At 28.6% G+C, this 288,358-nt stretch overlaps 1 protein-coding gene and 1 long non-coding RNA gene across 11 annotated transcripts; one reads left to right on the top strand and one right to left on the bottom strand.

Moving 5' to 3' along the window:
- Nucleotides 1-56,297: 56,297 nt before the first annotated feature.
- LOC123261367 (homeobox protein abdominal-A homolog) lies at nucleotides 56,298-282,805 on the bottom strand. Of its 10 annotated transcripts, XR_006508672.1 has the most exons (7): nucleotides 263,208-263,549; nucleotides 263,094-263,143; nucleotides 215,911-215,953; nucleotides 169,166-169,209; nucleotides 109,749-110,013; nucleotides 105,370-105,392; nucleotides 96,379-96,389 (listed from the first exon to the last, which is right to left on the bottom strand). XR_006508672.1 is itself a non-coding variant. In XM_044722968.1 (3 exons), exons 1-3 carry the CDS (start codon nucleotides 100,241-100,243, stop codon nucleotides 57,615-57,617), a joined length of 1,167 nt encoding a protein of 388 aa, XP_044578903.1. In that variant the 5' UTR covers nucleotides 100,244-101,833; the 3' UTR covers nucleotides 56,298-57,614. The 10 variants fall into 10 exon arrangements, 2 of the variants coding, with proteins under 2 accessions (XP_044578903.1, XP_044578897.1); XR_006508673.1 differs by lacking the exons at nucleotides 96,379-96,389; nucleotides 109,749-110,013 and adding an exon at nucleotides 105,178-105,211 and having other exon boundaries at nucleotides 263,208-263,547; XR_006508670.1 differs by lacking the exons at nucleotides 96,379-96,389; nucleotides 105,370-105,392 and adding an exon at nucleotides 108,712-108,748 and having other exon boundaries at nucleotides 263,208-263,548.
- LOC123261399 lies at nucleotides 158,547-179,388 on the top strand. Its single transcript, XR_006508675.1, has 3 exons — nucleotides 158,547-158,870; nucleotides 176,553-176,887; nucleotides 178,786-179,388. It is a non-coding gene; the product is annotated as an uncharacterized LOC123261399 (long non-coding RNA).
- Nucleotides 282,806-288,358: the final 5,553 nt, after the last annotated feature.

Genomic DNA, 288,358 nt, shown 5'->3' with positions numbered 1-288,358 from the left:
AAAACTCAAAGCTTAGGTGATATGCATTATTTTTTTCAGTTTCAATGTAATATAATTGCTAACAAAGTATTCTTAACAAATAAAAAAGTGTTTACTCAATTCACGATCATTAACAATTATGGTTTTGAAAAAAAAAAAAACAAAAATACTCAATTGAATCCACTTTCATATTAAACAATATTCGAATGTAAATTACTAGAAAAATGTCCCGAGCGATCAGTATTATAAAAAAGATGATTAATGGTACCAAGAATAATCCGATAATGTTGAAATGAACATTTAATTAGTATTTGATTGTTTAGCGTAATTATTCTACGAAGAAAATTTTGGACCACCCTTTGCCTCCTGTCGATCGTCGTAGAACTATTTAGCTAATGTTTTCATAAAACTAAAAAGGCTACATATTTTTTTTAAATTTATTAACATGTAGATAAGTAGGTAGATAAGTAAATTTATTTGATTTTAGAGCCGTAACCCTTTTAGAACCATCAACAAAATACATAATGTTATACAGTGTCATGCAATGCATAATAATAACATTAATAAATACTTACATAATATAAAATGATACAAAATAATACAAAGTGATACTAATAAGAAATGAAGTAATAAATGATAAACGATTATAAATGATTAAAAAGGCCATTCGGCAGCCGAAATGGAAGTAGATTTTTCAAATAAAGAAAATTGATTTTTAATAAAATAATATAATAACACCAATAATTTATAACTTATTTATGAATTAAAAACAAAATTCAATAATAAATTTAAAACTATTTAGAACAAATTTTTGAAAAAAAATTAACTTTTGAAGAAAAAGTTTCTCAAAGAATTGCAAAGATTATAAAATTTGAATTATAAATGACTAAATTTTAAATAACTGCTTAGGAACAACAATTTGCAAATCAATCAGATGTTTGAAACCGGATAAAATTTTAATTGAAGAAAACAATATGTAGAACTAATTTGTGGCATATTTACTGACGAATTACCTGAAAACATTACACGAAAGACTAATCATTATCGTAATTATTGAATTTACATCATGATTAAGCTATGATGCAGACAATAATTCTAAAACGGCTGCAACAGTAAAACTGTTTCATTAAACGAATTCTAAAAGGAGTAATATTGAGGCTATTACCACTTCTGAGTAGTGGAAATTGAAGCTTATTAAAAGAGCTTTACGATGCATTTTACCGAATTTTGATATCTTGTCACGATCAGTAATTATATCAAGTTGAAGTAGTAAAAACATCAATTTTTATGATTTTCAAAATTTCAAAATCCTGTCATTTCCAAATTACTCGCCCGATTAAGCTCATCTTCGAACTTAACCTTGGTCTTGATCGATAGATAAAGCATGTTGAGTTTGAGAAGAATCGGTTATAAATTGAAAACGCTATCGTGCTGACAAGCCGCGTTATATCGTATAAATATATATATATATAAATACATACATTTATAAACTTTTGAACTATATACATTTTCTGACTCAGCTCGACAAACTGAGTCAGAAAACGACTAAATTTTTTCAAAGTTGCGCCATGAGGACGGCTGCAATAGTTAGATTTTTATAAAATCTACTAATAATCGAAAATAATGGTTACGGGAATCGCATTACTCTTCATTCTCTAAGAATAAATTAAAATTTCAATAAATTGTACGTAGCTGGAATGGCCCGGTAAGTAATTTTTTAATTGATACTTATATTTAGGAAAGGGGGGGGGGCAAAATGGGGTACCCCCAAAATTTCGTAAAAAAAAATTTTTTTTTTAAAAGCTCTTTTAGCTTTCTAAAATATATTTTAACGTCATTTCCTACAATTTCAGAGGAAAAAAATTTTTTTAATCAAAAAACATGAAAAAATTTTTTTTTCTAATTTTTTTTGCATACAGTAAAAAAATTTTCGTCAAATTTAACACAAATATTTGTGTTACTGACTGTTTTTACACAAACTAATGTTAATTCTACATTCTAGTGTATTAACTCAATACATGAGAATGTAAAATTCTACACACTAGAGTGTAATTTGCTACACAAAAATTTTTACACTTTACACATTGATGAAAAATTTTTTACTGTGCAGTAATTTTTATCGTCATTGTGCATCGTAATAATTTTTTTTTCACATCTAAGATTTTTTTTTTTTTCAATTTTTAAGTTCACACTTAACAAATAAATAATTTAAAAACAAAAAAATCGGGAAGTCATTGGTTCCATGCCAGTTTTCGAAAATCAAGTTCTAATCTGATCTTCACATTTTTAAGGTCTTAGGAAGTAGCTCAATATTCCTACGAGGATTTCTATCAGGGTGTGTGTGTGTGTGTGTGTGTGTGTGTGTGTGTGTGTGTGTGTGTGTGTGTGTGTGTGTGTGTGTGTGTGTGTGTGTGTGTGTGTGTGTGTGTGTGTAAACCTCTCATAACCTTTGAGCAACTCCACTGATTTGAACGACAATCGCGTCATTCGATAAGGTTCAGCGAAACTTAGACTTCCTCATAAATTTAAAATAGCTTTTTTCTTTTAACAGCTTTTAAACAGATGTAACGATCAATTCCAAAATCTAAACAGTTCTTTAATTTAAAAAACGACGTTGACTGCTGCAAACCGCATCAAAATCGGGTGATGTGTTGAAGAGAAATCGTACATTAATTATTTTAAAAAAGTATTTTTTTCAAATAACATCGAATTTATTCTCGAATTATTTTTGATGACATAATTTAACTATGAATGCTCAGAAAACTGAGTCAGAGGCCGCCAATTTCTTCAAAATCATTTGGTGCGCTTGTGAGATATTTAATTTAAAAAGTAAGATCTTCAGACCTATAAGATTATTCAACTTGAAAAAATTTTCCTGAATCCCTAAACCAAGAAAGAGAGTGTAAAAAAATTACGAATCTTTTTTTTTCATGCTATTATTTTGAATTGCGTGAGAACTATGAGTCTAAAAATTTTTTCACCAGGATTTCCAAAAACTAGAATTTTCTCAAGAGAACTCTTTTTTTTATCTTGATATTATTTTTACTCAAGCGAAATCCGTCAAAAATTATTACAAAGTTTTAAAAATTTTTTTACTACCTCAATTCCTGTTAGGAGTATATTGCTTCAACTAACAATGTCTCTTTTTTAGGTGATTTGGTCCTCTCTTTGGGTTCTTTCGTAGACTTATCGATAAGAAAATGTTATTTTTTTAACGATATTTCATTTTCAGATGAAGAAATTTTTTTTTTCACTTTTTCAGGGAGTACCCCATTTTGCCCGCGAAGAAAAAAATTTTTTTTTCTACGGCAACTTGAAATTTGATTATTTTTCTTTAATTACGACTGAAAACGAGAAAAATCAGCGTATTTAAGTCCTTAAAATCATAACGATTTCTTAAGTACCCCATTTTGCCCCCCCCCCTCCCCTAACTACTAAACTTATCTAGAACTTATAATTGTGAAGTAAATGCAGAGTGGATGATTTTTAATTGATCTAATCTTTCCAGGGTAAAATTCAATCCGAATGGGATTTTATTTATTTTATTAATAAAAAATCTCCGGAAGGTGAATTCTTAATTTTTTTTTTATTGAAAAAAATTATCTTTATTTATTTAAAAACTACATAAAGCGTTTTTGAAAATTTAAAAAATAATATAATTTCCTTAGTTCGATATAACAAATAAATTGATAAAAAAAATTGCTTTGATATTTTGTGTTATATTTCTTTCTTTTGGTACTCTGATGGGAATGACAATTTATTCTGAATTTACTACCGATTTTTGATTGTGTAATTATGAATACAATAGAAGTTTAGCAAGTATTATTTTCCGTATAAAAAATGTATAGGTTCTATGAAGAATTATTTTATAAAATTTATTCTAAAAATTGTTGCACGTACTTAACAAAATTGTTCAAAGATAGAAGTACCGCTTGTATCTAGTATTCATTGCTAGCTTCGTTACATCTTAATTAGTATACAAAACGCTCCACAGAGTCTGTACCATAATGAATAATGAATAATGAATTTATGACTATCGAGATTCCTTGATTTCATAAAAAATAACTAAATTATTCTTCATTTAATATATTAATGAAAAAAACCTAAAGGTCATAATTAAGACGATAAAAATATGTCTTAATGATATTTCAAAGATTAATGGATACCATTAAAATCTAAATGTATTAACAATTTCAGATCTTTCTTAACAGGTTTTCGAGTAAAAAAATAAGATACAGAAAAAGAATTTTTTTTTCTGAGAATATGTCTAGCGGATTTTTAATTTAATTAATAGGTTGTTAATGGTGTAGGATACGAAATTCAAAAAAATATTTAGGAGTAATAAATAAGAGTAAAGTTCTTAATAAACCAAAAACCAATAATTAATGCTGTTCGTGGGATATCTTTTTTACGCAATGAAAAGGAATTTGAGTTATTTCCTAGTCTGCTGCGATATCATAAAGTCAACCCCTGTAAAGACAAATAGCCGCAACCCTCCTTCGATTTCAGAAAAAAAGAGGATAAAAAAGTTGCGAGACACAGTTTATTACAGTCACATCAATCACCTTTGTTAATTTTAGAAATAAACATATTGAAAATTAATTAACTAATTCTCTGTTCTAATCTCTCCATACCCTCTTAAACTGTTGAATAAAAACCTATTACAAAGATAATAAATTACACTGTGCCATGAGTTTCCCCAACACACATAAAATTCCCTCCACAATTGCTAATATATTGATGATGGCAAACGACAACACCGAGTAACCACACATATATCCAATGGCGAATGAAATGGGTAAAATATCTAGAAAATAGTAGATCATTACAAGCAGTTATAGTTACTTATACCAACAGTATATAATAATAATAATTATAATGATAAATAATAATATCTACTGAAGAGTATACAAGAATCCTTTCAGACTGAAGAGAGACTCTGAAGAGGAATAAAGATAATTAAGATGTCACTGTTTCGCCACCCTTCTCATAAATACACTGAAATTCCCACGTAGGGTTCTTCTTTATTCTTTATACTTTTAAAATGTTACATTGTGTATTCATACATCCATACATCCATACAAGTATTACTAACTATTTAATCTCGCCACAGTAATTCCAAAGCAAGTTTGGTCTCTGCGTCAAGAATATAAATTTGACATGGTGCAATCATTCGTTAGCTAAAGTTTAAAGAAAAAAATTCTGGTTGTCCTCTACTCGTGCAGGAGACACTCCGGGGACGGGATGGGGCGGGGATAAAAAAGTAAAGAAGTAAAGAAAAAAAAAGATAAGCGGGAACACAGATTCGCGGCAGGTAGGCGAGGCGATAAATATGATTTTTGTGTGAAACCGGCTGGAGCGTTTGCCTCGATCTCCAGGGGTGGTCTTCGTGCTCGTACATCACTTCAAGATCGTCGTCGTCGTTATAGTCGTTTCTATGTCTTGAAATGGCTCCTCCTTCTCCCTTCTGAGCTCAAGTTGTGGTAAACAGATAACCGGGTTTTCATATAACATATAACATCGTTCATCACCGCTTTCGAGAGTATAACCAGGGCCAGTACCAGTTTAGTTATTTATTTCCATCGCTTTTTATTCGTTAAAGTATCTCAATTTCAAATGTCACTGCTTCTTTACCATTAATGCTAATATTTACGTTCTGTTGAATACATTTTCCTTTCGATGAAACCATTACATTTATAAATTTATAAATTGTATCTCCGAGGATTTATTTTTTTTTTACTTGATGTCAATTTATTGGGTCCACCAGGTATAAATGTTTAATCATGCAAAAATAGTCGACAAAGCTGATTTTTATTTACGTCTTAATCTTTTAATCTTTGAATTCAGGCTCTCATTTTGTGAAAAATTTTTCTCTGTAACAACTGCTCGGATAACACCTTGAGAAATTTATCTTTTTATTCCTTTTGGGGTTTTAAACATCCTCCAACAAACAATCCAGCTTTATCTCGTGTGCTCTTTTCAAATAAACTGTATGTCAGTTTATTCTTTTTGAAAATATCCCAGCTGGACAAAAGAGAACTCTTTTCTTCTACATGACTTTGAAGACAACGATCTTAACGACCTCTTCCAACCAACATAAATGATATGAATTCTCTTTTGGTAAAAAACTTATACTTTGATTTAATTTAAAAACTTATCTCTTCATACGATATATATATATATATATATATATATATATATATATATATATATATATATATATATATATACAAGTAATTAGCAATCAATTGTACTAAAGGAACTGTAACGATTTTCTTATTTTAACAAAAACTTAATCTCTTAGAGATAATAAAAGACATAAAAATAATTACATACGACAGAATTGCTCCCTGTAATTTCGTGGATTTATTTATCCTTTACTCTTTGTCTTTACCCACAGCGAGCTTCACCTGAAGCCCATCCCCCGAAGACAAAGATTTACGAAACCAGCATAAACATCAGGGAGATTATAGCGGGAATTCGCTCTAAAGTTTTAACGAGATCCCCTTAGCACGGTGTCGGTGACATTATCAAATAATTGAGTGGTATAATTCTCTGTCCGCTCTATCCTTTAAAGCAATAAATTCAATCTTTACTTTACTGCTATTCAAAATTATGTTTTTATTAAAATAAGTAGATTTAATTCAGGCAGATTATTTTCTTTCAAAATTCACTCTTGCTTTAAGATGTTTAATTATTTTAATTAAATAAATTCACTCATTAATCAAAAATGAAATTTATGGATAATTATAATAAAAATTCTTTATCCTAGAATTATTTGTATTTCCTGAATGTGTTATCCTGAATATGGATGACACGCAAAATCGTGAAGCGTTCCACATTTTTACAAATATAAATAATGCTGTGAAGCGGGAAAGAATAGGAGTTACGGTAATTATATTACGTGAAGCGTTCCACATTCACGTAACAGGATATTGGTAAGAAAGGATTGAGAAAGGAATGTGGAGAGGATCATCTTAATGTGAGTTTATAGAATATGCGAGAAAAAATTATTAGATAGCTCGGACTGGGATTCGAACCCAGAATCTTCCGAAGACATGTCGGCTACTCTACCATTTGAGCTATCCGGTCTATACTAAATTTCCTTTCGCTTATTCTATATACATTAAGCCACACCGTCCATCTTACGGTAAGCATTTTTACTAATATAAATAATGCTGTGAAGCGGGAAAGAATAGGAGTTACGGTAATTATTACGTGAAGAAATACTAAAGAGGGAAATTTTACGAATTCTATCAAACAGTTTACTGTTTTCAAATAATATACACATACATTTTATTTAATAATTTCTTTTCTATGTGTTATGATACGCCGTAACATTATGGTACAAAAAATCACCACCTTATTACAAAAATACCAAAATCTTTCTCGGATTTCTATTATTTTCTTATATCATCAAGAATAAAGTCTTAAAAGGTTCCTATAATTAGTTGAAGAGATAGTTTTATTTTTTTTTTACTATCCTTAATTAAAAAACTTTTTTTTGATCCAAGAATATAAAGCTTCTCAGAGAAAACGAAATTATTTTTAATTTTCGAAAATTATTTTTAACTGTAGAATTTGATGTATCGATAAAAGATAATAAAAATATAATTGTTAAGTCAAGAAATCGAGATTCAAGACAAGAAATTCTTGAATCAAGACAGTTTGTTATCAGTGTAAAAAATTATCTGTTCTAATAATAAAATTCAAGTTGTAAGTATAACTAACGACAAGGTAATATTACCATGTAAATGAATACTCTCCATTATTTCTTGTTTCTTGCATTAACAAGAAAAAACAACCCAACAAACGCTGAACGAGATTTGATTTCGAGAGTAATCTGCAGAGCTCATCGGTGTCGCTTCAGTCCCAGATAACAAAGGCACCGTACGAGGATTTGAGAGCTTGAAGAAAAAGTAAAACGTGAAAAAAGGAAAAAAGGAGCAAAAAGGTAAAAAGCAGTAGAAAAGGTTGAAAATAAACAAGTCGTGGTAATGCGCTCGTACATCTCAACGAAAGATTAAACAGTTAATAAGAATGAGTCCTAGGGATTCCCTCGTCTCGTACCCCTCGTAGGATCTCGTGGACTCCTTTCACCCACACACTTCCACCCCCGTGTACACGGACATGAAGAGTACACGCACGGGGTGCGGCGGGGGGTTTCCCCCGGGTGGTTGGAGGGAAATGGCGGCCATCTTACCCGCGAGCTCTCCTCGAGAACCAATCGGGTCTCTTCTTCGGGCGTTAAGGCGGTAACTCCGGCTGAAGAATTGCTTTTGCCACGTTAGACACATTTTTCTCGCTTTTCCTTTATTCTTGCCGGCAATGCCTCGCGGCCTCACCCTCCAGATCCCTCTGATGCTCCTTTTTCTTTTCTTTTGCCCTTTTTCCTTTCTACTTGAGCTCAACCACTTTTAACTTTCTTCCTAGTCTTTTCTTCCCGGGACTTTCCCACCGATCTTCTGTATACTTTTATACCAGTCTCATCCTTTTCTTTGGCTATATCAAGTCCTCGTTTCACATCTTTTATTTCTCTTTGTTCATCACCGCCACCCCTCATGTACTGGCCGCTTTTCCTTGAGTTCATGTACGTACCAGTACCTGAGAATATAATAGTGTTCATCCCTGTAGTGAGCTCCATCGAGCGGCAGGTGGCTGACCTTAATAACGTCAAGCATTATATAATCTATTGAAAAAAATAATAATAACAATAAATAAAAAAATAGACTGTATATGATGCGCACGTGTATATATGCGTGATACAGGCTACCGAAAGGATAGGTAGGGACATAGGGATAGGTCTGTTACCTGCGATCACGAGGAAAGGTTTTTAAGCCAACCAATGATGGTCACCAATAATATTTATGAGAGCAGAGACCGACTTTTCCCTTAATAATAACTTTTTCGAAAGCATACTGTCCTATGTGACAATATTATATGACCAGAAAAAAAAGCTTCGCCATTATGTTGGAGTATCTAAAACTCTTAAAAGACGTTTTGTATGGATATGGTATAAATAGAGTCATTCGTCACGACAACTTGTATTATTCAGAGAGTTAAATGTGAGACACATTCGTTGGTATTCGTTTATACTGCTACCATTGTATCACGACCAAAAGTTCATGAAATAATTCGGTGCGATTGGTTGCATCTCAAGTAGGGGATCCAGGTGCCTAAATTTATAAATCTGATGCTAGAGCAGGGATTTTTATTTTATAATGTATGAGCTTTATACCCACGTGTTTCGGTTTTCTGAATTGATGATATATACTCTCTAGAACTAAATTAATTAAATTTTCAGTTATTACCCGCAAGGACAAATATATATGTCAAAAATATATGTCGCATATATAATATATATGCCGCATATATTTACGCAAAAAAAAATATGTCAACATATATTTTTCACATATATGCAGAGATACATGCTTTCATATATGTAGACATATATGTAAGCATACACTGAAAAAAAAATTTCTAAGTTTGAAAATTTTTTTACTCAAATCAAGAAAGTTAAATTTTTCAAAATTATTTCCTTAATTCAAGTTAAATTTTTTTCTGTGTATCTCTAGACATTTATATGCGCACATATATGTGAACATATATGCACGCAAATATGTGAACATATATCTACGCATATATGTGAACATATATGCGGACATATATTTAGCGCAAAAAAAATATATGTGAAAATATATATTTGCATATATTTTTCGCATATATATTTTTTCCATGCGGGTAAAATAGTCATAAGTATGAAAACTGCGCTGGAATTAATATTTTTAAAATAAACTGAAAATCTTTTATTTAAAATTAAAATTTTGTCTGTATATTTAAATTTTAAATACACTGACATAAAACTATCTTAATTTGAGAGAAATATTCTTGATCCAAGAACAATATAATTTTGAAAAGACTACATTGAAAAAAAAGTTTTCTGCTCTGCACGATACGATATTGTTACTGTCACGATCCACACGTTGCTATCTAAAGGAGAGTGAGGTTAGGAAAACTGTATACTCACGGTAGCAATAGTATGGTGAATGGCACCCGAATGGATCATGACGGTTGCTATCGCTATCCCGACTGCTACTCGTAGCTGTACGGATTATACCCGTAACAATACACTCGTTACTATACAGTAGATGGTGCTGAGCAGAAAACTTTTTTTTTAGTGTAGGTTGTTTTGATTCAAGAATATTTTTTATTGAAACTCCATTTCTCAACTTCAGAATTCTATACATCTTCGATCAAAAGTATATCATTATCGATCGATGCAATCAAACTCTTAATTCAAGAATAGAACTTAAAAATGAACAATAATTTCGTTTTATTTTAAAAACTTTTTACTTTAACTTCAAGAACTAATTTATTCATTCAAAATAATATAAATATAAAAATTTGTTGGTATTTTTGAAACAAGTCAGTAATATTTTTGACAAATATTATTGCGTGTCTTAATTGAAAAGAAAAAAATTATTAGACAAAATTTATATCTTGTTTTAAAATAAAATGAAATGCTGGTTTAAATTCTTAAAATTTTTTAATGAAGAACTTTTTGCTATTCACCCAAGAGTTTATTAAAACTGAATGTCTCAAAGCATGAGTAAAATCTTGATTTTTTTTTTTTTTTTTTTCTTAGTTTACCGATATTATACATTTTACAATTTATTTTAGAGTCGATGTGGAATATTGATGATGATTACTAGATAATAAAATGATCACATAAAAAACTTTATTCCCACTTTATTTACATTGTTACGATGTCATAATTACATAAAGAGAATAGACATAGAGAGAACAGATTCGTGTATGACAAGTTTATCATGTGCCGTTTATTCTTTATTTCTCAGTCGTAGGTTTAAAGCATTTCACCCTATTGCTGTACTAAAAATGATTGTAACAGTGGCAGTAAAAATAAAACCAATTGTGTTATATAATATAATTTGATAATTGTTATATTCTATCTTTTTCACATTCCCAGTCTATTAAAGATTATGAGAACGATCATTGGTAAGTGGGTACGTAAATGTCATGCCCGTTTACCGACTAGTAGGGGCTGGTATACACAGGAAACTCCCTGTTTTTATGGGAGTCACCGCTCTCCGCTCTCCACTCTCGCCGTCGTAGGTATCGTCGAGACACCACCAACGGTCATCAAAGTCTTTTACGATCGAGTAACGGGATTTAAAGTGACGATGAAGTAACCTCAAGATACTCACTCTATATCCTTCACGACCTCGTAAATGTAATAAATGACATTGTTAAATAAGCATGCTTTAGAGTAAACATCAACCTACTCTAATATATTTAATGTTGATCGTCTTAGTCCATTTCCTCATGGAAATCTTAGCCATACAACAGCTATTCATTCGTAATTTATGCTAGTTGCATATTTTACGGCTAATTGTTTATTTTTAACTCAAAGATAATTGCGTTGTTGTTGAAAACTATTATTAATGATTATTTTAACGTACTACAGTACAACCTGGTTATAAGTTACATAGGATGATCTACTCGCTTTCACAGCAGTTATTTATTAGGTATTACATCTATATATGAAATATTTCATGTGAGTAGAAGAAAGAAAGAAACATAACTTATAACCAAGTTGTACTATAATATTTATTTACTGGTTATTTATTTCACTTATTTTGTTTTTGAGCTCTTCGAGCTCAAAAGTACAATTTCTGTGTTATTTTGAGTTCTTCGAGCTCAAAGAGATAGTTTCTTTATGCTTTTGAGCTCTTCGAGCTCAAAAGTCTGATAGAAGTTTGATAAAACACTATTTTTTGAATTTTCAAACCGCAATAACTTTTGAATGAATAAACCGATTTTTACGCGGTTGGTGGCATTCGACGCAGTTTTTGAAACCTCATATCGGATTTTTAAGTTTAACCCTAGAATGGTCACCATTTTTTTAGTTTCTCGCTCGCACTATAGCGAGTCTCTATAGGTTGAGTACACGGAAAGAAAATTGTACGAAAAATTACAATGCAAACATCGTAATTTTTAGTATAGGACATTGCAGTGCCGGGCCAGAACTCAAACATCGTAATTTATACGATGCAACCGTAAATTTCTATCACTCAAATTAAAAAGAAGTTTAGGTCACCGAAAAAATAATTCTGTATCATTCAGGAATCGAACCCGGTGTCCTCTCCGCCTCAAGTCCAAGGTTTATCCCCTCACGCTATCGGAGGGAATATTTATAGTTTCTGTTCAGTCACATAATAAGACCCTCGATACAGTAGTTGGTCATCTTTCGGTGGTGGCGTCGCAAACTACTAGACTCTGTCTCTCTTTTATTAAAACATATAGTATACGTCCTTATTCACTTGCTCTTACGGAAAAAAAATTTACTAAATAACATCGTAATTTTCAATAATTCAAATTGTATTCTGTAGACGGCAGCATCGTAAAAATGGAGATACTGAAAGTCTAGTCCTGGATTACGATGTTACTATAGTAATTTTTCATAGGATTTTTTTTCCGTGTAGTTGTTACGCGGCGTCACGCTATACGGGTGACCAGTCTAGGGTTAAATCGATCGAACGAGGAATTTCGAATTAATTCCAAAAAAACACTTTTTTTTTTTTAATTTTTCATTTTCTTTTTTTTTGAACCGAATTGATTCAGATTTTCACGAAAATTTAATGGCAATGACACTCTTTGGATCGCCACCTATTTCGATCCGATCGGTCAAGCTGTTCAAAAGTTATAAGAAGTTTACATACATACACACACACACACACACACACACACACACACACAGACGTACAGTCGCACGGACAACATCGCGGGAATAGTCAGGGAAGCTTCCTGTGACCTTAAAACGTCGAGATCTGATGAAAACTCGATTTTCGCAAAACGGGGTGAAACCAACAACTTCCCGAATTTTGAAAATCTTCGATTTTCTCAGCGGGAAGTTAAAAATTTACTAGATTTTTGTTTTTTGTTTGGAGTAATAGTTGAGTAGTTAGTACAATTTTCCATTTATTTATCAACAGAATATTATTAAAACGTACAGTAAGGTTATTTTTATATATTTTTAACTGCTGAAAATACGAAAAAAAAAAAAAAAAAAAACTGTTAGATAAAATCATAAATGTCACATCGTAATCCACCAGGACCACACAGATAAAATAATTTACTTGAATCAAGTAAATAATTTTGAAGAATTTCATCTTCTTGATTTGAGTAGAAAAATTTTTAAACTAAGAAATTCTTCTTGGTTTGAGTAAATTTTACTTGATTCAAGAATTTTTCGTCTTGATCCAAGACACTGAAACTCTTCAAAATTATTTTTTTGGTTTAAGAATTTGATTTTCTTGATTCAAGTTAATTTTTTTTTCTGTGCAGACTTTCAATAGGGTCTTTGATAATCTTACATTTTAAAATTTACGATGTTACATCGTAAGAATGCCTATGACAGTAAGAAATATCCGAATTTGTTCGATGTAAATTGTGATTTTTTCTACAATTTGTTTCCCGTGCACGAATATTTTAGTCAAAATTTGAAGATTGGACCATTTTCGTTTATAATAATTAGAAGAAAAAAAGAATTTCAGAAATTAATGATTGTGATTAACCAAGTCGTTTTTGATCAAATAAATTATTTTAAGATAAAAGTTTTCAATAATTTTTTTTTTTATCATTATTAGTTTTTGACTTATGTTTTGAGTTATTTTTTTTTGTGACTATAGATACTGCAACTAGGGCGTCAGAGTGGGATTCAGCGACTACCAGTGATGTCCGAACTTGAGTTAATCATAAAAACAATGATAATTAAAAAAAGAATTATACCACAAGATCTAATAGAGGTAAAAAGAAAAAATTGTATACTATTTTCGTCTTGACTATATATTATTTTATCAAAAACAAATTATACCATCGTTAATTTCTAAAATTAAAAAAAAATTTTTTTTCAATTATTATGAGCCAAAATGGACTAGTTTTTTTCAAAGTGACTAACATATTCATGGTCAACAGCTGAAAATAATAAATTCAATTGTTATGATAAGTTTTTTGTAAATCATTTTGATTTTATGCGACTAATTGAGAAATTAAGTTGAATTTATTGTTCTATAAAAAGCTAAAAAATTGCATCTCATGTCTATAAAATGATTTCATAGCATTTTTACTGTAAATAATGATGTGAAAAAAATTTTAATGAATAAAGAAGAAATCATATTTATTGAATATAGAGAAATTGATCCTGTTTATTATTATTAAAAAAAAAAAAAAAAGAAAAACACTTTTGTGGTGCCACCTATTAGAGATTCCGTGCACTTAAATAAATTATTCCTCCAATGATACCTGAATCTGCCGCAACAGTAACTGTGCGGAAGTCGATTAGTGAAACGTTTTCTTTAATAAATTATCCCAAAAGTTTGTAGAAATAAAATATTAGACTAATTTTTTTCCAATGAAACTATTCTCCTATAGAAAATGAGAAGAATTTTTTTTTTAAATCCTAGTCGTTAATTTGAGAAGATGTTTTATTATAAGTTTAAATTTAAATTCAATTGACAAAAAAACTCTATTTTTTAGAATGTAAATTTTTAAATCTTTATCTCTGCCAACCTAGGGGTATATGTTGACTAAAATTCGGTAGAAAAAATTAAAAAGCACAACAGTATTAATTTGCATTCAAGTAAACATCAATTTGACGTCCTGTCGTATTCATGCTTCAAAGATAAAACAGGACTTAGACGGTTGTCTTAATTAAGGACTATTGGTCTGAAAATAATATAATTGTTATTTTAAAACATCTTTGATTCATATTTCACTGCCAATTATTAACCTTGATGATCTGCAAGTACAGATTCACAACAATCTATCTTGCTTATTGACATCAATTTGCTACAGACGGTTACTGGAGCAGAATCAATTACAGAAAGGACTTCATTTACCATCACATAGAATAATATCGACGGAGTTTAAGTACTCACTTAATACAGCTCCATCTGTGAGCAGTTGTCTTAATTATACAAAATTATCCTCGCAACATAAAACATTATTTTATTATAAACGATATTATGCAAAAAGAAGTGATCTGACATAAATAGATGAAATCTTTAGCAGCAATTGCGAATGAAAAGCAACAGCCGATGAAAATTCCTCCGGTATAGATTTATGAGCGAATTCAAACTGACAATAATTGTTATCACCTCATCATATAAGAAGGTAACAGATAATAAATCCGACTATAAAAATGTTAAACTAGTGAGTGCGTTTGGTAGGGCTGGCTTAACGTTGAGTTGCGTGCAGCCGTGCTCGTTAAAATAGTCATAAACCAACGTAACCATCAAAACCATGTTTTCATTCTATACCGCTATAAGCACTATAAAGGATTTAAATCACAACAAACCTAAACTGACGACGCTACGTGATTTAAATTAGTTTTTATTGCCCGTAAACTTTATCGCCCAAACGATTTAAAACTCGAATATAGTAAAAATTAACAATGTTGATACTTAAAGATAAGATAAAGTCGAGTGATGCCTCCAGCAAACCCACTACCGTCTCTTAAAAAAATCCCCGGTAGTAATAACCCAGATAGCCTGTTATTGATCTCAACTTTTCAAGTAAAATAGCAGTTATGATTAACATTTTAACTTTAGATTGATGACGAAGCGTGTTATTTGACACAGTAAGGCACGAAATAAATTTAATTCATCCAGCTTCTTAAATTTTAATGTTATTTTTGATTAATCGTAAGATAAAATCTCGTATTTTTTTATGACCATAAAAAATAATTATGAGTAATAAAATCACACTAATTCGCAATATTTTTTTTTTATCCAAGCACTGTTTTACTAATAATAAATGTCATATTGTTATTTATACGGTAATAAAAGTATGGCATTTATATACAAAACGACAATAATTAAATATGTGTGAATGAGCTTTTGATGTAAATTATATAGTTTTTTTTTAGTATTTTACATGTATATTATGCCTTTTTATGTTTGAGAAAAAACATCCCGACAAAATAGTAAAGCGTCGATAATTGAGAAACCTTCAAGCGCTACCATATCTAATGATGCTGACCGGTAAATTTTATTAAGAAAATGTCTATAATATCGGTAATCGATTATTTTGAATAGGGTAATAAATCTACAGTTCATGATAAATTGATCGTTACGATGCTTTGAGGACTCTACTACAGAGTGACCATGGTAATAATTCCTAGAGTAATGATCGGAAATACTAAGCTAGTGTCTATAGTCTAATTGTAATTAAGTAATTTTAATTTTAATACTGGTTTATAAAATTTAAATTACATTTGAATTTAAGTCAGAAATAAAAGAATGAGAATATTTTAGTAAATGGGAGTGTATATTATGTAAGTTATTTTAATTGATAAATTTTTTCTTATAAAAAAATGTGTGGTCAGCATTAGTGAATCTAAAATTTGTTTGTTTAGTTTTTCATTGAATATTTTTGTGAAACTATTTGACTGTAAATCAATGTCTACTTAATTTAGTGGTAAGACTTCAAAGGAAAAAGCCGAGTGAGCGACATCATGTATTAATCAGCATATTAAACTATATGTAACACTCAATTACGATGTACATTAACAGAGGGCAATTATAAAAGGCACTTGAAAACATGGTCTGATTTACGTGGTGTCACAATATCAGCCAATCATTGTAACGTAATGGCCACGGAAACTGCAAGAGAGATAAATATTAGTATTTTTCGTAACCGATAGATGTCGGCGCAGGATTCAGTAATAAATTGTGGCGGGATTCCCGCCCATTGGATACTCAGGGCGGTGCTTGGGGCTCAATGTACTTTGGGATTCCCCCACTTGTATAGTCTTTATCCCCACTGTTGTAAATCCTATGACGGGGTGTATTCCCCTACATTGACAACTTACCGGGTACCATCCTGATCATCTTCATAAATGAGAGTGTGCGTTTGAAATGGTATTGAGACTAATTTAAGCTTTACCCGACTGTTACACCGTTTGTTTATCGCTTGTTAAAACAATCTGAATTAAATATAAACCATCGGTAGCAACGCTTAAGCTGACTAGACAGAGTGGCGCTCTGAGAAAAGATCCTCAAGATGACTCATTTAACTCATTTAACTTTACTGAATTACTCAAACTGTTTAATCATCGACTAATTGTTTGATTTGTAATTTGCTTTAAGGCTCGTTAATAATTCTGGATTTAGAATTTGGTTATTAATTAGTCATTTAGTTTTGATGAATCATCTTTATTAAATCACACGGTAAAATTGTCAAGAATTATTTACATACTACACTGAGAAAACGGTTTGTTTGACTCAAATGCACAGATTTATTTGAAATGAATCAAAAATGTTTATTTAATGTTAACAAATTTCTTTTATTTAAATATATATTACTTTGAATCAAATACTACTTCGTTTTGGTTTATTTAATTGAATCGACTCATTTATTTCATTCAAATAAAGATTTGTTAACTATTAACAAATCTCGTTTCAAGTAAATTACGCTTGGAGTCACTATTTTTGAATGTAAGAGTATTGTTTACATTTGACTTTTTTGTGACCAACCACTATTTCTTTTATATTTATTTTATTATAATATTAATTTACCTATTGATCTTAAAGAAATTTTATTTTTTCCGGTTGTGAATTACTATTTTTTTTTTCACTAAATTTTTTTTTTTTATATTTCATGCAGTTATTGGAACGACAAAAAATTTCTTAACCTAAATCCGTGTCGTTTAGTAATAATTTTTTTACAGAAAATTTTCAAATGTGTCATTGAATATAAAATTTGTATATTTTATAACAATATTAGTTTATTTTCGTATAAAAATATATCTATTACTTATAATACTAATAAAAATACTATGATTACTATGATACTGAAGTTAGCCGTCAGCTGTCAATTTTAAAAATTTTAATAACAAATGAATTACAATAAAAAAATGCTTCTAAAAAATTTACACTTATAATTTTTATTAATTTTAACATGTGAAATTTTTTAATTAAAATTTTTTCATAATAATTTCATTGTTATAAAAGTCGAAAAAATTTACAGATGTCTGTTAATTTATAATAATAAAGTTAGTCGAAATTTTTTATTTTTTTATTTTGCTTAATGTGTTAAATTAGAACTAAATAATATTTTTTTTTAATTGCACACTTACAGTTTTTCGAATTTTTTACAAATGAAATTAAAAAAAAAATTTTTTTGTCAAATTTTTTTCAATAAAAAATATTCTAAAAATTTTTAGATGTCGGCTAACTTTATTGTCATTGTTAATTTCAGTATAAGTAATAATTCCAAAAGAAGTGCCCATTTTACCCCAAACGTTCGATATGTCCACTTTTACAACTTTATAACCTAAAACTAAAAATCATTGCTTTGAGTATATTCAAACATACCATTTATTTATAGTTAACAAATCTGATTTGGTTGAAATATACGATTGTTAGCACCAAAGAAATATTTGTTAACTATAAACAAATCTGGATTTCATTCAAATATACTACAACTTTGTCTCAAATAAATAAATTTATTTGTATCAAATAAATATTTCTGGTGATATTTAAATAAGAGATTTATTTATAGTTAACGAGCCTCATTTCATTTAAATGAATTGTTTTCTCAGTGTACTTGTCTGATTTTTTTGTATAGGTTCGGTTCCTATGCACGTTCAAATAGCACAAAGGAATTGAAACATTTTGTTTTATCATGTTTTAAGTTCTCTTAAAAATTACCTTTGGGTTAAAAATTTTTAGGGGTCGTTAAAGATTATTAAAAATATCCTTAATCGACGAAATTAAAGTTTTCGTTTTCAATTCTTTATTTTGTTATTGTACTATTTTTTAGATAAAAAATTCTGAATATTCTGAAAATTTCAAATCGATAGTTTAATTTCTAGGGGCCTTTAAAGGTTTTTGAAACTTTTAATGGATGTACTTTGGATGTTTTCAAGTAAAATGTAAGCATAAATATAATAATAATCCAAATAATAATCTAAGCTTAAAAATAAAAATAAAACATAAGACAAATAAAAAATAAAAAGAGAATTATTTTCTCCACATTTTAATTGACACATAATTTTCAAAAAATAATTTAGCTACCCTAGGTGTTTTTAGTTTTCGATTATTTTGAAATTCTTTCAAGTTATTGCATTCAAATTGGAAATACTTGAAATAAATTCCTAAAATAATTAGTGAGAATCAAGAAAAACATGATTAAAAATTTTATTAATTTAAGGTTATCCAAAAATTTTTTGGAGAAATCGATTTTTTTCATCGATATACACTTTAACGGTTACAAAAATTTTCAGCAATCTTTAAAACTCAAAATTCTATTCAAAATTTTCAGAATATAAGGAATTTTCAGGGTAAAAATGAGAAAAGAATAAAAATAAAAAAATTCAATTTTTGACTGTTGTAGGGATTTCATAAATCTCGAACAGCTTTTAGACATTTTTATATTGAGCTGATTTTATTGACAAATCTTGAACCATGATGAACTATCACATATTTTCATGACAAATTGGAGAAAATAATAGTTGATTTTTTGCACTTACCTTTATAAAAAGCGCATAGAAAAATTTCTACATTGTAAGAATATCTTTATACCTTCTTTTCATTCAAGATAATTAAGGAATATTATAAAATGTATCTAGAAATTATTTTTATGGGATAAGTTGTTACATAATTTAAAATAGTACCGGATGAAAAAGCTATCTAGAGATACTTAGACTTAAAAAAAGTAAAGTAAATATGAATGCATAAGACAAAATATATCCAGAAGAAATGTGTTTATAGAAATAATAAAATATAGTTTACCCTAGGGAAATATAGACCTTCAGTCGCCAAAAGTTGGATTGTGATTGTATAAAAGCACGGATATATGTTGCTACAAGAAGATCAATACGCCATCCGGCGTGTGCTTCTGCATAGAATTCAAATGGTACGAGTTAGAGTAGGGTAGATATGTATTTGATACGAATAGTATTCGCTCGTGACGGAATGGCGCCTCGCTCATAATCTTTCGTCTAGATGATTTTAAATAAATTGGTATTGTCCCGTACGCGTCACATTCTGTGTATGATGTTGACATTTGACAGCCCCAAAAATTATACTATTAATGTTCTTTAATTGTTAATTATTGTCCTGTGAATAACTCAATCGATGGATGAATCAATTGAGACGCGGTAATAAAACTATCATTACTATTAGAATCTTTACTGATTGAAGAGAAAATTAAAAAATGTAAGTTTATAATATCTTACTGAGGGATAAATTCAACAAATAAAGAAACACGCTTGGCTGTTTCGCCCGACGCAGCGGTTTTAATAATCCTGTAGATTATGTGTCTATAAATTTCTAATATTTTATAATAAAGTTTGTAATTAAAAAGAATGTATTAATAAATTTTTAATGTGTATTAATCTCTAGATAAATAAGTTGTATAAATTAAAAGAACTTAAATCAAGTTGAATCAAAATAATCGCAGCGATGAATAAAGACAAGTTTGACATAAATGTTGTCTCATATTTTATTGAAGTATATAAAATAATGAGTAAAAAATAGATTAAAGTCACAATTATTTACGCATGAAAACATGTGTAGAGCACGTGTTTAACGGCACTGCTTATAATACTACAATAACGTTTTGCCGGCATATAGCGAATGGTATCGGCAAATGGATATGTTTTTGTACTTTTACGACGCACTTATTATGAATACAAAGTAACGAGTTATACATAGGAGGCGTGCGACGGTACTTGCCAATCGAAAGGCAATCTCTTACTACCCGTAATACCTCCAGCACTGCGTGTGGTTTGTTGATATAAATATTTTGCATTATGTATGCAAGCAGAGAGTTATTTCATTTTTGTTTTTTCTATAGATACACCAGCAAGCTTATACATTCGTTTTCATACACTGTAGTACACAATAGCTTATTTGTTACTCTGCAGTCAAAGATGTGTTTACTAAACTGAAGCTTTAAGTGGTCGATTAAATTAATAACTATTATGTACGCACGTAGTTTGATTTCAAAGCTAGTCAAAGTCAGACTTCATTTTTAGTATGAGATTTAAAGTTATCGAGTAAAATTAAATTTTGATCAAAGACTATTTTTTTATTTTTTACAATTAAATTTACTTCATCGTTTGAAATTGTTAGCAAAATTATATTGTCTCAGTAGAACTTGAATCGCCAAAAAATACATTTTGATCCATAAAAACGTATATACTACAGAAAATGAGTTGATAAAAATATTAATCGATTGAGAAAATTTATGCGACATTCTTCGTCAAATTGCGAAACTGATGAAATTGATTGCTACTGACCATTGATTTTTTTAATGTTTATCAAAAGTATGGTGTTCATGAAGATTTGTGGCCTTTAATTTCGACTGTATAAAAAGTAGTAATAAATAATTTTAATTGACTTTTTAACAATAATTTTATGAAAAATTATTAAATCGAAAAATAAGCATACACTAATAGAAAAGTTATTAGAAAAATAATTCATATACACTGAAAGAGATAAAATCTTTAATAGAAAAATGCATATTGGACGGCTGCAGTTTCATTTAAAAAATGATAAACTGAAAAATTTTTTTAAATTGTTACTGCTGAATTCTTGCATTTTACGTCGCGCAAAATCTTATAGTTTTCACCTTAAAAATTATTTTATCCAAATTTCATCGATTATTTAACGAAGAATTGTGACTTTCAAGACTTTAAAATAGACCAGATTATAAATTTGGAAAAAATTTTAACGTTTTACGATTTTTTTTTTTAAAACTTAACTTGATAATTGTGAATTGTTAATGATTTAATTTTTGTTCATAAAGTTTATCACTACAAATTATTTTTTTTTTTGTAAATTCATTCAATATTTATGAGAAAAATTTTGTTGTCAAACATATTTTTAGTGTTTTTTTTATTGTGAGAGTAAATTTCTGTCTTTAGTAGATAACATAGAATAAAAATTAAGCACGTAATTGTGATTATAAATATTGTTATTCTATTTAAAACTCACGAATTATTTGATGAATTTCCATAGAAAACGATATCGTTAAAAATGTTTGTAATTTGATGCGAAAGGCAAATTAATGAGAAACAGTTATTCTTAAAAATGAATTAACTTTAAGACGTAAATTTATTACTTAGAACAATGATTTAAAAAATAACTAAGCATTAATTATGAGTTGTTTTTAAAAATTCTTAAAAAATATTATGTTTAGAATACGATTGAGGAGAATTTATTGAATAAATAATAATTCTTATGAAATTGAAAGTTTATTTATTTGAATAATATTTATTTTCTGAGAATCCACCCGTTCCTAGTTTGAGTTACATATTACAATGATAAAACCGACAGAAGGTTATTTACAAAATACCAAACTGTACGATAAGCAGAGTACGTATATCAATATGTAATGGTGAAAATAGATGCCCGGCTGAATAGCTATCGGTCTCATGTTGTTTACAGAGTATGCATAACATACTGGACCATAGCTATTCGGATCAGCCGTATAATGCCGGTGTTTAATTTTTATGCGTCGACAAATCTGTTATCAGTAAATAACTCTATCGATTATAACTCACTTGAATTAATTTTACCAACAATTTAATTTTAGCAAGATTTTAATCCTGCTGATAATTTATAAATTTTTCTACGATCTCAGCTTAATGCACCCCACACAATTAAAATTATTTATTTAAATAATCAAGGTTCAAGTAATCAAACTCAATGATCAACACATAAACAATTTTTGGGACTAATTAAATTGAGAAATATAAAGATACACATCACCAGTAAAAATTAAAAAAAAAGGTGTTGACTAAAGGATGTACAATGTCGAACTGATGCATTGCAAGAGTTTTTAGAGAAAGTTTCTTTTTTTAGTTAAAAATGTAAGTTCAACTAGTGGAAGGGTAGAAGTACAAAGGGATCTATGACTTTCACCGAGTAAAGGAATCTCTCTGGGTTAAAAAAGGTGCCGAGTGTCTTGAAAAATTTAGAAAACGGTCGGCCCTGCAGGTCAACTCTAAAATATCTGGTTAATTCTGAGCCCGAAGCAATTGCAAGTACATTTATCGAGATAAATACCCGAAAAATTTATTTTTGATTTATTAACTATCCAATCAGGTTTAGTGAAATCAAAAAACGAAAATTTGCTATAAAAAACTACATTTTTCTAAAACTTCTTATTTGAATTATGCCAATCCTACAGAAAGTCTGAATTCTACACACGAAAAGATTAGAACCCGACTGGTTCGTGTTCTGCACCAGACTCAGTCGTGTGCAAGAAAAAATGGAAGAAAAATTAGTTTACACCAGACTGAGTCGTGTGCGCACACGACTCACTCGTGTTCTGCACCAGACTCAGTCGGGTGCTGCACCAGAATCCGTGCATAATAACCACTCTGGCGCCGCACACGACTGAGTCTGGTGCAAAACACGAACCAGTCGGGTTCTAATCTTTCCGTGCACTAAGAGAAAAAATTTTTTTTAAGAAAAATGTGGTAATAAAAAATTAAGTTGTTTAAAATATGAAAAAAAAAAAAAAAAGAAAAAAAAAATAATTTTACATAAACACCTTACGAATTTTTATCCAAAATTCTTTTTCCGAATCTAGAAAACTTTTCTTCAACAAGAAAATTACTGACAACAAATTAATTTCTTATCACAACATTGCTCATTTTTTTGAAAATAAATTTTTTCCTTCAGTGTAGCTCAACCCTTTCAAATGCCACAAACTCAGTGATTTTTTTTTTTGTTAAAAATATATTTGAAGATCGCATTTGCACGTATGCGAAAGAAAACATCGATTTAAAGCGAAAGAGTACACGGAGAAAAATTAATAATAGTATTTACTGTACGAAAATATTAACTCCTACTATCTAGAATGGTAATAAAATTAATTAGTCCCAAAATAATAGGTGATATCATTGACAATTGTACTAGTTACTATTAATAATGGTAACGATTACTATCGAAAATGATAATTGTAATTATTAAAAACTATAACTGCTACAATCGAAGATGGTAACTGTAACCATCTCAGATTGTAAAAATTCTGAAAAGAAAAATAATATAAATTTATTTAATTTAATTCTTTATTTGCATCCATATTTTAGTTATGAACAGTTCTCCTTTAAAATATTAAAACAAATAATAACACAATCGTTTAAATCCATATATGATAAAAATTTCTAAATATTAGAGCTGTTATTTATTATTTTGAATGATTGACTATGATTATCAAAATAGCAGTCATTCAAGATTTGGGTTACTAAAAGTCTTATTATTATCAATTATTGATGTTTTTCACAAGATAAAATAATGAAACATCATTTGATGGTTCCATTATAATTAAATTAATTGTAATCCTATCATCTATATTATTAAGAGAATATCCTTAAGAGAAAATACTCTATCTCTAGATTCATAATTAATAAATGACCTTATATCTTGTGAATTATTGACATTTTTACAGATATAAGCTCATCCCGACATTGCACTCATCGAGACCTTTCATTTGAGTACCCACCCGGGGAAAAAAATTATATATAATTTTATATAATTATATATAAATCATTATATATAATTATGTATGAGTTTTGGCCATATATAATTATATAAAAAAATTTAATTTTTTTTTTAATTATATAAAAATTTTTTTTAATTTTTAAATTAAAAATAAGTAGGAATTAAGCCTCACAGAATATTTGCGATCAAATATCTGATGAAAAATTCTGAGTGTTGACGGGATTTGAACTCGGGTCCTCCTAGGTGCCAGTCCTGCGCGCTGCCACTGGTCCGCATTACACGATACAGCTACAGGACATCTTGAACAGCATTATATAAAATTATACATAATTTTATATAGTTTTGTATAATTATATATAATTTTATGTAATTATATCTTATTATATAAAAATTTTTTTCCCCTGAAGATAACATTATACATAATTATGTATAAATTTATATATTTATACAAAATTATACACAATTATATTAAATTTTATACATATTTACATAAAATTAGATCAAATTATATATAATTAGATATAATTTTAGATAATTTTTTCCCCGGAACTTGCATTTTTGATATATATATATATACAATATATAGTCCATATTATGAGGAGAAGGGGAACTTAGATGAAAGAGAAGGGGGTCTCACTCTGGGAGAATTTAACATTTGAAACAGTAAAAATTATACTTTTAAAATATATATTTTACCAGTCCAAGCAAGTCAATAATTACAGTTTGATTTTTAACGTTGCGTTTAAAATTTACCATTTTACTATGTAAATGTTGACGTTGCTTGTATTAGAAATTTACTAACTTTATTTTATACTTTTTACATACCATAAGATCATTTTTTAGGTACGAAATGATAAATATCAAAGTCTGAATTCTTAATTATTACACTTTAACATTTTAGACATTTACATAGCGAATATTACTGTTTGAAATAGTATTTTCTTCCATGTAAAGAGTAAATTGTAACGTTTAAATGATAAATATTACATAGTGAATAGTAAAATCACGATTTTACTGTTTGAAATGGTAATTTTTAGCAGTTGATCATTACTTATTATAAATTGACTGTTATTTATTACAGTTTACTTTTTTCCGTGTAGCTTAGATAGTAGCTATTATTATTACTGATGGTAACTGTAACCATCAGGTTATATTAGGAATTACGATTTTGATAGTAGTAGTAACTAGTTAAAATAATAATAGCTATTATTACTGATTACCATCATAATAGTAGTAGTTACCATCAGGATGGTAACTACTGCAATTCAGATGGTTTACATAATTATTTAAATAATATTTACTACTATCGAATTCAGTTAATAGATTTTACCATAACTAGATAGTAAACTCTACTATAAAATTTTTTCCGTGTATCAATAAAAATTTAGATATTCTTGAATTAAAACTTATCTTGGTTCAAAAACAAATTTTTTAGCTCAAAAAAGTTTTTCTTTTGTCTTAGAATATAATTGATGCCTTCATGAATATTTTTTTGAATTGAACATTTTATTACTTCAGTCTAGTATTTTCTTATTTGTGCATATTTACACATAGAGGCAAATGAGTCCTGTGAGGCAAATGTCTGCAGCGGATAAGAGTGGGGCAATCCCATGTATTTGGGACTCAAATGAATGGGTTTGCGAACTCTTACCCACTGCGCATACTCGCCTCACATGACCCTATGTTATTTTAATAAATCTACAAGATTAATAAATCTACGAAAAGAACAAAATTACACTGGATAACATTCCAGATTATACTCAGTGACATCTGTGGTGAAAAGAAATTTCAGATAGTAGCTAGTATAATCTAAATTATACTGCGTGATATCTAGATTATTAAATTATTAGATTATTAGATTTGGATTATATTCAGTAGAATCTTGGATTTTAGCCAGTGATAAATATCACTATTTATCTAGATAGTGATAGATATCAATATCTGCGCTATTTTCTTTCCAGTGCCTGCGCGTGAAGAGCTGTTTAAAATTTGTGAATTATAGTTAATCATCAGTATATTCACTAGGGTGGTTCATTTCCGCAAAATTTTTTTTTTTTTCGGTGCTCATGCAAAATATTAATCTACATATAGAAAAAAAAATTCTTACCAAGTTTAAGCTCTTAATAATAATTTTAAGTACACAGTTAAAAATTTTTCGTCAAATTCAACACAAAAATTTGTGTTGATGACTTTTTTTTACACAATTTGTGTTGAATCAACACTCTATTGTGTTGAATCAACATACTAAAATGTCAAATTCTACACACTTAAATGTTAAATTCTACACAAACATTTTTACACTTTACGCAGTGACGAAAAATTTTTTACTGTGTACTTACAATAAAAATTTAAAGTTTTACCATTTAAAATGCATGTAAAAAAATTTTTTTTTTTTTCAAATTTCTAATGCTTACCCGGCTTTTACAATATTGCAAATCGGTTTGATGGACCTTGTGGGGAATTTCACGCTATTTAAAATAGCCTCAGAGTTTTTTTTGTGTAACTCGCACTGGTTCACCGGTAGGAGTCGTCAAAGTACAGTTTTTGAAAAAAATATATTTTCTTTTTATTTTTCGAGCAAACCGCCAAAAGTAGGAAGAAAAAAAGGACTGACATAAAAAAAAAGTTATCCAACCAATATTTAATGAATTTACAGCCATTTTTATACCGGAAAACGTAAGAAATTGATAAGTAATGTTATTAACTCATAATGTTATTTAGATTCATTTGTTCTATTTATTACCATTATATTTTTCTACACTAAGAACTTTTTTAAAATTAGTATGATTTTTTACTCATAATGAATACAAAAACAACACATGAATTCATAAAAAAGCAACAAAAATTTAATCAAAATATACAAAAGGTTACGTTATTATGTAAAATGCTTGAAATGTGATAAACATCTAAATAGTTATAAAAAACAAGTTAATAAATTTCAAATAATTACTAATGTTATTGAAAACACATCAAGATTTTAAAGCTGAATATAGTTTTTTGGCGCACGTTGGCATCTTTTCTACATTGTTGAACCATTAATAATAAATATTGTTCCTGATCTTCATCATATGTACCAAACTCGTTAAATTTTTCAATGAGTGCAACACATCGTTCGGCAGTATCATTAACAACACGTAGTTTTTTTAAAGTTTCGCAGCAAGTAATGTATTCTTGATCTGTTTCCCACAAATCAGGGTCGATGTATAGAAATTCACACGTCAAATTAAACTTATCAAAAATAGTGAGAGATTCTTGAGTCACAAAATCACTTATACTTTTAGACGACATTATTTCAAGCTTTTTCTTGTCTAAAGTAAATCGAGGATATTTACTATTGCTCGATTTTTTGTTTTTAATAGAATCAACTATTTTTAATTTTTCTTCTCGGGATAGTTTTTGATCAAAAAGCGCCAAGCCTGTAAGATTCTCGTTTAAGTACTACAAATGCTTGGAAAGTTTCTCTAAAGCAGCTTCTGAAACTTTTGGGTGATCTTTTTTATACTCTAATAAATTTTGAAATAGTTTTAAGTCATGATACGGAGCTTCAATAGCACTTGTTGCTACGAATCATGCTTCAACATAAAAAAAAAACAATAAATAAGCAAACTTCTCGTAAAGCTAACAATTCTGAAGGGTTGACGTGAAATTGTTCTCTGAACATATATATTTTTAAACTATAAGTAGCTTTCGATAGCCAACGAGCATGGTGCATAGCACCAGGAGCTCTAAATTTTATACCTTTGTTTGGTACACCTCCTAAGAAAATGTAGCTCAACGTCAAAAGTTCATGATAGTCATCTCATGAAGTTCGATTCTGTAAAAAATGAAATGTAGTTAATATTAAAATATGAAAATTGTTTACTCAGTGAGAGGAACAAAGCACAACTTATCAATAATTTTTTCCATTAGTAAAAAACTGTACAATATTTTTACCTGTAGATGATCTTCGATGAAGGGTAGTAGAGTATTTTTTTTTTCGTCCAGGATATCTTTAATTATAACATCTTCAGTACCGATGTCCTATTTTAACTTGTCTATTTAACAAAAATAAAATTCTAAACTTTTTCAATATTCTAAGGACATGACGACAGAATTTACTAAAAATCGCAAAAATGAATGCCAAAAAGTGTGAAATTTAATATGACAATAGGATAAATTCATTATTATGAATGCAGAAATGACAATTCAATCATCAGTGTGAATAGAATTCTATACTTACTGAATTCAATGTTGTTATTTTCATCTTGTATTTCATCCTGTATATCTTGCAAAACTGATTGATCAGAAAGTACTATTGCATTTTCGTTTAACTTAGATATTAATAGTAAACATTTATTGCCATCATTTTGTCGACATTCTTCTAAAAATAATTGTAAATCACTTGGAAGATTCTCAACTTCACTATTATCAGCAATATCGAATAATTTGTTCAATTGATTAACGAAATTTTCCACTTTGTGCTTTTGATTGTCTGAGAGATTGTTAAGAGATTTTCGATTCTTAATGTCTTTGTAATCGTCATAAAACTTTTCAAATTTCCGAATACTATTTCGTTTCAGTGTCGTGGGAATTCCAATTTTATCCCACATAGCCTCTAATTCATCGATAGCTTCGGTAGTACTGATACGTATAGTCAATTTTAACGTCAAATGTTTATCCATAAATAAATTAATAACGTCACGATAAGTAGGTAGTTTATAACAATTAAATTCGTTAATTTGAAAGCCAACTAAATAGTTATATGTCCTATTACCAATTACTACAGTCATAATGAACAATAGTTAGGTTAAAAAGTTAATGAAATGTAATCAAATAAATACTGGAGAATATCAAGAACTAATTTAAATACGATATATACCATTAAACACAAGTGACAGCAAAAAATTTATATTAAAATAGTAATTTGAATATAGTTTATTAAAAAATTGGCTTATTCTGTCTTAGTATCAGCGTCAATTGATTCTCGGATTAATTACTTAATACAACAAACAATGAGAAAATTATTTTGAGCTTAGGTATGCCATAAAGGATCAAATTTGTCAACAAAGACAATAGAGACGGTAATATCATGCTAATTAACTAGAGCAATGTTAGAAAATGCCATCTCGGGACTGCTTGGTGCAATTTTTCAAAGAATGATTTCTACTTATACAAAGTTGGCGTGAATAAAGTTGACAATGAAAAAAATTAAATTTTTTGCTAATTTTGGAATTTTGTTACAAAAAATTAAATAATCTTCATTTTTATTTTTTTGGTAAACGACAGAAATGTTGAAAAATTGCAAGATCTATGTTACAATTTTATTCTTGTAGTTTTTTTATTAATTTGTGTGTTTTAATATTTATTATGAGTGAGAAATCATAATGATTTTAAAAAAATTCTTAGTGTAGGGAAATATAATGGTAATAAATAAAAAAAATGAATCTAAATAACATTATGAGTTAGTATTTATCAATTTATTACGTTTTCCGGTATAAAAATGGCTGTAAATTCATTAAATATTGGTTGGATAACTTTTTTTTTATGTCAGTCCTTTTTTTCTTCCTACTTTTGGCGGTTTGCTCGAAAAATTAAAAAAAAATATATTTTTTTCAAAAACTGTACTTTGACGACTCCTACCGGTGAACCAGTGCGAGTTACACAAAAAAAACTCTAGCTATTTTGAAGAGCGTTAAATTCCCCTCAAGGTCCATCAAACCGATTTGCAATATTGTAAAAGCCGGGTAAGCATTAGAAATTTGCAAAAAAAAAATTTTTTTACATGCATTTTAAATGGTAAAACTTTAAATTTTTATTGTAAGTACTTAAAATTATTATTAAGAGCTCAAACTTCCCGTGTAAAAATTCGTCTTAAAATTGTCGTTCGTTTAAGATCTTAAACGTGACACAAACCAAGACTATTTTAAGACTCTTTTAAGACGCCAAAAAAATCCGAGAGCAGATTTTTGAAAATTTGCTTTTCGAATTTTTTGTGAAAATTAATTTTTAGACGATTTTACGACTTTCTAACCGCAATATTTTTGAGTAAGATGTTTTTAAATTGAATTTAAAATTGTTAAAAAATTATTATCTGACAATTTTAAGACTTTTTAAGACGTTCTGTTTTAATGTTCCAGGGCTCTGTTGCTGTTTGCTCATTTCAAAAATAGTCTCTAAATCTTTTTTTAAGATTTTTTTAAGACTAATTTAAAAATTATTTTAAGACTTAAATCTTAAAATAGTCTTAAAATCGTCTTGAAAAAATCTTAAAATAGTCTTAAAAAAATTATTAAAAAATTTTTAGGCTATTTTAAGATGATATCACAGTGACAGCTCCAGAAAATTATTATGGAACGTCTTTAAATTGTCTTAAAATTATCTTAAATTAGTCTTAAAAAAATCTTAAAAAAAAATTTAGACTATTTTAAGATGGGCTAACAGCGACAGAGCCCCGGAACATTAAAACGGAACGTCTTAAAAAAGTCTTAAAATTGTCAGATAATAATTTTAAATTCAATTTAAAAACATCTTACTCAAAAATATTGCGGTTAGAAAGTCGTAAAATCGTCTAAAAATTAATTTTCACAACAAATTCGAAAACCAAATTTTCAAAAATTTGCTCTCGGAATTTTTTTTTTTTTGGCGTCTTAAAATAGTCTTGGTTTGTGTCACGTTTAAGATCTTAAACGAACGACAATTTTAAGACAATTTTAAGACGATTTTTTTTTACACGGGTTGGTAAGAATTTTTTTTTCTATATGTAGATTAATATTTTGCATGAGCACCGAAAAAAAAAAAATTTTGCGGAAATGAACCACCCTAATATTCACGGTAAGATTAAAACCCGACAGTTTCGTTTTCTGCACCAGACTCAGTCGTGTGCAAGAAAAAATGGAAGAAAAATTAGCTTACATCAGACTGAGTCGTGTGCGCACACGACTCAGTCTGATGTAAGCTAATTTTTCTTCTATTTTTTCTTGCACACGACTGAGTCTGGTGCAGAACACGAACCAGTCCGGTTTTAATCTTTCCGTGTTGAACATTAAAAAAATATAATCGGTGCATCAATTAGTGTGTGAATATTTATATTTTGTGCTATGTAAAAATATGTTTTATAGCCGTTATAGTTATTAAGATTACAAATTATGTAAAAATAGTGTACAAGACGTATATTTTCATGTTTAGACTTGTCACAAGTCATATTGTCATAAGATCTAGCCTGTTTATAGTCATATGATAATGCTAAGTACACAGGCGCTAGAAAAAAAATCACAGAGATATCACTAAGTATAATCCAAGATTCTACTGAGTATAATTCAAATTCTACAGGATATAATCTCGAATTATATCCAGTGGAATCTTAAGCAGTATAATCTGAGATTTTACTAGGGGAAATGAGAGACTACAATGAGTATAATCCAGATACTACTCAGTATAATCTGGACTATAGTAGCTACTATCTGACATTTTTTTCACAACAGATGTCACTGAGTAGAACACTGATAGAAGGATTTGTTTATAGTTAAAAATATTTGTTAATATTTAACAAATCATTTATTAGAGACCACTTTTTAGTCCTTAACAAATATTTCTTAGTATTTAAAAAGATTTATTAATATTTAATAAATGAATATCTGATTTATTAAATACAAACAAATCATTTTAAATACTAAGAAATATTTGTTTGATACTAAAAAATGGTCTCTAATAAATGATTTGTTAACTATTAACAAATATTTTTTTAATACAAATAAATCCTTCTATCAGTGAATCTGTAATGTTATCCAGTGTAATCTACACTGATAAAAAAAATTAAGTTGATTCACGAGAATAAATCTTGATTAAAAAAAATTATAAAAACGGTTCACCCTAAAGACCATCCCTACAACTTCCCGCTAATTCCATTCATGGGCGCTTAAAATTGTACTTATGACATTTTTTAAATTTTTGAGCTCAAAATATAATTTATGTGATATTTTGAGCTCGCTGAGTTCAAAGAAATAATATTTCTATGCATTTGAGCGCTCCCAGCTCAAAAGTCTGATAGAAGTTTCATAGAACACTATTTTTTGAATTTTCAAACCGCAATAACTTTTGAATGGATCAACCAATTTTCACGCAGTTGGCGGCATTCGACGCAGTTTCATCATCCTCTTAAGTTGTTTTCAGGTTTTAATTGATCGAACCAAAAATTTCGGAGTAATCCCGAAAAAACACTTTTTTCGGTTTTCTTTCGTTCACGATATCTCTCGAACGAATCAACCGATTTCGACCAGTTTGGTGGTGATCGACGTGGTTTTTCAAGCTTAAGGGCGGAATAGTTTTTGAAGTTGATCGATAAACCTGTTTAAAAGTTATTCCAAAAAAACCACTTTCAAAAAAAATTTTTTTCTCATTTGTTTTGAGATTTTTCAAAATTTCTCAAAATCTATCGGTCCGAATCGGTTCAAATTTACAGGAAATCTAGAATTGAGGGAACTCTTTAGAACACCGTATAGTAGATTCCGATCGGTTTAGGCATTTAAAAGTTATAAGCGAGTCACATAGTCACACACACACACACACAGACATAGTGACAACATCGCGGGGGTAGTCAGGGAAGCTTCCTATGACCTTAAAACGTTGAGATCTGATGAAAACTCGATTTTTGCAAAACGGGGTGAAAACAATAACTTCCCGATTTTTAAAAATCTTCGATTTTCTCAGTGGGAAGTTAAAAATTCTTGAACTTAAAATTTTTTCTAGACTCAAATAAATTTTAATTGGTTCAAAATTTTTTCTCTTGAATTGAGCTTATTTTTTAATCAGTGTCTGAGATTGTGAGAACAAATTATTGTTCTTGAAATCAAATAAAATTTTCATTTATAAAAATGCATAAATCATGTGGTAAAGTGATCGTGATAAGAAAGAATAACAGTAGAAATGAAAATACATTAGAAAAAGGAAAAAATACCTGTATGCTTTCAGGTAAGGACTTATGTTATAGTTATACTAAAATTATCACGCTTTGTGTAGGCGTCGTCTTTGGCCTGACATTTTATATCTTTGCGGATAACCACGGGTTATATATACTATAGCGTAAGAGCATGACTACGAACGAGTTCACAATGTAATGTAAAAGATACGATTCTAATTGGGTTCACTATACGACTCGCACTAATATATAGTAATAGTGAGCTACGAGGGAAAGAACGAAATGGCTATTTGCACCGTGTCTAACATGCGTTGTAGGTTATATACACACTGTACCATGTTAAATTTATATAGTTTGGTACAGAGTTATACTGCAGATCGAGCGCCCAACAGTCCTGCGAATAGCCTTTGGCTTACAATAAAATTGAAATAGCAATATCTTTTGTATTTCCACCAAATTAATCCTTTCATTTACAACCTTTTTGTTCTATTCTGAACTTAAACCGTTTATAATTTGATTACTAGATAAGTAGATAGTAAAAGGAAAATTATTGAGCAACGAAATGATGTTATTTTTAAAAGTTTTAATTGTTTATTGTTTTGTTTAAAATTTACTGATCATTAAATATTCTTGTTATTATTTTTATATCGACTTCTATAAATTTTTGTACTTTGAAAGTTATCTTAATATCAAATAATTTTCCTATTAAGAAAGAAATTTTTCGACGAAAAATCTTGAAATGAAATAAATAGGTTTTAAAAAATTAAGTTATTTTGATTTAAGCAGATCATAAGTCAAGAGAATTCTTTTGAAGGGAATTAACTTTTCTTAATTCAAAAATTTTTTTTCACATTTTAAAATAATCAAATTCTTCAAAATGATTTCTGATGAAAGGATTGATTCTCTGGTCTATTTTTTTATTGCAACTTACTAGGTATCCTTCACACCTCGTTTATTTATAGTTTTACTTTCTCATTTTCGGGTTTTTTTACAGATTCAATGTCAGCGGTCTTTTATGGTTCTATCAATTATAACCAACACTACAAAGCAATTTTGACTGATTGACCGACTAGAAATTTCAGTGAGGCAGTGATTTGGCGCAAGTAAGACATGCCGAATTCCAAACTTGCAGTAAGTGAGGCATCCAAACCAGGCCGAAGTTTGGGATGTAACGCAGTTGCGAGGCTCAGCCTAACTTGGCTTCCTGATTAGATTGCAGTTTGGAAACCAAATTCGCAACGAAGAATCCAAATATAATTCTTTCTTGATTTTTAGCTTTTTTATTATCAAGCGAAAATTAATAATAACAAATGCTTATTTTTTGATCTTCTTTTACTATTTTAAGTATAAATATTAAATTTAGGACTAAATTTTTTAAATATTTCATGAATAAAAAAAAAAACAAATTCTTTGTTGCTTTTATTTAATATTATTTTTATTATTTAATTTTATTTTTTCTGTAATTTTTTTTTTGTTTTTTGGAGCGTTTTTTAATGTGAAGAGGTTTTTTTGATTGGTAGATTTGATAAGTCAAGGGGGAAGGAAATGATGGAGGAGTTAGATACACTAATCACACATAAGACTTAACTTTACTTCACACTCGCCTTAATAGTAATTATAATTAGTAATTATTAATTATTAAAAATCGTACATGTCGAACGCGAGACTCGAACACGGTACCCGACGCACGACGGCCCTATACCATACCGCGACGCTACGCCGATGATGAGCGACCTCTTACTTCAAGATACTTATAAGCACAACCAATGTTCGGCTTGGCTAATTTAAAACAAATAAGATTCGAATTGGGCTAGCCTAAGTTCGGAAAGCCAAGTTCGCTCCAAATTAGCAAAACTCAGGTTATCGTTACTTGAAATCAGTTCGGCGTTCCCATGATATATCAGACTTAAGGAATCCATGAAACTTTCCTAGTTACGTTAAAATATGGCAAGCCAAACATTTCGTTCTGCCTACCTTGGTTTTTATGAGGTACAACCTAGGCAAGCCTAAGTTAGGCAAGCCAAACTTGCCCCGAATTGGTTCTTCGGCATATGCCTCAATGAAATTTCTAGTCGGGTACATGAGACACCATGTTTATATGTACAATACACAAATACTCTCATAAATACACACTTTTATATGTATAGAACTAAAAGGCTTAACCTTGGAAAGACTTGAAGCCAAATATCTTCTCCCACTCCGTTTTAAAGTACTTTGGCAAAAAACGCCGAAGTTCGTCAAACGTTTGGAATGCCTAACTTGCAGGAAATTATAAAATCCAAAGGTCTACGGAAGTTCAGTTTGCCAAACTTAAAAGTAATTGGGGCCATCTATGGTAAGACGAAGTTTGGCGAATGTTTGGAATACCTAACTTGCAGGAAATTATAAAATCCAAAGACTTACGAAAGTTTGGTTTACCAAACTTGAAGGTAATTAGGGACATTTATGGCAAGCCAAACTTCGGCAAATCTTTGGTTATCATTACTTCCAGCTAGTCAGGCATTCCAAAGGTTCGCCGAAGTTCGGCTTGCCATAGATGTCCCAAATTACACGCAAATTTGGCATGCCAATCTTCGTTTTGCCTAACGTGGATTTAAGAAGGCGCAAATTAAGCTTGCTTAAGTTAGGCAAGCCAAGCTTGCCCCTCACTAATTCTTCGGCATTCCTCACTACAATTTCTAGTCGGGTTCTTGTATCAAAATAGTCCGGGCTATTTAACTAAGTACATACAAAATTCTTTCAAGAAAAAATATTCTTATCTTCATTCAAAATAATATTCTTGTTTCGACTTAATAAAATATTCAACTCGAAACACAAAAATTGTTTGAATCAAGAATAAATAATTTTGATTAAAAAAACTTTACTCACGAATTTTTTGATTCTTCGCATGAGAATTTTTTCATTAATCCAAAAACTATTTTTTGAAGGTTGAAAATGTTAATAATTTTGAGCCGATGATACAGAATTAAAAATAAAAATTTTCTTGGTCCAAAATATCTTAAGTAAAGAAAAGAAAATAAAAAATAATAATTTGCTAATTTTAAGAAATTTTTAACAAAGTTGAATTTTTTTAGTAGAATGTTAAAAATTCGCTTACAATTTTTTGACTTCATCATTGAAGAATAATGTCTTCATAATTATGAGTGTTTATGCATCGAAATAGAGGACATTTAAATAATATAAAAATTTCCCATCCGTCAAAGAGTATATCCAAGTTGTTGAAAGTTAGGACTTAATGTTTATGACTGATGTTTTATATATAAATTTAAATTCATTATAATATACTTAATTAAGTTTAGCCATTAACGAAGCAGAAATACTTTTGATCCGACAGTATAAATTTGAAGAGCAATAACAGTGTCGTAGACAAGAAATTATGAAGCCTTGTACGGTAAGTGCTGTGCTTTAAGCCAAGTAAGGCTGTCATGATTTTTTGGTTGAACGAGTTATAATTTACAAAAAAAAAAAAGAGCTGGTAAATGTAGAAAGTTTGTCGAAATGTTTCAGTAGAGATGCGTGCCGTCGGCTTTGTCACTTGACGTCGCTTTGGAAAGGGAATCTCAGCGATTTCCTTATCTTATTCGCTCGTTACATTATCATTGTAGTTATCGTTTCGTCTCCACAAGAACTTGTCATGTTGTCAAGTTACAGATTTCTGCCGGTGGATCAATCTACCCACAAGATAAACTTTAACGTAATACTCATATGTTTTGACTGGTATATGTATATGGTGCTGTACACGAAGAACATGCAATAAGATACAGGTATTTTATTTTTCTTGTATGTCACATCATTAAATTATGCAAAATTCAGTTTATATCATTGTTGAAAAATTTTTAAATTTATAAGAAAAAAAAATTTTTTTTTCATAAATAACCAAACTAGGTAGGTGATGATTGAGAAATTTCAACACATCAATGTCAGCATATTTTTGAGAATCCACTTAAAAAAAAAAATTAATTAATTTTCATCCTCTTTATTAATATTCTGCTTGCATCAAAATTATAATTGTAGATGACACTGAAATTGCATTTATAATTTTTTAGAACTTATCAAAATAAGATTTTTAAATAAATTTTACTTGCTATTCTTAATTTGTTAAAAAAATTCTAAAAATTATAAGGTTTTTCTTAATTTCAGTATTATAATTATAGAGTAAAATGTTTTGATTTGAAGATTTTAATTTAACATTGAAAGACTTTGAAAAAACTTTTGTGATAAGTTTTATTAATTTTCTATTACTACTTATCGATTTTTTATAATAAAGTAAATTTGAAAAACCACTTCTATTAAAATAAAAATTTTTTGTTAATAATAACTCAACCTTAGTAATAATAAATTTTTTAGTTAAGACCGACAAATAGTATATTGTGTAGTAAGAGATAAAATTAGACGATATGAGGCAAGAAAGGTCCACTACCGGAGCAAAGTAATCAAAAAAGTAATTGTTATTTTTATTAATTTCCTAGCATATATAGAATAGACCTTAAGAAATAATTTGGCTCGTAATATAATTTCATAGGATTATTTTAGAATTTTAAAGGATTTTTTGCATCCTTTGAAATTTTATTTGAAATATCTAAGAAATTATTATTCTTTCTTCCTTAAAACTTAACAGTTGATCTACTGACAACATTACTAATAAATAAGTTAATTTAGTTATTATCAAAGAATTTTTATCGTTTAATTTTTAGACGAAGCATAGTTATGTAATATTCATGAAGATAAAAAATTTATTTAATGTAAATGTAAATAAATAAATGCAGAATAATCAACTAAGTACATATATAATGATAATGATACATTTGTATGTACATTCATTTCACAGTAGTAATTGTATAATTTTTTGATAAAGTTATCATGTATAATTATTGTGCTACTACTATTATTTGCTGTAATTTCTTTACGTGACTGAAATACATTGGTAAACCTGTAACTTGACTGCTGCACCTTCTATTATTTTCACTATTTTTGCAACGATCTTCGCCACTGTAATTCCGCACCCTTTCTTTCTTATTTACTGCAATGCCTACTTTGACAAATAAAGATGCCAATAAGTAATGCCAATAGCAAGTAGAATAAATATGAAATAAATTTTTTAAATATTAAAATCAAGAGAAATGATATTCAAAACAGTATAGAGAGGCAAATCAAAAAAGAGACATCATAACTCGATCTACCTTGCAATAAAAATTTATATGCTCGTAATTTTGTAAAACCATAATATTATATGAATGAATTTCTCATAATATACGAATCAATGAATTACTACCAACTAATAATACAGTATTAACGAAAGTATCGTAATATTAAAAAAAAAATATTAAACAGAGTATTAGATAAAACAAGTTTTGGTAGAATTTTATTCTTTCTTGCTTTTTTGCCCTTTTTTTAAATCAATTTATCTATTGAATAGAGAAAGCTTATTGGTTCAGTGTTTGCTCATTCAGTTCATTTTGCACAGCGGTATATTCTAAAAAAACGATTCTTTTATTTCAACCGAATTAGTTGAATTGATTCTCAGAAAATTATTGTCTGTTTAATCCTCTCAATGGATTTGGGTTCTGATGTAGAAAATCGATTGTTTTTATTACATGTTTCGAAATAAACAAATATATAATTAAAAATAGAAGTATTCAGTGCTGATAATTTGCATATTTTCTATCTGTTTTCGGTTCTCTTCAAGCTTTATGTATTATTCACAAACTGAGAGAATATTTTTTTATAAAAAATTTTTTTTTTCCCCTCCGGGCGTAAAGCGTCAACTTTAGCTGCGCTAAACGAAGTTGCCGCTTTGCGCCTTCGTTGGGGAAAATAGTATATTACATCACTTAGGGAAGTAAAGTAAGAAAGGTTTTGGATCATATGCAATTGTTGGTCGAGGCGAAGCCGAGGTCAACAAACATGTGATCTGAGGCTTTCTCATTTACTTCCCGAGGAGTGTATACTATTTTTTTCCCTGACGAAGGCGGAAAGCGGCAATTTCGTTTAGCGCAGCGGGGCTAAAGTTGCCGCTTTACGCCCGGAGGAGGAAAAAATAGTATACACTCTTCGGGAAATAAATAAGAAAGCCTCAGATCACATGTTTGTTAATCTCGGCTTCGCCTCGGCCAATAATTGCATGTGATCTGGGACCTTTCTTACTTTACTTCCCTAGGGGTGTAATATACTATTTTTAAATGTATATAGCAATTGCTTTTCGAAAGAGAATTCTGAATTTAAAAATCCGTAATGTAGAAAATTGTTTATTTAAAATCTGTAGTAGAAAATTGTTTTTTTAAAATCTAATGATAAGTAGCAGTTTGTATTGCTATGAAAAATGTGCTAATTATATTATAATTTCGTAAATATACATGTGATATGTATGCAGTTTGACCTTTTTAAAAGTAATTTGAAACTATGTATGCATTTCCCACGGATACCAATAAATGCAAATAAGAAAGACTGAATAATCTTTTTTTAAAAAAAGGAGAGTTTATTTTATTGCATTTAATACTGCACGAAAACTTGAATAAAAGTATTCGTATCACGCAGAGTACTTGTGAGTGATTATCGACGTGCCTAGAGTCCTTCATTGGATAACTATATGTGGTGATAAATTTTTTAACAAGCTTTGATGTATATTAAGTTTACTGTACAATGTTAAATTTTTCATTTGATACGTTTTGGATGATAACAGGCGTTAAGTGTGAATTTCGTGTAAATAAAATTGAAAACTTTCAAAACTAAGGAATAAAATTTCTTTATAAAATTTAAATCGACATACACTTCAACAAAGATTAAAATAATAGTGAATACTACTTTCTTTGTGAATACTTTAGATGTAATTTGATTTTTAAATTAAATTAGTTAATTTGATGATGAAAATTTCATTTTTCTAAACTCAAAAATGTACTCTTCAAATTTAATTTCAAAATAAAGTAAAAATTTACGTAAATAAAAAATTTTATTGTAATTGCACGCCTCATAACATGAAGCGTTTTAGGTTGTGCTTTACTCTCAACTAACGAAATTCGAGCTACTTCTCGAACTTGAAATGCTTCTATTATATTTATTTTGAACTTATATAATTACATGAATCCATGTATATTCAGATAAATACTTCAATTCACATGATTGATAAGGTTAATAAACGTTTGAAAAACAATTAAATAAAATTTTCCATGGACGTTAGTTAGTCTGTATATATCCCATCCATTTGTCTATAATCATGATAACTTACGAAAAAGTTGAGATATCGGAAGTATTTTTTTTTTAAGGTAGTACCCTCGCCAAAGTCATTTTCTTAGGATTTTTTTTTAATTTTGGCAGATTAATGTTCATATAATTCTGCGTCGATTGGCGCAATTTGAGAATTTTTGACCATCTAGTTTCCGAGATATTTAATTTCAAAGTTTGAGTTTTGAACGCTCTTATACATCCACAGATTCGGTAGAATCTGGCGCCAAGTTCCGTTCAAATCCGTTGTAAACGGAGCGCCAGACTACCGACTATGTTTACTGTAAGTCCACAGATTCGGTAGAATCTGGCGCCAAGTTCCGTTCAAATCCGTTGTAAACGGAGCGCCAGACTACCGACTATGTTTACTGTAAGCAGAACGGTTTTTTTAGGTTGCGAAATTTTATTTAATTCTACGGTACTTTTTTTACCCAATTCGTTTATCATAACAGTGATTCATAATTTATTTCACCGTATTAATTAATTATATCCACTTATAACAATTTATTTACTTGAAATTATTAAATTTTATCATCACATACTATAGCTCGCTCAGAAATTTCGATCCAGACTTTTTTTTGATGGAGAAAGGCCAGCGCCACAGACTAGATAAAATAAAAATGTGTAGTAATCCTCCTATAGATACGCAACTACAGTTAAAAAAGTAATTCACAGCTTACATTTACGGCCGCCAGGGTGCACTGGAATTATATCTACATAAGCTGTAGCTTCAAGAGGATAGTTTGCAGTAAAAAATGCTGCCAACGCGAGATTTAAGTTGGTACCAATTGTAAATTTTCATCATAATTACACAAAATACTAAAATCCGAACAAAAACAGTTTCACTGAAAACAAACCGCGCCGAGTCCACGTCCATAAGACTGTTAGGAAAAAAAAATTTTTTTCTTTACAAAAGATACAAAATAAAAATTAAAAATCTAAGTAACCGATATGATTGTTTATGATTTTCGGAAATTAAAAAAATCTTATTGTAAATTTAAAAATTAAATAAAAATTTTAGAACGTACTTGGTGTGCGTCATTGTGCATTTCAATTTTTTTAAAGTCCTAATAAATAGATTTTACGAATTTCATTAAAAGTAAAATATTTTGCAACCACGCACACTAAATACGTTCTAAAATTTTTATTTAATTTTTAAATTTACAATAAGATTTTTTTTAATTTCCGAAAATCATAAACAATCATATCGGTTACTTAGATTTTTTAATTTTTCTATTTTGTATCTTTTTGTAAAGAAAAAAAAATTTTTTTTTTCCTAACAGTCTTATGAACGTGGACTTGGCGCGATTTTTTTACAGTGAAACTGTTTTTGTTCGGATTACAGTATACGGGATATCGAAAAATTTACCTACAAACATTCTTATATCTTAGAAACTTTTCTTAGGAACTTTTTAAAAAACTAGAGTAACGTTAACTAACAACTAAACAATTAAAAAAAAAAAAAATTCATTGATAATTACCACACAGTTTCAGAGATATTTAGTAATAAGTAATTAAAAATTTACCAGACTTTAGCCGAGGAGGGGATACGTTAATAAAACTGTGGCAACAGCGCAAGTTTTGTGAGCCGCGAAAGAAGTATGAGACGCGCATGCGCTGACAAATTTGAAAAGTTTAATTTACGTTAGGTGTAATATTATAGTTATTAATTTTATTTATTTAAAAAAAAAAAAAAAAACTATGATTATTTTATGAAAATAAGTATTTTTTTATGATACTAAAGTTAGTCGACATTTTTAATTTTTTGATTTTTTTTTTAATAATTAAATAAGAAAAAAAAATGTTTTTTTTTATATTGGATTTCCAGTTTTTGAAGTTTTTTTCAAGTGAAATTTTTTTATTTTTTGTAATCATTTTTTCAATAAAAAAAAAATCTAAAAATTTTTAAATGTCGGCTGAATTATTTTAATTTTTTTTTATATTTATTAAAAATTCAAAAAGTTAACAATTTTAATATAATAATATATATTAATCTTTCATAAGTTATAAAAATAATAGTCAGATGAAATAATAAAAAATACTTAAATTTAAAATCAGTTAATACATATAAACACAAAAATTTAATTACTTATTTTTCTGAAAAAACAAAACAATATTGTCAATTATTTTTTTTCTATTTGTTATTTGTATAGTTATTTGCATATGTGCTAGAGATTTTTGTCGTTTTTCAAGGACTTTTTTTCATGAATCGTCTTTTATAAGTCGATTTTTCAGACATTGTTATTATATTTCCAAATAAATGTATGTAAATAAGTAAATAAACGCATGTATCAAAACAGAAGTTAGTCTACAGCTAGTCCAAAACACTACAGTATAACCACTATAAAATATCTTAATGCTCACGCAGTGTTGCCAGATTTTTCAAACGATCAGTTTCTCGTTCGTGATTGGCTGAAATAAGTACATAAACAGCAAAAAGTTTTAGGCTTGTTAATAATGACTATCCGGTATGTGTACCGTACACTCTAGCATAAACTTTTGACGACGGAAGTCGCAAGGGTAATACCTTAAGCTTTAGATGTGATATCTGATTGGATAGATGTGATTTCGGACCGAATTTAGTCGTAAAATTAGCAAGAAATTATTTTTGGCTCAAGAATTTTTCCCTTGACTTAAGAAACACATTTTCTTCAAAATAGTGTTCTTGGTTCAAGATTTTTTTTCTTGAATCAAGTTAACTTTTTAATCAGTGAATCCTTAAGCAATGCACAAGTGCTTGGTAATCTGTTCAGTATTGCACTTGCGCCCTATTTTCTCATCTGAGATGAAAATAGCGTGAAAAACCTGAATCTATAATAGAAGCTCTAATACTTGTTGAATTGTCCATTTGATATGAATAAGTCAGTAATAATACGACCTATTTTTTTTTTTTCTTAAAACTAAACGAGCGTTACGAGGCGTGCACTTTTGGATTTTACAAATTTTTTTCTGATTTGTATCTGTCTGAATGATTTATCAAAAAAATTTCTATTCTCAAATTAATGGGAAATAATCAATAAATGATCATAAAATTTCTTCAATTTTGAACCAAGTGAATAGAAAATATTGTCGTAAAAATGAAAGACAACAATATCTGTTGCTTACGAGACTTAAAACCAACTCGACCAATTTAATTTAACCAAACTTTTCGTGTTAAATTTTGATATTTTTTGATGAACTTTTCTACTGTTGAAAAAATTCTTCGTCAACGGCGCTTATAAATATTCCATTTGAACCTTAATTTATTTTTAAAATTATATATAAAATTTACCCAGCAATAAATTAAAAGTTTTTATTGTGGAAGTAATGTACTTATTCCAAAATATAGAAGACCTTGAAAAATTATTGAGGTGTTAGATACAATTGAAGATTGTACCAAAACTATTGAAACGCTAAAATGTCAGGTAGTTAGTTTCATTACACTTACAAAAGATCCTCTTAAATATGCTACTCAATACTTCAAAATGTCATACCTAGAAAATATTATTCAAAGTAAGTGCCTCTAATCTATTTATGCGCTTGAATTTAGCTTAAAACAGAATATTAAAAAAGACATGACTATAGAATTTAGAGATGCTACTTGCACCATTTGTTTGTTGAAGAGAACGAATTCAAAATTTGATGTCATAAAAATTAAATCGAATATTACGATTGACTTGTAATCAAAAAATTTTTAAGAAAGTAATCAAAATTATATTAAGGTAAAAGCCCCAATAGATGCTCATGTACCATTATATGATCACTCCACACAGAAAGAAAGGTTCATTTGAACCAAGAAAATATTTTTCTTCCGAATTATTTTCTTGGGCGAAAAAAAAATTTTTTTTTGACACAAGAAATTTCACTTATTCCAACAAAATTAATTCCTTGCTTCAAGAAATACGTATCTTGATCCAAGACAATTTATTTAAATCAAGAAAATTTTTTTGTTTTGAGAAAATTTCTCTCTTGCTCCAAAAAATTAAGTTGTTGACAGAAGTAAATTTTCTTGTCTTGAGAAAATTTCTCTCTTGCTCCAAAAAATTAAATATCTTGATGTAAGTTTTCATTAATATTTTTACTTACTAACATGTCAAATTGGGAGATCAAATAATATTGAATCATTTTTTTTCATTCAATATGTATAATTGCGCTCTAAAATAATCTAAAATGGGTATCAAATATTCAAGAGAAAAATTTTCTCAAGGTAAGAAAATTTTTTTCTCAGCTGAAGTAGGTGGCGCTGCTTCCCCAAAGTATCTAAAAATCTTGATCAAATATAAAAAGTTATTGTATCAAGTATTTATGATAATTTGAATTAAGAAAAAATTACTTCCACCAAGAATAAAATTTCAAGAAAAATTTTTACTTCGGCCAAAACAACTTCGGTCTTCCTTCGGGCACCCAAAAATTTACTTGAGCCAAGAATTTTGTTCTCGAGTCAAGAAATCTTTCTTTCTGTGCATGTATTTGTATATCTATATTTATAAATATAGATATACAAATACATGGAGTGATCATATACTTGTACATGAACATCGATTGGGGTTTTTACCTTATAAGAAATTTATAAAATACCAAAAACAAAAATTAGTCATCTGAAAAGGTTTACCTGGTTTTGAAAATTTTTTTTCATTGGTTACGATTATTTACCAGCTGAAAAAAATCTCAATAAAAATACCACGATAGATTTTTCTGTAAAAAATCTTTTTTTGTCAGAATTATTGATATTTTTTATACTATCGAAAATTCAAAAATGCGAAGTGATAAAAAATTTACTTTTTGGTAAGCTCGTTTTCAAATCGATTCTTACATTTTTTCCTAGATCTTAAGAAGTTTGAGCACAATATAAGTTCTAATTAGCAAATTATCCGTTATTTCGTTATTTGTCCGTTAAAATTGTCCGTTATTTCCCAAGTTGATTTTTTTTTCGCGATCGCCCCCTTGATTTTTAGTTCTTGGCCTAAAAAAAAATATCTTACACAAATAAGCTTTTAATTACCAAATGAAACCGTGCCGAAGTCGAGTTACATTTCCCATTTAAATAACATGGGAATTTGGAACTCTTTGCAATTATTTTTTTTTCTTCAAAAAAAAATGTCACCACGATTATGATCGGTGCATATTCTGATGAGAAATTGAATGCTCTACAAAAAAGTTCTCTTATAATTTTTCGATAAAATCATTCCTTTAGAAGTTATTTGTGGTTAAATTTGTGTTTATAGTTATTATCATAGTTTTGCAGTCTTGCTATAAAGTTTTTTGTCTTATAATCATTTATTTTATCTATAAATGTTCCAAAAATTTTATCAAAATGATTAATAGTTACAGTAACGTTAACAATACGATGTATTGAATACATTTTTAATAATATTGCCGCTTATTTGTATTTTTTCTGTCTCTATTCACATTTATTTGTTAAGCAATTTTTAGTTGCATTATTAGAGTGCCAATGAAATCAAATTTTATAAACCAGTTGCATTTAACCATGCACGCTAGATGTCAAAAGCGATTTATTCACTGAAAATATATATTTTTCGGGACATTTTCGAGTTAGATCTTGAAACGCAACAAAATCTTTTGGATATTTGTTCATTCATAGTATTTATTTATGTATCATTTTGGTTTTTGGCACCTCTTGCAGCATCAGCTCTATACCAAGATATAAATTATATAAAGACTGTATCATTACAGGACGACCGTTAAGAAAATTTCTGAGGCAGTATTGCACAAATTCAAAAACCATCTGTGGTGTTTAACTGGTGAAAAAGCTGATTTGACTTTTTTCGATTCAAATACATAACTTCACGTAAAAAAAAAAATGATTAAGACAGTTGGGTTCTGCAAGGCATATTCCAAGAAAATTATGAAATTTTTTTTATCGAAAGATAAATATATTAACAATTCACTACCAAAATTTCAGATCGATTTACCACACCGTTTTTGAGAAATTAATTTTCGAAATTGCATCATTTATACGCAGAGGTATAGAGAGATGGTAAAGTTAGTATGAAATCTTCCATACCACTCGAGTGATGCAAATAATTTCATACTATAGTATATAACTTCATACTATAGTATATAACTTCACATATAAAAGTTATATAACTTCACCATCTTTCTATACCTTTGCGTGTAAATGTTGCAATTTCGAAAATTCATTGCTTAAAAACAATGTAGTGAATTGATCTGAAATTTTGGTGGTGAATCATTAATATAATTATCTTTCAATGAAAAAAATTTCATAATTTTCTTGAAATATGTCTTGCAGGATCCAACTACGTTAAATTATTAAAATGTGATGAAAATTTCGATTTTGATTCCCCCTTAACGCAATATAGTTAATGCAGATAATGAAATTATCAATTCAAAAAAAAAGATATTGATTTCTTTCTTAAATAAATTAATTTTTATTAATTCAAATTCGATGAAAATTTTTTTTTTGATTCAACATAAATAAAAAATTGCTAGAGATTAACTTTGAGACATGAGCCATCAATAATGATTGTTTGGAAGGATTAGACATTGTTAATAATCTACAATTGTTAACGATGTAGCTGAAAGAGCGCTTCGATGAACTCAAGAATACATCAACAATTTAACGCATAAAAAAGAACAAAAACAATATTTAGTGCAAATTATTCATGAAAACAAAAACAAACAAATTCATGAATACTTATCATAATGCGACTAAAAATTGCTTAACAAATAAATGTGAATAGAGACAGAAAAACTACAAATAAGCGGCAATATTATTAAAAATGTATTCAATACATTGTATTGTTAACGTTACTGTAACTATTAATCATTTTGATAAAATTTTTCGAACATTTATAGATAAAATAAATGATTATAACACAAAAAACTTTACAGCAAGACTACAAAACTATGATAATAACTATAAACACAACTTTAACCACAAATAACTTCTAAAGGAATGATTTTATCGAAAAATTATAAGAGAACTTTTTTGTAGAGCATTCAATTTTTCATCAGAATATGCACTGATCATAATCGTGGTGACATTTTTTTTGAAGAAAAAAAAATTAGAAAAACGGTTGACCCTGAAGGCCATCCCTGCAACTTCCCGCTAATTCCATACTTAAGCGCTTAAAATTGCACCAATGACGTTTTTGAGCTCTTCGAGCTTAAAAATACAATTTATGGGTTATTTTGAGCTCTCCGAGCTCAAAGAGATTGCTTTCCTATGCTTTTGAGCTCTTCGAGCTCAAAAGTCTGATAGGGATTTGATAAGACACTATTTTTTGAACTTTTAAACCGCAATAACTTTTGAATGAATAAACCGATTTTTACGCGGTTGGCAGCATTCGACGCAGTTTTTCAAGCCTCACAAAGAATCTTAAATTTTGAATTGATTGCGCTAGGAATTTCGGAGTTATTCCGAAAAAACACTTTTTTCGGTTTTCTTTCGTTCACGATATCTCTCGAACGAATCAACCGATTTTGACCGGACTGGTGGCGATCGACGTGGTTTTTTGAGGTTAAGAGCTGATTAGTTTTCTGAATTAAACCAACCAGCCGTATATAAGTTATTCCAAAAAAACCACATTTGAAAAAAATTTTTTTTTCAGTTTTTTGAAGATTTCTCAAAATCTATTGATCTGAATCGGTCCAAATAGTTTTCAAAATCTAAGTTTGGTCAAGCCATTTTTAATGGCACCAACCGCAATAAAATCGGTCAAGCCGTTCAAAAGTTATAAGCGGTTCACATACTTTCACACACACACACACACACACACACACACACACACACACACACACACACACACACACACACACACACACACACACACACACACACACACAGACACCGTGACAACCTCGCGGGGATAGTCAGGGAAGCTTCCTGTGACCTTCAAACGTCGAGATCTGATGAAAACTCGATTTTTGCAAGACGGGGTCAAAACAATAACTTTCCGATTTTTGAAAATCTTCGATTTTCTTAGCGGGAAGTTAAAAATAATTGCAAAAAGTTCCAAATTCCCATGTTATTTAAATGGGAAATGTAACTCGACTTCGGCACGGTTCAATTTGGTAATTAAGAGCTTATTTGGGTAAGATATTTTTTTTTAGGTCAAGAACTAAAAATCCAGGGGGCGATCGCGAAAAAAAAGTCAACTTGGGAAATAACGGACACCCTAATTTAATAGAGGTATAATATTTTGGTTAGGATCATTCAAATAATTTATAATTGGACTAATACTACATCAAAATGTTAAAAAATCATCCTCTAAAAAATAAGGAGTTAGACCAATTGCTAATTAGACCGTCGATATGTTATTCATGTAAAAGCTAATTGTTTAAATCAAATTGCTTAGAAATAAGAAGTATGTAGGAATTTACGGTCAGTGAACTTTTTTTTATGTACAAAACATCTTCACATAATTTTTGAATAATTGAAACAAAGTGTAACATGTTAAAAATTTTTTTTGCTAAGATGACCTAGGCCGAGGTCAAAATTTCGTCAACAAATTTTGTGATAAAAATTTATGTGTTAAATATTTAACACTTTTATGTATAAATTCAACACAAATTTTCTTCAATCAACACAAAAAGTGTTAAATATTGAACACAAAATTTTTTGACGCAATGACGCAAATTTTTTTACTGTGCATATATTTTACCTTATTTATAAATCTAAATTATAATACATAAAAAATAAAAATGATGTAATGCAAAAAAATAATAAACAATTAAATAATTTAATGTACGTTTTTATTTCGTTTGTGTATCATAGATATAGCTTATGGGTATAATTCTACATAAAGTTTCGGAAAATGGATACATTTACATTAATTGCCAGTGGGTTATTTATATTTCATCATCAATTCGCACATCTTAGCCCATTTCATTTCTTTTCTTTAATCGTAATACTAAACTTTAATAATAAGTGGCCATGAGATTTATAATTATTTGTTCTACGTTTATTATTATTATTATTTTAATAAGTCTCCCTTCCACATCTATTCTTAATAGTTGCATTTTAATGAATAAGTATAGGTAGGTATTGAAAAACAACTATGAATCGCTTAAAGTAAATGTTATACATACATTTAAATGTTTTGTTAACTCGCAAATGAGAGCTTCCAATAGGTATAAATACGCTCTTCATAATCTCTCGCTTCGCTGTAATGTCTATTATTTATAATAATAATAATAATAATAATAATAATAATAATAATAATAATAATAATAATAATAATAATATTAATAATAATGGGCAATGTTAATATTTACATCGAAAATTATGGATTAAATTTATAAAATTCGCCTTTGAGTTCGGCTTTGGATATACAGCGTAACAACATTTAAGACGAATATTTATATTGGACAGGAAAATTTGATGATTTATGTATTTATGTGATGATGAGCTAATTATATTATGAATAGCTTATTTGCAAAAGTTTAATGAAAAAAATGACCGCTATAATAGACAATTATTTATAAAAGATATTAAATTACTTTTTATCGATTGTTTTACATAATTTAAATAAAAATTTTTTAGATTGCCAATGAAATGTACAATCAAATATATTATTGAGCTGCTTAATATTTAATACAAAACAAATCTAAAATAAAATGTAATTATATTACAATTTTTCTATAATTAAATTTAAAAAATTGCTAGCATCCGGCCAAAAGAAAAGCCAAGCATTTTTATATTGCCAAAGCGATTTTCTTTTTTTTTTTTAGTTATTAAATAATAAAAATAATGTACTTCTGTTGAAGCAGCTGCCTAATAATATAACAAAAAAAAAAAAAAAAAAAAAACAATTATTATACAAAAATTATGTTGGCAAGAAACGATGAAAGTGCTTCGTATAATCGTAATAAAAACAGTGACATGGTAAAAAATGAACTATTAAATATTATTTTAATTACCAATGATGAGTTTTTTTTTTACGTATATTTTCTTTCCTTACTTATTATTCTGTAATATTAATAATAATCAACTAACGATTCACGCTCCAAACGTTATTGTAATTATTAATTAAAATCACTTATTCTGTACACGAAATACCATCACTGATTCTCCCAAACTTACTATAATTTTTTTTCGAACAGAAACATAATAAAAACAAGCAATAGTCACAATTACAATGTCTTAATTTAAAAATTAATTTATATTAATTAATTATTATTTTTACATTGTTCATTTGCCTTTCGTTCATCACAACTTCATTCCATATTAACAAAGTAATAAAAAAAAAAAAAAATTAAAACAATTACGAAATGTACGTAAATTAAACAGTTCATAAATAAACAATAATATATATTTATATCAGTAAATAAGAAAAATATAACAAACAATTTTAACTGAATTTTCTATGCATTCCGTCAAAGGAATTCTGCTATTAATATATTTTAGTAAAATATTATAATTTTAAACATAAAAGCTTTTAACATTTTATTTTATCGAAAATATTCTAGCTCACTGGTAATGACGATTTACAATTTTAATCTTAATCATTTATATAATACGTAGATATAATTAATCTATTGTTTTACATTGATTCATTCCATTTATGCATTACATTTTGTAATTGAAGACTTGTCAATTGAATATCATGAATCGATTTATTACTTCAACTATTTGTTAATTCGAGTAATTAAAGATAGTCCTTGCATCGCACTAGATTTCCAAATGATAATAAATAAACTACCAATTTGGCAATTCGAGTAATACATTGTCAAAATTTTACGTGCTTTATATTTTTACATGGATTATTTTGTCCGTAATTACAGATATAAATGGAACATAACACGCCAAATCGGTTTCTTTTTAAGGTGATATCTTTCAAATTGTCTCAAAATTTGTTTAGTATGTTAAGAACAATGAAAAACGCGGTGATAATCATTTTCAAAATTATTGCACAGTAAAAAATTTTGCGTCATTGCGTCAAAAAATTTAGTGTTAAAAATTTTTGTGTTAAATATTTAACACTTTTAAGTGTAAATTGAACATTTGTTGTGTTAAATCAACACAAAAAATGTTAAATATTTAACATAAAAATTTTGAACACAAAATTTTTTGACGCAATGACACCAAATTTTTTATTGTATGGACTTGGTATACATTTTTGTTTTTGAAAAAAAGTGCCTAACAGAAATCTCAAATTTTGAAAAAATGTACCTCAAAAATAGATTGTAAGTGAAAATAAAAATAAAATATCATAAATATGTCCTAAACATACACGGAGAAAAAAATATCGTTAGAATAAGGATACGTATCGTTATTCTGACTATACGCCGTATAGTCATTTTTTTAGAGATATACGCTGTATAGCCAATTCAGCTATACAGCGGATCATCAAAATGACGATCCATATCATTATTTTAGCGTTACATTTAGTTAATTCAACTATACAGATCCTCACGTTAACAAAACAGTTGCCTGTTTTGACGAAACTACATATATTGACAAGAGCTATACTCTGTATGCTTAAGTCAAACAAATGAATCCTTAAATCAGCAATCCGGATCGTTATTTTAAGGAAACGTCATTTGAGGATACGTTGGATAGTCATTTTAACAATATTTTTTTTTCCGTGTACAAAATTTTGACACAATTTGGAAGAGATGAACTGAAAAAGTGACTGATTTGAAATGAGATGCTCTATGTATATCATGTATCAAAACTATGTCATCTATTAATTAAATAAGACAAATTTAATTTTAGTACATATTTTGATTCGTCGGAATGATTAGTAAATTTTTCCGGTTTGTTTGACAAATTTGAAACAAGTGATTATAATTAATAAATTTGAATTTTTTTTGTGTGAATAAGTGTGGGGCGAAATAAGATAACTTTGGACGGTGCCCGCTATTTAATTTTTAAATATGTTTTTGAACATTTTTTGTTACGTAGGTGTCTGAAGAATAAGAAAAAAAATTTAGAATTTAGCATTAAAATTGTAAATCACTTATTGTTTAAAATTATCAATTTCTAATATACTTAATTAAATGATTTACAATAATATCAATTTTCAACAACATCGAATTATCAATTCGAAAAATTGAAATATAACAAATAATACTCCGAAATTCAAAAACGCATATAAATATTTTTCGATTTTTACGATAACGACCGAGACAAAATTGCTTACTCATAAATTGACACCTTTCGTGTTTAATTAATAATAATCAAAAATCAAACAGAAAAAAAAACAAATAAACTGAACAGTCTTGAAAACATTCACATCCACAAAGCACGTTCTACAAGTGAGCCTTGGCCATTTTTATTTTATCCAATTAAATAATAGTGCTAATTAAAAAATTACTTAGCAAATATTTTCATTCTCCCTGTACAAATTGCTTAATATGTATAAAATGCTTTACATTTTTCTTTCGCTTACTAAAAAAAATTTTCAACGTAACCAGCACTTTTACATATCAGCGTGCCTTTTATCTCTCCTAGTATCTAATTATGTAACGATATACAACATGTAACGAAACTGATAATAATTAATCGTAATACAGTATCGATAGAGCTTTCTATAAATAGTTACACTATTAATTAATACCAACCCATTTAAGCCCCTCGGCAAAAAAACCATCAAGGTTTTTAATTTCGATTTTTTTCTTTTTTTTTTTTAACTTCCAGCTAAAAATTTAAAAGAAAGTTCTGATGTTGAATTTTCAATTTTCCGTATACATATGCTTCGTGGGGTGGGTTTTTATAAGCGCGATCACACCTTTTTGACAATTAGGTAATATTTTAATTTTTATTTAACGAGAAAATGAAAAATAAAACAAAATATGTATCATCTTTTACACTGAAGTAAAACTATTTGAGTCAAGAGAAATATTCTCTTTAAAATCTTATGTTTTTTAGAATATAAAGAAAAAAAAAGTTTTTCTTTCAAGAATTTCATCATTTTAACGAAGAACTTTTTTGTAACATTGGTTCAAGATATTACCGTTTTGTTTTAAGAATACCTAAAAATTTTCGGATTTATGTTATTTTTAATGTTACCAAAAAGTTTCTAATGTATTGAGATAAAAAATACTTTTTGCTTATTTCAAATGAAAAAACAACAATTATCAGCGTAGAAATTTCTCAAAAGGAAACAGAATTATTCTTAGTGGAAGAAAATTATTTTAGGATAAAGAAGTTAATTGTATTAATTGAAGATACTATACGAGAGATTTCTGAACCAAGACATAGATAATTCTGTTCAAAATAATTTTTTTGAGCCTAGAATATTTCTCTTAAATTAAAATAGTTTTTGTAACAGTTCAAATACACACGAAACTACAGTTAACAGTTTATAAAAACTGATAATGATAATACATATTAAAAGAAACCGAGAACGTTCACTTATATATTCAGTTACACATATGTAAGACTAATTGTAATTGTAAATCTAATTATGTATCGCTATTATTTATACATAGGCGCTCATCTAGGTAAGTATTTGATATCATAATCATAATCCACAATTTATCATGAATTTTAGTTTTGATAATACGAGACAATCTGTAAGCAAGAGAGCGACCACTTGTGCATGTCTTTTCCTTCACTTTTCTGATTATCTGTTCAATATCCATATTATATCAAGCTTTACGTCAATATATCGCTTATGATAAATACTTTTACGTGAATTACGTAGTTAATAATTAATGTTAATATTATTATACTGTTACACACCCGCAACTTTAATAATTTGTGAATAGTACTCATATACGTCATCAGTTCACAATCGGATATTTTTTTTTTCATCAAAGATTACAAAATTTTCCTTATTTTTACATTAAATCTGTTGATTATTTAAGTTGCATTAATTACCAGTTTACGATCGTATTCAATTGAATAATTTATTTTCAATAGGGTTTCGTTCAATATTTTGTGCAATAATCTAGCTATTCTATAATCTGACTTCTTTCTTTATTATTACTTAATAAGAGTTAGATAATTGTATATTACTTATTTTCTTTAATAATATGCTTGTTATCTATTATTATTCTTCACTCCTTAATAGTTCCGTGTTTAATTGGACTAGTGTAGCATTCTAAATTCAGCTTAATCAATATCTAATTATTAATGTTATGAATATACATTCTTATGCTATGAAATAATAATTTTATCGAAAATGTACTTGAGTTTAAATTTATTCTTCAACTATAAAAATTTTTGAATTATTTTTCTCTGATTGAGCTGAAAATAGAATACTACGACATTGAGAATAATACCAAAAAAATAAACGATTTTATTACATAGTATATTCGAAAAGTTATTATTTTTTTTTTTAAATCCTTAATATCAATTTATCTTGTTGAATTTATATTATTTATGTACTTAAGAAGTAATATAATTAACTGGCTTTCTATGACTATGGAAAAGTCTACCCTGACACCAAATTACGTATTTAATGTACTAAGAGTGTAATACTCATTCGGGAGATGTGCTCTATCTCATTGATGACATCCGATTCTCAGATAAGCAGAGCACATTTTGCGTTAATTTGTTTTTTATAATTTTGGAGATAATCCACTGATATTCAAGTACGAAACTATTGAAGTTATTATAATAACCACAATGAAGTTGCGGAATAAAAACCGACTAGATTTTTTCATTTTTAGATTTCTATGAAAATATATTAGTTTATCGTGGTTTAAGAGATTTTTCTAAAAATCAGTTCGATTCAAAAATTTTTAGAGGTCAGTCGAACTTTTTAAAAATTCCAACAATTCAATTTTTTTTTCATTTTCAACTCTTTTTTGTTATTTTTTTATGACTTTTTACTTTGAAAATTATAAATATTTTGAAAAAAAATTTTTAAAGAAGATTTTTTCTAAAGATTGCTTAAGATTTTGGCTAATAGTAAAATACACTAATGAAAACATAATCTTGACTTGAAAAAAGTAGTCTTCGATATAACGAGCATTTTGAAGAATTTGATTATTTTGAATCAAGCATAAAAATTCTTGAATAAAAAAAAAATTTATTTTGTTTAATTAACTTTTATTTAGTTCAAGAAATTTTTGCTTGATTAAAGATGAAAAAATTCTTCAAAATGATTTTCTTAACTTAAGATTTTCTTTTTTGAATCAACTTCATTTTATCATCAGTGTTTTTTACATATATTCTCGAGTAACTATAATTGAATAAAGCTTTTGTTGTGAACGCAACAATTTGTAAAATTTTCAAAAATTGTAATAATTGTCTTCCTTATTATTTTTTGTGTTTTATGCTTTATTTTAATTTTGAGTTTGTCAATTTCGAATAAAAATTGAAAATTTTTTTGATATTTATTTCTAAGTTACTCGTAAACTTTAAAAGTAGACTACTTTTTGGAAATTAAAAAATTTTGAGCAACTTCTCGAAATCCAAAAATCTCAAATTTCAGAATTTACTGAATTTACTTAAATTGTAATCTGAAAATGGTGAATATTTTTTTTGAATCAATCTGATTTTTGTCATAAATTCTTAAAACGATAACTCACAACTTTTCATTCAATACATAAAAAAATTAGCCGGTTTTTTTGCGCTTAACCATTTTAACCAATAAAACCGAAAATCAACAAACATATTCAATATTTGGTGCAAACAAAATCAAATCAACAAACAATTTATTTTATAAATTTTTCAACATAACAAAAACAATAAAAAAATTATTTTGTGAACTGATTAAATCACATTTTGTAAAAAAAAAAAAATTGCCGAAGGTCAAGGATAAATAGTATCAACAAAAACATTTAAATAATCAATCGACGAGCTTTGACGTAAGTATTAGGCTACGAACAGTACAACAAAAACTTAAACCCATATTAATTTTTACCACAGCAATAAAAAAATTTTAGTCAACGTTAAAAAAACTATGTAAATTTTCCTCAATAACACACAAAAAAAAACAATTTGAAAATAAAAAATCTAAAGAAATTAAGTTTAATATCAGTATTATCGATGATGTTTAATATCAATTATCGTTATTCGTTCTTCAACCGTAACTTCGATAAGAGGCCTAGTTTCCAGTTTCAGAAAATCATTCACTCTTCTGTGTCACGTGTGCATGTATGTGTTGTAAAGGTGATACAGTCCTGAGGATATGGTCGTCAATTCTTCGGATATCAAAGAAGCGGGCCACCTTGAAAGCCGGCATTTATGTGTACCCAGAGAAGTTGAGCGTCATCGATACCGAACGTCCTTCAAGAGATTCATGCTGGTATTATCTGCTTCTTGCTTTTTTTTGCACATGAAAGTTTAACGTGTAGATACATGTATGTGTATATGTTTATGTATAAAATGTACCAGCAGCTAGCAGCCGATGATATACACTAACACTCGGAATCAACTAAACGATCGTTCGACGACTGACTCTTAGATCCGCACTAAACACATTGATGTTTATTTTATGCGGCAAAGAGATCGTATTTATGCAGTAGATCGACCATTGAACTGCCATGTCGGATATCTATGCAACCAATTGTACTGAATAAATTGAGGCTGTAAATATGCCAAGAGATTCTTACATTTCATTTAATAGCAACCTTCATTCGATCACGCTCCATGCGGAGACAGCCATTATTCTTCCAGTCATCAATTAGAGGCCAATGACTACCAACTTCAGGTTATCAACTCAACCATGCACCGAAAAACATGACAGATTTGTTTTTTCACACAGTGGCACGACAAATCTTTAAGGTATCGCATTTTCTTCTCTCTTCATTGTTCTTAGTCAGCTTTGCAATTGATTTTCTTTAATTGATTGTTGATCATTGTCTCTGCTAGTTAATGTCCATGTTGCGTTATTTTTTTTGTGTTTTGTTAAATTTTTTTAAAAATACATTCTACAAATCAGTCAAACATAGTCACCGGGTGGCTGAGGCTTTTCCTCGTCCTGGACAACCAGGTAAGTACGTTTTGATGGGAGCAGTTTAATCCCAATTGGATCACGCTAATGTGTCTTTAATTTACAGCTATTGTCGTCCTGGGACCAATCTCATAAATGACAACAAATATTGACTTACATTAACCCTATTACCTATGTCGGTACTTTGCTAACGCCTTTTAGGAGATCATTCTGTGCCTTATCTAACCCACTAACATGATGCTGTTGATGCTGGAGAGCATTTTGTTGCTCTTGCATCTTGGCTTGCTTCTCGGCCTGCTGCTTCTTCATCATATCTTGTTCCTCTCGTTCCCGTCTTGCCTGCTCGTTGATTTCTTTAACCGCTCTCAGCTCCTTTTTCAGCTTCATCCGCCTGTTCTGGAACCATATTTTTATCTGTCGTTCTGTAAGACAAAGGGCATGTGCTATTTCTATTCGCCGTCGTCTTGTTAGGTAGTGGTTAAAGTGGAACTCTTTTTCCAATTCGAGAGTCTGAAATCGTGTGTAGGTTTGTCGACCTCTACGTCTCGGACATCCGTTTGGACCTGGAAGGAAATTTTCGGCTATTACTTGGAGTTAGAACATATGCTTTTATTAAAAAAATAGGGTTTTAAGTCTTCCTCATTCTTCGAATATAAAAAAAGTTAATGTTATACTGTGGAAAAAAATAAAGAGAAATCTTAAAGTAAATAGTAAGTTCCTGCTTTTTTTTTTTTTTTTTTAATGTACATCCTGCACCCTAGCTTGTGCCACAAATCTCAACTCTCTCTTCCGTCAGCTTTCTCCTAAGCAATTTTGATGGGTTACTTTATTGCAGGGGTTGAGAGAGTGCAGCAAATTACTTAGCCTGGTAAAATACAGAAATGAAGAAAAAAAAAGTAGAAAGTTGACCCTTAAAAAAAACCTTGTTCATCGTCTTCGTATATCGTTAGTGAACCCTTTTCCGAAATTTTCCGAGTATTATGTAACTTTCTAGTCGTAAATAGACAGTTAACAATCACGTGCAAGGCTAGACTTCTTTCATGGTGTTTAGGTAAAGGACTAAAAGTACTTGAATGCAGCACAACGATTCAGGTAAGAAAAATTTCACGCAATTTGTATTTGTAATTTTGGGTAGACTTAACGACCTATTGACCGACCATTGCAAGGTTTAATAGTTTTAGAAAAATAAATATTTGTTCATGAAAATTGCCTGGTTGCATAAAACCAAAATTGAAAAAAATCAAATAATATATATGGATAACTTTTTTCCCTTGTACGTCATTATATTTTTTGCGTCTTGTTTAACCTTTGCGATAGTAATTTTCTTGAGAGAATATAAAAATAAAATAACCGCGCCATTTCGCTTTTGTGGCAGACTTAACGCCTGCTTCATTCCTCACTAAAACCGGTTTCTTACATTTGTTTTTTGTTTTTTTATAACTTATTTTTTTACTTTTTTTCTACCAAGATGATATCACAATGGCGGGTAAAAATATGAGAATATATTCGTTTGTAATGAAAGTTACAAGCTTTGGTTACTTTTAATACTTGAAAAGACAAAACTAATTTTTGGAATGATTCTATTTAACTTTAATTAAAACCCAGATTTTTAGAAATTTAAAATGTTAAAAAAAATTATGAATATAATTCAAAATAAAAGCAGCAGACTTCCCACCATCTACAAATTTTATGGCCGTAAATCATGCTCAAAAGAATTAATTAGATTACAAAATTTTGTTTGAAAAAATCAGCATTTTTTTTTTTTTTTTTTTTTTTTTTTCAAATAATTTTATCCCTAAAACGATTTCCCCTTCAAAGAATAACAAACAATGTCAAACCTAGTTTCATTTTTCCAATTTTTTAATTAATTAGATTAAAAAATGGACGACTTTGGTATTGATAAACATATCGCACATTCTTTTAATTATTTTTAGTTTTCAATTAGTTAAAAATTATACATTGCTGTCGTATAATAAATAAAATTTTCTATTATTCATTAAGTTTAGCCATCGAAAACTGATAGTCAAGGATAAGCACAGCCTGACAATCGAATGTAATTGCTAATTACAGAAATTGACACTTTCAATGCTAACACTGTGAATAATTATTTGTTACATAACGAACAAATGGTTATCAATAAGATATTAATTAACTCAGTGAATGATAATTATGTATGTAATTTTTTAAAGTAATGACTGTAATTTATTTATTATCTAATACTAAGTATTAACTTTACGCTATTTTTTTTTATTGTTTAGAACAATCGAAAATAGTCATTAATATTATACTTCACATTCAAAAAATGGTACGACAATATATTAGCGAAATTTATTTACGGTGAAAATTTGCTATGGATAAAATTCGAATTAAAGTGTTGGTAAAATAATGTTAAATTTGCAAAAAATTGTTAAACTCCTTTATTTAATATATAATTTGTTTTAAAAAAGTTAATTACTTCAATTTGTAAACTTTAAAATCAAAAAAATTAAGTATGATTCTTAAAATCATGCTAACCAATTATCGCAAATTTCTATATAGAAGAATGTCATCAATAAATTATTCGACTTTTATCACAATTATATTCCCTAGTAGTTTTATTGTGAAAACAAAGATTTATGTTTCTGGTGTATTCTCTTCAGATATTATTTCCCCTTGATAAATTTTATCATGATATTAAAATCTTTGAAAAAAGTAAACTCAATGGGTAAGACATGAAAAACTGATGAAAAATAGCATATTTCAACTTCCTGGCAGTAGCTTCAGGAGCCATTAGCAGAGAACCGTTTGATGTGGTCAGAAAAAAGTCCAGCGGAATGCGAGGTATGCCGATATTGAATTCAACATGGCCGTAGCCAGCAGCCAACAACCAACAACCAGCAGCCAGCGTAGAGAACAGAGTATGGTAAAGGTGTATCCATGAGTTGCACAGTTCAAAACTCTATATGTATGTATGTATGTATGTATGTATCTATGTATCTATGTATTTCAATAGTATACAGACATAGTAAATATAAAGGTCATGATTGTATAGGTGGAAAAGGGGCACTAAGATGGGGTGCGCTGCCCTCGACAGCAACCAAGAGAGCTGGAGCAAAAGCAGAAGCAGGAGCACCAGAATGGGGTGGTTGGGGTTGTGTTGGCGAATGGTGGGCTGCATGGTTACCTTGGCAACCCGAGGGGTAGCCATTTCATACTGCTGACGGCGTATCACAGGATGGTGAGGGAAGAAACTGAGAGCGAAAACCCTCGGCTTGGTGTGCCTCCGAATATCCTACAATGTAGCAATGTACACCGGATCCCAAGAGACTATAACAACATGCTTTTTCGTCTCACAGAATTTCTTGCACCCCGTATACAGACGCTAATCATAAATATCACAATGTCATTTAGTTGCTCCGGCGTCTCATCACTGGAGATAAACTCCAAATTAGCCTAATACCGCGTTTGAACATACAAATTTAAGAAATCGGTTATTCTTTGTGTAATCCTCTATACTGCTTGAAACAACACCATTTTAGCATGTAGACTTCCTGAGCAATGGAATTCTATAGCACTTGAGATTATACTCTTTGGCATACAGGCACTTTGTTTTAAGTAACTCGCTCTTGAATGTAAATTTTATTTTGATTGTAGTCTCAAATTAATCTTTATGGAAAACTTCCTTGTTTCGATTATCATAGAGTGACACTCATCCGTGAAATACAATTAGTTTTATTTAATTTTAGCTTTAAGAGGGTGTTGCCTATGATATTCAAAAATTGTTAAATTTTGAATGACTTAATTCTAAAAATTTTCAAAAACTTGTAAAATCGATATTAATTTACTGTTATTTTATTTATTCACCAAAAAATGTTAATATTTGTGGAATTGACATTTAAAAAAAATTTTTTTTAAAAATATTTTATTATAAATGTGCAACCAAAACATTTTTAACCTGAAGCGAAGTTAATTTTTTTAAATTTAATATTATTTTTTTAAGCTGAAAAATTTCTCAAACCAACAAATCTTATTTTCAATTTCTTCCTCATTTTTTAATTAAAAATATTATAATAATTTTTTTTCAAAAAAGTATTTACTAAAGTTGAAATTTCAAACGATATCAATTCCAGAGATTTTAATTTTTTTTTCGTCAAACTAAATAGATAAAGATTTCAGATCCCAATTAAAATTTCCGAAGCTGTTGAAAATTATGAAGGCTAGAATCGGATAACAGAGATGGTAAGCATTTAGAAAAGATATTCTTAATTAGATTTGGCTTATCATATTTGATACTGGCAAATGCTCCGAAGAATTAATTTTTTGTGAAAGGTTAAGTCCTCACAATCTTTAGTTACGGCCGTTTAGAAATCAAGAAAATTTAAACTTTAGATTACTCAATTAATTCATTATTTTGTAATTATTGATCAATAAAATATACTTTAATGGTTATAAAATAAAAAATTAAAAAAACGGTTGACTCTGAAGGCCATCCCTGCAACTTTCCGCTAATTCCATATCTAGGCACTTAAAATTGCACTTATGACGTTTTTGAGCTCTTCCAGATCAAAAATACAATTTATGTGTTATTTTGAGCTCTCCGAGCTCAAAGAGATAGCTTTGCTATGCTTTTGAGCTCTTCGATCTCAAAAGTCATCACAATTCGGTGAAACGCGATTTTTCTAATTTTTAAACTGCTGTAACTTTTTAATAAATCAACCTGTTTTCACGCGGTAGGCGGCGATCGATGTGGTTTTTTGAGATCTATAAAAAATTGATCTGATAAAAAATTTCGAAGTTATTACAAAAAAACACTTTTTTCGATTTGTTTTGACAACGATATCTCACAAACGCATCAATCGATTCTGACGCTCTATGTGGCGATCGATGCGGGGTTTCAAGGTTAAGAGCTGATTAGTTTTTGAAGTTGATCAGTTCAGCCAATTCGGAGATATTTAAAAAAAATGAAAAAAAAAAAAAACAACTTTTTTTGTCACGTTTTTTGCAATTTCTCGAAATCTACTGGTCCGAATCGGTTCCAACTTGCAGGAAATTTGAGTTTGGCAAAGCCCTTTCGAATGACATCAACCGCGATGAAATCGGTCAAGCCGTTCAAAAGTTACGAGAGGTTTACATACACACACACACACACACACACACACACACAAACGTACGGACATCATCGTGAAAATAGTCAGGAAAGCTTCCTAGGACCTCAAAACGTCGAGATCCGATGAAAACTCGATTTTCGAAAAACGGGGTAAAACCAATAACTTCCCGATTTTTGAAAATTTTCAATTTTCTTAGCGGGAAGTTAAAAATACTTAATTCATTTTATTAATAATAAAAATTCATTATAATTAAAAGTACCGAGTCAACAATCCAGTAACTATATCATAAATAATTTAAATAGTGTTATCATAAAACACTGTAAACTATTTATTAAAAATAAAAAATGTGAATTAACTGTGTTTTTGACATAAATAAATTTTATGATCGAATAAATTTCTTTAAGTATATAAAAGATCTGTTGAAAATTTATCGTCAATATTTACCCATAAAATAAAAATTTGCTTTTTCTTAGCGAAATTTATTGTTCACTAATTTTTACAATATTTTATTGATGTACTCTGTCACTCTTAGTGGAGCGTGCTATATACTCGTAATAACTGTCGTTGAAAGCATCATTATAGTGAAGTATTGTTGTATAGACAAAACTTTTGTACGACTTTAAACATCAGCAAGATTTATGGCCCAAAAGAACTAAGCTATGACTTTACAAACGACTGCATCTATAATATACTGTACCCCCAAGAGGAGTGTTTTAACACGGACCATTAGCTCGTGTCTATGTCTTTTGCGTGGACATTCTTGCTATTAAATAAAAATCTCAGGAATTTTATAATTTCGAATAATGTTTGTAAAAAATTTGCGATATTGCACGCCTCAGAGCGCGAAGCGCCTGAGGTTGTGCTTTTTACTCGACTCGTCAAGGTCAAGCAATTTTTTGATCTTTAAATGCCTCTTTAAATGCCTCGCAACCATATTACACTTATAAAATGATATAAGTAGATGTACACCGAAAAAACACTTAAATTAAACCATCTCTTACTTTCTAAAATCATTTCATGTTGCTATTTTGAAAAAAAAAACGTTTTGAAAAAAATTTTACGTGGACGTCCGGATGTCACCCCATTTTGGATGTACCAACGATTACTCCCGAACAAATTGATATTTCAAGACCGGACCTTTTTTATTAGTTTAAGAATTCGATGAACTGGGTCCGTATTTCATATCAGTGGCCTAGCTGACGTACTTTTTTTTAAATTGAATTTTTATTAAAATTCACTACGATACAACCGTACAAAGCCAAACGAACTTTCTTATTTGTCACGTGAAAACTATGGCGCCACTTGATCAAGCTAGATTTTTTAAGATTGCGTGCGCATATGACAAGAAAAAACGGCGCCGATATTTAAAAAAAAAAATAAAAAATACTTTGTAAGAAATTACTTCATTATAATTTTTTTTTTTTTTTTTAATAAATTACACAGTTAATTTTTTTCTCAAAAAATGAATGAGCGTTATGAGGCGTGCACTTTTGGATTTTCCAACCTTTTTTTAACTTTAATTGAAACTTTTATTTACGTTCCTTTTAACTTTTCCAGATCTTACTTTATACTCAGAAACGACTTTATTTATTGCCCTTGTTATTATTGATGCATATATATTTATATCCACAGATTCGGTAGAATCTGGCGCCAAGTTCCGTTCAAATCCGTTGTAAACGGAGCGCCAGACTACCGACTGTGTTTGCTGTAAGCAGAACGGTTTTTTGAGGTTGCGAAATTTTATTTAATGCTACGGTACTTTTTTTACCCAATTTGTTTATCATAACAGTAATTCATAATTTATTTCACCGTATGAATTAATTATATTCACTTATAACAATTTATTTACTTGAAATTATTAAATTTTATCAGCACATACTATAGCTTGCTCACAAATTTCGATCCTGACTTTTTTTTAATGGAGAAAGGTCAGCGCCACAGACTAGATAAAATAAAAATGTGTAGTAATCCTCCTATAGATACGCAACTACAGTTAAAAAAAGTAATTCACAGCTTACATTTACGGCCGCCAGGGTGCACTGGAATTATATCTACATAAACTGTAGCTTCAAGGGGATAGTTTGCAGTAAAAAATGCTGCCAACGCGAGATTTAAGTTGGTACCAATTGTAAATTTTCATTATAATTACAAAAAATACTAAAATCCGAACAAAAACAGTTTCACTGAAAAAAAAATCACGTCAAGTCCACGTTCATAAGACTATTAGGAAAAGAAAAATTTTATTTTCTTTACAAAAAGATACAAAATAAAAAAATTAAAAAATCCAAGTAACCGATATGATTGTTTATGATTTTCGGAAATTAAAAAAAATCTTATATTAAATTTAAAAATTAAAAAAAAAATTTTAGAACGTACTTGGTGTGCGTCATTGTGTATTTCAATTTTTTTAAAGTCCGAGTAAATAGATTTTACGAATTTCATTAAAAGTAAAATATTTTGCAACCACGCACACTAAATACGTTCTAAAATTTTTTTTTTAATTTTTAAATTTACAATAAGATTTTTTTTAATTTCCGAAAATCATAAACAATCATATCGGTTACTTGGATTTCTTAATTTTTTTATTTTGTATCTTTTTGTAAAGAAAAAATAATTTTTTTTTTCCTAATATTCTTATGAACGTGGACTTGGCGTGATTTTTTTACAGTGAAACTGTTTTTGTTCGGATTTATTTATAAAGTAAATACTCGACATACTTTCATTTTAATTGATGAATTTTATTAAACAAAATTTTTTTGCTCGTCTCATAATGCAGAACGTTTGAGGTTGTGCATTGCTCTCAAATGTCAAGGTCTAACTATTTTTCTCAAATTTTATCGCTGTATTTTAGAAAATTTAACCGCTGCCATTGCATTTATATTGCACATATAGAATATCAAAAAAACACAAAATAAAATCACGAAAAACAAAAAAACAATTCGTTTTGTTTACAATGAAAAAAAAAAAATCAGAACACATGTCAATTAGTATGATTGTATGTATTCTGCGTGTAAACGTTATCCATTGTATGTTAATAGATTTTTTAACGCGTGGGCAGAATTATTCAGCGTAAATTACGAATAACTAATGTATTATAACAATCAATTTGTAATTTGATCGTTGTTCTAATTCATTTTATATTCGTGTATCAATATCTACCCTGATAAAAAAATTAATCTTATTCAAGAGAAAAATTTTTAAATTAAGTAAAATTTACTCGAATCAAGAATAATTTTTCAATTTGATTCCAAATAATCAAATTTTCTCAAATGATGGTCTTTGCTCAAAAATTTTTAACTTCCCGCTAAGAAAATCGAAGATTTTCAAAAATCGGGAAGTTATTGGTTTTACCCCATTTTGCAAAAATCGAGTTTTCATCAGATCTTGACGTTTAAAGGTTACAAGAAGCTTCCCTGACTACTCCCGCGAGGTTGTCACTGTGTGTGTGTGTGTGTGTGTGTGTAAAATTATGTGAACCGCTTATAACTTTTGAACGGCTCATTCGATTTTATCGCGGTTGGTGCCATTTGAAAAGGCTTGGCCAAACTTAGATTTCGAGTATAATTTAGACCGATTCGGATCAGTAGATTTTGAGAAATCTTAAAAAAACTAGGAAAAAAAATTTTTTCAAATGTGGTTTTTTTTGGATAACTTTTAAACGGCTCCACCGATAGATTCCAAAAACTAATCAGCTCTAGACAAGAAAAAACCACGTCGATCGCCACCAAGCTGGTCGAAATCGGTTGATTCGTTCGAGAGATATCGTGAACGAAAGAAAACCGAAAAAAGTGTTTTTTCGGAATTACTCCGAAATTTTTGGTTCAATCAATTAAAACCTGAAAATTCTTTATGAGGCTGATAAAACTGCGTCGAATGCTGCCAACCGCGTGAAAATCGGTTGATCCATTCAAAAGTTATTGCGGTTAGAAAATTCCAAAAACAGTGTTCTATGAAACTTTTATCAGACTTTTGAGCTTGCAGAGCTCAAATGCATAGAAATACTATCTCTTTGAGCTCCGCGAGCTCAAAATATTACATAAATTATATTTTGAGCTCAAAAATCTCAAAAACGTCATAAGTACAATTTTAAGCGCCCAGGTATGGAATTAGCGGGAAGTTGCAGTTATGGCCTTTAGGGTGAACCATTTTACTAATTTTTTTTCTTGAAACAATATTTATTTTTTTATCAGTGTATTGATAAATAATGTTTGGTCTAAAAATGCACATGAACGCTGTCAAGCAGCTAATTTAAAGATTCAGCACATGCGTCATATATTTCTCATCTGAAAAGAAAATGCCGCGAAAAATTTGAAACTAAAATTGCATCACAATTTGTTTAACTTATTATACTACATGAATCTATAAGATTTGTACATAATTTTTTTTTTTTACAATTTTCTTTATTTACGCATCAGTTGTCAATTAATTTCCCTTTTTATTTTACTTCAAAAATTAGCAATACAATTGATTCTTTGTGAAGAATTGATTGAATTTTATGGAGCATACATTTTTTCGAAACATTTTTTAATTTATTCAATCATTTTTAGTTTTGAAATAATGAAACTTAATCACAAAACAGATATCACTTTATTTGATTGATTCAAATTTCAAATTGATATAGCTTCATTAAAGATATTACGACTGTCACATTATGCATCATAATCAAGAATAAGAACCAAAAAGAGAATGAACTTATGCATGCAAGGGGCGATTCGATTTAATAATGACGTCATTTTGCGTATGGGTTGTGCGGAAACATAAGTGCTCGCAAAAAGCATAAACGCAGTGCAATTGTCGTTAATGAACTTGGTGAAAAAGTTATTTAAGCGTATTCTTGCCGACTGTCAGACTGCTCGTTTAATGTTTCTTAATTTACTCACTACAGTAAGTAAATGCGTACGCATCCTTTTGATTTTTGTTTTTATAGCTACTCCTGCAGCTTGCAAGCATGTCTTATCCCAGCTTGACTTCTCTGTAAAACTTTGACAATTTTTTATCTTTTTTTTCTCGCTTGGTATATTTTGTCGGTAACTAAAAAGAATTCTTGAACTACGTCGTTGCATGTCTGCGATGAAGCACCACAAGGAAATTATAAATATTAATTAATATAAAATAATTTGTGGCTGTTTTTGCAACGGTACAAGACTCCGATTCACGAGGATAGATTCTCGGTGAACCTGTTTGGTGACTCAAAGGCACTTTGATGCCAGGAAGAAAAAAAAATGAATAAAAATGTCAAATTTATAATTATTAAAAAATGTTACAGTGGAGTGTGTGTGGTACAAGACGTTAAATTTTTAGTTTCTTACAATTCAAATTAAGATGAGAATGAAGATGTTGACATATCGATGAGTATTACCTACTCTTATATTGTTGAGAAAATAAATTGCTAGTATACTTTAATAAATATCTTTTGTAATATAGTTTCAATATGGCCGTAGATATTCCGTAAAATTAAAATAAAGAAAAAAGTAAGTGAAAGCTCATAAAATTGCAGGTTAAGTGCAAAATATACACGCTGCAATCCCATCGATCTTATAAGCCTCTTCTCTCCGATCGTGTTTTTTTGTCCGGCGACTCACCAATCTTCTATATTCTTCTGCACACATAACACGATAACCTTAGATGAGAATCGCGCCATGGGTCTTAGCCGTACGATATCTCTTTTTTTTTTTATTTTCTTCCTAGTGCTGTCTGCATTTTTCACCCAACCTTGACATTTTATTCGCCGGCAGCGCCACAAAATTAAGCCGTTTTGAGATATTTATGAATGGATCGAGTGTATGGAAACGCCTGAACAAAGAACTCAGGGGTTGCTTCATTCTGTTTGCCTTTCATCCTCTTATTTGTTTCACTCCGTTCTTATGGCTTTTTTTTACACTTGGTTGTTCGTCTTTTTGATTGCCATAGATATGTAAAAATATAAGAGCAGAAATTCAAAAAACCGAACGATTTTTTTTAAAATGAAGGCTTATAAATATTTTGGAAAACCAAAAACTACTTGTCTGAGTTTCATGAAAGAAGCGGTTTGTCATACATATCGATACTGTTATTCTAATACGTCGTATCCCACATTTATAATATTTTACAGCAGACGGTAAAATCGGTTCATTTTTAAAATTGATTAAATGCGATCGACGGAAGAAAATAATTGTTTAAAAATAGTTATTAAACTATTTGACCTTCAAATTTTTAATGTGACTTTCATAATATTGTTGTGATTCTATTTTTCAAAAAAAGTCAATTTGTTAAATTTTGTGGGATTCGAACTATTATAAAGGCAGTATCGATATATGGACAGTAATAAACAATAACGTCTTGACGAACGTCTTTGAAAAAATTTTTTCAACAATGTATTTTCAGTCAACAAGTATTTCTGAACTTAATTATGACAGCTACAAAATTAAAAAAAAAACGTTACTGCTTATTCCCACCCATATATGGTCGAATATATTTTAATACATTGATAAAATTGTTCAGCATTAATGAAAAAGAACTACACTGAAAAAAAAAAAAAAATTAACTTGATTCGAAAGGAAAATTCTTGAATCAAGACGAAAAATTCTGGAATTAAGTAAAATTTACTTAAACCAAGAAAAATTTCTTAATTTAAGAATTTTTCTATTCAAATCAAGAAGACAAAATTCTTCAAAATTATTTACTTGACTCAAGTAAATTTTTTTTTCTGTAGTGTACAACTATAAATAACGCTGTGAAGCAGGAAAGAATAGGAGTTACGGTAATTATTACGTGAAGCGTTCCACATTCACGTAACAGGATATTGGTAGGAAAGGATTGAGAAAGGAATGTGGAGAGGATCATCTTAATGTGAGTTTATAGAATATGCGAGAAAAAATTATTAGATAGCTCGGACTGGGATTCGAACCCAGAACCTTCCGAAGACATGTCGGCTACTCTACCATTTGAGCTATCCGGTCTATACTAAATTTCTTTTCGCTTATTCTATATACATTAAGCCACACCGTCCACCTTACGGTAAGCATTTTTACAAATATAAATAACGCTGTGAAGCAGGAAAGAATAGGAGTTACGGTAATTATTTTTCTGTAGCAAGTATTAATGTATTGTAGCAATCAATTTATAATTTGATCGTAGTTCGAATTTAATTTATATTATAAATTATTTTAAAACATTTTTGAAAAAGTTTATTCGCTTTCAGTAATGTTGTTACTTTAAATAGTTTAAATAAATCATAAATTGGTTGCCATCATATAATTATTATTTGTTATTCATGTTCAAAATAACGACTGTTAATACTTTCAACCGATTCAAGACAATATGCACGAAACAATTGCCGTTTGAAGTTAAAATTTTTCTCCCAAAAAATTGTAATTGCATCATAAGTGGAAACAAAAATTTGAATGTATCTCATTTTTTGTCAATAATTGCTGTCAAAGAGATTTGATTATGTTCTAAAATAAGCAAAAGTTGTGGCAGCCATTGAATTCAACACCAGATTGACTGATAAAATCTGCATGGCTAATCAAATTTTAATGCTCAAAAAAACTAAAGTGACCCATTAAGAAAAGTTTTTGATTATCAACTATGATATAAGTATAATAGTAGTTGCCTTCATGTTTACTGCATGTTAAACAGTACTGAGCATAGATTACTAATCTTACATTGTTATAATATGGATATTCCTGAGAGAATATAACCGCGATCAATTCTTGGCATCAGATTTGTTAAAATGTGCTTAGAAAATTGTGTAATTCGACAGAACCATTATTATACTCATTTGTTTAAACTGAGTAATTTTAGTAAAGTGAACTTTGACACCGAAATGATGACTGATACAGATGACAAACAAAATATTTTACACACCAACTTTGTCTTTATAGGAAGACATGAATCAAATATTACGTTCAATCAACGTCATGTGATTTGGACGATTAAGTAAATATCTCTATCATATCTATCTTAAAAATTAATATCATCAATTACTTAAAAAATTAAGTTCTAAATAGAATAAAAAATTGTTCAACTGAGATTTTTCAAGAATCGACACTCGATCAAATTCAGTCATTTTAAGATTCTAACGAGACAATTTAATTATTCTTAACCTAACGTGTGGGTGTCATAAGTTGAAACCGGTTTTACTCACAGGTTCGAGATCGAATTGGAAGAATTAAATTGAATATTGCATACTTAAATCATTGAGTGAGTTTTAATAGAAATTACAAAACATTTAAAGGTGGATTATAGCTGGTTGAGGGAGTCGAAGTACAATTAAAAAGTCATCAATATTACATAATAGTAATTTAAGAAAATTTCTTGTTTTTTATTTTATACTTTAGCTTTTGTTATTTCATTATTAAAGAACACGAATCATCCAACATTAGTCAACTTGATATTTATCCATTTAGCCTAATAAAAATTTATGTTCAAGTATGGAACTACATTAACTTAATCGTATTGGTTGATTCGGACCTTCTTTGAAGAATTCAACTGAAAAATTCCGTTCTCAAGAAAAAATTCTCGTAAAAACTCTCGTAAAGGACATCTTTTCTTGAGTTTTTTTGACTTGATTAATTGTTTCAACGATCTGATTTGAGTAGCAAGAATGTCTAAATAAAAAATAAACATCATAAATCTGGTGATCGACCATCCCTGCAACTTCCCGCTAATTTCGAATCCAAAGTGCTCTAAATTTAACCTGTTACGACTTTTTTGTGGTTTGTATTTAATAAAGATCTTTTTTAGAAATATTTTAGCTACACAGTAAAAAATTTTGCGTCATTAAGTCAAAACATTTTGTGTTAAAAATTTAACACTTTTTTTGTGTAAATTTAACATTTATTGTGTTAAATTAACACAGAAAAATGTTGAATTAACACAAAAAAGTGTTAAATATTTAACATAAAAATTTTTAACACAAAATTTTTTGACGCAATGACGCAAAATTTTTTACTGTGTACAACAACGTTCAGACAAATCGTCAGATTTAAGAACGCTTGGAGATATTTAACGTGGTTAAGGGAGCTTCTCCAAAATTCTCGGAAAGAATTCCGTTCTGATAAATAATTGAAAAATTATATTGAAAAACCATGTTTTGTTGATTTTTGAAAAATTAGATATCTCTCAAAAAAATCAACCAACTTCGATGTGGTTTGCGGCAATCGATATCATTTTTTTGAGTGAATGAACTGATCATATCATAGAATTGATCGAAACAGAAATGTTGAAGTAATTAAAAAAAAAAAACATTTTTTGAAAATTAAAAAAACTTTGAATTATTGAGGTTTTCTCAGAATCTACTGTGCCTATTCGGTCTCAATTCACATAAAATCTAAGTTCAGCGAGGCCCTTTCAGATGCCGTAAGCTGCTTTTCGATCGGATACTCCGTTACAAAGTTATAAGATGTTTACATGTTTACACACATACACCCCCTCTCCCACATACACAAACGTATATACACATACACATGCGGACATACTTACGGACATCATCGTTAATCTAGTCAGAATAACTTCCTCGGACCTCGAAACGTCGAGATCTGATGAGAACTCGATTTTCGAAAAGTTTTCTTTCGACCTAAATAAATTTTCTTAGCCCAAGAAAGCTCTTACTTTATCCACCAAATTATCGAACTTCGTAAATCCTTTTTTGAATTAAATTTCTGTGATCAATTTCCTTGGCTCAAGAAAATATTTCATCAATAATTTTGATCAAGGTACAGATATTTTTGAATGAAGAATATTTTTTTGTTTCAAGAAAAAGTTTACTTTGACCAAAATCATTTATATTTTACTCAAAAAATTTTGTGATTCAATTAAATCTTTCTGTCTATATCTAAAGTAATTTTCAAAAACTTTTTTTTAAGAAATCAATTATTAACAAAATTTCAATATTCAGTTTCCAATTACATAGTAGAAATTACGAGAAATTTAATTACAGAAAATTAATAATTATAATTACTGAAGTTAAAAATTAATTAACGCATTTAATAGCTGATATATTTTGTAATAAGTTCAGATGCATAACTGTATAAATTAATTTGTATGAAACGTAGTAATTGCAAATAAAAGTAAATGCAATTTATATATAGACATTAAATAAGTTATTATAAGTAGCAAATACGCATTTTCTCAGCCGCTGATTGTAATAAAGATAAACATATCCACGTTGACTTAAAAGCATGGGAGTAGTATAAATCTTGATGGAAATGCGAAAGGTCTCTCATAAATACTGTCATAAGCTCATAACTAACTTAACATTTATTTATTTTTTGAGAAGTACTAAATATTTTTACTCGACTATTTCTTCATTTTTAGAAATGAATAATATAGTCGAGTACATTTTAAATATTATTTGGACAGGATATACAGCCAAAAGAGACACCAACCACTCTCGTGTCTGCACGCCTATTATAGCTTGAGACATAAATTCAAATTCTGATTGATTAAACGACTTATTCCAAGCTAGCTTGCAGATTTGAAGGGAGGTCGAAAATTGAGGGCATTCAAAATAAAATTATTTTTGTAGGTTTTTACGTATGACGTATGTAAGTGCGAATGTGAGACTATGTACATGTGGATTCCAAAGTGCGGGAGTGTCGAGGGAGCTTTGTGTACACCAACCGTAATAAAGGATTCCGACAGAGATGAATGGCTAAGGAGGGAAGTCTCTATTGTTCCCGACGGAATCTAAACGCCATCTATAAGGGTGCCTCGCATTACGTCTGGCTGTCTATTTTCCTCCGAGGGGTAGTCAGAGTATGGAGTACTATACTACGTACATATCAAAATTCTAACTGAAAATATATGTACATCCACATCGATTATGAAACGAAGATTTTATTTATTTGCTTACTAGCCCACTTATCAGATAATACATAAGTCAAAAATTTATATTACACACTGAGTGCTTTTAAATGGTATTCGCACACCTCAAACGCTAAAGTGTTGAATGAGAACCACTATCCCATGATAGTTTCGTAAGATTTCTTCTATTTTAAATAAACTATACTGTTTCTAAACTGCATTTATGTGACATAAAAGTACATTAACAGAAAAACGATACATATAAACTTATACATGTCGATACACATAAAAAAAGATAGGAAATCTTAACTCAAGGACAATTTTATTGACTCCCTGAGAAAAATGAACCACATGGTCATACATGCATAGAAAAAAAAAAATTCTTCGTTTTAGAACCAATTTTCTTGAATCAATAGATAATTTAACTATTTATACTGTAAGTGTTTTTTAAAATCTCACTTAGATTGCAGTGAAATCCTATAAGCTTAATGTTCTTGACTTAAAACAAATTACATTTTTATTGAACCAAAAATTATGTGAACAGAACAGGCATTGACACAATCTAGCATTGGCATCTATATTTCAGAAATTATTCAAGCAACACAACTTATTTGTAGTGCTAATTTAACTACATTTTTTGTTGCTAATAAGTTACTCTACGCTGAGAAAAAAAATACTTTTATTAAGAAAATTTTCTTGATACAAAAATTCATGTTCTTGAAAATTTTCAAGAATATATATTCTTGGCTCGAGAACTCGTTAAATTGATTGAAATAATTTTTACTTAATTTAAATAAAGTTATTCTCTTGTTTATCTACTCTCTAAACATGAACTAGTGAAAATTCACTTGAATAAGTGAATATTCACTAATTCATGTTTAGAGAGTATTATCCAAAGATAAATATTAATGCTCTTCTCTTCAGAAATTAATAGTTAATAATAATAAAATATTTGATCGTCATCGAATTTCTTGATCCAAGAAATATTTAATTGAGTAATAGTATATTACACTACGACGGCCGAAAGTTGAATTTTCGACCCTGCGCGTCATTATGTTGAGGTATGAAGAAAAAATATTTTTTTTTCTCAGTGTAAGCAAAGTTTAATTTCTTGATTATATAGTTTCCGAAATACTGCTGACATAATGCTAAACTATGACAAGGCTAACTTAACAGACAACAAAAACTTCTTTTTGCTTCAAAACAACTTGAATCGTTCTGAAAAATTTTTGGACCAAATAAACTTTCTTTGCTGTGTGAATTTTCGGTGATGTTTTAGTATACACATATCATGATAAAGAAAACTATAAAATTCTTAAATCCGTTTTTCTTATGCAATCATTAAAATAATTGATTTTAAAACATGATAGATTTAATTATCAATTCGGTCTGAATGATATATAAAATAAACCTCATTTATAAAATGTTTTTATCAATTGACAACTTATTTATGATCTTGTACAGTTTATAATTAGTTTATACTACAGTTTATACAGATAATTGAGTCAATTATGATTTTAATGTAGTGATTACCATAATTAATTCATTTAATAATTCGTGTTTAAAAATGTTGATACAGTATTTATATAATCGCGAATTTTCATATCTAATCAAATATTATAATCCACCAAATACCCCATGAATATGTACATCAATAAAACAAAACCCAAACATTGTACTAAGAACTAATTTATTTTTTTTTAAGGAATGCTTGGAGTACTTTTTAAGTTATTTCTGTAATAATTTTACAAATATCTACCAATGCAATATTTATAACAATTAATATCAATCACTCTAAACATTTTTACCGATGAAATTAATTTTTTTGTTAATCACTCTTTTCTAATTTTAAAATTATTTCATACTTTTTAGTTTGGTTTTTTAAACTATAATCTATTATTCTTACACATATGCAATAAAGAAAAATATTTAATAAAGAAATTAATTATTATAATTCATCCTCTGTTTTGAAATTGACATCTGTATTAAGTTTATATATATAGATTTTTAATTAATAACAAGTAAATTGAATATTACGTATGATATGAAAAAAAAGTAAGAAGATCACGATAAAAGTTATGAAGCAAAAAAAACGGTATTTCCAATAACTGTGAATAGAAGAGCAATATATCGAGAAAAGAAAAGTTGTAACAATTGGAAGTAGGGCTCTAAATTTGTTCGTAAAGTTTTTTTATTACAGTAATGTACAGCATACATCTGTATATATTCGAAGCTAGCTATAAGATACTGCGGACTGTGTTCATGTATGACAGATGTAAGAGACACAAGACAGCCATGCCCACAGTCCCACAGAATTGTGTCACATCAAATAGTGTGTCCTGGAGTCAGTGCGCGTGACTTTAAAAATAAACTACTCGGCGCAACGCCAGACGCCAAAAATAAATGTAATCTCATCAGTAAGGGAGCCAATTTTATTGGATTAAATTTTAATTCAAGAACAAAGGATGACATATTGAAATGACGCTCCTAGTAAACATCACAGACGTGGACCAGTCCCGAGACGAGTTTTAAAAGAGAATGAGATAAAATACAATTTTCCCCTTGTAAAACGAACCTCTATTTGATGCCGTACCGTAACGTGTAAGAATATATACTATACATATACTATATACTGACGAGACGTGTTTTTCATCCTTAGTTACTCCTCCTTCTCTCATTGCATCCCCTTTAAAAGCTATTTCGCGGAACCCTGAGGTTCTAATTACGGGCCTGTGCGCCAGTCTCTACTCGTATTTCTATCGTTCTTGTGTGCGCTCGTTACATGCAAATGCCACCGCGTTTCTCTTCCCGCCAATAAAAACCAGTCAGCTCGACAGAATTAAGGACACCACGGCTACGAGAGTTATATTAGAATACGGGCAATGACACAACCAGTTGTTTTAATGTTCATGCGTCCACCACTTAATTTTCGGGCTACATTAAGTCTAATTTCTATAGAAACTATTGCGAAAACGACCCTTTTTTCTACATTTTATAACCAGTATAAAATAGTCACATTTCATTACATTGTAACATACCCTGACAAAAAGGTTTTTTTGTCTCAGAAAAAATATTTTTGTTAAAATTTTACTCTTGTTTCAAAAATATTCAGCTTTCTTAAGCCAAGAAATCAACTTTTGAATCTAGAAATTAAAATTTGACGGTGGAAGGCAAAAAGCTCTTCATTCAAGAATTATATAAACTTTAGGAAGAACTTTACTATTTTCACATAAGATTCACGTATGCTTAGCTTCAAAGTTTCTTTGTCTTATATTAAGAAATTTAGGATCATTGGTTCAAAATTGATAACGCAGTTTCATCTTTCTGTGGGTCTGCTTGGTAATTTATCATTTAAGGAAACCTGAACTGGTGCTAACAATACACTGATAAAAAATTAACTTGATTCAAAAGCAAAATTCTTGAACCAAGAATATTATTGTGAAGAGTTTGATCATTTTGAATCAGGTAGAAAAAATCTTAAATCAAGTAAAATTTACTTGAACCAAGAAAATTTTCTCAGTTCAAGAATTTTCCCACTTGATTAAAAATGAGGAAACTCTTCAAATTGATATTCTTAGGTCAAGAATTTTACTTTTGATTAGTATTTAACTATGGTAAATACAATCAGTTTCCAGTTGAGTAGTATTTAAGTATGGTTGGTATTACATGAATCTAATACGAAAAGACAAATTGTTTTGATCTTTAGTAATATGAAAATTTACATTTGCATTTACTTAATCGGCAAACCGATAAAGGCATGAAACTAATTTATTAATTATTAAATATTACGGTCGTGATTTATATTTGGAATTGGCTTAGAATATTACCTACTTGTTTTAAGAATACTAAAAATTCTTAGATTTCTGTTAGTTTCTATACCATAAAAAAAGTCCTCAATTGCGTCTATGAATATATTGAAGTTAAACGTTTTTTTTTCTTAAGTTTTTATTATGATTTTAAATGAAGAAACAAGCCAAAAATACATAGTTCATGAAAGAAAACAAAATTATTATTGGTTTTTCGAAAAGTGACATTGAATAAAGAATTTGATTGCAGTTCACGAAGACAATATACTCTTGATCGAATGCAAAATTTGTGTAAAATTCTCAAGACAAGAAATTCTTGAAGCAGGGCAACTCATTTTCTTCTAAATTATTTTGTTCTTAGATTAAAAATATCTTCATTGAATAAAGATACTTTTACTATAACGTGTAACGAAAAATGCTAAAGAATTCTTAGATATTACCAATGACTATAATCTCTTTTGCAGATTTTATATGAAAATAGCCCCTACAAGAAATGATAATCTAGATCAATTGAATGTTATAATAAAATCAATGACAGATTTGGTGAAAATGTATGTAAACCGCTTGAGTATATATCGAGGGCATTGAGAAAACGATGGACAAACGGCGAAAGAAACATAGTGTTTAATCAAAGAACATTGTAGTTTTACGATATTAGTTGCGAAAGTTGTAAAAGCAATTTGACCCTCCCCGTATACATGTTTTCACCCCAGTGACGCCCATAGCTTTCTCGCTTTTTGGGGTAAAAATAAAGACAGTCTCGCCCGAATGTCCTTTAACTGAAAGTTCAAACATTATTTTTTGGCTTTTTTTCCATAACGCCTCAACTCAAGTTGTTTGTAGCCACGCTACTTGTCTTTTGAACCCCTCGACTACGAAGGTCTAGCCAGTTGAAACCAAACACCCTATCTAAGAACGTACATATTGGTTGAACTATTATGGCTCCATCAAAATCTTCACCATGGTTTTTTTTATAGCTAATAGCACGATCTAAAAATATCATTTAGTCATTCAAAAAATAAAACTTACTAATTTTTTCTATCTTCCCTCAAATAAATGATTTATGCTGACAATTATTTATGATTATGATGAATAAAAATTATCTTTCAAATTATTGACAAATTTTTGCAAAAAGAACATTCATTATTAAGCTTTGTGCAATTTTTATCTACACACTGATAGAAACTAAGCAAAACTATCTTGATTCAAGAACAATAATCTCAATCAATGATAATTATTTTTAAGACAACCTGTTGTCATGTCAATTTCTTGACTTGAATCTTGTCATCTTGGCTTGAAAAACCAATATCTTCAATCGATAGCTATTATGACTTCATTGAAAAGTGTAACATCTTTAATCAATACAATCAAATTTTACATCTGAGAACAACTCTCATCAATTAAGACTAATTTTGATTTTTTTTTTTTCGAGGAACTTTATGTTCTTTGTTCAAGGACGAGTTTCTCAATTTAAAATAGCAAAAAAAAGCAGAAAAAAATATTCCACCACCACAAATATGAATTTTTCTTGGAAATAGGAATGTGCTACGTTGAATTTTTGAATGCTACGAAAATTCTTAAATGATGAACTTTTTGCTCTTCATCTAAGAGTTTTAATTTATTAATCTGATAATTTTTTGGATATCTTAAAACAAAAATAAAATTCTCAAGAAAATATTTTTCTTGAGTAAAGTTTTTAGTTTTAGTGTACGCAAACTAAGACCAATACTTCTAACATTACTAGCTCACTAGATTTCCACCCCGTTAATAATCCAAGCCATACTGGGGTGTTTCTGAACCTTAGGCTATTTTAATCCTAATTTATTTCTTTTCTCTACTGCGAATCGTTCTCAGATCAATTATTAAACTCCATAAAAATCCAGTGCATAGCATAAACAATAACCCTATTTTAAGTTATTTTTTTAGCGTTTTTAAGCTATGTTTTCAAAATCCAACCAGTAATTCATTTCTATGGGAGTACGCCCTTCTTGACATAGCTGCGGCCACCGACAAAGGGGATTACTTGCGCATGCGTGACAAAGCTCGCGCTCGTAACGATTCCACCCTCGTTTTAACCTGTATCCCTTGTCTCCCCCAGCCCCTTGAGTTAGTTGCTGCCTCACCCTCATCCACTGTACTCTGGCATGAAAGGTGGGATGCGTACACATACCCAAACACATACACTAACTCGCTTATATATACAGACACAAACAACGATGTGATTCTTGGAAACGTGTGCACAACCCACAAAAAGCTTTAGCAACTGAAACTGACTCTACAGTCAATTTATTCGCAAGCATACAACTGAACAAAATCGAGTTACATTCTAATACTATTCGATATTCATGTTGATGTTCAAAAGTTGTATATATAGCTACTAAAGCTGAACTGTAGTTACATCCGAATGTATCCAAGCAAGCGTACAGTAAATGTATATAAAATTGAACGAGTTTGTCTGCGCACGCACGTATTATACCAAATAACGAGCTTACATACATGCAAAAACGAACCTACACTACTATTATCTACTATCATACATTGCTTTTTAGCAGTAGTATGTATACCATATAATAATATAGGCATATAATACTGTCTCTGTACAAAAGCTTGGAAAATGGAGCCTTTAGTTTTTATCGGCGGATAAAGCCATGATAAGCTGTATCACAGCTACGCGCGCCATGAAAAAGAGGAGGCATTACCTCTCTGCATACGATAGCTTCAATGTACCGTTTTCGCAAAGCCAGACAATAGTCTCTCACTAAAAGCAACTCTTTCATGATCAAATGATCGTAAATTATGATCATGAGAAATCAAATTTAGATTATTGCTTTCTAAGTATCTACTGTCTTTGAAATCATTGGGGAATCAATTTTTAGTGATATACTCTTCATTTGTCGGAGAGAAGTCAAGTATATGACATATGAAAAAGTTTTAGTCCCAGTTAACGAGCAGTAAACATCGTGGGAGCAATAAGGACTGGGTATATGGGTATATGGTAGTACCGTAACACCTCGGCCTGAGTATTTTACCAACGATCACGTGCAGATAAGGAAGAAGAACCAGCGTGTACGTTTTAGTACTTTCAATGTGCAGAGACATAGACCTGCCTATTAAAGATACTGGAATTTTTAAGGTGACGATGAGACAGTCAACACAGCATTTTGTCGTGTTAAATTGTCACTTTTGGAGTTTATATGTTGAAAGAAAAAAATATTTGATTTATGGAAGATTATTGTTAGCTAAAAAAATAATTTGAAGATTTTTTTTTTGGTTTTGAGATTCTTAAATCAAAATTTTTTATATCTTCAATTAATACTGTTCATTTATTGAATCTAAAATTTGACTTTCAGTCTCATAATCAAGATATTACTCAATAATCTTAAAATTTTTATGAACAAGACTGAAAGTCTCGCTTTAACAATTTTTTCTCTTAGTTTCTAAATTCTTGAATCAAGACCATTCTATTGTCACAAATTATTGGAGTTGATACTTGAACACGAGTGTGGTAAATAATTCAAAAATTCTTAATCAAAAAAATTAATTAAGGTTCTGTGTTCAGGCTCGTTACAGAACTGAAGAATATTTTCAAGCAGTATGTTATACAATACTCGGTCAAGGTCAAGTTTGCTTATAGGTCCTACGGCCAGAATTTTTCTAGATTTTTGGAGAAAAAGCTTAACCAAGAATTGCACGATAATAGGAAAAGACCATGTTCACACCATTTTTCTTTTTGATTCCAAGGGATCTAGATGCAGATACTTGATTAAGAATCTTGAACTAGACTTTGATAGGGCTTGTCCCAAATTATTACTAGGACGAAAACCATTCTCATTAATTTATAGTATATTACACGAGGGGGGCCGAAAGTTAGAGATTTCTGCACTGCGCGCCATGATACCCGAGGTGTAGCCGAGGGCATCACGACGCGCAGTTCAGAGCTCTCAAACTTCTGCCCGTGTAGTGTATACTATTTTTCTTTATAGCCGGTCGAAAGTACGTAAAATATTTAATGTACTGCATCGAAAAAAAATTGATGCCTGCCCCCGACATTTGCGGAACGCGCGAAGCGAGGGCTGCTGGTCGGGGGGAGGGGGGGCAGGCATCAAATAAAAAAAAATTAGGAAAACGGTTGACCCTAAAGGCCATCCCTGCAAATTCCCGCTCATTTCATACTTAAGCGCACAAACCTACACTTATTACGTTTTTGAGCTCTTCGAGCTCAAAAATATAATTTTCGTATCATTTTGAGCTCTCCGAGCTCAAAAATATGCTAGAAGTTGAATAAAACACTATTTTTCGAATTTTTAAACCGCAATAACTTTTGAATGAATAAACCGATTTTCTCGTGGTTGGTGGCATTTAACGCAGTTTTTAAAGCCTCATGAAGAACTTTTAAGTTTAAATTGATCGAACAAGGAATTTCAAAGTAATTCCCAAAAAACGATTTTTTCGATTTTTTTCGTTAACGATAACTCACGAATGAATTAACCGATTTCGACCGGGCTAGTGGCAATCGACGTGTTTTTTTTAATGTTAAGAGCTGATTAGTTTTTAGAATTGATCGGTCAAAACGTATAAAAGTTATTCCAAAAAAACCACATTTCAAAAATTTTTTTTTGCAGTTTTTTTGAGATTTCTCAAAATCTACTGGTTCGAATCGATCCGAATCGAAATTATGCTCAAAATCTAGGTTTAGTCAAGCCCTTTCGAATGGCGCCAACCGCGATGAAATCGGTTAAGCCGTTCAAAAGTTATGAGAGGTTTACATACGGCCGTACACACACACACACACACACACACACACACACACACACACACACACACACACACACACACACACACACACACACACACACACACACACACACACACACATACAGACGTACGGACATCATCGCGGAAACATTCGGGGAGCCTTCCTAGGACCTCAAAACGTCAACATTCGTTGAAAACTCAATTTTCGAAAAACGGTGAAAACAATAACTTCCTCGATTTTTGAAAATCTTCGATTTTCTTAGCGGGAAGTTAAAAATTGATGTGACGTTTTCATTGTTGTCGTTTTTGTCGATATGGTAAACATTTTGGCAACAGTTGCCATGGCTACGGTTACCATAGCAACGATTACTGCAGCAACGGTTACCATAGCAACGGTTAAATATTAGTGAATAAAATTTGTAAATAGATTGATTAATTAAGTTGTCGATAATAACTATTTTGACAAAAGCGCGCTCGATTTTCTAGTGATTTCATTAAATAATTCGATATTATCTTTTAAACGAAATATTACTGTGTTGATTAAAACGTTGTTAATGTGATGGTTTTATCTTAATATTATAGAGTGAAATTATCAAAAGAAACGTATAAGTATCTTATTTGAAGAATTTTTTGCTCTTCATCCAGAACTTATTATTTAATAATAATCAAACGGTTGATTTTTTGATGATAAGAAATTTGAACATTTTGTAACAAGAGTGAAATCTGAAAAAAATATTTCACTTGAATCAAATGACCTCCCTTTAAATGCAGATTTATAGTTCAATTATGGAAGAACAGAGGTAAAATACTGTATTGGAGTAAAGATAACAGAGCGAAAAGTAATGTATGTAAATAAACAATAAATTTGTGTTACGAAAAGTAAGGTATAATACCGGAAAGACAAGTAGTCTTATTCGATATTGGCAATATCTAAAACATAGATTACACATGAGCCCAAGGGACAAGCAGTCACCCTGCTAACTTCCAATTCAACGACCGTTTTTTTCTCATCCCTTCACGACAACTAAAGGTCTATATCGCGCACCGTCAAACCTGCCTGAATTGCTCGTCATCGTGTTATGCAAACGGGCACATTTGTTACGATAGTATAGCCGCGAGGGGCTCGTTCTCCACTACAACAACATCATGGTGTGCTACACCCTGGCGAGCAGAGCAACATGGTAGTAGCAAAAGAAGATGAGAGCGTAGCAAGCATGGTTATACATCGGAGCTTTTCCCCTTGCAAAAGACGGACTTAAGTTTATTTGGCCAGCAGAGCCTAGTTCGGGGATGCTGTCTGGATGTCTGGACTATTATATCCGACGTCATTGACGTCTTTTTCATCGCCTACTTTACCATCCTCAATACTTTTATCTTGCTTCTAAAATTTTCCACTCTAATGTTTTTGTCTGATGAGCTTGACGTTGTATCGTCTTCTTTACTCTTTCTTCCATTCTTTTTTTTTATTAATACTTTTAAAGAAGGGAAAAAACAGCTCATTTCGTTGCTCAGAAAATTACTCGGAAAATTGAATTCAATAAAATAAGTCCGGACTAACCACTGAACTGAATTACTTTAAATGCTGTTAGATTTTATTATCTTTAATATTTCAACCGATAGTATAATGGAGTATTTAATATTGAATTTGAGCCAACTTAAACAACGCAGAAGATTCAATTCACTGCTCAGCTATATATACGATCTCAGATCCTACCCGGTTACGTTAATTTACTTATAGTAGATGCTCACTGAATCAGAGTGAATAGTTTTTCAGTCTGAGATATTTATTTTCCAGGTCGTTGACATATCCCACGATAAGAGATATATAAGTCGTTGAAAAAACACATCATGTGGTGGGTATTAGTCATCGAATGAGCAAAGGAGATAAAGTGCTTTAGACCTTGCTGGCCTTGACATTCTTTTTATTGGATAGAAAAAAGCGCTATTTATATTGATAATTCTAAGAAGGTTAATGTAAAGATAAAATGAATTATCAAGCTGAAATTTTTATTGTATGAATTGTTATTGGCAATTTTGTAATTAATATTATTTGTGTTATTATAAAACTATTCTTTAGAAAGAAATAGTTTGAATAAAGAAAATTATTTCAAAGAATTAAATCATCTTGATCCAAGCAGAAAAGTTCTTGAACTAACAAATATTTCTTGATGTTGGTAAATTTACTTGATTCAAGAATTTTTATCTTGATTCAAAATAATAAAATTTTTCAAATAATTTTCGTAATCCAAAATTCGTTCTTAAATCATGTTAATTTTTTATTAGTATACTACAAGAGAAAAGACAAACTTTTCTGCATTCTAATTTTTGTTATTGTTTTGCAAAATGGTTATTGTATACAGCAAAAATTTTAATTCAATTCACTTTAAACCTCCAAATAATTAACAGAACTGAAGCATCACCAAACGACATTGATTGCCTTGATTAGTAATTGGAATTTTAACTTTTATATTGATACCAAAAATATAATATGTGAACGATTTTAGACTCAGATCATTTGGACAGTCAAGCTAACTTTCGTCTAAAGCTGTGTTTCTTACTTAAATTTTTTATAAAATATAGAAAAGTTGCTGTGATAAATAAGATTAATAAATATATCAAATACTCAGAATTCACGAACTTCTGATAATTTGCCTACTCATGCGTGGAATAGATATTAGAGAAAGGTTTTAACAATAACTTTTTATTCTCTAACGCATTGAAATCTAACCAAGATACTGTAAGAAACAGATATTTGTAGCAGATAAAAGTGAATTGTTTCGTGCTGACTATTCATAATCATTAATCGTTAACCATACACTATTATTTGCAACTTTCAAGTTGTATCGTATGGAAAGCAGTGATCGCTACTAGATAACGATATTTATTTGTTTCATCGACAATTTTAGTATAATTACATATTAGATTAGATCATGTTTCACTTCATTTTATTGTTACTAGTATAATTACTTTGTATGTGAATATATTAAAGTAAAACTCGGAAAAATTATATAAATTAATGATAATTAAATAAGTAATTTGAAAAAATAAATTTTTTATTGATTTAAGAAAGTAGTTTTTTGAACTTAAATAATGACTTTCACGAAGTAATTTATTTCTGACTTGAAATAATGTTTTACTTGAGTCATAAATAATTTTTATTTCCATTAAAAAAAAAAAAAAATCGAAGAAATAAAAATTTTATTTTTTTTTGTGTACATTGACTTCTCCCAATAAACAAATTATGTAAGAATTTGAAAAAAAAAATAGTAATCAATAAAAAAAGATCCTTCAGTTCTAATCTTGTAAATACGTAAACTGAAAAGTTTCGCGATGACCGATAGGTGGCGATAAGTAGCTCAAAATGTTCGTTTGCAAAGCGGTTGATCAAATAAATAAATCCCGACTAAAAAACTCGACAAAAACGGGACTAACATTACATAGGGTTTTTTTATCTTTCTTTTTCCCTAAATAAAACAGTCCACCTTCTAGTCAAACTACTTAATTATATTAGAATATAAATAAATCTATTATCTAGTGGGTTATGTTGCACAAACGGGAACCAAAATTAATTATAAATATTGCATACAATATACAATAAAATTGTAACTTGTAAATTATAAATATCAAATAAAGATTTTTAAACTAACTTGACAAAAACGAAGTAAAATAATGTTTCATCCACTGTCTGATTGAATAGAACTCTGGATCACATGTTTTGAATAAAATACTTTAATCAGGAAAATTTTCTTAAAACTCCATATCTCTACTCATTTATTAGTGTAATCAACCAGGTTAAATTTATTATAATAATCATCACGGTAAAAATAATATCATCAACTTCAAATAGTCTCATTCGACTAATTCAGACATTAAAACTTTGAGTTTTGAAATTCACGATGACAAATTCGCGTGCTTCAGGATGATTCCCGTTTAAAACATGAGGTGAAGTTAACCTCTGATATCTTTGGACAGAAAAGTTAGCCCGTAACAGTCAACACAACTGATACTCTAAAGCTTTTATTATAATACACAAAACATAAGGTAAAAGACCCAGTTATTGACACTGGCCTAGTTGATTGACACTTGCAATTTTATTCTAATTAAAAAAATAAAATGTTCTCAAAAACCAATTATCTTAAAATTTATAATTCAAAAATTATATTTATTAATTTGTTAGAGTTGATTTGTTTTATTTAATTAAAATAAAACTGCAAGTGTCAATAACTAGTTCAGTGTCAAGAACTGGGTCTTTTACCTTATGTTTAAATTTTAAACACAAATTTTATCTTGAAATGCCTTTATCAAGAGAATAAAGCATCTAAATTTTTACCCGTAAATGTTATTTCTTACAAAATTTATTTATTTGATTAGAATTATTAAAATACTTAATTATTTTGATCATAAAAATTTTGCAGTTAAAATGAATTATTTAAATAAATAAAAAAAAAATTATTTGAACCAAATAATTAATTTTTATTTCTATAAACTTTTTTACGACAGTTAATTTTTGTACAGGTAATAATAACACCTATTTTTTGAAGTCACTATTGCCGATAACAAAGAAATCTCATTTATCTAACGAATGCTTGACGAAGTTCTGGCATTTGAACCCCAAGTTAAAACTGATTGAAGCGTGACTGGACACAAGACGTTGATTTACAAGCGTCGGAAAAAGTGAAATTTAAAATTTTTTTCAACATTTTTTGCCCTTTTCTTTTTAACTCATGAATCAGGTAACTTTTTTATTGCCCCTTTGTTGCGCACTGTCTAAGTATTAAACTCCGAAAACATTGACAAAGGGTGCGGTGAAAGTTACGTCAGACGTTGATACTAGGGTTGTATATTATCAAGAAAAAAGTAAGAAAGTAAATGGATTGTAACTTTCTAAACCTTCAAAGTTTGACTCTTGTACTCTTACAAGAATCCCTATTTATTTTTTTCAAGAAAGATTATTTATAAAAAATATTCTTTTAGCCAATGAAGAATCATTACATCATACTAATAATTTATTTGAAATAAAAGAGAATTTACAATTATTAAAAATTTCTTTAATTCAACAACGAAGCTAAAAAGCAATGACAATAAGCTAAAAAAGATTTATAACCTCACTTTAGGTTATAGAAGCGAAAAATAAACAGGATAATAAAGAATAAAGCATCAAGCAGTTAAATGATAAAAAAAAGATTGTAAAATTTTGACGAGCATCTAAGAAAACACGTGGATCGACAGGTCTACCTACCATATCTCGGATTTAGTTTGGTATGATGGCTCTGGCACGCGACAACGAGGTACGCCGTAGCGGCGCGTCATATGACCATAAAATAAACGTTTAGGGTAGCACACAGACGGCGGTAACCTGGCAGCACATAAACACTTATATAACGGCAATTAAACTGCTTTTAAGACCCATAAAATTGCAATTTCAATAATGTCTGTGACAACACCATTTTTACTCGAGTTGGCCGGACCATCTCTTTGACCTCTTGCGCTACATTTTTATCAGAATTCCGTTTTCAGATCCAGTATATTGAAACAATAATTATCGCTATTGCTATCAACAATTTTATTTGAACATTTTTTTTAAAAAGACTTGAAAAAATTTTATAATGTGACCATATATGGCCAATTTTCATGCCTGGCCTGGTATGACAATAAAAAAATCATTTGCTAAAATTTTTAAATTTTACAAATTTTTTATACATGTGTACATTAATGAACATATCGTACTAAATAAAAATTGGTTTAGTAGTTGATCAAAATGAAAACCTACACCAGATAAAAGTCTTTAAGAGAGTTAATAAAATGATTTTTATATTAGAAATCAACTTCAGACTTAACTCTCTTGGAAGGAAATGATTCAGCGATCATGTGCCATCTGTCAGAGATTTTCAACGTTACCTTCAATAGAAAGTTATGTGGACATACATCACCATTTCAGGATATATCAAACTATAAAGTTAGTACTACCGGTTTTAGAATTGACGTTAAGAATTTAATGAAATTTGGCATATTGGTACTTTATAATATCATAATTAAGCAGTAAAATTTTTGGAAGCCTGGCGAGTTCTGAAAAAAAGATATTTATATTTGCATATTTTTGCCTTTACCATTGATCCTTATAGAAAATCAAAGACTTTATTTTATTTTACAAAACTGGACGTCCAGATTCTTATAAAAATTAAGACAACGAAAAAAATTAACATCTAGAACATATTTAATAACAATCAGTATACTGATTGTTATCAATACAGTATAGTAGATAATCCTATACTCATAGGACTTATAGCAATGCCCTGTAGCGACATAGGGATATCCGCAATGTATTTCTTTCCATATATGGTTTCCAAGCATATGAGAATATTTATTAATAAAAAATATTAAAAAATTATCTCTGTCTCTCTTTCTCGAACGTGATTTAGTATAGGGAAATCTACTTCGTTAATCAAATAGGGTTAGGTTTTGGGATTTGACTCTTGTGGTAACGGTAGTACTACCTTAAGATCTATGTGGCTAATTTTTATATCAGACTATAAATAGGCACATTCAAACACTGATAAAGAAATTAACTTGACTCAAGAGCCAAAATCTTTAACCAAGAATACCATTTTGAAGAAAATGATTTTCTTGAGTCAAGAGAATAAATTCTTGAGACAAGAAAAATTTATTTAAATCAAGAATAATTTATTGACTCAAGAATTTATTCTCTTGCCTCAAGAAAATCATTTTCTTCAAAATGGTATTCTTGGTTCAAGATTTTGGCTTTTGAGTCAAGTTAATTTTTTATCAGTGAATGTATTAAAAATCGAATATGGATTTGTCAAGTCATAAAATTGTCTAATATGACCTTGTATAGAAATATATCGGGCCGTATCAGAAAATTTTTTCACGCGCATCTATCTTTATCATATAGGGTATCTATCCTTTTATTTTTTCATTCACGTACAGAATAATATAAATTACATAAACAGCGTTTGTCTGCTGCAGAAAATATATGCCGGTAGTTATATATTCCACATCTGTTTTAGAAGTTGCGCACGCAATTTTGAACAGCGTGATATAGATGCAATGAAGCCCGTTGATTGGTTCCAGACGTTCTTGGATTGAACCGTATAACCCCTTGGACTATCAAGTAGTCAAGAGAAAAATATGAGATAGGTTAGCGGCGGAGGAGAGAGACAATGGATCCTGGGCATAGCATAGCCCAGCAAGAAACATGATAGAATTAGGGACGAACAAGACGAGTAGGATGAAATAGGATAATATGAGAGACGTCACTGCAGGACGCGCGGCAACCATCATCGAATGCTAATGAGGGGATGTTGGCTCAGAGGCGGAGAATATGGTCGTGCACTGCCGTTGGATCGGTCTGATTATAAATTATGCATTACCTCGCCATTTCTAACCCACGTACGCCAGCAAAATCCGGACGGACATTTCTATCTCTAAAATTACCTACTATTCCTTTACTTAAGCTTTTAGTTATATATTCTTTTATCAAATCAGCATCCTTTGAATTTTTCAAATTTTTACGTCCAACCGTTGTATGTTATTTATGAAGGTTGGTTAATCATTTTTAGAAGTCATGGGTTATTAATTAATCGTAATAATTGCTAGCATAGCATTGTAAGTTTTTTTTTTTTAACTTCCCGCTAAGAAAATTGAAGATTTTCAAAAATCGGGAAGTTATTGGTTTTACCCCATTTTGCAAAAATCGAGTTTGTCACTATGCCTGTGTGTGTGTGTGTGTGTGTGTGTGTGTGTGTGTGTGTGTGTGTGTGTGTGTGTGTGTGTGTGTGTGTGTGTGTGTGTGTGTGTGTGTGTGTGTGTGTGTGTGTGTGTGTGTGTGTGTGTGTAAACTTCTCATAACTTTTGAACGGCTTGACTGATTTAATTGCGGTTGGCGCCATTCGAAAGGGTTCAACTAAACTTAAATTTTGAATACACGTTGGACCGATTCGGACCGATAGATTTTGAGAAATCTTAAAAAAACTGCGAAAAAAAATTTTTTCAAATGTGGTTTTTTTTAATAACTTTCAAACGGCTTGAATGATCAAATCCAAAAACTAATCAGTTCTCAAAATCGAAAACCCACATCGATCGCCGCTGATCCGGTCAAAATCGGTTGATTCGTTCGTGAGTTATCGTTGACGAACTAAATCGAAAAAAAGTGTTTTTTTTCGAATTACACCGAAATTTCCGGTCTGATCAATTTGTGTTTAAAAATGTGTTATAGAATTTGAAAAACTGCGTCGAATGCTGCTAATCACGTGAAAATCAGTCCATTCATCCAAAAGTTATTGTAGTTTGAAAATTTAAAAAATAATGTTTTATTAAACTTCCATCAGACTTTTGAGCTCGGAGAGCTCAAAACTACACGAAAATTATATTTTGAGCTCGAAGAGCTCAATAACGTAATAAGTGCAATTTTGAGCGCTTACTTACGAAAGTAGCGGGAAGTTGCAGGGATGGCCTTCAGGGTCAACCGTTTTCCTAATTTTTTTTTTTTTTTTCAAGTGAGATGGAGAATTTTTGTTGTTTTATTTTGCAATACTACTAAAAAAATTAATGTTAATTATGCATATTTCAATGAGATAATTTTATTTGAATAGCAAAAAATTTTATACTAGTGTGTTAAGAAAAATGTATGCCTGTGAAAAAATTTTTTGATGTAGCATATAAAAAATGGCCATATCAGCCTATAAACGAAAATAAAAATTAATTTTTAGAAAAATTTGATATTATGTTTAAATGTGTACGCCAATATATTAATTAATACATCTTTTTAGAGAAAAAGTTGGTTCAATAATTGATTAAATTGAGAAAATAATAACAAATGATTAATTTAAATGAAATTTAAAGAAAATTGATTTTTGTTTTAGAAAACACCTCAAGCTTGTAAAGAGATGACTTAGCGGACATGCGCACTCTGCTATAGGTTTTCAACATTATACCTTTGGTCGAAAAAATTATGTATCGACGTTCTAATTAGCAAATTGTCTAACTCCATTTTAGAGAATCTTCCATTTGTACGAAAAAAAAATTGATTCAAAATTTAATATCACTTTAAAAAACCATTTAATATCATTATTATCTAATAAAGGTATGTTTTGGTTTGAATCATTCAAATAATTTATAATTGAACTATTGTTGTATCAAAATGTTAAAAAATCACCCTCTAAAAAATAAGGAGTTAGACCAATTGCTAACTATACCGTCGATATGGGCATATGTGACCATATCGGGCTATAAGTATATTTATTTTTTTATTAGAACATCTCAGGCCATCTATATCTTGATATGGCCAATTTTCACATCAGGCTATATAAAGACAGATTAAAACAGAAATATAGATATGTCAGATCAGATATCGTGCTATCAAATTTTTGATATGGCTATATATGGGCATATCAAGACATATCAGAAAATTTTTTCACCGATTTAAAGAATTAAATTAAAGAAATTTTAAACTTTGTTGAGAATCATGATTTATAATTTTTTAATGTATTAAATATTAGAATAAAAAAATTTTTTCCTACAGCGTGTTCATTTTGTAATTAATTTCAAGTCATAAAATTGATCACGATACAAAATACTTATTTATTTTTCATTTCTAAACTTTTTAAATTAAATAAAAACACAAAAAGGTTGACTTTTTATAACAAATAAATCTTCAAATATATAAAATTTAAAAAAAATTTGTGAAACTATAAATGTTAGAATGTTTCAGTACAGCTGTATGCATATATTTATGTTTGCAATAAAAGACTATGATGATGTTGAAATCTATCTGTCAGTAGGCAACTTAAATTTTATGAACCAACTATTGACACCCATAATACGAAGCATTTGAGGTCGTGCATTACTCTCAGCTTGTCAAGGTCAAACAATCTTTCCATTTTACTTTTCTATTATAATACACTGGTGATTAAATAAAAAAGAGAATTAAAATAAATGAGCCTTTTAGAAAATTACTTTTTTAAAATAAATAGAAAATTTTAAGCTCACCAACGATACAATTGAATTTTTTTTAATACTTTTTTTTTCAATTTTTAAATCACAAAGATCGTACAGAAATTTATAAAATTTTGATTTATCATAAAATAAACTCTTCTTTAATGTTTTCACTTACTGAATAAGACAAACGAATGAAACAAAATTTTGAATGAAGTTAGACCATGACAATTTTAAAAAATCAAGAAAATAAAATTTATAAAAATCATTAAGTAGCTATACCATAAGAGCTTTATACAATGGATGATAGGGAAATAGCTTGCAAGATATTTTAGAGTTTCTCGAAACACTTTGGAACATGTGACTGATTATCTGTCGGACTCAGAACTGTTTCTGATGAAAGGATTGATTCTCTGGTCTATTTTTTTATTGCAACTTACTAGTTATCCTTCACACCTCGTTTATTTATAGTTTTACTTTTTCATTTTCGGGTTTTTTTACGGATTCAATGTCAGCTGTCTTTTATGGTTCTATCAATTATAAGCAACACTACAAAACAATTTTGACTTACTGCCCGACTAGAAATTTCAGTGAGGCAGTGATTTGGCGCAAGTAAGACATGCCGAATTCCAAACTTGCAGTAAGTGAGGCATCCAAACCAGGCCGAAGTTTGGGATGTAACGCAGTTGCGAGGCTCAGCCTAACTTGGTTTCCTGATTAGGTTGCAGTTTGGAAACCAAATTCGCAACGAAGAATCCAAATCTAATTCTTTCTTGATTTTTAGCTTTTTTATTATCAAGCGAAAATTAATAATAACAAATGCTTATTTTTTATCTTCTTTTACTATTTTAAGTTTAAATATTAAATTTAGGACTAAATTTTTTAAATATTTCATGAATAAAAAAAAAAAAACAAATTCTTTGTTGCTTTTATTTAATATTATTTTTATTATTTAATTTTATTTTTTCTGTCATTTTTTTTTGTTTTTTGGAGCGTTTTTTAATGTGAAGAGGTTTTTTTGATTGGTAGATTTGATAAGTCAAGGGGGATGGAGATGATGGAGGAGTTAGATACACTAATCATACATAACACTTAACTTTACTTCACACTCGCCTTAATAGTAATTATAATTAGTAATTATTAATTATTAAAAATCGTACATGTCGAACGCGAGACTCGAACACGGTACCCGACGCACGACGGCCCTATACCATACCGCGACGCTACGCCGATGATGAGCGACCTCTTACTTCAAGATACTTATAAGCACAACCAATGTTCGGCTTGCCTAATTTAAAACAAATAAGATTCGAATTGGGCTAGCCTAAGTTCGGAAAGCCAAGTTCGCTCCAAACTAGCAAAACTCAGGTTATCGTTACTTGAAACCAGTTCGGCGTTCCCATGATATATCAGACTTAAGGAATCCATGAAACTTTCCTAGTTACGTTCAAATATGGCAAGCCAAACATTTCGTTCTGCCTACCTTGGTTTTTATAAGGTACTTGCCTAGGCAAGCCTAAGTTAGGCAAGCCAAACTTGCCCCGAATTGGTTCTTCGGCATATGCCTCAATGAAATTTCTAGTCGGGTACATGAGACACCATGTTTATATGTACAATACACAAATACTCTCATGAATACACACTTTTATATGTATAGAACTAAAAGGCTTAACCTTGGAAAGACTTGAAGCCAAATATCTTCTCCCACTCCGTTTTAGAGTACTTTGGCAAGAAACGCCGAAGTTCGTCAAACGTTTGGAATGCCTAACTTGCAGGAAATTATAAAATCCAAAGGTCTACGGAAGTTCGGTTTGCCAAACTTGAAAGTAATTGGGGCCATCTATGGTAAGACGAAGTTTGGCGAATGTTTGGAATACCTAACTTGCAGGAAATTATAAAATCCAAAGACTTACGAAAGTTTGGTTTACCAAACTTAAAGGTAATTAGGGACATTTATGGCAAGCCAAACTTCGGCAAATCTTTGGTTATCGTTACTTCCAGCTAGTCAGGCATTCCAAAGGTTCGCCGAAGTTCGGCTTGCCATAGATGTCCCAAATTACATGTAAATTTGGCATGCCAATCTTCGTTTTGCCTAACGTGGATTTAAGAAGGCGCAAATTAGGCTTGCCTAAGTTAGGCAAGCCAAACTTTCCCCTCACTAATTCTTCGGCATTCCTCACTACAATTTCTAGTCGGGTGAGTATTATTCAATGACGAAAGTCGTTTGTTTATAAGCAAATTGATCAGAAAATAATTTAAAGCAATTTTTCTTAAGCCTTTTTAACAGAACTGTTCATTAATTAATAGCTTCTAATATTAATTTGATTTACTGTGAAAATAGATTGAAATTTTATGATTTAATATTTTATATATTATGAAGCAGAATACTAATACATACTATATACATTATCATCCAGTTTTTACATCTTTAAATACAATAAGCTCCGGATTAGCTGAGATTTCTTTCCATGAATCTGACAAAAATAATTCAGAGAGAGAGAGAAATGTATTCTGTGGTTTCCTCTTGATATCAGGAACCTCAATGAGATTCCAGACGTGTTGTGATTTTGAACAAAGAAACCAGAAAAAAAGAGTAGCAGTGATCCCCACAAACCAAATAAAAAGACAATGGGAGGTAGATTTCTTTGATTAGGTACAGTAGGAGAAAAAGAAAACAGTCTATGCAGCCAAAAACGAGAGAAAAAAAATATAATAACATTAAAAATAAATGCCGCAGATACAAAAATGTATTTAATAGATAAAATAAAAAAAGTTAATGGAAAACGTCGCTAAATAAATGATGCCGCAGATTATTTATGTATACGTTGATTATATAATTACATACTTTAAGGAATTAATTGCGATAAAAGCAATGAATATCATTAATTAAATACCCAAATTGACTCATTTTGTCCGGTGCTTAACGGTCCATGTTTCATATAAAATAATTACGTTGATTTGGTATTAAAAAATAATTGCAAAATTTATGGTTTTATAATTTGAATTGAATTGTTCAACATTAAACAGAACAAACACGAGATTGCCTTTGAATTCTATCATAAAATATCATAGACTTATATATTTTGGAATCTCTGGAGGCCTACTATTCAAGATTGGCTTATAAGGATCAAGTGTTGTCTATGAAGGTGTAAAGTTTCGGAGTGTAATGATTTTATGAGTCCACAGAGCTTGTTTCTAGACTCAACTCTCGTCATTACAACTTGAATCCCTCTTTAAAATAATTTTATTAGACTATATGCTGTACCTGATAAATCTATTTATAAAGGCGATTTGTATAAATCTAGGAAGCAATTCTAGAGTGCCATATTATGATTTTTGAATACATAGACAATCATATTTTGGTTTAACAAAATTTTTTTCTTTAAAATTATATTTTTAACTCAATACATTTAGTTTTTTTTTTTATTTTTCAACATTTACTTTTTTCTAAGAATTAACAACTAAGAAAAAATTATTTTTTTTTAAATCAACTTAATTTTTCCTTTCATGTATTTATTAAAGAATTAAAAATTTTATATAGTTTTAAAAACATTTTTTAAGGCTCAACAATGATTACTATTAGAGAAGAATTGTCTTCATTCACATGCTACATAAAAATTAAATTGCTACCACATTTCATTGTAAATCATATTGATAAAGAAATGTTCTTGATTCAAGAAAAAAACATTAAAATTCTGGAACAAAGTATAATCTACTTAAACCAAGAACAATATTTTTATTCAATAATTTTTTTACTTGATTCCAACTAAATTAATTCTTCAAAATAATCTTCTTGGTTCTAAATTTTTTTTTTTAATCAAGTTATTTCATTATCAATATGTAAATTAAAATAAAACTCACTTATCGATTGATTGATCAAATAAAAATTAAAGATATTTTTTTATGTATCGCTAAACTTTTAGCGAGTGAAAAAAATTTTGTTGTTCACAATTTTTGTCATGAAGGTAACGACCATACTTTTTTGCATGCTACAAGGTAATTTTAAAAATCATAAATCTAACACCACCATGTAGTATGTAGTCATTACAGATGATCAATATCAGGCTTTAGTTGCATTATTTTTATGAAAAAAGTATATTTCTGTCGTCGTTGCAGTAATCAGCTTAAAACACCCCCAAGTCCAATTTAACATATGTCGTTAATTATATTATAACCATAGATAATGAAGATAATAAATACTTGAAGCTAATTATATCACAATATAAATATAAAATATCTTTAACCGTCTAGTCTTACCATTCTATACTATCGTGTAATTTATATTCGCAATGTTATCTATATCACACATTATGTACTCGATCAAAGATATCAATAGCAATAATAAGATACTCTTATTGATCTAGATTAGGATGCTTGCTATTTATTTTAAGATTTCTCATTGATTAATTATTGTCAGTTATATACTTACTATTTTCAATGCTTGAGATTGATCAATTAGAATGAAATTGGATAAAAAATTTTGAGTTATTCGAAGAATGAGGAAGTGACAAGTGAACTATTTTACTCACCACACACAACTCGATCGAACGGGCTCATCCAATCTGAAAACAATAAATCATTTTTTAATGGTTGATTTGAAAATTCGTGAACTTGAAATGATAGGATTGAAATTTTAGCAGAAGTAGAAGCATTGAAAGGAATAGAAGCCAGGAAGCATTCAAGATAATTGTCGTGAGGTTGTTAATTTGAAAAATTATAAAAACTGATAATGAAAGTAGCAGACATCTAAAAATTTTTGTAACGAATTAATTATGATTAAAAAAAATATTTTGAGAAATTCGCACTTATAGTTGTTTCAAATTTTCACGCATGAAATTTATTTAATTGTTTCATTAAAATTTTTATAAAAATCTTAAAAAATGCCAGATGTCTGTAAATTTTTGTACCATCATAAAATTACAAAAGTTTGAACAATTCCGAATAATTAAAAAAGAAAAATATTAAACTGTCTTCGTTAAATTTTAGTTTGGAAAGTGATAAAGATCTAATATAGATTAAATGCACAAGACTTAATGATCAATATTAATTGATGTTTTTTCAAATAACTTCGGAAATAATACCTAAAACTTTCATAAAATGATAATTATTATTTAAAGTTTTATAATTTCACTAAACTTAAAAATTTTAAATGTAATTATAAAAGTATATACTATTTCCCTATACTATACTATTGTTGCCACTCGACTTTCCAACGCAATGTTGACTAGAACTCGCATTCGCATAAAAAGTGACCTACGGTAATACTGTCAAGACTTGAATAATAAAGAAATAAATTAGCTGTCTCTAATAAAAACTGTATAAATATTTCTAAAATTTTATTGCAACTATACATAAGCATTGATTATAATCAAAACATTCTATGCACGTCAAGTTGTTTTGGGTACATGTGCTTATCATAAAGTTTTTAGGCCTGATAAATAACTAATAATTAATAATTAATAATTATGTAACAATTTGATAGATTTTTTTCACTTTTAGAACCATTTTTTGCAGTCTGCAAAATAAATTTGACGACATGAAATTTTATACTTAAGATTAGGCTTTAATCTGATGATATTTACAGAATTACTTGTCTTTCTAAAGGTCAGAGTAAAGAAATATAAATAAAGATATTGTTTTAAAAATAATTTTTTATTTATGCTAACATTTAAAAAGTGTTCGATTTATTTAAAGTGCTATGACTTATTGCTTTTTATAATCGGCTCCTTTGTGTGTCAAATTACGATAAGACTACACAGACAATGCAATAATAAATAAACGATAATTGATAGTAATAAAATAAAGTACCATGTAGCGCAATTTTAATTCAATTTATTTTTATGCTTGGTTTAATTTCAAAACTATGATTTTACTTAAGACAAAGTTATTTCAATTTTATATCTGACGCAAAAATGCATTTTTTAATGTATTATTTTAGGAGAGTAAATTTATTCGACCATTATTTCACCTACAGCTTATTGTAAATTTTGACCTTGATTCGTGTCTTATTTATGTAATATTTTAAATTTAATTAGCATCAGAATAATTACAGCCTTACTTTTATCATTATTTTTACTCATGGTCATTCATTTATCAGTACTATAATTGAAAATAAAAAGTATGCTTATTATGATGTTTTATTTTAATAAACTTTCATTTTTTTCATTTGACCTTGACATTGATCATAGCATTGATGGTTATTCGCTTTGATATCACTTTTTTTTTTTTTTTTTAGTCACATTTACTACATATTTATAAGCGAGTATTTTATTGTTGTTCTGTAATATAATTTGATAAGTAAATAATGTCAATAATTCATAAGTAGACGGATTTTGAACAAAATGAATTTTTTTTTCAGTTTATAAACACCGTTATTTTAATTTTTTTGTTCATTAACAATTCAAAAAATATGTTCATACTTTTCTATGAATTTTAAAAAATATTTAATGAGTAAATAATTATCATTTGATGAAAAATAATGTTTATAATCTAAATTGGTCTAAAATATAATGTTCAAGGACAAAAACAGTTATAAGATTACATTAAGCAAAAGAAAATAATATTTTTAATGCCAACGAGATAATGATTCTCTTTTTACGATGAGAAACTTGGTTTCTTTATAGAATTATTTCATCCGAGAATCGTGAAAACTCTATGGAGATGCAATCTCTAATTACTCAACTTCTATACCGAGACTACTTATCATTGGTATTATCGTTATTATTTTAATAGTTATTGTAATATACTTATGCATTCATTGTTGTATACTACCTATCGGTTTGATGGTCTTCAATTACTCTTACCGTTGAACAAAAGCTTAAGCATCAGAAAAAATAAATTTGAAATTTGTAAGATGGTAAAAGAAGAATACCCTCTCAATATTTTTTATGAGAAACTAAAAGTCATGAAAACCGAATTGCTGCAGATTAATGAGCCTATATTTGTTTCCAATTACAAACAATTTCATGTAACCAAAACAAAATAAGGATAGCACATTAAATGCCAAGAGATTTATTCCTTATAAGTATAATGACTAACGACGTTAAAAATAAATTTTTAAATAATAAATTACCATATAAAACAACATTAAGTAAATAAAAATGACATATGTATAATCTACTAATTAACAAATATCATTTTACATATCAAGGTATCTATTTATAGCTGCAAGACATCAATTATCAGAGATTATTAATACTGCTTCTTCAATGATTCCAACTTAATTAGCTTGGGATAGTACTGAACATATGAAAAAAGTAAATGTCTATTGGAAGTGTACTAAAAATTAAATAAATTAATCGAAAAGATACCAGACATTGCATGATGGAAAATAGAAGTGAGTATATGCTATAAAAAGTATCCATTATGAACATTAATGATCAATACATTTTACGACTTTATAGCCTCGAACATAGATGATTATTACCTATGAAGCGTATGCTTGAGTAGCGACGGCCGACGGAAAGCTCAATTGGCCTTAAAGTCCTATTTACTCAATGAAGTAAGCTGTATCACAAGAATAATAATCAATGAAATTCATAGTTTCAATAATAAATAACAAATGTGAGCAAGCTGTATAAACAACCGGGTGCAGTGATCGGATTATTAGAGCCGTGGATTGCATGCTAATAAAAGCATAACCAGTGATAGACATAAATCTACGTGACTACTCACCTGTTATAGACATCCAAGGATATCTGGGAATGTCAGGTATTCCTGGTTGTCCGGGAGTGGGCTGCTGACAGGAAGTCAGCGGATCAACAACAGACGCTGCGGCGGCTTGGTGATAGAACTGTGCCGCTGCTGCCATGGAAGCTGAAGCGGCAGACACGGCTGATGAGGGTGATGATGAGACGAGACCACTGGAAGCACCACCATTCTGATGATGATGACTTAAATTGTAATTGACTATAGGATCTGTGGAACTGGGCGCGACGTTCCCGGTAAGACTGGCGGTGTATCGACAGGATTTATCACCATTGGCAGCATCAACAACGGCAGCTGCTGCCAATGCTGCGCTAGAAGCAACCGATGACCCGAATCCAGGTACCATAGACGAGGTTGCACCAAAAGCTGCTGCAGCAACCGCCTGTTGTTGCTGATGATGATGATGTACCGCTGCTGCGGACACGTAGGGGTACATGCTAGAAGCTGTTCTTGCCGCCGGTGATGTTGAGGCAGAGCTTCCTGAGTGCTGAGGACTAGAGCCTGTTGGTGAGGGCGAACTGTGATGAGCGTAATTGACAGCTGCCGCGGCTACGGCTGCTGCCGACAGGCTGGACTCTAGGCTTGCGGTAGATGATCCACCTGAGCAAGTCTGAAGAGAACTTGGATTTGAAGTTGCAAATAACTGTTGATGATGAAATTGTTGGTGATACTTAGGTAGCATACTATCGATTATGAACTTAGAACTCATCGCTGCGCAAGCGAACCCCGCACTCGATTAAGGGCAGTCAACATCTGCCCTCGAGATTATTTGAACCCATCATTGTAATTGTTACCTCAAACTTGGTAAATTTTCCTTGGACTGTTGGTTGTAAGCTCAAAGCATGCTAGACCAATTCTGTTATTTACAAACACTGTATTTTAAAAATTCACAAATGGTGTCCTTTTTAAATCCACAAGATGTTTTCATGCGTTTGTTGGCATCCCCCTCCTCCTGGTATAAGCCTCACACCCTCCCCCTCGCTTAAACTCTCTTTATTGGTACTTTATCCTCACTTTTACTACCACTTATGCAACAGGGCACATAACACACCATGCTAAAATAGTAACAGCTATTTGCCCAAGTTTCAAACAAACTGTTTCAGAAGCGTTACTTAATATTATTAGGCTTAAAACCATCGACTAGAAACACACCATGTTCTTCTTTAATCAATCAACCACTTTAGTCTTTATCTTGCTACACGATAATTATACTAATTAACAAAACACAATGCACAATTATGATCACATAAATAATATTAATAATCGATGAAATACTACAGTTATTAATAATTATCAATAATAATAAATATTAAATAGCACGAGAATGTCAACAACGATAAAAGGATCCGTCTGGAGTAGTTGATTTTAACCCTTGAAATAGGGCTGTAAGGCGCGGGAGAATGGGAGATCACGGCTTGTCAGGTGTTAGATGCCGTTTCTTGCGTACTTCTCGGATAGTCGACGAATCCTTTATGGGCCATGCATGAAGGTACTATAGCCCCCTATCCTGAACACCGCGTACTACACTACAGCCAGCTAAATGTAACCCCTTACAATAATGGCGCCGCTTGTCTCTTGCAGCCCCTCTCCTCTGAATAGCACAGCTGGTAAACAGAACGGACCAATCGGTGCATGACCTTACGATCAGAGGACCAATCCCAGGCAAGCTAGGCGCGCCAAGATGAATGGGTTTCTACCGGTCTTCTCTCTCTTTCCAGCTCACATTTCACCATACCTTAAATCCTCCGCTCTCGATCTCACTTCCTCTGGATGCTTCTCCACTGTCACACGCTCACTTGGTTTTGCTCAGTTGCCGCCACCACCAGCATCACCGTTGCTGGTATTCCTGTGCTGCTTTCACTGCTGCTGTCACCGTGTGGTACTGGTGTGGCGCTGCTAGCTGGCCACTGCTGACTGCTGCTCTCACTCTTCCTATCTCTCTCTTTTCTCGCCTTCTACCTCACATTGAGCACTGCTGCGCTATACACTCATTCTTGGCACATTGTTAAGGCATGCGTTTTGTATTGCTCTGAGGCTCTAAACTTCAGATTATGATCATGACCACGTTATTCCAAGAATGACAAGGTCTTTCAAATTACTGCCCATCATGAATTTAACTGTCTTCAAAACTCCAGTTCCAGTTTCAATTGTCTATTTTACGTCACAACAAGCTTCAAATAAACATTCCAAATCCTCAATAATATATTGTCACGTACATTCTTCATCAACAATTCTTCTGACATGATACTGTTTCAGCTTCAGCGCTTAAATTTGATGGACCATTACCATTAGACTTCTTGATCTAACTGTGGACACTTTCTTCTACTTATCGTCTCTTTCACAGACGAATTGTTTGTTATCTTTATCATTTTTCGTTCAATTGACGTTTCATCTTACTATTCGCTATACATTTGAATCATCTAAAGTTTTTTTTTCTCCACAACACAAGCGAGATAAATAGAGAACTCTTTAATCTGAAACCTCTTATTCTCTCTTTTTATGCCTTGTTTCTTCTCGGCTTTTACTCACACCGTCGGCTTTCTGTTAATCTCGAATACCATATGGGTACCCTGACCTCATCAGATGAGTACATATTTGCCACTTGACATTAATTTTTAAAGATTTTTTCGGTAATATATTGCCTATTAAATTTTTTTCAAAGAGTAATTGAGAAACTTTTCACTTCTGTTGATTATATTTTTATATATTAATGTATAATGTATTATAAGTATAATTTTTTTGGTAAATCGTAAACAGAGTAACGACATCATAAATTAATCTACGACTCGATTTTTGATGTCACATTTTCAAAAGAGGAGAATTTTCATCAGCATATATCGTTGAGATACTCTAAGTAGCTCTCGAAAAATGCTGAACCCGTCTTTGCCAAAATATTGAAGACTCTTTTCTCATTTTTCCCCACCTTAGTTTTCCCGTCTTCAAACTTTGTTATAGAGGAGGAAAGAGCGTGAATGAAAAGATATAGATAAAAAAATGAATAAAAATGAAAGGAATAGAAAAGAACGTGCCAGGCATTCTTCATCCTCGAGGCGCGAATAAAAGAGGGTAGAAAAATCTTTTTCAGAGCTGAAAATTCTGATACTCAAGATAATAATAACTTGACAGATAAAATTCCATAATTGAGATAAATTTTATTGTTTCATTAAATTAATTAATTTTAGAAGAAATTAAAAATTTGACAGGCAAATAATTTTATTTTAATATCACAAATAAATAGAATAAAATTATTTTTACGGAAATTAAAAAAAAAAATTATATTATTCGTCCGCTAAAAAGTTTAATGTAGCTTAACCATCCTTAAGGTAAAAGCCCCAATAGATGATCATGTACCAGTATATGATCACTCCATGTATTTGTATACCTATATTTGTGAATATAGATGTACAGATACATGGAGTGATCATATACTGGTACGTGATCATCTATTGGGGCTTTTACCTTATAATTGTATAAAAATTTTTCTTAAGAAAAAATTTTTTGTACCTTATTATATCTTTCATCGAAATCTAATTTAATGTCAGATCTAATTTATTGTCACTATAAAAATAATTGGGAGATAATAATTTATCTATCAAGTTATGAGATTATTAATATTAATAATAAAATTTCGGGCTTTTGATTTCAATAATTTTATTTTTGTTCTAAAATGAACTCAAGAGGAAAAAGGAAGATCAATAAATAATAATATGATAAAATTTTTAATCTAAAACATAAAATCACTCTCATCGCCATAATCAAGTTTATTATGATTTATAGTACTGTAACTTTTAGAATTATAATACTGTTCTTTAATCACGACTATAATAAAACCTTTTCAAATTTGCATAATATAAATTATTATTAAATGTATAATATCAAAGATTATCACGTAATTGCTCATAATTATGGCTACTAAATATTTATTTACAGCCCATCATTTAGAAACCTTAATAATCTTATAGTCAATAGAGAAATCTATAATTTACTGTTATAAAATAATCAGAAACCAGTAAAATGTGCTCGAATAAAAAATTATAAATGGTTCTCGGTATTAGATGATTCACAATCAAGTAGAATAGTTTCACTGAGTCTGTTGTTTATGCAATGAAAATATAAAAAAGAGAATCGTCCTAAAAATTTTAAGAGCACTAAAATTTTTACAAAACAGTAGCAGATAATTTTTCAATAAAATCTGTATTTAAAAAAGATAATTTTATTTTAGAACTCTATAGCACTTCATAGAGCCTGTTATGTTTGGAAATAAAGTCGAAACTACTTTAACTACAGTTAAGAGTTTTCAAATTTTAACTATTCGATTAAATTAATTAGAATAAAATTATTTAATTGATTAATATGAATTAATTCGACCCTCTAAATTAATTCGAACCTTAATTTTGAGGTTTCTAAATAAATTTAATGGAGGAAATTTTAACGTATAATAGATCTGGTTTTAAGGTTTACAGTAATATATACTTTTGATACATATGAGTTAAGTGAGGGGTTCCAGTATAAGCTTGAATTGATGACACGAGTGTAAAGAAATGACGCATTTGCCATTATGTAGGGGATTGACTACTTAGCTTTGTATACGTGTCGATAAATATGTGTGTGCTGACGAGATCTGTAGTGAGTGTAGCACAATCTTAGACGAGTCTCGTATGATATCAATTCAAGCCTACCAAGTCTCTGATATGAGTTTAAAATTATGTACATTGAAAAAAAAAATGTTATGATGGCTTTGAAAATTTGAAGAATTCATGATCGAATGTTATAAAAAATATGAAATATATGAAATTATAAAATATATGAATCTTAAAAAATATTTAAAATTATCAAAGTTTTAGCCAAAGTAGACAATTATTGGAGCCAAAAATATTTTTTTGAGTCAAGAAATTTTCTTTTTTCCAAAAAATTTTAATGAATTTTTATTCAAACTATTGTACAATTTTGAAAAATTCATGAGAAAAAATTGATTTTGATGAGCACGATGAAAATTTGAGACTAATTGGAAAAAAAAAAAAAAATTGAAATTATTCTCTCAATATATACACTGATAGAAGGATTTATTTGTGTCAAAAAATATTTGTTAATAGTTAACAAATCATTTATTAGAGACCACTTTTTAGTATTAAATAAATATTTCTTATTATTTAAAATGATTTGTTTGTATTCAATAAATCTGATATTCATTTATTAAATATTAATAAATCTTTTTAAATACTAAGAAATATTCGTTAAGGACTAAAAAGTGGTCTCTAATAAATGATTTGTTAAATATTAACAAATATTTTTAACTATAAACAAATCCTTCTATCAGTGTATGACAAATGATTACGCATCAATTTATGAAAAATGGATGAAAATAATCCAGTCCCAAATGGATTTTATGACATTAACCTGTTAATGACACGATCTTTTAAAACAGAGCCCACGTAAAACCTCTCGCAACACGAAAAATGTTTCAATAGTAGGTGTCATTTTACTACATTTCAGCCATGCTCTGATTACTCATGTACCTAATATGAAATTTATATTTCACACTACATTAAAACTGAAACTTTTTTTGCAATAATTTTATAGTTGCATAAATTTTAACAACATTGATTTTCAAAATTAATCTTTGTTTGTTTAAAATTTACTTACTTTCTGATTCATTTTTTAATCTGATGTTTTTTTGCTGTAAATTAAAGAAAAATACAATTTAATGGGTCATGATAATAATGGCCCATCATCATAATAAAAACATTATTAAATGCATGTGATTCTAAAAAATCGTAAGCCTGAATTTTATGAATTTAAATCTTTAATATTTTTTAATTGATGATTGTTACTTACCGATCGCGACTTGGTGATTTTTTCTGGAAAAATAAAAAAAGAATAGGTTAAAAATTGTAATAATAATTTATTTATTTTATTTTTGATCAATTGACTAAATATGAAATCAGATAAAATAATCATAAATTAAATCATATAATTTTTTGGCTAATCAATTCAAAACTGTTCATCAAAAGAAGTCGCAACATTTTTTCACATAATGACTTTTTTTTCGTTCAGCTCTACGAATTCTGTTTTACTTATTTTAAACAGAAATACCTATATCACATAACAAAAATGATTTCTGAGAAAATGAACTTGACCCTAGTATACTTATTCGAGCATAAATGTATAAACTTATTTTTCAGGTATATCTGTCCTTAAACTGTTTTGATTTTTTCCTCTCACAGGGGATCACTGCGAGCATATAAAATACCATAACTATGTCAAAATACAATCTTTGAATAGGATCCATAAAGATGAATGTGCCACCACTTCTACTTCTTACTGGTTAGACAATCTGGCCACTGGAAATAAGACTTTCTTTTTCCAGCTAATAGCAAGACCGAAGACCGAAGACCGCCTTTGAACAAACCTGAATATATAGTTAGTTACTAGTTATGAACAAGAAAGAAAAAAATACCTAGGTCTCTCTTCTACATCGTCACTCCTCTTTCGCATGAACTTTGTCCGACAGAATAAACGCATAACTAAAAAAAGGGTTCTTCTATGGTTACACAAGATAAAATATATCCTCGATCCTAGTAAGTCCATTTTTTCTATTCACATAAGTAAAACGATATCTTGTTTTTATAATAGAACCTGGTCTGATCAAACGAATATGTAATTCCACTGAGATGATCGATGGCAGCTAGACAACTTGAGTAGCTACGACAAAAAGACGTTTTTTTTTTTTTTTTTTAATATCTTGAGTTACAACGAAGTTTTTGCTCAACTCATTTACATAAGTCATGTCAAAGTAATTTGAGTCTTTTGAAAACTTTCTTAGATCGAAATAGTGAACTAAAATATTTTTTATTTTGTTCAATTGAAGTTCAAAAATGATTAGTGTACTAAAAAAAAATGCAAAAATATTTTTTTAAAAAGACCCCCTTCCCAATATGACGGAATTATCCTTCTCTAAAGTACCTTAAACTATATTTTTATACGAGTTTTTGCACAGATTGATAAAGATAATATAATAACTCGATTCGAGAAAAAATTTTGTACCAAGATAATTATTTTGAAGAAATTCTTGATTTTAAATCGAATCGACCAATTATTATACTAAATTTCTTTTATCTTAAGTAAACTTCAATTCATCTAAGAATTTATTTCCTTGATTAAAAACAATCAAACTCTCCGAATTGATTTTCTTCGTTAAAGATATTTTCTCTTAAATCGAGTTAATTTTTTTGTCAGTTAAGGATTTTTTATAGACATTCAACCGAGAGAAAAATTTTCTTGATTCAAGAGAAAAAAATCTAAAATTATTTTGAAGTATTGGTTTGGTTTTTTTTTAATTAAACACAAAAATTCTAGAGCCAAGAAATTGTTCTTGCTTCAAGTAAATTTTGAATGACTCAAGAATTTTTTTAATTTAATTAATATACACAAACTAAATGATGAAGAGGAATTCTACGGTGATACATTCAGTGCGTGTATATCGAATATCAAAAAACAATTTATGTATAAATTACAAAGACTCTTTTATTTTCTCGTTTTTTTTTTTTTTTCATTAATTAAATTCTAATTAATTTTTCTCTTAAATTAATGTTATTTAATTTTAAATACTTTTTATTGATATGTATTGCTGATAGGCGTATGTTGATTAATAAATAAATAAATATAAACAAGTTCTTCAAAATGAAACTTCTGACTCAAAATTCGTTTTCTAAAATTATAATTATGATGAATGAAAATTTTTTATTGACAAAACTCCGTCACTAGATGAATTGAAATTCAATCCCAGGTATATTTACAGTAGTCAATCCTCTCAATTATTTTTTTATTATCAATTCACATGTCAGAATTAACCAAAGAACAGCTCTTTAATATCTAAATTCCATAAAAGCGAAATTGCTTTTCACATTCAGTAGTAAATCATGATAAGTCAATAATGCTAAAAATAAAAATTACACATGTAAGGAAAGTATCTTCACATGCAAGTAAATCCACAAGGTAGTTTTACTTGTTGGATCCTCTCGTCAGATAAATTTGATTGAAAAAGTAAAGTAGTGAGTGCATTTCTGATGTATAAATATAAGCGTTGCGGAATAAATAGGCTGTGGTCACCGGATCGAAGTCCAGTTGTGAACTGATAGGCAGCCAGTTTTTCACTGGAATTCTGTTCTTCAGACGTCTCTTCGTCACACATACCCACACAAAAAAAAATCTTTTACGACTCATGATAAAGATGACGATGCGACAAGGAAAGGAATAAAAACAGGAATGGACGGTGGTCCGAGGTTCCAAAAGACAAAAATATGTAGAGAGCTAAGAGGACGCCTAAAGCATCCAAAGAGACACCTAGTGCGCCATCTTCGAACAGATAACAAAAACCCTGACCCTCGTCATGTTTTCCCTCCTTTTTATTTTACTATTATCATTATTATTTTTTTTTTCCTTGCGTGATTCGTAGTAAAGGTGTTCTTGTCTCTCGATCGACAAACGACAAATTTTATGTTCGGATACTTTAATAGAATGTGAGCTGATATCGTTATTATGTTATTATTATTACTATTGTTATTATTTCATGGCCTGCTACAACTTTAAATTAAACTACTTTCCAATATGTTACTTCGAAATTCGAATTTTTATCACCAAATTACAAATTTTTAGAGCTACTCAATGGTTTATGGCCTTTGTCATCACGATGTCATAAAATCAGTGTAATATACCAGATAATGTTGTGATTAAAACTGGTAACGGTAGCTCCGTAAAATGATCACATTTATTCTCTCATTTTCAATTTATTTAACAATCTAATATAACTTTATTTAAATAATTATACATATTCTTTAATTGCAAACATTTAAATCATGAATCATGTTTACTAACATCACTGAAAAAAAAATTTATAATCGTTGACTCTATTCGATTTAGTTGATGTTTATTCGAGTATTTGATTACACAACAAAAAGGTGATATAGAAGAATTCGTACGTTAGTTCTACTTTAGCGACTGAAAATCTTGGAAGCACAGAAAACTGTGGAGTACCTGGAGAGCAACCATTTGCATACTTGGTTGGTATCTTATCAACAACAATCGATACCTGCTCACGTTGTGGAATTACTTGTATTTATCAGCTCCATTTTTATGAGAGTGAGAATGAGTGCTAGGTGATTAAAATATTTTTTTTTCTTTACAGATTTGCAGTACTCGATCCTAGCTCCATTATCTAAAACAATGAAAAATTTTAAATTGCTGGATAATTGTTGCGATAAAAATATGGAAAGTTAGCGAAGAACAACAATTGTTGAAATCCCTTCACCTTCACTCTAAATTGCGAACAAAGCTCGATAAAAATTTATGCGTTTTATTGTTTTTTCAGGTTTCTAGATCTCTGGAAAATTATTTTTTCTATTTCCTGACAAGCAAATTTGTTAATTAAAGATTGTTACGACAGCATCAATTTATTAAAGAATTTAAAAATACAAAAGAAAATTTTAATAAGAGATTTTTTTATTTCTATTTATTTTTTAAGTCAGAAGAAAAAATATTTTGTTGGAGTACTTATTTATCGTACTTATATTTTCTTATAAGAAAATATTTTGGAAAATGAAAATTATCAACCAAGGGGTTGAAGAAATAATTTTTGAGCTAGATAAATTTCTTCCTGCTCCAAAACAACTTAAATCTTTTTGAAAACTTTTCTGATTTAAGTAAATCTTTTTTTTGTATACTAAAAAAAATTAAAATGATTCAAGAGAAAAATTCTTATACCAAGAAAACCATTCTAAACAATTTCTTTACTCTAAAGTTAATAAAATTGTAACTTAAACTAAATTCGCAATTTCTTAATTCAGTAGTTTTTCGGTTTCATTCTAAACAAAAAAATATTTAAAGATGATTTTTTTGGATCAATAATTTTTCTCTTGAATTAAGTTGATTTTTTTTTCTGTGCATACATCAAAAGACAATCATAAAAACAATTCCAATAAATACTTTTGGATAAAAATTAGTGAAACTGTTTCTATAATTTTTATATCGTATAATCGTTAATAAATTTAATAATTTTAGAAGCATCCAGGGCTAATTACAAATATCCAGGATCGCTATATAGATTTAGATACATTTTACAAAAGCTTCACCCCCAAGCACCACCATAGAATTGAATAAAGTTAAAGTTGAATTACATAAAAGATAAAAAATTCTAGATATACAATAAATATTATTACTCAAGTGTATTTGAATGACACGTGACATATCTTGGGAAGGTAGAATTGAAGATTCGTCAGATAACAGTTCTGCGAGTGTCAGGCCACTTAACGGCATCGGCCGAGCGGATTTGTGATTCGATGCGTTTTATTGCTGCTTTACGCCGGTTTATTGCGCCATCAAAACATAAAATGCCAGCGGGAAGTGTGCACGCGTGGGTACACCTCAACTTCACTTATACCACTTATGCTGCTCGCGTTCTTCAATTTTACGATAAGCGGTTTACTGTATTAAAGAAAAAAAAAAATATTTCATTATTGTGGTTAATAGTGAATATTATCTTCTAAATAGACGGTATTATAGTTTTATTTCTTTTTAATAATAAGTCTTAAATAAGATTTTCAAAATTTAGCTAAAAATTTTGTACAAAACTTATTGACTTATTGACGTATTGGTGTATTATTATTATTATTATTATTATTATTATTTATTATATTGAAAATAATTATTGAAAGACGTAAATATTGAGAGAACATTTTGGTAGCCCTTGATAATAAAAGGCAGGCTACTTATCGAGAAATATAAACGATGATTGGTGGGATGGGATGAATATAACACGAAAGGTTAGTCAGGTTAGAGAAAGCTGAGCTTTTCTAAAGAAATCAATAATGCCTGGCTGGTTCCAAAAGCCCCACTCGTACTGTGTTGATATTTTATTTCAGAAAAGTACTTATCACATAATTCACGAAAATAAAAAAACTAAAATAAAACTTTTACAAATTAGACGTCATTTTCAAAATGGCCTTTTTCTAAGAAAAAATTTTTCGAAAAAAATGAAAAAAACTGTCATGATAATTGATTAATTTTTGATTTCACTAAAATTAATCCTTGTAGCTTTCTGACAGAATTTTTAAAAAATTTAAAGACTAGCAATTTGGTGATTTGTCGGTAATTTTTGAAGTCTTCAAAAAAACATTCTTGGAGATACGTATGTTTTATCTCAAAATGACTTTATACGATGCAAGTATTGTTTTCGGTTAAAAAATAATTTAAAAACAAAATTATCATCAGTTATGACTAATGTATTTGAAGCGTGAAGAAAATCTCTCAGTGGTATTCTTCTAAGATTATTTGTGTCCCAAAAATTTACTCTTCATTATATTTTTTAATTTTTTTAATGCTCAAGCTGTTATAAGTGTTTATCTAAAAAATAAAATAGTTAATACTGTAAAATAGTGGCGCCGATCCCTGTCTTTTGAACTTCCTGCAGTAAAAATTAAAAATAAAATTTACGAACCTTTTGTCTAATTTATAGACTCAGGATTCAATTTTTCCACAGATGTTAGTTAAAAGGTCGTTTTTAATCATTTTTAAGTAGATATCAGAGGGGTTGTATGAACAAGAATAAAAGTTGACTTTAGTTAAAAAAATGTAATTGGTAGCCTGAAATAGTTTTGAAACAAATGAAAATTTCATTGAATTACATGATTAGTTTTTAGCTTACAAAATTTTACTTTACCTCAATTTTTTGAAGCTTATACAAATTATTTAGAATGGATGTAATTATTAAAAAAAAAAAAAAAAACTTTTAGATGGAGAATTTGAAACTTATCTAAAATTTTCTTGAATTAAGAATATATATTATTCTACACAGAAAAAAAGATTTCTTGACTGGAGAATAAAATTCTTGGCTCAAGTAAATTTTCGGGTGCCCGAAGGAAGACCGAAGTTGTCTTGGCCGAAGTAAAAATTTTTCTTGAAATTATATTTTTGGTGTAAGTAATTTTTCTTAATTCAAATTATCATAAATACTTGATACAATAAATTTTTATATTGGATCAAGATTTTGAGATACTTTAGAGAAGCAGAGCCACCAACTTCAGCTGAGAAAAAAATTTTCTTACCTTGAGAAAATTTTTCTCTTGAATATTTGATACCCATTTTAGATTATTTTAGCACGCAATTATACATATTGAATGAAAGAAAATGGTTCAATATTATTTGATCTTCCCATTTGACATGTTCGTCAATAAAAATATTAATGAAAATTTATTATCGAGATATTTAATTTTTTGGAGCAAGAGAAAAATTTTCTCAAGACAAGAAAATCTACTTCTGTCAAGAATTTAATTTTTTGGAGCAAGAGAAAAATTTTCTCAAAACAAGAAAATTTTCTTGATTTAAATAAATTATCTTGGATCAAGATACGTATTTCTTGAAGCAAGAGAATTAATTTTGTTGGGATAAGTGAAATTTCTTGTGTCAAAAAAAATTTTTTTTTTCGCGCAAGAAAATAATTTGCAAGAAAAATATTTTCTTGGTTCAAGTGAACCATTCTTTCTGTGTACGTTATTATTAGTACGGTAAAAATTATTTTTATTTTCTAATTTTCATGAAACAAAACTGAGTGATAAAACCAAAAATTATTACAGCTCTTACTTGAATCAATTAATTTCCTAATTGATGTAAGTATTTTATTTACTTTTTTTCAATTATTTAATGATTATTTCAGATGTTGGAGTTTAAATAATTTTTTTTATAATCTCATGAAAGCTTTAAACTATCTTAAAAAATAATCAAATATCGTAACAGCGATCATTTTTGATAAATTCAACTTTAAAAATAATAAAAAAAAACGATCTTGAGGTAAACCAATATAGCCGATAAATTCGAAATATTAACCCTTCTGAAACAGTGGCGTCATCTAACGAATAAAGAAACAAGCATCTGTAGCTTAGGGATGACAACCCTCCTGCAACACCGACAGACCTACAAACAGTCGATTCGCTTACCCTCCCTTGCCCCTAAACCTCGAAAATTGCTGGCAAATATTTCGGGTGATACCTTCAGAGAAAGATAGTTCCAAAAGATTGCACCAGAGTGGTTCGAATTTTGATTTCAGTCAATAAGTGTAAAAATAATTGGATATTTTTGTAAAATCTCAACTTTAAAACTGTATCAAAACTATTAATTATCACTTTTTTATTTTTTTTTAACTATACAAATTTCGTAATTAAAATAAATTAATTTTTTTATAAATTAATTCGAAAAGTTTGCAAAAGAATTTTGAATAATATATGATTTTTAATAAAATATTTATATATGTATTACGTAATATTGATTATGGGTCTTTAGAGTAAAATTAGAATGAAATTTTTGGGACATATTTTATATATTAGAAGATAAAAATAGAAACACGTCGATATTAAAATAAAATACAAATAGGTGTAAAGCTATTTTTAAAAATCAATGTGAATGAAGCGTGTGACATCTTTCGTTGTAACGCTGAAGCGTAATATGCATGTGACTCAATCAACAATGCAGTTTGCGATGTCTCACTTAAACGTCTACTTCTGCTGTCATAGTTCGTAAAAATGATACTGCTTAATAAAAAATATTACGAGCTACTAGTATTGTCGACGAACACATTCAACTAATACAAGATTCTACGACTTTTTATATCTTGAATGGTTGTCATCAGAAGCCTTTCCACGTGCCATCATAATAGTTTAACGTTTCTCGTTTCACTGAATTTTATTGAGTTGTTACTACTGTTAGATGGCTAAAAATTCTATGGTAAGTTAACAGATTGAAGCAGTATTTACGACTAATGAAATAATATTTAACAAAACATATGAAAATACTCTTTTATATATAGTTTTCCTTACCTGATTGTTCAATGTATGTATCTGGATATATTTAATTGTATTAAATATATTCAATTCTAATTAGGGAAATCTATTTGAATTTATATCATGTTATCGAAAGGGTACGTCATTTTATATTTTCAATATGAGCAAGAACAGCAAAATGATAATGAAAAAGTGAGTCAATTCTAACAACAATCCTAGTAAAAATGAAAACCACTTTTAAAATTTTGACACAATGATACTCGCTTCTTTGATTGAAAAGTAAATTCATAGAAGTTCCCTGAATGTTTTTTGCAAACTTTATTGTATAAAAAATAACTAAAAGACTTAATTGTAGTATACATTGGGACTCGATAAGTAAAACTACCCACTGAACTACATTGAAGGTTCATTAAAATTGTATGTTGAAGATTTTCGGAAGGAACAAATTTACTTTAATGACGAGATTCAGGTTTACAAATTTTTCAATCATCATGAAAGTTATGTAACAATTGATCACAAATTTTTAAACAGTATATAAAAATAATATAATTTTTCATCGTTTATTAGTACTTCAAAACTTGATCTATCACTCTGCATGTGAAAATTTTGCGCTAGCTCTAGCCACCTGTCGGCTGACATCGAAAGACTTGTTTCACGCATTGACAATACTCAAGAAAACAATTTTTTAATTGAAAATAAATTAATGTGTGACAAAATATCTAAAAGTGTTCTTATTATTACATCTTATTTACTTCATATTTAATGTACACACGAATTTTCCTATAATGATCATTCGCTTGACCTAATCGAAAGTATAGTCATAAAAATCTATGCTTTGCACTTCTATAGATAATGCCAGAATGAAAAAAGTCATAAATAAAATATATTTAATCTCCAAATAAAAAGTTGGTTTGGTAAGATATGAAGCCTTGTTGCTAGGCAACTGTTGTTATGGGAGTGTTGCCTAGCAACGGTTGCTATGGGGATTTTTTGGGGAGCGTTATCTGGGGAGGAGGTTGTAATGAGGTTTTTAAGGGGTCTTCTATGCGGTTTCTATGAAGATTTCTATGGAGTTTTTATTGAGGTTTCTATGGGATTGACATGGGGTCATCTATGGGAGAAGGGAGGGAGAGTAGTAGTAAACATTATAAGGATGGTAAGCGGTCGAGATTATTTTCATTAATTTGATTGTATTAATTTTATTTGTTATTAACTTCACTGATATGTTTACTTTTTTTTTTTTTTACATATTTGTATTTAATAATTACATGTCAGTGTTAGTGTACAAATTATTTGTGTAATTTTTATTAATGTGATTTGATTGCAGACATATTACCCATACGTAGCGTCACGAACGCTTAAAAAAATATTAGCTAAGTCTACCGTGAGAAGAATCAGGAATGTTTTCCCCATTATACGTAATCAGCTCTCATCGTAAAATTTAATTGTATCAACAGGACGTTATTTCTAGCTGAATTAGATAAAATGTTATTCAATTTTTATTTTTTAAGATTTTTATTGAATAATTTTATATTTACCAATTATGTGATTTAGAATAGATTCATAACATCTATCCTAACGAATTTGATTATGGTTAAATATTATAATATTAATACGGTATCAAAAAAACATTATCAAGATATAGATCTTTAAATAGCATTTCATTACTCGATCTATCACTCTGCAAGGAGAAACTTTAAGCTGACCCGGGAAAAAATGATCAGATCTGATCAGATATGAACAGGCATGGGTCTTCAGGTCTGATCAGATATGAAAAATGACCGGGTCTGATCAGACTTGGCCAGGTATGTTCATGTCTGACTCGATCAGGTCCATAAAAGAAAGAAAAAAGATTGGTGACGACGGGGATTCGAACCTTGTACGTTGCGCTCTTTAGTCTGATACTTTACCTGTTGACCCAATGACTTATCTTGACTCCAGTTTACCTTTCAAACTACTTTAAGTAATTTAAATTTTATACATGACTTATCCTTATAGTTAACGAAGTTCTATACTTAATTTATTAATTATTAATAATTAATTATACACAGTAAAAAATTTCGCGTCATTGCGTCAAAAAATTTTGTGTTAAAAATTTTTATGTTAAATATTTAACACTTTTTTGTGTTGATTTAACAGAATAAATGTTAAATTTACACATAAATATGTTAAATATTTAACACAAAAATTTTTAACACTAAGATTTTTGACGCAATGACGCGGAATTTTTTACTGTGTATATTAGAGTGATTTATTTGGGACGGCTATGTATTTTTTTCGCTCCATTAACACATGGTTCTATGTAAAGTAAAAAAAAAATTTCTTCAAGGTTTATTCCGTAATTATAATTTTATTGTTTTCTTTTAAAATTGAAGTTTTTTTTTAATTAAAACGTATAGGAAATGAAGAATTATTTGTGTGTTCTACAATTTAGCAGCCTTTGACACTACTGCAATGGACCAATGCGTAGCTTAAGATAATAACAGACACCTTGAAAGGACTTATCGCCTATCGATATCAACTGATATATTTTGCTATTTTCATGCTATCAAACTCAAACTTTTACTAAATAATCTTATATTTTGCGTATTCGATGGAACACAGTAAAAAATTTTGTCATTGCGTCAAAATTCATCGTTAAAAATCATCGTTTTGGCATGGAAAATTAAAAAGTTCATGCTTATATAAGCCGAAATTTTTTATCCAAGTTGTACATTTAAAATTTATAAGGGGATAGAAACTGATACGTCATACAGAATAAATTTATTTTGAAAATAGAACTTCAGTCTATAGTTCGATAACATTTTTCTTCCAGACTTAAAATATCATTTAAGAGGGCAAATCATGCATGAACAGTTCTTGTCAGCTGATAAATGGAGTTTTAATCCTTATCTATTTTAGGCTAGATCAGACATGATCAGACATGGACAGGTCTGATCAGGTCTGAGCGTATTTAACGCTTCAGACATGAACAGGCATGGACAGGTCTGAGCATATTTAATGCTTCAGACATGAACAGACTTGATCAGATCTGATCAGGTCTGAGCGTATTTAATGCTTCAGACATGAACAGGCTTGATCAGGTCTGATCAGGTCTAAGCGTATTTAACACTTCAGACATGAACAGATCTGATCAGGTCTGAGCGTATTTAACGGTTCAGACATGAACAGGCATGGACAGGTCTGATCAGGCCTAATCAGATATGAACAGGTCTGATCAGTCCTGATCATTTTTTCCCGGGGACTCTTGCCACCTATCGACTGTCACCGAAGCATGCTTGGTTTATCCATATAAAAAATTCAAGAAAAATATTTCTTGATTTGATAACAATAAGGTAAAGGCCCCAGTAGATGCTCATGTACCAGTACATGATCATCTAGTGGGACTTTTACCTTATATTCCTTGACTAAAATTAACATTTTTTGCTCAAAAAAAATTTTTTTATAAGTTTAATCAATTAACAAAGTTGTAACAGTTTTTATCAAAAAAAAATTTTTTTTTTTTTTGAAAAAAATAATGGATTAATCAAGCTAACTTAAAAAATAATCAATACTATTAAAAAAAATCTTTAAATTTTAAAATACTTTATTATTATAAAATAAACCAGAATGAGCGATTGATTTTGGAAGACTTGAATCTTAGAAGATATTAGAAAAGATTTCTGTCAAGAAAGTGACCAAGAAGAGTCGTAAAAAAATGGTTCTGATAGTTACAAGAATCTACTAAAATCCACAAAAGTATAAAAAAGAACAAAAGCGGTAATCTATGACACAGTAGATTTTGATAAGAAAGAGTGTATAGCAGAGAAGCTACGAGTAAAAGATTTACGACGAAGTGGTGAGCGAATGATTACTCACGATTGTCGTATAATGCACGACCTTGTGTCGTAAACCGAGACACTACGATCTGAAGACGATGGGTCATGGCGTCATTGACCAGCACGAAAACGTGTCGCACATGTGTGACTTCTGACTGTGTCACCAGAACATGGAATTCATGTGGTGACACTTGAAAATACCGGATGATCATAATACATCACGTATACGCACGTGTATATAGTTCAAAAAAGTAGCAAATTATTACATGAATGAACTGGCAATTACGTATCAAAACTCTTTATTTACTACCTATTAAATGAAACGTTTAACCAGTCTCATGACCACAGTAAAATTGATCATCAACAAATTTAGTGAACATAAAATTATGTTTATTGGTCTTTAAACCGTGTTAAGGTCACATCACCTTTTGGTTATCGCCTTGATACTAAATTCAATTCGATGAGTATTAAGAACATAAAAATGTGATGTACTTGTGGGATATCTCTTTTATCTAATATCTACGGGGGGTACGGTGACTCTTTTCAAAAATTTTGTCAAGATAATTTTTTTTTGTTTTTTTTTTTTTTTTTTTTTTTTTTCATAAATTATTAGTATTGAGAAATATTCTTTCAATCTTAAGCTTATACATGATATCCGAAGCAGAATGGACCATTTAAATCAATTTTAAAAGATAATTCTTTGAATAAAATAGGAAAATTTGCAAAAAATTTTTTTATTTTTAGGTTAGAAAGTTTAAAGAGAATTCGTTTAAAATATAGCTAAAACTAATCAATCCGAAGTTTGAAAATTTTAAGAAGCAAGTGCCAGCTTAGGTAGAGCAGTCGTGTTCTCTTTCCACTATACCAGGTAAGCTTAATATTTTTTTTCAATTATCTAGATATTTTTAAATTAACTGTAGTGTACTTCCTTGTATATTATAAAAAAGTTTTCTTCGTTCGATTATCATGTATTCAAATTTCAGAGCGTTTTGAGATATTAAAGAGTATAATTTGTATAGATATTTTTTTAGACAATAATTGGGACGTCAAGGGGCCAAAAAGGATATATCCCGTATTGTTTTGTATACAATACGGGTAGTCACAAAACGACACTATTACCTTATCAAAAATAAAAAAACTAAATTGTTAAATGTGAATTCTTATAACAATTTTTGTATACGGAGGAAATTAAATGATTATAATTATAATTGATCTTTTATAATCGTTAGTAGTCCTAGAATTTTATTCACCAGATTTTACTATAGTAATAGTTACTATAGTAATAGTTACTATAGTAATAGTTACTATAATAATAGTAATAGTTAACATTACTCGAGTATTCAAAAAACTATAATCCTACCGATAGCACCTATTACTATTAACGCGATGGTAACTATCACCATAAAAAGATTTTAGGCAATAACATTCTAAGACCAGTAACTATTATAGAAGAGCAATAATAATAATGATAATCATTTGATTTTCTTTGTGTAGAATATTACAATCTAAAAAAAGTTTCATCATAAATAAAATAAAATAGTCATAAATTTTTCTTAGTATAAAAATTACCACAATGAATATTTAGTGATTAAAACCTGAAAAGATTTCAAGTTAAAAAAAATTCAAAATCTAGAATTTAATTAAAGCTATTATGTATACATTGAATTATTCTTAAAAATTATTTTAACAATTACACTAACAACCTGTTAGTCTTAAAATCTCTGAATTCTAGCCAAATATTAAGTACTTTCATTCTCATACGTTTATATTCTATGAGATTTAATTAATTATTTCAATTAAAATAGAGTAAGGACTGAAAAATACAATGTACGACTCGCAATTATCCGCATAATTAATTCGAACATAACAAAAATTAGCTTTAAAGATTAATTTCAAATTACCAAAAGGTAATTTCAAAAGTAATAAAAATGGTTTTGTTTAACGGCAAGTGAACAAAAAAAAACACTAAAGATCAGCATGGTCGGTAGAATCCAAAAGTCAAGTCGATGGTGTAGCAGGGGTTGGGCGTGGTGGGTATGAGTCATCTCTCTCCCTCATATGTCGCTTGTTCTCTGACTCTCTGTTTCTTTTTCTCTTTACCCCATGGCATGTTGCTCGATCTTTGTCATCTGGTCTTGTTGGTCGATACTCGAAACCGCATGCCCGACGGCGTCGCGATGCCAGAATCCAACTTCATGGCTGCCTACCGTACAGTATAGTACAGTATAGCTGGGATCAGTTCCATTCCAAACGAAACTGGCACCCACAACTGGATTGGCTGAATCCATTATACTTTTACTGAGTGATAAGTAGTAGTTACTTACCGGATAATATAAAATTAACATTAAGAAAAACTAAAAGACTGTTCTTGAATCAAAAGTAGTTTTAATTATTATGATCATAATAGCAGAAAACACTCGTAAAGTTAATACAGGATTATACAATTGCGATGACTCGCGAAGACCATTAAAAGCTCAGCAATGGAGACCTTGAGAGGAGCAAATTGGCATAAAATCGTCACAGAGAATAAATCAGGCGGTGGCGCTTGGCATATAACGATACAGAAACTACTTCAAGAATAAATAATAAAATAAGACGAAAAAGCAAGACAGAAGGAGGAGTCAAGTTGTTTATTTGATGGCGCCATAAAAGGCCTCTTTACGTTTATCTCCCATTTAAAATGTTCTCATAAAACCAGAGACTGCACACACAAACCATCAAACAGACATAAATCATCTCGCGAAACATCCACGCGGACTCTCCAACACTTCCTATTTCAGTTTTTAATTCTCTCTGGACTCATATGACCACGTCCCAGTCATTTCACCGTTTACTATCAAAAGTTAAAGAAGTATCCACGTGTGAACGACCTTATATATGAATATTTACATGACAAAATCACTTTGCACCTAACTGCAGATTAGTATAAATTTTAAATAAAAACAATCTTTTAAAGCTTAGCTGTTACATTGAGTATTTCTCTGATTGATTATTAAAATAATCAATTGCACGCCTCATAGCGCGAAGCGCGTGAGGTTGTGCTTTATACTCGACTCGTCAAGGTCAAGCAATTTTGTGATCTTTAAATGCCTCTATCACAACCATATTACACTTATACAATGATATAAGTAGATGTACACCGAAATAACACTTAAATTAAACCATCTTTTACTTTCTAAAATCATTTCATGATGCTATTTTAAAAAAAAAAAAACGTTTTGAAAAAAATTTTACGTGGACGTCCGGATGTCACCCCATTTTGGATGTACCAACGATTACTCCCGAACAAATTGATATTTCAAGACCGGATATTTTTTATTAGTTTAAGAATTCGATGAACTGGGTCCGTATTTCATATCACTGGCCTAGCTGACGTATTTTTGTTTTAATTGAATTTTTATTAAAATTCACTACGATACAACCGTACAAAGCCAAACGAACTTTTCTTATTTGTCACGTGAAAACTATGGCGCCACTTGATCAAGCTAGATTTTTTTAGACTGCGTGCGCATATGACAAGAAAAAAGGGCGTCGATATTTAAAAAAAAAAAATAAAAAATACTCAGTAAGAAATTACTTAATTATAATTTTTTTTTTTTTTTTTAATTAATTACACAATTTTTTCCTTAAAAAATGAATGAGCGTTATGAGGCGTGCTCTTTTATTTATTTATTTATTTATTTATTTATTTAGTTTTAATGCCAAGGCGTTAAGCCGAATGGCAAAAGATTTTCCAAATTTATTATCTTTATAGGTAACTTTAAATCAAAAATCTTTGAACGATTTTTAATTTTCAATTCATTGCTTCGATTATTAAACCATTAACATCCTTTCTAAAATACATATTTTTTACAGTATAAATGCTATATAGCATATATAGTGTATGCTATCTTTAGCAAATTTTTTTTTCTAATATTGTATAAATTATCATTCGAATTAATACTGTCATTCAAATAATCCAGAAAGAGTCTATTATTAATTTTTACAATAAAAATATACAACAAAACATTAATAATTCTGTACTATCAAATAGTGATTTGATGGACTGTGTAAAAGGAACAAATAAAAAAAAATATCAGAACAAACCAACAATTTTTCCCGTTAGACAATAAAAATGAGCGTTAGACAACAAAAATCCATTATTTGTCATTTATTTATAGGTAAATTTCTCATTAAAGATAAATTTGGGAACTGGGGAAATAAAGGATAAAGGGGGGAGGGGGGGGACCTTACTCAGTAGACATTTTTCGGTAACCGAAAAAATAATTTAGACAGCCCAGACCGGGACTCGAACCCGGATCGTTTGGTTACGCGTCAAAGGCTCTACCAGTTAAGCTATCCGAGACATTGTCCGTAACTACCATTCAGTCACCTAATAAGACCTACCGAGTAATAAACACCACCGTCCATCTTACGGTAAAGAGCCATAATTATAACTCTGAAAAAAAATTAACTGGAACTTCGGTTTGAAAACTTTTTTTTTTAAAAACGTTAATTTTTTTATGAGTGTAGAATTGTTTTGTTTACTCAACAAGACTTAGTATAGATCGCAAATAGTTATCTAACTCAGCATCATTAGATCGTAATTAATAAAAAAAAATTATCTTTTATACATCTATTAATATCGGTAAATTTTTTCGCTAAGCGCATGTGTTATGATTCCAACTGATGCTCAATTTAGTGAGTACCGAAAATACCACGAAATATTTGAAATGAAAATTTCAATAATTTTTTCCTCTTCATTTCATTGATTAGTAATGAAATATTTTCCATTAAAAATGAAATGAGCATTATGAGTCGTGTACTTTTGGATTTCCTAAAAATTTTTTTTGTTTTATTTTTTACACTTTACTTCACACTGTTCATACTATATATTACGGGTAACAGAGTTTATTTTCATGGCCTTGGATAAATATTTAAGACTTTATCCCTTCTAAAAAATCAGTACTCTCGACTTAAAATACGTAATGCTATACCATATTCTTTTACTTTACTCATGCTAGATGACAGGTAGTAAAAAATTTTCGAGAAAAAAAGTCTTTGCATGGGACGAGCGGCAACCCTTCGCTGTTCGTCTCAGTTTGTCTTCGTCCTTGGAATCAACCCTTACATTGTTATTCGTAATTCAAAAGTATTTTCAGAATTTCAGATGACATTGAGGTAACAACGTGTAAGAACTTACTGCCACCTCATTTTACCTGGAGATAAACTGAAAAAATAGCACCAGACGTAATAATATTATGAATTTATTCGTTAAATTATTCTCGGAGGTAGAAAATGCGTAGAACTCGTGCAGGGATTAAATTGGACGCATGCGGAATTTATCCGAAACTTTTTTTTCCTCTTTTATTGCCATTCGACTACGCCGGCAGCTTCAACGTCTTACATTTCCTTTTACTTGAATATTCATGTACGCGTTTCGTTCCTTGAGATTTAATTAGATTTCACATGTGAATTATTCTCTCCACAAACCAGAATCTTGCCTCCTTGAGAACGACGTTTTATTCATATACATACGTACTATATATATATATATATATATATATATATATATATATATATATATATATATATATATATATATATATATATATATATATATATATTACGATAACTTGAGATGAATTCAACTAGTTTGAGTGTAATTTTGTAATTCTTGAAAATAAATGTTTTTCTTGATTAAATATTAAGGATTGCGGTCACAAATCAAAATTATGAGTTAATATTTTTTATATCAATTACTTAGTGGATTATTCACACTGAAAAAAAAAAAATTAACTTCATTCAAGAGAAAAATTTTTGAACCAAGATAATCAATCTGAAGAATTTTACTGTTTTTAATCAGACGAAAAAGTCTGGAATTAAATCAAATTTAAATAAATCAAGAAAATTTTTTCTTTTCGAGAATTTTTCTACTTAAATGAAGATAATCAAACTCTTCAAAATGATTTTCTCGATTCAAAAAATAAACGCTTGAATCAAGTTAATTTTTTTCAGTGTTAAACTCAGAACATTTTTTGGAACAAAACCGACTGTGTTGCTTTTAAAAATATTTTTTCTTGGTTATTAAACTATTGGGTTAAGATATCATCGTATCTCCGATCGATAACTGTTATGACTTCTTCCAAAAGTATTACACAGAGAAAATAGTATAGTTGAGTCAAGAAAATTATTGAGGAAAATTTTAGTTTTTACTCTTAATAAGTAAAAATTGTAACTTCAAAAATTTTTTTTTAAAATCAATATAATTTTTTTCTTTACTCAAGAGTTATTTTTCACTGAAAAAAAAAAAAAATTAACTTGAATCAAGAGAAAAATTCTAGACCCAAGAAAATAACTCTAAAGATTTTTATTTTCTTTCTAACTACATATCTAATGTATTGATTAATGACATCAATATACTGTTAAAAGAATTTAGCTTGAATTAAGAATATCATATGAAAGAATTTATTCTTAGTTAAAGTAAATTTTAGTTTATTCAAGAATTCTTTAGCTTGATTCAAAAGATGATCTAAATCTTTGAAATAATTTTCATGGTTTAAAATCTTTTCTTTTGAATTAGATTAATTTTTCCATCAATGTGCTAAAAAAAATTAGTTTGATTCAAGGGTAAAAGAGGGTGGGGCAAGACGAGCCCACCTAAGCCGGTTTTTATTTTTTGTGGCTTTCTACTATCAAGTGGATTTACTCTCGTTCAACTTTGACTCAATTCACCGGAATTTTTCCAAAGTTCTAAAAAAAAATTTTTTCTTTGGGGGCAAGATGGCCCCCACCTCCAAAAAATGATAAAAAAAAAAAAAATTTTTTTTTTTTCATGGCAAAGTTGTTTCTCACACTAAAAATGTTTTTATTTCTCTCCTGGAGAACTGCATTCACTTTTATATTACTCAGAAAAACTATTGTTAACATAATACCAATCGTTCTCCTACTTTTACAGAAAAAAAATTGAGTGAAATGATTTTTCCTACAAACCTATTACCAAGTACAGTAACGATGATTACATTTGTGAATATTGTGAGAATTTATTTATAATAACTTTAAATGATATATCTCACTCCCACAGGGGGTTGCGGGGGTGAATGTCAATAATGAAAATTTAAAATTTCCGAGCTGTAGCTCCTATAAGGTCCAAATTTGGTAAGAATCTGTATGTGATGGAGAAATGATCTAAGAGCGGATTTTATGACAATCTACTCCCAATATGGATAGCGGGGGTGGGTGTTAACAATGAAAATTCTAAATTTCCGAGCTATAGCTCCTACAGACTCCAAAATTCGGTAAGAGTCTTCTATGAACAATTCTTATTTCCAAACAATAGTTTCATATGCATATATTTCATACACGGAAAAAAAAATTTCGTTCTGGTAACGTAACTGTAGAGTTATCACAACTATACACAGTTTACTGTTCGTTGTAGAGTTACAGTAACAAAATGTTATTTAGTTCTGATAACTCAATGTTGTTGAGCTCTCAGAGCTCTACGGGATTGTTCTCAGAGCCAAACGGTATAGTTGGGAGCGCTCTACGTTGCGCAGTAGTGGAGTGCGCTGACATATTTCATAACCTTCTAAAATGACAAACATAATTATTTTGTTACTAATCTATATTATTAAAAATATATGAGGACAATTAAGTTCCCAATTTATTTATTTAAGGAAATAGGTTTTTTTTTGTCAAATTGAATTTCGTTAGAACAGTTTTGTATTTATGGTTTTTCAAGGTTTATTTGCTGTGACTGTTAATTTAATTTATTAGTTGAATATATTGTGATAAGTGATGAGTTATCGGAATACATTAAAAAGACCCAATTTAACACAAAATAAAATTTGTTTTCGTTTATTTATCTTTTCTCGTGCATGTACGGTAATGATTTTATGTCCAATATCTATTGATATAATTAAGAAAATAAGATAATTTTATGACGACCATATTTTTATTTTACAAATAATTTTTATTTGTAATATAAGTTCTATTATTATTTTATTTCTATTATAATACTATTCTTATTTGTCATATACAATTATTGTTGGCAATATAAATTCATTCTGCCACATGTATTTATTAAATTATCAATGCTAAATCGTAAAAAAAATTACTAAGCAGACTTCCAAAAATTTGTTATAGTCTTAGAACGATCCTGTAGAGTTGTGAGAGGTAAATAACGTTTAGCTCTCAGAGCTCAACGATGTAGAGTTGCAGGAGCCAAACGGTATTGTTACTATAAGAATACGTTAACCTACTGGAACTTTTTACAACTAACTAACTACTATAGAGTTCCTATAGCAAAATTTTTTTCTCCGTGTATGCAGGCTGTGTCAGAGAGATGAGTAGAATAAAAAAAATGTTGTTGTTTATAAATTAGAACTTTTTGAAACATGAAATTTAGGACACGTTTATTAAATTTCAATAAAATTTACTCAAAATTTCCTTACAACAATCGTCTCTTTGGCAGCGGGGAAAATGTCATTGTAAGGTTTTCAAAACTTAACATTACATGTAGTTATTCAGTCAATGAACTAAGAATTTAACATACATGTTATTTTTGCTGATCACTAGGGCCAGGAACTGCTGCGAAAGTCCTGGCCCTACTGATCACATAACCGATAAATTGTTCTTATTGCGGGATCGCGGAAATGTAACAGATTAAAATGAATAAATTTTCTAAATACTTGATATGTGAAAAATAAATTTGGCTACTTATTTAAATAGAATTCGTAAAAAACATATTAAATTTTTCTCTAAAAAATGGATGTAACTAAGAAAATTTTAAGGAACAGAAAAATTCGTCGCACTTGAAGGTAGATAGATTTCAACTTCACTTATGAGACTTGCAATGACTTTAACTAAAACTTTCAATGCTCATTTGGAATCTGTACAAATCAAAAAAATTAGGAAAACGGTTGACTCTAAAGGTCATATCTGCAACTTTTAGCTAATTCCACATGTAAGTGCTTAAAATTGCACTTATTACGTTTTTGGACTCTCTGAGCTCAAAAGTCTGATAGAAGTTAAATAAAATGCTATTTTTTGAATTTTCAAACCGCAATAATTTTTGAATAGGGTAAAATCAATAACTTCCCGATTTTAAAAAATTTTTAATTTTCTTAGCAGGAAGTTAAAAATACTTTAATTAAATTTCAAGTAAGAGATTCTTATAGATCTAAAAATGCAATTCTATAAAGTGCCCAGCGAAGCGGGCGGGTACAGCTTGTGTTATATATAATAATAATTGTTCTGTTGGTTAATGTAACAAATTATTTGAATTCACTACGAATTGTAAATTAATAAAATAACTTATCTTAATAATTGTTATTTTTCTATTAAATAAAAAATTTGTTATTGTCATTTACAATTTTTTCGAATGGTCTATTTTGCCCTAAATCTATAAAATCAGCTGAAAAATATGATTTTTACTTTATTAATCATGATTAGGTTATGAAATTATAAGATAACTTCTTTTTTAGAATTTTTTAGTGGCTCATTTTGCCTTTGTTTTCACGCGTAGGGCTAAAAATGCATCGATAACCCGAATTTGTGGTGATTAAAAAAAAAATTAGAAAAATAAATTTTTGGTCAATTTTTGAGGTGGGCCTTCTTGCCCCACCCTCTCCTATATTTTCCCAAGAAGATCTTTCTGAAGAATTCAATTTTCTTTAATTATTTAGAAAAGTTGACTTAAGGCTCCAAAATTCTTTAAAATAATTCTCTTGGTTCAAGATTTTTTTCTTTTGAATCAAGCTAATTTTTCAATCATTGAATACCATTACCGTTATAACAATAATTTAATCCATCTATCTTTTATTAAATTACGAAAATATATAAATAATAAGCACACTAAGTCAAAAACTAACCAACTTTTTATTGCACAAGTTAAAAAATCTACCTAAGGAACTTGGTCTCGTTAAAGGTAGTTACACAGTGCGATAGAAAAAGTTTTAGAGTGTTCATCTGGTGAATTTAGATCGTCTGATCATCTTGGAAGTTCGGTTGGATCCCCAAAGAAAACCCCCGAGCGTCTTTGTGCCGGGCAATTACCCGTCTCGAGTTTTGGAAGCTAAAACCAAAAGTCGTTGGTATATCTTACATACTTGATGCAGGTAGGATATAAAGTGCGCCTCGCTTTAACGAGTAAACTTTTAAATGACTTGAGTTAAGGATTACTCGAATCCGAGAAGAGGGTTGTATATACAAAACTGCAGAGGACACAGACAAGACCAAGGTCAGCAACCTTAAGTAACGCAGCTAAAAAAGGATTGTTTTATTATTTTATGATGCCTATACCCTTCAAGGCTGCATCGGCTACCGAGTCTGTTGTCATTCTTAATGGTCAAACAGTAATAAAATTAACATTCTTAACTTTTTTCCCGAAGGGTTGATCTTAAGTTTGTCAACGCAATACTACGCAATGTACAAAATGCACCAGCCACTTTTTAGGAATCGCCTCTACTTAACTCAGGTAGCTGAGGGATAGCAATAGGGTAAAGGACTATCCGGAAGTTTTTATGATCGCCTGGTTGTAAATACTCTGCTCGTAGATGGACCAGAGCACGGAGGACCTTGACGCTCGCCATAAAGGGGTAATCAACCCTTGGAAGGTTAGGCCTTGAATCTAATGCTTCACCCTCGCATACAGAGACTGTTGTCTCTTGAATCTTTCGTTTCCCACAAGGTTTCTATACTCATCACTCTTTTGAGATCCCCTTCGAACGGAAGAGCTGTCATTCTGTCGTTGAAGTTTGTCTATGAAACAGCTCGTTCCGCAACGCCACTGTCTCGCGTAATTGTTCATTTTATATGTGACGTCATATTATAAGTGTCGCTTTATCAGCGGATTTATTCCGAGATTCAATCACACCAAGATACAAGGTTGTGTATCATTGATATTATCAGTGTGTTCATAATGCGTCTTATGAGAACTTTCCTTTGGAGGTTTGGATAATTTTAATTGCAAGTTTAATAGAAAAATTTTAGTGCAAATTGGTTGTAATCAAGTGATAAGGCTATGTTGAAGTTGTGTCGTTGTACTGGAGCGTTTTCGTTGCAGAATGGCTGCTATGGTAGGTCAAATCAATAATCTATTGGACTAGTGTCATGTGTGAGTTCCGCCCTTGAATTAACTGAGTTTGGTGGCCATCTTGAATCGTCACGTGTTGTTTTACTTTTATTTATCTTACAATAACTTTTCTTGTTTTTATTATTTGAAGTATTTGCTTTGGATAATTTTTTCACATCCTTTGCTTAGTTTTTTTATGATAATTTTAATATTAAATTTGCATTTTTTAACAACAAATCTTGAAATAATTTTTTAGGTAATGCAAATGTGATATATATTTCCGTAAAGTTTAATAAAATTCTTATCTAAATTAATAAAAAATATAATTTCTTATTTTTCAAATTTAAAATGACATTATAGATAATTTGCATTAGGGAAAAAATTAAAATTTTATAATAAAATATTTAATTTGCTAAACAATTGAAACAAAAATTTTGTCTAATAATAAATATCAAGAATAACAATCTAAATTTATAAAGAACAAAGTCCATGGCTTTCCGTCGCGACGCACAAATTAGTGAAAACAAACGAGTATTTACGCGACGGCACTTTCTCGAAAATTATATTTATATTATAGTGGACATTAAAACTGCGGAATTGGTCGTATATCTTTAACTAATTAAATGAATAATAAAGCAGATGTTAAAATAAAGAATTAATAGATAATTAGAACTATAAATAACAACTATTTTATTTACTTACTGGTCACTAGTTTTGCAATAAAAATAGCAAATTGATTTACAGCCTTCGATCGAGCAATCAATAAAAAATTATTTATTTTTAGAAATTTGGATTTCACATAAAATTAATTAATTAGCATTTATACGTACATGGGTATACAAGTATTAATATTGTCGTTTGAAAAAAGCACGTGAATAAATTTATGCATGATTGTCATTTTTAATTGATCATTAAATATTAATTTAAGGATTGTGGCTTCACGTCTAGGCTATAACAATGTAAAACTGACAAATAAAATTGTTATTAGCTTATAATTAACACGTTAAAGATTAGGAACAGTTTATTGGTTTTATATATTCTAATTTATTGCAAATCAAAGCATTTGAAAAATCGCGGTAATGGTTAATTATCGGATCTTGCATACTGAATTTAATGCATGTCTGTGATTATGAATAATTTTGTAGATAAAATCATAAGCCAAAAAAATTCTGTAAAGATTATTTTTAAAACAGGATATTAATAAATTTCAATGAGTTAACTAATTTTATTAATTTATTAATTGAAAATTTTTTTTTTCGTAATTTTTTACTTTTTTTAAAAAATATATTACCAGCCGAGGAATAATTTAATCGTTAATACAATAAATTTGTAAATTCTTTTATTATTTACAGTTGAAAGATACATTGACGATTATTTTACTTCCAAGGCTTATAAATTAAATTAATCATTTTTAATTAAAAAAAAAAAAATACGTTCTTTCATGATTATTGAACGTGTTAGTAGGATTAATTGAAAAAAATTTTTAAGTACAATAGGGAAGATCGGAACAAGTTGACCTAATTATAATTTTGTCGGTCTGTTTTAAATAAATTGAATACATTAATAATTATTCTTATTAAAACAGAATTAGGAAACATAACACCTTTATACAACATTGAAAAAAAAATATATATTATCCTTTACGAATATTTTTTTTAATTGGACAAAATTCTCTGGTAAAAAAGCAGGATAGTTCTTGGTCCAAAAAATACTTTTCTGTTTTAAAATAAATATTTTGATTAAAAAATAATTTTCTAGATCTCGTATGTGTAAAAGCTTTATAACAAATTCACAATAATGAAGCAATCTATCAGGTTTGAAAGGCTTTTGCTTAGAGATAAGTAGTACCAGAGATAATAGTCACAAGTAATTTTGATAGTAGTTCAAAGGGAGCTCTTTAGTGTAACTGAAACCGAAAAACTCGCTAACTATTTCAATTTTTGAATCAACATATCTATTCAGTGTTAAAAAATATTTACTTGAATCAAATTATTTTTGTCATCAAAAATTTTTATTAAGCAAAAATAATCATTCTTTTGAAGTAAGGAAAATTTTATAGAAATTTATAAATGTTTAACCAACTTTGAGTTGAGTAAAAAGTAACTGTAATTTAAACAACGCATTTTTGTTAGAGTGTTATCACTTTTTTAAAAAATTTGTGTAAATGCGGTCATTTTACCCCTAAGGATCTTCTGAATAATTTATTAATTGTAACTTAATTCGGCTTTAAAATATTTTCGGGTATTCAAAGCATCAAATCATTGAGAGAATGTTTTATTGAATTATTAAAGGATATATTTTTACAAGAATGTAACCTAATCTGAGCAATAATTAATTTGACATTCTTTAAATTTTTGAATAATTCTCCGTGATTGTAAGAAAAAAAATTCAACCAAGAGTTTTTTTTTATACAAAAAAAAGAATAATAACTCAATCAAAGTTAACCAGGTAGCTTTGATTTGTATTTTTATTGTATTAATTATTTTTTGGTTAATTTATGACAAGTGCTAATATTATCGATAACTCTTAAATTTAATTTTCTTAATATTTCTGTACAGTTGAAGCCATTATTAAACAAATAATCAAATTTTCACAAAGGATGTTTAATTATAAATTAAAAATTTAATTTAAAAAATAACATAAAATTTAGTTACAATTTAAGATCACTTTTAAAAGTGAAATAATTCAAATTTGAAATTCAATTTATCATTTTTTTCAAACCTTATAAAAAAATTTAGTAATATAATCAAAAAGTATCACACATGCATTTCAAAGTCCGTAGCATTAAAATTTTCTTCAAGATTTCATTCCACCTCGAAATTCAATTTACTCGAATTTCGCAAGGCGAGTGTGTATGTTCATGTGTATTTACACTGCTCTGACTTTTGCAGCTGCGTTTTCACATAAGACGAAGTTTGATAGCCATCTTGGGAGTTTCCTTCCGAAAATTTGTAGCCACCCGGGGATTACAAACGACCAGCTAAATGACCAAAGAAAGTTCATAGAATATTGGCAATACCAAGACTCAAGCGGTTATCAAACTTAGAAACTTAATTTATAACGAACAATATAAAGTCAACAAAAAACAATAAAAAATGTCTATTACAAAAATAATGAAATCGATTTTTTAAGTAAAGCAATAATAGTAAGATCCTAGGATAAAATAACTGGGAGTTTTCAAGCTCAATAGTTTTATGGAGCTATGAATTGAAAATAAAAATACTTAAAATACTTAGAAAAATTACCAGGGACATAAATGTACAGTAAAATAGCTGGGAATGCTGCGCAATACTACATGTACCTACTTTAATTGACAAGATAACTTTAGCTGGTTATTGGATACCAGTTTTACCACGCTCGCTAATATAAGCTCAAGAGATGCTTGAGATATCCGTGGGATTGCAGTGTCCACCAGGACAACGAAAAATTTTAATGTCATTAAGAATCACGATTGGTACTGGCGTTCAGTAGAAGGTGGGAGTTCTTGAAAAAATAAAAAAAAACAAAGTAACGAATAAAATAACATAAAAGGCGACTTGAAAGAAAAAAAAAAAAAACAAAAACAAAGTGGTAGGGGTCCAATGTACTCCACTGGTAGTAAAATCTAAGACTCACTAGCTGTTATGCACAATTGTGTTATATAATTTATGATCTCGCGGGTGTTTTTTGAAATAGTCACAACTTGCTTTTAAAATGAAACTCGATATTATATTGTATACTTAGTCATACAATATATTTGTATTGTGTATACATAAAAATAATTTTGTTTTAACTATGACAAAAGGTACCGCTGTAAAGTAACTTAAAGAAAAATATGTAGCCATAATATTAAAATAAATGCTTTGTTGTTTAAATATAAATGTGAGTTCTTAAATTCCCATTTTATATATTTTTAAAGTATCAATAATAAATATATTAAAATATAATCCATGATTTTGGTCTAAAGATAAAATAAAATGATTTAGCAGCTTGTTAATGAAAGCAATTTTCAGTTTATAATATTGTTTTTAATATACGGTAATATTCAATAACTTTTTTTAAAAAAAATAAATGTTGTTACTACCGTGTCTAGTAAAGTTATAATATATAAATATAAATATAAGGTTAAATTGAAATTCTGTAAAAACCGGATCTTATATATGCTACGTGGTTGTTCATTAAACTCCTGACGACAGTCATAATCGTAACATATCAAACTGAAATAACGTCAAGTTGATTACGACTTTTTATTATTATTTACCGATTACTTCAATAGTATCGTCATCATAATAATTTAATAAGTTAGCTACTTATTAAGCTTACAGCTAACAATCTAATATCATGAGTGAATGAACTTTTTATATTAATACCGATTGCTCGATTATCCCAATCGATAGTTACTGACCGTAAAGTACTTTTACAGAAATCGTCTTTTTTAACTAATACTAATGAACACATGCATGGTATTAGTCCATAGTTATTAGATTTTATATACTCAAAATTGTATTTACTTCCAATACTTATTCTGCCTTGCTGAAATTAAACGTTTAACAGTTTATTAATTTTACTTTATGACTCTATTTAAGGACATTGAGAAAACCATTTGGTGAAGACAAACTGTAGTCTTTTATAAAATTGAGAGAAAATATTTTTTTTAAGGAATTTTTTAATGCATAAAATGAATCTTAAAAATTTCTTGAACGAAATAAAATAATTGTTTAAATTGCGAAAAAAATGTTTAAATTGATAAATTATTAAAAAATTATTGATTTACAAAATTTGTTGTGATAAAAATATTTTTTGATGTAATTAAAATTTTTTTCAGAAAAAAATTTTCATTACTGAAACCAAGAAAATTTTCTCGGCTTGAAATCCTACCACTGAAAGTTCATACACTAGTGACTGACACGCTAGTGAGAATACGGAAATTTGAGGTTAACTGATGTGAAGCTCAAATGATTCTGTTTTTTTTTCTTTGATTTTGCTACGCTATTAAAAAAAATTCTAAAAATTTTTCTCGGTTCAAGTAAGTTTTACTTTGTTCAAGAATTTTTCCGCCAGATTCAAAATAATAAAATTCTTTAAAATGATTAACTTGGCTCAAAATTTATTTTTTTAAATCAAGTTAATTATTTTACCAATGAATTTGAAAATCACTTATTTTTCTTGACATAAGACAACAATTTTCATCTAAGAATATATTTTAATTAAAGACATTTTTAAGTTTGAAATATTTTTTTTACTCCATAAACTATCAATTCTTAATCACAATGCTTACAAAAAAATAGTTATTTTCGATACATATCCGCTAAGGTAGGAATTTTTACGGCTTAAAGTGACGTCACAAGTTTGAGATTATTGGCGCATTATTATCAAGACCGATTTATTTATCCGGACGAGCGTAGCGAGTCCGGATATAGTACGAGGTCTTGATGAGAATGTATCCATAGCCTCAAACGTGTGCCTTCACTTCAAGTTTGTCAGAGTCCCTACCTTTGAACATAAAGTATCGAACATAATTTTTTGTCCTATCAATTGCGGAAGTTGGATTTGAGAGAACAGTCAAAAATGTTTAATTACTGTTTATTTTATTTAAAAGCATAAGAATTATGTCATACGAGATTAAATAGCGATAGATTAAACGCACGTATATGTTATTGTTTCCAAGATTCAACTGTCGCTAAGATTCTTTTTGCGATTTTTACTCCACCCAGCGGACGTTTGTCGAATTAAAAGATAATTCGACTCATCTATAGCGTATTTTAGCGTAGTCGTGCAGAAATGTAGAGACAGATAGAGAGAGAGAAGTTACTTTTTGATACTAATGCGAGGTAAATTAACTAAACTATAGATTGCTAAAAATCGTATTCTTTACGCCCTCTGTATGTAGCTCGAAAATACAACTTTCGCGGTTAATATGACAAAAAGGTTAATTAGGCAAAAATATTTTCGTCTCCAAAGATTTAATCTTGGATTAAAAATACTCTAATTTAATTCAAAATTTTTTTTTTTTTTTTTCAATAACTTGAATCAAGAAAATAATTTTGAAGAACTTTATCCTCTTGATTTGAGTAGAAAAATTTTTAAACTAAGAAATTTTTCTTGGTTTAAATTAATTTTACTTGATTTAAGAATTTTTCGTCTTGAGTCCAGACAAAGAAACTCTTCAAAATTATTTTTTTGATTCAAGAAAATTTTTTCAGACCAAGAAATAACAAAATTTTAATTTTACTAAAAAAACAATCATGGTTTTGATTGAACAAAAAAATATCTTCTTGATTCACGATATCATTCATTTCTGTCTTTATTCTTCGTTAATCGAAATAAATAAATAAATGAAAATAAACAAAATAAAGTGAGCAGTTGAATGATCCTCTAAATTACAAATGCAACTGCACATGATAACTCGAATCGTTTTTATTATTAAATTGTGAAAGTGACTGGACAGTTAGTATAGGAGTTAAGAGTCTGCCAGACGCCATACTGGATTAGCACACAGCTTCCAGTATCCAGTTATGTCGGATGTGCTTCACGCCCACTACGATTCTGAACCTTTTATCCAATGGTCCGAATGCCCGCAAATTTGCCGAAATAGTTAATAAATTATTAAAACATTTTTTTCTTATTAATTCATTGAAAGGGTATCATGGCAACTATAAAATATGTAATTAAAGCATCCTAAAAAGTAAAAAAAAAAATGTTATTTTACAGAGTATATTATTGTTAATCGAGTGATGTAACTGATTAATATAAATATCATCGTATATGCTTATTTAACCATTTTACGTTCAATTACGAATAACAATAACCATAAACTTATGATCATGATAATAAAGTAAAAAATATTATATGGTTTTTTATAGTACTTATAAAGATTCAGTATTATGAGGAGGGATAATATTAATAACTGCAGTATGCATAAAGTGATTCTATGGAGAAGATTCCAGCAGGTATCCATAAAGAGAGGCTGGGCTCTGCGGTAGACCAACCCATGCTTAGTTTAACTCTTTCAGAGCAACTAGTCGATATGTATTCTCAATATCGGGTTAGGTATAAGGTCTAACACATTCACATTACAGTTTGACAAGCGTCATAAATAATGGTATAGTAATTAATACACAAACTCGAGCTAAGGGTGTGTGCTTTCTTCTCTCAGTGTGCATGTTCTTATTGAAGGTGCGGCTGTACCCCTTAATTCATACTCCCCCTAGCGGCTTGTTCTCAATATAGACTAAGCTATCAATCCTCGATTATTATAACTGTATGGACATTAAGTCATTGTCAACCCAGAAAGCTAATGAAAGTTCTCTAATGAAACGGCTGTGGCTATCATTAAAGGGCTTCTGGGAAAGATGAAATCATAATCATGGAAGAGGAAGAAAAATTATATTATTCCTCCCAGGGAATGACCATCAATATGCGAGCTTATTTAAAATGTATTGAATTGCATCCGAGGAAATTGGATGTGCATTATTTATTTTGGCTGTAGGGTGAATAAATGCAAAGTCATTTTTATGATATTGCTGTTTTTTGGCACGTGAGTATAGCTCAAAATGAGACTCGTGAGATTTTTGGAAGAATGTTATTAGGTTCGTTTCATTCTCAGTTGTTTATTACGGTTTTGAATATTGAGATTGGTGATAGTGAGTTTGAAATAAAAAATTACTCAGCAGAGATTGTTTTTATATGTTAAATTTTTGTAGAATTAGAAAGTACACAATTGAAAAAATTAACTTGATTCAAGAGTAATGTATAATCTTGAACCAGTTTTAAGAAATTTATTGTCTTTATTGAATTTCATAGATTAATAATTTTAATTAAAAAATTTTGTAAGCAACCTATTCTTTTCTTGATCCACACAGACAAATTTTTGAACCAAGTAAAGTTTATTTATGCTTAGAAAAACGTTTTAGTTCAAAAACTTTTCTGCTTGATTCAAAATAATTTTCTTAGTTCAAGATTATTCTGAAATTAGATAAATTTTTTTTCTTGTAAAAGTTCTTATGATGAAATTTGATCATCAGAGTTTTTAAACTAGCTAAAAAGTGTTTAACGTTAATTTTATTTTATGATTTGCATAATATTTTGAAGGAAAATTATTTTGAAAATTTTCTTCTTGATTTTGTACTCACGGAAACAATTGTTCTTTCGCAAACTAATTTTCTTGTCTCAAAAAAATTCTTTTTGGTCCAAAGGAAATTAGGTCTTCCGAAAAATCTAGCTTAAATAAACCTTTTTTTTTTGTATATGTAACTTCGACAATTTATTTTTGAATCAATGGATGAATTTTTTGATGCATTCAAAGTTCTTAACTAAATTCTTAGTAGAAACGAAATCGAGTTTTTGGCCTATAGACTTGCCAGTTGTTGGCCAGTTACTGGTTTAAATCGAGTGAAAACTTGATTATTTCTACTAGGGATAAATTTAGATGTGTGTCTATAAATACCGGCCATGTTGAAAATGATGTTTTTTACAAATAAAAAAAATTACAACTGAATCATAAATATTCTTAATTCAAAGAAATTTTTTAAGTGTCATTTACCTTCTTTATGACTTCTAAAAATAATCAGTTTTGACATCTTTACTTTCATTACTTTTTATTCAAAATATTTTCACAGTACATCAAAAAAAGCAATGAATCAAAAACATTGTATCATTTTATCATTAAAAATTAAAAATCCAAGTATTATTAGGATAGAAATGATAAAAGTAATATTTTAATAGAGCAAAATAAATATCGCTTAATGAAACAAATTTTCACAACAGATTGTTTTGAAGTAATATAAATGTTTCAATGTAATAAAACGAAAGATTTAATACTTAACGCCACCGAAACTTATTCGAGTGTTAAAGGTCTATTTTAACTCATAACAATATTTTTATTTCGGTCGGGAGTCCATATTACCTCATAGTTGAGTAACGCAAGGCATTATTCTTGAGAAGAAAACCAGATTACTTCTTTTATTATGGTCTTAAACTTGCGATAACAGTAGTTTTCTTACAGCTAGAGGATTAACCCTTGCGAGTGCTACACGATGCTCTGCTGTAGCTGTAATGGATTTAATCTTATTGCAGCTAATGTATATTACTAGACCGAGTTTTGTTGCAGCAGTATAGTTCTTCTATATACATATGTTGTTTGCATTAATAGATTTTTATGTTATATATTATTACGTTGAAATTAAATCATATGTTTACGATTTGATAGTTCAAACTTTAAGAGCTATTATAAAAAAGTTTGGAAAATCCAAAAGTGCACGACTCATAATGCTCATTTAATTATGAAATATAAAAAAAAAAAAAAAAAAAAACTTAAGTCGTTCAAAATTAATTGCCGAAAAAACAGCTGTAGTAGGAAGGTACTGCACAAGCGCCCCTGGTGGAATAAAATGTACATAATATCTATAGATATAGATATATCACCATCCATGTTAATTTTACATGGATATATATAGATATACAGTCTTGTAGTTTTTGTTTTTTATTAATTGCAATTAAACGACACTGAATTAATTAATCATTCGCATTCAGTGACCTACAATCGTCGATTAGAATTTAAAAAAAAAAAATTTAACTCAAATAATGGATTTTTTCACAAGTTACAGTGTTTCCGGGTTTCACACATGACGGACAGGAAAATTTTTTGACCTATTTTGGTGTTTTTTTCCAATTCTATTGCAGTAAATCAATTTTTAAAAAGTATGAAATTAATCTCCATTAAATTATCTCGACAATAGTATGCAAAATATCTTGATTCCGTGAACTAACAAGGCTATAATAATAAAAATAGCTGCCAAAATGAGGCGAAAAAAATTTTTCGATCGTAAAGCACTCTCTGATGCTTCGCATCATGAGTCGTGCAATAATAAAGATACTTTACGTTAAAAAAGTTACATAGAAAGAAAAATTTCTTGACTGGAGAACAAAATTCTTGGCTCAAGAAAATTTTCGGGTGTCTGAAGGAAGACCGAAGTTGTGTTGGCCGAAGTAAAAATTTTTCTTTAAATTCTATTCTTGGTGGAAGTAATTTTTTCTTGATTCAAATTATCATAAATACTTGATCCAATACATTTTTATATTTGATCAAGATTTTGAGATACTTTAGGGAAGCAGCGCCACCTACTTTAGCTGAGAAAAAAATTTTCTCACCTTGAGAATTGAATATTTGATACCCATTTTAATATATTATTTTAGCGTGTAATTATGCATATTGAATGAAAAAAATGATTCAATATTATTTGATCTTCCCATTTGACATGTTAATCAATAAAAATATTAATGAAAATTTACTTCTATCGAGATATTTAATTTTTTGGAGCAAGAGGCTGAATTTTCTTAAAAAAAGAAGATTTACTTGACTCAAATAAATTTTCTGGGATCAAGATATGTGTTTCTTAAAGCAAGAGAATTAATTTTGTTGGAATAAGTGAAATTTCTTAAGTCAAAAAAAATTTTTTCTCGTTCAAGAAAATGATTAGAAAGAAAAATAATTTCTTGGCTCAAGTGAACCTTTTTTTCTGTGTAGTTATATCGACTGAAGATAATGTAATTTCAAATTATATCGAAATCGCTATCGACTATAGATATGAAGATCTTAATCCAAGAATTTAGAAACCTAAAGAAAAGATTCTTAAAGCAAACAACCATTAAATTTCTTCAAAATAATTTTCTTAATTCAATATTATTTCTCTTAATTCAAGTTAGTTCTTACATAAATTTTCATGTTTATGGAATAGATGGGTTATTTAAAATGGTACTGCAAAATTCTTATTCTTTTTATTTCGTGAATATTTTACATCTGATTGTTCAATCAATTTTTCACACAGAAAATTTTCTTATCTCTAGAAATTCTTTCCTTGGTCTTCGTCAACTCAAGTCCTCCTGAAAATTTTCTTGGTTCAAGTAATCTTTCGCTTCTGTGCTTTCGTAAACCATATCTACTCCGATGGAGCGTATTTAGACTATCATGAAATTTATTCAAATAGCTTGATTATCCAGTTCACCAACAAAGCTTGGAAAAAGTGTTATCCGTCGCCTAAAATCTCGCTAACTAGACTACCTTCCGAAGTTTTTGTTGCAATGAAGTTAGATCTAAAATTAAAGTTATATCTCAATTAAAAAAATATATATCAAACTGATGATTTTATTATTAAAAAAAAAAGTCATTACAATTATCTTGATCAGTAAAATTATGATCATTTAATAATTTTGAATCAAATATTAACAAGAATTATCTGTTAGTCACACCAGTATTTTTTTCGTTAGCTCACAGTAAAAATATTAAACAAGTTTTGAGTCGTGTATCGGTAAGAATAGTAACTGCCGTAAAATGCACAAGTAAAAAGAACTCCTAACTGTAATCCTCATATGCATGTGCGGTGAATTCTTTCATGTATTTGTTATTTACTTTCTTTTAAATGTAAATAATGTTCCTTTCTTCTCCATTATAAACTTTAACCTAAAGTTTTCTGCACACTCCATGACACGCCCTTAAATTCAGTAACTTAATATTATATGACGGTATACAACTTTTTCTCTGTAAATATGTATAGAGTTTGCAAAAGAAATGGCAGTGAACTTCTCATGGAGATAGCGGGAAAGACATATCGGGATAATATGGAAAAATATGCAGCAGCAAGAGTAAAGTAACACACAACCGATAATGAAGAAGAGGGAAAAAAGAAAACTAAGAGGGAAAATAAAAAAAAAAAAAAAAACGTATTATATACGAAAATGAAAATGAAAAAAAATAGAAGGGTAAAAGTTTAGCTCGTAAAGTGAATGAATAAAAGAAAAAAAAAAGTAAAATTATACCGAGAAACTCAAGCGTCGATGAGAATATTTTTATTATTCTTTATTTTTGGTATATCGTCTCTTTTCGGCTGTCGCAAAGGGTGCTACAAAACCCTCTTTCAGTTTCATATCTTTTTTACGTTCGGCTGATGTAGACGAAACAAAAAAACATTTGTTCTATATTATGAAGTAGCTAAAGAAAAAAAAGAAACATGAATTGTCAAAAATTGGTATCGGCTTCGGAATGTTATCTTGAATTATACATTAATAAAAAAATGTATTATTTATTATATATTTACTCATATCAGTTTTTAGTTCTATTGATATTTTTTTGTTTTATAATTTAAAGTGAAGTGAAAAATATGAGGCGATGTAAAAATAAAATGAGGACTAGGAAAATAACAATGAATATGATGAAGTTTGAGAGCTTTAGAAAAGAGAAGAAAAGTGAAAAAGAAAATATTGAGAGTAGAACAGAAGTAGGGAATTTGAAATATAATATTTCCTTTGAGAGTCACTAGCGAGATTAAACAAAGGAATATGAAGTCTCGAAGTAGTTGGGAGGGTGGAGGAGGAGAGTTAAAGCGTAAATGTTCTTTCTCTGTAAGGCAGTTTACTTCGCCTGGCGCTATACTTACACAGATAGTGGAAATATATATGTATAGGAAGATGGGACGGTATGCATATAGAGTAAAGGTAAAATGAACCAAGTAATGTTGTCCTGGGATATTGCACAGGGCTAAAATTTTCTCTGCAGTTGGTGTCTTGTATTATATTGCATATTTGCTATACATATATTAGGATATTGCAGGCAAAATAATGTTTAAAAACATGTAGATTGAAAAAAAAAAATGAATTTTATTGGGCGGGGTCAAACAATTTTTAGTTTAAATTAACACATAAAATTCGTAGTTTAAGAAAAAAACACAAAATAAATACTATTTCTGTTGCAAAATAGGGATTCTTGAGTCGTATTCGAAACAGGAAATTTTTTGTGAATTTGATTTTAATGTACCATATTACTTGGCCTTTTGACTTGAAAGAACTTCACACAGAAAGAAAAATTTCTTGATTGGAGAACAAAATTCTTGGCTCAAGAAAATTTTCAGGTGCCTGAAGGAAGACCGAAGTTGTGTTGGCCGAAGTAAAAATTTTTTTTGAAATTCTATTCTTGGGGGAAGTAATTTTTTCTTAATTCAAATTATCATAAATACTTGATCCAATAAATTTTTATATTTGATCAAGATTTTTAGATACTTTAGGGAAGCAGCGCCACCTACTTCAGCTGAGAAAAAAATTTTCTCACCTTGAGAATTGAATATTTGATACCCATTTTATATTATTTTAGCGTGTAATTATACATATTGAATGAAAAAAAAAATGATTCGACATTATTTGATCTTCCCATTTGGCATGTTAATCAATAAAAATATTAATGAAAATTTACTTCTATCGAGATATTTAATTTTTTGGAGCCAGAGAGAAATTTTCTCAAGACAAGAAGATTTTCTTGACTTAAATAAACTTTTTTGGATCAAGATACGTACTTTTTAAAGCAAGAGAATTAATTTTGTTGGAATAAGTGAAATTTCTTGTCAAAAAAAATTTTTTTTTTCGCTTAAAAAAATAATTAGGAAGAAAAATATTTTATTGGCTCAAGTGAACCATTTTTTCTGTGTACCTACTCTATCTTATAAACATTTCGTTATTTTCGTTATTAGTCTCCCAATAAATTTAGGTAAAAAAAAAAAAGACAAAAATTAGTGAAGTAGACGACTAGATTTCTTGACTCGATAGCGAGTTGTTTGTTTAAATAAAAAAAAAAAGTCAAATTTAAGACAACTAAATAATTTTTAAGTCAATATTAAAACAAAAAAGTTTGGAAAATCCAAAAGTGCACGCCTCATAACGCTCATTCATTTTTTAAGAAAAAAATTAATTGTGTAATTGATTAAAAAAAAAAAATTATAATTAAGTAATTTCTTACAGTGTTTTTTATTTTTTTTTTAAATATCGGCGCTCTTTTCTTGTCATATACGCACGCAGTCTAAAAAAATCTAGCTTGATCAAGTGGCGCCATTGTTTTCACGTGACAAATCAGAAAAGTTCGTTTGGCTTTGTACGGTTGTATCGTAGTGAATTTTAATAAAAATTCAATTAAAAAAAAAAAAAAATACGTAATCTAGGCCACTGGTATGAAATACGGACCCAGTTCATCGAATTCTTAAACTAATAAAAAAGGTCCGGTCTTGAAATATCAATTTGTTCGGGAGTAATCGTTGGTACATCCAAAATGGGGTGACATCCGGACGTCCACGTAAAATTTTTTTCAAAACGTTTTTTTTTTTTTAAAATAGCATCATGAAATGATTATAGAAAGTAAAAGATGGTTTAATTTAAGTGTTTTTTTGGTATACATCTATTTATATCATTGTATAATATGGTTGTGATAGAGGCATTTAAAGATCACAAAATTGCTTGACCTTGACGAGTCGAGTATAAAGCACAACCTCACGCGCTTCGCGCTATGAGGCGTGCAAAAAAGTCAAGATCTCAGATAAAATCGTCGTCTAATTGACAACTTCAAAGGAAATTAAGCTAAACCAAGTCAAAATTAAAATTCTTTTCCGATCCGGGTAGCTTTCAATTGTTAAAAAATAAATTATAATTGAAATATATATCTTCATCTCGAAATTAAATAGTAGAAAATAATAAATGAAATGGATGACTTCTCCACTGAGCATGTAACCATCACCATAAGTCTAACCCGCATCAGGGCAATAGAGTATCGTAGCACCGGATGTGTTCAATGGTGTGCAATTTTCAACTTTCGTCATCATCAGTCGACGATGGAAAATGGGGAATCCCAATATAGTAAACGAGGGCAGAAGTTAAATCTCATTTGCTCCAAAAGTTTCTGTTCGTGCACAATTGGTCTACCACTTTGAACCTTTACTTAACCTATTACTTTGACACTGCACCATATTTAATAAAACTTTGAAAAAGCGTCTCTAATTATAAGCCTATATTCTCAATTATTTCATTCCCGAAGCTTTTTAAAATATTCGAAATTTCTAAAGTTGAAAACAAATGAATAACCCGTTATATTATCAATAAAAATTAAAAACAATATGACGTTACGCTACACAAATGATTGATGAAGCCCGCGGACATTTAACTGCTTCGAAAACGAGGAAGCTATGATAATAATTTATTGGCACTTTGATGGTTCGGCACCACCTTTTACTTGTTGGAGACACTCTACGCCCAGCAAAAGAGAATAAATAACCAATGACTAATGGGCCCATTAATCACTCGAATAGTTTTCGTGAGAGTATTGGTTTAATGAAATTGGTTAAAATATATGTTGAAAAATGATATTTACTGCTTATAACAGTAAATTTTAATTTAATACTATTTATTTTCTGAAATTCCTTCGCATAATTCAAATCATATTCGCAACGGCTGTATTCAAATTAATCTTTATAATTTTCGTTTTTATAATAATAAAATAAGTGGAATATAATTGAGTTATTACAAATATATGCTTGCTAACTTTTGGAACATATTTTGTAATGTGTCACTTTCAGTGAAATTTTTTAAGAAACTAAAAAAATTTTTTTAACTTTAAATTATCTAAAGATTATTTTTATAAAAATAAATTTTGAGAATTAGGGCTGATGAATCAAACTCTATTTTTAATTTATTAAAATTGCATTATTGAACTTTAATAGTAAAAACAAAATTTTTTAAAAATATCAATATTTAACAGGCGTAGAAAGTAATAAATTTCACTTTTGTTACTTATAATTCTCAACACACTGCTAATAATACTCATCATTCAATAATAAAAAATAAAAAAAAGGCATTTAAGTCTTCACGACTGAAAATTTATTCTCAATTTGCGAAAATTTTCCATTTATTAAAACAACAATATTACTTTACCTGTTTCGCTTAAACATACGAAAATAAGTACGCACACGGAATTTCTGTAGAATATTGTTGGCAAGTCTCACAAAATATATGTTAATTGTTTACAGGCAAGAGCACCATCGTCCAAGATTTCTGATGCGTACCATGCATAAAAAAGTTACCAGCAGGTACATGCAAGAAGCACAAAACAGAAGAATTAAATCTACGTTTTACAATGTTGCATCAAAAGGTAAAGATATCTTTTACTTTATTGTAAACTATTCAATAATTTTTAGTTACGGAATTGATAATTAGGGACAAAATTTTCGATAATTTTGTATGCAATTAATTCTTATGTATATGGTGACAGCAAATCAGGGGACAGTTTTAAAGTTAATTGAAGCATCAGAGAATGTCAAACTTTTTCTCATCGTTCTGTACTTGGTTAGTTACTAACAATATTGAAGAAACATCACAATTTACATATGAGCCTGTCAATATGGTACTGAATGTAATGGTCAAAGATCACTGTTGACTTTTACAAATTTCAACATCGTTCAGTCAATTTGCAACTGTGAATAAATCACAAAACAGTCATAATTATTCATCCTTAGTTCATGTTTTACAAAGATGACAAAATAAATATATGAAGAAAAGAGAAAATAGTAATCTTCAAAGAATCATTAACTTGTGGGTGGTATCCAAACGTCTTTTTCAAGAAACGGAAAAGGATATCATGCAAAAACAAAAATAAATTTTCAATGTATTAATTTTTGAGCTTTTTGTAATTATTTAAATATGTAGTTATCATCTCAGCTTTTTTCACGCTAACTTTAATAACTTTAATTATATCAAAAAAAATTAGGAAAACGGTTGACCCTGAAGGCCATCCCTGCAACTTCCCGCCAATTCTATACCTAAACGCTTGAAATTGCACTTATGACGTTTTAGAGCTCATAAATACAATTTGTGTATTATTTTGAGCTCTCCGAGCTCAAAAAATAGCTTTTGTATGCTTTTGAGCTCTTCGAGCTCAAAAGTTTGATAGAAATTTGATAAAACACTATTTTTTTAATTTTCAAATCGCAATAACTTTTGAATGAATCAACCGATTTTTACGCGGTTGGCGGCATTCTACGCAGTTTTTTTAAGCCTCATAAAGAGTTTCTAAGTTTCAATTGGTCAAACTAGAAATTTCGGAGTAATTCCGAAAAAACACTTTTTTTGGTTTTCTTTCGTCAACGATCTCACGAACGAATCAACCGATTTTGACCAGACTGGCGGCGATCGACGTAGTTTTTTAATGTTAAGAGCTAATTAGTTTTTGGAATTGATCGGTAAAGCCGTTTAAAAGTTATTCCAAAAAAACCACTTTTGAAAAATTTTTTTTTGTAGTTTTTTTGCGATTTCTCAAAATCTACCGGTCCGAATGGTTCCAAAGTATATACAAAATCTAAGTTTGGTCAAGACCTTTCGAATGGCACCAACCACGATCAAATCGGTCAAGCCGTTCAAAAGTTATAAGAGGTTTACATACATCCACACACACACACACACACACACACACACACACACACACACAGTCAGGGAAGCTTCCTAGGACCTCGAAACGTCGAGATTCGATGAAAACTCGATTTTCGTAAAACGGGGTGAAAACAATAACTTCCCGATTTTTGAAAATCTTCGATTTTCTTAGCGGGAAGTTAAAAATCATAAGATCAATTTGATGTAAAATTTGATTCTCTAGAATTTTTATCTGATACTTTGTATTCTAGCTTTTACCTCTTTTGCAAAATTTGATTAAAACATTTTTGTTATTTCTTTTCAGTTCTTAGAGAATGGAAAAAAATGACATTAAAAAAAAACGAATCGTTTTTAGATACTTGAAAGTAGCTTCTGTAGAAAAATTGGAACTATCAAAAAACATTTGGATTTTAAAGTTAATTTTCTTGGACTATAAAATGAGACTATACATAGAAGAAGATATTAACAATAAAATAGTAAAAAGACAGTTGTACATAAGATTTTTTTACATTTTTAACAAAATATGTATAAATTACACTAACGCAATTAATGTATGATGATTTTTAGAAGTATTGAATGTCAAAATTTAATTAAAAGAAAATTTTTTTAATTTAAACTTCAGATAATGTTCTTTTATCCAATGAAAATCTCTGCCAAATAATTATGATTATGTTAGGAAATTTAACCATTGTAATTAGGTGTTATATGTGAAATGAAAAATTAATTTGATATTTATTCGAGTTGCAATAACGCGGAGTTAATAAATTAAAGAATAAAAATAAACTATTTAGTTCTTTAAAGAATTTCAAAACTCATAAGTTTCTTTAATAAAGAAATAAAAGGCTAAAGTAAAATGAAACTAACTGGTAGGAAAAGAACATCAAAATAAGTTTAATTGCGCCACCATTTTAACGTGAATTCAAGTTTTCTAATTTCATTCATTCGAAACTATCTCAATCTCAATTTAATTAAAAGCTCCGTGTGAAGCTTTTTATAATGCATTTAAATGGGTTGATCAAAAAATTGTTAAATTATAAGTAATTCTTTGTATTCTGTTAATTTAAAGAGGTTTTGAACCATATGTTTGCTTCATTCATCTTTTAAAAAATATTTACAACCTGGAACATTTATTCAACTTTGTTCTATTTAGAATTCTGAAAATATAAATCGAATATTCTTAATCCTAATTTATCTCGTGGAAGTGACCCTATTTTTATTGAAGCAGATGATAATAAGAACTGTTGTTGCCCTTTATTACCATTTCAACACATGAGCAAAAAATGTGATCCATTATAAAAAAGAGCTAAGCAAAGTTGAATGTATAAGTGTCATGGGATGGTTCATTTTTCGCGATCGTGTTTTGGAACCAAGTGCAGCTTGGGAGATGATGTTTATTTTTTTTCTCTTCATTTCTTGTCCCAGGAGCTTATTGGAGGTTACGAGAAAATATCGTAAGTGGAAGAGCGTGCAAAGACTATTCTATTCTTGGCCATCTGAAGCCGAGGTGGGGTATGGAATGGAGGAACGTGAAATTGCTCTGGATATATTGAAGGGGTGCCCTTGGGTCTTGGTGAAATACCAGAAATAAGTATAAGCTATGACCACTGGATGACATTGCAATGTTCTCATTTACGCTTTTATCGATAATCACCACTTTTCTTTTATTATGCAGTTGATGAGTGCTGCTACCATATTTTCTCTGCTATATTCTACAACATGCTTTTATCAATAATCATTGAGCGGTAATAAAACATCAGTAACGGAAATATTATATTTGAAGCAATTTTGTACATGCTATATTTTTATTACTTTATTCAATATTTTCTTACATTGTGAAATGCTCTCGCATATTTTATACACTGAAAAAAAATTAACTTCAATCAATAGAAAAATATTTGAACCAAGAAAATAATTTTGAAGAGTTTCATTGTCTTGAATAAAGATGAATAATTCTTAAATCAAGTAAAATTTTTCTTCTCAAATCAAGGAAATCAATTTTTTCAAAATTTTTACTTAATTCAAGGAAATTATTTTCATGTAATTATGAAAATATCATTATTAAAATTTTACAGTGTAAATTTCAAAGCACTGTATTTAGAATATTTATTAAAACTTTTTCTTGATGTTCTTAAATATTTTAATAGAAATAGTAACTTAATCGAACAGAAACAATTTTGATCTAAGAAAATCAATTTGAAGAAAAAAAATTGTTTTGCTTCATAAATTTTTTCTTGCTTTTTAAGTTCTTGAATTAAGATCTTTGTATCTCCGATCGATAACTGTAATGACTTTGTGTAAAATTAATTATCTTCAATCAATATAATTAAAATTTTAGCTAAGAAAAAAAAAGTTTTGAAATATTTCTTGGCCTTGAATTGAGCGGCAAATTTTTTTGAACTAAGTTAACTAACTTAAACCAAGAAATGTTTTTTGTTCAAGAACTTTTTTGCTTCATTGAAAACTTCAAATTAAATTAATTTTTTAAAAAGTAAAATTCAGAATTGAAGAGTTTTTAACTTTTTAATCAAGAGATTTAATTTAATGATTCTCAAGTTATTTTCTTAAATTAATATTTTGAAACAAAAGTGACAATGAAAGAAAACTAGTATATTGTAATAATTAAGTGTCCTATCTAAGAAAAAGCAAAAATTGATATGTTGATGAGAAATATTGATGTTGACACCAGAAATTTACCAAAAAAAAACATGTTTACTAAAAGAAAATGAGTATACTACAGTGAACTTATTATACAAAAATTTGAATTTTGGCGTCGGAACAAGGCTAAGAAATCATAATCTCACTGCTCGTAAACATTACATTTTGATAGAAACTACGGAGGCTTATAACAAAAAAATCCAAAGAGTCTGTTGATAAAAAGATGCTAAATTTTCATACTGCTAAAATAATGCGTCAGAGATGAAGAAATATTGTGAAGAGATAATTCGTAGTGTATTATCTTGTGATTTAAAAAAAAACTAAACGACTACTTGGTACCTTATTAACTTCTATAAATATCAATGATACCTCGGTCATAAACTAATAATCACGTCCAGATATCATCTGGATAACAAATATTTATGAGCTTTAGTGTATCTTAAGAAAAATAAAACAAAAAATAATTTGTAAATTCGATAAAAACAACAATATATATTGCAGTTTATATGTATCCTACACAGTTGTTGCTCTAATCTATCACCAAAAAACATCTTAAATGTGTTTTTTTTTCTTTATTTCGAAAAGATTTTTCATATTTACGAGCAGACTTTATCGTTTCATGTTCCATGCGATAGAGCAATATTGTCAAGATATTAAAACCCATTTTTATCTATCCTAGACCACATAACAGTAAAAGCCGAAAAACACGAACAGGGACAATAGGTAATGGGATTTTAAACAAGACCATGCTTAACATATTAGGGAGTGAAATTTTCAATAAATGTAAATATGAATGATTTTGAGTGTAGAAATAGCAAAAAAACGTCTGCATATTTATAACAACACGCATACGTCCTTTTATTGAACGCATTTGCAGAAACATGCGCGTATAGACCGCGGTCATCTCTATTCCTTATGGCATAACTTGGATGACTTAGGTAAGGAGCTTTTTTGCCTATCCTGCCGTGAAATGAGACTGCAGCAACACTAGTTCTCTTGAGGATGTTTTGCTCCTTTTTGCCTCCGGAATACTCCTTCCAGTCTGAATTTGTCCATTCCCCGCCAGGCGTCCGGGTATTTTTCCCCCACTCCTCTCTGCCTGCTTTCTTTGTCACTCACAAGTGCTCGCTCTCTCTTACTCTCAGAGATACTGGTTTAACTTGGTCCCCTCTACGTTTGTTCGAATACATATTTTACAGACATTCATGATGGCCGCCGCGCAGCTGAGGGAACCTGTCTGCTGGTGTTGCTGCTAGCTGCAAATTCCCATTTCAGAATCCTGGACTCGTGAGCTGCCTTCTCTTTCTGGTCCGTGATTATCTCGCTATCTCGTATCGTTCATGTATTTGGTCCTGACACTCAGCTGTGTCAAGTATATGGTACATTTAACGGGTAGATTTACTTGGATTGCATCAAGCCGTTTATAACATCCTATCACACTGCACACGGACGTACTATATTTAATATTTTACACATACTTCTACAGTGAAATAAAACAAAAAAGTTATGAAGATTTAAGAAAATTATTTTCACTCTTACTTCAAAATATTTGGAGCTGTCAATTCTGAATTAAAAATCAATAGATGTAAATTGAATACAGAAAATCTTAAATTAAGAATACCAAAATCAAGAGAAAAAATTCTTCGAATTTTCTTTGTTTTGAAAAATTGCCTCAGTTTAAGAGATGTTTTCTTTACATTGAAAAAAATTCTACTTGATTCAAAAAAATTATCCTCTTTAAAATATTCAACTTTTTTCATTAAAAAAATGAAACTCTTGGATAAAGAGCAGAAAATTTTCCATTTATGAATTTCATATTTATCCAAAGAATTTGTTTTTAATTACTGTAGGCAGTCACATTACTTCAAATTAGTACCTGTACTGATAAAAAAATTAACTTGACTTGACAAGAGCCAAAATCTTGAGTTAAGAAATTATTCTTGGTCTAAGAAAATTTTCTTGTTTCAAGAATTTATTCTCTTGACTCAAGAAAATCATTTTCTTCAAAATGGTATTCTTGGTTCAAGATTTTGGCTCTTGAGTCAATTTAATTTTTTTATCAGTGTGTATGTTTGAAGTATGCGATTGCCCAAAAAATTTAAGTGGATTAAAAAAAATTTTTTTGAACCAAAAAAATTATTCCGAAGAGTTTTTTGTCTTAAGTTGAGTACACTGATCAAAAAATTAACTTGTTTAAAAAAAATCTTTAATCAAGAAAATCATGTTGAAGAGTTTAATAATTTTTAATCAAGTAAAATTAAATTGAAGCAAGAACGATTTCTCAAGAAGAAAGATTTCTCAACAAGAAAGAAACATTTTAAAATGATCCTGGTACCACATTTTCTCTCTTAAATCAAGTGAATTTCTTTGTCAGTCTAAGTTTAAATTAAAAAAATTACATACTTCAAGAAATATCTTCTTTAAAATTTCAGTTGTGTCAAAACATTTAGCTCTCTTCATTCAAAATATTAATTCTTGCATGAAACATTGCAAATTTTAAATAAGCAGAAAGTTCTCTATTTAAGAATTTCATATTTCTTAAAAAAATAAATTTGTCTTGGATTAAGATAGGCGGTTTTAAGAAAAAAAAATCTTGAACCAAGAAATTTTTTTTAAAGAGTTACTTTGTCTTGAATTAAGTAAAAAGTTCTCTTAGTTAAAAATAGTTAAACACTTTAAAATGATGTTCTCGGCCCAAGATTTCTTCTCTTGGATCAAGTTAATTTTTTTATTGATGTAGACGACTCGATAAATATTAATCACCTTCTTACGCCTACTATGCATTTAACAATTTCTGTTTACAACTATATTCATGTTATTGGGTGCTCGATACATAAAACTATTCAACAAAATTCTGTTGTAAACTACTAAAGTCTTTAGTTATTCTGGAAATTCTATTCTAACTTATACGAGCGTGATGATTCCTGAATTTACTCTATCAAGTTGCTTGCTGTTAACAATTAAAGTTTATAGATGAATAAATTTTACAGTACTATGAATAGACATAAACAGTAATAGTACTCTTGTAAGAATTGAAAGTCTTTATTAAACCTGGTTGTAAAAGAAAATAAAAAAGGTTACTGAGAATCAACAAACAGTTTAAATTTTCAAGAATCGAGAAAATGCTAAGAAATCTTAAGGCACAATCTTACGGACAAATATGCTGGTCTTCCTCACTTTTAGATTTATATATTTTTTTCCAATGGCACTATCTACTTTGAGAGTAAGGTGAGCTGCAAGAAGCAAGGTGGCCCATAAAATGGAGGCAGTAAAGTTCGCACGTAACGTCCGTAGCATAAGCAATCGTAAAGTACAAGTAAGTCCGCTTCATCCCCAATATTCTCGTCCTTCTTCGAGTCAGGGCTCTCCTCATGCTCCAGCATCAGAATAACGGCCAATGGCTATGAAATAGCTTTGATAATTATTATAATAACCGCATGACGGGCGAGGACGTACGGCAAATTATTCTTTGTAGCAACACACCACACAAAGTATACACCCTTATATTATTATCCGTGGGCTTTCTCAGCAGATGTACCAGCGTATACCAACGGACACACTCATTACGCAATTATGGCAGTCATTACGATCATCTTGTACATGGCTAACAATAAATCCTTCTACCCAAAGATTATCCACTGAATTCATGCATAATTTTAACGATCATGACATTGAGATTTAGCTAATTCAAATTTAAATCACTAGCTATATTATCTTTGTTTTAAATTATAGCCGTTACACTAATTGTTTCAGAATCGCTTTTATACTGATTGAAAAATTTACCAGACTATATAAAGACAATGCTAAACTAAAGAAATAAAATTTCTTGGTAAAAACTGGTTGAATCATCTTTTTTTCACTTTGCTTCACTATTTTATATGTTAAAATTTTCTATATTCTGAAATTTTTAATTTAATATTGTAATTTCCACACAGAAAAATAAATTTACTTGAACCAAGAAAATTTATTGAAAGACTTAAATTGTTTCGGTCTAAGAAAATTTTAGTTAAACTAAAAAATAATTTTTTCCCTCTTAAATGTTTTTTTTCAGTCAAAGAAATTAATTCTTCAGCAAAGAAGGTTGCTTAAAAATTTTTTTAACTTTCAAAATAAAATACTTCAAGTTTTTTTGAAGTCACTAGAATTTGAAATAGCTTTTTAAATTGAAATTAATATCTTGAAAATATTTTAAAAGAATCAAAAAATAAAAGATTAGTACGCAACTGAGTTGATGTCGAATATCGGATAAATATTTATCAATTACAATGTAGAAGTAAGAATTGTTTATTTGTTTTTTCTTTGTCTTGTGCTTTATTTCTATTCTTTAATGTGTCAAGTTCAAGAAAAAATAAAAAATTTTTTAATAATGCCTACATTTTATTCAAAAATATCTAAGTACACAATTAAAGTTAAAAAATTTTGAGAAACCTCTAAAAAAACAAAATCAACTCGGAATTTTCAGAATATTCGCAATTTTTAATTTAGAAGATTGCAGAGAAAAAAAAATTAAATCTTTGTGTAACTAAAAATAAATAGAAAAAGTATAAAAAAATTAAATTATTTACTTATAAAAATTTTGTCCATATTTTCCTAGGAAACTCGAAAAAAAAACATTCTGCAAAATCCATGAATTGCTGGAGAAAAATACAAAAAAGAATTATAAAATAAATCGGAATTTTCAGAATATTCGCAATTTTTAATTTAGAAGATTGCAGAGAAAAAAAAATTAAATCTTTGTGTAACTAAAAATAAATAGAAAAAGTATAAAAAACTTAAAAAAAAAATTAAATTATTTACTTATAAAAATTTTGTCCATATTTTCCTAGGAAACTCGAAAAAAAACCTTCTGCAAAATCCATGAATTGCTGGAGAAAAATACAAAAAAGAATTATAAAATAAATCTAGGTACGAATTTTTTTAAAGACTGCAATTAATCTAAAAAAAAAAATGTTTATTTTGAGTTTAAAAATACATTTATACCTACTTCAGTTTATAGATACGATACTCGGACGGTAGGCTACTGTCCATTTACCTTGTTAAACGTTGTCAAAGCCATAAAACTAAAGTCTATTGAGTGTACTGCAGGAAAACCTTTCTCCCTTTTAGCTTTATTGGTCGTCGATAATAAATATTATTTTAAAGATCTAAGATTCAAAAGTTTATTATTTTATGCCAGTTAAAGCAATATAAAATTCAATAACAAACAGAATATTCTCTGACCGTCTAAAAAATCAGTAAAGCCTCTCTTTTTTTCTCTGGCTAATTCTACTATGGTTTCAGGTGCTGCTAATAAAGTTGCCTAGCAAGAAAAGGTTTTTCGAGTGAATTCCATCTTCATTCCAGCTATACCATTCGGATTGATTGTTTCCACGGCCGTCGAAAGGTTATATTATACTTAATACGTCTGATAGTTGGCAGAGTGTCCTGAAGATGGCAACATCAGTTGGCGAGAGGCCCCTACTGAAATGTCAACTATAAATCTCTCTGAATTACTTTCTTTTGAAATAAATTAACGAGTAAGTACGAATTACTGTTGCATGGGCGGTAGTTATTTAAACATCAAGGCACTACATTTTTTAATTTATTATTAAAAATATTTTTGAGACAAATTTAATGTAATTACCAGAGGATTCACCCATTAGGTCATGTACAATCATATTTATTAATCATAAAACAGTAATGATCACAGTTTGTTGATATTTGTATCGTTTTACCCAAATGATTTTGATTTAGTCCACACATTAAGTAAACGGCCTGCTAAGTAGTTTAACATCGTAAACAAAACATTGAGATTGATATATGTAAGCGTCTAAGATATTTAAAATAGTCGGCCATTAACTTAACCGTCATAACTTAAAAAATAATATTAAATAAAAAACTTTATTATGCATCGAAGTTATCATATTCGATACATAAATACCTTTCAACGATAATAACAAGTTTGATGTAAATTTCAGGTCGTCCAGTGAATCAACGGAATAGCCGCCTCCGCATCAAGGTTATCATGTCTGGAACTAGATATGATAATAAAGATTCAACTCACGATCTTCTCAGCACCTTAACTCACAATTCACATGGGTTTAAAATCAAACTTCCAGGCCAGCTGCCGCTCGGAGCCAACGATAAAGTAATGTTTTCATGACTGTAAATGACTCTCGACTCTTAGTTAATTTTATTCAGAGTATCGTACCCATCAAACCCTGTCCTATGCCAACATTTCATTCGAAAAAAAAAAGATATTTGTGTGTATACAAATCACAAAATCAGAAGCGCAATTATAATTATCATCAGTTTAATAATTTTCGTTATTTCCTTTTCAGAATGACAATAGACGGTAAAATGGGTGCGCATTGTTGGGCATAAAATGAATGCCATGTCCAGTTTCATTTTAAAACCTTTGATACAAAAGATTCCTTAAATTACGTGAGCTTTTGTGTGTGTCCTCTCTGGGTCTTTGTTCCCAGTCCAGGATTGAGAGCAATAAAATTTTAGAGCTCCCCTGACCAGTTTCCCGGGAACGACACAGGGTGGCGCCAGGTTCCTGTGGTAAGCTGACAAGGGTAGAATAGCATTGAGACCTAAAGTAAAAGCATTTGCCATGGCAGCCAGTCACATACACTCATACACAAAACGGGAATCGAGCGACAGGATGAGATTGTGTCGGTGAAATTGTGCTATAACAGGACGGTGGTGAAGAGGGAATAGAATGGCCGTTTGTCCTGGCGCATTGAAAGAGGGGTGGCTTACAGCCCTGCGCAGTATAAACCAGCACCCCTCCTGAACCCGAGTTTCATCCCCCGCATGGATTCCGGGGTGGTTTCATGTGTGAGAGAAGAAGCAAGCCATCCAGGGCAGGGATCCTGTCCGCGTCGCTCAAGAGAGAGGAGCACCACCAACTACCATCTCTCCCTATATTCCTGGTGATGCTCCGGGCGTCGTCGAGGCGGTCTTTACGTGATTCCCACACATCAACTTGGAGGACATCAGCAGCCGGATTGAGAATTCGTAGTGTGCCGCCGTGAGTGACGTACTGACTATCATCGTCCCTGGTAGTCGCAGTGGCAAACGTTTCCAGTCGGACACCAGCAGCCGCGAGCTAAGCACGTAGTGAATGCCAACTTTAACTTTCAACTCTTTGATATTCACCTGTTCGTCTTACGAATTATTCACGTTTGTTATTTTCGGAACAAGATCCAGCTCGAAATTCTTTAAACTCGGGTCAGATCATTGAAACCGAAGACGGTTATCATAGCCGTGGTTGTTGTTTTCCAACACAGACAGCTACGGACATCTAGAGGACTCGCGATCTCCGTGGGACTGTAAAAAGAGAAGTGAGTTTACGCTTGACAAATCCAGAGACTGGAGGGGGATCAACACGACAGAGGCCGTCCACCAAACATCAACTTCATGTCAACAAGGTTAGTAATCTTCAGACTTTTGCTCTTTCATCACATCATGGTAAATAGATTTTTTAAATGCTTGTTTTTTTTTTCTTTTTGCGAATTGGCGATTTAACGCGAAATTAAATGTGATACTAATCAGTGAGGTTTTAGATGTTTACGTGGATTTTTTGTGGCAAGAGCACCCGAAAGGTGGCAACCGGCTGAAGCTCGATTCTATTGGTCCCTTGAAAGAACATTCACTAAATGTGCTTCTCTATTCGCTCGTTAATAATAAAATTAATTCTGTTCGTTTTCTTGTGCTGGCAATGACCACACATTGATTCTTCAACCAAACCCCGCTAAAATAATATTTATGATTCTCACTACATACTACATTGGGTCCCTCTCACACTTTCTGGCTGGCAAATATAACCCACACAGATATGTTCGCCCGTAATACTCCGAGTCATTAATAACTTAAAGGGTGATTTATGTTCACAGACAGATGCGAGAGTTATTCAGTTTATGGATGGAGATCTACAAGAGCTTTTTTGCAGATGCCGTCGTAAAAAGTAAATCAACAGTACTAAACTATTATTCAGTGGTCGGAGCAATAAATCCTCGAAATATCCTGAAAATGGTAAGAGATTTGTTGTATAGTAAAATATTTTTTTTTGTATTTGTTTTTTAAAACTTTTTTACTTATTCGTGTGCTTTTTGGATTACAGATGAGTCTTATGCTGCCTGGGAATTCAGAACTGCAAAATCAATTATTGCAGACATCACCATGGTGGAAATTGACGCTTGCTGGATGATGAATAATGTGCAACCCCCTGTACGTATACTGAATGTATCCTGAGTGTATTCCTGTCCGGTATACCTTCAGTATACGTAACAGGAGGCTGCACCAATCTGCAATCAACTCTGCTGGGCTTTTCTTGATTTCGTACATGTTTACATATTGGATAATATAAATCCTAATTTATGTTATGGATATTTATGTAAAAGTCTTCATTAAATTTATGTTGTTTTTGATAATCTAATCTGATAATTTTAAATGGAACATAATAGATTGTAAAACACGTAATTGTTATTGTAATTATAGTTATAATTAATTAAAAAGATATCGTAAGTTACTTTTAAATACTCGGTACTCGTAAAAATGTTTAACAAGATAAGATAAAGAGAACTTTATACTTGAACGCTGATATTTTGTTTAATGAACTTTCTTTGTTATGTGCGATTAAGTAATTAATATAATGCCTGTATTATATTAGAAGTAGTGTGAAATTATCTTCATATATATTAAATGTTTTCAAAGACTTAATTAATTATTGTTGATATAAAATTTTTATTGTGTATATTTGCATGATAAACTTCTTTGAATAAGAAAACTTAATATTTGTTATTGCAATAAGTAGATAAAATTTTGTAAAATGTTTAAGACTTTTCAGAAAATAAGTCAGAAACATAATGTATGTTGAAGTTATAATTTTTAATAAAAAAATGAACACTTACTAATTGAGTAAAAAAAATATACGTTTTACATTTATCCGATTAGTAAATTTTGTAAGAATTAGTCTTATTATTGCTAAGTTATATTACTTTGATGTTCTAAGTAGAAAACTTTTTGATTAAATTTTTATTGACTCATCGGTGGAACTACGACCTTAAAAAACTTGGTAAATAATTTATTACTTAAGTTACGAATAGAAACTTCTCAGAGAGTAAATGTAAGGAGTTTTCTTTTCTAAGAACATCGGTGATAATTTATCGCTTACTCTAAAGAGAATGATAAGAAAAAGTTCAATTTTGCGGTAAGTATAGGAATTTTTGAAAGTAATCTTAATTAAAACTTTGCTATAATTTTATCACTAAATTTTTTGATTTATTATTTTCCATTTTAAGTATTTTTAAAATTTTATCAAAAGCTTCAGATAACGATTTAATTTTTCACATCACTTGTAAAAAAAATTTTAAATTATATAAATTTTTTATGATCGTCTATTCCACTTAAAAATACAATTATGATCAATAATTTAATTTTAATATAAGTGGGTAAAGATTTGGAATAAATCTCATTGAAAATTTCGCTAAAGTTTAAGTGCTTAATTCGCTCTCTCCTCCATTTCATACCTAAGTTTTTAACTCTTTTTATTAACTTTTTTACCAAATAATTAATTTTTTTACAACTTATTAAAGAGTTAAAATTTTAAAAATTTATATAAGGTTAGTAATTATTAAAAATCGCGACTTCAATTATGTTTTACAATCAACATCCAAATATTGAGTTATTGATTAATAATTTTTTCTTTAATATCCTGATTTTTACGCTCTGAATAATAAAATAGATAAATTTATAAAAATTAGATATTATTTTTATTAAGAACCATAAAAACTCAAACAATTGACATTTTTGCTTGCAATTTTCATGCTTAAATCTATTCTAACCATCAGATATATGTTTTTTTTTTAAGTTTATCAAAAGTAAGATAGTTAAAAAAAAATTTTTTTCCAAAAATCTATTTTTAGAGAAATTCATGCCAATGTTCCAAGATAAAAATTACACACACTTATTTATGTGATTTAAAATCTTGAATCCCTTAAGTCTATGTTACGAATTTGTCAGAGCAGCTGAAAAATGTTTTGATTTTTCGTACATTCTTGTAAAAAGCTAAAATTTATCCATTTTTTGCAGCCCTCGAAAAATTAAAAAAATGTGCGATAGCTTATAAAGCATTGAATTTTAAAGTAGCAATAATTTAATAGATTCTCATATTTCATAAATGATATTTTTTTTATAACTTTAAAAAAGCTTATAAATATACCAAAAATTTAATTATGCGATCTGGTGATGTAAATTATGATACTTTTTTTTTACTTCTATTCCCGATGTATTTTTTATTTTACGGCAAGATGAAAAAAAAATTGCTACTTAACACAAAACAATCACGTTAAGTAAAACGGTTAACAAAATTATATGTCTTAGAATGAAGGGGTGAGGCTATTTCACTCAACGTCCTCCTGTAAATATTTAAAAAGTTTTTTCCATGAGTTTTTAGGAGATATTTCGTCTAAGCATAGTATACGTAATACAACGCAATTCAATTGTAGTCACTACAGTAAAGACTTGACTGTATACAGTGTACAGCATTCCAGGTTAACGAAGATATTTATGATTTTAAAAGGGTTGGTGAAAGTTGCGAGAGTAATAAAAAAAAGGATACCTAACTTTCTAAAGTTAGTGAAAGAGTTTTCATGTAATCTAAAAAGTAGGAAGGGATGAAAATTTCACTTTACCTGTATAGTTAAAGAGTTGGTCAGTTTTTTTTTAACTCGCAAACACAAACGACCTCAAACTAGATAAGGATACTTTTAAAAACTTAAAATCTATGTAAGTAAATCTTTGTCTTCTATTTTTAATAATTTTATCTTCTGATGCTAAGAAGCTAATATAAATCTGGCCTCGTCAATGTCTCTATGGAAATATAGAAACGCGAATCAATGCCAGGGTACATCCCATAAAAATATTTAAGGATTCTCTTCACGTATATTCGCTGATTGGAATAATTTCCACAATGAAAAAACTCTCCGCGTAAATACAGATGAAAATAAATTTTTATTGTACATATTTTGAGTAAAATGTAGAGCTTGGAAAATGATTAATAATCATTTTATTTTCATTTAAAATTGAATTAGAATAATGTGATTAGTTAAAAAATTTTTTGTTAATTGAGCTATAGTTATTTTTTTCTTATGTCTATATAATGATCAAAAAATTAATTTGATTCAAGAGAAAACATTTCAAAATAAGGAAATAATTTCAAACAATTGTTTTGTCTCAAATCAAGCAGAAAAATTCATTCGTTTACGAGATTTTCTATTTTATTCGAGACATGATTTTCTGCGTTTAAGATTTTTTTTCTGAATGAAATCAACTTTTCTATCAGCGTATGGACAATAATTTTATACCTTTCTTGTAACTGCACATTTTTGTATAAAATAAATGAAAATTAAGTCACTAATTATTTTCGAACTAGCTCTAGTTTCAAAATACTTGAAACTAGAGCTACTGGAAGCCATATTAAAGCAAATTTTATGTGTTAATTTTACCTTATATGTTAATATATTTTTGCGCAAAAAATAAATGCCTTATATATGTTGCGTAGCTTTTTTACAAATATATGATTCTGTGTGGTAACATTTATTGGTATCTAATAAACCAGTATTTATGTTAGATAAATTTTTATTAGATGAAAGTATACATTTATTAAATATATGGACAAGTCAGAGATATGCAGAAGTCGGATTAAAATACTTATATTTTAAAAGTGCCGATAAATGTATTTATGTTTGTCTATAATTTTATCATGTCGAAAGTTGATAAATAAATGAATTTCTGAGAATCATGTACGGTTCAACTGTGATTTTTTTTTTTAAATTAGATATCGTATCACTAACATAAAATTACTAGAATTTGCTAAAGTTGCTTTGAAGTGTAAGATCGACAAATCGATGATCATACACAGAAAAAAAAATTTACCTCAATCAAGTAAATAAATTTTGAGAACTTCATTTTCTTGATTTAAACAGAAAAATTTTTAAATTAAAAAAAGTTTTTTTTGTTTAAGTAAATTTTGCTTGATTTAAGAATTTTTTACTGAATTCAAGTTAATATTTTTTTTCAGCATATTGTTTAGTTTTTTTCATCGTCAAGAGAAATTTATCTGGTTCAAAAATTTTTTTTGAGCTTGCTTTGCCCAAAATGATTTCGGTTGTAAAAAAAATTACTTGAATCAAGTAAATAATTTTGAAGAACTTTACATTCTTGATTTGAATAAAAAAGTTCTTAAGCTAAAAAAATTTTTCTTGATTTAAGTAAATTTTACTTGATTCAAGAATTTTCCGTCTGGATTCAAGACAATGAAACTTTTCAAAATTATTTTCTTGGTTCAAGAATTTTTCTCTTGATTCAAGTTAATTTTTTTTTTGTGTGCAAATTAATTTTCTGGAAAAACTAAAAAAAAAAAACAGCAAACAATAGTTTTGCGATATAAAGAAATTTTTTCACAGTTTTGCTTTGTTTTTTTCTGTATAAATCAAGAAAAAAAAATTAAGATCACAAACAGAGGACGAAAGTAATAATTTTTGTAAATCACTAAACTTTTTTTCAGAATAAAATATTTTCCTAACGAGTTTTCTTGAACAATTTTCTACAATATAATAGCAATAGCATTTCAAACTACTAATCATATATATTGCAACTTTTCACTTTTTTCGAATTGTATCGAAATAATGTTTTGGCACTAAGAAAATCGAGATCACACTAAAACAATGCTTTTCAAAAGCGATTACTCTATAGATAGCTCTTAAATCACGTTTATAGGGACATAAAATTTAAATTTAAGATCGACACGTAAATAACATCATAATTTAAATCCTCATGTAAATGGTCAATATAAATTTTTTTTTATTACAGTTTACTGAGAATACAATCACCCCTTTCTTCATAACTGGAAGATATCGTCTTATATACAGATAAAAATACATCTTAAATTTCAATAAATTAATTGATTTTAAAGCTCAGTAGTTAATATTTAAAATATTTTATGAGCAATAATTTATATCAATCCAATTGAAATTTATTTTTAATCAAAAACTTAAAATATTAAATACATTTAAAACTTTTGCGTACTTATGAATATCATTTTCTTCAAAATTATAAAAAAAGGATGATATGTAAAATTACAGAAATACATTATTTATTACAATATTAAAAATGTTTATTACAATATTAAAAATGTTAAATGATTAAAATATGTTCAGTAGTTATTTGTAGAGTTATTAAACGATGAGCATGTTTATGTTTGTGACGATACTTACGCAGATTTATACTTATTAGTGTAAACTGCATGTTTTCTAGCAATAACGATTTTGCTAATTAACATCTATAATTAATCGAGACATGGTTAAGTTTCTGCCATCGAGAATAGCGCCGTGATTACTCTAATAGTTTTGATTAAACTTAATTATGACATATAAATTGATAGTATATACAAGCTCATTACTCATTAGTAGCCTGAAAATTCTACAGGGCCAGAAAAAACATTGTCCCCAAGAATGCTATTTAAAAAAATTTAATTTAAAATAATTTTCTTTTATGTGAGTTCAACAGATGGTCCGGATTTAAAAGCTTTAATTTTCGAAATAAATTCTGAAACTTTTGGAAAGCGTGCTTAAGTCATGGTAGCGTCAGTTTTTGAAATAGTGATTACTATCGTTTATGATAGTTATATTTAATTTTTCTAATTGCATTTATGAATCAAGTAAATAATTTTGAAGAATTTAATCTTTTTGTTTTGAGTTGAAAAATTCTCAAACTAAGAAACATTTTTTGGTTTAAGTGAATTTTACTTAATTTAAGAATTTTTCTCTTGATTCAAGTTATTTTTTGTATTTTTCAGTGTGTGAATGAAAATTTTATTTTGATTTTTTTAAATGAGTAATTTTTTTCTTCTCTAACCGAAATTAGAAAGGACATAGACTAATAGAAAAATGAATTTTGAGATAAAATTCAAGAAAATATCCAAGGAATTTAATTTTTTTGAATTATGTACAAAAATTCTTGAACCAAGTAAAGCTAATCCACACCAAAAAACTTCGAGATCTAACTAGATGTGAACATTTTTTTATCAAAAGCAAAACTTACAGAGGAAAAATCTATTTAAATTTCAAATTTTATCATGACAGACTTTTTCTGAATTCTTTTGAAGAATTTATTGAGATGAAAACCCCTTTAAAAATTTTAAGCTGAAAGTTATCGAAATTTTGATTTTAAATCAATCATTTTCGATTTTTTCATGAACATTCTTTCTAAAGACTTGGAAGCGCCAATTTTCAAATATTTTGAATCTTTCTCTTCCGGAAAAAGCTTAATGCTTAAACCAAAAAATGAAAAAAAAATCTTAATTTTTCTAAATAATTTTTTTGGTTTAAATATTAATTTTTCTGTTCTCCAACAAACAATTCTTTTTTTCTATGCATTTTCCTCACATGATTGAACAATAATAAATTCTTTCGAATGATTAAATACATCTCTGAAAAAATAATCACAAAAAAGATTATTTCAAATGAAAACAATCACATTTTTTTCTGAATTTTCTGTTACATCAAGTTATCACTAAAAGTTTTTCATTTTCTTGAATTCAAGCATTGTCAAAATAAACTTTTATTGAATTTCCTGCCGACGATTTTTATTGCACGAAAGACGAATATAGTTTAACTTTCCTACGACCAGCTGATTCCTAATATAATGAATATTATTAAATTGTGACGAGGGTTATTAGCAAAAATGATAAGCCTAATAAGGAAATTAAGCACTGTGGTCTAGTGTAGATCATGTGCCCAGAAGATAATTTAAAAGCTTGAAGTTCTATCAGTGATACTAAGTGTAAGATGCGAGTACAGGTCGTATAGCTGGTAACTTCCAGCAAGAACAGAAGAGGAAGAGAAAGAGAAAAGCAACAGTAGTTAGCAACAAATGTACATGAGAAAGCGAGATGATAAAATAGCTTCTCCAACCAATGAGACGGACTCTTTTGGTGGCCCAACCCCGAGGAAAGATGGCCGCTTGGCAAAGGGAGCTTTAATAAGGGTTTAGTTGGGTCAGTCCTTTTGAATTGCGGTTACATGTAAGAGCAAGCGAAGTAGATAGAACGGGAGAAGATGATGAGATGCGATGCGTGGAGGAAAAAGAAGAAGACCTTTGCAAAATGAAATGGGTGGAGTTGCTTCGTCAGCCATCATGAGTGCGAGATGCTGCGACTTGCTATGGGCACGAGATGAAACTTTAACCGGAGAATGGAAACCGTACCGCGTCTCCCACTCTTTCGCATCATCATTTTCTCTCGGTACTTGCTAAAAATTCGAGTTGGTGCATATCCATAGATACAGACATCCCAGTCACGAGTACACATGAGACATGAGATAACGGTTATTAATATATGCCGTTGTATAGTTCTCTACTTCCGTAAACTAGGTGGTCCCTCGTTCCCATTTTTACATTTATTAATCTTTAAATCTTCGTTAATTTGTACTAAACCCGGAAAATCATCCAGCTTTATCGAAGGGACGTCCATAGAAATCCCAGAACATTGATCACTTTTGTCCAAAATTTCTGTCACTAGACGGAAACATTTGTCTTAGATCTTTTGGACTACGAGAGAATATAAAAGTGCGTGAGTTCTTAAGTGAGTTAATTTATAAATGGTACATTGAAATCAAGATTGTAATAGCAATAACAATAACTAACTCAACTTACTTTGTTTCTATTTAATGTTCATCAAAAAACAATAAATTTACTGTCTTGTTAGGTAGATACAGATCTAGGCGAAAGTTTTAAAAATTTTAAGGATCGATTTGAGAAAAAATTTATTTACTTTGTTTTAATAAATGATGAAACCTTGTGGTGAGCATCTGTAATCATCTAATCTTTCTGAACTCAATTACTGAAAATTTACTGGAATTTGTATTTGACTAAGAAGAAAAAATTTATTTTGAAGAGTTTGATTATCTTGAGTAGAGAAGAAAAATTTTTGAATTAAGAAATTGTTTCTGACTGAAGATTTTTCATCTTGAATCAATGCAAATATTTTATAAAAATAGATTCTTACTTAAAATAAGTAAATATTTACCAATTCATTAAAATTTTCACTAATTCATGTCAGAGATAAATAATTTTAAACTACTAATTGTAAACTATAAATTAGTATTTTGACTGATGTTTAAAAAATATTCAATGATCAATTTTAATATTTCAAATTTCTAGCTGAATCTTGAAATTTTTTAAACACAACCTTTCTAGGCATGTTTACGTTCAGAAATTTTAACATTGATTAATTTTAATAGGTTTCAGATGCAATGTTATTCTTATCCGCATATGTATGAATTGAAAATATCGTCTTTTGTTTGGTTAAATACCGACAGTATTTATTTACACTAGATGATAGGGTCCTATTGAGCTAACTTACTGCAAGATAAAAGGGATTGTTGTAATTTGCCTCCATAGATTCAAGACATTTCATGAAAGCGTTTTACCACTTATTTGCTTTGCTACTCCGTAGATTTCTTTTTCAGCTTCCAATATTAGCTGATTGTAACGAACAGGTTCATTATAATTTATGCGTTCATTGTTGTATAGAGAAAAGGACCGCAAATAGGAAAGGTCTATTGTTTCGGATCTTTGAATTTTTCAAAGATAACTTTGAAGTTAATAGTGCAATACAATATTCATGATCAATAGTGTTTATTATACGCCTTTTTAGAAATGAAAATATTAATTGCAAGAAAGTTATAGAAAAAATTAATTCATTTCAAGTTTAAATTTTTTAGAGAAAATAAATTGCTCAAAAAATTAGTTAAATAATAATAATTAAATAAGTAATTGGGATTTTTTATTTATATACTTTTCTCATTAAAAATTTTTTCACAAATTATAGTCAAGTAATTTTATAAATTACAAGTATACTTAACCGTTAAAGAGCGTGTAATAAATACGCTAATTAATATAAAAACTCTGTAGTTTTTATGTTTGATATAATCTCTGAACTTATATTAAAAAAATATTAAAAATGTTTTTTTTACTGTAATTAATTAACGAGATAAACATTTTAAGTAATATATAAATTAAAGTTTTAGCCCCTAGCGGTCAAATGACTAGTAGATCTAAATTCAAGCCAACGGATGGACATTTCATCTTCAATATTGGTCGAGAGACATATTCTCTCTTTTACATAATTTCGATGATTATCCACCGAACTTGAGTACTAGTGAAGCTGAAAGCTTTTGTGGTATCTGTTCGAGTTATAAACAAAAGTTTTCAGCTTCACTAGTATTCAAGTTCGGTGGATCCCCATCGAAATTATGTAAAAAAGAGAATATGTCTCTCGACCAATATTGAAGATGGAATGTCCATCCGTTGGCTTGAATTTAGATCTACTGGTCATTTGACTGCTAGGCGCTAAAACTTTAATTGATATAAATATATAATTCGGTCGCAAAAATAAATAATTTTAAGTAATGTTTACAATAATTAAATATATACAACGATTAGATACAGTCAGCGTTCTCAGAGGGTAAATGTGTGTACGTCGCAATTCATTTCAAGTAACATATCATCCGAATTCGAATGTTTACTAATACTTTATTTTAAAACATCTCTATTTATCGAACTGTATGTGCGTATAGAAATATATTGGGCCATAAAATATTTTTTAACAATCAGAAGCGATAAAAAACATCCACAGTCTACTCAAGAAGACATTGAACGGCTTCATATTTCAATATAAAAAAATTTTCAGAATTTAATCCAGTAATGTCGCCAACTGCTTCTTTATTTCACAATTTTAATTAGTAAAAATTACGGATTAATCTTTCATAAATTTCAAAATTTATAAAATAAATCACATTAAGTATTATTAGTAAGTCTATTTAAAAATAATTTTTTATTAAAATTCTGAAAATATTGAAATTTTTATATTTTAAAAAAAATTCTTAACTTTTAATATTAAAATTTGTATAATTTACATTCGGTAACATTTTTTCGGATATAAACAACATTTATTTTGAATAATAATTTATATTTTCTATCGCCAAGTAATAAAAAATATTCTTATCGAAAGTTATCGTTAGTCACAAATTCAATAAACAAAAATGTTAATAAGAGTTTACTCATATATGAATTGATGTTTATAAATTTATAAAAAGTCAACAAGCACGTAGAATTTAAAGTCAAATGATGTTAATATTACATTAATGCCCGATAGTAGTCACTTGAATGCAAACTGATAAGCTCGCAATCAGTATAAGTATAGAATAGTTGTCCATTTTTTACAATAAATAAAATAAATAAAAACTTATTGAACATGTGAATGTAAAATTCAGCAAATTTCGCATATCGAAGTGAAATTACTATCGATTTCTTGACTCTTAAATGAATCTCACGTCGCTTGAAGATGTCTTTGAAATATTTTACAATTACTTATTTTGTAAATAATTATTGATTAACATTTATTATTCTACTTATTTTTTTATTTACATTTTAGAGTTTTAAGTGGCTGTGGTAACTTATAAGTTACGGTATGTAAGATACGATGTGATCTATGGATTTATTTATCCATATAGCCGTTTCATTCATTTATTTAGTCGTATCTCTGATAAAAAAAAAATTCAAAAAAAAATTTTTGAAATTTGAAATAAGGAGATAAAATCCTGTAGTAATTTATTGATCTCCGATATATTTGATTGCAGGTATTATTAGAATAAATTACTATTGTATGTATTTTGGTACATATTTGAAAGATTTGGGGTTAAAAAGATGTAAGTAAAAAAATAAATGTTTCTCAAAAACAAAGCTCTTATTAAGCTCAAAAAGAAAAAAATTTTTTTCTTTGTTACATACTCATTCAATACTATTTCTTTTATTGATTTACTCTGAAACTGTTTCGAACTTTTTATAATTTTCTATTGACTGCGCTTGCTATAAACATTATTATTTATTTTTTTTTTATGATATCCGACTGGTTGAATTCTTCTATAGCATTTTTTTGTGACATCTTATAAATCTGATCAAATTTTCTCTCTTGCATAATAATATTTTTGACTTCTTGGTACTTATAAAGATCATTTTTTTTTAATTTGTCAATCAAGAATGAAAATGACAAGAACCAATTAAGAAATTATCAAAGATATAATTAGTATTTTGTAATGTAATTGCTCATTATTACAACCGTAAATACTTTCGTAAGCTTCTAAGATCCTTTCAAGAGAGCTTTTAAAGGATTTACTTACAAAAATATTTCCAAAACTTAAACTGTTTGTAAACTGTTATTTCCGTAATATAGGCACTGAAAATATTGCTTCTTAAATAAGAAAAGTTATAAAACAACAAAGTTTTATTTTTAAACGCAGTAACTTGAGATTTGAAAACTGAGTTTTTCAAATCTAAAAACTGACAACTTTTATTGGATAAACTTGTATGTACAAGAATAGAATTTTATTCAATCTTTTAATATACAAAGTAATATAAATAATGTGACGCATTATATACGGCAGATTTCTTCACTTCAGAAATTCAGTATTTTAAGTAATATTTAAGAAATAATCTGCTGTATTAATTTTTTTGTCACATTTTCAACTATTCAAAATATTTAAATCTTATTCTTTTTTTGTGAAGTCATTTCGATACACTAGAATTGAAATTATTAATTTTTTTGCGTGGAAAAATCAACAACAGACAGTTTTCATAATTTATGAGTGATGATTACCAACGAATTCATTATTTATTTTTTTTTTTGAAAAATTTTGAATACACGTAAATAAAAGACTGTATTTGTTCGTTAATAATTTACTTAATCTACACTGAAAAAAAATTGACTTGATTCAAGAGAAAAATTCTTGAATCAATAAAATCATTGTGAATAATTCCAATATCTTCAATCAAGACGAAAAATTAAACAAGTTCATTACTTGATTTACTATTGTGCTTTATAAATAAATTTCTTAACAAATTTTTGAAAATTATAAAAAATTTAGCATACAACCAGTCGATTATTTGAAAAATTAAACATTTACATTTAACTTAAACCCGTAAAATAATACAAAAGTCTTTATAATTGGATTGTCATATAAATACAATTCAGATTTTAAAAAAATAAAAATTTTAGAAAATCGTTATCAAATAACATCCACATTAGTTTGTCTTCTTTTGCAATTTCAGAGTTAGATTTTTTATCAAATGTTTATAATCATTCAATATCGTAATGCGACGGCGCTACTTGTGTGCGCAGACTTTTTTAAGTCTATACTACTTATTTATCAAAAGAAAATTTACTACCTATAAATGAGCGTTATAAAAATTAATTAAGTACCAACAAATTTTATAGTATAGAAATTATGCTGGAATTTATTATACAAATATATGCATAACAATTTTTACATATCTAAATAATTACTTGTTTAAATCGAGATTGATTGACTTTTTTAACATAATTTTTTTTTATTTTTTCGTAATCAAAAATTTTAAGTATATCAGACATAAATATTTTACAATAATGAAAGACAGTCTCATTTGAAATGATTTAAGGGTTTGTAATCGATTAATTCTCACAGAGTAAAAAATTTTTATCATTATTAAAGTGTAAAATTTTTTGTGTAGAATACTTAACAATTTTGGTGTGTTGATTAATTTAAAACAAAAAGGTGTAGAAAAACATGTTAAATTTACACTATGAGCAATTCAATACTGAGAAATTAATTTATTTCAAATTTTGAACTTCACAATGAATAATAATAAAATTCAGGTACATTTCGGAATCCGTAATATAAGATCTAGCGATTTGAGTCAGTTAAATTTATTTTACAATAAATTATTTGCTTTTAGTTAAAAAATTTTACGTGGAATGCACTTTTAGTAATGGACGATTTTAAAAATTCATAGCTGATACATTGTTAGATTTCTAATTGACGTTAATTACCAATAATTCATATATGTAATCCATAAAACCTTGCTTAAAATTTTATAAATTTTTTAAAATCAACTTTTGATCGTCAAAGTTTTGAATTGTCAAATTTTGGTTTCATTTTTTAGTCAAATTTTCAAGATTGAACATTAGTGATTTTGAGAAAACTCACCTCTGCAGGGTGTGACATCTCTAATGGTTCGACATGGCAGTAATCTAAAAAGAAAAAATACGTATAGTAAAACGGACTTGTTTGACAACAATACGTAAGAAAATTTCGAGAGTAAAGGATTTTCAGGCTTGGGCATGAAGCGATAAAGGTAATAAAAAAGTCAGATAGAAAAGGACTAGAAATTGACCGCCGAAACTTTCGGAGAGAAAGTCAAGATTTTGTATCCGCTTAAAAGGGTTGGAGAAAGTAACTCATTTATTGCGGCTGTAAAATTGTATAAAGGGTTTCTTTTTTTTTCTAGCTTTTTTGTCGCTTCTTCTATCGTAAGTTTTTTATGTTATGTCCTTTCAATGGTTAATAAATTACCATTGAAATTTTAAATCATTCCTTTAAAATTTTTAAATGGTTTAGATTTTTTGAAATTCTTAAATTTTTTTTATTCTACCTATCAATATTCCGTCCGCACTAAAAAATTGTATACAAAAATTGCAAAATTCAATAAATAAATAAACAGCTTACTGATAATAATAATGACAAGTTTATATAAGAATTTACTCAATTCCAAGGAGAATTTATAATTGTGTTTTAATGAGTAATAAATTTTTTTTTTTTTTAATTTCATCAATAAACTCATTAAAACTCTGTACAAAGTATCGAATGGTACGGTAAAACATGAGCTAATATGATAATATCCTCCCGCAGGCTTAAAGTTAAAAAAATTAATACAGCATAAAGGTCGGTCCTTTATCTTTGTTGCATTTCTGCCGACAAACTTTTCTTGTGACGCGCAATCGTTGTTGCCAAGTTTAAATTGTACAGCTTAAAGGATCACATGTATACTCAAATATACGTATATAAAATGAAGCGACACATATAAAACGATGGCTTACGAGACTCGTAGTAAGGTAGACAACTTTAATACGTCTGTTTCATCGAAACTTCAATAAGATTGCATGTTTATCGAAAATGTGTCTTTCTTCTCAAAACCCTCCAATTTTAATATTTTTATCTGATAATTCAAGTATATAAACTAATGTTAAAATATAAGTTGATATTTTTTTCAGCCAATTATCACTAAAATTAAAAAAGAAAAAAAATCCACATTAAGGAGCGGATAACATTTCAGTATAGAGAAGCAATAAAATTCCATTTTTGTTGCAGCATTTTAAAGATAAGAATAGTGTACTCTGATGAGTAATGAATCGTTGAATTATTTTTCAGTAAATTGTAGACTTAGAAAAACTTTCAGTGCAATGAAATAGCATTAAAGTACGAGTACTTTATGTTGCAGAAAAAAAAATTAACTTGATTCAATACACTGATAGAAGGATTTATTTGTATTAAATAATATTTGTTAATAGTTAACAAATCATTTATGAGAGACCACTTTTTAGTATTAAACAAATATTTCTTAGTATTTAAAATGATTTGTTTGTCTTCTATACTAATATTATAAAGAGGAAAGATTTGATTGTTTGTTTGTTTGTTTGCATTGAATATAGGCTCCAAAACTACTGAACCGATTTGAACAAGTTTTTCACTGTTGGGAAGCTACACTATTCCCGAGTGACATAGGCTATATTATATTATAATTAATTTGGAAATTTTTGTTTAATACCCGTGCAAAGCTAGGGCAGACTGCTAGTATTTAATAAATCTGATATTCATTTATTAAATATTAATAAATCTTTTTAACTATAAACAAATCCTTCTATCAGTGTAGAAGAGCCTGAATCAAGAAAATAATTTTGAAGAATTTAATCATTTTGATTATAATTTAATTTGAAACAAATATTTTGAACTTAGTTTTAATTTTATCTCTTGGTTTTTGTATCCTCGATTTAAGACTCTTGTGTATTCAATTTACAACTAACTGTTACCTGTATCTTATTTTCAAAACAACATGATGTGGGAAAATATAATTAACTTCGGATAGAATTAATTTACTCTTAAATTTCTACAGAATAGATCAACATCAATAATAATTAGTTTTGTTAATAAGTATGTTAACTCTGGTAGAAACAATTAAATTTTTATAACATCTCGGGTAAATAAATGAAAATGCCAGAAAGCATCTGCGTCAACAATATTTATATTGAAAAAGACGTTTTTTTACGTTGATAATATCTTTATTTTTATCAATATTCCTTAAAATTTTTTAATCGATCATCAGAAAAAGTGATAAATAACAACTAATGTATCATTCAATCATTAAAAATTTTAATTTTTCTACTTGATTCAAGACAGTCAAACTCTTCAATAATATTTTTTTGTTCAGAATTGTTCTGTAGAATAAAATTAATTTTTTCATCAGTACACTGTAAAAAATTTGCGGAGTGAACGCGGAGTGAATGATTTTTAATTGATTCACTCCCAGCGGGAGTGATATTTACTCCGAGAAGGAGTTAATTTTTATTAATAATAAAATTCACTCCGCATTCACTCCCAAAATGAATGAATTTAGAAATAAATAACCCAGTTAGCACAGGTTGACCATCAACTAGGTTGATGTTCAATAGTTTACGTCAACTTTATGTTAACTTCGCGTCAACCGCTGCATTTGCAACAGTTTCCCAGAACTTGACTTTAACTTACACATCAAGTTAGCGTAAATCTATTGCCGGAATTTTCCGAAAGGTTCGCTCAAAGTTAACGCAAAGTTGCAGAAAGTTAACGTTAACTTCACGTCAACTGTTATAAGTATAACTGTTGCTCTACTGTTAGCGTAAACTTTACGTCAAATTCCGGCCGCAGGTTTACGTGAACTTCGTTTCGCTTGTGCTAATAGGGAAATTTTTGTAAAGAAAATATTTTATAAACCCTTTTTATATTTAATTATTAAAAATTTAATTTATTATTTTTAATAATATTTCATTTTAATTATTATTATAATGTTTTTGATTTTTTTTATAAATTAATTATAATTAAAAATTGTCAAAAAATAGGTAGATATTTTATATATATATATATATATATATATATATATATATATATATATATATATATATATATATATATATGTATATATATATATTAGCGGACCCGACAGACGTTGTCATGTACACGCGTCTTAAATTTAGAAATTTTAGGAATGAGCTTGTATAGTTAAAAACATCATTAGTTAACAATATACAATGGGCATTCTTCAATAATTTACATTTTCGTAAATATAAGCCCATTCTGATTTTATACTCATCAAGAGCTTTCATTTGAGTACCCACATGCATTTTTGATATATTTATATATTTCACAAATAACATATATATAAAATATATAAAAAATGTTATGTGGGTACTCAAATGAAAGAACTCGATGAGTGTAACATCGGGATGAGCTTATATCTTTCAAACTTCAATAATTAAGAAATGACATTGTATCTTGTCAACTAATGATGTTTTTAAAGATATAAGCTCATGCCGATGTTACACTCATCAAGACCTTTCATTTGAGTACCCACATCAATTTTTCATATATTTTATATATATATATATATATATATATATATATATGCTGCTATATATATATATATATATATATATATATATATATATATATATATATATATTATATATATGTATTTATGAAAAATATATAAAAAATGCATGTGGGTTCTCAAATGACAGCTCTTGATGAGTGTGACATCGGAATGAGCTTGTATCGTTAAAAACATCATTAGTTAACAAAATACATTATCATTCATTAATTATTAACATTTTCATAAATATAAGTCCATTATGATTTTATACTCATCGAGACCTTTCATTTGAGTAACCACATGAATTTTTTCATATATCTTATATATATGATATTTATAAAATATATGAAAAGTGTATGTGGGTAGTCAAGATCAACAACAATTTATAAATAAAAAATCTATTAAATAAACATTTTCTCGTGGACTGAATTGTGAATCTAAACCATTCTGGAATCCACCGGAAGACACACAAAAAATTTTATTAAAATCGGTCCAGCCGTTTAGGAGGAGTTCAGTGACAAACACACGCACAGAAGAAATATATTTATTATTTTATTTTATTTATTTTAAAAACTCCGAACGCGGATGTTTTTCGGAGTGAAATTCGAAATCACTCCGCAAATAAAAACTCCAGATTCACTCCCTACGCGGAGTGATTAATTACTTCACTTCGGAACTCCAAGTGATAAATATAAATTTCTTAATTTCAGAATTTTTCTACTCAAGTTGAGAAGATTGAGTTCTTCAAAATTATTTTCTTGTTTTCCAAAAAATTATTTGCTCTAAAGAAACCTTTTCTTCCGTGTACATATATATATACTTCGCTAAAGAATTTTTAACTTCCCGCTAAGAAAATTGAAAATTTTCAAAAATCGGGAAGTTATTGTTTTCACCCCATTTTGCAAAAATCGAGTTTTCATCAGATCTCGACGTTTGAAGATCATAGGAAGCTTCCCTGACTACTCCCGCGAGGTTGTCACTGTGTGTGTGTGTGTGTGTGTGTGTGTGTGTGTGTGTGTGTGTGTGTGTGTGTGTGTGTGTGTGTGTGTGTGTGTATGAAAGTATGTGAACCGCTTATAACTTTTGAACGGCTCATCCGAATTTATCGCGGTTGGTGCCATTTGAAAGGGCTTGGCCGAACTTAAATTTTGAGTATAATTTATTCCGATTTGGATCAGTAGATTTTGAGAAATCTTAAAAAAACTAAGAAAAAACATTTTTTCAAATGTGGTTTTTTTTTATAACTTTCAAACGGCTCCACCGATCGATTCCAAAAACTAATCAGCTCAAGACATTAAAAAACCACGCCGATCGCCACCAAGCTGGTCGAAATCGGTTAATTCGTTCGAGATATATCGTGAACGAAAGAAAACCGAAAAAAAGTGTTTTTTCAAAATTACTCCGAAATTTTTGGTTCGATCAATTAAAACCTTAAAATTCTTTATGAGGCTAATAAAACTGCGTCGAATGCCGCCAACCGCGTGAAAATCGGTTGATCCATTCAAAAGTTATTGCGGTTTGAAAATTCCAAAAGTAGTGGTCTATGAAACTTCTATCAGACTTTTGAGCTCGAAGAGTTCAAATGCATAGAAATACTATCTCTCTGAGCTCAGCGAGCTCAAAATATCACATAAATTATATTTTGAGCTCAAAAATCTCAAAAACGTCATAAGTACAATTTTAAGCGCCCAGGTATGGAATTAGCGGGAAGTTGCAGGGATGGCTTTTAGGGTGAACCGTTTTACTAATTTTTTTTTCTTTTCTTAGACTCTTCGAACTTAAAAATGTTAGGCTAAGAAAAAAATATTTTTACATATCAAAATATATAAATAGTCACACACTCATATAATTCCCTGATTATATTTTAATTAATGTACAATATGCTGATAGACTTTAATTCACAAATTATAAACAGCACTTTACGCGCAGGCGCTAGAAAAAAAATGAAGTGGGCATAATCCAAATTTCAACCGAGTATAATTCAATTTACACGAAATAATTTTTCAGATTATATCCCGTGAAATCTTACGCGATATAACCAGAAAAATTAATCGATTGAATCGGAGACTTCACGGAGTACAGTCCAAAAATAATTTAATATACTTTGAAGGATATTGACTATAGTCTGAAATTTTTTTTACTATAGATATCACGGAGTATACTATGCGAGGATGTGCAGTGACTTATTGTTTTTTCCGTGTAGTGTGTAGAATTTAACATTCTAGTGTGTTAAATCATTAAATCAACACATGAGAGTGTTAAATGCTACACCCTAGAGTGTATTATTCAACACACAAATGTTAACACTCTACACAATGACGAAAAATTTTTTACTGTGTGTGTGTGTGTGTGTGTGTGCAAGTAAATTTTTTTCGTACGGTTTCTCGAAAACGAATCAACCAATTAAATTTTACGACACGGCATTAGAAAGGATTTATCAAAACTTAGATATAATTAGATTTGAGTCTTAATCCATCAAGCCATTCCAAAGAAATTAAAAAAAAAAGCTAAACAAAAAAATTTTAATTTTTGTTTTTTAAATTTAACACTTATTCTGTTAAATCAACACAAAAAAGTGTTAAATATTTAACATAAAACTTTTTATTTAACATAATTTTTAATACAAAATTTTTTGACGCAATGACGTAAAATTTTTTACTGTGAATGAATAAATACATTTTGAGCTCTTCAAGCTCAATATGTGAAAAACTGTGCTTTGAGCTTGAAAAGCTCAAATATTAACCAAAAAACACATTTTAAGGCGCTTTAAATTCAAACTTAGCGGGAAGTTCTAGGATTGGCCTGCGCGGTCAACCGATTTTCACAGATTTTTTAATGGATCATTTTTTTTTTTATATACCCGTAAATCAAATGATACACTTGACGAAATAACCTCACAGGTAATTTAAGACAATTAATGTCGGACATTACTTAAAAGCAAACAAAGATTGTTGTGTTTTATGACTGTCATTTGTCTGATTAAATTGCCATCATTTATAATTCAGTAAGTAATCAAAACCGGAAAAAATGATCTCTACAGACCGTTAATTTGCCACATGAATTTTGATAAGCATCGGTTAAAATGAAAATAAAAGTAAAATTAAACGGCATCACTATACTATACAGCTATAAACGATTATCTGATTAAGCTCTTGCAGTAAATTGCTGAAGTGACCCATGAATTTTAAATTGTCAATAAGTGTGTTCGTCAATTTGATTGTTCGCCACCTTTAAATTATTTCATGTGTATCTTTAATTATTCATGAATTTAATGTCCAATTAAATTAAATTTATTATTATAGATTAAATGCGTCGGTCTTGACGGAAGCTCATGTTTGAATATTTTTCGAAGAATCTAATGTTTTATTCGACAATACAAGACACATTAAATTATAAACAAAGATTCATTAAAGTGAGTTTAATTCTTGACGCGTGCTGGCAATCTTTTACTAGCGCCGGCTGTATAAATTTCATTACACATAAATACAACTAGTAACCATGACGGAAATAAACTTGACATTGATTTTATACGTGAAAAAAAAAACTTTTTTTTAAAACCTGATGCGAAATTCAATTAAATGTACAAATATTTATACATTGCAATTCCAAATGGAATATCAATGTTGGAAATAAATGGGTAGTACTATAAAAATTTTAAGTAAAAATAAGATATCAATTTGATTAGTTAATCGAAGAAAAAATGGCGAAAGCGAAAAGCAAAACCACGTAAACGATACTCGAACAATAATTTAGTGAATTTATTAAATCGATCGAGAATATATGTTTACCAAAACTGGAAAACGTCCATTCTTTCTCGAATCCCCTTTGCGTGTTGGTTCTTAAATTTTGTTTTATTTTTCTCCCACTTACGGTGCTCACTCTAACTCCTGTTTTTATTATTTGCAATTCCAGCGATCCCAGAGAGAACCAGGACGAACCTACCACCGACGCCCCTAGAATAATCCGGCGTATAAATTGGATTATCCGAGAGGAGGCAAGGGGAGAGAAAGACTCGACTCCTTTGGCTGCAGACTGAACGTGATGGTGAAACTAAAGGAGACAAGAGATAGCCGGGGCTGCCAGATCGCTATTTCACGAAAGAAGATGCGAGAGTCCTGATGCACATACATTTTCCCTTAGTATACCCGTTGGATCGTTTCACATGAGTCGCCTCCTATCTACCAATGCAATATCAATTTAACTTGAATAGTAATGGAGGATAAATAACCATACATGCTTGAATAAGTGTGAGCTTTGATCTATAAATTATTTGTAAATATTCTTTCTTATTTTCAGAATAATATTTTTAGAATAAAATTATGTTTTTTTTAAAAATTAAAAGTTCAATTCATTACTTGCTTTTGATAATTTCAAGGCTCATCATATAATACCGCACCCATGAAATCGATAAAGCCGTATCAACAATTGAGAATAAATTTCTTTGACATTTATGGACTGATTTTTTTTTTGCTTTTAGAACTTTCGATAAACTCGCTAAAATATTGAATCATTTATTTTATTTAATTATTCATTTAGATATATGATTTTTTTCTGAGAGCTTATTTATAAACCAATAAATATTTTACGTAAGGAGAACGAATGGTAATTCACTTTTTTGTAACAAGTTCATAACGTGAAAAATTTTATATCTCCAATTTTCTTTTTAGTACAGTTGATAACATTTTTATAACTTAATTCCAGTCTAATTCCGAAGTTCGACAGTCATGTATCATTTTTACACACATAGAAAAAGAGTTTAGTTGATTCAAGAAAACTACATTGGTTCTAATTTTTTTCTTGAACTAAAATAAATTCGTTCATTGATTCGAAAAAATTTTATTGTGTTAAAAAATATAAATTTTTGGCTATGAAAAATTCATGTTTTAGTTAAAAAAAATTCAAGCACAACAATACTTTTTTGTCTGCAAAAATCAAAAAATTGATCAGTTAGAAAATTTTTAAGTTATGTAAAAGAAAGCGTTTTTTCAGAAGATTTAAATAACAATAACTTTTTAATGTGATGTAGTTTTTTAAACACCAAAAGAGATTTTGTTGTCTCAAATTGATTGATCATAAAATTCAAAAGTTATATAAAAAAACGGTTTCATATCTTTATTTATCTGGAATCATTTCTCATGTTATCATATCTCAGCAGTATTATCATTATCATCATCACCAACACCACCACCACCATCGGATGATTATTATTTTTTTAAGGAAGATGCAGTCATAATGTAATAGAATCGCAGAATGATAATATTAATAATTATCGTTATCATCATCATTATTGACATTATCTTAATCATTATTATGATTTATGATTATCATCGCTAGGGAAAACAATTATTTGAACGGTAGCAAAATTTCGGGCACTAATCATCACCATATTACCGTCATAACCATTATTGTTATTATTATCATCATCATCATCATTAGGGTCAAGAAGTTCGCGTTTTATTTTTATTCAAATTTGAGGTTAAACATATGAATGCTCATTTAAACAACTGTGAAAGTCCTGGCCCTAATTATCATCATCAATGAGATGTTTTGTCGGGGATATTTTGTTGTGAGACGCTTTATCATGAAAATGTTTTGTCAGAGTTTTTTGGTCGTAGGATAATAACCCATATTATTGTAAGACGCGACCTCTTTGCTTAAAGAAACAGAACTTTCGTGACGAACTACGGATAGACACAGAAATTGAATACACTCACAAGAAAAAAGTGTGTGTATTGTTGCCCTCGGAGCAAATATGTTAATGCTGTGTTTATGAAGTGGTATCTCTTTTTCTCAAGAGCGCGGTCCAATCAAGGCTCGAGCCTGATCTAGGGTTTATTTTCTATTATTTTTAGTTTGTAAAAAAGTTAATATTTTCAAGCCAAAAATATTGATATTTTTGAGATAAGTATTTACTTCTTGAGCTATTAATTTAAAAAAAAATTTTGAATTAACAAAAAGAGCTTTTATGGTCTAAGAACAAATTTTTGAAGATCAAAATATTTTAGGATATAGTTAACCTTTTTTTTTGTGTATACACGCTTATGGCACGTGTATAACAATTTGTTCTTTCTATTCAGTGTTTAGTAGAGTAAGCATAAAAATTCTGGTTCTAAAGCATCAACATAAAATATTTCCTTTTTTGCAGATCAAATTTGTGGTTGGACTTCCACGAAAAATACGTGAAGAATAAAGAACAAGCCGGATTATTTAGGCAAACATAATGTCTCTAAAAAATAGTCGAAAAACAATATAACTCAAGTGATGCTGGCATTGTTGGCAAGCAGCTGCAAGATAATACTCTCCGATTACAATAAAAAATTAGGAAGGTCAATATTATAAGCCGCAAAGCACCACTGAGCAGACAGATCGACACGCCTCTTTTTTGCATATCCCACCCAACCAATTTTTGGATATTGACGTAACGTGGCAGTCTTTGTTAAACTAGGCAGAGGGTGAAATTTCGCGTGGTTTTCGCAAGAGCTCTCTCTTGTGTTAAATCGATTCAACAGCCCAGGGAATACCCGACATTGCGGCATGAGACTGTTTCTCTCCACTCAGCTTCAACACCATTAACCCTCTCGTGGTTCGTGGTTCATAGCCCCTCAGTGTACCGGATCGATACGACCTCTGGTCGAAATCTGGAATCTAGCTCCATAGCGACTGTGTTTTCTCATCTGCTACATTGTGCCAGAATTTTTTCAGATTTTCTTTCATTCAAGTTAAAAATTCTCTAATTTTCGGACACTTAATGAAAAAAAGAATTGTTAAAAATTTTATACTCTATTTTATGTGTTACTTTTATGTAAAGCAATGCGATATTTTTTATTTTATTTTTATTCCTCACTTCTAAGATCATTCTCAAAAAATTCCCTACACTCGTTTCTTTTTATTGTTTAATAAAAATAAACTATTTACATGCCACTAGATTATTATGTTTTTAAATTAAATTATTAATAAAGCTAATAAGTATCAAAATTATTAGTGAACACAGAACTTCTCTTGCTAGACCAATTTCAGTCTCAATAAGTCGTAAAAAATATTTTAACGACTCAATATCAACCCGCTGTACTTGAATGTAACACCACGATAATCGAATATTTTTTTTTTTTTTTTTTTTTTTAACGCCTGTAACTTTCTAACAATGTAAAGTTACGTTTCAATAGAAAAAATTTCAAGGTATACCTCTATAATATACAAATATACTCATTATTTAAAAAATATTTTTTAATGAATCCTGAGAAAATTATGCGGAACTAATTAAGCATCACTAAATATAACAGTATTTTTTTTACGGTCAAGTGATGATCGAGATAAATTTATATGCAATTTTGTAATTTGCTGAGCTAATTGTTAATGTTATTTCTCAACATAATTTGATTTTGATTGGTTGATAATAAGTTTTTACATACACATTGCAAAATATTATAAAAAAATTGCGTCGGTATACCAAAAAAACTATAGTTTTTGAAAATCTTTACATGTGGAAAATTTTATTTAATTTTTCTTACAAAAATAAATTTGTTGAAAAAGAATCATAAATATTGTCAAATTTTTGTTAATATTTTGATAGCGAAAATAATTTATTAGCTATTTTTTTTTTTTCTGAGAAAAGATTAAAAATTTTAATTACAAATTTCAGAAAAAACACTTTTGAAAGTTATTAATTTGAAACAAGATTCGATCATTGAATGGAATTGTAGAGTTAGCATATTTATTCTAATATTTATTTTAAGCATTTCCTAGACTGTGGAACGAGATAAAGAGTTATTTTCCTCAAAATACACAAATTTAAAGATATCATTATATTTCTCTGAACTATATAGTCTTGAAATTCAAGTAGTAAATCATAACGAATGATCTACAGCTTTGTTTTTACGTATCAACTAATTTAGTCCACGTTTTTGTTTTATTTGAGTTAATATTTCTAAGAAATTTGATTATTAATATAAAATCAGCTTTATTTAGTTTAACTAGAAGCAATTCTGAAAATTTTCAAAAAAATGTATAAAATATAGTGCAAAATTTCAAATTAATTTATTCAAAAATGGATCAGATGAAGGGATCATAAATAATGATACAAAAAAACAAAAGTATGAATACTTATGTACATTGCAATAGTACCCATAATATGTACTGGAACTTCAAACATATAACTTATGAACATAAAAACGTTCATAATAAATTTCAATGCAACTCATAAAGCTTCCGTTTAGCAAATAAATTTTTCAGTTAAATTCATTGTTAATGCTTTGTTTTATCTTTTCGCTTGACGAAAGTGCAAATTGGAGCTTTTCAGAAATATAACATTTTGGTGATTGGATTTAAAGCTCTATCACAATCTTTATGTCTTTTACATGATTGGAATTATTGAATTCCTAAAACAGGTCTGTACCTTTTCTATTTTATGTGTTAGTACTGTGTTAAACTATTTTATTTGAATGCAATATATTTTTGTCTAATTAATAAATTGTAAAATAACATTTGAAACCTAAATTTAATTACGATAATAATAAACGGAAATAAGAACAGTGGAATAATTTATATATATAAAAATGAATCTCTATTTCCTTAGATCACACCATCACGCGTGAGCGGCTTGACCGATTTCACTAATTCTTTTTTTGATGTGTTTGTTATTGTCAGGAGAAGGTTCTTATGAAAGAAAAAATTAAGAAAATTGCGCGGAAAATTAGAAAATTTAAGAATACTCAACCACCATATAAAATCTATATAAACCTATATAAATCTATCTATCTATATAAATCTATATATCTATAAACCGCACTTCATACAGCCAGTATTTATTCTTTATCGAAGTAGACTAGGGTTTAAAGATTGATAATCGCTGATCAAAAGGTGTAATAAAATATATTGTAGGTGATACGAAGTTCACCGGGTCAGCTAGTTACAGTATAAATAAGACCATCGTATAGAAAAATGTGAAATTTATAGTCCTTTAAATACGAGAGTATACTCTTTAGGTTCCTTAATGTGGATTGGATGTGAGTCTAGAGTATGGTCCTTTCATCTAAAGGGTCGAGTGTTTGAGTTCATTCTCTAGCAGATAAATTTAAGTTTTCTAAATTACCAACAACGATGTGATTTAATAACTAACTAACGTAAGTGTCATCCCTCATTGAATTTGAATTATTTTTTATCGGAAACTGTAACACATACATTTTAAATAATGATTTCTGCTTTTTATAATTTCTAAAATTAGAAGAGTCATTGTATGAAACTCTAATATTTGTTACGTCCGGAAAATAATGTAATTTTTACAGTTTTAAAGTAGAGGGCTACTCTATAGTATCTGAAACTGTAATAAATACTCGGCTTGAGTTTAATAGTCTCACATTGATAAAAAAATTATGTCAATTCAAGAGAAACATTCTTAAACCAAGATAATCATTTTTAAGAATTTAATTAAATTAAATTAAATTAAATTAAATTAAACTTAATTAAATCAAGTTGAAAAATTCTAAAATCAACGGAAATTTAATTGAATCAAGAATAGTTTTTTAAATCAAATAGTTTTCCACTTAATTGATGATGATCAAATTCTTCGAAATGATGTTCTTGGTTCGAGAATTTTTTTTTTTGAAACAAGTTTATTTTTAATCAGTGCACTATTCTTTTTTCCATGTAATGATATAAAATTATGAATGTCTGATTTTTAACTATCTCCTCATTGATAAAAAAATTAACTTAATTTAAGACGAAAATTTCAGAATAAAAGGAAAATTCACTTTAGCAAAAAACAATTCTTTAGTTTAGAATTTTTTCTGCTGGATTCAAAATATTCTTCAAAATTTTTTCTCTTCAATCAAGTTATGTAATTTTTTGTAATTTTAATACCGGTTCCAAAACAATTATTTCATTATTGATTCTAAAATTTAATTTTAAATTATAGTATGATTCTACAATCATATAGGGGTATGAATATCTCGTATCACCATAATACCAGTTTTATATCACAGTGTTATGGATTTTGCATTCTTGTGCTTGAGCATGCGCACGTCAACTATATTTGCCACATTAATAATAAATTTTGACTTTGAATCTTGTTGTTAAATCATAACATGTAAAGTAGAATTTGGCCATAAAATCAACCTTGGTTGAAGCCATTGCTAGACTAGAAGATATACTGTAATATTATGAGACAAATATTTGTGGAAATGATTTACGTATAATTAAAATAGAAATTAAAGGACGACGAGTTATTTTAGGAGGGGAATAATAATGTGCTAACGATAATTTACGATTCAGAAAGTGACTATCTGAAAGCATTCTACAAGCCATGGAGATACACTTCAGAGAGTGCTAATGTGAATCACTCGTTCATTTCTAAAAATAGATCTACCAATATATCTGGAATGAGAAACCAACAATTCGTCTGTTATTTTAATCAGAGAAATAGACTTTTATAGCTATGATACAGTTTTCACACCATTTTAACAGTTTTCATTTTCATAAAATTTTTAAAAGTATTTTTAGAACTTAATATTTCATAGAAATACTACTTTTAAGAAATTAGAATGATTTTTTTACTATATTCATCATTTCTGATTTTCTTTCAAGTATTCTTAGTTCAAGTAAATTCTTTTTCTGTGTCATGTACATCTTTTTTATAGCAGTAAATACTTCTCAATTTAAATATAACAAATAACAATTTATTCCGTACTTAGTGATTGCGTTAAACTGTAAAATATATTTTGCTTTCTGATTTTAAGTAAGCTACAATTGACAATAATTAAATAAACGAGTGAAAACTTTCCGTTTTCCATAATTATAATTAAGTGTAATTATAATATGTTTTTATCTAACAGCGCCTTGACAATTCACGTTAGGAGTAATAGTTCTTGACCTAAAAAAATCCTTTTGTTCGTATAGGATCTAAATTGCTCGAAGGAAGTGTTGAATGCTTGTGACTATTAAGATATACTAGCTTTGTAATTACAAAACTTGTTTAGAATGATTTCCAAGATTTGTGTCTTCTAGATAAGATTATGTTTTAACACCTTTTTATGTTCAGATAAAACAACAATTTAAGATTCTAAATGACTATAAAATTAGACTAACTTATCGGTCTAAGAATCATTTTTACAATAATTGATAGTTAAGAGAACAATCTTAGCCATCAGTTAATTTTTACAGTTTTTTTCTAGTGATTAATTTTGATGCTTGTATCCATTGGTGAAGGATCAAATGTCATAATAGTCTGTATGATGAGAAGAGCTTGTTTTTATAATTATGATATTATAATTTTAATAAACAAAATTGTGTATACCCCTGGAATAATTGATAATTTGCATGCTTTACTTAATTTGGAATCATATCATGATAATTTTGAGTTAACGATCTTCATTCAAGAATTTAGAAACCAAGGAAATGAATTTTTGAAGCAAGACAACCCGGTTTTCTTCAAAGTAATTTTTTTGATTTAACATTATTTCTCTTCAGTTAAGTTATTTTTCTATCAGTACAAGAAAAATATAAAACACATAAATATTTTAAAAAATACTGAAATGCTTTCATTTGTGGTTGAAAATTTCGAGCTTTATCTTTATTTAAATCAAGAAAAATTACTTTGAAAGCTTCTGACGTATAATCAGAGAGGTCTGGGTTCGAGTCCAGGCTTCGTTTTGACCCTCATACTTGTTCAAAGTTATTCTTCGCTTTCAATAAATTTTCGATGTACTTATTATCCATTTAACACTTGAACAGATACTTATAATACTTTCAACTTATTAAAATTCAATTTTGAATAAACGGACCTAAAAGGCATCAAAAATTGATTTAACTAATCATGAATATTACGGCCGTGAAAAAATATTTGCAATTATTTTCAGTTCCTCATATACTTTGTTTTGATATTTCAAAATTGATATCTTTTAATTGCTTGAGAAGGTCAAAAATTGTTTTGAGTTTCATTCATATATGATTTGGGAAATTGCTAATAAACCTAAATTTAAATAGAAAAAATGTAAAAAAATTTTCAAAAGGTAAAAATGATTTTTTTAATAAAGAAAATTATGCAAATATTATAAATAAGTGAAACGGAAGAAGCATGTTGAATTGATAAAATCTTCATTTCTTCTTTTTTTTTTATCAAAAGTTGAAAGGACTAAAAATAAAAATTTAATTATAGATATAAGGAAAATAATTCTGCATGCTAATAAGAATGCGTTAATTTTGTAAATAACATTAGTGTTTATGCATTCGAATCAAAAGATACCGCGAAAATAATTGCCACTATCGTTGAATTTAAATTGTCTTTCAGTGGTAGCTTTATTGCAGCTTCAATAAATTGAAGATGAGATTATAAAACTGAGTTGCATCCGATGATGTTGTATACATTAATACTGAAATAAATTAACAAAGTATTGAGCACTAAAAATAAATTTACTAAATTAATATTCATATATAAATAGCTTTTATGATGTTCCTCTTTTTTTATTTTGCGTAAATTCTATGAGTGCTTCTAATTGTAAGAACTCTAGCTGAAAACTCGATTGATGTTGAAATTAAAAATATTATATTATATTATATAGTTAATAATCATTAAGTTGTTAACCGTAAAATTCGGTTTTAGAACGGACATATGTAATGTTTTAAGAGAAATTGAGCATCAATAAGAGCATTAGTATTACATGAGGCAAATCAGAGGTCAACAAAAAAATGACCTAAGGAATGTAAATCTTTTGAAATATAGCAAACTCGGAAGAAACAAGCTTTTTATATCGGTTGACGCAGTCGGTGGCCCCAGAGCCCATTGGCGAGAATATCTCCGCTGAATTACCAGAGACCAGAGACTACTTGTCTGTCTGGTTGACACACACACAAACACAAATATATATAGGGCTTGAATGTATTTACATCGAGAATTGAGATACACAAAAATCGTTATACTGATGTTGATGAAATTTACTTCCCCATACATTAGGTCCATAAAAAAATGTATACAAATACTGAAACAACTTAGCATGACACTAATCCTATCTTCCAAAACTAGAGTTATGAGAGAACCAGTCAATTTGTTCCCACCTAAATTTTTTTAAATGAATTTATTAAATGAGAATGTCCGTTACATTTGTTTATATGTTGCAACTAAAGGATACTGTAGTCCTTTTATATATTGTATACTATCAATAAACTGGTGAAAATTATATGCCAGGACATTTAGTCAGTAGCGAGTTTTCAATTTTAGTCGAATAAAAACTCTAAATTGTAATCTTTATGGGGACGTTATTGTACTACTTCGCATAAAATACAATATGAGTAATGCGATGATGAAAATGAATATTTTCGTACTCATTATTGCTCAACGAAAGAAGATTAAAAAAATTTTTTTTTTCACTCCAAGCTTAGTAATTATTTATCCATTCAACGATATTAAAATTTTTTTGATTCTCCCTGATTCAGAAAGATGATTTGAAATGATTACCTGCATGTTAATTGTATATCTATATAGTATTCAAATCCGATGTATTTTAATAATTTTAAATCATTTCAAATTAGATTTCTTAATCAGGGTCTCTTTTTTCTTGTTCTGAGTTTGACGCAAGAAATTTTACATTTTCTCAAAATTTAAAGTCGATTTTGTGACGACAAGAGATTGCGCAAATTTTTTAAAGTAATGTACTTTATATACAAGTTTCTGATTTTTGAGTAACCAGTAAACATATATAATTAATTATAATTATCAATTTTATTTCCTTTAATTTAATATACTATTGATAAATATTTATCCAGCATCCTACACTAAATCAACTACTTACAAAAAATTTTTTTTTATTCTATTGAAACTTATACAAGTTATTGCATTAAATTAAAAAAAGATTCTCTAAATTGAGGCCATTCTAAACGATCCGAAATGTTTTATTTTTCTTTAAAAGAAAAAAAAATCTTAAGCAACCTTTAGAAATAAAAATATTGAGTTAAAATTTTTGGAATATAGAATTATTTACGTCAAAAGCGATAGAATAATGACAAAGTATTGAAAAAATAAAATTTTTTCACAATCTACAGTAACCTCGTTAATTTTTGGAAAGGGCTCTTAAAAAATTACAAGCTAACATATATTTTTATAAAATACTAAAAAAAATTAACTAACCTAATTATAGAGAAAAAAAAAACAGTTGATCTAATAAATTTAATTTTTCTATTAATGTTATTTACTCAGTATTCGTAATGAAGTATAATGGAAATTAATAATATAATACTATCATAAAATGTAATTAAACTGTCTTATAAATCAATAAAGTAAAAAACAACTTACATGTCTTCATAATATCAAATAAAATACCTAAAAATAAAAAAAGTTAAGACCCTTAAATCTCATGGCTTATCAGCTCAGCATAAAGTTCCACTAGTGTTTTGAGTGACAGTGACATCTGTGGGATAAGTGAGCAAACTGATGTCGAAGTAGAAACCGGCGATTCCCGCTAGGGCGCAGGAGCAGTCCTTTTCATAATGGCTGCTTCACACTTCAATTTGATTGGTTGCCAGGCAAGCGGCCATTATGGAAACCATCATGGTATGCATAATGAGGACGATGATGGCCGCTGAACCGACCAATAGCTTCCAAGGGGACGGACTGGTAACACCCCTAATAAATTCTAAAATTACGTCCCATAGGGTGGAGCAACCGCGATATTTAGCCATTATGGAGCACGCGGAACGCCCACATTTGATTAGAAAAATTTTTTTTTCAATAAATACACCATGATAGGTACCATAATTTATAAATTGAAAGTGTAAATAAACAATAAAATTTGTTGAAACAGTTACAAAGTAGTTTTTATATTTTGCGTCTATTGACATGACAGTCAAGTTTAAAATGTTTACGTTCCAAACGATAATAATTAGCAGAACAATGTTGGCATTAAATCACGCCAAAAATAGCAGCACGTGGATGATGTCACTGGCGTAACTCACTTGAAGGTCGTTTAAAAATCATAACATTAGTAGCTGTAAAAATTTTTATAGCCACGGGCAATAAAATGACGTAATGTCAAGTGGTCGGGAGACTTGGCTCGTGACGCGGTAAATCGGAAGTCGTGTGCAGATTCCATGCAAACTAATATAAAAGAGAATGATAGAATGATGAATAGTAATAACGGGATAGAAAAAGAGGACAGGCGACAGGAGAATTCCATTCAGTTGTTGAGGGAGCGAGCAAAAGAGTAAACCGGCAGTAGAAGTTGCTCGATGCTTTACGGCATTTCGTTGATGCTCGTAATAGCGTAGTAGTGACGTTGAGCTCATAAAAATGTAACGAGCCTGTAAACGTTCATTTATATTGCCTTGCTGCTACTCATCCGGATTAAGGAAGGTCACGTTCGCTACGTCACGACAAAACGTCAAACACCTCATAAATATCGTGGTCGTAAGTTGCGCGCTTTTCCTAAATCACGGATTTCAAATGCCGATCATTAGAAGCTCATTTACACCAAATTGGTATGGATCACTTCGATTGGAACAAATCATGGCTATGTTGAACTAGGGCTGGAGCAGGTTTGAACACAGCCGAAGTTGAAGCTGCTTCTGCAACATCAGGAGCTAAGTAGTTTTTCATCCAATGAAGGGTTGCATCCTGCACTGATTTGATTGAAGATCAAAGTTCAGTTCTACAGGCAGAGTTTTCACCTGATCCCAAAATGCTGATGGTCCTGTATCAGCTCTGCATAGTGAAGCAACAAGTCTTAGTTCTTAATGATTACGCAAGTGGCACCATTTCTAGCCAGGAATCATTGTTAGCAGACGACCTTGGCACTGATCTCATCAACAAAAGGGAACCTAGAGTGATTCACGAGGACATTCCGGCAGCTCGTTGACGTTTTTACAGGTGTAGTCCAAGCAGACGGTCATCATGAAACAGTTGATGGCTAAGTGAGTATAGTCTGGATGGCACGCGCCAAACAAAGTCATCGTAACCCGTTCTTTGGTTGCCCCGGACGCGCCGTGACTGCTGTTTTACTGACACTTAAAAGTTTATTGGCGGCCGTAAAAACAGACGTTTAGCCTCATTCGAGTGTAAGACGGATATATGGATTACGTGTCTTTTACGTATACTCTGTTATACTCTCACTTGTAGTTGTAAATAGATCTTTTAAGGAATTTACTACATAACACATTATGTACACTTTCAGATCGATGTGTGTGGACAAGTAAAGTGCTTGTGTTTAATTATTATAGACAACACTTTTATTATGTCACAGTCATGAATATTTTATTTTTATAGTACTGCCGCAGACGCTGTTATTGAATTTAATTTTACGGCGGGCAATTAACAATTAAGGCAGGTTAGTGATAATTACGCCAAGTGTTGGTGTCATGCGATATTATGTTAACCTTCAAGTGCTACTGGTGCACTTACTTAGAATTAGCATTGAATCTCGGGACATAAAAATAAATGCAAATAAACGCATTCATTAAACTTTGAAATGATAAATGTTATGTGTATCTTGGTATTGATTTAATGTTGTGGTTTTATTCGTTCATTGACTGGGAGATAAGTTAGATATGTATATATGCGTGGGAATAAATGGTTTTTACAGTGTCATCACTCTATCACAATGATAATAAAACTTACAGAACATTAGTTTTATGAACCGCAGTAATCATCCAGGTCACAGTATTAAAGACAGAAATCACTTGATTTTCTCATTGTAATTTTACGATTGTAATGTATATATTCTTGTAATTTCACTTTAGATTGTTGGAGTACTTTATGCTTATTTTAATGCAATTATTTCAGGGTTTATTTATTTGTCAAGTAGAGAATATACCAGAGAAAAAGTTTACTTGAGTCACCAAAATTGTTAAGAGAAAATCGAAATTTTTAATGAGTGCGAGCTTTTTGAATTTTTTTGGATAGCTTTGTATAGTACAATAATACAATCACTGGTAAAAGCATTCATTTGATTCTACAGACAAATCTTAAACTAAAAAAATAAAACTAAATGATCATTTTAAAGAATTTTATTGCCTTGAAACAATCAAAAGAGTTTCTGAATTAAGTAAAATTTACTTAATTTTTCATAAGTTGAGAAAAATTTTTTAGTCAAAGAAATAATCTGCTTGTTTCAAGATAATGAAATTCTATGAAATAATCTTCTTGATTCAATATTTTTTCTCTCGAATCAAGTAAATTGTTTTATCTGTGCAGCTTTAAACCGCATGATTACTGTAAGAATAAAAGTTAAAATAGGTTGAATGGCCTAAGACATTTTATGAGTATGAGCAAAAAAAGCTGCATCACTTGATAACAAATTAACCTCAAAATTACATTGTAGCTGCATTATACCCACGCTAGTAGTTTTAGAAAAAACAGTCACGATTAGTCAAGAAATTTATTCTATTTTATTTAAAGATTGACCTACATTAGTTTGATCTGAAAGATTTTGAAAATGTATGAACATTGATTCTATTTAAATTAACAAGATCCATTTTATTATGAATATTTGACATGTCTCTATGGGTAATACATTATAGATTATTCAAATATAATTGATTGGAAAATACTAGAGACACATTAATCTAAAAAACACTTCTACATATTTTCAAATTGATTTCTATTTTACTGTATAGTAACGGTTTTCACCTAGAGAAATGATCATCATTTTTTACTCCATCTTTTTTTTTTAAACAATTTCCATATCATTTGTTTATTTCATAATATCAAAATAATTTTTGCAATTTCTTTTACACTGAGAAAAGAAAATTTCTATTAAGAAAAATTTTTTTGGCATGAGAATGTAGAACAAAATGTTCTTGATAATTATTAAAGTAATTTCAAATTAAAACTGATAAAACTATATTAATACTTTAACATATTGATATTCTTTTATCAAAAAATTAATAAATTTAAATGGTTAATTTCAAATAATTCTTGAGCCAAGAAATCTTTGTTTTTAGATCGTAATTTTTCTTTTGCTTAGTGCATAATTTCATTGTTTAACGCTGCCTTAATTAAAATAAAAGTAGAGCACAATCTTTACTTTTTAAAATTGTAGCTTTATGCATAAAAAAGTAAGAAAATCAAAATTAGCCACAATCTAAGTTTAAAATTTGGGCAAGACATCTAAGTTTACAACTTCACATGACTCACTCAAAAATAATTTTTATTTTACTGAAAAAGGTGAAGTTCACCTTCTGCATATATTTAAAATTTTTTGCAAAGCATAAATGAAAAAAAATATGACTAACACATGGCCAATTAACTTCATAAGCTACTTCATTTGGTTATTTTAGAAGACGAGGCTTACATATGTTATTACTGGCCGGTTGTTGCTTTAAGAAACCTATAAATTATCGATTTTTTTCGTAAGAAAGAAAACAAAATGCTTCTGGAATAACATATATATGTCTTTGCCGCAAAGGGAGCCACGAAAGAATCAAAAACTTTCTCAAGAAATGAAAGAGGATAAAAAAATTAAAATAACTGTATGTATGAAATTATATCCTCGAGTAACTGAGATGATATCCACGCCCTACACTGCTTCTTAGCTTATCTTCTCTTTTAATAATTTTTTTCTTCGGCTTAATCTTCACTTCTCATTCGCAGAGGGAGTTGAGTCCTCACAATTCGAACAACCGGTCCATGGATGCCCTCGAGGAATCGTGTAGGCCGTACACTCGCCGGCTCTACAGCCACATGAAGGCTCATAAATATTCTTACCCGTTTAAACCCATAAAGATACCGCTCGCAGCGTGCAAGGGTTATTTTTTTTTGTTTTTTGGCTGTCTAGTGGCTAAAAAAAAAATCGTCTGCAGATTGGCTCATGTGTGGCTGCCCAAAGGACAGAAGACTCGATTGTTCTCATTTTTAACCTTTTTGTGTATTATACGCTTGTATTTTAATTTTTTTAAAAATACAGCCGACTGATTAAAGGAACCGTGATACCACATCACATTTAATGATTTTTTATGATTTAATAAACAGATAACATATTGATTAAGTCGATTTCGGTAAAATTTCTACGATCTAGCATATTTATACTAAACAAGCGTATGTGTTCCAATTTTTGAATTACGGTGACCTGGTCAAATAGGCCATTGGTTGAAAGATGACATGTTGGTATCGATAATAGGCACTCACAGACGGCAAGCGAGACATGAAGGGCAAATGTAAGTGCCTTCATTGAGTTTACGATCACTAAAGCGGAACTTTATAGTTTGTGGGGTTGTTTGCGTCTCTTGACGTGTATGGATACTTACTTGAAAGAAAACAGTGTGTCATACCAATGTAGAATTTCTTAATCTGTTCAATGTTAAGCCTTCAGGAGCTCGGTCTACTATATAAATCAAGGCGCACACATTCTTGCACACTGATATAAAAATTTACTTGATTAGAGGGAAATAATCTTATACCAACAAGATCATTTTATAGTATATTACACCCCTTGGGAAGGAAAATAAGAAAAGCCTCAGATCACATGTAATTGTTGGCCGAGGCGAAGCCGAGGTCAACAAACATGTGATCTGAGGTTTTCTTTTTTACTTCCCAATGGCTGTATAATATTTTTTTGTCCGAGGAAGGAGAAAAGCGGCAACTTTGTTTAGCGCAGTGAGACCAAAGTTGCCACTTTCCGCCCAGAGGGCAAAAAAAGAATTTGATTATCTAAATCATAAAGAAAATTTCTTGGACTAAAATATTTTTTTGGTTCAAAAATTTTCCTGCTCAACTCAAAACAATGAAATTTTTCAAAATGATTTTGACACTTTAAGACTTGTTTATCAAGAAATTATGAAAATCCATTAACTTTGTAATTTTTTTAATTGATCTTTAAACAACAAATTTGGAACAAATTGATAAACAACAAATGATTTTCTAAGTCAACCAGAAATTATTTATTTAAAATCATTTATTGTTTTGTTTCAGTCATAACGAATTTAATGGAAATGTTTCAGTTTTCATGATAGATTCATCATTTTTGAAAAACCAGTACCGGGGTCACGGAGTTAAGACAATTCTACCAAGGTCATTATTATTGATTGAAATTCATATTTTATTTGGTTTCATAGTAGTCCATAAAATATTGTAGAAATTTTGTAGTTATGAAAGAAGTAATATTTTGAAAAACTTTTGATCAATCATGATTTGTTAAAGGACTCAAAAATTTTTTTTATAGTACAAATCAATTGATAAAATTAAATGTTGTTATAGAATTGTATCCATAAATATCAATCCCATTCATGAATATTGATGATTAATTTGACTTTACATTTTTTTCATCATGATTTGTATTCTTTAAGTTAATAAATTAATATCACTGATGAGTCCAAAAATTAGTTCCAGGAACAATACAAAGCTTAGTAATGAATTTACAGCGCAGTTAAATTGCATATCAATTAATCATGTTTAAATATTTAAAATGCAATTTGAAATAAATGACAGTAAGTGCTGTACTGATTGGTAAAATTTATTAATTTATGACAAAAATTTCAAGAAAAATTTTTGATGATTCATGACTAAAATCGTATACTTAGTAATAAACTTTTTTTTATTAAAAAAGTTTGAGTGGACTACGTGAGAGTGAGCACTGGTAAGTATTTCTTGAAACTATAAATTCCTTTTTGTCAACTTTAAAAACTTCTACCTTCTTATTTCTAACCGAACCCTTTTACTGTTGGGCAATAAAACGGTAAAAGCCAAAGAGTTGAATGCTATCGGTCGTTTCTGAATTATTCTTTAGTAACCGATGTGTCCTTCATTCAACAAATACCATAATATAACTTTACTTTAGGATATTTTTCTTTTTCATACTTTTAGTTGTAAACAGTAATATAAGCTAGGAACAAGTGTTTATATATAGGTGCTGCCACTAATATACTGCGTCTAAAAATATATTACTTTGCGTTACTTCGCATCACTATGATGATTTCATTCCATAGTAATTTCTATTAATAAAAGTGAAGTCAACTCACATAATTTTAATTTTTTCTATTAAATTATAATTATTAATTATACATCGATTATTATTTATGATATAACTTAAACAGAATTTATCATTTGAGTAATAAAAAATCATCTCATAATGAAAAAATTCAATGAATTAAAAATAAATTGATTTTAATTATAAGACAATCTATTATTCTTCAATAATGAAATTTAAATGGGGATTTCCCAAATTAATTTCATTAAATAATTGAATAAATTTCGGAAGTTATGTACTATAATAATCATTATCAGAAAAATGGCGCCGTGAGTGGATGGAGAGTGAACTCGACTGGTTCTTGAAAGACCAATGTAATTTGTGGTTGGCTAAAACAGGTTTTACCAGCGAAATTCTGATGAGAAAAGAGAACTAGCTGACAACGACATTTATGCGGAATTTTTCATCACTTTGCTATAATTTACGTATTTGTTGATATTAAAAATGGCTATTATCTTATCTATCATTGAATAAATATATTTTGTTCATTTTAAGTTACTATAAATAATTCCCTTGAATATTTATGACATATAATCTTAAATTATGTTTTTATCCATATCAAAATTTATGCATAAATTTACTCGTGATTCTTACATAAACGATAATTTAATATTTGAAATTGTAATCTATAACTTTTTTTAAACATATATGTATTTACTTACAAATGATATTTATATGCGTATATATTATATAACATTAAAGATTATTAATATTTATAATGGTTTTAATTTTCATCAATATTTATGAATTTCTCATCAATAATCATAATTTTTCATTACTGTGCTAAAAAAATTTTGTTTTACGATCTATTCGTTATGATAAATTTAAATGATTTTTGCTAAAAAATCCATACGGTCGAATTTTTAGACGTTACGCATGAAAAAGATAATTAAATTTAGCTTCAGGATTGATTTGTGCTAAATTTATCATAAAAGTCATATTTAATTAAAAATCTAAATTCTATCTGAAATTAAAAAAGTGACAAAATTTGTTTAGCAAGGGAATTTTTATAAGATTTAATTTTCAAAAATTTTTTATCAGTCATGTATAATAGGTATTAAATCAAATTATTACTCAAAGTTGAGAAATATTACAAACTATGAAAAAAATATAATTGAATTACCCATTGCAATTACAAAATCCTTCAATTAAATAAAATACAAATGGTAAAGAGTATTGAATAATGAGTATTCAGTGAATATAATGGGTCCTAGTGAATTAATTTGCAAATTTACTAACGTCTGTCGTATATAAATATCTATAATCATAATGTAGTTTTCAGATAATTCTTGTTTGAATACAGCAATAAAAAGTAACTATTTATTGAGTAGAGTGGTCAAGTAAGGCGTTTGATTACAAGAACAGGCGTGAAATGACACCCAAAAAGCGAAATATCGTGACAGCTTCTCAATTTCATCAATTATCCTCCGGCGGCAGGGTTTAATCAGACCATCAGTTACATTAACTCTTAAAAAGACTGGTCATATTATCCAGAGAACCAGAGAATGTATGCTCCTTCTATTCAATATATAATAGTTAAGCACTTGACAAGCAAGCTTCAAATCCTGGGCTCACTTCTCGGAAAGTACTTCGGTTAATTTGTTTTAGACATTAAATTTACTGGCGGCATCTGCAAGAAATACCTCTTACACTGTACACAAGATAAGCTATAAAATCATCAGAATTAATCAACGGCATTATCGCACACAATTATAGCTCTCATTAACCCAACCAGAACATTCTCTGACTATGTATTTACTGCTATTGATCTTACTTGGTGATAACTAAAGTTTTGCAATTTATTTTAAGAAAAAACTTATTTATATTAAATATATATATATATATAATAATAATAATTTTTAAAATTTAAATTTTGTACAGTCACCATTATTTTGTAAACTTTATAGATATCTTAAATTCATTGCGATAATATAAATAACCTTTTAAATTATAAATATATATATATATATATATATATATATATATATATATATATATATATTTTCATAATGCCACAATGTTATTCCTCTTTTTTTTCATACTTGAGCAATTTAAAGTGACCTTTTCCATAATGTACCCGACTTAACTCGACACTTTCGAATAATAACCTCATGTTTAACAAATTGACTGTATGCAAAATCTAAAAAATAAAAGTCAACTTCAAAAATAAATATTAAACGTACTGTTTCTTATTTATTTATTGAAAAGTATCCATGTGTTTGAGAAAGTCTCGGAAGTGAATTATTGCAATAAATAAATAAATACATGGCATACTCTGATAGTGATATTCAAATAGATCTCACGGCCCACATATTGAATGTTTCAAACAGCGAATGTAATCCAGCAAACGTCAATGAATCATATTGAAGGTGAAAATACACCGATGAATTTTGAAACTTTGTGGCTGCATAATCGATGAGGCCTTTGTTATGAATTACAGTAATGCATACATATAAATATAGGCTTTGATTTTTTAAAGAAAAGACATACTATATTATACAACTCTCGTGTCAAAATATACATGCATGCATGCAGTCTCGATCTAAACTCAAGATTGCAAGTATACGAGAAAAATAAATTCCTGAGTGAAGAAAAAATAATTTATGAAGACAATAATTGTCTTTGACGGAAAAAAATTTTCTGCTTCAAATAAACTTTTTTTTTTGAGCAGTTTTAGTGACCGTCTTTTTTCATGTTATAATTTCTCTCGATGCTTTTTATGTTAAAATTATATGCTCCCGGGAAAAGTTTTATCATAAAATTTATTTTACTTAATTTTTCAAAAGTCTTCTCTCAGAACCTTTTATATTCATAGTAAAATTACATCTTGCATGCAATTTTTGAGATACTAATTTAAAACTTTTGATGAAAAATTCAAGAGCAGAGCAATTTTTTTTTCTCGAAGTCAATTTTAGCTTTTAGTTTCTTAGTTGAATTTATGGATATTCCGAGTAAGTTTTCACAGAAAATTAAAAATTATTAAAGAAAATTTAGTTAGTTGAACCGAGTTTTGCATATCCATTGGTATAGGAACAATAATACCAGTAAGGAACAAGTAGTTCAAAAGAATAAGAAGACTGACGGAAATGCGGCAGTGCTTGAAGCTTCAAGAAAATATGGAACTCGGACGGATAGTATGAGATTTACGACCGCCTGAAGCAGACCAGACTTGTCTGCACTCACATGTTATTCGCAGTATATAACCGCCCATGAATACTCTTCTCACTATTTTCGTATTTAAATTTTGTGTTCCACGCTTTAGAATTCATTCAATGTTTTTTTTTGTTGTTAAGCAAAATTTTATTCTTTTTTTTCTATATAGATGAAAACTAGAAATATTGCTGCTGATCCAGCAATAAATCTTTTTGATACTTACAAGTTGTAATAACAATGAAATTATTGCATGTAGTTATTAGATAACATGTTATGTGTTTTCAGAATTTATGTAAATTTAAATTAGATTTATCGTGATAAATTATGATGATTACAGTTTTATTTTGTATAGCGCTCAAACAATAAAAAAATTAGTTGATTCAAGAAAAATACGATCTTCAAAATTTCACTTTTACTTCGAGATATTCAGATTTAATCAATTTAAAAAATTAGTCTATTGAAATAACACTTAAAAAAAATTAGGAAAACGGTTGACCCTATAGGCCATCGCTGCAACTTCCCGCTAACTCTATACCTAAGCGCTCAAAATTTCACTCGTTTTGTTTTTGAGCTCTTCAAGCTCAAAGAGATGACTGCTCTATGCTTTTGAGCTCTTCGAAGAGCTCAAAAGTCTGATAGAAGTTACACATAACACTATTTTTTGAATTTTTAAACCGTAATAACTCTTGAATGAATCAACCGATTTTCTCGTGGTTTACGACATTTAACGCAGTTTTTTGAGTTTTTTAAGAAATTTTAGAACGCGAACTGGTCAGACCGAAAATTTCATAGAAATTCTGAAAAAAACATTTTTTCCAATTTTTTTCGACAACGATAACTCACGAACGAATCAACCAATTTTGACCGGGCCGGTAGCGATCGACGTGGTATTTTGAAGTTAAGAGCTGATTAGTTTTAGGAATCGGTCGAATGAGCCGTTCAGAAGATATTAAAAAAAAAACGAATTTTTGAGAAATTTTATTTTTGAGATTACTCAAAATTTATCGACTCAAATTCTTTGAACTAGTATTAGAAATTAAAGGGCAATTGAACTCTTCAAAACGCCGCTTATTTCGATCGAATCGGAAAAGCCGTTCGAAAGTTATGAGAGATTTACACACACACACACACACACACACACACACACACACACACACACACACACACACACACACACACACACACACACACACACACACACACACACACACACACACACACACATACATACATACATACACGGTGACATCACCGCGGAAATAGTCAGGAAAGCTTTCTAGGACCTCAAAACGTCAAGATCTGATGAAAACTCGATTTTCGAAAAACGGGGTGAAAACAATAACTTCTCGATTTTTGAAAATTTTCAATTTTCTTAGCGGGAAGTTAAAAATTAACTTGATAAAAAATAAAAAATCTTGAACAACGAAAATCATTTTGAAGAATTTCATTGTCTTTAATAAATTATAAAAATTCTTAAAATAAGAAGTTGTTCTAGCTTTATTTTTGCTAATTTCTATATCATAAAAAAATCTTAAACAGTTTTTAGAACGTGTTAACGTAAAGAAGTTAAAAACAAATTTTTTTGGGTGCTGAATCCAGAAATTTTTCTTGAGTCAAGAACATAAAGTTCGTGAAAGAAAGATAAATTATTGATCATTATTGAGAATTGATCTTGTGTAAAAAAATCCTAGTTCGGTTCTTTCTGTTCTTAGTATCGGAGAATTTTATTTTTATACAAAGAGTTTGATTACATTTCACAAAAATAGTAAACTTGATCAAAAATTTCGAATTTCTCTTTGCTCAAAAAATTAGCTTTAAAACAAGAAACTCTTGAATGAAGACAACCAGGTTTCTTAAAAATAATTCTCCTGGATCAAGAATATTTCTCTTGAATCAAGATGCTTTTTTTAATACCAGTCTACTATGCCAATAAAACGTGTGTTAGTTCATGCAAAAGATAGTAAACGCAGCAATAGAACCAACGGCGCCCAATAAACACAATCTGCTTACGTTTAGTATCGATGTACTTTGTTTAAAGTTTATTTTTAAAGCTCTCAATAAAAGTTGTACGTAGCATATCTACACTCGGATGCAATATAGCAATAACTGCCGATCGATATAAATCTACTTTTTTTTTGCTAAAAAAAAAAAATCATTTCAGTTTACAGTTTCCATAAATCACTCTAAGTTGATAAATTTTTTATAAAATTAAGCAAACTAAAACTAATACTGTTTCCTATCGACGTAATGTAATTTCATAAATGACACCCTAGTTTCAAGAGGAATTTGTGTCCAAAAAAGTTCCGTATTTTCAGATATAAAAAAAAAAAAACGAATCTCTCGAGAAAAAGCAAAAAGTGGTTCTGCGCATATCAGAACCCGGCGAGTTAAAACTTTTCTCATCTTTCATTAATCTTTAAAAACACGGAGTTATTTGAGTGGGTAGACTGTTTCGTTGGTATGGTGAAACACAGACAACTTCAACTTCAAGAAACTCCAAGATATCAGCAAAGTATATAAGGTATGCATGGGTTAAGTAAAGCTATAGCGTCTCAACAAAGTTATAAATCCCGTGCGAAGAGTTGTTATGTTTCTTTGAAAAAGTAATTACCTACCGGGAGCTAATCATACTCTTATTGCGCGACTTGCTGGCATGACTATGACTGTGTATATACGGAGCACTTTACATGGCGCCCACCACCCTTTTAGAGCTGCCTCTTTGCTTGATATAGAACTTCTTATTGTACTCGAGATCTATTCAACAACTCACTCTGCTTTGTCTTTTTTCATGCTGTTGCTTTTACTTGCAAGCTCCGTTGTGCTCTCTTATTTGAATATTATTATGCTGCAACTAGAGCAAGTGATTAAATTTAAGCTCTCCTGAGCTTCACCAAGGCTCTTTGCTTCTAGATCTCTGCAGTGGCAGCCAAGGAAATAAAGTGTCGTCTTTATGTATCTCTTGTTTCTACAAAAAAATAATTCAAGAGAAAATGAGACTCTCTGAAATGAATTCTGAACATGAAGCAGCTACTGCATGTTGACTGTTGACATATGGATCATGTACTTCAGCTTTTCAAGGTATTTATATGTTAATGCTTCGACAAATATAAAGCAACTGTATTTTGTAATAAATTTGATTTAAGAAAAAAAAAATGAATTTCTGGGTTATTCTTGGGAGATGAATTTGTACCAGGTGCGTAAGGATATTCTTTATGGAATTAGATGCATCTTCATAAGCCGAAAAAAAGTTTAAACTTGAGAAAATAGTTGGCAAAAGAAGGTGAAGGTTTAGGAAGATATTATTATATATGAAAAACCCAAATGAGAAATAGGGGAATACACTATGGGCGGATGATATCGAACAGATGCGCGCGCAATTCTTTTAGATACAAAAATATAATAATACGAGCAACGATCGTGATAAGAGAGACAGATGCTAGTACCTCCATCGAAGAATTTATACTTGCTATGGATTCCAAACAAGAATAAACACAACTTTTCGAGTAGCTTTGATTATTTAGAAATGAACATTTGGATTTAACTGAAATTTGTAAAATTAATTTTTGATCAGCTGTTGCGAAATAATTACTAGTTTTTTGAGTCTTTCATAGAAATATATAGTTTATGATGTTTTAAAAGCTCTATTCATAAATTAGCTCGATCAAAATATTTTTAGAGTACACTGAAGATTTTTGAAAATTTAAAAATCACCAAGAGTTGAATTTTTATGTTTCTATCGTCATTATGCTTTTCTATTTGTTGAGAGATGTAGATTTTTTAAAAATTTTAAGTAGATATTTTAAGTTTTACACAGAAAAATGTTTACTTGAGAGCTAAAAAAATTTTTAAAAAGACCTCTAGTGTTTTGGAGCGATAAAAAATTTTCTTGCTCTCCTAGCCGAAAGTACGCTCTTCTTGGACGCACTTTACTCCAGGAAGAGCAACTTTTATGGCCTGCTCTAACGCATGCGCGCAACGCATATTTTCTGGCCAGCAGCATAGAACCTCGTTTTCTTTCATACTTTCGTGGCGCAACCGGCCGATACAGCGAGTTTCAATTGTATATAACAGTCACAAAATCGTCTGTATGTAACGTGTCAGCGCAGAAACTAACCAAAAAATGTCAAATAAATAAAAATAATTTCTAACTAGATTATTGTTAATGAACTATTTAATAATAATACAGCAAAAATAATTTATATAAAAATTTTAAAAAATAATATAAAAGTTTTGTAAATTTTATTTGCTTTCTTTTATATTTTGACAGCTAGTAAAGCAATATTTATAAAACAATCCATGTACTCTACAAGCTTCTAATAATTTAATTTCAATCTTTCTTAGCCGTCTAATTAAAAACTAATTTTCAATCAACTTAAAAAAATCAATTTTGTTATTAAATCGAGTTTAAATATTTGTGACGAGTTCTGTGCATGTATCTCTCTTAATCAGAGCATTTGTTAGTAAACTTTAAAATAACTTATTTTTTTTTTTTCATTTATTAATTTTTACTTTTTTATTATGCCCGCCCCGACCAGCAAAACCTCGGCTTCGCCTCGGCTTTGCAAAAGTCGGGCGGCGCCCTCCTCACCCCCGGCAAAACCCCTTCCCCGCGGTTGCGTACTTTCAGCTAGAGAGCAAGAAAAATAGTATACAACCCACGACCAGAATGTTGGATGCCCTGACGTTGAAAATCCATTCTTCAGAATGATGATTACTATTTTTTCTTTTGTGAAAAATCTCTCAAAATCAAAATATCGACTTGATAGTTCTAAAATATATAAAATTCTTACCACTGAACATTTTCGAACGACGAGAAACAGGAATTAAGGAAATTAAAATTTTGTCGAATAAATTACTAATTATTCAAAAACAATTACATAGAAACATTTAAGGTACACTACTTTGAACGTTAAAAAAGTGTCGGTAGAATAAAAGACAAAAGAAATATAATTATTGATGATTTTGAAAATCTTAAAATTTTAAATCAACCTCTGAAAATATTTTGTGGAATTTATCTCTCGAAAATGCTCTTGACATATTAAAAATAATTTTTTTTTATTACGCCAATATATTACTTAACAATAGTTTATAATTCATATTTCTATTATGGAAAGAAAATAGCTTAAGTTTGAACATAAGTATCCTTAAAAAAAGTTTCTTACTGCTCATTGAATATTTTATTTCACGAAAAATCCCAATATAATAAATGGAGACAAGGCCCTTAGTTTTATAACTCTTTCCTAAGTAAATATCCACCTGGTAAATCCACCCGGCTTGAGTGAGGATCTATTGCCTATCCTTGACAATAAAACCGGCCAGAAAGGTTTGTCAAGGACATCGATTCGGTGCAATAAACCGATTGCCTGCGTTGAGGCCACATGTACACCTAGCAAGTAAAGATATATATCGATAGAAAAAAAAGAGTTTTTACTCCTTTCATTTCCGAAAGAAAGGGGTAAGAATTTAAACTGTTATCTACGAAAAAATCGTACTCAAGGCTAACTGACAGCCCAGCAGTTTGAGTTGCAACAGTTCAAGTCGGTGTCTTCAAGGTTTCAGTAGAACTTGCGTTAAAATAATTCTTCAAGGTAAAATTGTGCAAAGTTACGATAAAAATCAAGTGTGTTCTTGTCATACATGGTTAATACCAAAGTTCAAGGTTAGTACGATTTATTCTCGCTTAAACTTTTATTGTAAATATTCAAATCTGACAGTAATGATAATGATTGATAAAAATATTTCTATCGAAATGAATAATGCAGAAAAAATAATTTGTCATCCCATGAATTAAACAGCCAGTAATTTTATAATTTTGCTTACAAATAAAATAATTCAGATGTAAATTACTGAAAAGGGTTATCAGTATGTTTACCGGCCGGTCGAGAATGCTAAAGAGTTGACGTGGGTTGCACTTTTAATCAGTGCATGGTAGAGGGTATTATATTTACGTAATATAACCGAGAGTTTATTATAACGATTTTAGGAGACAATTTACGCTGTACCATTATCCACCTTACATTACTACGGACGTACGGGAGCTCGTGTCCACCACGATATGCTGCTCGAGTGTTTTCAAGCCGATAACTAAAAGCTTTATTTTATCTTTTAAAATATCTTTAGATCCGAGAAATTTATTTAATAAAAGATTCGTTCACATAAACTTTTATTCTTTATCGTGCTCTGGTGAAAAAAGGTTTCTTATTTTTGTTTTTAATTATTTGACATCAGTTAACTTGATACTTTTTTGAGCTTAATGCTTGATAGAAAGTTGTGGTCAATCGGTTTGATAATTTTTTATGGATAATATGGAGAGCCTATTTTTAAAATGTTTTCTGCCAAAAAAAGTTCTCATTAATTAATATCGTAATTTCGAATAATTAAGAATTAAAAATGTTTTTAAGTATATTTATTAAGTTTGTTTTGTATTATTAAACTGTTTTTTATTGATTTTATTTTTGTAGTATGGTATATTTTAAAATTAGGTTACTGGCATACCAAAAAAAAAACATTTATTTATTTTTAATTATTTAAATGACTGATCGATTTAAATATCTGACAAAACCCATGACTTTTGATGACACATTTTAAAACTCCGAGTTTATATTAATTTGTTTACAGTGGCTAAAATAAAAAACGATATTAAGGGACCTTGAAGTAGAATTAGATCTCGTTTTGTGGAATTAAAGAATTTTTATTTCTTGTAAATTATTTGAACCATTTCTAATAAAATAGAAAAATTATTGTGTGGTTTTATGAAACCACGATGCAAGTGAAACTTTTTTTGGATTGTTGACATTCAACTAAAAACTTTCAGAAAATTAATCAATTTAGGGTATTAAAATTGTGTTTTTAATCCTAACTTGATAATTGGTAAATGAAAAGGGTCAGCGTAGAGGATGTTGCCGTGATTGTGCTTATAGTCATTAACGGATCTTAATGAAATTTAGTACATGTGTTACTCAGACGATTATCTCAAATAAGTTCAAAGATTAGCTAAGAAGGTCAATAAGTTTAGAAATAATAGCTGTTTGAATTTTTCTGAAGATAGTGGTAGTTGCGTTTTCTGTCTTGTTATTTTTAAAGAACATTTAATTGAAATAAGATAGCTTATTATTGAAGTTATACTTGTTTTGGTGCGTGTAGATGAGAGTGAAATTTTTGAGCTATGCGCGCATGATGTCCCAAAAAAGCGACATAATGAAGTTGTCCATCAAATATAATTAAAAATATAGATTTCTTTCACTAACTATAGTTAACTTATAAGTTAACTCATATACAGGGTAGTCGAAAAGTATCCATCGAAACGTTGTTATTTTTAAATTCGATAGAAATACCATTTCATATGAAATATATTATTCATATTATTAATCAATTCTAAAAATGGTCAGTTAAATATTTTACTTTTTATTTAACTTGGTAATAATTTCTTTTTAATTAATATATTTTTAAAAATAATAACAATTTCATGAATTAAAATACTTGAACTAAAATATAAATATTGTAGTAAGGTAAAAGCCCTAAGTAGCTGCTCATGTACCAGTACATGCTCACTCCATGTATTTGTATATCTATATTCACAAATATAGATTTACAAATACATGGAGTAAGCATGTACTGGTACATGAGCGGCTACTGGGGCTCTAACCTTACCTATTACATTTAGGTATCTTTTTATTGAGTTCATAATTTTTTAATACAGGCTTAATTATTTTGTTTATCAAATCTAGTAATCCATATTTTTTAAATTTATTTTATAGGCCGTTTTAATAATTTTTCGGAATTTTATTAGAAACAAAATCTAGTTTTGTGCTACAATATTTGTAAGTCTTTTAATTCATGTAATTAATATTATTTTTGAAAAAATATTAATTAAAAAGATATTATCAATAGGTTAAATAATTAATAATGAACTATTTCATAAGATACATATATTTTAAATAAAAAACAAACAAAATAGCGTGGAGCACTGGCACAAATGAGTTATAGTCTATACACTACACGGTCAGCTGCTGCGAACTATAGGCACCGCCATATTCCATATTGGCCTTGGCTGCTCTGACAAGCGCCTTTCACTTTATCCCTACTCCGCGGCCGACTGTCACGCGACATGCAACACACAGACGAAAAAGTTTGAGACGATGTAATAAAAGTATCACTTTAAAAATTCATCTCTATTTTTATACACTACATAATTTTCAGTTGTTGTGTAAAAAATTTTTGTTACGTATTTAACTCTTCTGGGTGTCAATTCAAACCAATTATATAAAATGTTGAATTGATACATAGAAAAGTTCAAAATTAAGCATGAAAATTTTAATACATTTTTTTGACGCAATAACAGAAAGTATTTTACTGAGGAAGTGAAGCTGCAAAATTTGAAAAAAATAAATATTTTTAAGTTTAAATTTATCAATTTACTTCAATTTTTTTTTTAATTTTATAAAACAGGAAAAATGAAAAATAAATCTCTCATTTTCGTTTCAAATTTTTCGATCAAAGTAAATGTAAGATATTATTAATAAAGTCGAACAGTAGTTTTTATTGTCGGAAGAGTTATTCAAATTAGACTAATCAGCATGACAATATTTTGTTTATGCATCCCTATGCACACCAACGCGCATTTATATACAATGATATTAAAAAGAAATATTTTCCACTTAAAATTGATATGGATAACATATACTTAAATTATACTTAACAACAGAATCTTATTAGTTGATCTTAGCACATAAATTTTCATGACCAGAAGAATAAATCATGAAAATCAATTATTCTGAAAAGCAATATTCTCTAAGTATGAAGTCTATTCTCAGAAGGAATAATAAACATAAATAATCAATGTAATACCTTTGTCTCGCCGAATTACATTACGATAAATTCATAATATGTATAGAGTTATGGATCACTTTCATCAGAAAACTTTCAATACCTAAATATAATTCACACACCAAATATTAATAAACCCTTCGTATTTTCCAGTAGAAAAAAAGTTTTAACATAAAATTAAAAAAGTTCATTCTAAGCGATAAACATAAAGTAAAAATCTTTTCCATGTATACATACAAATATTCGTAGATGCTTTTGATATCACATTAGTAAAACAAGCATGATCGCGAGAATCTCGTGGGAAAACAAAGTTCAGATAAGTAAAAACTCAAATGTCAGTAAATAAATTCAGTGCTGATGTAAAAGCTCCCCCTGTGATCGATTTTAAGCCAATTTTAGTGAACCTCCACACACGGTTATGAAAAAAAAAATTTTATCGGAATAATTTCTCTAATCATTGAATAAAAATTAAAAAAATTATTTATCAAAAAAAATCTCATCAAACATTTAAGCATAAAAATTTTTTCAATAAATAGCAACAAGTATTTTGTTTCAAAACAATGAAACGAAAGTAGTTGTTTAAGAATCAAAGAAGCCAATATTTAAAAATTTCGCAGTATATTTGTAAATAAGTTTTTGTTTAAATACTGATTCGGTTTCAAAACAAGTTTACTAGTTACAGATGTATTATGCAATCGTTATTTGAACTGTTAGTCCGGTAAAGTCAAACGCGACTCGATATATTTATGCGAAAACAAATAATAACTATTAAGAGATTGTTTTATAAATATATTAATAAAAGTAACTAAATTCTTACCATTTAGAAATACAAAAAAATGTTATTTACATTTGTAACATGTGGTATTTATTAAACGATTGAGGTAAGACTTTTTATTTTTAAAAGTATGTACTTCAGTAGTCATGTTTTTTAACTCACAATTTGCGTAAGAAATTTGAAGACTATATACAAGAGCTTAGCTTACTACGACCTAGCACGTAAACTATTGCTTGTTTATACATGAATCTTCTCATACAGAATACGTACATGTATAATAAGGCTGAAGAATTATCATTTGAATTTTGTTTGAAAATTCTGGAAAAGTACAAATTTATTCTAGAGAATTAACAGAGTAGACAATAAACTTCAAGTACGGTTGTCGGAGTTGTCTAGTAAATTTACAGTGAAAACATGTTTGTAAATAAAAAATGATTCTAATATCAACAGAATTTTAACCATTTTGTTTAATAAATAAGGACTGAAAAAATATTTTTTAAAAGGAGCACTTCAAAATTTGTTTAATTTCTTCATGTGGAATTGAAAAAAAAAATGTTTTTTCAGTAATTTGTTAGGAAGAATCTTAAAAAATTATTAGACGTCTACATTTAAAGTGAAAAAATTTTCTGATGACCATGCCATACCATCAAATCTTATGATATCGAAAGACGTAAAATTTATTATTCAAAAACTAATTCCAATATCGAGAAGTAACTGGTCTATTTTTTGATTAAATTTTCTTCTCGAATTTTCATTTCACTTGAGAGGGAATTTATCTGGGAAAATTCGATTTGTCTAGGGTGGCATTGAAGAAAAGAAATATCCGAGAATTTCTGAGGTATGACGTTGAATATCGTCCTTTCACGATGTCTGACGAATTGAATAAGTTATTCGGTGGCTTCGTCCATTTTTATTTAGGGTGGAGAAGAGATCTGACGAAACAGACGTAACGATTCGACGGTATAGCATACACGGGATGAGGATGAGAATGAAAAAGAAACTCTGAAAAGCTGATACGTTTGCGGATGCGGAGGGTGTACAAGAGACTGTATTATATATTTTATACAATATATGTATATCTATATGTATATAGTAAAGAAAAATATACTACAACGAATACGAATGTTTAGGCATACACTGTAAGTTTACTCATGGGAAAAGGTGCTCGCTTTATATGTCAGACCGTCGGAAAGAATACGCCCTCAATACCCTTCTGTATATTTTTTTTATTTCCTCTTTGCTTCACTTTTATATTTAAGAAAATACAAATAAAATGTGCTTGAAATTTATCTCACGGCAAGTTTGTGTTTTTAAAGAACGAACAAATCCAGATAATAAACTCATTAAATTTCACTCTATTTTGTATTTTAAATTAATAATTTAAGACTCATGCAACGCCATATATTTTTTTATATTATCATTAATGTTTTTTTTATGGTGATTATTCTTTCTAATTATCTTCATAATAAACATGATAAAATAAGAACTAAAATTACCAGACATATGATATTTTTTTACAACTTTTTTGATGATAAAATTATTGTAAGCAAATTTTTTTTAATTTTATGTGTGAAAATTTTTAAAATCTATGCACGTAATTTTTTAGACATAGTTTTTTCAGTCCAATTTTTTTTTAAACAATTTTAAATAATGGTCTGTTGGCTGCTAATTTCAGTATTAGATAATCCATAATATTAAAATTCTGAATCAGGATTATTACATTGCGAACAGTCGTGAGCGCATAGGGTTAATCTTTTATTGAATTACGTATTATATTTTCACCCCGTTCACCAACACTTTTACCTTGTACGAGCATTTCATTTGTTGTAAAGTATTATAACATATTATTATCTTCCACCACTGAAATAATGTGTATTATCTCCGAAACATAGTCTAGATTTTGATTTGATTCCCTGATATATTCTATCGATTGTTTGAATTACTCAGGAAATTTTTGAATAAAGTTAACAAGAAAGTATAAGTAATAACAATATCTCTACAAGATAATTCATCAAGATTAAAACGCTAATATAAAGTCAACAAATATGATCCATTGGTAATTTGTATGTTAAAAGAATAGTTACAAACAAAATTTAGAATTCTTATAGTATTACTTAAAATTCTGTATTCATAATATTGAATGAGACTGAAAAAGATTTTCTCAAAAAATTAGCATAAATGTTTTCTGCTGGAACAAAAAAAAATTTAGCGTACGAATATGGAGCATATGTAGCAATTTGTAAGCAGTAGAAACGTGTCAAATATTTTTTTCGAATAACACATGACTACTTGTCTTTTCTCGGTCCTTTTCTGGTGAACTTTACGGTTGAACTATACTCGAAAATATAATTCTAAAGAGAGCCGACGGTGGGCTTTTAGTGTAAATAATTCAAGTCACAGCTGTCAAAATTGGTTTTATAAATAAAAAAATTCTGAGGTAATGTGTTTATTAAAAACATAGTTATAAATAACAGACGCTTCCTGTATTTAGTTTTTAATAACTGCGTGGTTTATGTCAATAAAAATCGACTGAATTTTTATAAAATTACTAGAATAGATGCCCCTTACATAATTATGCAGATTGACGCAAGTTTTTTCATTCAAAAGTTTCTTATGATTAACATTATGAGAAAGGCGCAAAAACCAAATATTAATTATTTGACTTTTCCACAGAAGTATTTGATAGTTTACCAAGTTTGGAGAGTTGTCTGCAGAAATTAGCTCGATCAAAAAAATTTTAGAGATCACTTAAAATTTCAAACATCTTCAAAAACTCAATTTTTTGTTTTCAATCTTCTTTTTTGCTATTTTATTATTTTTTACATAAAATGATTGATATTCTGAACAATTTGAGTCTATTTATTTATTTTTAGAGTTCAAGATTTTTTTGATTTTCAAAACAACAAAAAAATTATCAAGAATAATCGAAAATTCAATTTTTATATTCTTGAAAATTTTCTAAAATCATGAGCGACTCTTGAAAGTTTTTTAATCGATATTATTTTTAGAAAGAGTTTTCTAAAAATGATAAACTAACATATTTTGATAGACTCAAAAAAAAATGAATATCCAGTTTTATCTACCACCCCAATTTTCATATTTTGCAAAACAATTGTTTTTTTTTTTTTTTAAACCTTCGAATACCATTAACAACAATTTTACCCCCAGGTGAAGTGAGCCCCCATCGATATTAAAGATACCTAGATTTAATTTACTCAAAAGTTTCTCAAGTCTCAACTCAAGTATTTACGAATAAACTCAGGTGAGCATTAATTAAAGGGGAAGATAGACATAAAGTTATCAAATTTATAAATGTTTAATTAGAAGCTTAATTAGAAGCTAACTGCTTAATCTAATTATAAAATAAAAGTATTTTAAATTCAATTTCAAAGCCAGTAGGTAAAAAGTTAATTACGATTTTTATTTGTTATGCTTTGAAACTTTTTCCCGAAGTATACCTTTTTCCGAAGGAAACATGGGTAATAGGTAAAGTTCAGAAGTCCCTAGAGTAAGAGACTTTTGCTGCCATCTATCAGAGATCCGTTCAACCCTGTGATGATGTACGAGTTACACGATGATACCTATAATAAAGTGGCTGGGTATTTGACGCTTATCTTTATATTCTCTCCATAATCTAAAATCACTAGTTTTATTTTATATTTTTGCGCTTACTATTACTTTGTCTGGATTCGTTAAAAATTTATTCAAGCGCAATGTTTATTGAGACCATAAAAATTTCAAAATAGCAATTATCTGTTAGGTTGCTACAGTTTTAAACTGCAACATTTGATTATAATGAAAATTATACGTATAAGTAACCGTCAAAAATGCAATAAAGCTGCTCATTAATTTTTTAACGATACTTTAAAGAGTTTAAAGACGTATGAAATTATGGATTCAAACATTCTGCGGAATTTTTAAAAATACAGCTCACATTTTTTTGCATACGTAACTATTTTTATCATAAAATATTCAACGTTGAATTATGGATGAAAAATTATAATTCTGTACAGTGTTGTATTTTTAGAATTATTACCACGTGATTGATTCTTTAATCAACAGCTCATTGTTTCTACATTTATGAATGAATTGTGATAAATTGGTAAACAAAAGCTCTAACAGTAATTTATTGTCAAGATTAAAAAGTTTTCAAGAGGTAAATTATTATTTATAAAATGTAACCTACGCAAAGGATCGATACTAATGAAACCGGCCCTGAAGTAGCCGAGAGCTGAGTGGCGGAGGGGAAGTTCAACGGTAATCGATGCAAGTCTGAAAGACTAATACAGTCTACAGGTCTCGACTGATCCATCCCACTTTCGACCATTATCCCCCTCCAGGTTTACCCCTTAAGCCCCTTAAAAATTACACCCGATCTAAAAATCGAGTCCGCACTGACACGAGAGATGGCGTTACGTGCTCTATCAATGTACACGAATCTTCAGACGGAAAAGTATTGTCTTAGTATGTTGTGCCGCTTATTTTTTTATGTTAAAGGTATTTTAGACAGTCAAACGTTTTGAGAAACTACTAACTCATATTTTTCTTTAATTTAATTTAAGTATTTAACAGTGATATTCAAACAAACATTTCAGAAAGTTAGACAATCAATTGTTTTTTATTATGACAAATTAAAAATAAAACAAAAACAATTAACTGTATCGGAATTATCAATTGTATTTATGTAATATTAATATTTTTTTATATATAATTTTTTAAAATAATTAATTAGAAAGTTCATAAGATTTTTTTTTGTATTAACAAAGGCTTTAATATTGGAAATTTTGAATTATTAATTACTCAAGTTATTAAAAAATTTAGGTATTTTTATGGTTTGAAATTGTGAAAATATGTTATGATTTGAAAGCTTTTTTTGTAACATTTTTTTTTCTAATTCTTTAGGCTAGATTAGTAAAATTTGCATTTATTGAAATAGGAAATATACAGAAAAAAAAAATTAGGAAAACGGTTGACCCTAAAGGCCATCCCTGCAACTTCCCGCTAATTCCGTTAATACCTGGGCGCTTAAAATTGCACCTACGAAGTTTTTGAGCTCGAAGAGCTCAAAAATACAATCTATGTGTTGTTTTGAGCTCTCCAAGCTCAAAAAGATACCTTTTCTATACTTTTGAGCTCAAAGAGCTCAAAAATCTGATAAAAGTTTCATAGAACACTATTTTTTGAATTTTCAAACCGCAATAACTTTTGAATGAATAAACCGATTTGTACGCAGTTGGCGGCATTCTACGCAGTTTTTTTAAGCCTCATAAAGAATTTCTAAATTTCAATTGGTCAAACTAGAAATTTCGGAGTAATTCCGAAAAAACACTTTTTTGGGTTTTCTTTCCTGTACGATATCTCTCGAACGAATCAACCGAGTTTGACCGATTTTTTTAGATTTTTCGAAATCTATCGGTCCGAATCAGTCCAAATTGTATTTTAAATCTAAGTTTGGCCAAGCCCTTTCGAATGGCATCAACCGCGATGAAATCGGTTTAACCGTTCAAAAGTTATAAGAGGTTTACATACTCACACACACACACACACACACACACACACACACACACACACACACACACACACACACACACACACACACACACACACACACACACACACACACACACATACATACAGACATAGTGACACCCTCGCGGGAATAGTCAGGGAAGCTTCCTAGGACCTCAAAACGTCGAGATCTGATGAAAACTCGATTTTCGAAAAACGGGGTAAAACCAATAACTTCCCGATTTTTGAAAATTTTCAATTTTCTTAGTGGGAAGTTAAAAATTCTTTAGCGAAGTATATATATGTACACGGAAGAAAAGGTTTCTTTAGAGCAAATAATTTTTTGGAAAACAAGAAAACAATTTTGAAGAACTCAATCTTCTCAACTTGAGTAGAAAAATTCTGAAATTAAGAAATTTATCTTGGTTTAAGAAAATTTTACTTAAGTAAAATTTTTTGCTTATTTACTTAAGTAAAATCAATTGATTCAAGAATTTTCTGTCTTGATTTAAGACAATGAAACTCTTCAAAATTATTTTCTTGGTTCAAGATTTTTTCTCTTGATTTAAGTTAATTTTTTATCAGTGTATAGAAATGACATCAAAATTAATAGTTATAAAATAAATCTACTAAATATATAGCAAGTCTATTGGCTTTACTTTTAAATTAGTTCATTTATACTAATTTAAAAAGTCAGGAGAAGATTCAAGATAACTTCAAAATTAATAGAACAATCACTTTTTCAGTTATGGGATTTAATTTTCCAATTAGTAAAAACTCTACTAATTCAAAATGAGACAATTTTCACAAATTGAAAAATTTGATGAGTACACGGAGTAAGAATTTTTCCTATACGTTATGGGAATGGTTCCCATAATGATATAGGAATAGTTCCCGTACTATTATAGGAATGGATTCTGTACCATTATGGAAATGATTCCTATAATTTATGGGAATGATTCCTATATCATATATGGTTCATTCCTATATATTATGGGAATCATTTCCTTAGTGGTATAAGAACTATTTCTATAAATTATGGGAACCATTCCTACTTGAATATCATGAGTAGCATTCTCATAATTATAGGAACAGCTTCATAATTATGGGTAGCATTCCCATAATTATAGGAACTGCTCCAATAATTTACAATCGCAATTCCTATAATGGTATAGGAAAAAATTTCATTAAATTATGAGAACCGTTACCATATTTTTTTTTTTTCCGTGTACTAATTATTAATTTTATACTTCTGACATTTAAAAAATATAACTATCAACTATTAAATCGTCGTTTTCCATTCATTCAGTTGTAAAGAGAAATTCTTAAAAGTTTTCCATCATTTTTTACAGACTAAATTAAGAGTTCACAAATATATTAAAATAAGGCAAATAGTTTTTCCACTTGAGAACTAAACGATCAATTAATTTTATAAATTAAAAAAAAAAAGTTTTCCCTTACAATCGGCAATAAAAATTTTTTTGTTTATCAACTACTCAAAGAGAAGTAAATAAAAACCATTGCATGTCTTGATTATGCTTGCTTACTACATTACCAATAGATTAAGAGGTATGTCATTTGATCATAAAATTAAGTGCATATGCATTGTCCTATTTAATCTGGTTTAATTATTTTTAAGCAAAAAATATATTTGACATTAATATCGATACATAGCAAGAAAAAATTCTTCATTGAAAAATCAATTTTGTTGCTTTAAGGAAATATTTAGGAAAACAAAAATTTTCTTAATTGAAGTCAAAAATTATTTTTGTTGATTAAAGAATTATTAATGTGAATAGTTCTTACGGCCAACATCCCGTACAAAATTTGAATTATTTTTTCTTTAATTATATACGTGACTGAATAAAGTAGTCAGTACTTGTCTCGGATAGCTTAACTGGTAGAGCCCTTGGCGCGTAACCGAGAGATCTGGGTTCGATTCCCAGTCTGGGCTGTCTGATTATTTTTTCAATTACGGAAAAATTCCCACTGAGTAGGTCCCCCCTTTCCCCTATCCGTTCTTTCCCAACTCCCTTAAAATTTGCTTTGATATGGCTGAATAGTTTTTACGGCCAACATCCCGTACAAAATTTGAATTATTTTTTCTTAGACATCAAAGAACATACTTCAAGTTCTCCGTACAATTATCGGATCCCTTCTCTATTTATAATAGTGTATTTACAAATATTCCAGTCTGAAAATACGCGCGCAAGTGCGCATGTTAACTTTCGTGTGTCGATATATTTCGATCAAAACGGCGAGATGAATCTGAGGTATCTATCAGATTATTTTTTATAAATATTTTGACAGAAAAAATCATTTATATGAATTCTACGTTTTTTGCAGCTGTCATATTATGCTAAGGAAAAGTTTTACTGTCAATATAATTATATTTTTGTTTTAATAATAATTAAAACTACACTGCTCTAATCTATGATTGTTTATATTTTTCTTTTTTCTTGTGCTGTCATATTGTGTCACAATCTTTCATTTTGAAAATGACTATGTTTATGGTTTTACATGTACTTTAATTATATTCTATTGTATTTTTGCCATTTGGCTTTTTGCTTTGGCATTTAAATTTGAATAAATAAACCAATAAATAAATAATTGAAGTTTTGTTAGAGATTATATCCTTAAATTAATAAAAACTATCATTAGTGATGATGAATGATAGTGAATTTAAATATTGCAATGAACTAATTAAATATTTTCTTAATTATTCAGATGAACTGGATTTTTGTGGTATCTCATTCGGAAATGTGCTCATTTATACAAAAAAAGAATGTAACATTTATGTCTATGTAGATTTATGTAATTATCATGATTAGCTCTCGTATCTTTTGCATTTAAAATTACATGGATGCAACGACTTCTGTGGTGACATTCAACTCGACCTTTAAGTCAACTTTTATAGCATCTAATAAAGAAAATTTTCGTGAAAAAAAATAAATGTCAACTATGTTGCATATTAAATCTTCTACAAGTCTATATTTTTTACTTCATTATAAAATAAATTCAAAGTCTAAATCGAGACAACGGAAAAAATTTTGCTGTTATTAACATTGTCGAATGTTCAAAATTATATTCTTTAATGCATAAATAGAAATCTAAATCAGGCGATAATACCGCGACCTATTTTGGTTAGCTACAGTGTTTCAACATACGCATAAATTTTTATAAAGTAACTCAAGCTCATAACAGTCTGAAAATGTTTGAGTGTATGATTTGTTTCAGTCAAAAAAGATTTCGTCATACGGTAATTTTTGAGTGTCTTCACTCGGTTCAATTAAACCTACGACTATCGAAAGATTTATTTAAGGCTTGAAGATAAGATGATTATAGACATAAATCAATTGGTCAAGTGAAGACTCTTAAATTATTTTTTAGATTATACATGCATATTTAAATTTTTTTTTTATAACTTCAATTCTATGAAGAATAAACATAATAATTATTTTACTGTTTTAAAAAGTGGAATGACAGTAAAACAAATTTAATAAAAGTTGAAATTAAAATAATAATTCAAAAATAATACTTTGTTATGCTAAAAGATGTTAAGTGGATTCATAAAAGGCGAAACTATGTCAACTTATAACTTAGAAGCGTGTTTTCCATTTTCTCTATTATCCCACGTCTGACAAACTTTCTATTTTCCGTGATCCCCGCAGCATCTGTCCTTTTCCGTCATTCTCTTAACATTCTTTCGCACTTCCTTGCTCATCTGAAGCGGGATCATTTTCTCCACCCAAGCTCTATAACCCAACGGCAGAGCACTCTTCTACTTTATTCTATTCATGTCAATGGGACTTGTTCGTTCCGGGGATAACGAGAGCCCAGAGAGAAAATATAAGGGTAACCAATCAGGATGAAGCTCTCTTCCGACTTCCATCGACGTACCGAAGTTTGTGTGAATGTGTAAGTCAACCCAATTTTTTTATTTGGAATTTAAACATCGAAAAAATATGTTAAGTAGATCCCAGGGTTCAGATTCGGGTTTTTTTATATCATGACATTTCAAAATATTTTAAATAAATACTTTTTATTAATAATTTAATTATTAACTTACCCATTGATTGCCGAACCATTTTTAAAAGATGTTCAGTCAACATCTGTAACATAGAATTCAAAATCATGAATAAAAATGACGCTTTCTTTGCTTTGAAATTAAACAGAATAAAACTTTTTTTTTTCATTTAAAAATCAAATTTTGATTAATTTACTCTAATCAAAGTTAAATGACAGTTAACTATTTTTTTAATCACCCTAAATCAGTTTGCGAGATTTACTCAGATTTTAAAATCAAAAAAATTAAAAGATATTTTCAGAGTAAAGCTTAAAATTGTATCAATATGCAGATTTTTATTTTTCAAGAAAAGTAATTAATTTTTGAACGCTTCTAACACAGTAAAAAATATTGTCTAAAATCAACACAATTTCTGTGATAAATACGGTCGACACAAAATTTGTGTTGAAATTCAACACACTTTATGCTACACAGAAAGAAATATTTCTTGACTCGAGAACAAAATTCTTGGCTCAAGTAAATTTTCGGGTGCCCGAAGGAAGACCGAAGTTGTCTTGGCCGATGTAAAAATTTTTCTTTAAATTTTATTCTTGGTGGAAGTAACTTTTTCTTAATTCAAATTATCATAAATACTTGATACAATTTTTATTTTTTATTTTTCTTACCTTGAGAAAATTTTTCTCTTGAATATTTGATACCCATTTTAGATTATTTTAGAGCGCAATTATACATATTGAATGAAAAAAAATGATTCAATATTACTTGATCTTCCCATTAGACATGTTAGTTAATAAAAATATTAATGGAAATTTACATCAAGATATTTAATTTTTTGGAGCAAGAGAGAAATTTTCTCAAGACAAGAAAATTTACTTCTGTCAAGAACTTAATTTTTTGGAGCAAGAGAGAAATTTTCTCATAACAAGAAAATTTTCTTGACTTACAATTAAATAAATTGTCTTGGATCAAGATACGTATTTCTTAAAGCAAGGAATTAATTTTGTTGGAATAAGTGAAATTTCTTGTGTCAAAAAAAAATTTTTTTTTCGCCCAAGAAAATAATTCAGAAGAAAAATATTTTCTTGGTTCAAGTGAACCTTTCTTTCTGTGTATTTTAACACAAACTTTGTGTTATTTTAACACCGATCGTATTTAACATAAATACACAATATTTTTTACTGTGTGTAACAAAGAAAAAACAAATTTTATGGTTTAAAATAAATTTGCAAATTTTTTGTTAAGATTTTCATTGTTATTTTAAATTATTAAAAATTGACGAAAAATAACAAAAGAGCTTTTTAGCATGAGCTTTTGTAAATTTAAGAGTGAACCATATAGCCCGTAATGATAATACGGAACATTAACTAGTCTACACTTCCTACACCTGCACCCTATCTTGCTGAATCGTAAACAACGAAATAAATACGACAGGTAATGAAATTCTGCAGCATACTCAGTATTTTTCATATTGATGTATGCTAGAAGTTGATGAATTTCAGTTTTTCTTCTACATCAGAATAATATTTGAAGATATTTCCATAATTGATTGATGAAAAATTAACTGAATTCAGAGAAAAAACTCTTGAACCAATAAGATCAATTTGAAAAATTAAAGCAAATTGAATTAGGACAAGCTCTTAAGACCAAGAAAATAAATTTTAATTGAACTAAGAATTTTTTTTCTTGATTCAAAATAAACAAATTTTCCAAAATAATTTTTTTGGTCTAATATTTCTTCTCTAGAGTCAAGTTAATGTTTTTATTAGTATAAAAATGACCATACATCATTATTGAAGCCATAGACGTCAACTATGAAAGCCATGTTTCTTAATTAATTAATTTTTTTCTTCAATAATGTTTAATAAAAACGATTTTTTTTTTTAAGATAAAAACATATAAAAGTTGAAAATATGTATACTGTCACCGTAAAGTTATCAAGCAATAAAAATATATACTGAATCAGCCATTCTACGAAGAAACATGAAAATAAATTGGTGCAATTGGGAGGTCTGCTCATGTATAGGGATAACTGGACGCGTTTTACCACTAGTTTGGCATGAAAATTATTAAACAACATATCTACTTCCACATAACCGTCACTATAAAATAATGTTTTCCAAACTTTATATGAAACAAGTTTTCAAAATAATAAACAAAAAAATTATTTGCTGATTCAAAAAAAAAATTAATACCTATATTTCAAATTATTGAGAGTTAAGAAATTCAATGGAATTTTGAAATATATTAAACATTTAATGTTAACTAAATAGTTTACTAGCTAACTAAGGTCTAAAATTTTTGGTGGAAATATTTTTAATATAATTCAACTAATAATCTTAATTAAATTTTTTTTTATTTTCCAGATTTTTTGTGATATTATATAAGTTATTGCCAGCCAAGAAAGTTCAAGCAATAGAGGAAACTTATTGCAATACATTTTAAATCTATTAACTTAGAAGGAGCCAAGAGAAATGAAGCAAAACAAGTATCACGATCGCTTGAAATATTTTCCCAGCGTAACTGTTGTTAGAATAGCTCCGGAATAAAAAAAAATGAAATTGCGAACCGTTAGGTCGGCATGGTAGTGTGGTTTTTTTTTTTTTTTTTTTTTTCATGATTTGTGGGTCAAGAAAATGAGACACTGAGAGTATATTATGCTTGTAAGTCAGAATAAACACGAAAATTTAGCTGATAAAATAAAAAACATGGACAGTTCGTATAAATTTGTGAGAATTAACATTTAACATTATATACTGTGTAGTTGTCTTGAATTCTAAGGGAGCATACAGTAAAAAATTTTGTGTTATTGCGTCAAAAAATGTTGCATTAAATATTTAACACAGTACGTGTAAATTTAACCCACAATTTTTTTGACGCAATGACGCAAAATTTTTTACTATGAACGTAATTTTCTATCTTAATTCGTAGTGCTTGACTTAAACTATAATTTATAATTTTTTATATATAAGTTAAAAATATTTAATTCAATAAATAGCTTACCCTGCAAAAAATGAATTCCAGAGAACAAAATATAAATCTTAAGGTGTTGATAAAACGCAAGTCCAAGAAGTGCTCAACAGCGGTGTTCGAGCAAAGCACTGCACAACTCGTTGCTCTGTCGAACCTCTTATAAGTCAGGTACGTACATGCACCGTGTGTGAGCTTTATTACTATGTACCAGATACGCTAGTTATAGACTTTTATGTTGTCGCTTATCGAATAAAGAACAGAGTATTTTTTCTTTCTGGTTAGAAAAAACCCTCCCACTATTGTGCTGAAGTCAAATGGCATAAATGTGCTGATGGACCAATATTGCTGCCTACATGCAGAAGTGATAAGCAAATAACTACTGCTAAATTAATTGGCAACTATATTTATGCTGAAGAAATTATTATCTATGATCATTGATAATGATAACCTATTTTGTAGTTTTAGAAGCACACTACTTCACAGACTTCAGAATTATATCTTTATTAGACTAAATAATTATAATTATATGATAAGTTTTGACATCAGTTAAAAATTTGGTAAAAATATAAGCAATTTTATACACGGATAGAAAAACTAATTTAATTCAAGAATAAATATTAAATAATTTAAAAAATTATTTTGAACAAATTTAATTATTTTGTAGATAATCAGTCATTCTTTTAAGATTTTTTCTTGGTTTGCCAATTTTTGGATAAAGATTCTCGTACCTATGATCGATAACTATTGCCCCTTTATTTTAAAGTAAATTATTTTTAGTCGATATAAGGTAAAAGCCCCAATATATGATCATGTACCAGTATATGATCACTCCATGTATTTGTATACCTATATTTGTGAATATAGATATACAAATACATGGAGTGATCATATACTGGTACGTGATCATCTATTGGAACTTTTACCTTAATGAAATCTTTTATCTGAGAAAAAAAGTTTTTTTTAAGACCTTTGTATTTTTGGGTTTTGTAATAGATTTTTAAATTAAAATGTTATCAGCTAATGTAAAAAAAGTAAACGTTTTTTTTTTGAGAAAACTAAATTTTTGCTTTAACGAATTTTTTAAAAGTATTTACAACATTTTTTGATATTACAAAAAGTAGCACAAGTCCTACATTTTTTAGTCTAAAAATATTTTAAATGAGTCGACTACTCTGTTGAATTTTTGAAATTTTTTGAATGAAAAATTTTCTGGATGTCCAAGAGTTTAAATTTATTAATTTTGCAGAATTAATTGCTTGATTTAAAAAAATTGAAAAATATTTTTCTTGAATCGAATAATTTTATGAATATATATGTTGTGTTTTTATATTTTTCACAATAACACCAATATTAAATAATCATATATAAGCGTGGGTAGTTGATAATTAACCTGCTTGCCGTTGGTAACCACTTGCCTTCGATCGAAAAGTAATTTCTTATCAGTACACTGAAAGCGAATTTAATTAAATTTGTCCAGTCGCAAACGTAAACCTCGTTATACGTATGTAATATTATTCTAGACTGCAGAATAATCACAAGCTAAGCATTAATTTTTTTCATTGTAACTTGTGACGCTAACATTTTTTTATATAAATATAATCTAAATTAAACGAGACCATTTCAATAAGTAACACTGAAATCCATAAAAAATGAGCTAGGATTATCGATTATCATGTGCACTCTATTTTTTATATCAATGTAAAGTTAATAGGAACAACCATTTTTATTATCTCTTAATTTTTTATGAATAAACTTTTTTTTCCACTTAGATTAAAAACATTAGTAATCTTGATTTCAAATTTTCGTGAGAAAGATGAAAAACATTAATAATAAAAACAGAAATAATTCAACAGAAAGTTAACGACAACAAAATAGTCTGAAATGACCGCGTTAATGAGTTGAACTAAATTTTATTGACGTGGTAAGTGCGATCCTTATGAAAATGTTCTCATAAACACCGTTTTATACTTATTTTTTACAACTGTAAATACACTCTGACAGTACACTCTATAGTAAACTTTTATCTAAAAAATATAAGTTTGTTTTCAAAATATTGTTTATTTATTATCTTTCAAGTGTCATAAATATTAATTTATGATGAATTACAAAGTATTTAATGACGATTTTATCTGCGTAATAACGTTAAATAATGTTTATTTATGGATTAATTGCAGCAATAAACCATACATTTTACTTGATAATTATTCACATGAATATTTACCGTTTATTATCAATAAAATTACCTAGTCATTCTTTAAGTATTGAGCTTTTATCTTATACACTGATAAAAAGATTAACTTGATTAAAGAGAAAATATCTTGAACCATGTTCAACATGTTGATTTGCATTGACCTTCTTGAATTGAGTAAAATTTACTTAAATGAAAAACAATTTCTTCGTTCGAGAATATTTTTGTTTGATTCGAGGCAGTAAAGTTCTTAAAAATAATATTATTGGTTCTAAATTTATTCTTTTTAATCTTTTTTATCGTTGCAGTTATAGTATATTACGCGCCGAGGGAGGAAAGTAGGACATTCTAACCCGCGAGCCGAAGCCGAGGGTGAAAAACACGCGGATTGGGATTATCATACTTTTTTTACTGGCGCGTTTACTATTGTTCACCATATTTGTAACCAAAAGTTTAAATTTTGTACTTTTGTTTTTGTGAGAAGGTTAGTGCAAATGTCAAGCTGTTCATTTGTTTGCATATGATTTTCCATAAGGTAAAAGTCACACTTTCTTCCTGCAAAATAGGATAGAAAATTTCAACTTTCGGTGCAGATATGATAAAAAAAAAATATTTATTTGGTTTAAGAGAAAAAATTTAGAACCAAGAAAATCATTTTAAAAAATTCTATTATTTTGAATCAAGACGAAAAAAACTAATTTGATCCACTCGAATATTTTTTCAGACAAAAAATATATCTATAATTACCAACGACGTTCTTATGTCAAGAAAATTTTCTTCACAGTCGTATTGTTTTTTTCAGCTACAGCAAATATTTTTTTTTGAATCAATAAACTTTTTTATTAAACTAAGAAAAATTTTTTCAAGTTAATATTTTTATCAATCCATCAATTTAACGGGAAGATTCATTTTTGCACACTGATTCCGTAAAAATAAGTTCCAAATAAATTATAAATTATAATTAACTAGCAAAGAAAACCATGAGTGGTAAAATACCAACATATAATATTGGTAGCAAAAAAAGTGTGAAAAAAACTCTACATTTTACTATGATATGTATCGAGCAAAAGAAATACAAACGAGTCCTTGAAACTGACGAAATGGAAGCCGAGTGTTTACTCCGATGTTCTTTCGTAATATCAGTCGTAATATCGGGCTTGAAATTGAGCTTTGCTCTCTTAGTTCTCCTGGGAAATATAGAGCAATATGTATGGTTTGCTGGCAGTGTCCTAGCGAAAGCTATATCCTAAAGACCTTCTTTTTGTCCACCTGGTAGATCTTATTCTTTCATCTGTTGACATTTCACACAGAGTACTGATATACGTACTTTGTATGTATGACAGTATCAGTTTTATATGACAGTTGGATTTACCCGGATTCGTGATTTCGTCCGTCGGATATTTTGACGTTCGCATTCCTAAAGACACAAATCTTACTACCACACATACACAGGTGCACCTATTTGTACATTTTAGTTTCACTCATAAGCTCTCGATATTGATAATGAAACAAAATTTATTTTTTTTTTCACACTGTACGTTTTTCTAAAGAGCTATTACAATAGCTTTAGATTTGCTTGCTGTAATTTTTCCATTTAAATTCAACAATCTCGATGGAGTACATTATTTGCATAATACAAGTTTCTTGCTACGAAAGAATCTCGGCTAATTTAAGTCATGTAACTTTAAATTTTAAAATTATTGTTAAACTGCCTGTTGCTTACACGGTGTGTGTGTGTGTGTGTGTGTGTGTGTGTGTGTGTGTGTGTGTGTGTGTGTGTGTGTGTGTGTGTGTGTGTGTGTGTGTGTGTGTGTGTGTGTGTGTGTGTGTTTAAGAAATCTATTTTGGTTAAAAACAAGACATGCTGAAGCTCATATCGTTGGGATTTAAGACGCCATTTTATCCAAACGTGATCTACCTTCAAATATGAAAATTTGAACGTGTTTACTTTACAAAAGTGCTAAAGTAACATCGGATTACTTTTTAACTTGCTTCAGCAAAATTAATCTAGATGAAACTACAAGCACACCTGATCCATTAATCGATCAATCTTTTAATTTAATATTATAATCATAAACGATTGTAATATTGGTAAACTCTACAGATTTAAAAATTATTAAACTTTTTTCGAAATGACACTGTGTTATCAATATTTTTACAACAAACAAATGTTTAGTCCTTTAATGTTATTGATATTTTAATTCTTGTGTAAACGTACACAGTAAAACATTTTCTGTCACGGCTTCATAAAAGTTTGTTTCAGAATTTTTTTTATCACTTTTGCATGCTGATTTAACAAAACTGTAATAAATTAGCGCACAAAAATGTTAAACATTAAACATAAAAATTTTTAATACAAAAGCTTAATAATAGAGACAGAAAAATTTTTATTGAAATCATTAAAAATTTCACTTGTGACTTTGAGAATCCATAACAATGGTATTAAATGTTTGGTAATTGTTGGAAAGTGGAAACCATTTTATTTCTGGTCATAGAATCAACATAAGTTTTTTCTGTTTTTTAATTCACAAATAGAAAAATTGGATAACAAAATTTTCAAAAATGCTAATTTTTCGATTAAAAAAAAATTTTTGTAAAAATTTTTTAAAATTAAATAAGAGACGTATAAAAATTTTCTTTTTTCATTTACAAAAAATGTAGAACTCACTATACTTGTGTAGATAAGTTTCAGTAATGATTTTAATTTTCTTCAAACTAAAAAATTTATTTTTTAATATTTTCGTTAGTTTTATTTCGAATATCTCGTAAAAGTAGATAAAAAAAAAAATTCCAGAAAAGCCTAATTTATTAATTTCTTCTGGTCAAAAATACGCGGTTCTCACTTTCAAACAATAAATAAATTTTTTTAATTAACTGCTAATTTGTGTAATAAATTTATGAGATATTGTAAATTATAAATTACATTTTTTTAAAAACGTGAAATATAATATTTTGTTGAGAGCAACTTGATAAGTCTAAAGTGCGTCAAACACCGTCGGTTACTGATTTTAAACGGAATTCTGTTAGCTACTTTATACTTTTTTTCATCTTAATTAAAATCTTACTAAAATAAAACACGTTGCGTTAAATTTTTTGGTAAAAACACCATTTAAACTCTAGTCGTGTAGATAAAGTTTAACGATAATATCTGTCTTTTGGCTAGCACTATCTATAAATATGAGCAAAATGTATACATTTATATACATATACATATCCATACAGCTCCAACCATGGTGAGACAAAATACATTTCAAAATAAAAATAGTTTCACTACCAAGTACTCGCAAATATTTTTAACTCTTTCTTTAAGATCTAGTGAAAGTAAGCAATAATAGAAAAGGGTAAAACACCCGTTAGGTGAAAATGTATTTCAAAGGGTTGAGCTGAAACCGTTAAAGTAAGTCAAGCGTTTGCGGTGAAAGCGGAACCGATTCTCATCAAAATTCGAGTTATTTTTACTTCAAAGCTGTGCACTTTAGAAGTAAGGCAATCTCAAACAATCGGAACTAGAGTTTTTGCGATATGCAATGGTTAGATTTTTTTTTACTATCTAAGAGCTAGATATTTGTTTTTAACGGTACAAAACAATGTGCTGTAAAAGTAGGGCATTTTTGTATTTATTTAATATTTAATAGTGGAGGCTTGACAACCAAGTTCAAGTTACAGCGGAATAATAATCTCAGAAAGCAGCCAATTGTTATTTGTGGTTGGAAAAAGTTCAATTGATGAATTAATCTAGGCTGTAATTTCTTAAATCATTAGAAATAATGTTCATAACGCAACTAAGTTCCTAGAATTCTGCTAATCTCATGATATTAATTTCTTTTCATAAGTAGCTGGATAAATTGATATACTCGGTCAGATGTTTCTCGTAATAGAGTTTGTTTGACTAGATTGAATTTATAAGATTAATTTGAGATAAATTACTAATTAAAGTTGAAACTTACATAATACTTTCTACACAAAGAGAATTTTATGATAGAGTCAACGATCTTTGTCTTGTAGTTTTTATTGTTTATATATGATGGTAATTCTTACATTAATGTGATCGTAAGGTTTTCTATTTGGATGGTTAAATTTACTATCAAATGTACACTGATACAGAATTTAACTTGACTCAAGAGCAAGAATCTTGAACCAAGAACACCAATTTAAAGAAAATGAATTTCTTGAGCCAAGAGGAAAAATTCTTGAGTCAAGATATATTTTCTTGGTTTAATCTTGACTTAAGAATTTTTCTTTTTGGCTCAAGAAATTCATTTTCTTCAAATTGGTGTTCTTAGTTCAAGATTCTTGTTCTTGAGTCAAGTTAAATTTTTTATCAGTGTAGTTAGATCTAGCATTTATATATTAAGGACCATTAGATATGCAATAATTATGAATATTAAACTCCCTCAATTAGCTATTAAAATTGGAATAGTATAAAATACATATCCACTAGAAATAATTAACTCATTAGTAATGTCATGTATACATATTAGTAAATTAATACTTACTCTGAGAAAAAAAATTTAATTGACTCAATAGATAATTCTTGAACCGAAAAATTTTTCTTGATTTAAAAATTTATCGCCTTCATTCAAGACTATGAAACTCTTCAAAATTATTTTATTAGTTTAAGAATTTTTTTCTTGAATCAAATAATTTTTTTTTAGTGTGCATTTTTAAAAAATAAAAATAAATAAATTCTATTTCGAATCAACATTCGTTGTAAATGTAACCATCTGGATAGTAATTTTTACGATTGCATGATTATAAAAATGATCATCATATAAATTGTAAAAACTATAATACAAAGATCATTGATGCTACCGTATAATTCTTTTTGTGCATAGGGAAATTGTCAAATTATGAATAATTATCATTTTCATTTAGAGATTTTAAATTATTAAGCAATACAAGTGAATAACATTATTAAGAATTTTTTTATTTAATGATTTGATTATTGATAATTATAAAATACATAATTATTTAATTTTCAATGTTTGCATCAGGTATGATTTTAATTAGTATTTTAGTTAATTATTCTCAAAAAGTTAATTACATAAAAATTATTTCTCATTAAAAACATAAATACATGTATTTTACGAGACCACAATCAAAATTATTTTAGCATGGAAATAATAAATTGTTTGGACTGAGATAATTCTTTGATTCATGAAGAATCTTAACTAAAACAATCGTATAGAAAATTTCAAATAAAAAATTAAAACTTTTATTTATTAATGTTCTTTATTTGTTTATTTAAACGTAAAATATGCTGTTCACCAAAATTCAACTTCTCTAAAGAATTATTTTTCTAGATTTAAAATAAAAGTATCCAACTTAAGATCAGTACCTTTTGATTTCAGATACAAAACAGAGCCACCTCGGGAATGTCATCAAATTTCATTGTAATTGTTATATGTGTGATTCTACATAGCAAGGAGATTCTTTAACTTTGTGATTAGACTGCTATTAAATCCTGTCAGTTCATTTCGATTGACGAATGGTTATTCTATGAACTAAGACATCTAACTTCATCATTAAAATTTACCACACAGGTCACCAACGTCACCAGATTAATAATAGAATTAATTAAACTTAAGAAATTTAATTTTTAAAAATAATATAATTTATTTAAAGTCGTAAGATGGACGGTGATTTTTGTCGTTGAGTCTTATTAATTGTCCAGTCGGTAAGGAAAAAAAAAGACAGTTTGTTCACAATTAAGCTCTAGCTGTTTATAAGTAGAGGTGAGTGAATGATAATTGCGGACAAAATCTCGGATAGCTTGATTGGGAGAAATCTTGACTAATTTATGCGATTCGCTTGTTATAACTTAAAAATATTCAAATGTTTTTCAATTAAATAATTTTTTGTATGATTTAATATTTTTGTGATAAATTTAAAAAAATTTTCTTGAGTTGAAATTTTTTCGAATTTTGTTGAGAATTAAATGGATTCATCATAGAATAACTAACTTTTTTATTTTGATTTCAAAATTCGGAAAATTTTCTCAATAGTTAATTATCAATTGATAATATTCGATTTTTAACTTCCCGCTAAGAAAATTGAAAATTTTCAAAAATCGGGAAGTTATTGTTTTTACCCCGTTTTTCGAAAATCGAGTTTTCATCAGATCTCGACGTTTTGAGATCCTAGGAAGCTTCCCTGACTATTCCCGCGATGCTGTCTTTATGTCTGTATGTATGTATGGATGTGTGTATGTATGTATGTATGTATGTATGTATGTATGTATGTATGTATGTATGTAAACCTCTCATAACTTTTGAACGGCTTGACCGATTTGATCGCGGTTGGTGCCATTCAAAAGGGTTCAACTAAACTTAGATTTTAAATACAAGTTGGACCGATAGATTTAGAGAAATCTTAAAAAAATTGCGAAAAAAAAATTTTCCAAATGTGGTTTTTTTTTAAATAACTTTCAAACGACTCAACCGATTAATTAATCAGCTCTTAACATCAAAAAACCACGTCGATCGCCACCAATCTGGTCAAAATCGGTTGATTCGTTCGTGAGTTATCGTTGACGAAAGAAATCGAAAAAAAGTGTTTTTTTAAAATTACACCGAAACTTTCGGTCTTATCAATTTGTGTTCAAAAATGTATCATAGAATTTGAAAAACTGCGTCGAATGCCGCCAACCGCGTGAAAATCGGTTCATTCATTCAAAAGTTATTGCGGTTTGAAAATTCAAAAAATAGTGTTTTATTAAACTTCTATCAGACTTTAGAGCTCGGAGAGCTCAAAACTACACGAAAATTATATTTTTGAGCTCTTCGAGCTCAAAAACGTAATAAGTACAATTTTGAGCGCTTATACACTGTAAATCCAAGTGTTTTAACAAAACACACATAAAGTGTTTTGTTCCTATCTTAAAGCATTGTAGTCATCTTTAAAACACTTTCACGTGTTTTAAATTTCCTATGTTAAATTCCCATTTGTAGTCACTTTTAAAACACTTGGATTTACAGTGTAATTACGAAAGTAGCGGGAAGTTGTACGGATGGCCTTCAGGGTCAACCGTTTTCCTAATTTTTTTTAGATAAAAATTGTATAAGTGTAAACAGGTAAATAACAACCTTAGGTAAAGTAAGTAAATATTCCAGTTTATAAAATAATCGTACATTGAAAATATTAAGTCATATAACTCAAAATATATAATGTAATTTATAGAGATTCAAGTAGTAAAATTACTATAAACTATTCCAATGATACTAAAAGTACGAAAGGTTTCCTCAAGCCTTTTTTCGAGTCTTCGATAACTCTAGATCATTTCTATAGATAAAAAATACACCACGTATTAAGATAATAAATAGTAAAATATCAAAGTATCTTCAGTTAGCATCCAGCAAATGTCCAAGTGGTAAGTGGATTGAAGTCTAATTCATGTTTATTGAATGAAAAAAACTCTTAGATAAGTCTATATGATATGGAGTTTGGAAATAGTAAACAATAAAAATCAAGTGGATGAAGAGATCAAATAAATTCCTTTTACTTGTTTTACTTTTTTTTTAGAAAAATACTCTTATGTACTTCTATATCTCTATTGGATATGCTAAAAATTTATTGGTCTGTCATTAAAGTTTTATCTGCATTATTTGTAATTGCTTTAATATATCTTTTTGTAATGAATAAATAAATAATAATCAGCCAAATTTTTTACATATTTGATCATTTTTTTCTCCCTGTCTTCCATAATCATAATCATAAAATGTTATTCGATGAAAGGATTAAAATTAAAACCCTAATTTAACTCTAGGAATTTATTTTTTTTTTTAATAATTTTCTTAGCTACAATATGAATTTTTTTCTAGTACATACTAGATAAAAATTCCAAAGGGATTTATTTCCAAAGGATATAAATTCTCTACGCTTTTATTTATTTCTAATTTCAAAAAATTTCTTGTCAACCATTGAGTTGTACAAAAAAAAGTTCTACTTGATTTAATAAAGTTATTGAAAACCAAAATAGTTTCGATTACAATAAAAATTTTCTTTCAGTCTCATAAAATATTTTTTTTAATCAAGAATTATTTCTTCTGTCACCCTTTCATACATTAATATTGATTTAAAAAAAAAAAAAAAAAAAAAAAAAAAAGATTAATTTAAACCAATAAAATATTAATAATTTCAAGTAAATTTTATTGACTACGAACAGAAAAAAAAAAGTTCATTATAATCAGTTAAATTTTTGGAAAAGACCAAGATAGACTCGATTGAATTAAAGTTTTTTTAAGAGACAATTCTTTCGTTCAATAAAATTTCACTGTGATCGAGATAAACTGTAGTTTCAATCAATACTTTCTTTAGTCGAGAAATTTTTTTCGTTGCTAAAAAATTTTTTATCTGTGCACAAATATATTTACTTTTTCCGAAATAATTGCGGTCTTTGTAAAAATCATCTTCAATTAAAATTGAAAAAATAAAAAAGAGTAATTTATTAATTTTTCTGTTTTCGAATTATGAAATTTCAAGTTATTAAAAATTTACAAGTAAGCAAGTAAATTTTTGAATTAAATTAATAAATACATATAAGTAAACGATTGCAATAGATGTTAAATCCTTTTTATTGAGTCTATCAAGAACTCAATCAGTGAAGTTATATTATAACTCAATAAAAAAAAAACTTGCTCTATAAGTCTGTATCATTTCTCCAAACTTTTCTTGTTCGATAATAATTTAAGAAAAGTCGTAGTGTAAATATAAATGAAACTTTGTTTTCGGCATTGAATGATACAAAGAGTTTGCTTTCTAACTGGACTTAAGTCGCGATATGACTCGGTCGAGACATTTTAGTCACAAAGTTTAAGCCGTGGTATAGAGCGTGATATCTGTAGATGGAGGATGGTTTTCATTCTATACAACTTTGCTTCGGGCGTTGTCTGTAATATAAGGGTCATGAGAAAAGAGAAGGAGGATCTCATCTCATTCGATACGATCCCCACCTCTGTGTTCATCTCATTTCCTTTTCTATCTTCCGCTCAATTTGGTGGCTCTTCGTCAAACTTATTTGAAAAGCGAACAGAACAAAACAAGAGAAACCGAATAGAATTTCATCAGAACCCACAGAGCACCCGTCTTGTCAAATTTCATTTCTTTGCGACATAGACTGAGCTATATACTATATATGTACGTCGTCGTAGCTTCAGCGCATTCTTTACTGTAGGACTTTTGCAACAAACATGATTTCAAATAATATGCTTGCTTATATATAGTGCAAATAAAATTCAGTTGCTCCACAAATATTTTCTAGTTTTACTTTTACAGGCAGTTGGTTTTAAGGCTCAACATCTCCAGTTTATTTTTATCTATAATTTATGTGAAAATTTTTTAGCAATAATTATAAATTTTATTCAATCTGCAAGTTTAAAAAATAGACGACTAAGTTAAAAATTTTTATTGAAAACAATTTACGATGAAACATGTTTTCTTGAATTTTTTATAGATAAAAATAAAACATTGTATATGGTATATAGTTTATAGTAAGAGTTTATGTTCAATATTCTGAGGAATATTTATTGTAAAAGATTGAAAATTAAATAGCCTGACAATAGTTATTCACTATGAGATAAGTGGTGAATAAGTTTATGGCAACAGGTGGCTGCTAGTGGACCGTTACTGCGTAACTTTACGGCAAGTTCAAAACAAATATATAATACTACTACATGTTATTGTTACTAAAATTAAACTTAAACTTACTCACAAAATTAATTTATTCACAAAATGGCTTTTCCTATTTTAGATGTAAAAAGACCAAACTTGAATGAAACAATTTTATAAATTAATTTTAGTTACAAAAAAAATAAATTGTATTCATCGATAAACAAGAGAAAAATTTACACAGTATTTACAACTCATAAAGAAATATGTGAATAAATGAATCTTGAAAAAAATTAGTATAATAAATTTTAATCAATAATAAATCTTATTAATTCCTTATTAACGAACAAAATTATGGGTACCTGAAAAAATTAATTTTTAGTCAGTTAAACTATTCTTAATTATAGTATCATTTTGTCTTCAGATTGAGACTTTATCAATATGTGAAAGATACAAAATATGAATAAATAAGTAAAATAAGGTAAAAGCCCCAATTATTGACGGGGGTCTAAATATTGACACCCTAAATTATCTTTAAATATATTAAATTATCTGTAATAAGAATAACGATCAAGTAAATTTTTATTAAATTCTAATTATTAAAAAATTGAAAAAATTAGGAAAACGGTTGACCCTGAAGGCCATCCCTGCAACTTCCCGCTAATTTCATACTTAGGCGCTTAAAATTGCATCAATGACGTTTTTGAGCTCTTCGAGCTCAAAATACACTTATGGTTATTTTGAGCTCTCCGAGCTCAAAAGATTGCTTTCCTATGCTTTAAAGCTCTTCGAGCTCAAAAGTCTGATAGAGATTTGATAAGACACTATTTTTTGAATTTTTAAACCGCAATAACTTTTGAATGAATAAACCGATTTTACGTGGTTAGAAGTATTCGACGCAGTTTTTTAAGATTCACAAAGAATCTCAAATTTTGAATTGATCGCGCTAGGAATTTTGGAGTTATTCCGAAAAACACTTTTTCGGTTCTTTCGTTCACGATATCTCTCGAACGAATAAACCGATTTTGACCGGACTGGTGGCGATCGACGTGGTTTTTCAAGGATAAGAGCGGATGAGTTTTTGGAATGGGACCTTTAAGCCGTTTAAAAGTTATTCCAAAAACCACATTTGAAAAAATTTTTTCAGTTTTTAAGATTTCTCAAAATCTATTGATCTGAATCGGTCCAAATTAGTTTCAAAATCTACGTTTGGTCAAGCCCTTTGAATGGAACCAACCGCGATGAAATCGGTCAAGCCGTTCAAAAGTTATAAGCGGTTCACATACTTTCACACATACACACACACACACACACACACACACACACATACAGACACCGTGACAACCGCGCGGGTATACACAGGAACGCCTCCTGTCACCCTCAAGCGTCGAGATCTGATGAAAACTCGCTTTTTGCAACACGGGGTGAAAACAATCACTCCCCGATTTTGAAAATCTTCGATTTTCTTAGCGGGAAGTTAAAAATCACTTTCAGTTCAAAATATTAAATATTATTATTAAAAAAATAAAGTTACCACCAGTTCATCAAATCAGCTTACGAGCGTCTATTTTCTTAACAACTTTGGTTAGAAAAGCATTTTTTTTAACTGCCGAGTTTAAATTAATTTTTTCATGTAATTATATGACCTATTTTTTTTTTTAATTAACAGTACATGAAATATTTATAAAATTGAATAATCGAAATTAATTGTATGCTTTATAATATTTAAATAATGGGAGTCAATAACTAGTTCATAATTTTTATGGTGAATCCCATATTGACAGCCAGTCAACAGCGCTATGACGCCTTTTTTAAGTATAAATACGTTACGCGATTATATACAAGGCTTTTAACTGTCAAATAACTCGGCATGTTTTGGTGTTAAATAAGTTTTTGAATAAATTGTTATATTTTAAATAATAATTAATCATTCATAGAAATTATTATTAATTAACTTTAATAATATTGATTACTTTATATCAAGTTTTGATAAATAAAAATATAACCAAATGATTCGACGCATGCGCAGTAGGGGCGTCAATAATTGGGGTTACGGTACGTCAATATTTAGATCAATCAGTTTTTTAACCCGTCAATAATTGGTGTATCCAGATTATCTCTTTAATTATTTAAAATTAAGTAGTAAATATCACTGATTATCATTTTAAAAAAAGAAATTGATTAGTTAAAACATTACTTAAGACATTACCACAAACAAAATTCAACGATATTTATATTTGATTGCTTAAAAAAAATCAAATCATAACTTTGTCTCTTATAGCGTCAATAATTGGGGCTTTTACCTTACTTGTTATTATTGTGATAAACATTTGCTAAATAAACTTTCAAAAACAAACAATTACTAACTTCAACGTGTTTAACTGTTAACTAATAAAAAATGTAAACAGACATGTTTTTCAAACTAACAAGAATCCATCCAACTAAAATTTTAAGAAATTGACTAATTTGAAGATCGTTATAGTTTGGACTTTCGAAAAAAGTCATTCATTTTTTTTTGTGAAGTAAATAATAAAACTATTACAAAAAATTAAACAAAAATTTTTTTATTAGATAAAATACAATTGATAAATTAAAATATTTTATTATAAATTTTATTTGTATATTGTTATTTTTGATTACCATTATATTAGTCGATGCATCAAAGTTAAAATAAATTAAAATAATTTATAATCAAAGATTGATTTGAAATTTTTTGTATAATTAATTATTTGAATTCAATTGTCAAAATAAGACTAGCTAAAACAAAATTATGTCCCATAATAAAAGATCTTAAAAAGAATATTCTTTTATACATTTTACGTATGAATTAGGTAGGATCAGCGGTTAGAATAAGGGGGTAAAATGAAGAGTGGGGTGGTATGGACCATCAAAAATTTATCTTTGTTTACCAAACGATTAAATTAAATAAAAAAAGTTATAGTCTTATTTAAAAATATTTTTATTCAATAATGATCTAAAAGCTTGGTAAGAGTAAATTTATAATATAATATTACTCAACTTCTTTCTAAATAAAAAATAAAAAAAAAATGGTATTAGTGTTGCCTAATGAACAACGAATATATTAAAACATTTCCAAATATTTGGTAATACCTTCACTAATTAATGATTAACGATAAACGTCTGAACGTCACTTATAAATTTTTTTAATAAAGTTTTTAAATTTATTATTAATCTATATGTTAATGTAAATCTCGTACATATAAATATTTATCTGATTCTATGCAACATTGTACTTTTGTATTATAAAATAAATGAGGTAGATTATTTAAGCACGAAGCAGCCTAATTTAAGAATAATTTTTAGCTGCAGCATTTCTTTTCAGTCACGCACATGTCTTATCGATAAATTTATGCCCATACACGGGAACGTAATAACATAAATTTATCCGCGACTCTAGAAATAATTACACGTTTTTTCATTAATTTTCCATAATTGTTATTATTATTAATTTTAATAAATAGTTGTTCTTCCATTATTTATAAAAGACGACATTAATAGATACAAGTTGCCAGTGCAGCGAGCAAGTATGCACATATACGATATGCCAATAAATTTAAACCTCTGAGAAAAAAGTACATCCATATGAATGTGGAAAGATGAGTGTGTCGTATAGTTAGACCTTGAATACAAGCAATTCAGCTGATAATAATGGAAATTCCAGTGGTTATAGCGCAGCGGCATCTACATGGCGATCATTGAAATTGATCGTAGAAAGCAGTTTCGGTTGACTGGACCATTCCGCTAATGGTAACGATCCAGGACCAGGTTTGTGTCTCAACTAAGGTTCTCTCTGCACTATGATCAGGCGTGGTTATTCGATTCTTTTTATTTTCTCTCTCTACAGCACAGAATACTCCTGGCGCAACATTTCTCACGCAAGACATTTCACAACCACCATCGAAATTTTGCAAACGCATGCGCACCCAACTGTTTATCCAGTGGCGAACATAAACTTTGACACGACTGAAATGATTTTTGAAAATATTGATAAGCTATGAGGTAGTTGTTGTCATGATAATTCAGGTTGATGCAAAAAATATCATAAAAAGCACTGTCGATTATATTTTTAAACAAACCGTCATGTAGATTATTTATGAGTAAGTTAATTAAGGTTTTAATATTTTAAGTAAGAAATATTTTTAATGTCACTATTTAGTTGCAAATAAGCGTGACCTGATTCGCATTGAAGATCGAGTTTATATTTAAATTTTGCTGCATCGTCATTCTATATATTTATGAGTTATCTATTTTGAAAAAATCATAAGCATGGAAAGTTTAAAGAATTAATTGAATTTCGATGGTAACTTTGCTGTTAGTTAAATAGTAATTCGAGCTCTTTATTACCGACATTAAATCGATTAAGTTTTACTAATACCAAGCTCTGCTTTTTATGGATGCTAAAAAATTTTTCAGTTTTATTTAATTGATAGAATTAAGTGGTGTGAAAATTATTTTGTATAAAATTTTTCTGCAGAAAAATGAGTTAGATTTTATCGATTGTACGATTAGTTCGCAAAAATTAACATACTAATAAAAAAAGCTTATATCAACCGGAATCGAATGATGAGTGAATTTCGATATTAATTTTGTAGTTAAAATAACCCGACGATGATTAAAAAATGTTTACTTAAAATGATTCTACGCGATTATTGTACTTGAGATATTTTAGAAAAATTTGAATGTATGTGTAATCTATACCGGAATTATTTCAACTCATAAATACTTTTCTTAAAAATTATTACTTGATATTAATTGCGATAAAACATAATAAACTATATGATATCATAGACTTTGAACAAATTTAGGGAGCGAAAAAAATTTACAATTTTCTCAGGGATTTTTTACGAGCTGTATTTTAATAACAAATAGTTGTATTGAGATTTAAATAAATTCATTTGGAAACTTTAAAATTATCGTGTTCAGGAAATTTTGAACCGATATGGAATTTTCGTAAAAATAATTTCAATCAATTTTTTCCCCAAGTGATTTACAATGAATATCAAAAATTATAATATTTAAAAAGATTGAACTTAATTTAATTAAATATTGACTAAAACTCGACAAAGGAAAAACTGTAACATTATCAACATTGTATTCAGAAAAAAATTTTTACTTGAACGAAAAAAATTCTTAGAAAGTCCTTACTTGTTTTGGAGCGAGAAGAAATTTTTTGAGACAAGAAAAAATAATTTTTTTTTATGTAGATATTTTTTAAGTCAAGAAAACCAATTCTACAATGAAAATTTTCCATTTTGTTCATTCAGGATTAAAATTAACACTACAAATTTCAATATAAAGCAACCCGTGATTATAAAATAAATAAATAAAAAATTAAGTGCTTAGAAATTTATTTTAAACTTAACAGTGACAAATTATTGCTCTGTTATTTTCGCAATTTGTTCTTTCTGTCTACCTATTTCTACACAATACTACTAGCATCATGAAATAATAATGAATGAAAAAATAAAAAGTTAATGCAAGTACTATCGTCAACAGTGCTGAATTTTTTACATTCACCAAAATAAAATATGCAGTTTCAGCAAAAATAGTCTCGTGGTGGCTGCAGTACAATTGCTTCATGTTATAAATAATTCTGTAACCGTTCACCAGTCAAAAATAATCATTAATAAAATTATTCAAACTCACACGTGTAAAAAAAGTTGGGCAAAAAATGTCCCAAGCGTGGACATCCAAACGTGACACAATGAGGGACATTTTTTGGAAAATTTTGAGACATCACATAAATAATCGGAAATTTTCAAATAGTGCATTTTAAAAACTTTTTCGTGAATTTTAAGTATTCTTTTTAAGATTTTCGGAATACTTCGAAGATAATTTTAGAATCAACGCGTTTTATTTTAAACAATTTAGTTAAAATTTTGTCCTTAAAATCTTATGTGCACAAATGTTAACAAATTTTGGACAAATTTAGAACAATTTTGGGACATTTTTAGGACATTTTTTGAACGATTTTTAAATGATTTAAGAAGTGCTAATTTATTTTGCACAGCTGTAGATTTTTCCTAAAAATCATTTCAAAAATGTCCTAAAAATGTCCCAAAATTGTTCAAAATTTTTTTTCAAATTGTTTAAAATATGTTTTTAGATTATTAAAAAAATGTGCCACATAAGATTTTAAGGACAAAATTTTAACTGCACATTGTTTAAAAATTGTTTAAGATAAAATGTGTTGATTCAAAAATTATCTTAGAAGTATTCCGAAAATCCTAAAAAAAATACTTAAAATTCGCGAAAAAATTCTTAAAATGCACTATTTGAAAATTTCCGATTATTTATGTGATGTCTCAAAAATGTCCCTCATTGTGTCATGTTTGGATGCCCACGCTTGGGACATTTTTTGGGCATTTTTGGGACAGTTTTTTTTCACACGAACAACAATTTAATGGGTTAGAAAAACCCTTTCTTAGAAATTTTGAATTCTGATTTCTTCCAAACAAATCGTCGTATTGGGATTTATAAATATACGCTTACAAGCCATATTTATAAGTTATGATAATTTATTTTTATTTCAATCATTGATTTTCAAAGCAGGAAGTTAAAACTTTTAAAACAATACTTGCATCAAATAAAATGAATACAGATTATCGATGATTAAAATTTGAATAGTGTGTGGAATGAAAAATTTTCCAGTGAATGATGTTTCAATATCATGATGTAGAGTATCCAAAAGTAGGGTAATCCAAAAAAATAAAAAAAATTTTTTTTTTTTCCCCAAACAGGCTTAAAAGTTTCTTTTAGGTGTAAAAAAATTACTGTGGAAAGATGAGCCCTTAATATTCCCATAATAAAAAAGAGATGAAATGTATGTGGCATCAAACTATTCGTAACGTGATTGGTCGAATATATCATAAGCACGAAAGAACATGCAAACTCTATAGTCATGCGCGCGCTTGCGCGCGCAAATTTAAATTCTAGTAATATTAAAATTGTCCTCATCACATTTTTTTAATTTCCATAAGAATAACACAGGAAAAATTTTTTTGGCTTCTTCTGATTTTTGTACCGTTTAAACGATTAATTGAATCATAAATAACTGTTATTATCTTTATAGAGAATTAAACGCTCTACAAAAAAGGTTTGATAAAATTTTTTGATTTGTCTACGCGTTCAAAAGTTATTCAAGATCAAAGTTCAATTTTTCAAAAATTTGATTGAATTTTATAAATTACACCGAACTTGAATAACTTTTGAACGCGTGGACAAATCAAAAAATTTTATCAAACCTTTTTTGTAGAGCATTCAATTCTCTATAAAAATAATAACATTTATGATTCAATTAATCGTTTAAACGGTACAAAAATCAGAAAAAGCCAAAAAATTTTTCCTGTGTTATTCTTATGGAAATTAAAAAAATGCGATGAGGACAATCTTAATATTAATATTAAGGGCTTATCTTTCCACAGTAATTTTTTTACACCTAAAAGAAACTTTTAAGCCTGTTTGGGGAAAAAAAAATTTTTTTTTTTCTGATCACCCTAATGTACACGGAAAGAAAAATATGGGAACTATTCCCATAATTTTATGGGAACAGTTCCCAGGCAATTATAGGAACTGTTCCCATGAATTATGGGAACTGTTCCCATAATTATAGGAAATTTTCCCAGAATTATGGGAAAATTTCCCATAATGATGGGAATGGTTCCCATAATGGTATAGGAATGGTTACTATAGTTATAGGAATGATTCCTATACAATTATAGGAACCATTCCCATAATATTATAGGAAATATTCCCATAATGATATAGTAATGGTTCCTATATCATTATGGGAACTATTCCCATAATGTTATAGGAAGGAATCCTAGAATATTATAGGAATCATTCCTATACCATTATGGGAATCATTCTCAAAATAAAATAAAGATAAAATTTTCGTGCGGAGTGAGTTCAAAATGATTCCTATAATATATACACGGAAAAAAAAATTGGGGCAGCCACATGATTTTCATGTTGTAGGCAATAATAGTTAAAAAAACAATAATAATTAAATAATAATGATAATCATAATAACAATAATCTATATTATTAAGAGAATAAGGAAAATTTTGTGGCCAGTGTATTTATATGATAAAATGGGTTTTTGCTTGGAGTTGTGCCTTTTCAAGGTTTCATATTATTCTCACCAATAGTCAATTTATTATAATAAGAATTTAGGCTGCATTCGAAAATGCTCTGTGTCTAGATACATAATGAAGAAATGACCTTGCATCTGGTAAACTATTGACATTTTTGAAGATATAAGCTCATCCCGATGTTACACTCATCAAGAGCTTTCTTTTGAGTACCCACATGCATTTTTGATATATTTTTCATATATACATATATATAATATTCATAAGTATATAAAATATATGAAAAATTGATGTAAGTACTCAAATGAAAGGTCTCGATGAGTGTAACATCAATATGAGCTTATATCTTTAAAAATGTCAATAGTTCACAAGATACAAGGTCATTCTCTATTATATGTTTAGAGATAGAGCATTTTCGAATGCAACCTAAATATTTATTATAAATTGACTATCATCATAAATTGACTATCGACGAGAATGATATGAAAAGGCACAAATTCATGTCAAGTCCTTTTCAATGACACTAAATTTCACTAAAAAATCGATTTCATCATGTGACTATCCAGGAGACAAAATTGTTCTTATTCTCTTAATAATATAAATTATTATTATGATTATTATTTAATCATTATTGTTGTTTTAACTATTATTGCCTGCCACATGAAAATCATGTTGCTGTCATATAAAAGTCATGTATCTTTCACAGGAATGTATCATGCGACAGCCCCAATTTTTTTTTTTCCATGTAGGATTGAAACCTATATGTTGTGGGAACCATTTCTATACTATTATGGGAATGGTTCCCATAAATTATGGAAACCATTCCTATAATACTATAGGAATGATTCCTATAGCATTATGGGAACCATTTCTATACTATTATGGGAATGGTTCCCATAATTTTCTTTCCGTGTAGAGTGTTTATTTTACATTGTTAAAACTTACTAATTTATATTAAATTAATTGTCAGTTTCATTAATGACAATAATTTTTCAATTTTTTCTATTTCTCAGTTAATTAAAGCAAAATAATGTCCGTGTAAATACACTGATTGAATGTAAATATTACTAAATAATTAAATTATTTAAAACCCTGAAAAGTTCCCTGAAAAAAAATTCATAGTAAAATTTTCATATCTATTATATTAAGTTTCAAAGCATTACAAGATATCCGGAGTTTAAGGAAGCTTTCCTCTTCCTCAATAAATTTGGTAAATTTTGTCACCGTAAAATTTTTACGCTGTTTCTTCGTTTCAGAACGATTTATAATGATCAAGAATTTTTGAAACACAATACCGCCTCTTCCGTTAATAAGAGATTAAAGTGTCAGAATAAAATTTTTATTATTTTTGAATGGTTTAAAAAAAGAATTGAGACATCATTAAACACTATAATAGATTCATTAAACGGTAATAAAAATAAAATATGATGGACAGTTGGAGTAAATAATAATTTGAAAATGTATAATAATAAAGCGTGCTATACCCAAAAACATGTATTTTTAAAACAAAGTTATTGATAAATGATAAAGTAATTAATTTATTTAAACTAAATTAAGTCAAAGTAAATTTAAAAATTATTTCAATTAGTTTACAGATTTTTTTTCTTACATGCATAATAATCAAAGTACTTTTATTTCGTTATACTTTGCACTTATTAGAAATTTCCTTATTTGTTTAACCTATTTTGAACTTATGTGTATAATAACAGCCACTAACTTTATAATTTAACTATACAAAGTAACTTCTCTGAATAGTGTGGCAAGTTTTTTATATTGCTTATTCAGTTATTATTGATCTGGAGAACCGGATGAAAATATACTTCAAGAAATTGGTCTCCACAGGATACATTTTATTCATACTTCAAAAATATAAATAAGATAGTATGAAAACATCCAGATCCAGAATATTTTAAAATAACTGGGCCTTTATTGATTTTTTTATAAAAAAGAAAACGGATAAAAAATTCACTCAACGGAATGTTGCCTAAAACTCATCAATTTTTAAATAATATAAAACTTATCTGAAGCAAAAGGGAGTCGACATGTTAATATTTTGTTTTGATACTATAAAACTATTATAATTAAAAATGTGACACATTTTTACGGGGTGACTTACATTTTCGACATTTTTATGGGTTCTTTTATTATAAAAACTTTTTTAGTACCAAAAAATCGTCCCAATTTTCCTCTATTTTATCTTGAATGTATGAGTAACAAGTAATCCAATTTTTGATTCATAATGGTTATATGTAAAATAATAAAAAATAAATAATCTCAGATGGATGAAACGTTTGAAATGTACATTGACTATAAAAATGTGTGAAGGATTCTGGAAATACTTTTGACAATTTGACCACTATTGACATTTGTAGAACACTTGGAATTCGTTTAGTCCTAGGAATATTGGATAATACGGAAAAATAGAGACCAGAGGAAACGGCTACGGAAACGGTATCTTTATAGTCCGTATTGAAAAAAAATAGGGTAAATTTTTCAAGGAAGGACTGAAGTATGAGAATAATTCTGAAATATTCGAAGCATTTACTTTCCAGATGGTTTAACAAGGTCAACAGTTATGGATTCATAAATTAGTTTAAAAAATATTTTTTCAAGAAATAACAGATTCTAAAAATGATCTGATTTTCAATTTATAAAAATTATAAAATCAATAACAAAGCATTTTTCAAAAAAATTATTTAAAAATAAAATCAATTTTCAAAAGAAGAAAGACAAATTCACTTTGATTAAAAAAAATGTAGAATAAAGTTGATCATTTTGCAAAATTTTGTTTTTTTTTTTTGGATTAAGCAGAAAAGTTTTTATTCAAAAATAATTCTTAGTTTCAATAAATTTTACTTAGTTCAAACACTTGCACGCTTGCTCCAAAACAATAAAATTCTTCAAAATGATTTTTTGGTTCTCATTTTTTCCTTTGATGTAATATGTTAATTTTTTTATTAGTGCTTTAGGGTGTAAGAACAATTACGCTGAAAACATATTTATAATAAAACATTTTTATACCAAAAAAAAATTAACTTGATTCAAAAGAAGAAAATTTGAACTAAAAATATGATTTGAAAATTTTCTTCCTTTTTAATCACTAACAAAAATTTTGGAGCAAGTAATATTTATTTATACCAAAAAGAATATCTTGATTTAAGAATTTTTCGTTTTAATTCAAGATTATCAAATTCCTCAATATAATAATTTTTTTCATTCAAGATGAAAGAGGTACATATGTATCCTCTTTAATCAAGATAATTTATTTATTATTATAAAATTTACTCAGACCAAGAAAAATTTTTTTAAAAATTCTTTTTTTCGTTCAAGATTTTTTTCTTTCTTTAAAGGAGTTAAATTATTTACCAGTGTTCAAAATTTTCTAGAGATGCAAAAAGTAAAATTATCTATTACAGCGCCAACTGTTCTTTAAATTCAGCAAACAATTGAACCAATTAAACTTGAGAAATTTTGTAAATTGTCGGAACAAATAAGAACGAATTGGCCCGTAATATTCTATAATAACATATTGTTTGAAAGCTAAAAATTATATAATTAGACAACGTTTAAAAAAGCAAAATTTTTTCGTGAATTAAAATATCTTTAGCTGATTTGTTCTGACACCATTTTAAAAATTCTCTATTATATTAAAGACTCTTGCTTCGTTGAGTTTAACCGTAACACGCCCATCGACTCTGTTGATAATCGACCACCCAACTGAATAGTCTGCAGCCACGTAATCTTTTATAATATCCATAATATTTTATAAAAACATTATCCTTTCGCGAGTAGAACTTTAAGACTTCTAATTTGTGGCATTTTGCAGCAAAATAAATCTACTTTTTTAATTACTAAATTATACAAGTCGGCGCGGTAATTTGAATTTATAATCAGTTTATTTTTATATGAAATACATAAAAGATACTTTGTACGATGAAAATAAAAGTATGTGATGCAAAATGTTAATAAACATATTCCGGGATAATTTATGGTTTATTCAATCAAATTAAAAAAAAAAAAGACTACGATAATGATGTATTTAAGGAATTAGTATCTATAAAATAAAAGCGAAGCTGAGAAAAAAAGATTGGCCCATGTGACGATAAACCAAGATTGCACGTGGGCAAGAATAAAAGTCGTTGACTTGTGTTTATTACTTTACGGAAGCGCTCTTTAAAATCGCATTGTGCACTTTTATGGGACAACAATTATACCCCAAACTCTTAATACCTGACTCTCACTCTATTCTACTTTTACATGCCGAACCAATTACAGGTATTCTGTACTCTATACAGATTTTGTGCATGTCGGTATTTCATATCCTTATATATGAGTGCATTAATGATGGATTTTATCGTAATCACCTATCCGTGCATTATACATGTGCTCATTATATTATTACAATGTAAATATATAGTACCTTGGATTTTTACTTAACATTACCTTGGATATTTAATTCTATAAGCAGTAGCAATTAAAATGATCCTCTCGATTTTTTTTGAATAATAATTATTTAAATAGGTCATACAACTCATATGAAAATGTCTTTGAAATTTTATTACTTATAATTATTTAAGTTAATTTATGGATAATATATGATGCATTAAATAAAACTCGATAAAATTTGAACTTATCAAAGTTTTACATCATTGATTTAATTTTTTTTAAAGAGCAATATCGACTAGATAGAATAAAAAAATTTTTCTTTACTTCCATGTAAAAAAAAATCGTCTTAAAATTTTCGTTCGCTTAAGATCTTAAACGTGACACACACTAAGACTATTTTAAGACTCTTTTAAGACGCCAAAAAAAAAAAATTCCGAGAGCAGATTTTTGAAAATTTGGTTTTCGAATTTGTTGTGAAAATTAATTATTAGACATTTTTTAGACGATTTTACTACTTTCTAACCGCAATATTTTTGAGTAAGATGTTTTTAAATTGAATTTAAAATTGTTAAAAATTATTATCTGACAATTTTAAGACTTTTTTAAGACGTTCCGTTTTAATGTTCCGGGGCTCTGTTACTGTTAGCCCATCTTAAAATAGTCTAAATTTTTTGTTAAGATTTTTTCTTAAAACTTGTTTAAGATAATTTTAAGACAATTTAAAGACGCTACATAATAATTTTCCGGAGCTGTCACTGTGATGTCATCTGAAAATAGCCTAAAGATTTTTCAAAGAAAATTTAAAGACGCTCCATAATTATGTTCCAGACCTCTATCGCTCTAAGATTTTTTTAAAACTATTTAAAAATTATTTTAAGACTTAAATCTTAAAATAGTCTTAAAAAATTCTTAAAATAGTCTTAAAAAAATCAAAATAATTATTAAAAAATTTTTAGGCTATTTTAAGATTATATCACCGTGACAGCTCTAGAAAATTATTATGGAGCGTCTTTAAATTGTCTTAAAATTATCTTAAATTAGTTTTAAGAAAAAATCTTAAAAAAAAATTTAGACTATTTTAAGATGGGCTAACAGCGACAGAGGCCCGGAACATTAAAACGGAACGTCTTAAAAAAGTCTTAAAATTATCAGATAATAATTTTTTAACAATTTTAAATTCAATTTAAAAACATCTTACTCAAAAATATTGCGGTTAAAAAGTTGTAAAATCGTCTAAAAAATGTCTAAAAATTAATTTTCACAACAAATTCGAGAACCAAATTTTATAAAATCTGCTCTCGGAATTTTTTTTTTTTGGCGTCTTAAAAGAGTCTTAAAATAGTCTTAGTTTGTGTCACGTTTAAGATCTTAAGCGAACGACAATTTAAAGACGATTTTTTTTTACACGGGTTTATATATTATTTTTTTCACTTGACTTTTTAGAAAATAAAAATTGTTTTTCTAACTTATGAAATTGAGTTGGAAGCACTAACAAATTTAGAAAAATTAAAAAAAAAATTTTCATCACTTCCTCCAAGAATAATTCGTACTTGGATTCCAGAAAAATTTTTTTGCTGCAAATAAGAACATTATTATTTTTTTTTTCGATCAATTTTTATCTTTACTTGAAAAAAATTAAATCATCTTTTTTCAAAAAATTTACTCTGTTAACCAGTAAAAAATTTTGTATAATATCAACACAAATAGGATGTAAAAATAACACAATAATGTGTTAAAAAGACTGTTCATACAGATATAGTATGCATAAAAAATTTAACACATTCAAATGTTAAAGTAACAAGAAAAAAATGTTAAATTTACACATTTACACAAAATTTTTTACTGTGCATTCATGAACAACGCAATCCTTCAAAATAATAATTTTATTCATGATTTGAAGATTAGAAAAAATTTTCTCTCGATAGAAAATTTGTCTGTTTAAGCAAAATTCTTCATATTTTATTGAATAATTTATTGAAAAAAATGTATATTTTTCTCCTAAAATTAATTGTCAAAATGACAAAATTTTATCTATAAGTTGAAAGAATATTAAATCTTACAAAATAATTGTTAGTTGTACTTATTAAATTTTGTTTACCTCCGTTTATCGTACGGTAAGCGAAGGTAAAACTTGAACATACAGTTACTTCAGAGTACCCACGAGTTGTAAAACACCTTAACCCTTTCCGACAATATTTCCAAGGCAACCACGTGAAAAAGGGTTTAGACACTCCTAATTTATTGCTGGAATGGCATTGCCGTAAATGACGGCTATTACAACAACACGATGAATTCAAAACGAATGTTCATTCGGTCTTAGACAGTCTTCAGAAAATGTACGTAAGGTTTTTTCGTTAATCATAGCAGTGTATTTAATCCTTCACTTGCGCTGCAGCAACATTATATAAGTTAAATATTGTTGCGTAGGAGAAAATCTCATAGCGCAATTGCTGACGGGTTAATAACTTTTTAATAAAAATAATCCATTTATTTCTGAATGTAAACAGAGTCGATTTCAAATGAAAGTGAAATTGTTAATATACGTGAGTGTATATAAAAGTGAGTACTTTTAAAATTTATAACCATAATTTTATTTTCTACAACTTGAAATAATCATATATTACATATATTTGTGACTTTTCGTCTCGAAAGAAACAATTTTTATCTTCTAATAGAGAAAGTTTTTGTGACCCGTCATATCATTGCTGTTTTTTTTTATCATCCCTTATGTAATGTCTTCAACACGTCTATACATGGTGGCGTCATCCAATCCATTTTTATCCACCAATGCGGGGAATGGCATCAGACCGCAACATAGTTTAACCTATAGAAACACCAGAGAGGGGTAGTTTAGTCTGGAAAAACGATAAAAGTAACGGAGAGTAAAAATACGCTGTGGAAAAGATGGAGGAGGAGGAGAAAGAAAAATAAAGTTCAGAATGAGGACAAGTAATGAATGGTGGTAAGAGGGTGTGGTAACACTAATACGCAGTTATTTTCATTATATTTACCAAACGGAAATTCATAATGCACTTTTCGACGCATTAAATTCTCCACCGTCTGTGCATGGACGCATTAAATTACGGTTGAATTAAAATTCAACGGTGTGTACTCTTCATGTTTGATTAATAACGTCAACACATTTTTCGTTTTAGTTTGCTTCTTCTAGAGTTATACTTGCTATGAATAATTTACGACTTATATTGAGCTTTAAACGGTTTAATGTCTTACCTTAAATTACACAATCCTTTTTTTTTTTTTTTCAATTTAGAAGATTTTACTTTCAAAGCGAACAAAAAATATGCCGAAAAAATTCAAATATTAATTTTCGAGAAAAAAACATGAGATAAAGTGTATCGTTTTAAAATTTTCCGAATTTTTAGAAAATGAAAAATCATTCTTAATCATGCATGAATTGAGAATATCAAGTATCTTGAATTTAATTCTACGAAAAATTGGTATCGATTAAGGGTTATCAAGTATTTGACTTTTACTTTCTTTGTAATTGTCATTATCAACAGGTGTTAACACACTAGTATTTACTGCAATTGTTTCAATATATTTTTTTCTGAACGTGTCAGAAAAAGACAGGCGTTTTACATATAGTTAACAGTTTTGTGGCATTGTGTCAAAAAAAATTTTGTTCACAAATTTTTTATGGACAATATATTAAGCGTTTACCTATATGCTACACCGATAAAAAAATTAACGACGAAGAGCCAAAATCTTGAACCACACGGAGAAAATTTTATAGTAGAGTTTACTATCTAGTTATGGTAAAATCTATTAACTGAATTTAATAGTAGTAAATATTATTTAAATTATTATGTAAACCATCTGAATTGTAGTAGTTACTATCCTGATGGTAACTACTACTATTATGATGGTAATCAGTAATAATAGCTATTATTATTTTAACTAGTTACTACTATTATCAAAATCGTAATTCTTAATATAACCTGATGGTTACAGTTACCATCAGTAATAATAATAGCTACTATCTAAGCTAGTAAAAAATATTTAAAAAAATTAAAAATTTGCGTTAGCGTGGATGCTTTTCTGAATGAACTAAAAGTAATTGTAGCGCAGTGTAGTAAAAAAAATTTTAATCTTACAAAAAATTTTTAAAAAACATAATTTTCAAAAAATCTAAGATTTTCAAAAAAAAAATTTTGAATACAATGAAGCTTTAAACTAATTATTTATCATAATTATCTAATTATTTAAAATGAAATAAACTCATCGACCTGTTCAAGTTATGCATTCTGTTGAAGAAATTCAATGCACAAATTATCAAAACTAACAACCTGCAGTCCCTATGTGACTGCCAAGAATTGCAAACTATAATAGATAAAATTTTGCTTAATTATATAATGATTTTCGTTAAAGGGTACTTTACTTTCTTAACTATTGACATTTATAAAGATATAAGCTCATCCCGATAATACAATCATAACGAGCTTTTATTTGAGTACCCACTCGGATTTTTGATATATTTTTCATATATACATATATATAATAAATATAAATATATGAAAAATTGATGTGGGTACTCAAATGAAAGGTCTCGATGAGTATAATGTCGGAGTGAGCTTATATCTGTAAAAATGTCAATAATTCACAAGATATACGTTCATTTATTAATTATGAATCTAGAGATAGAGTATTTTATCTTAATGATATTCTTTTAATAATATAGATGATAGGATTACAATTAATTCAATTATAATGGAACCATTAAATGATGTTTCATTATTTTATCTTGTGAAAAAATATTAATAATTGATAATAATAAGACTTTTTTAGTAACCCAAATCTTGAATGATTGCTATTTTGATAATCATAGTCAATCACTGAACCACTGTGAACCACTGTGGTTCGATTGGCACTTAGAATTAGTGAATATTCACTTATTCCAGTGAATTTTCACTAATTCATGTTTAGAGAGTAGCTTCCTAAAACTCCAAAACCTGGAAATTTGGTACCTCGATTTTCGGAAACTAATTATAAAAGCGTATCAAGGATTAAAAAATTTACAATTTCCGTAGAAGGAAGTTAAAAATAAAATTACACGTCTTACGCCCACAGAATAATCTAAAATCCGGTCTGATGTAGTTAAAAAAATCGACTGCTTTGATAGTGAGGGGAATCATAAGTCGAGAAAATATTGACATAAACTTTGTTGCCCAAATTTATCTCTCTAAATTCAAATATAATTTTCTTTACTTTTTACCAAAGAAAAAAAAAAAACTTTTACTCCTTAGCAAGCAGAATGTAAAATCTAACTTGATTAAAAAAGCATAAAAAAAACTTATAATAAATGGAAGTTGGCAAAGTTAAATTTCATGGAAAATTTAAATTTTTACTTGAAAACTTAAAGTTGTAATTTTACGTCAACAATATTAATAACATAAAAATTCTATAAGGGTTCAAAGTATTGACCGTAGTGTCGACGCGCGCATGATTCCCGTGAGAATTCAACAGGGAGATGATCATGGCGACATTCAATAAATAGTATTACATGTAACCTAAGTGTGAAAAATTAATTTTTTGTATTAATTAAATATTAATATAACTCAATAGATGACTTTAACTTAAATTTCAGTGAATCTGACCCGTATCCGTCTATTGGCTTACGCGTTAAGCCCCACCCGTTTTTCCTAATACTATTTAACATTCAAGACACAAAAAACTTATAATGGCTTTCTTGTCCTCAACTTTGTAGTAGTTCCGACGGATCGTGGGATATTTTTAGCTAACGTGACAGCTCAATTTACTTCCATCTTTTTTAAGATTTCCAACATAATTTAAGATTAAGGAAATTCATTTTTTCCTCACTATTCATTCATATAAAAATATAATAAAATAAAAAAAAAATTAGTCTTACTATAGCCACAGTGATAACAAACCAACTAAATAATAAAATGTCAATTTTCCACTTAATAAATTTCTGTTTTATTTTTTTCGTGTTACAAAATTTAAAGCTCGTCTTCCGTTACGGTAACAAACTAAATAAAAATAGTGCGTATATATTCTCTCTGGTAGCTAAATTTTATTAAAGTTTTTTCTCATGAAATCTCGTTTTGGCAAGCATTCTGTTTTGCCTTAAAAAGACGAGACCGTCATATTGGAAACCAACGATCCAGTAAATTACATCGTGTGTCTGAGGAGTAGGATGCTCGCCTCAATTCTGCGCCATATCCTTTAAAATTACATTGGTGATTTTTCTATATATAAATAATTCTATGTACATTCTGGATTGGGTATGTACTGTGTGCTCTGAGATGTGTATACAGTAAGAAATGAAAGCTCTCTGAGTGTATTAACTCGAAGCATGAAAGTCCAATCACAGGGATGATGTTCTTTTCGGCTAGATAGAACTCATTCTTTCTGGTATCCTTGTTCTTGATACGGTACTCTCCTTGAGAGTGTATTAGATTGGCTCCAAGATACGTGACCTTGCTTGAGAATCAGCTTCATTTTCAAAACCTTTCTTACCATCTAGGTGACGTCGCGAATTCTTATCCACTAAGTTACATTACCGAGAAGAAAGTATATTTCAACTTAAGTGTTCCACCCGAAACTACACTTGGAGGAATCTTTTTTATTCTTCAACTTCTCTCTGGCCATTTTATTTCTTCTTTCACTCCCTTCGCTCAAGATAGTGATGAGCTTCTCGTCATTTGTAATTATTTTTTGTCAACTATGCAGTTACTTTATGAGTCACATTTTACCAATTGACCACTCAACTTATAATTATATCGTGACTGCAGAAGATTAATGCACAAAGTTTTTTCATTTTTTTGTACCGAAAAAAAAAAAAGGATAAGTTTGAGACAATTGCTTTAATCAGATATTTTATATTTTTAAACATTGCCGACAAAAAATCATCAAAATAATAAAAAAAATTTATCAATTAAAAAATACTAAAAATTTTCATTAAAATTTAATATTGGCAATATTTATTGAATGAAAGTTTCTTATTATTATACTAATATTTTTGTTTTCAAAAAATTTAACTTTAATTTTTAATTTTTAAGATTTTAATAAATATGGGATTTAAAAACACTATTAATGAATACACTAATTTGGCTAAAACATATTTTTTCACAATCAGCGATGCACGATAGTGAACATTTTTATCAAAGTTCAAAGAAAAGAAGACGAAAAGCACACCGAAAAAAAAAATTAAGTCGAATCAAGAGAAAAATTCTTGAACCAAGAAAATAATTTTGAAGAGTATCATTGTCTTGAATTAAGACGAAAAATTCTTAAAACACGTAAAATTCATTTAAACCAAAAAAAATTTCTTAGTTTAAGAATTTTTCAAACCAAACCAAGAAAATGAAATTCTTCAAAATTATTTACTTGATTCAAGTAAATATTTTTTTCTGTGTATACGTATTTGAAATAGCACTTTAGTACAGATTTGTCTCCTTTCTTAATGTTAATCATATTTATGGAAATGTAAATTTAGAAAAAACAAATAGATATTTATATTAATATCTTTTTAAACATAATTGAAGTAAATCACTATTTTAGTATCATCAAAAATAGTTATCTATAAGATTATCTACACCAATATTGTTCATTTGAAAATTACGAGAAAAATAAAAGATATGTAAAACAAGACCATTAAATTTAACTGTCAAATGACAATTAGTTACTCGGTCTTCCGCTCTGTGTAGGAAAGCTTTAGACTACTTTTCGCCACCTATTTACAGTCACGGAACTATTTTTTGGTTAAGAAAATTTATTAACTGAACGCAGCAAAATATAATTGAGAATTAATTTGAGTTATGAGTTTGCTTTAAAAAAAATTTCTTTTTTTTTACAATAAATGTTTAAAATTAAAATTTTTTTTCTAGTTCCAAAAAAGGATTTTTTATTAAAAACTAAAACTTTAATCAATTGAAAATTTGAATTTTTTTATGAGCAGTTTATAAAATATAAAAAAATAATTTATTTAATGCACATTAATTCTTATTCATGGCTAAAATAATTAAATTTGTAATAATTACTTTAACGAGTATTTCTTATAATAACCATAATATATGCTACTTTGTAAACTTTATTAAATGTCTCGACTTTGTTTGAAGTAATACCGTCAACATGTCATCGATATGTTTAAGCCGTTTTTACACATCTCTAATTCCCAGCATATCAAAAGCGTGTTCGACTCCCGCTAAAAATTCTTTGATCTTTCAATTTTTTTGAATAAAAAAAAACGTACAGACCACCCAGACATAGAGGAGCAGCAAAATAAGGGAGATGGAAAAAAAGTAATAGATTGTATGTAGTATATTTTTAAATTTCAAAGTTTTTATTGATTGTTACGTAAAATGTAACAAAAAGTTTCATCAATAAAATGAGTTTTATTAGACTGGTAGTTTGAAACTTATGCGAAAAGACAAAAAATAGCAACATTGTTTTCGACTTGATAACGTCTTACAAAAGCTACATGTGTAGTAACCGATGCAAATGCATCAATCCCTATTCTCATGTCCGAACTGAAAGCTATTACAATCCCAACAACCCCGACATAAAACAAGTTTACGTAGACTGTGTCCAGACGTATTTTGACGATATTGGAGTAAAGCAGTTTTTACCAAATTTGAATAACTATACAGTAAAAGCTCTATTTTACAGACTCGAGATATTTTATTAAAATATATACGTTAATTTAATTTACTTATTAAGCAATGAGAAGCAACATTTTTCTATTATTTATTTTTCGATTCAAATAAGGAGACAAAAAAAAATTAAAAAACTTTTATTAAAAATTTTGTCAATATTTGAATATAAATCACATGTATTTTGTCTTATAAATCGGTATTTATAGTTGAAATCTTTAAAGAGATCCAATGCACTGATAGAAGGATTTATTTGTATTAAATAAGATTTGTTAATAGTTAACAAATCATTTATTAGAGACCAATTTTTAGTATTAAATAAATATTTCTTAGTATTTAAAATGATTTGTTTGTATTTAATAAATCTGATATTCATTTATTGAATATTAATAAATCTTTTTAAATAATAAGAAATATTTGTTAAGGACTAACGAGTGGCTTCTAATAAATGATTTGTTAAATATTAACAAATCTTTTTAACTATAAACAAATCCTTCTATCAGTGTGGAAGTAATATTTGTTAAAATTTCGCAACAATTTTTTTTTTTCGATTGAAATAATTGCTTATTATTCAAAAAGCACCTTAAATGCAAATTTCTAATAAATATTTCTTAATTATTTAAACCGCTGTAATGATATATTATTGAATGTGATTAAAGTATGAACAAGTTTAATTATTTATAACACAAATACATTACAAAAAAATTTATCAATACAAATAAACCTTTCAGATTAAATGATATAATTATTGAAAAAGTACCCGGAAAAAAGTAATCTGTAATATTCACTCGGATTCCGGTTAATTTTTATAGTTTCAAACAGTAAAACGGACATCGAGGTGGCAAAAATATAAATATTACAGAACTTAATGTAGAAAGTATAAAAGCCGCAATTTATAATTTAATATCCAAAATAAGTGATTAGTAGCTGTCACTATAGTAAATAACGAATCTTTCATCTTAAAAAATTACAGTTTCAAACAGTAAAAATTGCCATTTCAATATATAGTCTATATTATGAGAAGAAGGGGAACTTAGATGAAAGAGAAGGGGGTTTCACTCTGGGAGAATTTAACATTTGAAACAGTAAAAATTATTACTTTTAAAATATACATTTTACCAGTCCAAGCAAGTCAATAATTACAGTTTGATTTTTAACGTTGCGTTTGAAATTTACCATTTTACTTTGTAAATATTGACGTTGCTTGTATTAGAAATTTACTAACTTTATTTTATACTTTTTACATATCATAAGATCATTTTTTAGATACGAAATGATAAATATCAAAGTCTGAATTGTTAATTATTATACTTTAACATTTTTGACATTTACATAGCGAATATTACTGTTTGAAATAGTATTTTCTTCCATGTAAAGAGTAAATTGTAACGTGTAAATTGACTGTTATTTATTACAGTTTACTTTTTGCCGTGTACTTTATAAAATTTGGTATCTTAAAAAAAAAAAAAATATGTATATGTCAATAAGTTTTTTTTTTGCAATCATATCAAGCTTGATTAAATTTTATCAAACACACCCCCGTAAAAATTTAATTTTTTCAATAACTTTAAAATTGAGTATTCAATAAATGATAAAAATTCAAAAAAATTTTTAACTGGCTAAATTAATTCAAATACGGTTATTAAAATTGAGAAAATATCGCTGATACTAATTTAATTTACATTCCAATGCGTTTATTGTTAAAAGAAATCAGAAATTAAAAATAAAATTAATAATTTATTTTTTTTTGCAATAAAAAACTTGGTATCTGAATTTTTTTTCATTGATTAATTCCAGCATTCAATCTCGAACAAAAGCATTCATCTTCATATCATTAATTTATTTTTAATTATCTTCATTTATGTATTTTATTTTACGACAGAATTATATTTTCAAAACATCAATTAAAAAAGCATCACTGTTATTTTTCTCTTGTTGATAAAACAACTTTCCGTTTAGCAATTGATGAATGGACAAGCAGTAAAATCAATTACGACGCAATAAAAACAAATAATAAATTGGTCAAAATGCATACAAAATTAATTTCTAATATTTCTCGACGAGTAATAAACGACAGCAGCTAGTGTTTATATAATATCAACTATCAATAATACACAATATTATATCAGCAGGTAATATGTCTCATGTAGATAAAATCAGACATAATTGGTCAGTTAAAAATTGAATATTTGACTGGTACATTAAAATAGAAGAACAAACACCCCAATCAATAAATGAAATTCAATTAAAATTTGATAGCTTTAATTGTCTAATATAAATACAACGTAATTAATTTGGCAGACACGACAAAACAACATAAGAGGGTTATTGAGTACTAATAAAGAAAAATCAAAACAAAATCCCTTCAAGGATCTAACATGCAATTTTCTTGAATGTATACTTTATCTTCATTATTTGCAGACAGATGTTTCGTGTACACGCAACAGTTATAGACATAAACATGCATGACACCCTGTATAAACACGCAAGTCATAGATTCAAGAACCGAAAGATGATATCAAGGCGAGAAGTAGATGAAAGGTCACAATATTAGAAGCAACATAGTAGAACAATGTAGACACAAAAACCTTACGGCTCTAATCATGAAATTTTGGCCCTCATCCAAAAGAAACTCGGATATCCAATCATATCAATGTGGTTTCGATAAAACAGTCAGGAGAATAATAAAAAACAGGGAAGAGGGAAAAAATAAAACGAACAAAATCGTAATGAAACAAAGTAGAAAGCAACTCCTCCTTCTAGTCTAAGACAACATCAATTATCTCTACCTAACCAATTATTTTGGACGAAAGAACTGATCGGATGATCCTTGCTGGCTATTGGGCATTTTAATATGGGTAAGTCTTTTTAAATGTTGATTAGTGTTTGCATATTAATGTATGTATGTATATATGTACAATGATAAAAAATTAACTTGATTCAAGAGAAAAGTAATCAAAAACATTATTTTGAAGAGAGTGAATATTTTGAATATAGAAGAAAAATTCTAGTCAAATCTTTCAAAATTTTTTCTGTTTGATTCAAGAATATGAAACTCTTAAAAATGATTTTGATGGTTCAAGTTTTTTTCTTTTGAATCAGTTTTTTTATTGGTGTACAAATCAAGAAGTCAATTATTGAGGTCAATGCACTTGTATCTCATCTGTTTTCAATTCGACTACTGAGCTCATTAAAATAACTGCGAGTACCACTGATAAAGAAATTAACTTGGTTAAATTTTTTTCTTTTTTTTTGTAAAAACTTCTTTATTTATCATTTATTGTGCTCTACAACCATGTTTTTTGTGTATGTATTCCTGTCCCATACACAGAAAAAAAATGTTCTTGAATCAAGTATATATTTTTGAAGAGCTCAATATTCTTGGTTTGAGTAGAAAAATTCCTGATTTAAGAAAATTTTTCTTGATTTAAGGAAATTTTACTCAGTTCAACAATTTTTCGGCTTGATTCAAGACAATTACCCTCTTCAAAATTTTATTATTGGTTCAAGAATTTTTCTCTTGAATTAAATTAATTTTTTTTTCTGTGTACGCACTAATAAAAAAATTAAATCCTCAAACGAAAAAAACTCAAACCAAGAAAATTATTTTAAACATTTTCATTGTTTTAAAATACCCAAAAAAGTATCAAGAGTTTTCAAAATATTTTTGTTCAAATAGGTTTTTTTTTTTAGTTTGAGATTTTACCGATATTTAATTTTTTTTATGCATTTCTTCACACAGAGATTGTTTCTAAGATAATTTCACTCCAAAAAAAATTTTTTTTTTCTTAATAGAAATCACTTCTTTAAAATAATCTTAGTGCAAGATTTTTTTTCATGGATTAAATTAATTTCCCAATGCGGGCAAATAATACCATTACTAAAAAATCACATTCTTGAGAAGATTAAGAAAATTTGAATATAGGTTACGCTAAAAATTAATAAGTCTAATAACTCAATTAAGTTATTTCCCAAGTTGAGAATTTGATTCAGTAAAGTTTAAATTAAAAATATTAATGAAGAAAGTTTGAATTGCGAATGAAGTTTTGAGAGAAAACGGTGAAAATAGAATAGATGGAATGATAAGATAGAGATAAAGTTGAGATGTCCCTTGACGATTTTTTCTTTATATGTTTCTCAACTTTATACTCCTTCTTCTATAGACGCAATCTTCTAAAAGTATATTCAAGATAAGTGTGGAAAAAAGTGCTCTGCAAATAGATTACTTGAGCTATTTTTAACGGTAAATGATGTAATTTATAATCAACAAAAGTTCTCGAACATTGTAATTATTTAAAGTTCAAAATTGGTTTTATAGAGCCGATATTTTTAATTGAGTTTTTATCTTTGAAATATGCACAGTAATAAAAATGAAAAAATTAAAAGTAGGTACAACAAATCGTGACAAGAATAACCGTTTCTAAGAGAATAATATTACAGAGCAAAGTATTAAAAAAAAAAAGGTTAAGCCGTTGCAAGGCCGAATGCTATTCCACGTGTTTAGAGAGTTTCACTTTTTTTTTTGCATAGTTCAATACTCAAGATGCCGAGACTTTGACCCTTATACCTATAGTCCACATGAAAAACTGTTTGGCGGCCATAAACTTTTTTTGTTTGGACTCTTGGCCGCATGGCCTTTACTCGGGAAATGCAGCAGAAAAAAAGGGTTAGTAAAGGATTAGGAAAAAAAAGGAATAATCAGATGGGACAAACTGGAAAATTCAAACATTGTAAATTCTTCCGAATATTGTGAGCTATGAGGAACTAATTTTAAGCTGCCATAACATAATTTAGTTCAAGGGTAAATAAAAAAATTATTTTTTCGGGAACAATTTTTTTTTTTATCTAATTTTTTTTTTTTTTTTTTTTGTAAACAGTGCAATAAATCGTTAAATATTTTGATTTAAAATTTATGAAATTTTCAATAATGTTTTGTTAAATATTCAATTATTTTTTTAATTAATTGCATAAGAAAGTTTTATTGTATCATTTATAAACATATTAATGAAGATTGCCATTGCAGGTGCAGAGTAAAGTGGAATAAAAATTGTAAAAACTTCAATGAAAAACGAAAATAGCTACAGTCTAGTTTAATTTTCATGTACAACAATACTTCATAAAAATATAAAGAGGTAATTTAAATATAGTATAAAATAAAATATCTATTAAAAATTACATAAAATTAAATTTTTATTTTACGAATTCGAACATTGATTTTAGTGTCGATAAAAAATGTTTGGCAAATTTTTCCGTTCCAATGAATGTAACTAGTAAAAACAAAAAGTACAGTAAAATCAGTCTAAAAATTTTATGTAAATTTTTTATTGATATTGGGTGGGTGGATGGATTTTTGAAATTGAAATTTTAAGAGTTATAAAAGACGAAATTTATAATTCATAATTTTTACTGATTCTATGGAAATTAGAGGGTAAATAAATTTTTATTCGAAGTTAATCGGATCATTTTACTCCGACTTTCCTATATAAGCTATTAATTTTTCTAATAATTACCGATTGTTTCATACAATTTAATAAAAAATTTGTAACCATTTGAATGTAGGTTTTGTAAAAACTAAGTGTATTAACTCCATTCATTCAAATCCTCAACTCTTATTTAAGCAAATTATTGTTATTTTGTAAACATTTATTAAAGATTTTGAAGTGATGATTATGTATTTAAATAGGGGTAAAAAGTTTAAGGGTTCACTAAAATTCTGACTTACAGTGATTTAAATATTTAGTTAGCACTTCTAGTATATAGAAAATTAGCATATCTTTAAAAAATGTTTATTAGACGTTTAATGACTGAATATTCTAGAGAGAAAATAATAAATTACAAAATATGTTCAGATTCTTGTTAATTTGTAATGTTTCTAATAGCAATTCAGATTCCAACACGGAGAAAAAGGTATTGCTATTTTAGCGATCCAGTGGATCGTGAACGTACACTGAAAAAAAAAATTCTTGACTGGAGTGTAAATTTTCTTGGCTCAAGAAAATATTAAGGAAGGTTGAAAATTTCTTGAATGAAGTCAAAGTTGCTTGAGCCAAGAAAATTTTTTTTAGTCAAGAAATTTTTTTCTTGCTCCAAAATAATTTTTGTTTTCCTTAAAATTTTCTTGGCGCAAGAATTTGTTTTTTGTGTGTAGTATTGTGATTAGCTCAAAACAGTATTGTCATTTTCACAATATTATAACCTGATATACTCAATACTTCGGATTCTTATATTAACTTGCCATGGTATGTGAATATGTCAAAACGTATTGCGATCATAAAGAAACGTTTCCTTACTACGACGAAACGGATCGTGATTATCACGATCCACGACGCCTTCAGCGCCACCACGCATGACCAAGTCTGAAACTTACAAGTGGATTTGTTTACAATTTTGGTGAAGAAATAGTGATCATTACATAAATTAGTGAATTAATAATAATAGCGATATAGATGATTTGGTTGTTGATAAATTACTCGAGTGAAATCTTCAAAAACTTGTGTCGATTTTTGAAGGCTAGTAAAGAAATAAATCTTCCTATGTTAACTGTGTTAATGCTGTGTCCGTGGTTATTGTATATAATTCTACTGCGTTGATAAGGAAAAACAATGTACATTAAATATTGTATTAAATAAATAAAATTTTTGTTTTTATAAAAGTCTTTTTTAGCATGAATGATTTGATCCCATACTGTTTTATACAAAAATATGTTATTGTATGAAATACGTACAGTAATAAAGGAGTAGAAATTCTATTAAAAAATTTTTTTCTTATGATAAAAATATTTGCCTCTTTTAAATGAATATTTCGATATTACAAATTTCTGGGCTAATAATAATAATATTTGTAAAAATCAAAGAAAAAAGTCATATAAGATAAATTCCAACAATACTGCTGTAAGCCATTATTTAAACATTTTTAAACATAACCCAATTTTTGACTGTCATAATCTACACAAAAATTTTTAACTAATCAAGCTACAAAAGGAATTTGTATTTATGTTAATAACAATAATGTACCAAAAAAATAATAATCTGCAATAAAATATAATTAATATTTAATTAAAGACAACTAATCATCTATAAACCATAGCAATATAGACACTCGATATCCGAATACATGTGGATCGTGATAATCACGATCCACTAGATTGGGCATATGCACATCTAAATTATAGTCATGCGAGGATCGTGATTATCACTATACTGTATCGTGGTAATAGCAATACTTTTTTCTCCATGAAGGTGGCATTTTAATTTTTTTCACATTTACATAACTGTTATTACTGTTTGAAATATTCTATAATTATAGGATCTTTTATCATTATTTTAAAAAAACATTCGATGATTAATGATTTTAGATAATTAAAAAAAAATTATTTTTTTATTTCGAAAAAACTTCAGTTATTTGAATTTTCAATTTTTGCCAACAAACATGAGTTATTTTTACCATAAAAAATGGATAAAATTATATTTTTACTTTTCTTTAAATATTAAAATTCAGTCATAATTTGAAAAATTGAGATTAAGTTATAAACAAATCATTCTATTCAAGAAATAACGTTAGACATGAGCTTTTTACCGACGGACACTATAAATTCAATGATGGCGATAAACACGTTACTTAAAAAATAGAGCCTCATTATTTAATATTAAAGATGTCATTACAATCCGATAAATAAAATTAACAGCTAATTTATGCATTAAAAAAACTTAAAATGTTACAAACTAACACATACAATCCTTAATCCGAAGAGACGAAAAGAAACAAAAATTATTAAAATGAAACAAAATTCTTCAGTCGTAAAACAAAATGTATGAGAATCAGACCTCACAGAAAAAGATATAAAATGATGTGACGTATATGTCTTGTTTGAATATTTGCTATTTTAAAAACTTCTGCGAAGTGTAGTCCAGAAAACTTGAGTGATCAAAGGAACCATTTTATTTTTGCATCGATCGGACCTGGCTTTTACAATGTACGACCAATATTCATCGGAATTGATGTCTTCCACCATCACTGCGTCTTCACTTTGCCAAGTGAGAATTTTTTATTCGTTTATTCTGGTTCCAGCAAATTGAGCGTAAATAATAATTTTTTTTCTGATTGAGGGTGCGCCATCATATCTACCCTCTACAGTTAATGCGACACTTGTAGTTATTTTTATTGTAAAATACTGACTATTCATAAGCTTCTCACAAGTATATAATAATATTCAATTTACAATTCAGAATTTACATGACATCTATCTGTTTAAAAATTGTTATTTTTGATAATTTTTAAATAAAATAAAATTTATAAACATAATTTTGATATGAAAATCATTAAATTTTTAGCTCAGTAAGATTCAATATGCGGATATATTTAATGAAGAAATAATGATAATAATTTTACGGTACGAAAAACGGTCCACGATTTTTTTTTTTTTGGAAAAAAAATTATTCGTAAAAAGTTTAAAAAATGTATCAATATAATGCTTGAAATTCAAGTATTTTTTTAATTTTTCTAAATAATTAAAAATCATAAAATTGGTTTACATTAGAGTAAATATTTATTGATCTCCATGTGAATATTTTTTTTTCATCTAAGCTTCTTTCATTGTTTAAAATACTTACCAACAAATCAATTTCAGTTATAGTAAGCCAATTATTAAAAGGTTAGTAAAATTTTTAATAGAAAAATAATATAATAACTCATTAAATTGAATTTTCTAATTAAAGTATCATCTATTAAAAAATTGATATTAATATTTAATGGAAATATTGTCTATTGAAAAATTAAATTTAATGGATAAATGTAAGGTACCCGCGGGTAATTAGGCCTGTCGGGTAATAAGGCCTAAGTGATAGAAATGCTATTTAAAATAACCGCTTCCGTTAAAGGCTTCTCTAGTAGAAGCGTCTAGCATAGAAATGTCGCTACAAGTTTATAGAGTCCCGATACAATGTTCCCTGTCTTCTATATTTCATCATCCGTCATATGCTAAAGTAGCGCGGAAAAATTCCTAAAAAACGGTTTGAGTAAATGGTAAACATTTTTTATAATTTTATATTTAATAATTTAAAATCATTGTTCTAATTTTTATCAACATCTTAAGAAGTATTGTTGCTAAATTTAAGTGATGATTGATCTGTAATACCAATTTTATTGATTTTCGTATACCTATTTCCAGTATGTTTAACCCGCAGGCCTTATTACCCTACCGTAGTAAAATAAGGCCTATTCGCAAGGTTTTTGAAAAAATTCAATTTTGTGTTTGTTTATGGTGAAAATTACCATTACTTCATTATATTTTGTAGCTAATGTATTAATATAAAAATTAACGTTACATTTCAATAATTAAATGCAATATTTTCGATTTTTTTCAAAATCTCCCTTAGCTAGGCCTTATTACCCACCGGTACCTTATTACTTTTTTATTATGAAATGAAACTTCATCATTAATAAAATTATTCTTAATTCAAAAATTTAATTTAATGTATAATGGAATTGAATTTGATGTATTAAAAAATTGAATTGAATTTTTAATGAAATTTGATAAATTTAAAGCATTAATTACTGAAACAAGAAAAATTTTTTAAAATTAAAATTTTGGAAGTTTTACAAATAATAGAAGCACTGAAAAAATTATTATCCAAGGAAAAAAATTCTTATCTTAATTTTTATGAATTGTAATTATTCACGAAAGGTAGTTTTTTTCTATTTGTTTTCTAAATAAAAATATAATAGTATTTAATCTCGTTAAATTTGTGTTATAAGAGTACACTGGAATTAAATTATTTATTCCTTCAAAATTTGACTAATAAAAATTCGTTCATAAAAATATTCATTAAAAAGTGATACAAAGTGCTTGCGTAACAATAAATCAATTGTTTTGTCACCATACCACAACTAACTTTTTAACCAAACTGTTGTTTTTATAAAATTGTTTTTTCTGTAAATAAAATCATTAGAGAATATTAATGAGATACAACAATCAAATGAATACGTTATGAGGGTAATAATTCAATCAAAATGAATGACGGGAAGAAGCTACTGTACTGAAGATACTTAAAAATAAAAGATCTTGTCCAAAAAATCAAAATAATGAAACATGCATGAAAAATACGATACACGATTTTTTGTAATAAATTATATTTATCTGTTTACAGAAAAATGGTAATTCATCGGAGCTTCAAAAACAAAAAATTCTTCATTATAATAAAGTTATTTGTTCGATTCAAGTTAAGAATGTAATTTATCGGACAATTATCATATGATCGCGACATAAGATTATCGTTATAAACTGCAATTAAAAATTCACAAATTGCGTAATTCAGTAATATTTTACAAGATTTATCTGTATAAAATTTTAATTCGTATCAAAAAAATTTTATTTTTTATTTAATTTTAGAAATGAGTAGCTAGTTATGATGGCTTCTAGAAGTTTGATAATAAAAACAACCCACTCCTGTTTTCGTAACATCCGTCTCCATAAGATTCAAGATCCGTCGGGACGACGATGTGCGCAGTTTCAACGTCAAATATCAAGAGGAAAATGACACTCTCGTAAACTTGTATTATAAGTTTGTCGTCTAATGTTTTCCAAAGTTTGAATTATTAATAGCAATTAAAATAATTATAAATTTCTACAAACAAAAACGTAAAAATAAAATAATGAAATAATAGTCAGCCGAAATTAAACTATTTTTCAGTTTTATTTAACAAATAAATTAACATTTTTTTAAATTTACATTTATAATTTTCTAAAGTTGCAACTTGTAAAATTTTTTTATGATGAAATATTTATTAAAAATCATTAAAATTTTCTGATCTCAACTATCTTAAATATCATAAAAAAATCTTTAATTTGGGTAAAAAAATATTTTTCATTTTTAACAATCACAAATTATAAAAAATTAGAATGATTTATTTAATCGGTACCTTTAAAATTTTCTTAGAAAAAAAATTAAATAATAAAAAAAATTGTAGCATGAACTGTGAATTACTTCCTGAAACGTTGAAGTTGATTTTAATAAATCCTTGCAGTACTAAGCACTATATATTTTTATAAAGTCTTTAATCGTATTTTTTATCATGTACAAGACATATCGGTAAGTTTATTCGAAAAGTATAAGCTTAACAACCAATCGAACGTGTTTCGAGACTGGTTATAGTAAGCTCATATCAAGATAAGCCCTTCGGGTCTCATTCCCGGTTTTTCGCATAAATTGTTCAAGTCAGCAGTAATGGTAATGGTAAGTCGAATATTGCAACATACTCTCGAGATGGGTAGAAAGGAATGCAGATGGAATGGAAGATCAGTAAAAAATGAATACATGCTGTTTTACCAACCTTAATTCTTGGTGAATCTTCGCAATCATAACTCGTCTTGATTAAAAATCCTATCAATTAAAATTTTTATTTATATTAAGTTTTTTTAATTATTTATGTCTCAAACAACTTTACCTGTTCATACCTGTTACGGTGGTATCTATTCAAACAGAATGTAACAAATAATGAACACAAAAAGACCATTAAATGATTTACTCTCGCCATATAAATTATTACATAATTATATCATAAAACACCGAAATAATTTATTATTTTATAGCGTACTGTCAATGTGGTTACAAAATTTATAGCTTTGTAACTATCTATGCTACTGGGTGATTTTTTTTTTCTAATAATAACAATTTTTAGACTTGCAAACTTTAAGAAATCTGAATTTAGTCAATGTGCACGTTTTTATTGTGAAATTAATGACAAAAATGTCACGTGGTATTGTACAACATGGGACATATGCGTTGAATGAAAGCGCATGCGTGAATATAAACATAGCGAGGCGTATAGATGTCTCTGCAGTGTTTTTTAAGCACATTTCAATGGCCAAGGATCTATTACAAATTACGATGGTAGACGATTATATACAACAGCTAACCAGGTATCGACTGACTGCTGATATTTTTGCCTTTATATTTTTCCATTAGGTATGTACGCTTGTGTAAATGTTAAAGGACATTGACTATATAATTAGAATTGTAAAGCAGGCAGAGTCATTTTGATAATTGAGTGAATTTATCTTTCATTTATAGTGCTGAATAAAATTTTCTGAAATATTTAATTGATTTTGATTGTAAAAATAAACAAATACATAATCATGTACATATTTTAATACTTCCGTGAATATGATACTTAAATTAATAGACATGGGATACTTTTTAATATTTTTTTTTTAGTAAACGAACTATTATAAACAATGTCAAAAACAATCTAATACTTCAAAATCATATTTTGAAAAAGTAACGTATTTTTTTTAAAATACTCAAGTTGTAAAAATTTATCAATAGTCACGTGATAATCATATATGTGAGATTATATGTGATATTCACAAGTCATATATATTTATGATATATTCACGTGTCATACTCACATACGATATTCACAAATGGTATTCATACATGATATTTAAATGTGATAATCACATCTATAAGAGTATGAAATTCACATGTTATATTTATACAGTGATTCTCTTAGTAGTGGTTTAGTTATTTTAATAAAATAAAATATATGTTGATATATGGATGTCACATAAACATTTATTTATGTAAAAATACTTGTAGACATACTGTAAATAAAAAAAATGTATACATTTCTGTCTAGTCTTTTTCCGTTCGGTAAAAATATAGAAATCGAATAAAAATACAAAATGTAAACAAAGGTCTTGGTGTAGTAAAAGATGCAAGTAAAAATAGCCGAAGAAGTTCAGCTATTCAATACGAATGTTGTCTTTATGAGTGACCCAAAAGCTTTAGCGAAGACATCGTGACCCTGGAAGTACGTTTCTTATACATATATAAAACCACACCGACTGCCGATGTAAAGATACTGTCGGCAGCTAGCTGCTACAGTAGCTAAATGGAATAGGAAGGGGTTTTATGAGTATGCATCCTATGTACTCCATCGTATCTTTGGTTATAGTGTTTTTCGAGAAAATCCCACGTGTATAAGCTGCTCTTTTTTGTTTTATTCTATTTTCACATCTCTCTTATACTCCTTTTCTCCTTCTTATTCTCGGATGATATGACCTGAACAATAAACATAATAATATAACCTATATTACCTATATGTACTCGAGTGTGGGTAAGTATGTGTGTTTGTATAGATGAAATTATGTTTACAGTTCGGCTTTTTATATACTTGAGCTTGCAACTGGTATTAAGGCACTGGTGGAAATAGATCAGCAGAAAATTATACCAAAGTTTATCTTCTAAAAAAATAGTATTTATTTTTTAAAAAGCAGACATTTATTTTTAAAGATAAAATATTATAAATTTTTAGAGGAATTTTAATAAAAATTCAAATCAAAATTAATATTATAAAGATAATTTATTTTAATCATCATTGATAACCCAGTAGAACACATAGATAATTCATGTTAAACTTACTAAAAAAATTTTAATATAAAAAAAAAAGTTATAATAGTAATTAATTATTATCATATTTTAAAGTACATTATAAAAAAATTATAATTCAAAATAAATATATTGTAATGATTTTCAAATCGACAAAAATTTATTTATATTAATTACGGCTATTTAAATTGTAAATTATTTTTCATGTTTGACTATATTGTGGGAGCTGAAAAATTAACTCAAAAATTAGTATTTTTTTAATTAACCCAGTTAAAATTTTTTTTAGAGTTTCAAATTTTTAAATAGTTGCAGTTTCTGTCATTTTCCTACAAATTTAGACAACAATTATTCTATTTGTTTCTCTGTTGGTATTTTAATTCAAATTTACACCATTGATGTAAAAACATTAACTCGAATTATGCAAAAAAAAGATAAATTGATTAAATTCGTTAGATATATTATTTTCATAAAAAATGCAAAATAAATATTCAATGTTTTCAAAAGAATTTCCTACCTAAAAAATTATTATTCCAATGAAATTTAAAATATGACAAATAGATTTGACCTTCGGTAGTCATGTTCTAAAAAAAGTAGAAAATTTTAAATGCTGTCGGTAAGTCAGTATATTTACTATTAGAATTATCGACGTACAATCGTATTGGTTTTTTTACTACGGCAGTTAACCCGCGAAATATTGAGGCGCGCGTGCGCTGTTGACTCAATTGAATTTCATGCATTAAAAAATTCACCAAAACTACATTAAATGAAGACTAAATTAACCTTGAGAAAAAAATGCAATATATTATCTTAGTCTGTATAAATATTTATCATTATCATAATTTATCATTAATGAATTTATGAATACAACAATCAAAACCAGGATTAAAATATGGATAGTATGATAATGATGATTAATAAATAACAATCGAAAAGTGATAAAAAAAATATCAAATTAACACGATTTGCAAATTAACAATAAATCTGTTGTATTGAAAAGGAATATTTGGGATGCTGCAGAAGATCAAGACTGGAGAAAGAGAGAGAGAGAGAGAGAGAAAGTTGAGGCTGGTAGTGGGAGATGTTTTACAGAGATGTAGGGGAATTCCAGTGACTCGGCAGCCATGATACATGCAGGACCAATTGGATCGTAGTGTTCTACAGTAACATAATAATGGCTGCGGAACTCCGCCCCTCAGAAACTGTGAAGAACTTGGTGCCCATTGGACACAAGGGTGTTAAAAGTTTTATTGTTGCTTGGGTATAGTTACTTCCCGCTTATTTCCCACCAGGTCTGGACCTAGGCCACGTCAATCGTAAACTAAACTTGTGCATGTGCCCTTGCGATTACTTTCTGCTTTGCATGCTCCCTAGTTGACACCCTTTCAATCTCATTAAATGATTAAATGTTTTATTGATCACGTGCAATTTAGAATTTACATGTTACTGAAAAATGTATAAGGGTGATACGAACATACTCTATCACTCTGAGGGTCTTGACAAAATTTAAGACCACTTGAAAATGGTTAAGATTTGAATGATCTAAGCTGATTTACTTTCTTTAAAAATATATTTTTAGAATTCAGTAAAAACAGATTTATCTTCAATCTCAAACAGGATGAGCATATTACCCCCTTCCGTCGCAGATTAAACTGGCTTAGTGTAAAGTCACGAAGACATTATTCTCTAGCATGCTTCATTTACAAATTATTAGAAACTGGAGAACCGAAATTCCTTCGCTGCATGTTCAAAAATGAAGATTCTGATATTAGACGGTCCGATCGACTTGCAGCTAAGAACAATTACGTCTTTTTTAAAATGCCTAATTTCGCTACTGCCACTTTTGAGCACTCTTTTATTGTATCTAGTATTCGTTTATAGCAAGAGCTACCAAGTGATATTATTAAATCCCATTCCCTGGAGAGCTTCAAAAATAAAGCGTTTGAATTCTTCCTCAATCTTGAACTATCAAGCAGTTTGTATAACCCTATTAATTATCCAGTTTGGCTTGTTTAAAGTTATTCATATGTTACTCATACAATTTATTGTATTGCATTGTATTGTAATGTTTCTGTTTTCTTATTCAATTACATTATTTAGTTATTACTCATTAATTATTTATTTATTTATTTATTTAATTATTTATTTACCAAAATTTTAGACCCTGAAGCCTTAGCTCCCTAAGGGCCTTACATATAAATTAATACATAGTAATAATAAAAGTTGTTAACAGTAATGAAAATGATAATAATACAATAAGAATAAGTAAGTAACGTTGTCTCAAAGCAAAGCAAAATCCATTTAAGTAATTAATTTAAGTTACCAATTAATGACTCTAGTTTATAAAAAAAAAGAAAGAAAAAAGAAAAAATAAATTTGAATAATTAGTAATTTGGACAGTTATGTAGTGACAATTATTTATCATCTTTATCTACAAAAAACTTATAATCTACAAAAAATTATATCTAAATTTTGTATAATTGTCATTATCCGGCTAAGCCTTGGCATATAAATCTAATAAAGAAAATCTAAATAATTAAATAAAATATATTCTATGGAATTCAACGTGACTTATTTTCATCAAATTTCTTTTACATTTTTTTTTTCAATTTTACATAGTGAGAAAAATGTTTTATAACCTACAGAATTGTTAGCAAAAAAATTGTTTTGGAGCAAAAAATTTGTATAACTCAGGAATATTTACACAGTGAAAAATTTTGCGTCAACCAATTTTGTGTTAAAAATAATGGTGAATATATAAGACTTTATGTGTAAATTTAACACTTTTTTGTCTTTATTTTCATTAAATATTAAATACAAAATTTTTTGACGCATTGATGAAAAATTTTTTACTGTGGACTTATAGTATTTGTTTTACTTTGTTGAACATAATTTTGGATCTTTAAAAATATTTTATGGAGGCAAATATATGATTTAATGAATCTATTGAATATTAATTTTAGAATTTCACGAAATTAATTTTGTGATGTAGGAACCTCGTCTAAATTTGAGTTGTTTGTCAATTAATTAATGTAGACCAAACATGTAAAAAAAAAAAAATTAATCAACTACACAGAAAAAAAAATGTTCTTGAATCAAGTATATCCCGCATGAAAAAGCTATATATCCTTCATCATATACAAAAAATTATATTTTACATATATAAAAATATATGTGATTATATAAGGACCCATATGATATATGTAGTATTATGTATCGATGTTATACTCATAACATATATTTCAATTATATTTTCAGCTATATATGATTAAATATATCGTATATATTATAATCAACACTATATTATAAATAGTATAAGAACAATGTATTTTTCAGTATAATTTAAAATATACTTTAAATTATATGTTCAATATAATTTTAATATTGGCATTGGTACCAAAATTACAATAGAATGCTGAGGCCAAATAATTCTCTGAAAAAAAGTTATAAAAAAAAAGAAAATATTTCGTGATGTGTTACTAATTTACTGAAATTCAGATTTGCTTCGACCGTAAACTCGATTGATCAAGTTGCTCTTGAAACTTAAGATATACGACAAACTATTAATTTTTTTTTTTTTTTATTAATCTTTCCGTTTTGACCTATTTCGACCTATCATAAAAATATCTGGTATTATGTATGGTATTTTATAATAAAATAATATCTATTGTCATAATAATAGTATATTTTATAACATATACTAAGTAATATACGGCACTAATATATTTGAACTTATATTGAATCAAATACATCTTCATTATATTAACAAAACATTTATTATTTCATATATATAATTTTGCCGCTATATATGATCACATATTCCCCATATAACTTTCTATATATGTTCAGCCATATATAGTTTTTTCATGCGGGATATTTTTGAAGAGCTCAATATTCTTGGTTTGAGTAGAAAAATTCTTGATTAAAGAAAATTTTTCTTGATTTAAGGCAATTTTACTTAATTCAAGAATTTTTTGTCTTGATTCAAGACAATTACCCTCTTCAAAATTATATTCTTGGTTCAAGAATTTTTCTCTTGAATCAAATTAATTTTTTTTCTGTATAGAGGGTTGAATTTTACATAATTGATTTAAAAGTTTTTTTACTACTTTAATGAAAGTTACGTCAAATAAAATAATATACATAGAACAGAGTTTTGATCAATGATCAAATTTTTTGAATTAAGATCTCTATGTTGACTTAATAAGCTATCGTCAAATCTATATTTTTTAAAGCAATAAAGTTTCATGATAATTTATTTTAACGTTATTAAAAAAAGAAAAAAAATTCCTTGCATGTGATAATCAATCTTCAAATTGACACAATATTTTATAGACTAGAACAATACTAATTGTCACATTACTGATGATTCAGCTGACTCGCTCTATTTCTTTCTAATATGGTTTTAATGATGAAATCCGTTATTGCTATTTGAAAATAAAGAGTAACTAAGATAATTGCTATTTGTCAAGTGCGGAAGTAAATAATGTAATGTGGTTTTTATTAATTATAATTTATTAATTTTGTGAAAAGAAAATAGGGTATTTTTATTGAAAAAAAGCCCCATATAGTTTTAAAGAAAAATTTTTAATTCTAAATTTTTTTGAAAAATTCTTTTAAATTTTCATTAGTCTAAATACAATTTTTTTTTGTGGTCGGAAATAACTGATATTTATATAATAAATGTTAATAAAAGTCATCCGTAAAAAAGTTAACATACCTATTAATTAAATTTAATTAATTTTTTAATAAAAATAACTTACATTTTTACTGTTTTTCAGTCCTCCCGTAAAATTGAATAAAATGGAGGTATAACGTCATCTTCTAATGAGGACGACGACATGTTTATAAACATATGTGCTACCAATGAAACAGAAGCACTTTTATATTCAATTACTTTTATAAGGCAACGCATATGGAGGCGTGAACATATGAAGGTTCAGGTAATTTAGTTACAATAAAAAATTTCAACTTTTTACAACTGAAATAAAAAGAAAATGATGGAAAAATTAATAATTTGAGTAAATAAGATAGTAGCAACAAGTTAAATTATATTGGGAATACCCAAGGTATACATCTGGGCCCCATTGGGTTCCAATGGGGCATGCCCAATAGGGAAATCCCAATGAGGACCCAATGAAGAACCCAATTGGGAAATCCCAATTGAAAACGAAATAAATTATTGTCAATTTCTCTAGTCGGGATTCATATGGGATCTAAATGGGAATATCCAACGTGAAAATAAAAAATTTTTTGCAATTTTTTCTAGTTGGGATTCATGTGGGATCTAAATGGGAATACCCAACGTGAAAATAAAAAATTTTTGGCACTTTTTTCCAGTTGGGATTCATGTGGGACCAAAGTGGGAATGTCTAATGTGAAATTAAAAAATTTTTAGAACTTTTTTTCTAATTGGGATTTATGTGGGATCTAAATGGGAATACCCAACATGAAAATAAAAAATTTTTTGCATATTTTTTCTAGTTGGGATTCATGTGGGACCAAAGTGGGAATGCTCAATGTAAAATAACAAAATTTTTAGGAATTTTTTTCTAGTTGAGATTCATATGAGACCAAAGTAGGAATATCTAGGGTAAAAATGAAAAACTATCAGTTTTTCAATTCATCACTTGCAAATGCATTATGTGAGCTTATATTATTAGCATATATTTGCTGTAAATTAATTAGAAATACAAATAAAAATTAGTCGTTAAGTATAGAAAAGAATTAGGAAAAAAATTCATTCAATATTGTTAAATAAAAACAATAAAATTTAGTTAAGCTTTTTAAAATTTTACATAACTTTATATTTTGAAAAATTTAGTTTTACGAGATTAAAAATAAATTGTAACAAATTGGGATGAATTCGAAGAAAATTTTAATCCGAATTGAAATTTAATCCCATTACTCAGAGTTTCGGAGTGAAGTAATTAAGCAATTCGCGCACGGAGTGAATCCGGAGTTTTTTTTTAGCAGAGTCATCCCAGATTAATTTGGGATCAATTTCAGATTAAATCCAAATACTAAGTTGTTCGACTAAAATACACTTTTATGTTGTTAAAACAAGATTCATACGTGAAATTTTTTCTTCTCACTACAAAAAAAATTTTAATTGAAAAAAATTTTTATTATCAATATGTAAAAATTCAATTTTTGAAGAATATCCAACTTTTGAGAAGATTCACATTTGCAAAAGAATTTATGTTGTAAAAATAATTAAAATTTTTGATAATGAAATTTTTATCCATATAGGAAAATTTGGTAATTACTAACAAGTGAGGTCAACCCAAGCAAAGCTGTGTTAAATTTTTTTTTTTTTATCAAATTGAACAATTGTTTTTTAAATTGTTCGTTTTTTTATGTACTTAAAAAAAAAATCAAAAACATCAAAAAAAGAAAAAATAGAAATTTCATCCAAAAACATGAAAGCCAAAATTTTTTCTAAATATCAAAGGCAAAAAAGCTATCGAAACCTTTATTTTTTTCTTTCACGACATTTTTTCATCATAAATGCGCTGTAAAAACAAGCAGAATAAAAAAAAATCGAAAATGTAATTTTTCACCTAGTTATGACCCAATATGGGGTTGACCCTACTTGTAAATAATTACCGAAAATTAAAAAAAAAAATTGCACTTCAAAAAAATTTTAATTTTCTAGAAAAAATTTTTTTGCTAATTTAAGCAGGATTCCAAATCAATCGGACAGTTTTAAGGAATTTTATTTTTGATTCTTTCAATTTTTTTACATTTTTCAGTAAACTTTTTTTTTTTTAATGTTTCAATTTTCTATTTAATTTCTACAAAAATTGTATTTTTAAGTCAGTAAAGTAAATAAATAAAAAAAAATAATTTCTTAAATTTTCAGTATAACATGAATAATGTATCACTAAACCGCTTAAGTTAATGTATACGAAATAAGAATCCACTTTAATAGTACTTCTGATTGGACCAGCGGTAACGTAAACGACTGAGGACCTAAAAGACGCAAGTTCGAGCCCAACTAACGCCAAGGATTTTTTCAATCAATAATTCCATTTCAATCCGAGATTAAATTCACTAATGAGTTCTAATATGATATGAGTATCTAATCCTGAATTATTTTTAATTTTTTCGAAAATTTTAATATTTTTTCTTTCAAAATTTAGATGGGGTTCTGATGGGGATTTCCCTATTAGGACCCAAGAGGGATTACCCAATGAGGGCCACATAGGGCTTTGCCTTACATCCCTATGTGTGGTCCCTATTGGGCAACCCAATGAGGACCCAATAGGTCTTACATTAAAATTTCTAGTCGGGTATAAATAAAAAATTTTCAAGCCACGGAGCTAAGTAAGTTCAAACGGTTTGCGTTTAAGGTGTGCAAACATAAGAATGGGCAGTTATGTCTATTTGCAGAATAATATCCTACCCCTGCAGAATCAATTTATACAAACAACAATTGAAGACAATGACACTTTGTATATTTTAACATTATATAATTTTGTATATATACTTATAACTTATGACTAGAATTACTTGGATGAGTGTTTACTTACTATCATTACAATAGTTTACCAACTAAATTGCATATTTTACTACCGCGTTATTTCTGTACAATTTATTATCTTGGTTATTTTAGTTTTGATGATACATGATAAACTTACTACAATGATTTGCGTGCCATAGAAACTAACAGGAAAAATACCTACTTCATCATTGGATACCTATTATTTCTACTGCTACATACTCATATGAGCCTAACTGTGTCGTGACTGTCTATACAATGATTTATGATCAAACGTGTTTACAACGGATGGGTCATATTTACTCTTGTTCTTGCTGTTTAGATAAGTAGTTAATTACAGCATGTACGCTATTCATCTACAGATTCCGTTCTATGCGATGGAATTGAAAAAAATTTTAAATAATAATAAATATTTTTGAATTGAGAAAACGTATAAAAATAGATCGATTTAAATAAAAATAAAATTTACATTTGTAATTTAAAAAGTCTTGTCTAATTCATATACACTTCATCACACGTTTTATAGATATGTTTGATAAATAGTTTCGCGATAATAGATAGGTGGCGAGAAATAGTCCAAAGTTTTCCAGCGCAGAACGGTTCATCGAGTAATAAAGTACTATGTAAAGGGTAATTTAATAATTTTTTCTATTGGTATTTATTGAAACACTTGTTTTGTTGATTTTATATTTTCGTTTATGTATTCGTGCAATTTTATTGAATACTATTATCAATATTTTATGTTGAATCCGTTCATACATGAAAAAATCTTAGATTATTGCTATCAAAAACGAACTATATAGAGTCTATTAACATTTTTAAAGATTATTACATTTTGAAGTTAATAGATCAAATAACCGCTAAATCATTAAAAAAAATAAGACAAAAATTGTTTTTCGCGTTTTTGCACTATGATTTTGATATTGATCAACCTATTGATTTTTTAAACTGCATCCCATAACTTTTTAAGTAAAAAAATTAGGAAAATGGTTAACTCTATAGGCCATCCCTGCAACTTCTCGCTAATTCCATACAAGCGCTCAAAATTGCACTTATAACGTTTTTGAGCTCTTTGAGCTCAAAAAAAATAATTTTATTGTCATTTCAATAACGATAACTCACGAACGAATCAACCGATTTTTACCGGACTGGCGGCGATCGACGTGGTTTTCGAGGTTAAGAGCCAATTAGTTTTTGAATTGATCAGTAAAGCCGTTTAAAAGTTATTCCAAAAAAACCGCTTTTGAAAAAAAATTTTATTTTAGATTTTTTTTGGAATTTCTCGAAATCTACTGATCTAAACCGATTCAAAATTACAGGAAATCTAAGTATGATGGAATTCTTTAAAACGCCACTAGTTTGGAATTCTTGTATGAAATTGTTTAAAACACACACACACAGACTTACGGACATAGTCGCGGAAACATTCGGGGCAGTCTCCTATAGGACCTCAAAACTTCAATATCCGTTGAAAACTCGATTTTCGAAAAACGGGGTAAACCAATAACTTGCCAACTTTTGAAAATTTTCAACTTTCTTAGCGGGAAGTTAAGAAAACTACGTGAAATGCTACAATTTAGATAAAAATTAGATAACTCAGAGAAGCTTTTTTTAAAAATTAATTTATTGAATAAGAAATTTTTTTCGATTATTGTTGGTATAATACAACATGATGTTCAAGTATCGCATTGAGTTTCTTGGTCTTCTAGCATATGGTGACCCAGAAACATAATATTTTTCCAAAATTTTATATTTCCAGAGCTTATTTGTTTTAACAGATACTAATTTCTTTAACCGTCTGAAAGTTTTATCTGAATTTTTATTTTCTCGAATTTCGTTGTCCAGCCGACGGTGTCATAATCATTCTTAATTAATTACAGCTACTAAAAGACGCCAATATTTATTTTAAAGACTTTAACATACCTTTCTTCAAGTGAACAAAATTCACGAATATACGCCACCTTGCGGGACTTCAGAAGGTTCATTTATAATTTTATTTTGAATTATCGAAAACTTTTCAATTAGTAATAGCAATTATAAATTTTCAAAAATTCGGAAAACAATTAGCTTAATAGAAAATTTCCAATTATGCATCGCACATAATAGAAAATAAAAATTTGTAGAAAATATATAAAACTTGTTGTGGATTTACTTAAAAATATTTATGATGAAATATAGAATAGGGGGCAAAATGGATCTCTTGAAGTTTTATTTTTATTCACCAAATACACTAGTATTAGTAAGACGAACAGCGCAAAATCAGGTAACCGCATTTTCCCCTAGTTCACTTTAGGGACTAATTTCCCCTCCCTCCATCTTCATCTCTTAAATATCCATTTAGCCCAACAACTGTGATTGATAAAAGCCATACTATTATTTAATTAAATTGAATCATTTTTTTGCCAAAAATTAATAATTAATACAAATTTGTGGTAAAAAAATACAATAAATATTTGAAAGATTTAAAATACTCTTATCGTGGGACCTTTTTTCTTCCTTATTTCAAAAAAATAATAATTTATTTTGATGGAATTTATCATAATTAAACTAATAGTAATGCAAACTAATATAAATAAAATTTAATTGATATTTTAAATGCCAATCTAAAAATGTTATCACAGTTTCAAAAATTTACTAACTACATAAAAGTTAAAAAAATAAAATTACAAGAACCTTGAAATAAAAGAAACATTTCTTACCTATTCTGCATTAATTAAAAAAAAATTGTAACAGTGTCAAAAACCGTGTAACTTATGATAAAAATAATAAGACCGAAAAAAAAAACATATTTCTGGGTTCCTTAAAAACAAACAATTTTTAATAATTGTTTGATCAAACTTCATACACACAGAGAACCCATAAAACTTGATAATGATTATTATTCTTTAAAACTTAAACGAAAGAGAAACTCTTATTCGTTGAAAATTTATCACCGGAAAACGTATATAGAGATAAGAATCTCAGAACTGAATAAAAATGGAGATTTCTTTAACGACAAAAAAAATTAAGAACTCAAGCAAACCAAGTAACAGCCGGATTGGAGGATCATTGAGCGGGCATGGGATGTTTCATGTATATAAGTGGACTTACCATAAGTGGAATGCGGTAAACGAGGATATCTTGCGGTGGCCATGTTGAAGCATGCTCAAGTGCACGCGGTCCCAAGGATGACGTTCGTACCACAACGTCCATGATAATTATTAGACACTATCAAACATCAGTTGAGTAAATGAACACTTTTTGAATATACAAAGTATCAAAACTCACTTAGCTAGCATCTCAGCTAGATTCACCTTTCGTAAAAAGCAGCTGGTGCATCGAGCGGTAGGTCAGGACTGGTGCAGTCTTGGTTGGATAAATGTATCCCAGTCCGTGGCAGCGCCGCCAGGACTTGAGGAAGATCCATGATTATTTACGAGTTTCACCCTGGCAGCATAGGCAGAGGCTCGCGGAAAAGCTGAAGGTGTTGGAATATCGCAGAACAGTGTTGGGAGTTGGGAGCTACCATGTGCTCCATACGTATCACCTCACCGCGCTTGCGTTCGACCAAAACACATCCTGATCCCTTTGTACATGTAGATTGTCCATGAAGGCATTACACACGAAACAAGAGTCTACTTCCCCTCATATCATGCTCATGCAGAGATGGAATACATCATAAAACAACGAGTCAACTGTGTTACAACCCCCGCGTAAGCTTTCTCGCGGCTGCTGTATTGGTGGACCCATCATGAAATGGGAGTCTTTCTGTTTCCATGTATCGAACAAGTCTTATATGCACTAAAACCCTTCTTTCATGTTCTCAGTGTGATCTACACTGTCCTAAGTCCACGTGTGAGTCTGTAAAGGTGCTCCATACTATATACCATAGACCCATCCTTGTGCAGGGAGGATGCCTGCACTAGGGTAGAATCGGAATCTTTCCCTCTCCAGCTTCTTCTCCATATCTGGTAGAGATGCGACAGAGGAAAAGGTCACTTACAGAGATGTAACATGCGCACTGTTCTTTTCAACGCGGGCACATTTATGGATCCAGTAATTGAATTGTAGGACGAAATGTACGCTGTTACAAACCAATTAAATGACATCTTATTTTTTTAGGGTCCATCTGCAGATTATTACATTATTCAAATATTCTTGAAAAGTAACAGTTGGTCCTCTTACGTTGAAAGTGTCCAAGACTCTTAACTGGAAATTCCAGTCAGCAGGAGTCTGTACATTGTCTCATCCTTGATTTCCTCAGCTCTTCGTAATGAAATTCATGGTACTTTAAACACTGGTTATGTATCCACATCAGGGAGTGTCCTGTCGCGAGAATCCTGATTTGCATAAGAAATACCTGTGATAAAGACATAAATCCTTTGGAATTGTGATCACATCAGTGGATCCCGCCCAGGATAAGAGATACAATCAAGAGAACGAAAAACGCATCAACAATCAAGTAATAAACTTTTGTTGTGTAGCGGCAATAGAATAATTTAAGAAATCTCTTTGTATTGAAGTAATTTCGCCCAACTTTGTAACTTTTTATACTTTATTGATATTAAATTGTAACACTTTGTATCAATTCTCTAGATTTATCCTGGCTAAAACTTTTCTTAGTATAAGATTAACCGTATTATCTTTGTATAAATGATTTACGCGAATTATTTTAGTCGTATATTAAAGTGTCACTTGTTGATTGGTACCATAAAGCTATTATGTGCACGCATAAATATCTACACACAAGGACGTGATAAACTTAATGAGACTGATGTGAGTCTCAGATCAAGTTCAATGTCCATGGATATTTTTTTGTTTGTTTGTTTGAGTGATTTATAAATATTGCTTGCATGTTTAGATGCGGTAAATCAAAGCATACTTTCAAACGTTTTATTAATAAGTATGATCAACTTTATTTTCAAGAATCATTACCAAGAAATTTATTATAAACACAATCTTTTTCAATTACATGTGATGTGCTTGATTCGATTTGTCTGATACAATAAAAGTTAATTTTTCAACAAGTAAATCAGCCATGCATTAAATATTCTCAAAATGTTTTTATTCCAAGTATGCTTAAATAATTTTTTTTTAAAAAGGCTGCAACTAATTTAAGGGGTAACAAATAAAATTTTATCTCGAAAAACCTTTAAGAAAATGAAAAATTTTTGAATGCTATTACCCGACCTACTTTCACTCAAGAAATCCCATCGGTAAACAAACTTTAAGAATGCAAAAAAAAATATGTTTTCTCGACCGGCAGCCCTTTTATAATGCTTGACGAAAAGGGACCGGCGACCACTGCGGGTATATTTATTTTGGTTTCAAAAATTAGTCAGGTATTCTTGGGGATTAAACAAGGGTCAATGCATAAAGGTTGATAAAAAAAATTTTCAATATCTGGAAGAGAAAGTGGTTTAGAAACTAACACTTTAACATGGTAAATTGGTTGTTACATTTGTCCTGGTTAAGAAAAAAAAATTGTTGGTTCCAGACGGAAGGCGGCTACTGAATGCTGTTAGAAGTGAAAGCGTTTGTTCTTGCAATAAGATCAATTCGATGGTAAATATTCATGTGAATGACAACTTGTATATCAACGATGATTCTTCATTCTAATAAATCTGATTAGGTTTTTCATAAAATTTACTTCTAAAACTAAGGAACTATCATGTTAGTAAACAAGTGCTTTTTGATCGAATATTTTTTGTGGTAACTAAAAATTATAATGTCATTCGATTCAAAATGACATTTAGAAACTTTTTGGAAATAAAAAACTTCTGGTCAAAAAAATTGCAATAATTATATGCAGTATAATAAAACAGAAGGGTTTGATTTTTGGCGAATATTTCAGTAACTATTGCACCAAATTTTTGTAAAAAAAATTAGGATGACGGTTGACCCTAAAGGCCATCCCTGCAACTTCCCGCTCATTTTGTTCTTAAGCGCTCAAAACTATACATTACGTTTTTGAGCTCTTCGAGCTCAAAACTCTAATAGCAGTTTAATAAAACACAATTTTTTGAATTTTCAAACGGCAATAACTTTTGAATGATTGAACCGATTTTCACGCGGTTGGCGGCATTCGACACAGTTTTTGAAGCTCCATGAAAAATTTTCAAGTTTAAATCGATCGAGCCAGGAATTTTAAAATAATTCCGAAAAAACAATTTTTTCGGTTTTCTTTCGACAACGATAACTTACGAACGAATCAACTGATTTTGACCGGGCTTGCGGCGATCGACGTGGTTTTTTGATCTTAAGAGTTTATTAGATTTTGGAATTGATCGGTGAAGCCATTTAAAAGTAATTCCAAAAAAACCTCATTTCAAAAAATATTTTTTTGTAGTTTTTTTGAGATTTCTCAAAATCTACTGGTTCGAATCGGTCCAAATAGTATTCAAAATTTAAGTTTGGTCAAGCTTTTTTAATGGCACCAACCGCGATTAAATCGGTCAAGCCGTTCAAAAGTTATAAGAGGGTCACACACGCACACACACACACACACACACACACACACACACACACACACACACACACACACACACACACACACACACACACACACACACACACACACACACACACACACACACACACACACACACACACACACACACACACAGACATACGGACATCATCGCGAAAACAATCAGGGAAGCTTCCTAAGACTTCAAAAAGTCAAGATCTGATGAGAACTCGATTTTCGAAAAACGGGGTAAAACCAATAACTTCCCGATTTTTTAAAATTTTCAATTTTCTTAGCGGGAAGTTAAAAATTTCATATATTCGGAATTGTACTACCAATATTTATCATTTTAAATGAAGTGAAAATTGGGCCGAAAACGGGTGATTTGGCTTGCGTGCGCGCGCGGCTCATTTTAAACGAGCAAAAAAATTATTTCAATCTATTAAATATAAATATTAAGAAGTTAAAGAATTTAGGTATGATCTGAATACATGAGTGAAGAATAATCTGTTGAAGAAAAATTTTTACCGCAATTTTTTGTAAATTTTATTTTGATATAAAAACGCTGATGATTTTTAAAATGAAAACTACAATTTTTTTTTGAGCTTTTTAGAGATCTTAAAAAAAGAATCTGGTTAAAAAAATTGAAAAATTTTGATCTTCAATTTTTTTTATCAATAATATATCGTTTTTTTCATAAGTATACACAGAAAAAAGAAATTTACTTCAATTAAGTTAATAATTGTAAAGAATTTAATTCTCTTGATTTGAGTAGAAAAATTCTTAAATTAAGAAACTTTTCTTGGTTTAATTAAATTTGACTTGATTGAAGAATTTTCCGTCTTGATCCAAGACAATTAAACTCTTCTAAATTATTTTCTTGATTCAAGAATTTTTCTCTTGATTCAAGTTAATTTTTTTTCCAGTGTAAAACAAAACTACACAAAATTACACAATATACATGTAACATGAGTAAGTTTAATGTATAGGAATCATAAAATAATAAATTATTGTCAGCGTTGTAATAATATAAATTTATAGGTAAATATCGACAAATTATTAAAAAAAATTATTTGATCCAAGTCAATAATTAATTTACTTTTTATGAAGTCAAATTAGTTCTAATAATACCGTGTATTATTAGATTCAAGGTGACGAAGATGAAATTCCTTAGTTGTGAGTAATAAAAAAAAATTAACATAAATTACTAACGTTTCTCAGTATATTCATCGAAGAATGAAATTGTTTATATTAATTGTAAGTAACTTTCAAGAATGTTAAAAATAAAAATAACTGCTATGTAAGAAAAGATACATTTGCGCATGCGGCTGCAGATATTAAGAGATAATACAGTGCAGATAGATACACATCTGGCATCGTTGCGATAGTCACTAGTATCTCAACGATGGGCGGCCTTTAGCTTTTTTACGATCTTCAGACCAATCGATACTTTTGAATCCCTACTCTTTAACTGAATCTAAAGTTACTTTTGGACCTTTTCTTTCTTACTCACATCATACTCATCCCAATGACATTCTAATGAAATTTTTACAAAATTACTTGCTTCCCAAGACAACGCACATTATATTATTAATCAATTAGCATTTCATTTATTAAGCCCCCATACTTTGAGACCAATAAATTTTATAAACTCCTCCAATTACAACGTGAAGATTTTGTTATTTTATGTTTCCATCGTTAAGTATTTTATTTGACATGCAAATAGTTTAAACAGACAGCCGAAAAACTCATAAGAGTAAATCTATTAACTCATCATTTCTTACTAATGAAAGTACTAAAAGATATTTCTTTCATTAGTCAGTCATAAGTTTACTTTGTACTTTTAATAACAGCTGGTGATAACTTTATACACTTGTCAAAAAACAAACAGACAAACTGTTGCTCGGATAACTTTCACTAAATATTATTTTAGGCTCAGATCAAAAGATATAATAATATTAACTTATGGTCATTAAATTATAGTCTTCATAACAAAGTCAAAAGTCAACAGTAGCAGTAATATAAAGAGCTTATCACAATTGTAATCAGTAATCAAATAAATATGGGGAGGACTCCTCTCGCATCATAAAACTCCTGACCATAAAATTTTTTATCTTAAAAATATAATCAACAATCTAATTCATATTAGCTCACTTTGCAACCAAGAGTTATTTGGATCAGTTGTGAAGTGCAAATAGACAACATGCTATTATCTTTATCAGATGCAATTAGTAAAGCAATTATAACACGTGAAACACTCTGTAAAGTTAATACCAACACTTACTTTAATTTATATAATCTAATTGAATTTTTACTGTAAAAAATTATATGGTACTGAGTTTTAATTAATATTTCGATCGTTTTTTGGACTCGGTGCTGGAAAACCAAAAAACGTTGTGTAAAAATTTTAAATAAACACAATGAGTCTTGTAGTAAAAATAGGGTAGTATAAGAAACGAGCATATAAATTTACAATGACAATTAAAATTAAAAAAGTTATGTTAAATTATGAAATTTTAAATAATTATTGTTTTGTAAAAGATTTAAGTGCTATTTTCATATTGTTCATTTAGTCCTATTCATAAATTGGGAACAATTTATTTTTTTTTTCTAAAACCATTCAAAATTATTCAAATTTTTGTACGCTCATGACTTTTTAAATTGCTATATATTAATGTAACACCTTAAATAATGTTACATATTATTAAATAACTTCACTATGATCTCTTCAATAACCTCTAATTATAAAAAGAAAAAAAAAAGAAAAATTATCATCAATAAACACTTACCTCAATCATCTTTTGTTGCTCATTTCTGCAATATCTTCATATAATTCAATAAACACTTACTACAATACAAACAATAAAGAAAACATAAAAATCACAGAACAAAACAAAAGCGTACCTAACCTCAGATTAATCGATCACACGCATTCACTAAATAGACCGGGTAAACTTAAAATCACAATTAATTGACAAAAGATCTTAATCTGGATAATTGTGAGTTAACGCTGGAAAACACGTGTACTCTACATTGCGTTAAAAAAGTAACCTTTTCTTCACTTCTCTCTCACATGCTCACACACACACACACATATACATGCATACATCTATTTACAGTCAATACAACATTCGCTTGTTCTTACTTTCTCTCTCTCTCTTTCTTTCATGGTATCTCTTTCTCTCTCAGTCGGTCTCTCTTTCTGTTTTGTTTCTCGCTCCCTCTCCCTCCCAGCTTGCCGGAACTCCTTTGGGAGCGGGAGTCTAGTGCAAGACAGTTAAGTACGAACTCCAACTCTCTACTCACGATTACAATGACGAGATCTCGTGACTCGGTTCCGTTAACAAACATTTAGTGAGTTGACTTAACCATTTAATTAACATTAACATTAACGATTACCCGTCGAACTAAGCGTATCTACGGCACAGGGAAACGTCACGTCACGTCACGAATTCACTGAGTAAGCGTTAAGGCCCGGACTGTAGGAGTCTGTTGGTTGTCGCGAAGCGAATTTAGAGATTAAGTAATATATGAAAATCCGTGGTTGTATCTTTTAAAAGATGAGGATGGTAACGTTCGCGTTGGGTACCATACGCGACGGGTTTGCTATACTATAAGGTAGTAAGTGAGTAAGAGGCCAGACCCCTACCGGCGCAGTCGTACATCTTAGTGTTATGGGCAACTCACATTGGAAGATACGCCATCAAGCATAGCCCTAGCGAACCGAGAACCAAGCGGACGAACGAGCCAACGATTGTAAAAGTTTTAGGGACACTTTGCGAACACCCACCCCCTCCGCCGACGTATTTACCACCACGTTGATGTTTCTCCCGCTGATACTACGGCGACACACCATCTATCTCTTTCTTTTTCATTTCAACTCTCTGGGTTGCTTTTGTCTCCTGTCTTTCATTCTCACTCCCTTCTATGCTCCAGACGGCTGCTGATGCTGATGCTGCTCCTGCTCCTGCTGGTGCTACCACCGAGGCTGTTAATCGTCGCGACCTCTCCCTTTCCTGATATTCCTCCCAGGCCCTAAGACCGCGCCCTAGCGCACTTTCACCCTTCGGAAATTCATGCTAGTCCTTTTTTAGCTCCTTTTTACAGTTATATGTAAATGTCTTCATCAATTTAATTACTATCGGTACATTGGTGAACATTGATCATTTTTTATGGTTAATTTATTGAAAAAAAAATTTGGAAATTTTTTGTGATTTTTTTTTTAAGCAGGTAATATTTGATTTTTTGAAAATTGATTTAATTTTTGGATCGCCGACGTCAGGGAATAACTTTCAGTTGTGTTGTTAGACATGAATTTATGAAAAGAACGAGTTTCAGCTTCGCGCAATTTTAGCTGCTGTATGGTGGCGCCCTCCACCATTAGTTTGAATTAAATTTGCAACAGTTTTTTTTATTCAACTTTCAATTCCCTGGAAAATCAATAAAATGAGACAACCACTTTTTTTTTTTTTATATCAAGTCTCAAATAGTAAAAAAATTTTTAAATATTATACCGATATCTTTTTAATTTTTCTAAAACCAAGAGGGCGCATAATTTTTGTAAAGTTTAATAGTATAGAAATTTTTTACAATTATTTTATAAAGATGTAAATTAAAATAGCAAGAGTATAATGTAAATTAAAATTTTTCAGATTTATAATTGTTGTAAGTTATAAGATTTATTGCTAAAGAGCCTTGCAAGATAAATCAGGCAATTGTCATAATAAAATTTAATTTGTCATAAAACCTATTAAACAGTTCGTTTAACCAATTTAGTGGATATAAAGTTCAACAGTAATATATATTTGATGTCAAACTGTTTAACATTTTCTTTAATAACAATTTTATTCTATAAATAGATGATACTTTTCTGTACTTTCAAAAATGTCTGAAATTATTATAAAAGTACAGGAGACCTCTTGGATTACTCAACAAAAATGAATTATTTAAAAATATCATTTAATGTGCTTCTAATTTATTTATTTCATTAAAAAGTATTGATCAACTTATTACTTAATATTTAAATTTGTTCAAGTTGCTTAAATGGTGTTGATGTATATGAACCATTCTTCAATTTGGGTTTAAAAAATTTTAAGTTTTGATTCTCTTGGTTTCATTGGTTTTCTTGGCATGGAAAAAGAAATAGTTAAATTTTTAATTGACAATGTAAATTTTAATAATTAGATGCCTCGATCAAAAACTGGAAAAATTACGGTTTCAAATAACATTTTCATAAAAAACAATTATAAGTACTGATTTTTACATTTTTGAAATGTATTTTTCACCGAGTTTATAGATAAATAGCTTATTTTGAAACTAATTTTTCTAGTTTTTTGCTTGGGGCGTCTAACTATTAAAATTTACATTATATTCTAAAAAATCAACTACGTTCTTTTATACGTGAAAAGTGTTTTTGTACAATTAAAAAAAATTTTTTTTTTTAATTTTAACTGTTCGATTCGATTAGTTTTTTTTTAATCTAAAAAAAATTTATTTCTTAAGTGTCAAAATTATTACGAGAAAAAATGTCCATGCAAATTAAATTTTAAATTTTTATAATTACTACTAAAAATTAGTCAGTAATGGTTTACAAATATGTATGAGTCGCTATTTAAATTTATAAAAAATTTTCGATTTAAAAGTTTCTCAATATTTATTTACTGTTCTTATTCAAAAGACGATCTGTATTATAAATATCCATATTAGTCTTCAAAAGTTTATGTTATTCATTGACGTTAATCCAAAATTATATTTTATTTATTCACCTCATTTGAAGATTACTTCACTAAATAAATTTTTCGCATTCCTTTACGTTTTTTTTTTTTATCTTGCTTAAAAGTTTTTATCACTACTATGCAAGCCAAAACATCGATAAATAATTTTTTTAATCAAAAATGAAATGATCATAAGTTTAAATATCTTAATTTAATATTTTGTCGAAAAAAAAAAATAGTATAAAATTTTATTAAAGAAGATCACGATAGTTGTCTTCTTATTTTTGTGGGAAAAGATGAAGCTAAAAAAAAATACCGTGACAAATAAACCATCTTGAGTTACTATATATATAATGAGTATAAGTATGTATGAGATATCTTTGAGATCAGAAAAGTTTTTTAGCCGAATAGAACCCAGTACAAATGAAATAAGAGTCTAAGTGGGATTGGAGCCGAAAGTCAGGTCAAAAGAGTTCAGAGGGACGATTTGGATGGCTGGTGAAAATATTTCAGGCGGTTCTACCCATCCTTCTTTTCATGGACTGCTCCACCTTCTCTCGTTTCATCTTCATCCTCTTCAGATAATGCTCCCATATACTCTTCAATTTATGCCTTAGAATATATTAAATACGCGGATACTGTGGATAATGTGTGCGATCTCGTGGATACCCGTATTCACTTAATATTATATATGTACACATAAACATACAACACATCTACATAAAAGTTTAAATTTAAAATGTGAGGTACAGATCTACATTGTAAATACTGGTATTTTGTGCGATCTCTTCTAAGAATAGAGGCTCGTTCTTAGTATAAAGGAGAACAAAATTTCTCAAAAGTGTGCGGTGGTTTAAGAAGATTATTCATCAGAGATTCAGAATAAGAAAAAAAAGTAGGTCCTATATATAATGGAGTAAACAAAAAAATATAATAGTTCGAAGGAAAGATAGTATATTTTCGCTCGCGAATTTCGCACAGAAAATATACATTGTATTGTTTATTACTATTAGTCATCGCACGCATTGTTTGTGAGAATTCAAACAATTATTTAGAGTTGAGTCTCATTATTGACAATTATATGTTTAATTAGGAATTGAGACTATTTGTGTGAGAAATAGTACTATATTTTTAATTGAGATTTTATTTATAAGTTTATTAATTATTAGTAAAATTTTAAGGAGAATAAAAGAAAGGACATCGAAGTGAGAAGCTTTCGATTACCGAAAGAATAAATTCCGAAATCTCGAAGTGGAAGTTAAACATAGGTTTTGAAGTAACATGCCGAAGGCTTGGACTCTTCAAATTAAGTTGTATAATTGAGTTCGTCCAGAAGATCCCCACCGTCGATCATGCTATCATATAGAGAAGGGAACGTGGGATACAATTTTTTTTTTGTCAACCAAACGATAAATTGAAACGAATAAAACAAAATCAGATTGATCTATTTTTCCCCTTATCTTATCTATATCGTCTCTTTCCTCTATTACGTATCTTTTCTATTACGTATTTCTTCAATGATTTTCACTTACATTTTCATAATTGGTTAGAAAGTATTATGAATTATTTCTAACATTTGAATTTAGTATTCTTAAAAAATTTTGTCAGAAATATTTTTGTTAAAAAGTACTGAAACTTCGTTCAGATTATAATTTTTTTGCCTTTCGATTATCTAGAACATCATTTTTTTTTAATCGTCATTTGATCAGAAATAAAATAGAAAAATTCCAGTACACGAAAAATAAGACATCAACGTTATACCAAGGAAATATTTTTTTTCTATTCATAGCCATTATATTTTTGATGTTTACCGAAAAGAAGACGAGATAGTTCTACTCTGGGTGTTGTAAAACATTTTGGTACCACTTAAAAAATTTTCTTTTCTTCAGCAAGTTATAATTACTTTATTCTTCACTTTTTTTTTTTTTTTTTTTAAAGAACACTAATTTCAATAGTTTGTAAAAAAATATTTATAATGGGGATTACTTCTGCTTTATCAATGCAGTTAAAATTTGTACATGAAAAATAATTTGTTTGAAAAATAATTCTTTAACAAAAAAAAATGTGCTCTCTCATAAAATTTAATTTAGTGTATTTTGATATCAAAGTCAGAATAACAAGAAAAAATTACATTTAGCTCATTATCAGCTCTAATTTAAGAAAATATCCAATAAAATTATTTACAAAACATTTAAACGTTTGTCTACAAAAAAAAAAAAAAAAATAAAAAAATAAAAAATGCTACGATGTGTATAAATCATTTGTTGAAATTTTTCCGCTTGGAATTATAAATAAACAAAAAGACAATTTTTTCAATTACTTAACTGATGAATCCAATATTTGAAAATAAATGATTTCTTTTTAATAGTAAAATTGTACTTCACTAGAAACATTAATAATTTTGAAATTACCTGTTAATCGACAAGAAAAACAGTGATAAAAAAGACAATAAAATAAATCGTCAGTGATACGGTTATTTTTGGTATATATCAGCTGAAACGATTGATTACAACTATGTTCAAATTCTTTGAGACGCCTACACTATATTTATTTTTTTTCTTTAAAAATAGTTTCATTGTATTCTAGTATTCTATATTTTAGTATTTTATTTTTTTCCGACTTTCTTAAACTTGTTTTTCATGTTTTGTAAATACAGCCATCAACACTATCATATTGTTTCATCATTTTTTATAGAAAATTTACGTGCCACATGTTAAGTGTATTACAAAATATTGAATATTTTATTATATCATATGATTTAATTTTTTACATAATAAGATGAGTAGATAATTAGTATCTTATCGAAAATCTTGGCTCCGTCTAGCTCTATACCATGGTGTCTATCTAAATTTGACATAATTTTAATTTTTAGTATACAAAAGATAGACCGCTTTTTTACTTCTAATTGAAATATAAAACTCTTCTCTCAACTGACCACAAAGTAAAAATAACAAAGATAAAAATTTTATTTTTTACGTTTTCTAATTTCATTGGCTTAAAAAACTGGAAAAAATTTTTTTTCAAATAAATATTAATATTTTGTATGTAAAAAAAATATTGATGGATAAAAATAATTTTTTTTTCAAACTGATAATATTTTTAAGCAAGACCGAAGTAAAAATTTTTTGAGACAAGAAAATTGTTTTGGATGTTGAAAAAATTTTTATTAGATTCACTAGAAATTTTTTAAGCAAACGAAAACGCTTACGTATTTTCAATGTGATTTTCTTATTTTCATGTAATAAATAATCATTGCATCATATAATGTTTATGCTGAAAATTCTACTGTTATAAGTTATAACTATTTCAACACAAAATTTTTTTGTTCTAACAACAAAAAATGTTTTATTACTTAAAATTTACAATAACAATATTATTTTAGAAAAAAATTTTGTTTTTCAAAAAAAAATTAACTTGATTCAAGAGAAAAATTCTTGAATTTAATAAAAATTACTTAAATCAAGACAATTTTCTGAGTTTAAGAATTTTTTTACTTAAACAAATCAAAACGATGAAGCTCTTTAAAATGATTTTCTTGATTC

This window comes from Cotesia glomerata, linkage group LG1, assembly GCF_020080835.1.
Source record: "Cotesia glomerata isolate CgM1 linkage group LG1, MPM_Cglom_v2.3, whole genome shotgun sequence".
In the NCBI taxonomy this organism is placed as follows: Eukaryota; Metazoa; Arthropoda; class Insecta; order Hymenoptera; family Braconidae; genus Cotesia; species Cotesia glomerata.
Note: the sequence above shows the minus strand (reverse complement) of the source record. Positions and strands in the feature narration are given on the sequence as shown.

Bases quoted from the DNA above. Each gene is read 5' to 3' on its own strand.
- LOC123261367 (XM_044722962.1), bottom strand. From the start codon at position 100,243: ATGAGTTCTAAGTTCATAATCGATAGTATGCTACCTAAGTATCACCAA. The intron at 96,390-99,501 runs GTGAGTAGTCAC...TATTGTTTTCAG, and splicing joins TCCTTGGATGTCTATAACAG to ATTGGATGAGCCCGTTCGAT. The intron at 58,025-96,356 runs GTGAGTAAAATA...TCCAAGTAATAG, and splicing joins GTTCGATCGAGTTGTGTGTG to CCGAAAATTTCCTTCCAGGT.